The 265,746-nt window shown below is 55.5% G+C and overlaps 24 protein-coding genes across 24 annotated transcripts; 11 read left to right on the top strand and 13 right to left on the bottom strand.

The window, feature by feature from the left end:
* Positions 1–4,189: 4,189 nt before the first annotated feature.
* Positions 4,190–11,167, top strand: NCLIV_044630 (conserved hypothetical protein; the record flags this gene model as incomplete). Its single annotated transcript, XM_003881385.1, has 11 exons — positions 4,190–5,743; positions 6,257–6,468; positions 6,670–6,967; positions 7,206–7,318; positions 7,732–7,924; positions 8,255–8,521; positions 8,791–8,880; positions 9,294–9,386; positions 9,551–9,719; positions 10,132–10,618; positions 10,909–11,167. 11 exons carry the CDS (start codon positions 4,190–4,192, stop codon positions 11,165–11,167), a joined length of 3,735 nt encoding a protein of 1,244 aa, XP_003881434.1.
* A 1,063-nt stretch (positions 11,168–12,230) lies between these two features.
* On the bottom strand, positions 12,231–19,950 carry NCLIV_044620 (conserved hypothetical protein; the record flags this gene model as incomplete). Its single annotated transcript, XM_003881384.1, has 11 exons — positions 12,231–12,393; positions 13,055–14,359; positions 14,804–14,907; positions 15,402–15,513; positions 16,225–16,319; positions 16,737–16,859; positions 17,520–17,598; positions 17,783–18,102; positions 18,316–18,564; positions 19,261–19,423; positions 19,526–19,950. 11 exons carry the CDS (start codon positions 19,948–19,950, stop codon positions 12,231–12,233), a joined length of 3,138 nt encoding a protein of 1,045 aa, XP_003881433.1.
* Positions 19,951–22,804: 2,854 nt separating this feature from the next.
* On the bottom strand, positions 22,805–27,929 carry NCLIV_044610 (conserved hypothetical protein; the record flags this gene model as incomplete). The annotated part of the gene is made up of 3 exons (XM_003881383.1): positions 22,805–22,857; positions 23,062–23,125; positions 23,454–27,929. 3 exons carry the CDS (start codon positions 27,927–27,929, stop codon positions 22,805–22,807), a joined length of 4,593 nt encoding a protein of 1,530 aa, XP_003881432.1.
* A 3,208-nt stretch (positions 27,930–31,137) lies between these two features.
* NCLIV_044600 (conserved hypothetical protein) lies at positions 31,138–33,319 on the bottom strand (the record flags this gene model as incomplete). The annotated part of the gene is made up of 4 exons (XM_003881382.1): positions 31,138–31,193; positions 31,701–31,774; positions 32,176–32,279; positions 33,239–33,319. The coding sequence occupies 4 exons, from the start codon at positions 33,317–33,319 to the stop codon at positions 31,138–31,140; spliced, it is 315 nt and encodes a 104-aa protein (XP_003881431.1).
* A 1,945-nt stretch (positions 33,320–35,264) lies between these two features.
* On the top strand, positions 35,265–37,355 carry NCLIV_044590 (putative U1 small nuclear ribonucleoprotein; the record flags this gene model as incomplete). Its single annotated transcript, XM_003881381.1, has 4 exons — positions 35,265–35,382; positions 35,933–35,998; positions 36,474–36,632; positions 36,994–37,355. 4 exons carry the CDS (start codon positions 35,265–35,267, stop codon positions 37,353–37,355), a joined length of 705 nt encoding a protein of 234 aa, XP_003881430.1.
* A 1,838-nt stretch (positions 37,356–39,193) lies between these two features.
* On the bottom strand, positions 39,194–48,195 carry NCLIV_044580 (conserved hypothetical protein; the record flags this gene model as incomplete). The annotated part of the gene is made up of 14 exons (XM_003881380.1): positions 39,194–39,234; positions 39,700–40,809; positions 41,076–41,155; positions 41,686–41,719; positions 42,074–42,105; positions 42,653–42,720; positions 43,438–43,560; positions 43,786–43,966; positions 44,451–44,616; positions 45,011–45,352; positions 45,832–45,936; positions 46,630–46,794; positions 47,327–47,431; positions 48,099–48,195. The coding sequence occupies 14 exons, from the start codon at positions 48,193–48,195 to the stop codon at positions 39,194–39,196; spliced, it is 2,649 nt and encodes an 882-aa protein (XP_003881429.1).
* Positions 48,196–53,951: 5,756 nt separating this feature from the next.
* Positions 53,952–100,295, top strand: NCLIV_044570 (hypothetical protein; the record flags this gene model as incomplete). Its single annotated transcript, XM_003881379.1, has 66 exons — positions 53,952–54,201; positions 55,202–55,400; positions 55,958–56,080; positions 56,558–56,726; positions 57,016–57,120; positions 57,468–57,627; positions 58,034–58,161; positions 58,551–58,802; positions 59,475–59,552; positions 59,990–60,124; positions 60,794–60,937; positions 61,337–61,444; positions 61,880–61,960; positions 62,361–62,636; positions 63,066–63,293; positions 63,719–63,913; positions 64,239–64,371; positions 65,067–65,440; positions 65,908–66,096; positions 66,659–66,848; positions 67,293–67,584; positions 68,562–68,739; positions 69,143–69,319; positions 70,008–70,157; positions 70,512–70,618; positions 71,229–71,520; positions 72,101–72,262; positions 72,964–73,227; positions 74,290–74,535; positions 74,827–75,072; positions 75,828–75,979; positions 76,435–76,696; positions 76,983–77,189; positions 77,636–77,835; positions 78,259–78,463; positions 78,917–79,287; positions 79,781–79,966; positions 80,417–80,644; positions 81,382–81,747; positions 82,328–82,526; positions 82,904–83,232; positions 83,506–83,722; positions 84,416–84,716; positions 85,449–85,598; positions 86,350–86,522; positions 87,148–87,287; positions 87,626–87,794; positions 88,231–88,590; positions 89,063–89,171; positions 89,687–89,780; positions 90,085–90,342; positions 90,477–90,602; positions 91,062–91,337; positions 91,501–91,769; positions 92,326–92,585; positions 93,021–93,230; positions 93,728–93,863; positions 94,660–94,928; positions 95,741–96,115; positions 97,218–97,637; positions 98,348–98,596; positions 98,790–98,990; positions 99,098–99,199; positions 99,348–99,572; positions 99,765–99,907; positions 100,028–100,295. The coding sequence occupies 66 exons, from the start codon at positions 53,952–53,954 to the stop codon at positions 100,293–100,295; spliced, it is 13,836 nt and encodes a 4,611-aa protein (XP_003881428.1).
* Positions 100,296–102,424: 2,129 nt separating this feature from the next.
* Positions 102,425–105,020, bottom strand: NCLIV_044560 (lysophospholipase, related; the record flags this gene model as incomplete). Its single annotated transcript, XM_003881378.1, has 4 exons — positions 102,425–103,147; positions 103,340–103,597; positions 103,833–104,060; positions 104,451–105,020. 4 exons carry the CDS (start codon positions 105,018–105,020, stop codon positions 102,425–102,427), a joined length of 1,779 nt encoding a protein of 592 aa, XP_003881427.1.
* Positions 105,021–107,267: 2,247 nt separating this feature from the next.
* Positions 107,268–114,032, bottom strand: NCLIV_044550 (conserved hypothetical protein; the record flags this gene model as incomplete). Its single annotated transcript, XM_003881377.1, has 3 exons — positions 107,268–107,481; positions 107,756–108,316; positions 109,168–114,032. 3 exons carry the CDS (start codon positions 114,030–114,032, stop codon positions 107,268–107,270), a joined length of 5,640 nt encoding a protein of 1,879 aa, XP_003881426.1.
* Positions 114,033–116,201: 2,169 nt separating this feature from the next.
* Positions 116,202–131,547, top strand: NCLIV_044540 (putative structural maintenance of chromosome domain-containing protein; the record flags this gene model as incomplete). The annotated part of the gene is made up of 28 exons (XM_003881376.1): positions 116,202–116,289; positions 116,897–116,997; positions 117,421–117,495; positions 118,148–118,227; positions 118,451–118,495; positions 118,795–119,117; positions 119,386–119,721; positions 120,265–120,347; positions 120,565–120,804; positions 121,078–121,200; positions 121,616–121,718; positions 122,024–122,238; positions 122,557–122,910; positions 123,663–123,840; positions 124,166–124,328; positions 124,665–124,746; positions 124,969–125,072; positions 125,790–125,885; positions 126,390–126,591; positions 126,822–126,920; positions 127,337–127,384; positions 128,013–128,137; positions 128,536–128,665; positions 129,119–129,179; positions 129,800–129,986; positions 130,207–130,664; positions 130,802–131,042; positions 131,328–131,547. The coding sequence occupies 28 exons, from the start codon at positions 116,202–116,204 to the stop codon at positions 131,545–131,547; spliced, it is 4,560 nt and encodes a 1,519-aa protein (XP_003881425.1).
* A 4,692-nt stretch (positions 131,548–136,239) lies between these two features.
* On the bottom strand, positions 136,240–144,999 carry NCLIV_044530 (conserved hypothetical protein; the record flags this gene model as incomplete). Its single annotated transcript, XM_003881375.1, has 1 exon — positions 136,240–144,999. The coding sequence occupies one exon, from the start codon at positions 144,997–144,999 to the stop codon at positions 136,240–136,242; it is 8,760 nt and encodes a 2,919-aa protein (XP_003881424.1).
* A 3,128-nt stretch (positions 145,000–148,127) lies between these two features.
* Positions 148,128–158,947, top strand: NCLIV_044520 (putative DNA-directed RNA polymerase III largest subunit; the record flags this gene model as incomplete). Its single annotated transcript, XM_003881374.1, has 11 exons — positions 148,128–148,677; positions 149,289–151,015; positions 151,561–152,220; positions 152,607–153,167; positions 153,672–154,458; positions 155,160–155,434; positions 156,240–156,384; positions 157,079–157,278; positions 157,739–157,860; positions 158,167–158,382; positions 158,881–158,947. The coding sequence occupies 11 exons, from the start codon at positions 148,128–148,130 to the stop codon at positions 158,945–158,947; spliced, it is 5,310 nt and encodes a 1,769-aa protein (XP_003881423.1).
* Positions 158,948–161,320: 2,373 nt separating this feature from the next.
* NCLIV_044510 (hypothetical protein) lies at positions 161,321–162,100 on the top strand (the record flags this gene model as incomplete). The annotated part of the gene is made up of 1 exon (XM_003881373.1): positions 161,321–162,100. One exon carries the CDS (start codon positions 161,321–161,323, stop codon positions 162,098–162,100), a length of 780 nt encoding a protein of 259 aa, XP_003881422.1.
* Positions 162,101–164,304: 2,204 nt separating this feature from the next.
* NCLIV_044500 (conserved hypothetical protein) lies at positions 164,305–164,748 on the top strand (the record flags this gene model as incomplete). The annotated part of the gene is made up of 1 exon (XM_003881372.1): positions 164,305–164,748. One exon carries the CDS (start codon positions 164,305–164,307, stop codon positions 164,746–164,748), a length of 444 nt encoding a protein of 147 aa, XP_003881421.1.
* Positions 164,749–167,441: 2,693 nt separating this feature from the next.
* NCLIV_044490 (conserved hypothetical protein) lies at positions 167,442–168,794 on the bottom strand (the record flags this gene model as incomplete). The annotated part of the gene is made up of 1 exon (XM_003881371.1): positions 167,442–168,794. One exon carries the CDS (start codon positions 168,792–168,794, stop codon positions 167,442–167,444), a length of 1,353 nt encoding a protein of 450 aa, XP_003881420.1.
* Positions 168,795–170,883: 2,089 nt separating this feature from the next.
* NCLIV_044480 (conserved hypothetical protein) lies at positions 170,884–173,208 on the top strand (the record flags this gene model as incomplete). Its single annotated transcript, XM_003881370.1, has 1 exon — positions 170,884–173,208. One exon carries the CDS (start codon positions 170,884–170,886, stop codon positions 173,206–173,208), a length of 2,325 nt encoding a protein of 774 aa, XP_003881419.1.
* A 4,680-nt stretch (positions 173,209–177,888) lies between these two features.
* NCLIV_044470 (hypothetical protein) lies at positions 177,889–190,773 on the bottom strand (the record flags this gene model as incomplete). Its single annotated transcript, XM_003881369.1, has 12 exons — positions 177,889–177,935; positions 178,535–178,636; positions 180,118–180,627; positions 181,433–181,618; positions 183,844–183,924; positions 184,474–184,884; positions 185,701–185,832; positions 186,446–186,496; positions 187,028–187,108; positions 188,519–188,971; positions 189,721–189,960; positions 190,512–190,773. The coding sequence occupies 12 exons, from the start codon at positions 190,771–190,773 to the stop codon at positions 177,889–177,891; spliced, it is 2,556 nt and encodes an 851-aa protein (XP_003881418.1).
* Positions 190,774–195,892: 5,119 nt separating this feature from the next.
* On the bottom strand, positions 195,893–200,223 carry NCLIV_044460 (putative DNA-damage inducible protein; the record flags this gene model as incomplete). The annotated part of the gene is made up of 7 exons (XM_003881368.1): positions 195,893–196,019; positions 196,477–196,759; positions 197,067–197,556; positions 197,845–198,191; positions 198,655–198,905; positions 199,607–199,736; positions 200,199–200,223. The coding sequence occupies 7 exons, from the start codon at positions 200,221–200,223 to the stop codon at positions 195,893–195,895; spliced, it is 1,653 nt and encodes a 550-aa protein (XP_003881417.1).
* Positions 200,224–205,081: 4,858 nt separating this feature from the next.
* On the top strand, positions 205,082–215,019 carry NCLIV_044450 (conserved hypothetical protein; the record flags this gene model as incomplete). The annotated part of the gene is made up of 13 exons (XM_003881367.1): positions 205,082–206,632; positions 206,968–207,281; positions 207,535–207,735; positions 208,251–208,493; positions 208,850–209,657; positions 210,137–210,262; positions 210,776–210,910; positions 211,344–211,577; positions 212,195–212,544; positions 213,131–213,653; positions 214,097–214,144; positions 214,520–214,790; positions 214,940–215,019. 13 exons carry the CDS (start codon positions 205,082–205,084, stop codon positions 215,017–215,019), a joined length of 4,884 nt encoding a protein of 1,627 aa, XP_003881416.1.
* A 1,488-nt stretch (positions 215,020–216,507) lies between these two features.
* Positions 216,508–220,779, bottom strand: NCLIV_044440 (hypothetical protein; the record flags this gene model as incomplete). The annotated part of the gene is made up of 8 exons (XM_003881366.1): positions 216,508–216,625; positions 217,108–217,296; positions 217,719–217,886; positions 218,160–218,326; positions 218,792–219,043; positions 219,459–219,619; positions 219,911–220,065; positions 220,697–220,779. 8 exons carry the CDS (start codon positions 220,777–220,779, stop codon positions 216,508–216,510), a joined length of 1,293 nt encoding a protein of 430 aa, XP_003881415.1.
* A 4,638-nt stretch (positions 220,780–225,417) lies between these two features.
* Positions 225,418–246,057, top strand: NCLIV_044430 (hypothetical protein; the record flags this gene model as incomplete). Its single annotated transcript, XM_003881365.1, has 7 exons — positions 225,418–226,484; positions 227,175–239,835; positions 240,031–243,848; positions 244,333–244,540; positions 244,845–244,970; positions 245,268–245,329; positions 245,997–246,057. The coding sequence occupies 7 exons, from the start codon at positions 225,418–225,420 to the stop codon at positions 246,055–246,057; spliced, it is 18,003 nt and encodes a 6,000-aa protein (XP_003881414.1).
* An 819-nt stretch (positions 246,058–246,876) lies between these two features.
* On the bottom strand, positions 246,877–250,026 carry NCLIV_044420 (hypothetical protein; the record flags this gene model as incomplete). Its single annotated transcript, XM_003881364.1, has 6 exons — positions 246,877–247,122; positions 247,666–247,764; positions 248,164–248,270; positions 248,475–248,593; positions 248,832–248,913; positions 249,915–250,026. 6 exons carry the CDS (start codon positions 250,024–250,026, stop codon positions 246,877–246,879), a joined length of 765 nt encoding a protein of 254 aa, XP_003881413.1.
* A 3,170-nt stretch (positions 250,027–253,196) lies between these two features.
* NCLIV_044410 (uncharacterized protein) lies at positions 253,197–255,827 on the bottom strand (the record flags this gene model as incomplete). The annotated part of the gene is made up of 3 exons (XM_003881363.1): positions 253,197–254,137; positions 254,526–254,641; positions 255,106–255,827. 3 exons carry the CDS (start codon positions 255,825–255,827, stop codon positions 253,197–253,199), a joined length of 1,779 nt encoding a protein of 592 aa, XP_003881412.1.
* A 4,817-nt stretch (positions 255,828–260,644) lies between these two features.
* On the top strand, positions 260,645–264,689 carry NCLIV_044400 (conserved hypothetical protein; the record flags this gene model as incomplete). The annotated part of the gene is made up of 3 exons (XM_003881362.1): positions 260,645–263,311; positions 263,708–263,781; positions 264,509–264,689. 3 exons carry the CDS (start codon positions 260,645–260,647, stop codon positions 264,687–264,689), a joined length of 2,922 nt encoding a protein of 973 aa, XP_003881411.1.
* Between the last annotated feature and the right edge of the window lie 1,057 nt (positions 264,690–265,746).

Genomic DNA, 265,746 nt, shown 5'->3' with positions numbered 1-265,746 from the left:
ACGTCGGATTGATCATCTGCAGCAGAACGCATCTTGTAGCATGAGTCTTTCGGGACCGTGAAGAGACGCTCTCCTTGTTGTGGCTGAGGCCTCACGAAGAGCCGCAAATCGTCTTCCGCTTCGCGGTGTCGCTCCTCCCTACGCTGCGCAAACGATATCCCACACAGACACCCGAGGAAAACTGGGACACGGTATGCTCGTGCTGCGGGAAAACTGAGAAAGCATGACCTTCCTTCCCATGAGATCAGAAGTCGTCTTAGACGTCGGCCAGACGAACCGCCTGTACATGGGGGAGGACCGACCCAAAAAAACACTCTAAACGGTTGACGTTGCAAATGAAGCTCAGAGTGCCCCTCTTTCATGAACAAGGAAGCCGTTTTAGCGTGAAAAGAAGTGATAGCTCAAGAATCGCGGGCGAACAACCCCAAAGGCCAAAGGCGCCGGCAGGCACCGTAGGCCAGGGTGTATTGTCGTCGAAACTTTGCCAAGAAGACTGCGTACCGTCGATGGCGTTGTGCGCCCGATCTCCTGGAGGTGTCTCCACACGTACCAGAAGGCTTGATGGAGAAAGACCCCAGAGCCGGCTCTTGCTGTGTCGTGCGTTTGGGACGGCGTCAGGCTATCGTCTGTGAAACGTGCGAACGTGACACGAACTGATTTCGGGGTGCCGCCTGACAACTCAGCACCTCTCGAGGAGAGAGTTGCCCGCAAATCCCCTCGAAAAAGCAACAAAACAGATTTGGAGGAGGCCTCTGAGGCTGGGCACTCCCAATGGAGCCCCTCTTCGGCCAGGAGGCCCGCATTTGCTGATTCCCTCGCAAACCTGTTTCGCTCCGTTCTGACGCAACTGATCTTCACTCGGCACAGCCCTGCACGGCAGAGCGCTCGGTTGCCTTTGAGAACGCTTACGACAGATACAGGAATCACGTGAATCTACACTAGGCATACCTTGCTGTTCTACCCTGACTCCGGAAGTCCGACAGACCTCGACGGTTTACACTTCGAAGCACACCGACACGACGCCAGACACAGCCATGAATGCATAGGGTCTAAACATCCCCATCTCTTTAATCTAGGGTGATTTTCGATGTGAATCAGTCCCGCTGGTGTGTGCATTTTCTGCCAAGCCCTGCGGCTCCGCTGGGTGTGCGACTGTGAAATGCCAACCGTTATCCGGGCGCGTTTCCCGAAACTCTCGGCACATTTCCTGTTTCCGTGGATCGGTGGAGCTGCGCGATCTCAACAGTCCGCTGTCTAGACACCGGACGGTGTGTGTCTCATTCCGCGCCGCAGAAAGCCTGACGGGTTCCCATCTCAAGAGTGCCGGAGAGAAGGGAAACCCAAACAGACGCCAGATTTACGTCACAGACACTGGATCTTTCGTGGGGGGAGGCGAACAACACTTCTGTAGCGTTCGTCTCATCGGCCTCGCCAGGTGTATTTCAACTTTGCCGTTCTCGTGACAAATTTACTCTAGCCAGTCAAGGCGAGCTGGGTTCCTCTTCATTCTTCGCTTTCAGTGGAGGGTTTTTTTGAGAGCGCCGTTCGCCGGGTATCCAACCCAGTGCTCTGCCTTTTTGGGCACTGAAACAAACCCACCGTTCAGCCCTGTATTACTTAACTCAGTTGTGTTGGGCTTGATATGTTCTACCACATCCTAAACACAACTGTCCGTTTTGCAGGTGACGGTGCACTCCGCGGCTGAAGGTTCGCCGTCGTTCCACCTCACGCGTGTAACCGTGTAACAACGCCGAGAACTGTGCTTGTAACGCAACATGCAGAAGCAACCGACTGAGCCTTGACGCCACGGGAGAACTGCGTTAAACTGGTCAGACGGCGACGTGGAGAGGTTTGGTGGTGGAAGAATGCTTCATCTGACAACTGAAGAATCCGTTCTTCTGCGACTGCTGTAAAAAACGAACTCCCACATACGTGCATCTATTTTTGCTTCAGCACACGCTCTTGGACGGTAGGGAAAACGGGGCGGAACACTCTCTACACAAACGTCGGATTGATCATCTGCAGCAGAACGCATCTTGTAGCATGAGTCTTTCGGGACCGTGAAGAGACGCTCTCCTTGTTGTGGCTGAGGCCTCACGAAGAGCCGCAAATCGTCTTCCGCTTCGCGGTGTCGCTCCTCCCTACGCTGCGCAAACGATATCCCACACAGACACCCGAGGAAAACTGGGACACGGTATGCTCGTGCTGCGGGAAAACTGAGAAAGCATGACCTTCCTTCCCATGAGATCAGAAGTCGTCTTAGACGTCGGCCAGACGAACCGCCTGTACATGGGGGAGGACCGACCCAAAAAAACACTCTAAACGGTTGACGTTGCAAATGAAGCTCAGAGTGCCCCTCTTTCATGAACAAGGAAGCCGTTTTAGCGTGAAAAGAAGTGATAGCTCAAGAATCGCGGGCGAACAACCCCAAAGGCCAAAGGCGCCGGCAGGCACCGTAGGCCAGGGTGTATTGTCGTCGAAACTTTGCCAAGAAGACTGCGTACCGTCGATGGCGTTGTGCGCCCGATCTCCTGGAGGTGTCTCCACACGTACCAGAAGGCTTGATGGAGAAAGACCCCAAAGCCGGCTCTTGCTGTGTCGTGCGTTTGGGACGGCGTCAGGCTATCGTCTGTGAAACGTGCGAACGTGACACGAACTGATTTCGGGGTGCCGCCTGACAACTCAGCACCTCTCGAGGAGAGAGTTGCCCGCAAATCCCCTCGAAAAAGCAACAAAACAGATTTGGAGGAGGCCTCTGAGGCTGGGCACTCCCAATGGAGCCCCTCTTCGGCCAGGAGGCCCGCATTTGCTGATTCCCTCGCAAACCTGTTTCGCTCCGTTCTGACGCAACTGATCTTCACTCGGCACAGCCCTGCACGGCAGAGCGCTCGGTTGCCTTTGAGAACGCTTACGACAGATACAGGAATCACGTGAATCTACACTAGGCATACCTTGCTGTTCTACCCTGACTCCGGAAGTCCGACAGACCTCGACGGTTTACACTTCGAAGCACACCGACACGACGCCAGACACAGCCATGAATGCATAGGGTCTAAACATCCCCATCTCTTTAATCTAGGGTGATTTTCGATGTGAATCAGTCCCGCTGGTGTGTGCATTTTCTGCCAAGCCCTGCGGCTCCGCTGGGTGTGCGACTGTGAAATGCCAACCGTTATCCGGGCGCGTTTCCCGAAACTCTCGGCACATTTCCTGTTTCCGTGGATCGGTGGAGCTGCGCGATCTCAACAGTCCGCTGTCTAGACACCGGACGGTGTGTGCTCTCGTTGTCTCAGCTGTTGGTTCTGGAACGCTCAAAGAAAAGCCTCCAGTGTGCAGAAAGACAAAATCGGCCGCCGAGCGCGAACGCGTTGGGGGGGTTGTGTTTCTCTCCCACGGCTGTGTGCCCCCCTCTGTATGCGCGCCGTTTCGCTTGCAAGACTCCCGTGTGCAGCGCACCGCGTGTAAAGAATGCAGCGAAAGGCGTTCCCGGGAAAACGCGTTTTTCAACGGAACAGGGAAGGCAAAGACGGAGCAAGTCCTCCACCTCTGCAGTTTTCCGGATTTTTTCCGCCTACCCGCGGCAGCTACCCGCGAGCGGCGCGTCGAACCTTCTGTCCACTTGCCGGTCCTCCCCCTTTTGCGCGCCTAGATGTGCGCACGCGTGTCGGCCCTTTTCTTCTTGCCTTGTCGCCTGCGTCGATTTCCCCGACGATTCTAGAACTGGCACGCAAACTGAGTGTCTTTTCCCTCGGCACCTCTGCGAAGCCGTGTCCAAGATAGCGCCGCCGGAGCCGATCCACCTCTGTGTCGGCTTCTTCGTCGGCCGGGAACAGCCCAGCGCGGCGGAGATTCAAGACACACCGCCTGATCGATTTCCATCTGCCCCCTCTCTCCTGGGTTCTTTGCGTCCAGCAAGGCTCGTTTTCCTTCGTCAAGGGAAGTAACGGAGGCTCGTCGCGGTTCTGGCCTCGACAAACTCCCGGGAGGCCATCCTGGGCTCAGACACGCGGGCACACGCCGGTATAGCCGAGTCGCGACGCGTGCTTCTTCAGACGTATCTGCCTTTTTCGCCAGGTGAAAACGAGCGCCACGTGGATTCATCTTCCTCTTGGAGAAAGTGCAGAGACCACACTACGAACCGGGCGCGACGCGTCACTCCACAGAGTCCCGTTCCTCATCACAGGCAGTCATGCCCCCCTCGACCTTTCCCGTGACAGCGGCTGCAGGCGGCGGCCTCTTCACTGCTCCTCAACATCCTGCTTCAGCCGGCTCTGCGCTCCCTCCCGCTGGGGCGCAGTTGACTGAAGGAGACCCTGGAGTTTCTGAGAGTCTTCCCACCGGGCACCTCGCGCACGACTCCGGCCGCGCTTCGGACCACCCTTCCTGTTCTTCTCTGTGCTCTTCTCCGTCCATTTCCTTCATCCGTTCTTCCGCGTCGCCAGGCCGCGCGCTCGCCTATCCCGCGCAGCCGCTGCGATCGTCTCCTCTGCCCGCGGCCTGCTCGGCGGCCGTTCCGTCTCGGTGTGCGCGGCGGGGCAGTGCCGAGGCAGAAAAGGCCTCCGCATGCGCCGCCTCGGACTCGGGCCAGGCGGGAGAGCGCGAAAAGGATCGGCGAGGCAGCGCCGACCTGCAGAGAGGAAAGCCGACAAAGGCGTGCCCAGCGGTGGTTCCAGGCCCCGCCACCGAGCTGCTTCTTCTTCTGAAGAAAAAGGGGCTGTTCGGGCGCGACGGATCGGCAGGCGCGGCAACCACCCCTTCACTCCTCCGCCTCGGGCACCCACCCGTGTCGGGTGCATGTACACCCGGCTCCGACGGGAGCTGCCCGTGTCCGCGCGGCTCGGCTTCCCCGCGCCTCGGGACGTCGCTTCCCCGGAAGGACTCGAGGGGGGCCGAAGAAGAGCCCTCCTCCACGCCCTTCGCGCCGTCGCCGTGTCGAGGCTCAGCTTCCTCCTCGACAGCGATCGACCGAGCCCAGAACTGCTTCGGAAGCGCGTGCGGCGCCTCGCCTTGTCTCCTGCGAGCGCAGTGCCCGCGGGGGCCCGCCTGCTGCAGCTTTGGGGACGCGCCCGTGCCCAGTGCATGCATCTCCAGCGCCACCGCTGCAAGTCGCTGCATGCGCGAGAGCGCGACTCCCCGCTCGTCCGCGCGCCTGTCTCTGCCTTCCTTCCAGTCTTTCGGAAAGCCTCCCGCGATGGAGAGAGCTGCCTTCCCCGCGTACGATTGTCCGTTTCCGCCCGCGATGGCGGGGTCTTGTCCCCATTGCTTCGCCAGGCCCGCGGCCTGCTCGGGAGACGAGCGAGTGAAAGAGGGGAGAGAAGACCTGACTTGCTGTGAAAACGCCCCGGCCTCGGCCTGTTCGCACTCTGCTTTCTTGCCCCTCTCGGGCACCTGGAGGAGAGACGAGAAAGCTGAGGCGCCGGTTCCCTGGGAGACGAAGCAAAGCGCCCGTGAGAAGCTGCCTGCGCCCTTCCCTTCCTTTCCCCACCCCGCCTTTTCCTCTCTTCCGTTTTCTTTCCCGGCTGCTGCGCAGCCCTCCTTCCTCAGTTCTCTCGCTGGCGCTCCGCCGCTCCTCTTGGGAGGCTTCGGCCCCGGCGCAAGACGCGTCGACGGCTTGCGGGAAGAAGTTTTGTTCTTTCGAGAGCTGCCCGTCAAGGTGAAGAGCGGATCTGACAGAGACACCTTCGTGTGTCCTCTCACCCTCAAACTCTCTGTCAGCGGCGGAGCTCAGGGAACTGGCTTTCAGGTGCGAGACACATGAGCCTCGCGACGGCCTCGAAACGAATGGGGAGGAAAGGAAAGGGAAAGAAGGGAGAGAAAAGGAAAGAGAGGGAAGGAAATGAAAGGTTCCCGTCCCGAGAATCTCGGAGAGCCGCACGAGAAAGAGCGGAAACTACGTGGCTGTCTGTGCGTGGAGATGGGAAAAGAGAGACGGGCGTGACATGACAACGAGAAAAAGGGCTCTTAACCCCTGTCGTGCTCCAGGGTGTCTCCGCATGTCTTTCGTTCCTCCTTCCACGCTGTCGTCACCTGCGTCAACTCGCCTGGCATCTTCTCCGTTGCCGTCCTTTGTGTGTTTTTCTTTTTCTTCCTCGCTTCACGACTCTCTCTTTACTCTCTCGTTTTTTTCATTCTTCTCCCGTTTTTTCCATTCGTCTCTCCTCCTCTCCGTTCTGGTCTCTCCCTTTCCATTAGCTCTTTTCAGTCCGTGTACCTCTGTTTCGCCTGTCTCTCCCGCTGTGTTGTGTTTCGCACGTAGCAAGTGCTTCGCGTGGAGCTGACGGACCGCCAGAACCTGTACGTACACTACAGCGCAGAAGTGGGGGAGACGGACTTTGCCCGCATGCGCAGCGATCAGCGACTTCTGATCGATTTCCAGGCGTTTCCCGCCAAGTTCGTCGACTTGCTCGAGGAGTGCGCGTTCTCGCATTGTCCCGGGCTATCCCCAGGAGACTCCGGGTCTCCGCAGAGGTACGCGAGAGAGGGAGGGGGCGTCAGCCTAGGAATTCACCCACATTCCCCCGCGTCTCGCTGTTTCCGTCTTCTGCCACGATGGTCTTTCTTGTTCTCTCAATCTCCTCTCCACACTCTCGCGCACCTCTTCTCTTGCTCCTTTCCCCCTTTCTTTCTCTTTCCCGTTATTCGGTTTCCGTCTCTCTTCTTTTTCTCCAGACTTGCGGCGGTGTTTAATTGCCCGGGCTTCTGTGGATCGCGGGCGCCTTCGTCTCTGCCTGCGGACGCGGGGCGAGAGACAGAAAGTTCGTCGTCTGCGCTCCCCGGTTTCTCGCCCAGCCTCGAGAGCTGCAGCTCGGGAAAGATGGCGGCTGTCGCGACAGCTGGGGACGACGCGTGGCTGAGTCTGGTGGAGATGAATTTGTTCAAAGAACTGACCCACCTCTCTCTGCGCATGCGGAAAAGTTCCGATGAGACACTCAAGCTCCACCTCGCTCAGCAGCTCGCCAGCTTTCAGGTCGGTTTCCCCTGGATCTGTTTTTTCTGTGCGACTTCACCTAGTCTCCTGTCGACTTTTCCACGTGCACAAACTGTTTTAAAAGAAATGTTCTTCGTCCCGGAAGGTGGCCTCTCCGCGCATCTTCTCGGCTTCGTGAGAAGAACGCGGCGGGCGCCCTCACACAAAGGGCGTCTCGTCCGCGAAAGCTCCTCCATTAGTTGCTGCCGGTCTTCCCCCCTCTCCCTGAATTCTCCAGATTTTTAGTGCACAGAAAGTGGAGACAACAGCGATGCTGGAGAAACAATGTGCGCTCCTCCAAGACCAACTCTCCAGTCTCTCTCACCTCTTCGAAGCGTCGCAGGCCGAAATGTACGTGAATGAAACACAAAGCCCGTCGTCAAACATATTCACAAATCCACAGACACATATATCTATATATATCTATATCTATATCTATATATATATATATATCTATATATATGCATATATGAATGCTGGTGTGGTACGCGCATATATATATATATATATATATATATATATATATATGAGCATGTATTGTATGCATGCATTTTCTGGAGTGAAGATACATTTATAGGGTGGATTCCTCACATGCACAGAGACAATCTTCTGTGGAAGGGGGAGACCAGTCGTTGGTTTTCTCCTTTCTCGCGCCGATCTCTCCAGCAAACATTTTATATTTATTGGCGTACAGCGCATATATATGTGTGCATATGCAACTGGGTATGCTTACGGGTGTGCGTTCGTTCGGCACTTTTTGTTAGGGCGCGTCACCTGGAGGAGACGAAGGAGAAGCATCAGGAGACTCTGGAGAAGACGCTGGCGGTGCACCAAGCGGAAGCTGAAGAAGTGCTGAAACGCCTGGGAGAGGAGCAACGTGAAATCGAGGAGAGACACTCCTCTGAGAAAGAAGAACTAAAACACAAAGCTGAAAAGGCCGAACAGGAACTCCTCCTCGTAAGACTAGAAATCTATCCATACACATCTACGCATTTACATATCTCCATATATATATATATATATATATATATATATATATATATATATGTATATATACTCATACAATGTGTATATACATGGGTTTATGCACCTTTACATATTCATATGTTCGTAAACTCGTATATATCCATTCAAACGTATGTGTGTAGATACACCCCCGCGTGTATTTGTGCATGCGCACGTTGAGAGTGCCGCCGGAGTCGATGGGAATGGACGTTTGTGCTCCGTTTCTCGAAGTTTTGTACCTCCCGTTCCTCGTCTCTCGTTCTCCGGGTTCCTGCGGTTTAGACGACCGGGCGCAATCGGACGCTCGAAGCGGAGCTCAAGGAGTTGCAGCGTTTGTACGAAGAGGTGCGCAGCCAGGTGGGGCGCGCGGTTGGGCGCTGCGGCGAAGTTGAAGACCGCGAGAAGCAAGAGCGCGAAGGCAGGTGTCTCCTGGAACAGCGGACGGAGGAGCTTAAGGAAGAACTCACCAGACTGCGGGAGCGAGACACTTCCCACTCGGCGCTGCTCAAGGAACGCGAGACGCTTCTCGCCGAGCTTCAAAGCCAGAAGGTACGAAAAACAGAGAGGGAACCGCAGCGAGGAACAGAAGAGGGGAGAAGAACGAAGAGAAGAGCACAAGTTGAAGAGGAGAACGCGGCACCAGCTGGCGAAAGAGAGGACACAGCAGGGAAGGCGAGAGCACTTGAGAGGATGTGCGAAACCTCTTTGGGCGGTGCGTCTTGCGCCGTGGCCGCTGTGTGGTTCCCCACTTTTTTCTGCACGTTTCCGCCTCTTGCGTCTCGCTTTTTCCTGGGCGCTCTTTCTCGCTGAACCTACAGGCGGCGCTGCAGGAGACCGTAACTCAGCTGAAGGCAAGGGAAGTGCGACTGGAGGAGGAGCTCAACACGGCGATTCAAGAAATCCACCGAGTAGGACTCTGCGCGAAACTGCGCGAGAAAACGGAAACGCAGAGAAAAGGCGCGCTAGAGAAGACGCAAAACGGCGGAAGAAAGAAAACCGCGCGAGGTCTGATGTGCCTGCATGCAGAGGGAAAAGACGAGCACAACAAGCAAAACAACTCGACGGAAGAAGAGACAGAGAGAAAGAGAAAGAGAGAGACTGGGAGACATGCCTTGCTCTCTCGATAAGATACCCATCTTGCAGGCAGAAGAGGCTCCAGGGTTGAGACGTTCTTCGTCCTCAGAAATGAAGACTCGGGGTGTCTTATTCTCCCTCCTCGCATGAATGTGCACTCTCGCCTTCTCCAGAGGAAATGCGAACGCTCTTTTGACCTTGTGAACACGTGTTTTCACGGTGTCTCGTCCTGCGTTTGTGTCGCCAGGGGAACGACATCATCGCGAAGCTCCAGCAGCACATTCGCGCGTTCAAGATGAAGCAAAAGGCGAGGAGTGCGGACCGGCAGGCACTGGAGAAGGTCGGCATTTAAGCGATTCACTTTTCACGCTGCCTTTCGCCTCTTCAACGTGTAACCTCTCCGATGACTCCTCTTTTCTTTCTCCTCTCTCTTTTCGCACCTCTCTTCCGCGAGTCTCATTTATTCCTCGACGTTTCTCACTCACTTTTCGCGTGCGCATGCAGGACGTGGCAGCTTTGTCGCTGAAGAGCGCGTCGCTCCAGCAGCAACTTGACCAGCAACGCGCAGAGGACCGACAGAAAACTGAGCAGGCGACGGCTCTCTCGCATCGCTGCGCGCAACTTTCTCAAGAAATAGATCAACTCCAGGAGGAACTGGCTGCGGCGAAAGACGGTGCGTACCTCGACGTTCAAAACCCGCAGCCTCTCGCCATCTAACACGTGACGCGCTCAGAGACGCAGAAAACACGACCGGGCTACCTCTCACTGCTTGCGGGCCTTTCTCTCTCTTGTGGAAAGCAGCAAATGCAGTTCAGTCAAACACGTGACTTGCCGCTGCCTCTCTCTTCCTACCTGTCCCCGCTGCCTCTCTCCTGACCCGCGTGGAGTTTCCGTGTGTCTTCTCGTGCCTTTGCATCTTTTCTCCCGTTACGTGCGCGTCTCTCTCGTCTCGCGGACCGGTCTCTGCTGTCGTTCCTCTCCGCGTCCCCGCTCTCTATCTGTCTCTGTCCCTTCGTTACCCCCTCCCGTATCTCTCTGTTTCCTTCACTGCCTTCTCGCTCTCTGTTTCCTTTCCCTTGCTTCAGTGAATCTCCGTTTGAACAAGGAGTTGACGACTCGCCAGCTGGAGACGTACATGGGGCGGTACACGGCGGCGCGGCCCTCAGTCCCCTCGGTTTCCGCCGCTCTCTCTGGTTTCGCTGCTTCTTCTCCGCCTCTCTCTGCAGGCGAGAACGCGAGGCCGAGCTCCTCCGGCACTGCCTCGACTGCGTTCTCGCCAGCGCCCTCGCTCGCCTCGCCCGGAAAGCACGATCCGCGACCGGGGCGCGCAGGCTCGAGGAGCTTTGCGGGGCAAGAGGGGAAAGAAAATCGCGAGGCCTTCCCGCTTCCCGTTTCCTCTGCAGCGGCGAACTCCACGCTGGCCGCTCTCGCAGGGTTGGGCCGCAGAGGCGCCGAGCAGCCGTATGCAGCCGATTTCTCGCAAGATCCCCAGAGACTCGCGCGAGAAGACAGGCAGCTGGAACCAGTCAGGACAGAAAGTTGCGAACCTAGACGACCCGTAGGATGGACAGGGTAAGGAAACGCCGCGCAGACCGTCCCAACAAAGAGATGGCCTTTTGCCTGGCCTGCGTGGGTTCGGAGACTCTGTCATTCTGCGCGTTTCTCCCCTAATCAGTCGAACGCGTGGGTGTGTGCCGTGCCTGAACAGCCGTCGACAACTCTTTGAGGACAGCTGTGTCCTCTCTCTGGGGGCTCTTGCCTCCTCCCACTTGGAGCGACTTTCGGTTCAGGGCCTTCGTCCCCCCCCCCACAGATAGCTGTCTCCGTCCCTGGGTGTCTCCGTTTTTCGTGGCTCTGCGCAGGGCTCCCCACGCCGGGCGGGAGTTTGCGGCTTCGGGGCTGCGTGCACCCTGCGTCTCCAGCGCCGGAGAGAAGCGAGAAGAAAGGGAAGAGCGGCGCGAGACGCATGCACACGTCCCAGACCTCGCGCGGCCCACCGCCTTCGCAGCTGTCGACCAAGACAGTTTGTCTCCGTTCGCGCCTCCGCCCCCGCAGCCCGAAGGGTCTACGTTCGCCGATCGACTTCGAGCAGCCAGCACTGCTACCTCGCAGCACCGCTGACGATTTTTCTTCCCCAGATTTTCCCAAGAGACACTCGAAACCGCAAAACGCGCACGGCCTTGCGAAACAAAGTCGAGTCAGACAAAGCCAGAGAAGAAGAAAGGAAGACACAGCAGAAAAGGAAGAACGCAGATGGAGAAGAAAAGACTGAGGCTCGGTGCTGAGCTGGACGGAAGTGGGGAGACGCACTTTGTTTCAAACGCATGTCCGATAGGGGTGCCCTGGAGAACGCTTTCAGACACGTGTATCTTTCCTTCGCGCTGTTGACTCCGTTGCCTCGCAAACGCTCGCTGCGTTGGGGCTTCTCTTGTCAATCTTTGCCGAAGAGACAAGTGTCTCCGTCGTCGGCGACAGCACGGAAAGCAGGAAAAGAGGGTGTGAGACCTTTCTGCCGCGCGCATCGGGTTTCGCCTTCTCTGGCGACGCGCCGAGACACCTCAGTTTCTCGTCTTTTCTCGAAAGACAACGAACCGTCGCTTTTCTGCAGAGCGCGACTTTTTCTCCTGGTGTTCGTAGAATACTCTGGCTACCGAGTAACAGAGTCACAGCTTTCTGCACTCTACACACGCAGCTATGTACACTTCTACATTTGCATACTTATATATATATATATATATATATATATGGATCTGCATATGTGCTTGATCTCTCTTTCTACTTTTATATATATATATATATATATATATATATGAGGGCGGCCTGGAGTCCGCGCATTGTTGGGGTTTTTGGCCCGTGTGGAGCTGCATGTGCGCGCGTTTGCAATTTTGAAAGAGGGCTCACAAGGAGGGGACAGGATATTGGTTTTTAGATGCAGTGGCCTTTGTACTCCAAATAGTTACGTGCTTCACTCTCGCTTTTAGATTCCTTCAGAAGCGTTTCCCGGCCACGCGCCGGTGTCGCAAAAAGTTCATGGACCGAAGAGGACTGAAGGCTCGTCGCTGCAGGGCGACGAAGGGACCGCGCTTCTCCGACTTTGGCGTCCGAGAGACTGCCCTCGAGCGCAGAGACGGGAGACAGCAACACAGTTTCCTTCGTGCGAGAGGCGACGCAAACCTAAACGCTTTTACTCGGAAGGAGAGAGAGTAACCTGGAGTTTAACCGCCGTCGAAAAGGCGGCTTCGCACGCCGGGAGAAGCAGCGCGAGTTGGAGGTCTTCCGGTGACTTCCAGTCGATCGCGTCTCGCGCTTCGGGTGACAAAGCAGTCTCCAAAAGAGAAGAGAACTCCCTGGAGGAAAAAGAGAAAAGGGACACACTTAGGGAAGACATTGGCAAAGAGCGACAGCTCCACCGAAGAATCTGACCGACGCAGCAACGGAAAGACGAACGGATCGAACGCGAAACACAGAAAACTCACAGACGACAAACGCACACGTGAGAAAGGGACAGGGAAACAAATATATATTTCGTGAGAGACACACACATGCAGATACACAGATGCGCAATTTTAATTGTAGGGAGGGGGCGACGAATCAACTGAGCTATAGAAAATAGACACATACATATAGATATCCAGATAAAGAGAGAGACACGAAGGCTATGAATAGCGAGAGAGACAGATATGCATACATGAAGAGGAAACGTTATATATATATATATATATATATACTATCTGAATATAGGTATATATATGAATTTACGCATATATATATATATATATATATATATATATGAGCAGGAGGTGCTTGCCCCCCCTAAGCGTATGTGACGAGAGGGTAGGGAAGCAACCAAAGATACGCTTCGGTCAACCTCGGAGAGAACTCTGTCCGAGCTGATTCTCAGCGATCTTGACACGGCGATGGACTGGCAAGTGCATCGATGAAGAACGAAGCGAACGACAAGCATCCGGTGTCTCTCCACACCCGCACGCAGTCTCTCTGGAAGCTTACTCGTAGGCGGAAAGAACTCCCGACAGAAGAGGCTGAATAAGGAATCCCAAACTTTCCAAGACCTCCTGCTTCCGTCGTCTCCATTTCCTCGACAGCCGCCCATCAACCCTTCCTTCTCCTTCTTCTCGTTCTTTATCTTCTCTTTCTTCTTCTCGTTCTTCATCTTCTTCTCTTTCTTCGGCTCGTCCTTCATCTTCTTCTCTTTCTTCGGCTCCGAGGACGTCGAAGAAGAGCATGGCGAGGAGAAGAACGGCGGGGAGTTGGATTTTCAGGCCGTGTCGAAATTCTGCGAGGGCCCATTTTAAATGCTCTTCTTGCATGCAAGGCATTTGCGCGAGTGTCTTTCCCTCGGGTGTCTCCGCACGGAGCTCTGCAGGGATCTGGGCGAGGATCTGTTCGAGGGGCGAAGCGAAGGCAGCCACCAAGGCAGCAAGCAGACTGTCGAGGCGACTCTTCGACTCGCGCTGCAGCTGTTCACGCATGTCGAAAGCCTCCTCCTGTGCGCTCGGAAGAAACAGCCAAGAAAGCAGCGAAAACCGCGAACTGCCTGTCTCTTTCGCGTTTTCCGTTTTCGCTTGCGGAGCTGCTCCGTCCTTTGCTGTTCCCGCGTCGAGGGCCGACGCCCGCAGGGCGCGGCGGCTGCCGAAAAGGAGCGGCGGAAAGGAGATTTTTCGGCACGCTGGAGAGAGGGCGAGATCCTCGAAAGACTCGAGGAAACTGTGGAGAACGGTGACATGTTTCAGCAGGAAAAACGCGCAAATCAACTCCGCCCACAAGTCCGCGAAGGCTTCTTCGCGCTCTTCGGAAAGACGCAAGGCCACGTTTTCCACGCGACGCGCCCCACGCTCCCCGCACTCGCTCTCGGCATCGGCAGTCTCCCGACAACGCGCCTCGCACGTGCGCCACAGAAACACATGAAAAGGAAGACCCAACTCCAAAGCAGAGGAGGACGGAGAGGAAGAAGAAGGAGAGGAAGAAGAAGGAGAAGGAGGAGAAGAAGGAGAGGAGTGTGTGGCGTTTTGTAGGGCCTCGATTGCCTTCGCGGGGAGACAAGATTGAGGGGAAAGACGGCTGTGAATTGCGCTTTCGAGCGAGAGGCAGGCGCGAGAGAGAGCGACGCAAGACGCCTCGAGGGCCGCGCCACAGAGAGACCCAAAGGCCTCTGCGGAGACAGTTTGTCGGAGGAGCGTAACCAGATGGAGAGCTTGCTGGACAGGCGAAAAAACCGAGAAGGAAGAAGAGGCAGACGCAGAGACAGAGGAAACAGGGGAAAGAGGCGAGCAGAAGGGAGGAAGAAAGCCGATTCTGCAGAGAAAACCACAGAAGGCAGGCAGAGATCCGTTCAAAGGGCTGCAAAGAATGCAAAAAGAGAAAAAACAGAGAGAAGAGAGAGACTGAGAGAGAAACAGAGACAGAGAGTGGGAGAAAGAGAGAGAAAGAGAGGGAAAGAGGGAACGAGAGGGAGAACGAGGGAGAAAGAGATGGAGAGAAAAAGAGGGAGAAATAGGGAGGAAGAGAAAGGGGGAGAAAGACGGGTGGAACGGGCGGCGAGTCGTTCAATGCAACCTTTTCGCGCGACTTTCCCTCTCGAGACAGAGGCAGGCGACAGCGTTTTTGTGTTGGCGGCTGGAGAGAGGAGACGAAGAGGGGAGTTGTCGCAGGGGGGAGAGCTCCCGTTTGCGGAGACAGGAAACGAAGCATGGGCAGCGAGAGCGGAGAGAAAGCACGGACAATTTGCGAAGCACTCACGAGGTAAAGATAAAGGCCACGAGCTCAGGCGCAGCTGCCGGGTAGCGCCGAACGCGATCGTCAATGAACGAGTCAGCTCGGAACAAGAGCCGCTCTTGGATGTCCTGCAAAAGAGAAAGAAACGGAGAACGAAACAGGCTAGAGAGAACAGCGAGGAAGGAAACGAGCCAAAGGAGAGAGAAGGAAGACAGAAAGATCGAAAAAGAAAAACGAGACAGACAGACAAAGAGCAAGGTAGAGAGCAAAAGAAACAAGACATATATATATATATATATATATATAGATAGATAGATAGATAGATAGATAGATAGATAGATAGATAGATAGATAAATAGATAGATAGATAGATATATGTTGGTGGAGGTAGAGTGAAGGAAGTCAGTAAACACAGGAATCGAAGCGCACAGACACGGAGAGAGGCGATTTCCCTTTTTTCTGGAAGACAAAAGGAGAGAGAAAAGGGTTCGCAGCCCTCCAGTGTGTCCCACAAACACACTGGCAGCGCCAGCTCCCCGCGGAGAAGAGGCAGTTGCATTCTCCAGGCAAAAGAGACAGACCGACCAGAAGTTTCCGATTCCGGGAGAGACAAAAAACTCACTCGAACGAGTTTGTAGATGGCTGACAGAAAGGGAGCAAGGTCGCCCGCCTTGCTGGGATCGACGTCATCGATCGGTTGCAAAACGTCCAGAAGGAGCGACTCGACAATTTCGCTGGAAACAACAGATTCGACAGAGACAAGGTTTCCTTACGACGCGATACTCTCACTACAGGGTCAAGCTATGACCTTTATGTTCTTGATGCCAGCTTTTTTTTTGAAAAAGACGAAAGCCCAGAAAGCCAAGGATCCAAAAGACACACGCGAGTGTTCTCCGGGGGAAAGGCGCGATCGAAAAGGAAGGCGAGGAGGGCGAGGTGGTTTTGATGTACGATTCTTCTTTGAAAAGGCGACAGCGGCGAGAGAAGAATTCGCGAAACACTCCAGGTGCAGGCACGAACAGCGCATGCAGAAAAAAGAAAGAAGACACGGCAGAAAGAAGACAAAAGACACGAGAAGGAAGAAAGACCTAGAGAAGAAGGAGAGACTTGCACAGGGAGAATGCGCCAGAGAGCCTCGGGGAAGTGCCGGGTTATCGGCGGACGCAGAAATCCATTTTTTTACGCTAAAAAAACGGAAGATGAGCACTGAGGACCAACAGGGGCACCGCTTCGCAATCGCATGGCACAGCTGCGGCTCAAAGAAACTCCTATCTTTGTCTTTCCGCTCAAACGCCTCGCTCCAGACATGCATGCACTATGCACATGAGAGGTTGTCACACAAACATATCGGTATCTATTTAGGGAGAGCAATCATATGCAAGACATGTATATGTAAGCGCATGCCTATGTGAGTAGAAAGGAAGGAAAACGCGAGAAGAACGAACCTCAGCTGTTCCACAGCGTCACAGGCGAGAGCTGGGGGACGCAAGCAGTCGTAGGCGCAGTTGCCGATTGCCTCGAGGAGCGTCCTGAGAGCCTCCTGCGTCCATGAAAAAAGAGGGAAAAGAGGAGAAAACAAAAGCGACGCAGACGTAAAAGAAACGAAAAGACGAACACGCACAGAGAAGAGCACTAGCGGAGAAACGGCCACGAGAGACAAAGGGGAGAGAACAAGATGTCCACGTGTAACAGAGGAGAAAAGGATGAAGCAGAAAGAGAAAGAAGATAAAAAGACGAGAGACAAGGAACCCTGAGAGAATTCGACAAAGATAACAGCCGTTTCCACCAGCACCTGCGCGAACAGACTGGGGAGAGATGCGCGTTTTCCAAGAAAAGCCTTCTCTGCGCTCCCTTGTTCTCTTTGCTTCACTTTGCACTTGAAAACTGACCATTCAAGTCTTTTATCGTCTCGGCGCGCCCACTCCCTGAGTCCGCATGGGGCGTTTGAATTGCTCACCTTTTGTCGTCTCCGAGGAAAGAAAACGTAGAAAGTGCGAAGTTCCATCTCGCATATCGAGACGCAATACCGCGCAATGTGTCGCGTCGCGTCTGGGAGCGTCGCATGCGTCAGCAGCAGGCGCTGAAGAGAGAAGGCACACGACTCTTTGACAGTAGCACTCAGCGCCTTCACCCACAAAGGTGTCTGTGCTCTGTCGATTCTTTCGATCGCCAAAGAAGAAGCACGCCCAGCCCTCCCTCAGACGGGACAGTGCACGAGAGAAAAAAACCCCTCTTCGCAGCCCCCGAGAACGCGTTTTCAATGAAATCAACCGACATCCTCACATGCACATACACACCTATACATATACATATATATATAACTATACATGCATGCATACATATATGCAACCATATGCATGTACGTCTGCAAAAACAAATACACACATCTACGTACCTATTTAAACATACGCATATGTATACAAGACGCACACACGTGACTATAAGACTGCTCGGGCATTCTTAGGCAAGATCGCTCTGCTCCGCACTCTACGGGGGTTGCCTTTTTCTCTCCACTTTATTTTTCGACTTTCGAGATTGAGTGAGGCTGCAAGCGGTCGCAGCGAAACTCGGCGGAAGGCTCCCAAGAGTCGTGCAGTCTACTGCTTTGGAGAATGGAGCGCAAGACGGGTTTCTTCTTCGATTCTTTTTCTCTCGGTGAGAGAGAGAGAGAAAGTGGAGCGAGCTCGACTGCTTCGCGTGGCGAGGTGCTGCGCAGTTTCCAAGCTGCTCGTCGACTCACGCTCAGCTCCTCCTTCAGCGCTGGGAGCAAAAGGCGAAGACGCGTTCCCACAAAGATCGCCTCCAGTTGGTCCACGGCGCTGAACGAAAACAAAGATTTCCATCGCTTCGCGCTCCGGTGTTCCTTTCTTCACGCACGTCTCTTTTGAACGGTGTTGTCTCTTCTCTCTCGGCTGCAACTTTGATTTCCCTTCTCTTTCAACTTCTTGTCTTGGCGTTTTCTTCTGGGCATCCTTCTCTTCCTTCTTTCCTTCCCCATCTCACCTTGCGTAGGCCTCCTGGTCGCCTTTTCTCTGTCGCTCGACGAGCAGCGCCGTGAGCGCCTTCAGCGGCGCACCTGCCACTCGAAACGGCACGTGGAATAGCGCGGGATCGAGAGCGGATCGCGAGGCTGTCGAGTCTCCACCCTCTCCGTTCTGGTTCTTCTGGTCTTCTCCGGAAGGGCGAGAGGCGTCGCTCCGCCTTTCTTGCAGCCGCCTCTCGACCGACGCCTGGCAAGCTTCGAGGCTCTGGAGCACGGCTGAGCGCACGACAGCGCGCGCGCGGGTCCCCAGGAGCTCGTACTTCCGTAGGTACGCGGAAGCCTGGGAGAACCCAAGAAAAGAGGAAGCAGAGAATGAAGAAAGGAGAGAAGGGAGAATGGGGGAAACGGACGGAGTCGGACTCCTTCGACAGAAAAGTGTAAGGGAGAGACAAAAGAGACCAAGAAAAACAAAGACGAACCCGCCTCCGGGCATCTGGGCTGTCTCTGCACGCTACGATTCCATGACGAGAAAAAGGAGAAAAAAGAGGCTTACCTCCGCGTAGTCCGGGTGCACTGAGAAGAACTGTGCGGCCTCGTCAATGAACTCGAGAGCTTTCGCCAACCCCGGGACGTCCAGAGTTCCTCCCCCTCCAGAGGGGAAATTGGAGAGGTGGGAAGAAGAACCCGAAGACGAAACAGACGTTGAAGGAGTGAGGATCAGACGCGGGCTCTCCAAAAGCTGCCTGAGGCCCTCGTATCGAGTGTAGTAGGCCAGACGACTTTGGATTACTTCGATGATGTGCTGCATGCACGAGGAGAAAAAGTGAAAACACTTACTCGGGAGCTCTTCGCCATCTGTTTCCTCGACGCGGGGAGAACAAGCCACAAGCCGAAGCGAACACCGGTCCGTCTCGTCTTTCGAGGCGAGAAAACGAGAAGCAGCGATGACGGCGCAAACAACGCACACCAAGCAACCAGAATCCCGCCTCTGTTTCCCCTTCCCCTAAAAACGATAAAGAAAAGGGAACGAAGGTGCACGCCTTCCTCATGTGTTTTAACCAAGACAGACGTGTGCCCGTCTCGATCCGACAACGGCGCACAGAGACCCACGGGGGACGAAAAACTGCTGAAACTCTCCACCTAAAATTCATCAACTCGGTCGATCCACAAAAACAAACCTCGTCTTCCCAAGTTCTGGTCTCTATCACTTCTTCTCCAAGACACCTACAGCGTCACCCTTGCCGTTCAGCACATATATCTTTCTATGCATTTTATGAAGGTACGTGTATCTCTCTCTATATCTTTCTCGATAAATCTATCAACCAATATATATATATATATATGTATATGTGAATAGGCGACAACAGGTACGTGTGTATGTGTGTATGTGCGAAGGAAGGGAGTTGCATGCATATACGTGTATTTCGTTGTGTAACACTGCGTCTGCTTTGCGGACAGCAGATTGCAGAGCGCGTTCCTTTTAGAGTTTTTCGCCCACTTTCAGCTGCGTTTGCTCCTGGACGAGGTGGCGACATGCGCGATGCATGCCAGACGTGCACCGCTGGACTTCTTCCTTCGCCGAATGCAGCCGCGCGCCGTCGCGTTCCATCTGGGCAACGCCTTCGAGAACTTCCTCCAGGGGGCGGCGCAGCCTCTCAAGTCTGCATGCAAGAACAGAAAAGAGATGAAGGAGACGCTCCACCCCTTTCCGAAACAGAATTACCTGTACGTGCTCCACCAGCCCTCTTCCGCCCTTCACTTACTCGTCGAGCGGTCTCTGCAACAGGCTTTGTTGCTGTCTCTCTTGCTCACGATAAAAGGCCCGGCAGTAACGGAGGAAGTCGCCTTCTCTGCCTGGTCCTTTGTCTGCTGGGAGATTCGCGTTCCCATGGTGTCTGTCTGTCGCTCTCTGATTCGAGGGCAAGTAGCCCCGCAGGCTCCCGGAGTCACCCCAGATTTGCGAAAAGCGCTCGAGAAGGCGCTCGGGGTCGGAAGGTCCCTCGTCTTCTCTGCGTGCCGCCTGTCGCCTGTCTTTGCGCTTTTCGGCCTCCGTTCCGCAAGAGGGCCTACATTCAGAGTGCGACGCCTGGTGCTGCGCGTGAGGCGGAAGTGGAACGGCAGCGGTCAGTTTCCGGTCCTCAGAGACCGACGAGAGGTCAGCGGGACGACCGGCGGCAGGAAGGTGCATTTTTTAGAGAAGCTGCGTGGTGTCTCAGAAGATACAGGCATTCGAGGTGAGACTGAAGAAACACAATCACGTCTAGACGATGGAGAGAGAAGAAACAAAGGGAGGATCGCGAGGCTGGTGACAGGTTGGGGGAGGTAGACTGCGTGGTCACCGGAGAGAGGTGATGGAAGTCATCCTTCTTTCACCTCGGGAGCAGCGGACGCTCTTCGCATTTGGAAGGCCCAGAAACACGGAAAAGAGAGGGGCACGAAGCGACAAAGAGCCGCTTTCGTGCGAGCGAAACGATACGGGGACGGAGACAAGACGAGAGAGAAGCGGCGGCGCGGAACTGGTGGAATGGACGAGCGAGGGGAAAGTCGGGAGCGGAAGGCGCATTTGAACCGTGTTTATACGAGCAAAAGAGAAAAAACAGAAGAAAGGGGACGAAGAAACGAAAAGAGCGAAAACGAGTGCTCAAGCATCACGGTGACCACGCCGCCGAGGAAAAGATGTGCAGCTGCCTGGTGTACATACACCCTGTAGCGAGACGCTCTTGCGGTGTACAGACACCCGACACGTCGAGGATCCGGAAAGGGCGCTCGTCCATCCGGCCTTTCTCCGCAAGGAGCCGAGCGAGAAAGAAATGCCTTTCTCTCCATTCCAGGTCTCGGCGCGTGCCAATTCCAGCGCTCCCGTTCTCGCTTTCTCGGCGGCGGCGTGCAACCAATGGAGAAGGCGTCTGCACACGACGCTGGGCGAGGCTCACGTTTTGTTTCCTCGTTTTCTGCAAAAGAAAATCGTCGCAAAGGACGAAGGAATGCCTCGAAAAGAAAGCCACAAGACACCGAGAAACGTCCCGCTTTCTCCCGATCCCCGAAGGGATTGCATGCGCATGTTGTCGCCAAGCAGTCTGCTCAACGCACACGCTTGGCGCCGTGGCCAGAAAACGCAGTTTTACTACGATGCTCGTCGCCTGCTGGAGCCGCGCCGCTCTCGCCGCACAAGCGATCACGTGAGACATCGGGAGGACCGAGAGGTTTCTTTCGAGGGCAGAAATCAGGGACGAGATCCTCTCTTTGCAGCGAGGTCTTGTGGCACGCATTGTACAGACACCGTCTGGTTTCTCCGTGACAGCTGAGGAACTGCCGCACTCCCGGGGAGTTGTGTCTGTCGTTTTGAGGCGTTTTCCTCGAGTGCCGAAAAGAAGGAAATGCAGAGGACACTTTGAGAAGGCCACTTCTCTTTTTCTATCCAACTTTTGACGGCGGCTTCGCTGCGAAACGCAGTAGCACATGCAGGGGCCACAATGCAACGAAAGAAACAACCTAGGGCGGTCTGATTAGTCTGAGGGACGAAACTCTCCTGGTGATTCGTGTATCTTTCTGTTGCGCGCGAAGAACGCGATTCGATCAGAGCTTAACCGCGGAATAGCACAGTTCGATCGCTTCGTCGCCGCGACTGTACATACACCCGGGAGTGAGCGGTGGCAGTCGAGAACTTCCCCTCAGGATCCGTCTTCGATGAACATGCGCTTTGGCGGAAACGCTCGTTCTTTCTAGAATTGTTTGTTCGTTTCGAAATCCTCAAAGAGCCGTTTCACATCCAGACAAAGCTTTAACCACAAACGGGACGGGACTAATCAAGGGTCAAGCCAGTCGCTACAGCCAAAATGGCGGCGGCGGGGTTCTCTCCTGCTCGAGAACGAAATCGATCTAGGTAGGTATGCCTCAGTCAAATTATCTAGCGAATTATGAAAAGAGTGTGAAAAATACCTATATGAATATGTATATATATATATATATATATATATATATGTAGAAATAGGGGTATATTAAGTGTATGAGCGATCGAGCGTTGTAAGTAGAGTGAGATGAATCGAGTTACATGGCCTCGCGGATTTTTGTTCCCTTTCTTCCTCTTCTTCCCTCTTCTGGCCGTATCCTGAGCTGGGATCTGCTTGCCACGAGCTGACAGTGCGATGGGGAGACATCCCGCGCCCTGCACCCGCGAGGAGCGGGGCAGTGGCCGGATGCGCCCCATGCACACAGAAGAGAATGGGGAAGAAAAGCCTCCGCGTACACGAGAAAAGACATGGCGGCGATTCTGCGCGTGTCAACGCTCCGCATCCGCTGCTCCGGCACCACAGCTGCCTCGAGCAGGGAGGGGGGGGGGAGGGGGAGGACGACGAGGTGTATGTACACTGTACAGAGGATTTGGGATCTGTGTGTCTCTCGAAACGCATGTTCTCGCCAGAGGAGACACACCTGAACATCACAACAATTCTTTCTCCGTGACAAAAAAGTTAACGCCCTCAAAGTGTACATACAGCCCACGGCCTCGCCCAGTAGAGGCGGAGAGGTCGGAGCCGAAGCTTCCGTCTGTAACATAGGCTCGGCGTCTCCCGCAGCTCACGCACAGATGAAGGACGAGGCGAGAGGGGCAGAAAAGGGAATGCATAATGCGTTTGAGGAGAAATGAAGACAAGACACACAAACAGATGCATAGTTTCAACCGCCTGAACGCTCCACCAGGAACCTCTCCGCAGAATCCGTCTTCTTCGCGGTGACAAACGCCTTCGCGCTCTTTCCTCTCATTAGTTTGCTGGTCAAGCAAAACAGAACAAGTCCTTCTCTCCGCCCTTGTCTTCAAGCTGGTCCGTTCCAAAGACCCGCAGTCCCATACTATCTTTCTTCTTTTCGTGTCATTGCTGTGGTCAACTGTGTCTCGACCCCCGAGAAACACAGCAAGCAACCGTCTCTCCTTTTACTGCTCGCCACTCAGTAGCTAGATGTGGGACCGAGACAGAGACACACAGAGACAGACAGCCTGAAGGAGACCCACACTGCGTGTGCCTCTAGACAGAAGGCGCGCGGCCTCATTCCGCTGAGGTTTTCCTCAAACCATACTCCTCGGGTCGCTCCACATACGCTGCGAAGGCAACACACACGGCGGAACGCACGAGAGATATGGAGACAAAAGGGGTGCGGAAAGAGACTGCGCAGTGGGAGTTACAGCACAGACAACGGAGACTCAAGCGACGCGAGAGACAATCACGCGCCGACGGTAGAGAGAGGAAAGAAAAACGCGAGGGAAGAAAACGAAACCTGGACGCGCAACAGGGTTTTCGCCTACCTGTAGCAGAGGCAAGGGCGTCCTCCTTGGACATGTTTTGGCTCAGATATTCGTCGTAGAAGTACTGCAAAAGACAAGACAAAACCCACAGTTTTTTCCAGCGTCAGAAAACACAAAAACAATCGAGTCCTCCAGGCAGCCACACACGTGGTGTCTCTTCTCATGTCCGCTCGCTTCGTCGCTGGAGACTCGCGAGCTCTGTGTCGGGGATGCAAGCTGCATAAGCGATACAGACTCTCTCCCTTCTCTTTTGGAGCCTGCTTCCCCCGCCGCTCACTGCCCCCTTTTCTGTTTGCCCTCAACCGTCTCCTTTTCCTAAATCGGTCGTCTCTCTGCTCGTCCTCAACACGTGTGGTTCTTTGCTCTCCCCTCCCGCGTTCACCTTCTCTCACCTCGATCAACTCCTTCTTACACCAGCCTTCCATGTACGACTCAGCGTTGAGGAATTCCTGTGTTTGCGTTTTGAAGTAGCCGTCCAGCGCTCGCTGCTGAGAGGCCGACCGCTTGACGGGTTCGCGCGCTTCCTCCTCACCCGTCCTCCGTTGCTCCTCGCCCTGGTTCGTCTTCCGCTCCCCGCGGGCTTCCGCGGCTCTGCGGTCGCGCCGCTCCTCGTGGTCTGGATGTCTCCGACCCTCCGGCTCGCGGGCATCCTGTCTCCGCGCCCCCTTGGACTCCACGGGCCCCTGACGGTCGTCGTACGGGCGCGCGCTCGGGCGCCGGGGCACCCAGCCGAGCGCGACAGCCTCGCGCATGTAGGCCGGCTTCAGGTGCAAGGAGTGCTGGTCGAACTTGAACAAGTCTCTCTGCGACGGATGCAACAGGGGACACCTCGACGCGCCGCCAGGACACCGTCTGCCCAGAAGGTAGTCTCGGCACGCGCGCGGCGGCGAGTCCTCTGGGCCCGGCACCGGGGGGTGGCCGCGCCCGTGTGCGAAACTGTCTCCTGGACCCTCAAAACGGTCGCCTCGGACTCCCTCGCCCACGTGTCTCCTCGCGTCCGGCTCCGCGCGACGCCGCTCCTCGTAGTGTCGCGACAGCTCCACCCGCGGGCCCTGCGGCCCAGGCATGAAGGCCCCGGACCCAACGCTCGGCCGCGCGTCCACCTCGCTGTCGGCATCTCTGCGGCCCGCGCCGATCGACCCTCGCTCCGCTGGGGCTCCAGAGCCCCCCCGCGGTCGCAGAATCGCGATCGGCTGGGAAGGGGGACACGTGGGCGGGGCCAGCACGACGGGGCCCGGAGACGGCGCGTGACGCGCAGCCCGCAGCGGCTGCTCCTGCGAGGCTTCGCGTTGGCGGCGCGTCCGGAGAACCACCGGCTGCACGCCGCTGGTCGAGGCGCCTCTCGCCTCGAACCCTGCTTCCTCGCGCCGACTCCCCGATCTGGAGTCCAACGCGGGGTCGTGCAGTCCCTGGCCCCGAGAGACGCCTGGCTTGCGCCCCCCTTCGACCCGAGGCCCGCGGCCAAAGTCGTCGCTGGGGCCCCGCGGGCCGCGCGACCCGAACGGCGACCGACTCCGGCGGAGCCCCTTCGGGCCCGGAGACAGGGCCCCGCGCCGGCGCCCGCGGGCCTCAGGCGACAGAGACCGACTCGAGTAGGGCGACCTGCGGCGCGACGGAGACCGCGAGCAGGAGAACGACCGCCGGCGCACAGGTCGGCGTCGCTCGCTGCGGCTCCAACTTCTGCTCCAGCTGCCGCTCCACATCTCGCGACACTCCGTCGAGCTCCTGCTCCAGGCCCGCGAGTCGCGGCGGTCGAAGCTCCTTCGGCGGCTCCACTTGCGCCCCGGAGACATGGAGACACTTCGCCGCGTGCGCGTTTGCCTGCTCGGCCCCACAGCGCGGGCCTTCCGCGCGTCTGGGCTCCGATCGCGCCGGCCTCCCGCCGACTCCGCGTACCTTCTGGGGCGCCGCGAGTCCGGAGACCGCCAGCTTCGACTTCGGCTCGCCTGCGACCGCGACACCTCCCGACGCGGGCTCAGCGCGCGCCGCTTTCGCGCGGCCAGCCCAGACGAGGCCCCGGAGAGCGAGTCTCCGCGGCTCGGACTGCGCCAGGCCCTGCGCCGAGGCGACAGACTGCGCACCGGCTCCACAGCCGCAGCCCCACGAGCTCTCGCGTCGCCTCGGCGGGCGCGACTATCAATCGACTCACGGGCCCCACGGCGCCGCTCCCGCGAGAGACTCAAACTCTGTCTCCTGTCTCTCTTCTCGCGACGGGGCGAGTCCGCGCCGTCGCCGCGGCGCCTCACGCGCGACTCCAGAGATGACCCCCGAGACCGCGACCCGCCGGCCGCGCCTCTTGGAGACACCCGCGGTGCACGCGCGGCGGGCTCGGGCCTGCCTTCCCCGTTTCGCTCCTCCCGAGGCCCGGACGGGCTCCTGCCCCGCTTTCTTGTCTTTTGGGCTCCATCCTCTCCCCGACTCTTCGCGTCCACGGATCCTGGGACGGTCCCCGCAAGAATGACAACGCGGGCCGAGGGCGAAGCGCGGTCTCCGTCTCCACGGCGCGAAGCGTCCTCTCGTCGCGCGCCTTGGGCCCTGCTTCCTCTCTCCGGTGCTCGTCCTCGACGCCCGTCCGGCGACGCGGCTCCGTTCGCGGTCTCCTCCCCCGAAAGCCTGTCTCTTCCGCCACGTCCGCGGCTGGTCCCATCGGCGCCGGAAGCCGCTGCTGGGGCTCCACGCGGGGACACCTGGCCCTTGCTTCCGCCGGCCACGCCTGAGTCATCGGGGCGCAGTGCTTCTCGTCCGGTCCCTGCGCGGGGCGACAAGCGGTTGCTTCGCTCCTCGCCTGGCCCGCCGCGACGCGCCGCTTCTCGACCTCCATCCTTCTCGCTGCTGCTCGGATTCGCCCGTCTTCTCGGGCTCCTGTCGCTCTCGTCCTCGTGTCTCCCACTGACGCCGGCCCTCGCGCCCCCCCCGCGCTCGCCCTGCTTCACCTCGGCCTCGCGTCTCGTCTGCCTGTGTCCTTCCGAGGGGCTCCGCGCGTCTCGCGCAGCACGCAGCTGCGTCTCTCTGTCTCGGTTCCCCTCAGCCGCCCGAGTCGCGCCAGGGCTCTCGCCTCTCGCGGGCGCAGGCTCCTCTCGCGTAGGCGCCGGCAACACGAGGACTGAGTGCCCCGAGGTCGTCCCGAAGCGTTTCGGCCCGTCTCCCGTCGCGGCGGGAAACGGAGACCCCTCAGCTCTGCGGAGTTCCCTCGGGGAGTCTCCTCCCCTCTCGCGTCTCGACGGAGACACACCCTCGCCGGATCGCACGGCGCGCCCCGAAGAGTTTGCCCGCGGCTCTTCGCTGTCTCTCTTCCCTCGGCTCGCGGCAATCGCGGCAACGGGAGACCGCCCTGCGCCTCGCCTGCCGCGCGGGCCTTCCAGGCCGCTCGCCCCTGGACCGGCCCTCTCACGGGCCTCGCCGCGCCCGCCTGGCTGCTCCGCGTCTCGACACGCGACGGTCCGCGCTCCCGAGCCTCGCACTCGACCAGCGCCGGGAACGCCCCGTTCGCCTCTCGCGCTCACTTGGCGGCTGGTCGCAGGCCGTGAAGAAGGGAAGGCTAGAGAGGCAGAAGACAGCGCGGCTGCCTTCGCTGCAGTCTGTAGAGTCACGCGCGCGGCTCGCGTCTCAGCTTCTCGAGTGCGTCTCCTGTCTCTCTCCGCCATCAGCTTTCCGCTGGCTCTCTCCCCTGGACTATGCTCCTCTGCTTGCAGTGCATGCGCCTCGGATCGTCCGTCCTCTTCTCCCGACCCAATCGCCTCTCCATCCTCTTCGAGTGGAATTCGTGCTCCAGCTTGCTGGCGCGCCTGGATCGATTCTGTGTCAGACCCGCCGGTGAGGACGACTTTCCGCGGGCCGTCGCTCTGGCCTTGCGCCGACGCCTGCCAGGGCTCGTCGGGCTCTTCGCCGACCTCGTCGCGCCCCACGAGCTTCACGCGCTGGCTGCCTACCGCGGGGGAGAGGCGGGCGCGCGAGCCGGTTGCCCAGACGAGGCCGTTGGAGACAGGTGTCTCCGCGGCCTTCACGGGATTCCGGGACGAGTACGGCGGGCCCTTGCGGCCCGAGCCGTCTTCGTCGTCTTCCGTGATCAGGCCTTCTTCGACGCTCGTTCGCCGAGAGGTCTCGCGAGAGACTGAGCTCGCGGCCCGCGCCGAGACGACCCTCTCTCCCGCCGCGCCTTCTCCCGTCCGCGCTGCACAGACACCCGCGGAGACACTGCCCGCCTCCGCCTTCCCCGCTAGGCGCCCCGGCGCGGAGTCTCCGACGACGACGCGCGCGCCCCCGCTGGCCTCGTTCTTCTCAAGGCCCGAGTCGCCACGCGTCGCCATCGCCTGGCGAAACAGCCGCCCTGCGCCGCTCTTCGCGGAGATTGTGGAGACAATGGAGACACCGGGATTCTCCGCGGGCTTCAAGGAGACACTGCGGCCGAGGGCGCCGGGCGCGCCGGCTCGGAGCAGCGTGGGCCCCGGCTTCTTTGCGCCGACGCGCGCGGCCTCCGAGAGCACGGTGCGGCTGTTTTTTTTCTCGCGCGTGGCGCTCGCTTCTTCGCGAATCATCGCCTCCAGAGACATCCCGAGGAGGCGGGCCTTTCGCGCCTCCACAGTCTCGGAGACAGCAGCTGCAGCTAGGGGCTGGGCAGAGCCTGCGTTTGGATCCTCCGAGCTCGCGGGGTGCGCCGCCGGAGAGGAGGAAACGACGACTCTGCGAGGGCCCGAGTCGACGCGCTCGCGCAGCAGGACGCGTTGTTTCTGGGACGACGAGGCGCCCCGGGCAACCGGCGCGAGGACGGCGCGCGCCCCGCCGCGCTTGGCGCGAGAGGCCAGCAGAGTCACGGTCGCGGCCCGCGCCCCGCGCCCCGCGCTGGGAGCCGAGGGCGTCCGTTTCTTCATCGGAGAGACAATCTGGGCGACGCACCGGCTTGGCGCGCGAGACACACGGGCGGGGAGAGAGCACGCGTCCGAGGCGTGTCCGCGGGAAAAAGCGAGAATGTGGCGCGAGGAAGGCCGCACGGAAGAGAGGCGCCGCCGCGCCAAACGCAGAGGGATAAGAAGGCAGCGCCAAGAGAAGAGGAGAGACTCGGGAAGAAAAGAGGAGAGACCCGGGAAGAAAGAGTCGACACCGAGGTACTCTTTTTTCGCACGCGTCACGCAGAGAGAGGGCCAGCGCGAAAGAAAAGGCGAGAGAAAAAGCGAGAAAGAGGAGAAGCGAGAGACGGACGTGTGGAGAAGGAAGAAGGGATTGCACGGATCGACCAAGGTCCGAGAGGCGAGAAACAGAAGCGCGCCTGAGAGAGCCGGGGAGAAAAGAAGCAAACAAAAAGGGAGAGACGCCACCTGAGAATTGTCGACAGAGAGAACCCAGCACGCGGCGCAGTCGTCTCGCACAGAGATGCTCAGTCTGAGGAAAGAAAAAAAAAGATCTTTGAAAGGCGTTTCCAGAAAAGGAAAACGAGAGTGGAGTCTCCACACGATTCCCAGACACAGAAGGTCTCGGCGCAGCGTGTGAAAACTCCCGCGTCCCGTCAAAAACCGCGAGAAGACGCGCGTGGGCCCCGCAGCTGCGTTCGCACAGAAGGGGGCAGAGGCGGTATTTTTCTCCGGCCACACACTGCAAGCTGCGTTTTTTTGAATTCGCGTCGCAAGGCGCGGCGAAAGACTCGGAGACAAAGATAAGTGCAAGAAACAGAGAGAAGGAGAGAAAAAAAGAGATCAAAGAGAGAGGGTGAACACGGTGTGCTGGCCCTCTCCTCTCGCGGGATTCCCGCGTGAGAAAGAGAGAGAGCCGGTCGCAACTGTCAGCCTGGAACTGATAAAAACGCACAAAGGGAAAAGACACAAAGAGGTGGAGAGACACAAGCAAAAGTAAGTTCTTCGAGAGGTTCTTGCGGAGGTTGTGTGTCGCGACGAAGACTGGTATTTCTCTGCACACGCTTCTTTGTGGGTTCCCAGCCCGCAGCTTGCCAGCGCAGACACTCGGTCGCCAAACCGCGAATGCTCGACTGTCCCATCGGTAAACTGGCCGGCGAGCAGGTTAACCGATGAGTCTCTCTCGGAACGCCGTCGAACCGAGGCTCCACAGAAAAGAAAAAGCGACTGTCTGAGGAGAGACAAGCGTCTGACTTCCAGGGACTTCCTGGGCGTCAATGCGACACCGTCCACTCCCCCTTCCTCTGCGGCCACATGATAACGATCACACAACTTCATTTCCGGCATCTCTGCTTCTCTCTTCTTCCCGTCTCTGTCTCTCTCTTCTTCCCGTCTCTGTCTCTCCCTTCTTCCTGTGTCTGTCTCTCTCTTCTTCCCCTCTCTGTCTCTCTCTTCTTCCCCTCTCTGTCTCTCTCTTCTTCCTTTCTCTGTCTCTCTCTTCTTCCTTTCCCTGTCTCTCTCTTCTTCCTTTCCCTGTCTCTCTCTTCTTCCTTTCCCTGTCTCTCTCTTGCTTCCTTCTCTGTCTCTCTCTTCCTCCCTTCTCTGTCTCTCTCTTCCTCCCTTCTCTGTCTCAGCGTCTCAGGGAAATCTCTGCAACTTGTCTCGACTTTGTAGAATTGCCTGTCCAGGCGACACGCATCTGCATCGAAAGAGTTTCTCACGGGAGCGGCGCAAAGAGGCCTTCCCCTTTCCTCCCGCCGCGCGGGCACGCGCACAACACCCTTCCGAAGCCCAGTTGAAGTCTCTCTTTGCAGTCCACAGAGGCTGACACAGGAACGAGGGTTGTTCATTGACACTAGCTACTGCCAGTACCCCGGTTGTTTCTTATCAGCCGGAATATATGCATGCAGCCGAAGCAGGCAAGCGGTCGGTTTGCGGAAAGGCAAAGTGTCTTTCCTCCGAAAGAGAAGTTTGAAAGCAGAAGGCGCTGTTCACGGGAGTTCTCGCGCTCGGCAGAAGAGCCAGAGGCGAGAATCTGTTTCGGCGCCTTGCGCTGCGTTTACCCGGCAAAAGATGCACCGTAGAACCGATGACACGTGCCTTCGAAGAGAGAACCTGAGCAGTTCTGGCTTCTCTAGACCCTCTGATGCCTGTGTAGACTTCTCGGGGCTCTACGCTGTTCTTCTACCCGCAAACTCGCGACGCCGTGTTGCCCGTGCTGTTCGACGCGCCACATGTGTACCGACCCTCCAAGCTTCTCTCTGTCTGCGCGCGCTTGCCCCTGCAGTCTCCGAGTTCTCGCGCCCTATCTCCTTTTCTTTCCCGTGACTGACCCATCGGGCAGACGCAGCAAACTTTCGTGAGTGTTCAACAGCGCCAAGCGGCTTCCGCAACGGGGTGACTGCCGTCAGACGTGTTGACGGCACTCACAGACGACGCACGAGCGCTCAAAAACGCCATCTCTCCCCTCTCGAGCAGCTGCTGGGTCTGTGCCTCCGAAAGCGAAAGGGAGAAAGATCTCTCTGCCTCGGACTCGCGAGATAAGCAGATTCGCTCGACAGGCGTTTCTCCGTCGCGCTGTCTTTGCGGGGGATCAGAGACAAGCTCTTTAAAACCACGAGAACGGTCTTTCCATTTCGGGGGCGGGGGATCTTGTTCTCTTTTGAGACGAGATTCATGTTTTCGAGCTCGAGGCGAGACCCGCAAAAAGGGACGTTCGAACTGCACGCTGAGTCGTCGCGACTGGCAGCGGGCATGCCTTCAGGCTTCCACTGCCTCCCCGTTCCGTGTTCAAAGGAGCGAGGCGTGTCAGGAGAGACAGAGCACTTTTCGGTACAAATCGAAAAAAGTGAACCAAACACAGAGACATCCAGTTCATCCTCCTGAGACACATATTTCCCGAGAAGACCAGGCTCACACGCTGGTCCCTCCTGTTCGTCCCTTTCCGCGCACGTCGATATACACCCCCGAGCGCCTTCTCTCTCTGCTTGTGTCTCTCTCGCGCCTCTCGGTCGCTCTTGTGTCTCGGCCTGGCATTTCCGGGTTCTGTTTCTCCGCGACAAAAAACAGCTGAATCGACTTTGATCCGGAGACGGCGACGTCTCCACTCTACGCAGTTCTTCGAACCGGCCTGCTGGCGCGGGTCTCTCTGTGCGCCGCTTCTCGTTGCTCTTCCGAGCGCGAACAGCCTCCAGCCGCACAGAGCACTGGACCAGAGCGAGAGCGAGCGCACCTACTGCCACATGTGTCGCGTGGAGAATTCGGGAAGCAGGTCAAAGTGGCATGTGCCTGAGGAGAAACAGCCAAGGCACACAAGCCTGTGTGGAGCCGCGACAGAGAAAGCCGGCGCCCGCGGAAGAAACGCTTCCGCTGGAGAACCCGCGTCAAAAACGCAGACCAGAAAAAGAAGAGACGCGAGCAAACGCGAGACCAGAGAAAGAAAGGCCAACGCGAAAAAAAGGAGGGCACAACCCACACAGGCGCGGAGAGAAAAACGCGGAAAGGAACAGAAAAGAGACAGAACGCGGAGCGCAAGGAACGCGCAATGTGACACAGAGAACGGAGACGGGGGAAGAAAGGGAAGGGAACTGGGAGAAAGACACGGAGAAAGGAAAGAAAGGAAAAGGAACAGAGATCTGGAAAGAGAGAGAACGGAGGGACGGACAGAGGGAAGGACAGAGGGAAGGACAGAGAGGCGGAAACAGGAGACGGCAAAACGCAAGGTTGACCCCCGCAGCGTTGGAGGAAAGAACGGTCTGAAATGCGAAACTCAATTTTTCGAGACGGAAGAAGTACCTTTTTGTCGGTAGTCCTCCCACAACTCTATTTGCTCGATGGGGCACGCCACCTGGGCCCGATAGAATTGGTACCTGAAAACAGACGGAAAACGAACGGAACACACTCCCACCGCTCCACACGAAATTGCACACAAAGCCGTATACACACATACAAAAGCATTCATATATACACACACATATCCTACACACACATCTATCTATCATCTATCTATCTATATCTGTCGATTCATATGAACACATGTGTACACCTACATTGTTCCGGCGACGCAGTGGTTTTACAGAGAGACGCGAAATTATGTCCTTCACACGTTGAACTTAATTTGCATGCGTTGAAGACTGGTTTCCCTTTGCAGAGACACCCCGTCGCCTGGCGAGTCGCGCCCCTCGATCGACCCACGCAGCCTCCGCTCTCATCCCGGTCTCAAGGTCAACTGCGCCTGTTCTTTCTTCCCTTTCCTCTTTCCCTTTCTTACTTGCAGCGGGTATTTTCATCGCCGAGCTCCTTTGCGCATCGAGCAAACATCGCATACCGGAGGCTGCAGGTGTTCATTTGATTGAACTGCATGTTGCGCGGGTCCTGAAAACCAAACGCACTCACCGTGCGAAAAGTCTTGTCATCGCAAGTGCCCCGCTGTCTCCCCGCAGTGCCTCGCATTCTCCACGCAAACATCCGTGTGTGGAAACATACATATATATATATATATATATATATATATATCGTAGGGCGTGTGCCGCAGGTGCGGCTTTGTGTCTGTATTTAGAGAGACGTCGGAATATATAACTGCAGATATCGATATACTCACAGGGGTAGCTGCAATTTGGATGCACGTTATTACGTACCGTTGTCTGTAGGCGTCTAGAACACATGAACACATTACAAAACCTATTCATCGGGGCGCCGACGCACCGGATAGAGGTAGGTTCACGCCATTCGAGAAAGCGGCAAGGACTCGGAGAGACGAAAAAGCCGAGACGTTAAACAGGAAAAGCGTACAGACAGTCAACCGCCCCGTGTCTTTTGTTTCGCATTTGGTCAGTGCATCGCAGCTCTCACACCCCGGCCAATCGTGGCTGGGTTTCTCCTTTCTCTGTCCACCAGACCCTTCCTCGCCGAGAGCGAGCTGACCCCCCAAAACAAAGCTACAAAACATCGAAAGATGCGAATATATATATATATATATATATATCATATATATATATATATGTTACATATATGTATATGTATGTATTTATGTATATATATATATATATATATATATATGCATTGTACATACTGGAAACCTGGTGCCTTCTGGACACATCTTTCCTTAATGACACATGCGTCGTACGAGATGGAGCGTTCACGGAAGAAAGAACCTAACACAGAAAGTAGCAGCTGGAGCTTTCCAGGATGTGCCTCGGGTGGAACAGCGTTTTCTCTCAACGCAGCGTTTTCGCGCGAGTCGAAACGCGGTCTCCCTGCGGACGGGCTGTGCGGCGTTTCTCTGCAGGGTTTTCGCGTCGCGTTCACTTGCCTTCTCTTCGAGAGCAACTTACATCATTATGGGGATTCTGCGAGGTGAGTTCCTCGACACTCCGCTGGAATTTGAGCGCCGGGTTTGCGTTTTGGTCCGTCATGGTTTCGGGCGAACAAGCAAGAAGCTGACGGTCGCACAGCGAGAAAAAGGGAGCGAAGGAATCTCAAGAGAAAAGCACCTCGCGAAATACCTGCAAGATGCAGGCGAAAAGAAATCTGTGGCAACAAAGGACGGCTGTTTCGCTTGGCAGAGGGGAGAGACAACGAGGTGTACATCCACCGCACGAGAAGGGGGTCACACAGTTGCCAGGCGCTTCATAGCGTGGAAAAGCGTGGAAAAGGGTTTTTCTCGCGGCGAAAAGCCAGGTTTTTCGTTGCCGGCTTCGGGACAGAGTGGTATTCTCCCTTTTCGGTTAGTCGGCCTGCTTGCCGAGACCAAGAGAAGTTCGGCGGCGTTCTCCCTATTTAGGACGGCTGTGGTCGCGCGCGGAAAACAGCACTGTTTGCCACATGCAGACTGACGAAATTCAGGGAAATCTGCCCAGCGGTCCCGCGCATTTTCATGCGCCGCTCCGACTCTCAAAGACAAGCATTGCGCTGAAAAGCACCGAGGCTCGTAACCAGAGAGGAAAGGTTCGTGGTCTCGCGTTTCCCGATTTCTGTCTTGCTGCGTTTCACGCTGCCGACGTAGCGCTCCGGTGTATACGCGCCTCTCTGTGACCGCGAGCTGAGGCAGGCGGACCAAGTTGTCGCGGTCTTCCACCGCTTTCCGCTTTCTGTATCCACGTATCGGATTCCTTCCCTGACGCCTTCTTTTTCCCCGTCTTCTCTGCTAACTCCTCGCTGTGTTCCAGGCTCCGCCCCCACGCAGAAGACACTTCGCTTCGTCAACGAAATGCGCAGCTCCCGTCTGTCACCTCTCGATTCCTGCCTTCCCCTGTTTCTCCACATCTCGATCTCCTCTGTTTCTGCCTCTGTCCTCTAGTCGCCACAGCGTCTTGTCCGGCACTGCGTCGACTGACCGTGTTTACGGTGTCTGCATTCCTCGTTCGTCCTCACTCGCGCGATCCCGACGCCACTCTGCTGTCCCGGGCTGTCTCAGCGCAAAAACTCTCTCGGACACCCTTTCTCACTCGGACGCGGCGCCTCTTCCGTCGCTTTTCCTCACACAGGATTTGTCAACTCTCTCGCGGCGTATCTCGTTCGGCCTTTCGCGCCTTGACGGCAAGGTCTCCGGGATTCTCGAGGCTTCAAGCGGTCTTCCCCTCGTCTCTCTCGTCGTGCACGCTGGCTCTCTTGCTCTCCGTCTGGCGCCCACGTCTCGCGTCTCCACTTCTCCCTTTTCCTTTGTCTTTTCCTCAGTCGTTGTTTCCCTTGCCGCCCTCTGCCTCCGCGCGCGTCGCTGCAGTCTTCCCCGCGGTGCATTCTCTCTCTCGTCCTTTCCTCGCCTGACACACGCACGCACTCTTCCTCGCCTTTCTGCTGTCGTCGCGCGCGGCCTCTCCCCTCTCCTGACCGCACCCAGGTTCGCGAGAAAAAACCGCGCACCCGTTTGGTGTTGTTCTGCATATGCTCCGTGTTGAGGGACAGAAAGTGTCGAAAGAATCCAGTCTCTGGCCCGCCAGCTTCTCAGGAGAAAAGGCGTTTTCACGGAACGTGTGCGCGTCCCAGTGTCTCCCCTCTCTCCCACTGCGCTCTATCCAGGGGGCCCTCTTCACAGGAAAAAGAGCCGTGGGCCCCGGTGTACGTCCACCCCGCGAGGGACACAGCTGTGCACCCCGCCTGGGTTCTCCGTGCTTCGTGGACGGTCTTTCTTCGAAGTGTCTCTCTCTTCCCCTCCGGGCCTTTCTTCTCCCTCTTCTTCTCGCAGAGAGGAACGAGAGACACGAAGACGGCCAGAATAAAGAACCTATCCGCGGAGACAGACCGCGGCAGCAGTCGGCGTCTGGTGGTGTTCAGAGAGGAGTCTGCGACACGCGCGGTGAAAGGAAAGCGGAAGAAAGAGGAAGGAGAGAAAGAAGAAAGTGACATTTCGAGGTTGACAAAATGCCGAAGTACTACTGCGAATACTGCGATATCTACCTCACCCATTCCTCCCCTGCTGGACGGCGACAACATGCCACGGGGCGAAAGCATATCAATCAAAAGATTGAATATTTCCAAAGTAAGTCAGACATCGCACACGGGATATATATATATATATATATATATATTTGCACGCATTGAGGTGTACGTACACAGACTTACATGCGCATATCTGTACACGTGGAAGTGTACGTGAGATCGATATAAATAAATGTATTTAAACGCATAAATGTACATGTGTATATACATGTGTGCGCATACGGACATCTCAAGAGACGAGAAATGTGAGGAGAAAAAGGCGACTCGAGAATTCTGTCTCTTTTCAACAGTTGCGCCCTGGAGCTGTCCCCGCTTTCTTCCATGGAAGGCCCGTTGCGAAGACGTCAGAAACACCCACTGCGTCTGTGCATTTCTAGAAAACGTTTTTTCGCCTCTGATGTGTTTTCTCCGTTCCTTAATCTCCCCGTCCACGGTCTCCTGTTCGTTTTCCCTTTCTCTCCGCGTTCGACGGGTTCTGTTCAACCGTTTTCCGTCCCTTCCTTTTCGCAGTCTCTGGGTTTTTCTCTTGTCTTCTCTCGTTACTCCGCTCGTCTTCTGATTCTCCACCGCGGTTTTTTCTCTTTCCACAGATCTGATTCGCGAGCCCGATTTTATGCCGCCTCAGCAGCTGGATACAAGCGTCATTCAGCGAGCTGGTGAGCCGATCTTCTCTTTTCGTCTCTCTCTTCTCTCTTCTTTTCCATGTCTTCCTTCTCCCTTCTCTCTCTTCTCTCTTTTTTCCCTTATTTTTCAGCTTTTCCTTATCTCTCTTCTCTCTTTTCCCTCTTTTTTTCCTTATTTTTCAGCTTTTCCTTATCTCTCTCTCTTCTCTCTTCTTTTCCTTACCTTTCTTCTCTGTTCTCTCTCTTCTCTCTCCTTTCCCTTATCTTTCTTCTCTCTTCTCTCTTTTTTTCCTTCTCCCACTTCTCTCTTTTTTCCCTTCTCTCTCTTCTCTCTTCTTTTTCTTGTCTTTCTTTGCTTTCTTCTCTCCCGGCTCCGTTTTCTCTCTCGCGTTTTGCCTGCTTCGCCGTGTGTGTTTCCTGTGGCCTCTGTGCCGTTCCGCTCCGTCTTCGCTTCTCTGCATCTGGTGCATGCGCCGCTCTTGTCTCTTTTCCGCGCGCTCTGTTGCAGTCCAAGCTGCGGGGTCCGGGCCTCTTACCATGGGCCCTGGGGGCAGCTCGGGATTCCAGCGCGGCTTCGGCGGGCGCGGAGGCTTCTCCGGCCGAGGCGGCTTCTCCGGCCGAGGCGGAATGGATAGAGGCGGAGGCAGAGGAGGATTCCCTCCCATGGGTAGGCGAAACATCAAAGATCCCCTCCCGACAATATATATATATATATATATATACGCGTAGATAGATGTATGTAGATATGCATAGTATATATATATATATATATATATATATATATGTAGACGCACATACATATGTAGCCATGCGTAGATGTATGTGTCGAAAGGTGATTTACATGTATGTTTGGGTCTCAGAGAGAGACAGAGATATCAAAGACGCGTCGCATGTGGGGGACGTGTGTGCGAGACCTCGCAGATGGGGGCGTGACCTGCGTAGGGCGGACATCGCGTGTGTTGCTCAGGAGGCGTTCGTTTGAGAAGGGTGCATGTGTGCGTCTTTCTGCCGTTTTTTCTTTTTTTTAGGAATGCCGATGGGCCCAGGCGGCGGGCCACCCGGGAGTCGGAGCGGTTCCTTGTTTGGTTCGCACCATCCTCAGGACATTCGCAGCGGCGGGTCCTCGGGCCAGGGCTCCAACCACTTCCAGCGCCCGGGCATGGGCCCCCGCGGCGGCAGCGGGCCCATCCTGCCGGGGCCCGGGGGGCCTGGGGGCCTCGGGCCCATGGGCCCTGGCGGACTCGGGCCCATGGGTCCTGGCGGGCTCGGGCCCATGGGCCCGGGCCTTCGAGGCCCAGGCATGCCGCCGTCGAACCACTTTGGCGGGCCCCCTGGAGGCGACGACTTTCCGGGGCGCCGCGGCATGGGTTTCGATCGCGAGCGGCGGTAAAAAATGAAAGTGGAAGAAAGCCAAGGCGGAATGCGCAATTTTTTTCGCTTTTCTTCCGCGTTCTCACACCTCACCGAGAGTGCCGCACTCGCCCTGAGAAGCAAAAGACCGCAGACACTTCTCTAAACTTCCCGAGACAATCGACTTCCGTCCGCTCTCCCTTGGCTGCTCTCTTGCAAGTGTGTGTGTGTGTGTGTGTGTGGGGTTCTGTGTGCTTCCGTGGCTTGTCTTCTGTCTCCCTCGAGACTTCATACACAACGCTTCAAAGCCAGGCTCGGCCTGCAGCGAGAGCGGGGAAAACCTCGCGTTTTAGCGTTGGCCTACAAACCCAAAAAAATGCAAAAAGCGCTTGGAAGTGGCCCGAAAAAGCGAACGAAAACAGGTTCTACGAGCAGTCTTGCCAAGTCGGACGTCCGATCCCGGAGAGATCCGTGTCGCTTTCTCTCGCTGTTCCGTTCCCTCTTTCGGGCGTTTCCCCTCTTCGCGCTGCCTGGATCCTTTCGCGGCACAGGGTGACACACAGCCAGGAGGGGCTCTGTTCTGGCCTCTCACGTCGGTCGCTCCCCGGCACGCGCCGCAGCTGGCCGAGACGCGAGCGTTTGTTCCACTCTTCCTTTCGCCAAGCGAGAAATTAAAATTCTTCAGAAAGGCGTAACCTCACCCAAAAGAGAGAGGGTTCTCTTGGCAGAGAGAGATGGATGCGAAGAGGCAGAGACCGAGGGCCAGCGGGCTAGGAGCTCCAGTCCTTTGCATGCACAGGCGCGACCGGGAGCGGAACAAAACCACAGACTATCGACACGGACTCTCCAAAAAGACACATACAGGTGCATGCATATAAGATTTATGCACAGGTCTCTCCACATAAACTACATACACGAATACTTAAATATGTAGTCCCACATATGCATCTATACATGTATATATATATATATATATATATATATATGTGTGAACTTCGTTGAGAACGGAGGTCTCGGTTCGAGGGTTTCTTTTTTTCCTGAGAAAGAAACTAGCTTTCTATCTCCTCCATCATTTTCCCGCAAAACAAAAAAGGACACAGCGTACCAGATGCGAGAATTGTGTGTCTCTCCGACACCGCAACGAAAAACGATTTTCAAGTTTCTGGGGGACACGTGCCCCCAATGCGGCACGCGTGTCGACACTCAGTTTCTGTTTTCCTAAAATCAATTCGTTTCGAAGAGAAACCAAGGAGACATTCTACGGATGTTCGCAGCGCCCCTCTACTGTCAGTTGAATCACCCAATGTAACAGAGAACCGAGAAAACATAGCCAACGATGTGTCGTAGAAGACGACTCTTCCTCAACTCTCTGCACTCGGCGAAAAAAAATGAGAAAACGTAAAAGCAATCTGATAATTCCCAAAACCAACAAGCCTCTACACTCTCACGATTGGTTTTGTACAAGATCGGGGAAAAACATTTGTCTTCCTCCTCAGCTGCTTCCCTTGCTTTTCCGTTGCATTCTTCGTTCCTTCATTTATTGTGTGTCGTTCCGACGCTTGAGAGGGAGAGGTGAGGAATTCCCGAGTTCCTCTCTTGAGACAGAAATATCAAGCGCCCTCACACTTTGCTTTCGAAAGTCAGGACTGCGAATGTTTTCTTTTTGCTGCTTGCGTCGGAGGCTAGCTCTCCGCTTCTTCTGCCTCCTTGCAGCTAGTGGTGAAACAGATCAGATAGAAAGGAAAGAACAGGAAAAAGGCAAAGGAAACGCCACAGACGAGAAAAACGAACGGACGCGAGTCAAAACGCAACACACACGGGAGAGACAGAGTAAAGAGCGCGACGAGAGAGAAGCAGTGCGGCTAAGCGTCTCCGTTTTTACTTTGCGGCAATCTTGGGTTTCACGAGCCCGGGCTTTGCTGGGAAGAAAGCACAAGAAACAGAAGGTGCACAGAATGGTAAGAGCAAAGCGTCGCCTTTCTTGAGAAGAGTCACGGCCGCAAGATGTCCTTCAGCTCCGCTTCACCTTTGACACTGGCTTCCTCCCCCCGGTGAGCCGAAGCACGCGTTTCGGCCTTGGTCCGCTTCTTCCCCTCCCCGTGTTCGTCTGTTCTTCTTCTCGCTCTTCTCTGCGAATTCACTCCATAATTTTCTCTCAACACCTAACTCAAGGCACCCTTTGTTACTGTGGAAACGCTGTGTGTTCGCCTGTCTCTGATTTGACGTCACGAGACGCCTTCCCTATCCCTTCCCTGCTTCACCCTCAAGTCTCCCGTCCCTCCTCTAACGCACCCTCACCTCTCTTGTCCACATGCATCTTTTCCTGCCCTCTTTCTCTTCTTAAAACATATGCATGCCTGTCCGACCTCGTCAACGCTGCTCACCTGCCTTCGCATCAACTTTCGCAGCCCCCGGCGCGCCTGGCTTCGGCCCCGGCGGCTTCACCGCCGTCGGCTTTGCCGCGCCAGGTTTAACTGGCGTCAATCCAGGCTTAACTGGCGTCAATCCAGGCTTAACTGGAGTCAATCCAGGCTTAACTGGAGTAATTCCCGACTTTGCCGGGGTAAGTACCGGCTTAACTGGAGTCAATCCAGGCTTAACTGGAGTAATTCCCGACTTTGCCGGGGTAAGTACCGGCTTAACTGGAGTCAATCCAGGCTTAACTGGAGTAATTCCAGACTTTGCCGGGGTAAGTACCGGCTTAACTGGAGTCAATCCAGGCTTAACTGGAGTAATTCCCGACTTTGCCGGGGTAAGTACCGGCTTAACTGGAGTCAATCCAGGCTTAACTGGAGTAATTCCCGACTTTGCCGGGGTAAGTGCCGGCTTAACTGGGGTCAATCCAGGCTTAACTGGAGTAATTCCCGATTTTGCCGGGGTAAGCACCGGCTTCGTTGCAGCTCCTCCCGGTTTCGGAGGAGTCACAACTCCCGGCTTGGCCGGCTGCGGCGGCGCGGGTGCGCTCGGCTTAACAGCGGGGGGACTTGTGTCACCCTTTCCTGCTGGAGGAAGGCCCGGTTTCGCCCCTAATTCCGGCTTCTTGATCGCGCCTCCTGGCTTCGGCAAATCTGGTTTCTTCACCGCTGCCCCTGGCCCTGTGGGGCTTCCGAGCGTCTTGGCGCCCGCCGCCTCGGGGGACTTTGTCCCCACTGCGTCTTTCTTCGCCGCCTCTGCGCCTCCAGGTTTCGGCGCCAGAGCGGGTTTCTTGATTTCCATCGGCTTCTTCGCCCCGTCACTGCCCGGCTTCGCCTCCGTCGCTTCTTCCTTCTTCACTTCTACCTTCCCAGGAACCGACAGATCCAACTTTTTGATCGGAGGCGACGGCGGACCCGGGGCCGATTTCGCTTCTGCTGGCTTCGCCCCGCCGGGGCTTCCCAGACTCGCTCCGCCAGGTTTCGGCAAATCCGGCTTCTTCACCGCCAACTTGGCCAGCTCTGGTTTCTTAATCGCTCCTGCCGGCGTCGCCTGCTTCGCCTCCTCCTTCGCCTTCTCCTCTGGGAAAGCACACAACGGAGAGTGGAAGAGGGCGAAGGAATGAAGAGCGCGGGAAAGGACACGGCGATAACGACAGGAGCGAGGCTTGTGAAGAGAGAGGCGAGACATCCACGCGCGTCCTCACGCGAGAAAAGGAGACAAAATACCCTGCTGGGAGGCACTCCTGTTGTCGAGGGACTCCCACGGAACAGAGAGAAAAGAGGAGAGAGAAAAATGAGTGCAAAACCTGTCTGCGTATGCGCAAAAAACCCGTCCCTCGACCTACCGCCGCCGCTCTTGTTCGCTGGGGCCGCGCCTCCGGCATCCTTCGCGGCGCCTCCAGCTTCACATGGCAACGGTGCATTCCTGCGAAAAAAGAGAAAGTAAAAAATAAAAAAAATCGAAGGAACAAGGAAACCAGGAGCGGTTTTCTGAAGAGTATCTCCACCTCCACGGAGGCTTCGAGAACCAGTAAAGACTGTCATGACGCTTTGCCATTCAAAAGTGTCTTCCGCATGCACATCGACTACACGTCTGTGGAGTCTAGAGGTAGGGGTGTCTAGACAGATCTACACAGAGCAGACACGTGAATCACTCTCCGACACTGATCCTGAATGCACGCATGCGTGATGTACACCATCACCATCAGAACAGCAAGTACAAGAGATGTGTACATAATGATGCACATAAATGCCCTCAACCCTACATATATATATATATATATATGTATATATGCATATATATGTATATATATGTATATATATGAATATATGTATATATATGTATATATATGCATGTATGAATATAAAGTGCGGGTGAGCAAAGTCGACAGTGGAGCTGAGAGAAAAGGCAGAACGGGTCATACGAAGGGGAGCGCGATCAAGAAGAGAGCTTACAAGGGCAATGGCGTCACCGTGCAAATGAGTTTTCCTGAGAAAGAAAACAAACACTTTGTCAACAACCTAGGCCGCGGGGCAACACGCGGACACTCCAGCATGGCTCAGAGCACGACTGCGAAGACGCATGCAGACCCATGTGCATTTGAAGTTTAGGCTTTAGGCCTGGAGACGCTTCCGCCAGAGATGGGCGTCTCTTTTCACGGATCACTCGCAGGTGAAAACGCCCTCACCCAGGCAAGAGAAACTGTGCCATGGACGGCGGGATGGAGCATGCATTGGCTTTTGTCTTCACAAGACAAACCAGAAAAAGGTTGACCTGCGAATCTTGCAACAGATGTTTTCTGGAAACAAACGTCTCCACGTGTCTCCGCCCCCGCCTGCTTACCAAATGCCTTTCCACTGCTATCTTTAACTTCCCTGAGAGAAACAAAAAATGCGGGTAACGCGAAAAACGTTGCCTTTTCTGATCTCGGAAATGCGATTTTGCTTCTCCCTTTTTCGTTCGGGTCTCGCATTCAGGTGCGTACAGGGCATTTTCTCTCGCGTTCACACTGGGCACGCGCACAGCGAAAGCGCAGGCCGACGTGTGGGGCCAGGAGAACGTGAAAGTGGGACGGAAGAAGGCAGTGGAAAGGGAACCAGTGAAAAACAGACGCAAAGCGCCAAAGGGTAGACGCTCCTCGAGAACGCTGCCTGCTTCTCGAGAGGGAGTTGCGTCTCGCCGAGGGATCCGTTGTTTTTTGTCTGGACCAGGAAGAAGCCCAAACAAAACGCCCCGAAAAGGGAGACAAACCCCGTCGCTCTCAGGGTGAGAGCGACAGAACTCTCGCGAGGGACGAAGCGGCGAAACGAAAAAAGAAGCGAGAAAGGAGCGCATCTTCGTGGATGTAGAGAAAGAAACGATCGAAGATGAAAGGGGAAGGGGCAAGAGACACAACAGGCGAACCGAAAAAAAGAAGCTCACCAGACGGCATCCTCTGTTGCCAAGTCCTTGTCGCTGAACGGTTTGTCTGCGCGCCCGAGAGCCGCAAACTGAAAGGCAACGGAATCAAAGAAAGCCAAGAACAGGAACGTAGACCTTTACGAAAATTCGCACAGCACATGCATACGAAGGGAACCCAATTTCTTAGCCGGCCTCACAAAAAAAGATCCGACCCACATTACAGTTCTTTATCTTCATGCTTTCACGCAAGCTCAAAATCTTTCGCTGACCAAAAACGCCGAACGACAAAGCATCAACATGCCTACACCTACAGATCCACCTTCATTCTCCTTATATATATATGTAGATGCATGGTGAGTGACTTGCCGCAAGAGTACAGCTATGCGTTTCACTCTGAAGCGTTAGATGCAACTATCTGGTTTGTCGTGGAGACATCAACACGTAACTTCCTCTACATGCATGCATGCATGCATGCATGCATGCAATTCTCCTTCACCAGCAGTTTTGTCGGAGAGTGGAAGCTGTGGATGCTGGTAAGTGCCTCTACACGTCTTCGGCATACGCCTTATCTCTGGACCCCCCCCCCCACGGGTATTTCCTAAGACTTCAAAAACGGTTGTGGACGCACAGGGACAGTGTGTATAAATATTTATCGTCTACATCTACACTTCCGTAAGAGATGCACATCCACATAGATAGATCGATAAGAGGCAGGTCGATCGAGAGCTGGAAACGTGCGTGATAGACTGGGGTGTCTCGTGGGACGCCACAGCACACAGAAAGAAGGCATCGTTTCGGGTTCTTACTGCTTTGTTGTCATATACGTCAATCACAAACTTGGGATTTCCGCCTGGCTTCTTCGGTGGAATGGTGGGGAATTCGACGAGAAGGTTGAACGTCGCTTCTTCGTTTCCAGGAGATCCGCCGCACTGACAGACCAAAACACACGTCGTGCAGCGACACTCACGGCGAGACGGGGAAGAGGGAATGCCGCCAGAGCGGAGGAGACAAACAAAGGCGAGAAAACACTCCGAAAAACCGAATTCCCTCTCAGTTGCGAAACGGGAGACTCGTGAAGGGAAAGAGCGGGCGCTCAACTTCGGTCACTGAAGCTGTTTTCACACGCCTGCGCGTTTCCAGGTTTACACACGCACCGTTGCGAACCTACGCAGATGCCATATCCCCACAAACACACACGCAAGATTCGCAAACGCAAAAACATGCATGCGAAAAGAACGGGGACAAATGGAGAGGAAACCACATGCACTTGCCTTGTCGATGAGCATGAAACGACCTTCCTTCTTCTTCGACTCCGTCGCGGATTCGTCGTCCGTTCTGAGCAACAGCCGACAACTCGAAAAGACTCCTTCAATGCACCGGGAACGTTGGCGTCAATTCCATCCATCTTCAACCCAAGCCCTGCCCAGACAATAGGAGCCCTCCTGGTGTATGCCCACGCAAATATATATATATATATATATATATATATATATATATGTATCGATATACACCTAACATACATCTCCACATGCAGATGTAGATATATATATATATATATATATATGCATGAAAATGCAGACATCTACCACCAGATACATAAATACATAGACACACATATATGGATCTATGTAGAGAAGCATGTCGATGTGAGATATCTCTGAAGAAAGGTGTGTGAATGCGTGGAAACGTATCGGCAGTTCGTGCATCGCTGGGAGAGATCTTTCCCTTCGCTCAAGCACGCGAGAAGTGTTTTGGGCTAAGTGAGAGACCCTCCACACAGAGAAGGCGTGTCCTTTGCGATGTGTTCAGCAGCGTTTACCGAACGGCGATGCGGAGACTCTCAACTTTGGAGGAAGGCGGACGCTTGAAGCCTTCCAATCTCCGCACAAACAGAGTGAAGCCTTTGAGGGTAGCCTTCGGGTCCACAGGCTCTCGCTTCGGGGGTCCTGAAGCCGGAGACGCCCCGGTGGACGCCGGCTTCTTCACTGAAAACAGTCAAGACCAAAAGGAAAGGAAACACTCCACAGCGCCGACACCCTCCCCGGCACGAACACCCACGCACACACGTGTATACGTATGCCTGTAAGCATATACACTAGTATGCCAATAGTTATGCTCTCATTTGCACACGTCTATACATCTAATTGCCTACGGCCCTATATAATATATATATATATATATATATATAATATGAATAGAAGTGTCCCTGTGGATCTAGGTGTATGTGCATATATAAGCATAGATGTAGACGCGTGCGTCGCAGGAGTTTGTGCGTTCTTCTTCGGATCTCTCTCTATGCGGATGGAGGGGTAAAGAGAGCAGTCGATCGGGAGATCTTCACTTGGAGCTTCAGGCTGAAAGGTGTGCCTCTGTGCGCACCGGCGGGTTTGGCAGGCTCAGTCTTGGCTTTCGCCGAAGTTTCTCCTCTTTTGGTCGTGGAGCCGATGATGCGTTTCGCCGGAGTAGCTTCTTTCTTTTCTTCGGCTGCTGCTTTTTCAGCTGCCTCGGCGTCGACGATCTTCTGTGTCTCGGCGAGGTTCTTCTGCAGCGTCGTCTGACCAGCCGCTGGATTCAAAAAGAGCGTGTACGGACTCGGTTTAATCCACGGGCCTCCCGCGCCCTCAGAGAGCGGCACGTAGCTCGGCTCAGGAGGCGGCGGCGGCACGCCGGGGGTTTTCTTGCTCTCGCCTAGACGGTAGTAGTACAGAACGCCGTAGAGCTCTGGAGACAGGAGAGACACGGAGAAAACAAGAGACTCGTGAGCATAGCCAAGATCTGTTGAGCCTTTCCAGAAAGCGAAAGCAGAAACAAAAGAGCAAACGAGGAAGATGCGCACAGGTGTGCGGTGTTTCTAGGCAGGCTACAAGGGACAAAAGACATCAAAGACACGCAACAACAAGACAACATAGGCACACGCAACAACAGGGCGTCTCCTGGATCACTTAAACACACACAAATATGTCTAGATACACAGCTTTATACATACATATATATATATACATACATACATATATACGAACACCTTTATGAGTGTATATGTAGGAATGTCTTTTCACAGGCACGTGAGGTCGTTTGCACTGATTGCTGGCGTAGGCAGCCGCGAACTGAGAGACTTAAACGGAAGATCGAAATGCTGAGCATTGAAGTGCACAATGTCTGGCGCGAAGAGATTTCTCTCTCGACAAGGGAAGCTGACGAACCGTGGAGACGAGGGTCCAGAGCCCGGCACGGGTAGAGATAGTCGAGAGCGCACTGAAGGAGTTGCTCGCGTGTCGAGTCTTTAACGGCTGCGAAGCCGCATACACCTGGAGAAAGAAAAGCAAAAGGAGCGGCGACAACGCGGAAGCCCTCACGTCAAAATACACCGTGCTCACGTGCCTAATCAGCATGAAATGAAGGCACTCTGAGAAGGTGCCAGGCGCTTTTCGATTGCTCAGATCACCCACGCACGAGAACAATGCGTGTGAAGGATAGGCAGGGGAGGAGTCACTTGCCATGAGAGGAGCACATTTACAGCCGCACATTCCGTGGTGAAAAGGAAATATCCCAAAATCCTGAGCAAGGCCACAAGCCTTTCGCTCTCTGTATTCGCGTTTCTCCTCTCTACTTGGAACCTCAGAGTTTCCGCTTCCGACTGTCCCCAACAAACCCTCCTGCATTTGAATCTCGCCTGCAAGGCTGAATCAGACTTGGTCGATGACGGAGGCTCGCCCACGCACGGCGCCGCCGCGGAAGCACTCAGGAGAGAGCCAAATCATACGTGCGAATCAACGCACACAGAATAATCAAACATAAAAAAACGATGTCTATAGACACACAACTACATAAATATATATATATATATATATATATATTTGCATAGATATATATGTGTGTAGATCCGTGTGTTTGAGCACGTATAGATCTGTAGAGAGGAGGCGAAAGGCAATCTTGTCGCGAGAACGGGAGAGCAGAAAGAGACAGAAGACATGTTTTTAACTTAACGCGTGCGCCCTGACCTGCGAGAGCCTGGACGAGAGTATCGACTTGGGCATACATGAGGTCGATCCGCTGGAGAGTATCTCGAATCATTTCGGGGTCTCCGCGGAGCTCGTCAAATTTGTTTTGAAGCGATTCGATGTAGTCTGCGCTCTTCAGAAGTTTCTCTTTATGCTCGGCGAGCTCTGAGAGGACAAGACACTCGACGGAGGCGGCGCGCACGTGTCTCGCCACTGGGGCGTCCCATCCACAAGCCCCCATGTGTCTACAGTGGCGCACCGCCCCACTGTGTCTCTCTGGAATTCCTTTTCCGCGGCAGTTAGAAGTCCAAAATCTGGTCTGTGCATGCAGAGGGTCGTGCCGAGTCTGTGTGGATGCTTATCCGTCTGTGTCCAACGCCCGCTGAGTGGAAAAGGGGTTGGAAAGACCGGTGCAAAGGCGGCCGCGATGGTTTTCTGTTGCAAGCGGCGTTCTCCGTTCAGACGAAGCACAGCTGGTTTTCAGCCTCAACGTGCTTTCGCTGAAGGTTCCTCTGAGACGTGGAAGCGTTGTGTGGTGCTCTCGACCGTTTTTGCGTCTCTCTGCACGGCTGATGGCAGTCCGTAGAGCACGTAAACTGCCTCCCATGCGCATGATGGGAGAAGAAGGACGTGGAGGGTTTCCTGGCTGTTTCTTCGGTCTTTTTGAGACGCCTCCGCCCCTTCCCGTCGCTCTTACCTTTCTGGAGCCAGAAACTGTAACGCTCGGTCTTTTCTCGGGCCTTCTTCTCGCGGGTGTACAGAACAAAGTAGTGGCGAGCCTTCTCCTCGAGCTCATCCAGCACTGACAAGGCACAGAGAGGCACCAGAGCAGGGAAGTTACAGCGTTAGAGGAGGCGGGTGTCGAGACGGGAAATACGCTGAGAGTGTGGACGAAGTCTGCGTTTTTCCAGCGGGGCGGTGTTCAGGCGGCATTTCCGCCCCCGAGTCCCGTTCGCGCGGCGGCGAGTGTCGGGTGAGGGAAAGTGAGACACAGCACACTCTGCATGGAAGGTGTACGAAGAACTGGACAATCTTTCGCGAAACCAGTGCGCGAAACCAGCAAGAAAGGGTCAGAGAGGCAGCTGGGGCAGGTGCCGAAACAGAAAAGCCAGGAGGTTCGAAGAAGAGCTGCGGGCGGACTAGGCAGCCGGAGAAAAAAGACTGGAAGGGGTAGAAAAAAAAGGGGGCAGAAGAGTGAAGCGCCAAGGAAACGGAGACGACGCACAGCGTCGCGCGACCTAGTGGCCGAAGACGAAGGCAAAAAAACAAGCGCGTAAGGACTGGACACGGGAGAGTAGCGAGAAAAGAGACAGAAGGCGACACAGAGACAAGGGAGACGGAGAAGCCTGGAAGAGTCGAGAGAGATTCTGCGTCTGAGACAGTGAAGGGTCGACGTGGGACCACCAGGAAAACGAGCCGGACAGGCAGGCAGCGTCTGGGAACTGTGAGGAGACTGTGCTTTATCTCACTTTGTTCAACCACCTGCGGCGGAGGCCGGAGAGTCGGGTTCACCCCGTAGGGCCCCGCTGCTGGCACCGCCATAGAGGGAGAGCTCGGCATCGCCATGTTGGCAGGAAGCAGGCCTGCGATACCCCTCGCCGAGGTCTCAGTCTCTCTCTCTCCTCCTGCCGCCCAGAGGCAGAAATAAGAGTCGAATGAACTGACAAAGACGCAGTCGAGGGCAGCGTGCAGACGAAGCAGGCGATGGAAACGAGAAAAAAGAAAAGCTCCGCGAGACAGGAACAGAGGACGTCTCTCGCGACGCGGAGAATCTTCCCCCCCTCCGCCCCACCACAAAGAGACCGTCTACGAGCCGCAGTCCTCAAGCGGACGTCGCGATGCGACAGTTGAACATGTTTTCGCGCCCACGCCTCAAGATATAAACAGATATGTGTGTGCGAGTGTACCGGCGTGAATACGCGTCCGTGTCGTTTGGTTCGGGTGTATGTATGTATGTATGTATGTACGTATGTATGTATGTATGTATGTATGTATGTATGTATGTATGTATGTATGTATGTACGTATGTACAGAGAAACGGAGGTCGTGGATTCCCGCCGGCTGCCGCGACGCTTCGCCCGGCTGCTCCAGTGGGGAAAGACGGAACTTTCTCAGGAGTCTCGAAAGCCAGGTGGCCGAATCGAGGAACTGGAGAAAGGCTGACAAGATTGTCAGTGGTGGAGAGCGTGTCGCGCAGCTACCCGAGACCCGCAGACGGAACGGCGCCGGAGGGGCCGGTGGAGGCGAAGTTTGTCGCCACAAAGGACGGAGAAGAGACAAGACAGGAGGCGAGAGACGTGGGTAGGCGCAGGGCACGGCAGAGGCGGTTTAGAAACGCGCCGGCGCCACACACGAGAGAGAGATCGGCAGTCGACCAGCGAGCGACGGCCCTCTGGCGACGTTCTGGGGTTGCGTTCCGGTTGCCGGGCCGACGGAACGCGAGGCCGGGAATGACGCGCAGGAAAAGGGAGCGAGCAACACAGGGGACAAAAAATTAGGGAAAACGGGCCGGCGAACAAAGTGCGCCACGCACCCGAGCCTCGAAATGACTCAAACGGCTGCCTCTCCGCGTGGCCAGCATGCGCGGCGACGAAAACCGACACAGGTCAACCTTGTCTCACTTTCCCCGTCCGGAAAAGGTAAGCACCCGGAAGGAGAAACACGTTCCGCAATGTCTCTTTCCTGGAGAGGCTTCTTTCAGGCCGACAAAAATGGTACAAAACAAAAGGCAAAGTCGCCGCAATGCGGACGGCGACGCCCCTTTCCTCGGTCGCTCTCTCGGCGTTCCAGCGTTTCTTCCGCAGCTTTGTTAGCCAACCAGCTGTGCTGGGCGGAGGACGATGAAAACGCGTTCCACGCGAAAAAAAGACACGGGACTTAACAGGAACAGGAGGGTTCTCCACAAGAAACAGCTAAGTGGCCTGTCCCAGCCCTCCGTGCCGACGAACGTTTATTTTTCTTTCGCCGGGGGAAAATTGCAAGACCGAGCGAGGCGCATCGAAATTGCGCGCAGCGACGGCGACTCGTAGCGAGGCGCGATTGAGCTAGCAGGCAACTCGCTGTCAGGCTATAGCAGCAAACGAAGGAGCCTTCGGGAAAACGGAAGGCCTTGTTTAGACCAACTTGTACAGAAGGCCGCGTGAATCCCCAAAAGGTTACGGAGGTCAGGCATCCGCGCCTTCGTGCCAACGGTTGCTGAGCGTTCGTACGTCTTGTCTTGGCCCTGTGGGCAAACGGCTCTCTTCCTCTTGCGTTCCATGCGCATGCTCTCTCCGCCATACCGGCGATTTGTCTCGAGAAACGTTCCGCTCGCGTAAAAGTGCTGGTGGCATGCACGGTTCACGAAAAGCAACACCGTCCACGGGTCTTGTTCCTCGAGGGGTAATTGTCCCCGAAGCCGGCGCAACCTAGGTTGCGGGGATGTCCACCGGATTGTCGTCTCTCCCGACGCACACTGACTTGCAGCCGTCTTTCGGGCAAACAGCGCACCGCCTTGCCGAAGCAGGTTTAGGTCCTCTTTTCCTGTGTAGACGTGAACTACGTAAGACTCGTTTTTCCAGAATCAGCCGTACTTGGGTTTGTGAGCGGTCGACTGCAAGGCATATCAACCGAATCGATTACGACACGGACGAGCGAAGTTTAAGAGTAACTGATGACAAGTCTCAGAAACCACATCCGTCTATTCCCTAAGGTATGAGCACGACCCCGTTTGCCTTCGACGAAAAGGGGGACCAGTGAAAGGCCTACACTCGATCATCGTGGAGCTTCGTGCGTGTTCGAATCCCATGTTTTACTGTCCAGTAGACTGCTTAGTCGACCGCAATTGGGCCAACTACAAGCGAGAGTGAGGCAGACTCCAGCGCAAACGGTGTACCGTAAAAAAAGGTTCTACCACGGAGCAACGAGCAAAAACGGACCGGGGCAGTGCACGGGGAGAGACTGGTACCACTGAACATCCACGGGGAGATCCACAGTTCGTTTCGACACGCGAGAGAACTCGTAGTGCGCGTACTCTCTGGGCAACGAACCTAGGAGTCAAATTCCGTTAGTAACTGACCAGGCTCTGTTTTCTGGCTTCACTTTCCCACAAGCAGTTCTCTGGCTACAAGCTACACCCGCGCAATCTCTGTATCTTGGATATTGTGTCAGGACGTGTTGTTGCACGCCATACCGGTTTTTAAGCGCTGCAAAACATCCAGCTTCTGAGGTTGTAATAGATCACCGGAAACAAACGGTGAAAAGAAACTAGATGACCCATTTGCAGAAACGGGGCGGAAGCATCATTATGAAACACGGAGTTCAAGACAATGACCGCCTTGAATACAGCCGTCACCAGCACCAGCGATGAGAGGAGAGCTAGGCTTCCTAAGACAGCCGTGTGGAGCCGAGACAACTGTATCTCTTTAAGGTTCTGACACATATGAGGAACCGGACCTGCATCGAATTCCCCGGAATCTGACTCTACACTCTGTTCTAACTTGGGCTGCTATGACAGCGATTGCTAGTTGCAGACGGCGAGCTCCTGTTCCCTTTTGGCGAAAGTGAGAAATGCTTCCAGGCACGCCTGCCAACCTGTCAGTTCCACTTCTGTGCACGGAAAGAATTGAAGGAAGGCCTGCCGTCAGAGGGGATTGTTCGCCGGAAACAAAACGGACACGAAACAATGTACAGACCCCGACCACAGACGCAAACAGCTGACAATCCCCACGAGAGACAGATTCATTCCTCGGCGCACTTCTCTCGAAAGCAGAATGAACAGGGAAAACGATCCAAAAGAAATCCGATCCTTCAGCCGGAAACTAAGGGCGTCGAAGACCACGGAGTTTGCTGCGAAGACACACACAAACGGAGAATCGTCAAACGCAATGAGGAAGGCGTCGCTTCTCACCAACCCCTACGAGGCAACCTGCGGGGATCTCCCAGCTTCGTAACCTGCCGTCCCACACCGTTTTCCATCATCCTGTCGTCCTACAAGAATGAGCAAAAAACTGGAATTTCTACCGATTATGCATGCAACTGTACATGTGTTGAGTTGTTGACAAGCACACAAACGCGTTGGCTGTGTAGCCTGGAGCCACATTTTCGGTTTTCTGTCTTCAGACGAGGGAAAGTAAGTCGAGGCCGGGATCGAACCCGCGACTGAAACAGAGCCTTCATCCTCGAGTGTCTCTCTGCTGGAGAGAGATATGGACAAAGACCACGAGTTCCGTCACTAGTGTCGCCTCGAACGTAGGGAAAGGCGCAACCCGCCGTCTCGGGAGGCCTTCCCTACACGGGTTTGCATTCGCCGCCGTTGTCAGTCCCCATTTCTTCTCCAAAAGGGACTTTAGGAGGGAAAAGGGAATCTCACAACTAGCGCGCACACGCGCGGAAACCCGTCAGAAACGCACATGTGAATGGAGAGAGCACACGTCTTCTCTCGGTCGGTGTGCCGTGAAGACTTTGCGTTCCTTCGTAGGAAAACCTTCCTCCCCTCGAGAACTTCCACAGAAAGGATTTCGGTGGAAGGAGGGGCCGTCACGGAGCTTTTCAGCAGTCAAAACGTGACTTCGCCAGAAGATTTCCAGAAGAAAACGCAGGAGATCGCCGCAACTTCTCGACTGCACAGGTTTCTCTGTGCACAGAGAAGGCACGATGCCCCGCCTTCAGGCTGTCTCCGTTTAGGGTTTTTTTACATCGAGAGTCCGGTTGCTTTCTTCCGTTTTCTCGGCGGGGCGTCCGGTTGAGAGCACAGACATGAACGCGTCCACGAAGGACCGAAACAAACAGCACGAAAGTGTGTACTGTTTCGGGTGTACACGCGCCTGCCACGCCTCCAACCGGGACACCGACCCCTGCCTCGAAACGCAGAAGAAAGGATTTCTTTACCGACGGATGAACACGCAAACTGAAGCACGAGATGGAAACAAAAGTGACAGATACGAGAGAACAAGAAACGTGGCGGGTGTTTCGTGTGCAAAAACACTCGCCTGCAGGTGTCTTATTTTCGAAGACAACGGGTGGGGTTGTGAACCTCAGCGCCTTGCTATTTTTCTCGCGTTTGCCGTGGTACAGCAAGACAAGAAGAGAGGAACTCTGGTCCCTTTTCTCTCGTCAGACTTTCTGTGTTCCAAGTCATGGCATTTCAAAGAGGTGCCGAAGATCGGCGTTTCCTCTCTGTTTTTTCCGAGAAACGAGAGCACGTTTTGCAATCGCCTCCGGTGTGTGTGCCCCAGGTTCCGTACGCAAAGTTGTCACTCGCAGCTGTCCAGCGGTCACCTGAATTTTCTGCATCTTTTTCAACAACAACAGAGCAAAATACCAGGCGACACATACGATGCTGAAATACCCCATTCACGAATCTCCTTCCACCATAGCGTTTCCTCCCTACCACCGCAAAGCCTGCGGGGCGTTTGTCTTCGAGTAGAGCAGGCCAACGCGTGAACCATTCTCCCGGGAAACACGGTCTCTCTGGATTCTTTTCAGAGGCATCTTCTGAACCGGTCGAATCTTCTTGCCTTGTTCGGGCCGTTTTGCGCCGCGGGGAAGGTCCTGGCTTCGCACTTGCTGAAGTCGCGTTCAAATGAACGATTCCTGTTCTCTCAACTGAGTAGCGTTCAAATGAAAGATTCCCGGTCTCGCAACTGACTACTCAGTCCCAGGTGCTTGCGACCGCCGAGCGCGGCTCGATGCCGTCGCCGAGTCGCGTCTTCCTCCTGCTTTCCTCCCAGGATCTAGTTCGCCTCTGAAACCGCAAAAGCTGGAGGCAGGGACGGAAAAAGTCCCAGATCCTTCGAGTTGCCTCTCTCTGTGGCGCAGTTTGCGAGTTTCGCGCTGCAAGGACAGTCGAGGCTCGGCAGCGGAGAGTCCTGCTGCCGGCGAATGGCCGTTCTCCCCTGTGCGGCAAAACACCCTTTCTCGACTAAGCGACACAAGTGTAGACCGCATGCGAAACAGGACGTGCGAGGTTCTGAAAAGAGTCCACGCGTCGCGCGTCCTGTGCGTGGGAGGGGGAAACACCAGACAGGCGGCTTGGGGCCCTGGCCGTTGGACACGATTCGGAGCCTTTGCACCTTTGTAAGACGAGAAACAGCCAGAAAGGCGTCCAGTCCTTTCTCTCCACTTTCCTCGCGACCGTAAAGACAGGTTGTCTCCCCCCCGCGTTTTCCGCCGGCGTCACCAGGCTCTCAACCTCTTACGCATTTGCACATGTACACACGTGCACGCACGTATATATATATATATATATATATATATATATAGGTAACCCTTCCTGGAGTCGTAGGTGACCTCTCCCATGCACAGTGAACACCCCCGGACAAACTTTGCTTTTTCTCTCGGAAATGGCGGCTTTGCATCCCCGCCATCGATGGATGGTCTCGCAAGTGGTTGCGGCCTTCGAGTTAGAGAACGAAGAAGCAGCCGTCGAGTTTGCGTTTCGCGGGCAGTTCTACCCTAAAATCGAAAAGTTTCTCTCGGGCGCCAGTCGGCGACAGTACCTTCTTTTCGGATACCAAAAAGGCAAAGACGCGCAAAGCCTGCCTGGAGCCTCGAACGGGGACCAGCGTCTCGACGCCAAGCTGGTTTGCACTGGTGAGTCTCTCTCTGCCTACTGCCGAGTTGACTGGGTCAGCGGGTGAAAAGGAAAAACACACGTCTGGTTCCGCGCGTTGCGATCCACCAGAGGACCGCTTTTGTGAAGCGTTTAACGCCCGAATCAGCGAGGGCAGGGAAGAATGGAGACGAAGACCGGGCTAAAAGAAAGGAGTAGAGAGAGAAAGGAAAAACGGACTGGAGAGCGAAAGACATGTTCACAGAGGAGAGAGCGCAGCACACGCACCCGGTGAAGAGTCTCAATTTGCGGAGCGAAGGCGATCAGGCAAAACACAGTCAGCTGCCACACAGGCGAAAACAGACACACATCTGTAGAGACACACGACACACAGTCGTAAGAGAGAGAGCATCAATGCGGAAGGCATGGAATTCGGGAAACGTTCTCTCTCGTTTTCCTGTATACAACGTTGCGCACCGAAAGCAGGACTAGCAGAAAATGCACACTCCCTCTCTTTTTCTCGCTTTTTCGGGTTCCAGGCGCTGTTCCCGTCCTTCGACTAGCCTTTCCCCTTTCCATTTTCGAGGCTCGTTTTTCACTTTTTTTCTCCGAGACGGAGACACCTGGCGGCATGTGCCTCCTACAGCGTCTCCGCCTTAGCTCCACGTAGCAGAATGCAGCTGAACGTCTCAGCCTGAAAGCATTTGTTTCATGGAAAGGCCTTTCCCTTCCTCTTCCTTTTCTGCTCCGGTTTTTTTCCTCTCGAACGATACACCCCACGGCAGTTCCCCGAACTTCCCCACCCTGCACACTCTCCTCAGGGAGTCGGAGGGACACATTTTCATGGCTCGTCCTTTCTCCCGCTCTGTTGCTCCCTGTCTCTTCCCTGTTTTCGCTTCCTTGTTCCTTTATGTCTCTGATTTGCCCCTGTCCATCTCTTCTTCCTCGCTTCCAGGCTCTCTTGCCCTCTGTCTCTCTGCGTTTCTTTCTTTTCTCGCGTTTAGTCACTCTTTGCCTTTCTCCTCTGTTTTCTCTCTGCAGATGGTTCCGAGTCTGGTACGCACTCGCGTTCCATTTACTTCCTCAAAACGACTCCGAGAGGAAAAGCGGCGAATTTGAACGTGTCTTCTGACGGCGAGGTGATCTTTGGGGAAATTGCATTGACCCCGCTCGCCAGCTTGGACGTGACTCTCACCGATCTCTTCCTCCCGATTGTCGAGCGATTCAGCGAGCATGAATGGTCCGGAAACAGCAGAAACGACGAAAACGTCTCACAAAAATGACTACGCTTTTTTGAACGCCTTTGCGCTTACCTGCAGCCATACATAAACATATATGTATATATGAGTTCGTTTCTAGAAGCGTCGGTGTGTTTGAAGGGGAGCAACCATTCATAATTCCCTTTACTCGTATTCACAAGGGTATCGATACATACATACTTATATGTAGCTAACTGTACAGATATGCACATCTATGCATATATATATATATAGTCCCGGTTGCGTGCAGCTTTTGTGGCTGTAGTGTGAGGCCTTTCTGTCTACGCAGGAAGAGCTGCCAAGTGAGGTGTCCTCGTCTCAGCTAAACGCATGCATCTCTTTATCGATATCTATATTTGTCAGTATGTAGAATGCATCTAGGTGCTTGTCTCGAACTCTCACGACCCTATTACGGCTCTTTGCCTATCGCGATCTATTTTTAAGTGCCGCTGCTGGCAAGAAGCGCAATTGTCGGATATGTGCAATCGCGTGTTTTCGTTTGAACGTGGATTCTCGATTCTGGATTTTTTCCGTTCAGGAAGAACTGCCCACCGGAGCAGCGGAGGGACTTCGTCGGGACTTTCCGGAGTTTCTGTAAAGATCTCTCAGACGCGATTCACTCCCTCTCCTGTGGAATTGAACTCCGCAAACCGGACCCTTCGTAAGTTCCCAGCGGTCGACTCTCACTTGTGAACAGCCACAAATCCAGAATGCAGATATATATATGTATATATATGTATATATATGTTTTATGTATATGTATATATATGCGTATCTACATGAGTGTTCATGTGCGATTGTATATATATATATATATTATAAGCCTCTATGGATATATCCATGTTTCTCTGCATCCATAAATCTGGTATGTCCAGGGTGTGTGTCGCGTTTCCGTCTTTTGTCCTTTGGGGAGTTGAAAAGCGACCGATGGCTATTTCGAGATGCATTCGAGATGCATTGTGCTGCATCGCTCGTCCTTACTGGATCTTTCTTGTGCTGTGTGCCGGTCTGCGGAAAGCGAGAGGCTCGCACGGCCCCCGCCCCTGGTTGGCCGAGACGCTCGGATTGTCTGTCGGTTCCTCCCAACTCCTTTCTCTAAAAGCCCCGGAGACAAAATCCGTGTCTCTCTCTGTTGCAGAAAGGTGTCCGAAGAAGAGCGCTCAGACCCCGCGGTAGCCGCGAAGAATCCCGAAGCCGTTTTCCACTTTGAAACGCTCCTCGAGGACTGGTGTCGCCAAATCGAGAATTACTTGGAAACGTCTCTCGACAACAGCCACGAACCGCCCGACGCTGGCCCCCGCAGCGAGGTGAGGAGCGGCCAAGGAAGGCTGAACAGACAGCGAAAGGACAAGGAGCGCAGGCAGCGAACGGGAGGGAAGCTGGAACAAACGTAAAGAGGGAGACACACCAGACTGCGTGGCAGAGAAGCTGCGCCGTTTCTCTCCTCACGAGCCTTCGCCGAACCTCTTCATAGTTTCCTCCAGAATCCCATATACCTCCCCACGCCCCTTAACCCCCGGTGGAGGCGCGCGTTTTCTTTCTTCCGATGCCAAGACCTGGGCCTTTTTCCGTCTGCGTGGCCGCAATTGCGTGCAGATCGAATATTGGCGGAACCGCATGCAGCGACTGAACTCGATCATCGAGCAGCTGAAGAGCGACAACTGCCGCCTGGTGTTTCAAACGCTATACGCGGTCAGCAAAGTGAGCGCAAAAGCCGGGGGAAACCTGAGGCGAGGCTGACCGCAGGGGCAAGGAAAAGTCGCTTTTCCAACCGATTCTAAAACGGCAGAGAGACAAGCGACAACACACATACACCTGTCCTACACCTCCACCTCTTTATATGTATATCTTTATTTACATATATATATATATATATATATATATATATGTATATGCATACAACAAATGTACATCGATTAGGTGTCTCTCTGTATAAAGATGGCCGTGCCAATGGGGAACCAGGGAAGGAGGTGGACCGAAAGAAAGGGCCGGATTTCCTCTGCGCCTCTGAGGTTCGCTTCCTTCTGGGCACTTCGCTTTCTTTTCAGACAAGCACGGAGGCTACCCCGAAGTCGAGACAAACTGTGTTCCACGCGCTCCGGCGATGCAAGCAAATCGACACAGCCATCACTGAGGCGTTCAATGAGGCAAAGGACAACGTCAAGTATTTGAGCACCCTTCAAAACTTCATGGATCCTCTCTACACAGGTGTGGAGAAAAACTCGAAATAAAAACGAGGATATACGTATATATAAAAGTATATCTATATATGTGTAGATATATATGTATATATATGTGTAAGTACGCATGTATCCGAATAGCTACACGAACACTATCAGTTGTCCGCATTCGTACCTCTATATCCATATATCTACATCTGTGAAAGTCGATCTAGGTGCGTTTTTTTATCTAGTGTAACTCAGTCTCTGGATTTAAGTCTATCTGTATGTGTATGTGAACGTGTGGATGTATGTGCATTGGCATCTACATCTGTCGTTGCCCACCTCTCTAAATCACCACGTTTCCGCTGTTTTCTAAGCATGCATGCACCGCCAGACCAGCATTTGCCCTTGCATACCCTTTTTTTCGGGGATTCTGTCTGGGTTGCCGGCAGGCACTCCCCAGAACATCATCGACAATCTCGGAGCTCTGATGAACGCCCTCACGATGATTCACTCGATCTCTCGCCACTACAACACTACCGAGCGAATGACAAATTTCTTCATCAAAATCACGAACCAGGTACACACGGAGGAAGTCGGTTTCCTCAGCTGCGTCTGCCTTGTCGGGGCGTGCCGGCGCGCGCTGTGCGTTTTGTTCTCTCCATCGAATGACTCTTCCCTCTAGATACGGAAAGGAGGAGATGCAGATCTTCAGGCGTGTCTCTGTCTGGGCACGGCATCCTCACACGTTTCCACGCATGATCCAAAAACGCAGGACTCCCGGACAGCCTGGATGGGCGCGAAAACGACTCGGAGGGCTTGCGTCTTGCTTTTCCATTTATAATGCCTCCTCCGCATCCCGATCTTGACTCGCATCCACGCCTCTCTTCCGCGCTGTAGCTCTCTCGCTCTCTCGCTGTCACGCTCTCGTTTGTGGGACTTGCGTCGGCATTCCCTTTTCCTGCCCAGATGATTGCAAACTGCAAGAAGGGGATTCTGGCTGACGAGCATCACCAGCAGCTCTGGAAGAGGGAACCTGAGGAAATCATTCAGAAGCTGGAGGCGTGTTCGCGGCTAAACGAAGCGTACCACGAACACTACCGAATAACAAAGGACAAGCTGCTGACCATGCCCAAGGGGAAACAATTCGACTTCTCAGAACACCTGATTTTCGGCCGCATGGACCTCTTCTGCCGGCGCGTGTTGAAGCTCATCACGCTGGTAAACGGAGTTTTTTGTCTGCAACTGGCGCCGTCACATTCAGCACACCGCTAGGCTCGAGCACGGGTTTCCTCGCGAACGAGTGTGGAGACACCGCAGTCTCGTCCACAAACTCCTGGGCTCGAAGGAAAAGACGTTTAAAAGACGTTTCCTCGGCCCTGTGCCTCGTCGAGCTCCCCGTCACACAAACGCGACAACTTCACTTCCGGCATCTCGGCTTCTCCGTCTCCCTTCCCTCTTCTCTCTCTCTTCTCTCTTCTCTGTCTCGTCTCGGGCTCTGTTCACCTTCTGAGCTTCCTCTGCCTCTGGGTTGACACGGGTTCTGAGGGGGGGGGGGGGACAAAACAGTCTCTGGAAAAGGAGAGAACGGCGGGGTTTGTCCCTGGCGCGACGCTCGCTGATGTCACGAGGGAGGCAAAGCCAAGCTCAAAAGAAGCACAGGGCTTTCGAAGCGAAAACAACGCTTCTCGATTCCCTAACGGATGGACGGCTAGCGCTCGTAGATGGGGTTCGGCCTTCCAGGTGGTCTCCGGGGGGGGGGGGGGACCTGCCTGCCTCTTTTTTTCCCGTTAACGTCTCGCCTCTCCATTTCCCTTTTGCGTCTCCTCCTGCGTCTCTCTGTCTCCTACCACCGTTCTTCCCGCGCACTTCGCTTCACTTTTGTCTTTCCAGTTCTCCATCATCCGGCAGTTCCAAAGCATCTCGCGACACTGTTTCGAGGGCATGGAGGCCTTTGTCGAACGCTTCAAGGTACGAGGGGAAACAACCCCAGGAGGAGACGCCTTCACCGTCTGAGCTCCGCTCCTGGTCCTCGCAGTTCGACACAAACTCTCTCGCGTCTGTCTGTGTTGCCTACGTCGGGGAGGCAAGAAGGCCCCGGCGATTGAGGCTGCTTTTGAGATCGCCCAGTGCATCTGAGCTTTTGTTTTCGGGCTCTCCAAATCTCTCCTTTCTTGTATCTCTCTCTGTCTCCATGTCTCTCTTCCTCCCTGTCTCTCTCTTTTCCTCCCCGTCTTTCTCTCTTCCTCCCTCCCCGTCTCTCTCTCTTCCTCCCTCCCCGTCTCTCTTTCTTCCTCTGTTCTCGTCTCTCTGTTTCTCTCCCTGTGTCTCGTTCTCTCAAGTCTTTCCCTGCTCTGTCCCTCCGTTTTACTTCTCCTTTTTGCGTTTTGCCGGTTTTTGCGCGCCAGCAAATCCTTGCAGAGTTCCGCGCCAAGAGACATGACATGCTCGACTTCACCAACAACCGATTCGACCGCGACTTTGTCGAGTTCACCGTGCGCGTCGCCGATCTGGAGGCAGCCCTCCAGCCGTTCATCAACCAAGTAAAATCCGCCGCATCTCGTTCCGCCCCTTTGCGAGAGAAACGCCGTCGATGCCAACTCACTCCGCATCTTCACTCTCTCCGCAGCCTCAAAGGCCCACGACTGCGCTCCACAAACGATGCTGGACAGTCCCAGAGGCGTGACAGAGCAGTCAGACACACGCGCTTGCCGGTTTCACAGAAAGGCAGGAAGAGAAAGAGACGTCACCTCGAGAAAAAAAGACGCAGAGCACCTCTTGCGAATCGAGGGAGAGAGCGTACACTGGCAAGCTAGACTCGACCCGTTGCAGAGTTTCTTCCATGTGCACGGCAGCCTCTGTTTCTCTCTCTTTCGGTTTCTCTCTCTTTCTGGTTCTCTCCTTTTCGTTTCCTGTCTCCGTTGTTTCCTGTCTCTGGTGTTTTCTGTCTCTTTCGTTTTCCGTCTCTGTTGTTTTCTCGTACTCTCTGCTTCTCTACTTGAGGGAAGAGACGTCGAGCAAGGCGGCGTCCGTCGAGAATCGGCTGCGTCTCGAGGTTTTTGTCTCCACCGGTTGCATCCGCCCCACGTGTGCGACCGCCGCGCAAAACCATACTTCTCTCCTTTTCGGTTCTTTCCGCCTTGTGGCTCTCGCGTTTATTCTTCCTCGCTCTTCCTTCCCCCCCCCCCCCCCCTGTCTTGGGTTTCACACAGTCGTTTGAGTCCACCACGTCGATAGACGCCTCGCTGCAGTTGCTCAAGAAGTTCCAGTCGATCGTCCACAGCGAAAATCTCAAGAGCGAACTGAAAAACAAAATCACCATAATCTTCCACAGATTCGGGTGGGATCTCCAACAGGTACGCCTTCTCTCGCGTTCTTTGACGCCGCCTCCTTACTCACACAGATCGCCTCTTCGAGGCATCCTGCTCGCAAACAAAGAAGTGGTTATCTCCACCTCGCTTTTGTCTCCTCTGGTGTCGCGCGAATCGCCGTCTTTTCCTCTTCTCCGGTCTCTTCTTCCTTCCTGTTCCCGACCTTCATTTCCCTGTCGCGTGCCTCTTGTTCTTCCTGTTTTTTCGCCTCTAGTTTCTCCTCGGTTTCTCCGCTTCGGCCTTCGCGCTTCTTAACGTGCCCCCACGATCGCTCTTTCAGGAGTTTCCCAGCATTTCCCCGCGTTTGTCCCCGTCATTTTCCTGCGCGTTTCTCGCGTGCCATGGCTTTTCTTCGCGACTTGTCTGCTCTCGGACCTATGCTAGGTTCAAGAACAGTACGAACGCCTTCGCGCGAATCCGCCGAGGGACCGCGCCGTGCCGCCTGTCGCAGGAAGCATCATCTGGACCCGTCACCTCCTGAAGAGAATCGAGGTGAGTCTGTTCTTTTCTCGCCGTCTCTCAAAAGGCTAGCGCTGCTGAAACCAGAGACTCCTACACACACACAAAACCAAGTACAAACCTACAAAAGGAGACGCAAAACAAGCATGTCTGTAAATGCAAAGAAATCAACACAAACCCTTGATATGCATGTACCTGTGTACACCCGCTGTACATACATCTCTACGTGCACACATGCCTATCCAAATGTAGCTTAATACATGCATATAAAGATCTACTGTATATATGCATATTTCCACATGCATACATATATGTATAAACATACCTATAAATATGTATACTTATATATATATATATATATTGATGTGGATATGTGTCGCCCGAGATGGCGGGTGTCTTGCGATATCGCTCTGCGTGGTTGAGTTGGGCGACGGTTTTTGTGGAGAGTTTTCGACTTTTTCTCTCTAGGGTCCGATGAAGAAATTTGAAGAGCATCCCTTTTTGCTGAGCACGCGCGAGGCGAAGAAGACGGTTCGACTCTACAACAAGGTGAGGACCCGGCGCCTCGAGCGAGGACAGTCTTGGCTCCTTTCCTTCGTCCTTTCACGTTCCGGCTTCTTCTCTCGGCCTTTTCGCCGGGTTTCTTCGTCGTGAAAAACGGTCACTAAGCGCCGGTATGCGGCCCAACCCGAGCCGGAATCTTCTCTTCTGTTTCGCATCCCATTCACCTGTCCGGCTTTCCTCTCGCTCTCGCGTCTTCATCGTGCGGCACCTTCGTCCTCTCGCTTCTTTTCTTTCTTCTCTCTCTTTCTTTCCTTTCTTATCTCTCGTTCTTTTCTTCCTTCTCCCTCTCTCTCTTTTCGTCCTTCTTTCTCTCTGGTTGTTCTTTCTTTCTCTGCGTTCTGCGTCCTTTCGACGTTTTTCGCTGTCTCTTTCTTTTCGGTTTCAGGTAGCGGCGACGCTCGTGGAGTTTGAATTGCGCTGGCATCAGGCCTGGAAAGACTCGGTACCGGCGAGCCGAGCCGGCCTGCAAGCCCCACTCTTGGCGCGTCATCCGTCCAGTGGAAAACTCTTCGTCAACTTTGACCTCGACCTCGTCCAGCTGCTGCGCGAAGCCAAGGCGCTCGATCGCCTCCGACTCGACCTCCCTGAAGATGCAAAAATCGTCCTGCTAAGAGAAAAAAAACTAAAACGATACTACGAAGACCTAACCTACGTCCTGGTTGTACGCGACCGACACGCCCCACTGTATACATACATATATACATACATATACATATATACATATATATATATATATATATGTATGTATGTATATACATGTTTGTATCTGTTTTGGAAGCGAGGAGTCTGTAGAGAGGGAGCATGATCCACGTGTACAGAACAACGCGCCGAGTTGTATCTCCACGCAGCCAGACGTCTTCCTTTCTCGTTCCGTCCGGTTCTTCACCTACTGCGTGTGCTGCAGTATCTCGGTTCCTCAAACGCCATAGAGACCTTTTCCTTCAGACGAGACAACACAAAACAACTCACCCCATCCAGCCCTTCTCCTTCTTCTCCCTCGGTTTTCCCATCTTCTCCTTCTCCTTCGTTTGTTCTTCTTCTCAGTCTCTGCTTGCCTTCGCTTGATTTGTCTCGTCGGGTTTCTTTCCAGGAGTACCGCCGCATCACCTCGATGGTCCGTCCAATCACCGCAGCTCTTCTTCAGCCTCACCTGGACAGCATGGAGCAGATTCTGAGGCCGGGCACGACGAGTCTCACGTGGACTTCGATGAACGTTGACAGCTATTTGCAAAGCATCTACGCAGGGCTTTCCAAGCTCGAGCAACTGGTCATCATTGTCAACGACATTGTCGAAAACCGAATCGACAGCAGCCTCCTGGTACCGCACCTGCCCTTTGAGACGAAAAAAACGAGCGATACACACACGCATATCCACAGCGGCCTGCCGAGTCCCTGGAATGCCTCTGTACACAAATGCGTAGATCGCTCCACACATACACGCAAATTGACAGACGTGGAGGTGCGTGTCTCCTTTTTCTGTGTAGAGCTGCGGCTTCTCTTTTTCTGTCTCTTTCTAGATGCGTGTGTGTCAATCTCCACCGAGGCGTCTAGGCACGAGAGGAGCTACCTCGGGTTTTTCTTCTTGTCTTTCTCTACACGTAGATATGCAAATAGGCAGCCGTGTCTTCGCGTCGACGCGTGCACATGGATAAGTGTCGGGTCTCCTTTAGCGAGGCAGAGAAAAGGTGTGCGTGTGCGTGGGACTGTGTTCCTTTGCCCTCGCTCTTCACCTTTCCGCTGCAGTCTCTCTCGCGCGTTCTGTTGGTGGACGTGCCCAAGCCGGGAGAAGTCGTCTCGCTTCAAAGCTTCGTAGAGCTGCAAGAAAGCCACGTGAAGCAAATCGCCGCGCAGCTGAACGGGCGGTCTGTTGAGATCGAATGCGCCGTCCACGACCTCATTCGTACCAGTCTGAGCTCCCCACTGGAGCGAAACATCCAGGTGCGAAAAGAGAGAGACAAGCGCTCGACCGCGCGCGCTTCTGGAAAAAAGACGAGAAGCAGCGCGGAGACGCCCCGAAGGGAGGGGCCGAGAGCCTCGCAGAGAGGTGTATCCGTGAGAAACAAGACAAAAGATCGAGAAAGAGACCGACGCACCTGGAAGGAGAGACGACAGGAGACCGAGAGACTCACCGAAAGGCCGGTCTGCGTGAAAACAAGTGGAGCAGCCGCACACACGCGTCGTGTTTCGTGCAGAATGGCAGACTTCAGTTAAAAAGGAACCCCGTTTTGCATGTTTTTCGTCGTGGTGACGCCCGATTCTTCAGCCTGTGCAGAAAGAGGACATCGTCAAAATCAAGGCTCAGTACAAGTGGAATCTGTACACGTCGTTGCTGAACTCAACAAAGAACTCTCTCTTGTGCCTAAAAGAGAGGCTTCAGGCTCGTCGCAACCGAGCAGGTACGTTCCCTCGCTGAAACACTTTGTTCGAAACTGGGCCGTATGAGACGGACGCGCTCCGGCACCCACGACAGACAAACCACGAAATATAAACACGTTGTAACCTCGAATAGACATGTGTGTGTGCTCACGGCCACACATCTGCCTTCCCTCCTGCACTGATCCCATGTGTGTGTACCTACCTGTGTCGATCTGCATCTGTCTGTAGCTGCATTTGCCCTTCTGCATGAACCTCTCTTTGCAGATCTATATCAAGATGAATGTCTATTGGTCGCCCTGTATCTATAGGTGTGGACCTGTACAGATCTGTGTGTAGAGGAGTGAATCAGAATGCATGCATCTGCGCGAGTGCGTATACAGTCAAGGGCGTTTCCTCGAGCCCAACCGTCTCGCTGCAGGTTCGCGACCGCTCTCCACAGACGGCAGCGCATGCATCCGGAAATATGCAGAAAACGGATCCATCGCAAGAGCGGAGATCCCGTGCAGGCTTGCACAGTCGCACACGCTCTCCCCACGTACCTCGCCCTTTCTCGTGCACGTATGTATATATGTGTGCAAGACTCTCTTACCTCCGGGACGACATCCCTCCGTCTGTCTCTCTCGCAAACTGGGAGTTTTTTGTCTCGCTTCTGCATGCATCACACTTTTTCGTGGCAAGTGTTTCTTTTTCGCGCCTTCTCCGCTCTTTCTCGCAGAGGCCACCGCCCCGTTCTTCGAGGTGGAGCTCCAGTTGGATGGGCAAGGAGTTCGTTTGCATCCTTCTCTGGAGGAAATTCAGAGCGCCATCAACCAGTCGGCTCTTGCGATTTTAACCTGCTCGAAGAAAGTGAAGCCGTGGGCCGTGTCCCTTCCCCCAGCGTTTCTCCAAGCGGAGCAGACTGCTAAACTGGGCGACAGAGAGACTGCGGGGTTGCTGGAGGCTGCGTCGGCGGACAGCGCGGAGCGAGAAGGCGAAAGCTTCCACAGTCGAATTGCGGAGGACCGAGAAATCTTGAAGATCCTCCTCCTCCTGACCGGTTCCATACAAGGCACGCGAGACGAAGTGGCGAAATTCCTCAGCAAATTCGATGTAAGAGGAGGTATCCAAAAGCCCCCTGACACAGGGAACGAGGCAGAAGAGCAGAGTGTGCTCGCCTTTATGCATGCACCCTCATTTCGATCTCAAACCTTTCCACAACTTTCGCCAACCTGTGCACACGCACAAACACACAGAGACACAAACCCACCTTGCTGCACTCATGCGCACACGCGCACAAACACATTTAGGTATTTGTGCATGCTCTTTGTTGCCGTTTTGTATCTTTCCTCTTAAAAAGAGGGCTCGTCTTCTGGTTTGCGCTTCAACTGGAGAACCGACAGGCGGCGCGTGCCCAACCCTCAGAGCGTTTCAGACACTCTTTCGCGTTTTTCACTTCAAGAGGTGCACAGACGCCTCAGAGAGATGCGTCGCTTCGCCGGCTTAGAGGCGTGGAAGTGACGCTTTTGCTCTGTCCATACCACCTGTTGTGCCTCCTTTTGCGTCTCCGGCCGACGCAGACGTTTGCGTGGCTGTGGACACAGTCAACGAGCGACACATTCGCGGCCTTTGCAGCCCAAAAGCCGTCGCTGGATGAATTCGAGCGAAATCTCCGGTCCTTTGTCGACGTCGAGACGAAGTTGCAAACGATGGAAGCAAACACTGCGATCGGTGTGCTGTTGTTGAACTCCAGCGGTCTCATCAGCCAGGTAGGGATGGCACTGTTGACGAGAAACGACTCGCCGCATCCACAAAGACGCTGTCGGAAGGAGAAGGCCCGAGACACATTCCTCACGCCGAAAAACAGTCTCCCGTGGACATTTCCAAAAGACACACGTCTGCAAACCTAAACCCCCCAAAAATTGACATACACACAAACACACACAAAAATGTACCCCTATATATATACGGGTAACTAGAGATACACATATACATACCTATGAAACTTGAATAAATACATACGGATATAATTGAGCTTTTCAAGAAAGACATGTGCTCGTAGGAAACTGTAAGTCACGCCATATTATCTGGCTTCCCTCCTGTTTTACTTCCTGATTCAAAAAGACCACAAAAATTGTGAGTCTTGGTTCTGCGTTTTCGTGGACACCCCCTGCCTGTACACACAAACATCTGTCTACATACTTGTATTTGTACAGAAAACAGAAAAGTGTTCGGACACGTTTTCGGGCGTCCGGGCCAATGTGGCCGCTGGCGCCAGGGGAAAGGGTGTCTTTTCACCTTGGTTTCTCCGCACGTTTCGTCTCTGCGCAGCTCGCCGAGTTAGTCCGAGGATGCAATCTTCAGTACTTGAACGAACTGCATCAACAGGCGAAGCAGAAACTCGAAAGTTTAACCGAGCAAATTCGACAGATGTCGAAGCGACTGAAGCGCCAAGTCGTCGACATTGATGCTTTGCGACATGTGATGGAAACGCTCACTTACATTCGAGAAAAGGAATCAGGTAAATATTGCCAAAACCCATCATGGCAAAACTGAATATCTATCTATGCCTCTCTCCTCATGTATATATAAATATATATATATATATATATATATTTATATATACATGAGGAGAGAGGCATAACCTACATACACTTTTATATACATATCGTGCGTCCTATGCCTATATTCTTCTTTTCTATCTGTCGCTCGGTCTCCGTAGGCGTCTCGTGGATACGAGGAGGCATCGATGCATGCGCCGTTGACTCTAGAGGACGCGCGTCACCATGCATGCGCGCCTCGCCTCTAGAGGGGGGTACGTGGACAAGGCTGGTTAGGTACGGAGTGGCTGACCATGTCGTGCCTCTGGTTTTGGTTGGTGCGAGAACGAAGGCGGGAGTCGCTTTGGCGCGATCTTCGCTCTCTTCTTTTCTCGCGTTTCCTCTTCTCTTTCTCTTGCGCGCAGATATTGAGTCTGAGTTCGGCCCCATCATCAGCATGTACAACCTTCTCGACAGATACCTCCCGAGCAGCGTAACGTTGATCGACAAAGACGAACAGGACCAGAGGCTTATGCTGCGATCCTCCTGGCTGCATCTTCTGGAGGAAGCGCAGGCGCGGCAAGACAACTTGATTGGCATGCAGAACGAGTACAAGCGCGAGTTGATCGTCAACATCAACAGCTTCAAAACAGACGTCAAACAATTCCGCGAAGACTTTGAAAAAAACGGGCCGGCAGCCTTCGGCATCACGCCGCGGTAAGAACAGCAAGCGAAAGGCGGGATCAGAAGAGAGAGAGAGATAAAGGAAAGGAGAGAAAGAAAGAGAAAAAAAAGGAAAGAAAGAGAAAAGAAGGGAAAGAAAGGGAAAAGGAGAGAAAGAAAGAGAAAGAGAGAGAACGACGAGCAACAAGTTCTGTGTGTCGCCGTGACGTGATGATATCTGGAAGAAATAAAGTGAAAAGTGTGATGGACGAGCCACGGACAGGTGGGACAGAACGCCGATCTGTTCATCTTGGTGGAGAGTCGAGATCGGGGCGAAAAAAGGCGCTGAAGAGAGAAATCCGTGAAAAAAAGGGAAGAGGACGAGAGAAAACAACCCCAAAGAGAGAAAAACAGGGCTTTGGGACCACGAAAATCTGGAGTTGCGGCAGACGTTTCAGACGTCTTTGCATGCAAACTCGACGAGACAAAAGATCGAACTACCTACATCCATATCTAGGGGCAGTTGTTTCCTGTTTCGTCTTATCGCTTTGCCGTCTTCTGTTGCAACATTTCTGTCTACAGTCCTCCCTCTCAGTCTGTTTCCCTGTCGACGACGCATTCATTCCTCAAGACATCTCGCTCCCCACAGACAATTTCACTTATCTTCATATACGCATATACATACAGATGCATTTATATACATAAGCACCGACACACGCGTATGAATATATATATGTACATATATGTATATATACGCCTTGTACCTCTCAACATGCATATGTCTCTCTCGTGTGCGTTTCTGCCTTGCGTTTCTCCACCCTTTTTGCGTGAGTAGATCTTATAATCTGGTACAACGCTTTTGGAAAACACTTCATCCACACAGTGGCGCTTGGGAAAGTACTTGTCTCAGAAAACGGTTCTTAATGCCGGCGGCGCGCCGAGGATATGCTAACTGTTGGTGCCCATCTATTGGAAGGAAGTCTCGAAGGCACGTGCCCAGCAACTGGAACTTTCTGTGGGTTTTCTCACAGAGAGGCTGTTGAGCGCGTGAGGCGTTTCAAGGAAGAATGCGAGATGAGAGCCAGAAAGCAGGAGATTTACTACGCAGGAGAGGATCTCTTTGGTTTCCGTCATCAGTCGTACCCTGAACTCGACCAGACAAAAAGGGAGATTTCGCACCTCACGCTGCTCTACGACCTCTACGTCCAGGTGAGTTCCCCGAACGAACCACGTCTCCTTCGTCTATAAGAACGAAAGACACTCCCGTCCATAAGGCGAACGCTCGCGAACCTGCAGGCAGAAAAAGAGACCGCCAGAGGGGTCCGGGGAGGTCGGGTCTACAGAGAGAGGTAAATCTCCACATGAAAGAAGTACAGCAACGATACACACATCCGGCTTCATTTCCACATTTAAATTTCCAAACGCGTGTTAGGTCACATATATATATATATATATACATATATGGTGATCTAGTTATATACATATGAACAGGAATCCAAATGCATTTGCAGAGAAGTATATACATGTCAACATCTGTTTACAAATATGGTGTGACGACTGGAAGGAGGGGGAGTCTGTTGATGTGTAGAAGTTTGCGTTCCTCCTCTTTCAGGTTATTGACACGATGAAGGAGTGGAAAGACATTCTCTGGATCGACGCGCCTGGCCACATTCCGCTGATGAGTGAACGCATTCAATTCTTCTCCACCTGCTGCAAGAAACTCCCCAGACAGCTCAAAGATTCCGATGCCTACCTCGAACTCAAAAAAGAAATCGACGACTTCATCGAGGTCAAAAAACACTCGCGGTCATATGCATATGCCTATATTTATTAACATCTTCACATATATATATATATATATATATACATACATTTATGCATCCATACATGTACACATGCAGCCAGACACTTATGCATATCGAGATATATATATGTATATGTGTTGAAGTATATGTACATTTGTATGCATATATCCGTATCCTTATGCATATCCATGCATATGTCTCTACGCATATATATATATATATATATATATATAATATATTTTTACATCAGCCGGTACTCACGACACCGAGTTTTGAAATGGCAAGCTACCCTGTGACAGAGGAAATGGGAGAGAAGCCAGAGGGGTTTTCGAGCCGAGTTCTGTGCTTTTTGCTTCTTTATCTTGATCGTGCCCGTTTCGCGGGGTTTCTCCCACTTCTGAATGCTCCGAGAAAAAATGTCCGTTTTCCTCGTTTCACGTCTTTCCGCGGTTTCGAGGGCCGGGCTCCGATCGTGTCTCTCCTCTAGAAGAGAAATCCGCAGAGAGTGCTAATACGGCTCCAAGAGATAATGCAAAGTGGAAGTGCGCGACATTATAGCATGTGTGGTGTAGTGAATATCCTTGCCTGCATTGCCCATAACTGCTCCTGCTGTATCTCCTAGAAAAGAGAAAACAAAACAAATTTTGCTGTCGCCGTTTCGCCCCTTCTCAGATTCTACCGCTGCTCGAAGAACTCAGCAAGAAATCGATTATGCCACGTCACTGGAAGCAAGTGGAAGAAATCACTGGCAAATCCTTCAACGTTGAAAACGAAATGCTCAGACTGCAAACGCTCACCGATGCCGGTCTCCTCCAGTTCAAGGTGCGCCGAGGAAGGAAAACCCAAACGTCTTCCCAGTTCCCCGTCGCTCCACCTGATGTGTCTCCGAAGAGCTCGGACCTGCCCCGCTTCTGTGTGTATCGCTATGCATTTCACCTTGTGTGGGCCTGTAGATCTCCCGCTCGGAGTCTTGCCTGTTTATGTCGATCTGCCAGCTCCCCGCGGCTGTATCTGTAGACACCTGTGCCTGTTTGCGTCTATCCAAGTCGGCCTCTCTGTTAGATGCATCTCGCGCTCGCGTGTCTTCTCCGTGTCCTCTTCACGTGCGATTTTTGTTTCTTTTTTCGATCGCTTTTTGCCTCCCACCGCCTTCCCCTTCTCTCCCGTGGCTGCCAGGACGACATCGTGGACATCTGCGAGTCCGCCGACAAGCAGCTGATCATTGAAGAAAAGCTTTCCGACATTGAACACGCGTGGAAACAAACCAGCTTCGACTTCGGCACGTGGAAAACGAGGCAAGGCGAGAACAGATGTTGGCAGAGTCGCAGACCGACAGATTCATACCGCTGTCGAGCGAGGCTGAGCAGGAGACACTTCTGCCCAGCGAGATCAAAAAGCCCATTCAACACCCCCTTTATTTCCGCTTTACACACAGACAAAAGGCCACACACAAACCTGTTCACAAGCTCGGGAGATCTGGAGAGATGCCTCCACGCCGAAGCGGTTTCTGGGGGGAAGAACACACCTGAGAGAAAGCCTAGGAAAACAGCTTCCCATGGCGAACAGCACAAGAAAAGGGTAAAAGTGGAGATTCCCTCATGATTCCTCTCACCTGTGCCACTGAAAAGACCTCAAACACACATATACATGTATACCTGCCGGAAATATGAACCTAGGCATTCGTCGTTGAATGCCGCTCCGCATATATAGATGTACAAATATGTATATATATATGTAAATGTACAGGAATGTGGATCTGTGTACGTCGATCTACATCTGTGTTTGCTCACGTGTATATTTGTATATGCGTATACATGTAAATCTATTTGTATATATATATATATATATGTAGAGATCTGCACATGTGGGTGCGTTGGTTGTGACTTGTTTTAGAGATTATCCGTGCGTGCTGCAAGGCGGGCGAGTTGTCGAGATCCAGGAAGCTCTTGAGGAGTCTCAGATGTCTCTCAACACGATGAACGCGATGCGCCACGTGACACCGTTCAAGGACCGGGTCGTGAATATGCTGACGACTTTGTCGGACGTCTCCGGTGGGAAATCCAAGCACTTGTGCTCTCCAGCGGACACCTGCTACGCGGAGGCGCAGATGCCTGCTACCAAACTCGCCAGTGGAGAGGCGAGCGGCGAGTGGCACGGCAGAAATTTACTCACATCGTGCCTTCACGTGACGCTGTTGCGCAACGTCTCGTGAACCAAAGATCCATCGTGACGCTCGAATGTCGAGAGAGAAAAACCATATATATATATATATATGTAGAAAGAGACATACCACAGCCCCTAGATTTCAGTGCAAAACTGTGGACGTGCTTACGTGTGTCTATAGAGTGATATACTGATAAAATGGATAGAGATAGATAGATATCGAAACCAGAATCTCTATATACTATATACCTATCATCACTATATACCAAGATACATATCCATATACATAAATGTATATACACATATGTAAATGGCAAAAAGAAAGCGAATGTGGAGTCGAGAAGCACGCAGACTTCTCCAAGTGTCGCTGGTCACTCCTTGTCACTTCCCCGTTCCTGTTCACTTTTCGGTTTTGCGTCTTCCTCTTCTCGTCGTTCCGACGCTCCTCGAAAGCGAACACCTCGCCCTCTGCATGCAATGGCTCTTCCCTGTTCTTGGCCGAAGCCTTTTTTCCGATGCATGCGGCCACACCCGGTTCCCGGCTCTTCTTCGTTTTCCTGACTCATTGCGAACGCGTTTTGCGCCCTCGGCTTCTTGCACAGATCCTCTTTGCGGCTGTCTTCTTTTTCGTCTCAGACACGATCGACAGCTGGACAAAAGTTCAAGTTCTCTGGACGTCTCTGGAGCCGGTCTTCACGGGCGGCGACATTGCCAAGCAGATGCCTGCGGAGGCAAAACGCTTCCACGGAATCGACAAAGACTGGGTAAGAAAGCCGCAACAGCCTTGCGCGAACGAGCGACGGCTTCCGCTCCCTGTAATACGCGTCACAGTAATTCATTTCCATATCTATATCTATCTATCTATATCTATCTATCTATCTATATCTATCTATCTATCTATCTATCTATCTATCTATCTATCTATATCTATCTATCTATATCTACCTATCTATATATCTATCCCTATATCTATTTATTACGCCTCGAACCTAACTGTGCAAAAGCTTAATCTTCGTGGGACGTTGAAATCCAACGGGTTTTTCGTTTACTCTCAAGCACTCCAGTGGTGGACGCTCCCCTGTCTCTTCCTGAGTCTGTTTTAAAACTGACCCTCGCTCGGCGCTGTCCTTAAGGACGGCACAGAAACGAAAGTCGCAAAGCGCGGGGAAGTAAAGTGCCGAGGGAACACAATGGACGCTGAGGACTCCTCACCTCAGTTGCTCGTCTCTCTGTGTCGCTCTGTCTTTTGTTCCCCTTCTCGCGTTTCCCCTTCTTCGCAAAGGACCAAGCTCCAGAGGCGCTGCTGCGTTTCTTCCTTGGATGCGTCGCGTTCGCCTCTCTCCTGCGTCTCTGCTCTTCCCTTTTTCTTTGTCCAAGCGATCTTTTTCCTTCTCTCGCACGTTCGTCCCTCTTCGTTCACGCGTTGCAGTTCGTGTGCGTTTTGCCCCGTCGTGATCCTCGGCAGACGACTATCATGGCCAAGGCGGCGGAGACAGTCACGGTCGTCGAGTGCTGTCAAAACGAACTCCTCAAGCAACTGCTTCCTGTGCTCCACGGCGGCTTAGAGAGTTGCCAGAAGTCTCTTGAGTCGTACCTCGAGGGAAAACGAAACAAGTTTCCGAGGTTTTACTTTGTCTCCAACCCCGTTCTCCTCAAAATCCTCTCGCAAGGCTCCGACGCGGATTCCGTTCAAGAAGACTTTGAAAAATTGTTCGACGCCATCTCACGCGTAAGCCGCAGCCCTGCGTCTCCAATTTTTGTGTCTCCCACCTTGTCGTGTTCTCTGTCCTCGACGCTTCTCTCTGTGTCCTGGTTTTCGACTTGCCTCTCCATTTCTGCGGACTGCCCTGTCTCTTCTGTCTCTGCCGAGGCATTCATTCCTCTGCGTCTACACATGCCCGACTCAGCGCTACCTAACTTGGAACCCGCCTCTTCGCCTCGCGTTTGGCTGTCTGTCTCTCGATGTCTCCCCATCTATACCTCTATCTGAATCTACTTCTCTTCAGCCTCGCTTTCTCTTTCCAAGCTCCCTCTGCATTCGTCCGTGTAGAAAAGTGTAAAACGCCTGGAAAACGCCGCTCCCATCTGTGCACGAAGGAGTTGTCCAGAGAGGAAGCCGATGCTTGGGCGACGCCCCAAGTCTGCATGCACGGTCGGGTCTCTTTTTTGGTGTCGCTTCACACGAAGGACTGAGAGCCGCAACTTGCGCACTCAGTCCTGTCTCCCGAGGCCTGTCGTTTGTGTCAAGCATTGTCCTTGCCATTTGGCTGTCGACATGCGCATGCATGCAATTGCGCCTGCTGGGAGAGGATGCCTGCACCAATCTTCTCTCCAGTCTAGCGCCTCCACGTGGACGAGGAGGTTGGATGGGAGGGGACCGGAAGACAGCGTTTCTCGCCACTGCGTTCGGAAAACAGTTTGGCCTGCTTTCTTGAGGCAATTCCGGCACCAGCAACGCGGATCCGTTTTTGTCGAAGACAGCGGACAGCGCAGCTCGCCCCTTTGTGGCGCCCATGAGAAAAAGAGAGACTTCCGGCAGGCTCGAGTTCTCGACGGGAGATGTGGCACAGGCGTGTTTCTGTCGAAGACTGGGCGTGGAAGGTTCTCTGGATTCTTGGTGGTGACCAGGCCAGCGCGAGAGAAAGGCCGGACGGTGTCAGGAATGTGATGGGGCAGTGGAAAAGGAGAAACCCGAGAAAAAGAGAAAACCAAGGGAACCGAGACAACACTTTGTTCGCTACCACCCCAAGCCATTTCTTGGTTTCTGGCCCTGCCTGTCCCTCGTCACCAGGTGGTGTTCGACAAGGACGACAGGAAGAAAATCGTCAAGATCAAAACTGTCGCTGGAGCTGCCGAAGAGGTTGTGACCCTCTCGACGCCTCTGAAAGTGGAGGGAAACATCGAGGACTGGCTGCGCGGCCTGGAGAACCAAATGCAGAGATCGATCCGAAGAGACTGCAAATATGCCGCCCACGAAACGGGTCTCGTCTACCATCAAATGTCGCTGCGAGATTTCTGTGACCGATACATCGCACAGGTGATCTACAGACAACAAACTCGAGCAAAGAGCTTCTTCAATCCTCGAAGTCCACGCCTCCATACGTAACAATCTATCCATCTATTTCTCTCTCTCTCTCTCTCTATATATATATATATATATATTTATATTCATGCGAACACGTCTATATATATATATATATGAACATATATAGATAAAAATAGAAGTATGACGACGCAAGAGGTGACATTGTTGTCGCAGTGCGTCTTCCCGGTCTCCGCTCTGTGCTGTGTTTCGGTTTTTTGTTTCCTCGCTCTCTTCCTTTTGCAGTGCGGTGCGCGAAGCGTGACGTTTCCTGTCCAGGTGGCCTTGCTGGGCTTGCAAATGATTTGGACGACAGACTGCCAAGACGCCCTCGAGAAGCTGGCGAGGGAGAGAGACAAGACGATCATGAACGCCACAAACAAAAAGTTTGTCGCTATGATGACTGACTTGGTCTCTGCCTGTCTCTCCGATCTGGGGACGCAGCTGAACCGCACAAAATACGAAACGCTCGTCACCGTCCACGTTCACCAGGTACAGCCCGAAAGAAAGCGCCTCCCTTCCAACGCACTGCCTCACATGCACATAGTTTCATAAATACACGCGCAGTACACGTATTCGTATATACATATATATATTCGTATATATATATATATATATATATATATATATATTTGTGTGTTTGTATATATGCATTTATGAAAGCGTATGTGGGCTGGTATGTCCGGATGGCACTACACCTATGTCCAAAAAGCAGGTGCACTTTTCTTTGGATCGGCACGTTTGCGTACGCGCCGATTTCTGCGCTGCGAGTTCGACAGTGAATGGCGCTATTTCCACGAGAAACCTACGTCACGTCCGTCCTTTGCGAACGCTAGGGACTCAAGATGCGAGACTTTGATGACAGCATATTCACATGCACCCACCCACACATGCACAGATACATCCACATACGGCTGTACATAAACACAAGTATACACGCAAATACTATATATACATATGGAAATATATATGGAAATATATCCACAGGCAGATGTGCATATGCACACGCAAACACACAAACATACATATATGTATTTATATATATATATATATATATATATATATCTGAATCTCTCCATCGGCCCGATTGCTGTGCGTGGAGATGTTTCTGTATGTGAGGCCTTGCGGCTCTGTGTGGCTATTGTGAGCAGGGAAAAAAGTGCCTTCGCTGTTTGCGGGTGTCTGTTGCCTGTCGTGAATCTCCGTTCTTTGGCGGCATTGTGTCTCTGGTGTCTCTTGGTTCCCAGAGAGACGTGTTTGCAGATCTCTGGAAGAAAGTGAAAGAGCACCGGCTGAAGGATTCCAGCGACTTTGAGTGGCTGAAACAAACGCGGCTGTACTGGAAAACGGACACAGACAACGCACTCATCGCCATCGCCGACGTGGAGTTCACGTACTCGTATGAATACCTCGGCGTCAAAGAGAGACTGGCTATCACTCCCCTGACCGACAGGCAAGAGACGAAAAAAAGCACGAAACGCGCAGAGAGACGTCTCGGCCCTTGAGAGAGACCGATGCATGCAGGCGCACGGATTGTCGCTGCGTTCCTCTGTTTTGGCCATGTGAGTTCCCCCGTTAAAACTTTGGTTGTTCTCTCTGTATGTTCCACGGGTGACGCAAGTCTCTTTGCTTGCACGAGACCTGTCGACGTTTTCCCATAACGTTTCAGCGGCTGTTTCGAGACGCTCTCGCTCTTGCGCCCTCCATAGAGCTTGTTTTTTTATGAACGGCCTTCCTCCAGCCCCTGCTGCGACACAGTTGGACGGAGTTTGTTGATCTCTTCTTCGATCCGTCGGAGACGCCGTTGCGTCCCGCCGTTCTCACAGCCGCGGCGTCCGTCTCCTGTCTTCGCAGATGCTACTTAACTTGCTCACAAGCGCTCGGGATGTTCTACGGCGGCGCGCCAGCAGGGCCCGCAGGGACGGGGAAAACGGAGACAGTGAAGGACATGGGCCGCACGCTGGGTGTCTTTGTCGTCGTCACGAACTGCTCGGACCAGCACCGGTACAACGACATGGCCAAGATCTTCAAAGGCCTTTGCCAGAGCGGGCTCTGGGGCTGTTTCGACGAATTCAACCGAATTGATCTCGAAGTCCTCTCTGTCGTCGCCATGCAGGTGAAAAGGAACGGAAAAAAAGCGAGAACGCAGAAAACCCAGGGAGGGAGGACGTCCAGGGAAGAACGGAAAAAGAAGAGGGTTGACCTGGAAACCCCGAGAAACAAAAGAGCATCGGGGAGGCACGCGCGCGTGTGTGAAGGGTCGGTTTTTAAAAGCGGTTTGAAAGAGAGTCCTTTCCTACGTTTGTCTCAGCTGCGGGTTTTCGCCTTCTTCACGGGGCGCTTTCTGCGCGACGCTTCGGGTCTCTCGCGTTGCCTCTTTTTTCTCGCGTTCCGCTTTCCAGGTTGAGTCGATCACGACTGCGAAGAAACAGGGGCTGCGCACGTTCATGTTTCCTGGCGAGGGTGCGCCGATTCGCCTCGTCCCGGCAACTGCGTACTTTATCACGATGAATCCAGGCTACGCAGGAAGGCAAGAGTTGCCTGAAAACCTGAAAGTTCTCTTCAGAAGCGTCTCGATGATGGTTCCCGATCGGCAGATCATCATCAAGGTAAGAGACGAAGCGTGGCAAAAGGCGAAACCAGAGAACTCGCGAAAACGCGAACCGGACCAAAACGGAGGGGAAAACAACGAGAAAACCGGGACGAGAGGACGCAAGCTGCAGAGAAACTTTTGTGGAGGGGGAAGTTAGGTTTCGACGGGCAGAGCGGCTTCCCAGTGAAATCCCAGAAAGCACCGGAGAGAGCGCATCACATTGCCCACGAGACGAGGCAGTGGAGACGAACACCCACTCTCGTCTTCTCCCTGGTGAGCGCAGCCCCAGTCGTTCTGTGTGTGGTGCCTGGCTAGCGAGGCCACGGTTTCGCTAGCCCACTTTGGTAGACTCTCGTTCTTTCCCGGACGCTCGTTCTTTCAGAGACTCTCTTTCTTTTCTCTAGACTCGAGTCCCTCGAGAAGGCTGTGTCATGGCGGGCGTTGTGTGCGCTGCGACTCTAGGTGAAGCTGGCGTCTGTCGGCTACCTGGACATTGACAACTTGTCGAAGAAATTCAAAGTTTTGTACGGGCTCTGCGAGGAACAGCTCTCCAAGCAAAGACACTACGACTTTGGCCTGCGAAACATTCTCTCTGTGCTGCGCACCGCCGGTGCCACCAAGAGGACCGAGCCGGACGCCGATGAAGAAATGCTGCTGATGCGGTAAAAACGAGGACACGCAGAAGGCAAAGCGAGCGAGGGCGACAAGAACCGAAAACCGACCAGAGCCCGAGGACTGCAGAAGAAGACGGAGGGAGACGCGAAAGCGAAACAAAGACTTGAGACATATACCGAAAAGGGAGAAGACGCGTTTCCCAGTAAACGCGTTCGTCCTCAGACACATTTGTTTTTTCCGACGCTTCTTCTTCCATGCCACTTCTCTCCTTCTCGCGCATGCACTCTGCGCGCGTGCATCCGCACGCTTGCATCTGGTCTTTTTTGCATCTCTTTTGCTCGCATTTTAGGTGAGAGGCGGGCTGTCGTCCTTGCGACTTTGGGAAAGCCTGCATGCGCCTCGCTCTCTCTTTTTCTGCGTCGTCCTTGTCACTCGTCCTCTCTTTGTTTCGCCGAGCGTCTTCGCTTCAGAACGCTGCGCGACATGAACCTCTCGAAGCTGGTGGCCGATGACGTTCCCCTCTTCCTCTCGCTTCTGCGAGACATTTTTCCCAAGCAAGGTGACCCGCCGAAGAAGCTTTACAGCGAAGTGGAGAGCGCCGTGGTTGCCACGATTGCGAAGAACGGGCTACTCCTCTCCGACGAATTCCTCATCAAAGTCATGCAACTGTACGAGGTGAGACGACCCTTTCACGCTAGACCTCAGCCGCCGTTTACATGTTACTGCACTGGGAAGGGGTTATATACTATACCTCTTTGTTCTGCGGCCCGACAAGTCCTTTTTCTTCTCGCGTGTCCTTCTGCGGAGAAGGAATGAAGGCGAGAGACCGAAACCGCGACGGCTCGGCCACGTGGAAACGCGCGCTTGCGCCACAGACCGAAGCTGAAGGATTTCAAAACCTTTCTGGGGCGCTTTCAGCTGGTACACGCACGCGCTCGAGGAGAGAGACGCCCCCAAACGGTCCCCGCTGCACACGCAACATACAAGAGAAGAGAGGGAGAGAAAGCGAAAAGCGCGACCGAGAGGGAGAAAAAGAGACAGAAGAAATAGGCTGTCAGTCTCACCGGTAGCCTGCATTCGTACTGTGCGCACCTCTGGATTGCTCACCGTTTTTGTCTCTGCCCACAGACATCAACAGTTCGTCACGGTTTCATGCTCGTGGGTCCGACGTGCTCGGGGAAGAGCGAAATTGCCTCGACGCTGGCGACGGCGCTGACGTCGATTGGCGTGGCGACACGGAGCGTGGTGATGAATCCCAAGGCGATCACGGCCCAGCAGATGTACGGCGTTAAAGACCCGCTGACGGAGGAGTGGACTCCGGGCATCTTTGCCTGGCTCTGGGCAAAATACAACAACCGCGCACTGAAATTCAACACCTGGATCACCTGCGACGGCCCCGTCGACGCAATCTGGATCGAAAACCTCAACACCGTTCTCGACGACAACAAAATTCTCACCCTCGCCAACAACGACCGCATTCCTATGACTGAAAACACCAGGTAAAAAGCAAATCTTTGTCGAGACAACTTCTCGCAACCCTCAAAGACAATCGATTATCCGTTATATATATATATATATATACGTACATACATATTTGTCTATATATATATATATTTATATATATACATGTATGTATTTGTGTATGTTGAAATGTATGTATGGATGAAGCATGTGTACCGGTAAAAAATTTGCTTGTGTGGGGTAGTCAACAAATACCGATGCCCCGATACAAGAAGTGTGGAAACTCTGGGTGAGCGCAAGGACGTGCGGTCTTCGTCCCCCGCCTAGGAGTCACTTGGTGTGTACTGGGCTGGCACATGTGCACAGAACGACACACGGAACGCTGTTCGGGTCTCGACAGTTAGCACCAGACTTCTGGTGTCTCTTTCTGTCGCCTCTCTTTGTTTGTCGCGTTTGTGTATATCGGGTGTCGCTGTAACTCGATTGTCGCTATTGGTTGTTGCCTTTTGCACTTTCTCTTGCGGCTCTCAGGATCGTTTTTGAAGTCGAGAATTTGAACAACGCCTCCCCAGCCACAGTCAGTCGCGCGGGCATCGTCTACGTGTCAGCAACCGACGTGGGGTGGAGACCGCTCGTCCTCAGCTGGCTGAACAACCGCGCACAAAGCGGCCCCGCAGGGAACGAAGAGAAGGCAATTTTAACTCCTCTGTTCGAAAAGTAGGCCTGGAAAAGAAGGCACGAGAGAAGAAAAACGGAACGCGGAAAGACACAGGCGTTTCGCACGTTCTAGGGGACCTGGGAGCGTGCGCGATTCTGCCTTTCCGCCTCGAGTATCTACTGGGCTCTGTGCTTCGAATCCCCCCTGCGCTTTTATCTCTCCCTTTTCTCACTCTCTCTTGTGTCTCGCTTCTCTCTCCCTCTCGCCGCGGTCTTCGCTGTCCACGTCTTCCTTGGTTTCCCCTTCGCCCCATTTTGTTTCTTTCTCTCTCTTCTCTTCTGTGTTTCTGTCTCTGTCGCCGTCTCTTTCTGTCGCTTTCGTCTCTGTCTCCTTTTCCTTCAGTCTCTGTTCTCGTTTTTTGTTCTTTTTCGAGCGCTCTCTGGCCGTTGCTCCCTGTTTGGTGCAGCCGATGTGCGGTGTCCCCGTGCGTGCTGCGCCTGCGCGTCCAGGTACTTGTTTGCGCCGAACACTTTGGATTTCGCTCTGCGCGAGTTGCGCCACGTGATGGCCGTTTCGGCTCAGATCTTGACGGTTCAGGTTCTCAACTTGCTGGCGGCGCTGCTCCGACAGTTTGAGGGCCGCAACGAAGCGCTGTCGAGCAGCCAGTACGAGCGGGTGTTGACCTACGCGCTCGCCTGGGGCGTCGGCGGGCTGCTCGAGCCTGAGGACCGCCTCAAGTTTGACGCGTTTCTCAAAGCTACCTGCGGCGCGCCGCACGCCTGCGAGGAGGGACTCACGCTGTTTGACTACTGGGTCGACTTGGAGACGAAAAACTTCAAAAAATGGAGCGCACGCGAGTGGCGACCGCCCCCCGGGTCCCTCACCTTCTCCTCCATTCTCGTCCCAACCACCGACTCCGAAAGGCAAGGCAACGCGAACGGAGAGGAGACAGAAAAAGCGAGCACAAAGGAGACGAGAGAGAGGGAAGAGAAAAAAGGGAGAGAAGGAAGGGAAAGAAGGGGGAGAAGGAAGGGAAAGAAGGGAGAGAAGAAGAGGAAGAGGGGGAAGTCGAGAAAAAGGGAGTGAAGAAGAGGAAGAGATGGCCATCGAGAGGAAGAGCGAGATTGACAGGAGAGAGAGAGAGGATCAGATATATCTGGCCTCGAGAGAGAGACAAAGCGCCACGGAAAAGGCAAGGGGCCAGAAAATGACGAAACGGTCCTGGGGTGCGACTGCATCGTGTGCGTCTCTCTCCGTCAAGAGTTTTCCCGTCCCGCTTCTTGTTCCCGGCCCCGCCTGCGCTGCCGCGAAGGAATATGGTGCATCATTTTCTCGTTTGCCTTTCCAACCCTCTGAGAACCCTCCAGAAGGGGGTTCGGTCTCGAGACAGTCGTGTCGGCGTCTTTTTCCGAAAAACCTGTTTCTTCCACGCTTCGTTTGCGCCAGTGTCTCCCCTCGTGCGGTGTCTCTGCAGGGCGGAGTATTTGATTTCGAATCTCTTGAGTTTGCCGCCCTCGCACAACCCGCCGTCCTTCCAGGCGGTGTTGCTCGTCGGCGGGCCAGGGACAGCCAAGACCTCGACGGCGCTGCTGTTCTTCTCAAAGTACCAGTTGAGCGAGATTTTGTGGAAACGCGTGAACCTTTCCTCGGCGACGACTCCTGAGCGATTTCAACAAACCGTGGAGGCCGAGCTCGAACGGAAAACTGGGAAAACCTACTGCCCTCCAGGCGGCAAGCTAATGACGCTGTTTCTCGACGACATGTCCATGCCGTTCGTCAACTCCTGGGGAGACCAAGTGACGCTTGAACTCGCGAGACAACTCATCGAGCAGGGCGGAATGTATTTCCTCGACAAAGACAAAAGGCAAGCGACTCGTGAACAGAGAGGGGAGAAAACGGGGAAAAGGAAGCGGGGATTGAAACTGGGGGCGAAACAAAGAGGGGAGGCAAAGAGGGGAGGCAAAGAGGGGAAGGCAGAGAGGGGAAGGCAGAGAGGGGGATGAGGACAGAGAAAGAAGAAGGTTTCTCTGAAGAGGTTTTGCGACTCTCGTGATGTAGCCTCTCAAGGGTGGGTCCGGGCAAGACGGATGCAGGTGAGAGAGAGGCGATTGACTAGCGAAGAAGTTCTTTCAAAGATGACACAAAGCCGCCCTTAAAGAGGATAGAGAGAGGTACAACACCTGACACAACGAATGCTACACAGAAAATGAAGGCTGAGAGAGAGAGACGTAGCTGCGCAGATGGAGGAAGGACAGAGCTTCTCGTGGACAATGTTGAAAGTGAGTCGAGAGAGATCAGTGACAAAGATGTCGAAAGCTCTCCGCACGCATGAGAGGCGCTTTCTCGCTTGTGTCCTTGCCCATGATCTCACGCCGTTTGTGTCTTCTCCCTCTCGGCCTTTCCCTGCTCGCGTTTGCCAGGGGGGACTTCAAAGCCGTCGTTGGTCTCCAGTATTTGGGCGCAATGAACCACCCAGGAGGCGGCCGTAACGACATTCCGAATCGACTCAAGTCGAAGTTTTTCTCCTTCAACATGATTCTCCCTTCGCTGGCTTCCGTCGACAACATCTACGGCGCCATGCTGCGATCGCGCTTCACTCCGAAGGCTGCGCCCGCCAAAGTCTGAAGAAAAACGAAAAAAAAGGGAAAGGCTTCCACACAGCTAACGCCACACTTTCAGGGGGACTTTCATGCTTCTGACGCATGACGTAATGTATATATATATATATATATATATATATATATATAGATATATGTATTTACTTATTTACCTGGGGGTGTTCATGCACCAGAGCGCCTGGTAGACGTATGCAAGAACAGCTGTACAGGCGAATATGCTTACACACATATATACCCGTGTACGTGCATATATATAGGTACGTATGCACCTAGACGGCAATTTTCGAATATATATATATATATATATATGTATACGTGTATGCGTCTGCGCGGTTTTGCATGCGCTTGGATGCATGTGTGGCAATGGACCTTTTGCAGGTTGTTGAGTTGTCGTCGCGTTTGACAAAGGCGACGATCGACCTCTGGTTGGATGTGAAGAAGAATCTGCTTCCGACGCCCAGTCGCTTTCACTACATTTTCAACATGCGCGACTTGTCTCGCGTTTTCCAAGGCGTTTTGTCTTGTCCTTTGGAAGTTCTGACGAGCGAACAGCGCCTCGTGGGTCTGTGGAAAAACGAGTGCTTGCGTGTCTTCGCGGACAAACTCTCCAGAGAAGTAGATAAACAATTCGTGAACCAAGCCGCGCATCAAATCTGCGCAACCTACTTTGGAGACGACCTTGCAAAGGCCGTGTACGACACTCCCTGGTGAGATAAGGAAGCAAGCAGCTGCAATTGCGACGCATCTGTCGGGCCCAGGCCTTCAGACGCGCAGTCACGTTTTCCCATTTATACTTGTATACAAATAGGTATGTGTATGTGTATATACAAATATTTTGATATATTTTTGCTCGAATATAAATGTTTATATATGTGTACTTCTGTAACGCTCGCTGTGTCCCTGTTTTGGACTCCATTCCTGTTTCTTGTGAAGTCTATCGTAGTTTTGTGTGCGTATGTTTGTGGTTACCCTGTGTTAAGGTTTGCGGATTTTCTGCGTGACGGAGTCGAAGACGAAAGCGGCGAGATGCTTCCAGCCCCCAAGATCTACGAGCCTGTGCCGAGCTTGGACGTCGTCCGAACAAAGATCAATTTCTACCTGGAGAAATACAATGAAGACAATCCGTCGAAACAGATGAATCTCGTCATGTTTGATGCTGCGGTCACCCACCTCATGGCCATTTCCAGAATCATCCAAGTACGCAGGAAGAAATCCGATCTCAGATGGTTTTCCCACTGTACACGCGCTCCCCTTGTTCTTGCTTGTCCTTCCCCTCACGCCGAAACATACACAAAAATCGATATAGGCCACTCTAGCAAAGTGCGCGTTTGCCAACGTCCGCTCCTACTCATTTACGTATATACATTTATAGGGATGTTTGCAGGAGATACACGTCCCTCTTGTCTGGACGGAGGAGTCGAAAAAAGAGTTTGCACCTCTGACAAAACCGCTTGCCGTTGATAAAGTCTCCTGTCTCTCCCAGTGTATATACAACACGCCTCAGGGTCTCTCCCTGCGCGTTTTTTTCTGGATCGATGAGAGACGGTTGGAACGCGTGAAAGAGCGAGAAATCGGCGTCAACCCTTAAGTTTTTTCAAGTCTTCTCCTTGCCCATCCAGAGCTTCCGGCCTTTCCTCTCTCTCCCTTCTCATGTAGCGGCTCTCCGCGCGAAGATACACAGATCTATCCATATACATGTCTACATATATATATATATATATATATGTAGACATATACATGTGTATATTCGTATGCTACGTATATACATATAGATACATATATATATATATATATATATATATATTTATGTCTATGTATGGAAACTCATGAGTTTTTCCACATTTCCTTGGCGAAAAGAGGAAGCGAGAGAGTGGTTTTGTTTTTTCTTAGATGCCGAGAGGTTCAGCAATGCTGGTTGGCGTCGGCGGTTCTGGAAAGCAGTCTCTCGCGCGCCTTGCCGCCTACATCGCGGGGCATTTTACTTTCCAAATCACAGTCACAAAGACCTACAACGACAACGCCCTTTTCGACGACCTGCGGTGTCTGTACACGTCAGCGGGCCAGAAGAACCAGGCTACGACTTTCCTGCTCACTGACTTAGAGATCAAGAGTGAAGGTTTTCTCGAGTACTTCAACTCCCTTCTCTCCACCGGAGAAGTCGCTGGACTCTTTGCCAAAGACGAGAGAGACAGTAGGCAGGAAGGAACACCCTGATGGCACCAAAGTAACACGCTTCCAAGCGAAGCACCTCGCATCACGTTCATACGAAGACACAAAAACACGATATATATATATATATATATATGTATATGTATATATGTATATATGTATATGTATATGTATATATATATATGTATGTATATATATATATATATATATATATATATATGTATATGTGTATGTGTATATATATATATATATGTATATATATATGTATATGTATATGTATATATATATATATATGTATATATGTTTTTGTGTGTGTTTGGAGGTGCGGGTAGGTAAAAGCGTGGGCTTCATTGTGTATATGCGTAGATATATTTTTACGTATATATCCTTCGTGTAACGGAACGGCGGGCATTCAGGTGATGACCAGCTCGTTTGTTTGTTTGCGGGGAACGCGGTTCGCGTTCGGCTTTGTGAAAGAGCAAGTGGAAGGCTTGGCCCTTCAACTACACTGCAAAAACAAAGCTTTCGAAGATTCCTTCTCTGCAGCTGCGGAGCCCGCGTGCGTGCGTAATGCAGGTGTCCGTCTGATTGTCGCTACTAGCCATTCACCATGGAATCTGAAGGGAAGCTTTTCGCTGGGGAAAGGAACACTGCGGTTTCCGAATGTCTCAGGAGAGGCGGCAGGCACTGCCTTCGGTTCTCTTTCCGCTCTCGCACGGCTTCTCTCCAAATGTAATTCTCCACTTCTTTTTAGACATGATTGCCGAACGCCGAGCTGACTTTCTCAAGGAGAGACCGAACCAGGAAGAGAACCTCGTGAACATGTACAACTTTTTCATGGACCGCGTGCGCGACAACCTCCACGTCGTTCTCTGCTTTTCGCCGCTCTCTCCAAAATTCGCAGGTTAGCAGAAATCAAATATTTCTCGAACGTCCCCGATATAAGCCCCCAGAGAAACACCACACACACACACACACGAATTTCTCGGAAGAAGTATGTGCAGCTGGATAGGTATGTCTACGTATACCTACTCACGTGCACATATCAATATACAATACACCCATATATCTAGAACATATATATATATATATATATGTATATATATATATATATATATGTATATATATATATATGTATGTATATATATGGATATACAAATGTAGGTGTACGTAGAGAAGCCTAGATCCGCACGTTTAGCAGCTGACAGGTGCATCTGCATGCGAGTCTTTCTGTCTTCACTAGATGCTGCATGTCGGCAGACATCTGCACATATAATTGTACATACATATGACTATGAATAAGTGTTTAGACATGCACATGTAGATGTGCTCATCTCTCGTTATCTGCCCAAGCTTATATATATATATATATATATGTATATGTATATATATGTATATATATATGTATATATATATATATGTATATATATGTATATATATATATACATATATGTATATTTTGGTGCAGGATTGTGCGAGTGACACCGTTACGCCTGTTTGGCGACTCGTGTGCCGTGTGTGTCTCCAAAAAAGACGTTTCCCGCAGTTGTCGTCTCCCTGGCTAAAGAGTGACGCGCATGCATACGCCGCTATGCGTGCCAGGGTAACCTTCACATGAGCACCTGTCTCGTTCGGCGATGTGCGTTTTTTGTCAGAGAGAGCTCAGAAGTTCCCCGCGCTGTTTAGCACGACGATTGATTGGTTTTTGCCCTGGCCCGAGGACGCGCTCGTCGCCGTGTCTTCGCGGTTCCTTCACGACTTTGAAATCGACGCGAGTCCAGAGAAAAAGGAAATTCTGTATTCAGTCATGGGGAGAATTCACACGGAGGTAGGCGTCGCAACATGTCCTTCCCACCTGGTTGTCACTGTGACGTTCTTCTCAAGCTACGAGACATCGCGTGTAAAATGTTACCCCCTCGCGCACAAAGTGACCCTCCGGTGTTGTGTCTCGCAACAGAAGCGATGTCTTTCTCTTTTCTCTGGAGTTTGCCCCAGCGCATGGAAGTTACACGCCTGTTTCCTCGAGAAAGAGTGCCGCACAAGGCTCCTACCTCGACGCCAACAAACATACACAGGCTCTTTCCCGTCGGCTCACATATCGCACATCCCACTGCGTTCTCATGCCGCGCACAAACCTTTTCTCCACGTCGCTGATGCGTGAGGGGACCAGGCGGTAAGGAATTCGGATTTGCTTTTTCCTGTTTATCGCGGTCGCGTTTTTCCATCGCTTTCCCCTCCTCGCCCTGCTCGGGCTCCGTCGGTCTCGCGCTCCCACCATTTCCACGCCGAATTATTTGTCCCTCCTCTCTTGCGCAGTCCATGCCTTCGGGTATTCCGAGCGCGACTCGCAGATAACAATTCTAGACCGACAGGACGAGCCTGTCCCGTTTTCATCGCGGGACGAACTTGACACACAGACGCACTCGCTCTGTTGTGCGTCTTCTCCGTTCCAGGTTGGGCGCATGTGCGAGGAATACTTTCTCCGGATGAGGCGGCACGTGTATGTGACTCCAAAATCGTACCTCTCTTTCTTGGGCTTTTACAAACAAGTCTACGCCGAGAAGTTCAAAGAGGTGAACAACCTCGAGCACAGGTGCGTCGGAACCACGCGCACGAAGACGTCCTCACAGACGGCCGATGCTCGCCCTGCCGCCTTCTCCTGTCCCTCTCTCCTGTCACCTTCTCCTGTCCCTTTTGGACCTTGTCTCCAAGCGCCAGTCGCCGTTCTTCCGCCTGTTTTGTCGCCCTCTTTCGCCTCGTCCGCTTTTGTTCGCTATCGCTCCTTAATGGCGTTAAAAGTAATACCATCCAAAACCCCGGTTTTCTCTCCTTCACCTTCTACACCTTCCTCTTCGCGGGCTCCGTATGCTGTCTGTTCTTAATTTGTGTCGCTTCCCGCGTCTCGACGACCTGCGGTTCTCATCCGTCCAGCGTCAACGTGGGCCTGCTGAAGTTGAATCAGGCTGCGCAAGACATCAAGCAGATGAAGGTGAAGTTGAAGGACGAAGAGAAGAAGCTCCACGAGTCGGAGGAACAAACCAACCAGCTGCTGATCAAAGTCCGGAACGAGTCGGCGAAGGCCCAGAAGAAAAGCGAACAAGTACGGCGAATGGCGAGAAGAAGAACGGGGAGCTTTCCGGGAGGGGAGGAACCGCGCGAAACGGAGGAACGGGCTCTTGGAGATGGACCGGCTGCTGAACGACTGGGGGCGGGGGTCGATTGCACCCTCCACAGCTCTCTATGTCTTCTCCGCATTCCTCGCCTCTACCTGTCATGTCGACGTGTGCCTTTCCGCTGTCTCTCCCCCTCTGTCTCGGTCCCGTTACTTCCCCTTCTCGAGGCCGCTCTGCTTCTCGCCTTTCCGCGACGGCGGGATTCAGTCGCAACTCCCCCCGCACCGGAGGCGCCATGTATCCCCGCGCACCTTCTCTCTCCCTCCTCGTGTGTGAAGTCTCTCCCTCGCGTTCCCTTCCTCTCTCTTGCTCCCGCGTTGAGTCGGCTGTTGGGTCGGCAGTGTCTTTCCGCGCGACCCACAGGTCGGAGCTTTCCGCGACGAGTGTTTGGCGAACAAAGAGCGCATTGAGGTAGAGCAGGAGGAAGCGAATCGCGACTTGCAGCAAGCGCTGCCTTACTTGCTGGAGGCCGAGAACGCCGTGAAGTCCATCACGGCCAAGGACATTGTGGAGCTTAAGACGATGAAGACGCCGTCAGACATTATTCGCCTCGTGTTCGATGGAGTCATGATTCTGCTCCAGAACAAGCTCGTCGATGTTCGCATGGAGCCGAAGGTCATCAACAAGAAAACCGTCGACTTCATCCACGACTCGTTCGACGAAACCGCCAAGGCCATGATGGCCGACGTCCGGTTCCTCAGCAACCTGTTCGACTTCTCCAAGGTACGCCGCTACGCGGCGATCCCCTACAGTTCCCGGACCGAAAGAACCGGAACAGGACAGAACCACACACACACACACAGCAAACAGACAGAACCTCGGCGCTGTCGAGGTCTTCAGCCTCGTTTTGTGTGGCGTCCGTGCCCAAAGGTTCGCTGTTTTCCAGGGTCCGCTCCAAAAACAAAAGTAGCGAAGCGGATGAGACGGCGGGAGGAAATGCGAGCAAAGAAAGAGAAAGCAAAAAAAGCAGACGCTTCGGGGATTCCACGCAGCAAACACCGCGAGAAGAAAGACCGAGGGTTCCCCGCCTTCGTCGCGCTGTTCTCTCGGAGTGGAAGAAAGCCTCGTGCCTTTCCTCTCCTTTCTTCGCGGTGACCAAGGGACTGCCTGCCTCTCTCTACGCTGCTTATCGTGCCGGGAAGACGCGCGCGACAGAATCTTCCGATGCCAAGTGATGCGTCTGTGTGACTGGCAGAACGAAAAAGACAACATCAACGACGAAACTTGCGAACTCCTGATGCCGTACTTGGAGCTGGAAAACTTCAACCCCGCTGTGGCGAAGAAAGCGTCGAATGCAGCCGAAGGTGCAAAAACGAAACGGGTCCATGCGTTCCCACTAGGGCCTCACAAAAAACACTCGCCGCATGCGTGCCTCTCAACCGCCGCTCTCGCGGTTCGCCAACCCGCAGGAGCCAGGAACTTTTCGACGCAGACATCGCCGCAACGCGCAATCAAAAACGTGCAGGGATCGACGGCGTGGCAGCAGCCAAGCCTAAATCCAGAGACACACCAATGGACGCAGAGAGAAACAGAACAGCCTTCGCCCATCATATATATATATATATATATATATATATGCATGTGATTATACACATTTAAGTGTGGTGCGACTCCTCACTATATATATATATATATATATATGGACGTATGTGTGTATATATATATATATATAGACGCCTATGTGCTCACGGTTACAGATGTGTAGACGGCGCTCTGGGCACCGGCATGTGCTTTAAAGGGGCGAGTTTGTGTTGTTTCGCACGTGGCTTTTCCCCGCTGGCGGTAACTCCGACATTGTATTTTCTCCGTCTCTCGCCAGGCCTGTGCAAGTGGGTGGGCGCCATGGTCATGTACCACGAGGCGGCCAAGATCGTCAAGCCGAAGATGGACTATCTCAAAATCCAGACTGCGAGGTGAGCTCGGCGGTGGAGAGAGGAGAGACCTTCTTCTGGGCGGTGACGAGAGAAGAGACCTTCTTCTGGGCGGTGACGAGAGGAGAGAACTTCTTCTGGGCGGTGACGAGAGGAGAGAACTTCTTCTGGGCGGTGACGAGAGGAGAGAACTTCTTCTGGGCGGTGACGAGAGGAGAGAACTTCTTCTGGGCGGTGACGAGAGGAGAGAACTTCTTCTGGGCGGTGACGAGAGGAGAGAACTTCTTCTGTCGCGCGCGTGATTCGGACACTCTTCCACGCGGGCTTTCCTGTGTTGTGCGCGCAGAGTCGAGGTAGCGCTTCGTCAGCTCGCTGAGGCCGAGGCCGAGCTGGCCCAGGCCCAGGCGATCTTGCGAGAGATCAACAACCAATTTGAGGCTGCGATGACTTCCAAGACAGAACTGGAACAGCGCGCGCTCGCGACGAAACGCAAGATGGACCAGGCCAACAAACTCATCAACGGCCTTGCAGGCGAAAAAACGCGATGGCGAGTCAATCCACGCTTCTCCCCACATCTCTACACGGCCGCCCACCTCAAAAACGCGTGCGGCGGTCTATCCAAATGCATCGTATCGACATCCATCTATTTGTATATAGATATTTGCGGAGGTCAAGTATGAAGTGAAGTATTGGTGCCTGTCGCGTTTCTTTCGTTGCTGTTTGTTTTGGCTTCTTTAGGACAGAAGACTCGAACACCTTTGCGGAGAGAAGGAAGAAGCTGGTCGGAGACATCACCGTAGTTGCCGGATTCGTCTCCTACTGCGGACCATTTAATGCGGAGTACCGCATGCGCCTGCGGAAGGAGTCAGTCGCTACTGAAAAAATCTCCTCACGACCGGTTCCTGGCTCTTCGTCCCTCGCTCTCTCTTTCTCTCTTCTTCCCATCGCTTTGGCGGTTGTTGCCATCTTAGCCGTGGAGAGAGAGCGCAGAGTGCCGACGTCCGGTGAAACGCACGCGGCCGTCGACGGCTTCACAGTGGACCGACGCGAACTACTCTGCACACATCCACACATACACGCGTTTACCTATTTGCATACGCAATAAAGCGCGCACACATACACAGCCACACACATACAAATGCGCCTCGTCGTATACAAAGAGAGAGCTGAGCGGCTCTGCCCGTCGTGCTGGTAGGTAAAAGTGAGTTTGTTGCTTGCGTAGGTGCCTGGGGATCGTTGCGTCTGTTTCTGTCTGGACTGGCTCACGGGTGCCTGCGGGATTTTCACCTTCTGAGGTTTTTCCGCTTTCTGAGGCCTCTGCAGGTGTTTCGGCGCGATGTGTAAACGGCAGGGGATTCCTGCGTCGGAGGAAGTGAACATCGTGGAGGTTCTCGTCGATCAAGGGACGATCGGGGAGTGGAACCTCCAGGGTTTGCCGGCGGACGAGCTGTCCATTCAGAATGGCATCCTCGTCACGCGCTCGTCGCGCTACGCACTGATGGTTGACCCACAGGGACAGGCCGTGAACTGGATCAAGAAGAAGGAAGAAGGCCGAATGGACGGGGCGAAACAGTGCATCACGACGATGACGAATCCGCGGTAGGAAACCGAAGCGCAAACCATCGAAAGAGAAGAAACCATTCAGGGGGAAAGGGCAAAAGCGAAGCTGCGACGCGTTTCGTGACGCGTATCGCGGCAGCGGGAAGAGCAGGCGGAGCCGCATGCAAGCGAGAGTGCTTCGCCACGCGTGTCTTTGTGCCAGGCTGAAGGACCAGCTGGAGTTCTGCTTGCAAGACGGCAGGCCCCTTCTGATCGAGGGCGTTGGCGACGAAGTGAATCCGTTAGTGGATCCGATTCTCGAGAAGCAGGTCCTCAAGAAGGGGAAGAAGCTGTACGTGAATCTGTCGGACCAACTCGTGGAATTCAACGCGGACTTCACGCTCTACCTGACCACGAAACTCGCGAATCCACACTTCTCTCCGGAGCTCTCCGCAAAGTGCACAGTCATCGACTTCACAGTGACGCAAGAAGGTAGGCCACGGGGAAGGGGGGGGGGGGCTCCAGGGCTAGAAACATTCCAGAAAAAGGACGCAAAGGCGACAGAAGACGAGACCACCTTTCGAGACGCGACGGAGCCTGCGGATTCCACTTTTGAGGCTCTTCAGCAGCCGCCAGAGAAAAGTTTCTGCCGGATCTCTGGGGGTCTTCACAGGCGTCTCTCGGCACGCGCTCGCTGAGTGAAACGAGGAACTTTGCAGCGTCGTACGTACCAAGCCCCGGGGGGAAAGTGCGCCGCGCGAGTTTAGGTCATCCCCATTTCTCTGGTTGTTTTCTCCTCTGGTTCCCGCTTTGCTCGACACCGCGTGCTTGGGTGTCTAGGCACCTGACCCCAGTGAAGAATTTGTTTCTGAAAGAAGCGGAGCACCGCAACCAAGAGACGTGCTTCGCGCGTGTCGGTTCCTAGACCGACTTTGTCGCATGTGGAGATGCGCCCTCGCGCGCGTGGCTCGGTCCGACGGGGTCTCGCGTGTCTGCTCGAAAGGCGACAGCCTCCTGGAAGCGTTTTTCCTTTTTTGTGGTCTTCCAGGGCTCGAGCAGCAACTCCTGGGGCGCGTGCTCTCGATGGAGCAGCGCTCGCTGGAGGAGAGCCTGAATCTGTTGATGGAAGAAGTGACTTCCAACACGAAGGCTTTGCAAGAGCTCGACAGCCAGCTCCTCGAGAGGCTGTCCAACTCGCAAAGCAATCTCCTGGACGACACGGAACTGATTGAGGTGTTGGGCAACACGAAGGCGAAGGCGAAAGAAGTCGAGAAAAAGCTGAAGGACGCACAGGAGAAAAAACTCGAGGTAAGGCGCCAGGCAAAAAGTCGACGAAAGGGTTAAACGCAAAGACTCGGGCGGGCAGACTCCATCTGAATCTGGAGCGAATGCGTCGCGGGTTCGGCGCTCGGTCTTTGGAGAGCGGCGCCTCCCGCGGGGCCCAGTGAAAAACGCGGGAGAGCCTCAGAGGTCGGACGCGAGAGAGAGCGAGAATGAAAGCAGAAAATGCGCGCCATGAAAGTGCACTGATGACTGGAGGCAAGTGTGAGTCACTCTCTTCCGGAGGCGGCCGCGTTTTTTCCCGCTGGGATTTGAGGGTCGGAGACCGGAGAGAAGACGAAAGCACACTGCAGCCGTTGGAAGCGAGAGAACGGGGATCGGAGAGGTGCTCCTCCGTCGGAGATCGTTTCGCAGAAAAGAGACACGCGTGGAGTCTCCTCTCTCCGCTCTGTCTTGTTGCAGATCAACGAGAAGAGAGAGCAGTACCGGCCTGTGGCGACGCGCGGCTCCGTTCTCTACTTTTGCATGGTGGAAATGTCTCTCGTTTGCTGGATGTACAACTCGTCCCTCGCGCAGTTCCTCGAGCAGTTCGATCTCGCGATTCACCGCTCGGAGAAGGCGCAGCCGACGCACAAAAGAGTCGAGAAAATCGTCGACGCTCTCACCTACCAAGTGCGTCGACCGGCTGCAGGAAGAGTTCTGGCGGCTCTTTCGCGTTCGAAATGGGAGTCTTGTACCGCTGACTTGAACAGCCGAAAGAGACAGAAAACGCCCCTCGAACTTTCAGGTGTTCCCTGTCGTTCTTTTCAAGCGTCTTCTCCGGTCTCGCCTCGGCCTTGCGTGGTCTTTCAACACACAACCGCGGGTCGCGCTGCGTGTTCCGTTGACTCATTGGCTTCGCGCGCGAGCAGCCGCGGCCACGAGGGCGTGCGTGCGCACCGCGCGCACCTCCTCAGCGCGGAAGGCGCTGGATCTGAGTGCCCTAGGACTCCCCTGCTATTTCAGATGCCCGTGGGATGTTTGCCATCCTCTGCTCTCCCCGTATCTCCATCTGCGTATGGGAAACTCGCTGTCTGTCTCCTGCTTTTGTGTTCTGTGGGCGTGTTGTGTATGTGTGTGTCTACGTCTCAACTGGTGTCTCTCTGGCCGTTTTCTGCTGCGTTGCGCAGGTGTATCGCTACGTCAATCGCGGTCTCTTTGAGAGACACAAAACGACGTTTCTGATGATGGTCACCGTCAAAGTTCTGCTCACCGCCGGGGAGTTAACCTCTTCAGATGTGTCGCTCTTTCTCACCGCTGGCGCTGGTGCGTTCTGCTGCGAGGCGCGGAAACTCGTCTGAAGGAGAGAACCTCCAGAAGACGGAACACGGAGGCACGCCTCGACGCAAAGCGAGCAAAAGACGTCCGGCACTGAACACTGTCCTGTCCATCGCACAAATCTGTACATGCAAAAACGTGCAGGGAAACAGACATCTCCACTTGTCCCCGTGAATGCACTTGACCCCGTGTGTGAGGCGGGTGAGTGCGGTTCCGGAAGCCACCGAATAGACGGAAAGCAGATGAGATATCACAGCGAGACACGACAAAGAGACCCTCGCGTTTGCTTGATGGAGTCGTGGATAGAAAAGGGTATCGACTCCTTCCTTCATTTGCCTTCCTCCATGCACCCCCTGACTGTACATACTCCCCTGTAGATACACACATGTATATATATATATATATGTGTGGCTATTTGGACATGTGTGTCTACCCCCACAAGCGTATGGATGTGTATATGTGCAGCTATGCGTTTGGGATTTATGTGCATGCGTTTGCACTGTGTGTATACGGATCGACTGGTAGAGGGCTGCTTGGGGAAAGGAGCAAGAGCCTTGCTAGACGCATATGTGCATTAAAGCGCGAAACGTGCGCGCCGCCGCGGTTTCGCGCGGACTCCTCGCAGCCACAGAGTGTACCGACACCCGCGTGCAGTTCTCCACGGAGGTGTGTGCTCTCCTCTGTGCCGTCAGTCTAAACAGTGCATCTGCGGTTTGCGCTCTGCGTGTGCGTCTCGTTCTTCCTTCCTTTCCGCGCTTGTGAACTGCGCCTCGCGTTTTGCCAGGACTCGATGAGCAAGCTGAGCGGCCTTGCCCCTACAAATGGCTAGGGCAAGACTCGAAAACGTGGCTGAACATCCTGCAGCTGTCTCGGCACTCCTTCGGACGGGAGCAAATCCAGTTTTTCTGCGAACTTCCCGACATCATCGGCAAAAACGAGGCGCAGTGGAGGAAATTCCTCGAAGACAACGAGCCGGAGAAGCAGAGCGTCCCGGACTTTGAAGAGAGAATTCGCATGCAGAAGCCACTCGGGCCTTTCATTCGGCTCTGCCTCGTACGCAAACGAACGCTAGGCGCTGCCATCCACCGAAAAGGTGGCTTTTCGAGGCGCGACAGGAGCGCCGCGGAAAACCTACGAACGTTTAACCCTGAATTCTTTGGCTACCCCGGTTCTCAGCCCCCCCACCGACGCCTGTTCGCGGCAAGCGCACACACCTGTAAACCCATATGTATACATATACAGATGTATATATATATATATAGATATTTATATAGGTATATATATAGGTACATGTATGGGTGTATAAATAGGTATATATATATATATATATAAATATATAGGTGTATATATAGGTATATATATATATATATATATATATATAGGTATGTGAATGCATTCGCACACACAGCCGCATACGGGTTTTTGAATGTATATAAAGTACGTGGCGTATCGGAGTGCCGAACCACTGCACAGGCGGGACCCCTGTGCCACACGCGATGGCGTTTCGTGTTTTTGTGGAAGGACAGTCGAGAGCGCGCGGCGGTGCCTTCGACGGGGTGAGCGTCCAGGTTTGCAGACGCATCTGCAGGTTTGTGGGAGGTTCAGAAGACGGAGCAGACAGGAGGGGAATCCGTTTCCTTCCCAGCTCGTTCGCGGCCCGTAGAGAAGGGAACTGTGTTTCAAAGAAGAGGGATGTTTAGCCGGGAAGTCAGCGTCTCTCGTTGGTTTCTGCGGTTCGTTTTTTTCGGCTGTCCTCGGCGCAGTGGAGTCGCTCAGGAGCTCTTGCGAGACTCCGCGTTGTTGGCAGGTGCGTGCTGAGTTTGCAGCGACGCTTTTCGCGCTCTCTTCGTTGTCTGTCTGCGCAGCTGCGGGCCCTGCGAGAAGACCGGACTGTGGTGGCCTCTGCTCGCTGCATCGAAGCGTCGCTGGACCCTCGGTACACAGAGCCGGTGACAGACTCGGTGGAGTCGATTTGGCAGGAGTCGCAGAATCGCGTCCCCGTGCTCTTCCTTCTTTCTCCCGGCACAGATCCGACGGCAGTTATCGACGAGCTGGCAAAGAAGAAGAAAAAGTTCCCGACCGACAAAGTGTCTATGGGAGAAGGGCAAGAGATTGTCGCGCGAGAAAAGATCAAAAACGGCTTCCTCTCGGGGGGCTGGGTGGTCCTCCAAAACTGCCACTTGGGTCTCAATTTCATGTCCGAAATTGAAGAACTCCTCAAGGTTCAGGACGTTGCGAAGGTAAATGCACACCCTGCGCGGTGCCGAGGCGCGGAAACGAAGAGGAGCAACAGACTTCCCGTTCCGCTACGCGCTGGTCTGAGGGTGTTGAGATAGAAACCCAGACGCACTGGCCGCAGCCATGCGGGTTTTTGTTCTCACACGGGAAGCTGAAAACGTCCGCACGCGCCTCCACACGTCTAGGCACCGGCGAGTCCTGGGCACATTCCGCCTGTCAAGCGGCGGGGCCAGGCAGCGTGCACACGGCTAGCGTCGAAGGCAACGCACACAGCTGGGGCTTCGTTTTCGCTTGGCGTCGGGTGGAGACCAGTCGAGAAAGGTTGTTCGCTGTACGGGTCAGCTTCGCATGCACGACGCTGCCTCTCGCGCCCGCGCGGCTTCACACACGCCGCTCCATCGGCCCATACTCAGAGATCAGAGAGAGAGAAGAAGAGCCTGATGGATCAGCAAGATATGCGTATAGCGGTTCACCCTTCACGGCGTTGTCCGTGCCTCACTCGAAAAGGAGACGGGTTTCTCCTTGGTTGAGGATGTAGCACTTGAAGGCGTGCTCCGTTTGCTCGCGCTGCGTCAAGGACCGTTCAGCGGCACACACAGCTGCTTGTGGACTCGAATGGAACACGTCTTAGTTAACGGTTCTTGCCATACAGACGTTGCCGATCATTGTGGCGAGAAGGCAGCACCTTTCGGATGCTAGACCACACTCGAGCGTTTGATCCATGAGGAAAGCGGTACGGATGAACACGTTACAAAGCAGTGCATCTGCTGCGCAAGAGCATTTGGGGACAGGCGCAGATCTGCGCCGGCGCTGAGCCGGTGGACTGGCTCGGCGACCGACGGAAACTCGACAAAGGCGGGAAAACGATGCGAGGCAGCCGTTTACTCTCCGCATATAGGTGGGAGGAGATAAACGGTAGTTGTTACCTGATAGACATTCGTGCCTGGCTCTTACGGCACTCCTCCACTGGTCTGTTTGAGATAGCAGACAAGCGATGCAGCAATGCATCCGTGAAGCCGAAAAATCGAGCAGTGAGAGTGCACATGAAGTGCACCCGAGGAAAAGGACGTGTGCCTTTAATTCTGTCTCGCTAAAAACTTTCAGGACTTCCGATTGTGGATAACCTGCGAGTCACACAATCGATTTCCTATCGGCTTACTTCAAATGAGCATCAAAGTGACAAACGAGCCGCCTATCGGTCTGAAGGCCGGGCTGCATCGAACCTTCACGACCATGGTCACGCAAGAGACTCTCGACAAGGTGGACCACGAAAAGTGGCGAAACATTGTCTTTGCAACGGCGTTCCTACACAGCATTGTGCAAGAGCGACGAAAATTCGGTCCTCTAGGGTGGTGTGTGCCCTACGAATTTAACTACTCCGATTTAGAAGCCTCGCTGTTTGTCATTGAGAAACATCTGGCCTCGACAATTCTCGTCGGACAACCTCTCTCGTGGTCTACGATCTGCTACATGGTGGCTGAGGTTCAGTACGGCGGGCGAATTACAGATGATTTGGATAGAGAGGTAAATTTCCGTAGCCTCCGGGGGGAGCAGAGGTGATCCAGTCGGATCACGCAACGACTGACGAGCCCCCTGCCGGCTGCAAAAGATCCCGAAATCGCCTTGGATGCGCCACGGAGGAGGCACACCACAGGAAGAACGTGTGCGCCCACGACTTTACGGTGTATTTCTTCGCGGCGTTTCTACTCTCGGCTCTTCGCTTGCGCAACTACCGGGCGCACATGTGCAGCCTCCTCCCCTGTCAGGAAACTAGGCCGTAGCTTTTTTCGAGTCAAGTTGGAACACAACAGATAGATGCAGAGACAATGATGGAAAGGAAGCTAGAGAGACACTGACGGTCGTACAGCAACACTGTCCTGCCTCCAGCGACGGGAGGAGGGCAGGGGGCAATAATTGAATCTGTAGACACACATCCCAGATATATGCGGAATGGCAGATTATGTGGGGGACACGCGCAGTGGGCAACTGCTTCCACGTTACCGCACGCGCCTTGTTGAGCCTTGAAGCACACTGGGGAAGGCCAAGGCAGTGACTCGCCCGTACCCGTCGTCCAGGCGACTGACAGGGGGTTGGTTGTGTATCCCTATTCCATGGAGCAAGGCCAGCGAGAGACGTGAAGCCGAAACAAAGAAACAGCAAAGACTTTTGAGAGTGCCTTCTGCCGCCAAGCTGGAGCACCCTTCTCTTGGATTCTTTGTGCGAGGTGCATGCAGCTCTTCAATACTTACACCAGCAAGTGGTTTACCGATGATTTGTTCAAGCACAACTTCAGCTTCACTGGAAATGCAGCCAGCCAGCACGACTTCCAGTACCGGATCCCTGACTGCCTCGAAATCGGCGCGTACAGAGAGTACATCAATACGTTGCCTGCCGTTGATCAACCAAGCGTGTTCGGTCTCCACGTGAACGCAGATCTGACTTTCCGCCTTCAGGAATCTTCCTACATGCTCAAGACCATCCAGGTAAACACACTCTGCCCTACTAGCGTGGCTCCTCGGCCCAACCGCTCGCGGCATCTGCGGTCAGTTCAAGGAAATGAAACTTCCACCAAAGCGTTTTGTGGATTGACGTCGCTGACTTGAACAGTTGGTGGACTGCAGAGCGCACGCTTTTAGCACCGCATTTGGTGGGTCTGCTGTCCCTGGTACTGCGCAGGAAACGCAACCTAAAGATTCTAGGGGCGGCGGAGGCAAGTCTCGCGAAGAATCCGTTAAAGAGAAATGCCAAGAAATTCTCAGCAAAATGCCCCCAGACTTTGTCGAAGAACAGTACAGGGAGCAAATATCGAAACTGAGCAGTCCGCCAGGTCTGCAGAGCAAGGGTCTCCAAGTGCCGCTGAACATCTTCCTCTTCCAGGTGGGTCAGCTAGTCCGTTGGGGGTACCCAGTTCGAGCGAGTTCGCACTCGGAAGTGACACTATACTGGGGGCGTCTTTTTGCATTCTGCGTGGGCGTGTTTCACAGGAAGTCCAGCGCATGCAACGTATCATTGCCCTTTCGCGCAAAAACCTCATGGCGGTAATCGACGCCATCGACGGCCTCATCATCATGACGCCTGACTTGCAGGTACAGTGCGGTTCAAGCCCCCTTCGGACGACTTAAAACATCGGTTTCGCGCCAGTTTAGGGACACCCTCCTCTCAGATTTGCAGCGCAGGCATCCATGTCCATCTGTTTTTCTGGTTTCTCGTTCTTACTTGCACGTTCCTCTCCAGGACGATGTCAACTTGATCTTCGACATGCGCGTCCCCAAGAAGTGGCTGAGAGACCCCAGTGGAGCCGAAATCTCCTGGATCTCTCCGACGCTAGGCAAGTGGTTCAGCGGCATGCAGTTGCGAGTGGAACAGCTCGTTTCCTGGCTTCAGAATGGGCGGCCGAAATCGTTCTGGCTGAGTGGATTCTTCAACCCCGAAGGCTTTCTCACCGGGGTGATGCAAGAGGTGAGGAACGCAAAGACAACACAGGCGAAGCAGACCTCCTGGGCCGTGGCAGCAACTGTGTGACCACACAAGACTGTCCAGTTCGATGGGCGTCGGTCAGCACTGTAGCTGGTGCTGCCCTCAGTAACCTACACGGCTTCTCCGGAGCCTATATAAACTGTTCTGGAGGTGAACTAACTTTCTGCACTGCAGGTGACTAGACAGCACAAAAAAGACCAGTGGGGCCTGGACGACGTCGTACTGCATACGGAAGTGAAGGGCTACGACTATGACAAAGTCAAGGAGACTCCCGATGAGGGTGTCAACATTCACGGCCTGTACATCGAAGGGTCGAGGTGAGTTTGTCTTCCGACGCAGGCACTGAACCTGTAGGACGAAGCCAGAATCTGCGTGACGAGTGTAACTTTGTGTGCCGATCCCACACAGTAAAGTATCTCTGTCGAGCATGTTCTTAGGTGGAACTGGCACGAAGGCAAACTGGATGAATCTCTCCCGAAGGTCATGGTCGACAGAATGCCAATCTTGTATGTGACTGCAGTCACGTCGAAAGATAAAAAGAACCGAAGCGCGGAATTCGGCCAGTTTGAGCCGTATGATTGTCCCGTTTATAAATACCCGAAACGGACGGACAATTATTTGGTCTTTCGAGTAAACTTGCGAACAGAGGTGCAGCCGTCCCACTGGAAACTGCGAGGGACTGCTTTGCTGTGCTCGACCGAATAAGAGGCTGGGAGGATGCTTTACGTGAAGAGCGCCTGAGCTCGGTGTTGTCGAAAGTTTTTGTTCCTTGCAAAATGTCAGACGAGTTGAATGACACAGCACTCGCTGTTGAAGGACACAGCACTCGCTGTTGAATGACACAGCACTTGCTGAAAAAACCAGCAAGTGTTCGGCCTTGTGTTTGTCACGCATTGAAACCTGCTTGTCGTACCAATGAATTGGCCTGTGTATCATCCACACATTTACCAGAAACTGCAGCTCCACCAAACGTTCTTGGAAAAGAGCGAAGCACCGCTGCCAAGCACTGCTAACTGAGGCATGACAAGCCCCCCGTTTGCACTGCGCGAGTGGCGCTACGAGGTTACAAACATTTCCGACGTTCGTAACAGAGCCTGAGGCCGCGCAGTGAAAAATCATCTGCCGCCTTGCGGCTCGTTTTTCAACTCTACATACCTTCTGCGTGTCCATTGCTGTTCCATACGCGGCTGTCATATTGAGCGCCACGGCGGTGACATTGTTAAGTAAATTAGTAGTGGCAATGAAAGCTCTGCCGGGCAAAGATGCGTCTGCCAACTCGAACAACGTGTCAATCCATTCTTTTAGAGGAATCTGAAGTGATTGTCCGTCACGAAGCTCCAACAGTTTTAGTTTTGGGTGACCAGACTCATCGAGGAAGAGCCGGGGAGCAGATGGCGGAAAGAGCAGCGCGAGGGCATCAAACCGTGGCAGTTGATGACTCACTCCACGAGTGGGCTTCCCTACTAGTGAACGAGGAAGTATAGGGAACGTGAGGTTTGTTTTGTGACCAGCGTCTCGTCGAACTCCGTTCGGCCAATAGGCACCGCTGGATTCCTGTGCAGCAACTGAAAGAACTGTTTGCGACTCGCCCTGCCCGGGCCATTGCCAGTCAGAGATGAGAAGGACTGCGATGGAACTCGTCACAAGAAAAGCTGAAGCTGCCTGGCTCAGATGCTTCGCCATGGCCAAAGTGGCGTTGTTCTGGCGGGTGGACTACCGGTACAGGGAAAAAGGTTCACCGTGCAAGGCAGGGGCTTCCAAATGCCTTGCTGAATCAGCTAGGAGAGAGACATTGCCGAACAGGCACGGGATACGTGGGGATACTCGCTTGACTGGATACCACCTCGAGAATTATACCAAACCAGTTGCGGCTACGCCGGCAGACACACCATTGTTGTTGTCACAACGTTTGTGCCCAACCTTGCGGTCCCCAGCGCAAACAAGTGTCGGTACACTCACGTTTTCGCGGCGCCGCGGGCGCATGGGTTGAAACGAGTGCTTCCTCCTTTTGAGGTTCGTCTGTGCCTTTCACGGATCACGATATGTCAGGTATTAGAAGTGAGGTGCTACGTAGCGCTGGCCACTCGCGAAGAAACGCAGCGGCCGTGGTTTCTCTATTAGTGTGGTCAAAATTGCCCATGCTGCCACGCAGTACCACCCCACGGGAATGCTTAAGACAGCGAAAAGTGTTGGATTTCAATATCCTGTGTGCGAGCTGAACTTTCGGTGCGCATTCCTGGGCTCGTCGTAGGTAGGATGATCGGACTAACCGGGAAAAGTAACTTCTGGGGAAATCTGTTCGCGATCTTCACAACAGTTAATGAGGCCACGCTTGGAGACGTTGGTAGCCACACAAATCAGTTGCGACGTGAGGAATACAGGTCAGGCGGAATCGTGAGAAACGTGCGCTACGTGGGGGAATGTCGCTCATACACAGGGAGGGCAGCGAACTGCCTCCAAACTGGTTCCAACGATTGCCGCTCTGAGACAAAAAAAGCCACGCGAACGATACAGCAACGCGGATCCAGTCACTGCCACGTCGAATTATGGATGATGCGTCTGGGCCGCTCTACACGCCACCCACTGCTAGGACGGTGCCCAAATTCTTCGCGGGTTCCGTTTAACAGGCTGATTACACTCGCAGTCTGTCGCCACAAGAGCACGCCGACGGGCCCCTCAACGACTTCGGTTCTTCAGTTATCTTTCATTGACCCTTTCAGTGTTTTGGACCGACCGTTACGCCCACCGAGGATACCTGGATCGAGCAGTCCGATGGGGTTTGTTGGTGTTCGGCCGACCTGTTACGTTTGCTTCTCTTTTGTTCTACTTTTTAGCTACAGATTTACGTCTGAGTGTGACTCCATTGGCCCACGGGGCACTGGAGCTTCTCCGTCGGCAGCATCTTGCTGCACGTTGTCCCCCGAAGCAGCCGCGCCAGCGCCTTCAGCATCCCCGGCTCGGCTCTCAGGGTCGGGAGTTTTGGACTGCTCAGCACCGCTGGCTGACGCTTCGGGCTGTGGTGTGGCTGCCTGGGACACTGGTGCGGGTGTAGCCTGCTGGGGCTCTGGAGTTGCAGGCTCCCGGTGATTTGGCGCTGTGTCTTGCTGTTCCTGAGGCTCCGCCTCACTTTGGGCAGGCACGTCGGGTGGAGAGCTTTCGACAGCTTGAGGTGGCGACTCAAGTTGACCGGCCGGCGCCTCCTGGGGTTCCGCCGGAGCGGACTCACCTTCCGTCACAGGTGCATCTTTCGACGCAGCCTCGCCCTCTTGGGAGCCGGAAGGTGCCTCTTCCTTGCCTGTGGGCTTCTCAGGCGTCTCCTCCTGCACTTCTTTCTTTTGCTCCTTCTCCTCTTTAGCCTCCTTCATTGCCTTCGCATCGGGCCCCGCACCCATTCGCGGTCGAAGCCAATCACGGATCACACGATCCATGAGCAAGTCGCCTTCTGGCAACTCCTTGGAGAGGCAGTGCCACATGTTGTCGAGAAGCCACATATTCGCGTCCGGATGGTTTACGACATTCCCCGACTTGGCCACGTTGTCGTACTCAGCTTGGTATTTCTGAAGTAGACACAAAACCGGGCCACAAAACGCAGGATGTCAATTTTGACGCACGCACTGGAGGAAACAGTGCGAAAACCACGGCGCGGCTCCAACTCCCCCCGCGATCCCACGTAGACGGCGTAGGCGCCCTTGAAGCTCCAGGAGCGGCGTTGTGCAAAGCGGTTCGACAACCGACTTCAGTTCGCTCACCTCAAGGGTCTCCTGGCTACCGTCCATCTTTGCTCCCAGCGTGGCTGCAACGATCACGGAGCCTTCGGGGTCTACGAAGGTGTCGTTCTTGGAGTGCACGATCAGCAAGGACGGCGTCTCAGGGACGTAGAAGGGATATGGAAGAGGAGAGTCCTTCGTTTTCACAGCCGGTTCCGGGAACGCAAGGAAAGGCGCCTGCGTCTGCACTGTTTCCACAACGCGAAGCAGCTCATGCGACAGCCGTGCTCTGGACTTGCCCTGTAAAACGCAGCCACACCCGCAATTCGCTTTCGGTGCCTGCCAGGGACTGGAGGGATTGCGCGCAGATCTTCCACCTGGTAGATTGAAGGCCCCTCGGTTGGAAGGCTCGGGAAAGAGGCGACCGTTTCACTGCGCAGAACCGATCGAGGCTCGCCGACTGGCCCGGAACGAAGGGACGGTGTCCGGATGCGGGGCCGAACCCACCGTTTTCGCCTAGCTGGCCGTTACTTACCGTGTAGCAGAGAGGGTCAATTTCGATGAGGTCGTGGAAGAAAGGATACATTTGATTCTTCGCGGGCTTTCCCACTTCGAGAGATGGTACGATCGCGGAGAGCGCACGGGCGAGCGGAAGCAAACGCTTGTTCTTCTTCTTCAGTCTGTCCATTCGGAAGAGCGGAGCCATGCAGATCGCTCCTCTCAGGGGCAAAGGCCTCTTTTCTGGCGCACCTTCGCCCGATGCCTACAAACATTTTCGCGCAACAGTTAGGGGCCAGCCCGGGAGTCTCGAAGGCAAGATAATGTGTGAAACGAAGTGCCCGGCGCCGTACCTCTTCCTCAGTGCAGCCGGCCTCACGTCGCAACTGGAACCGGGAAGTATTCGAGGGGCGTCGCTGCGACTCCGAACCGACCCGAACTCGCGCGAGGCCTGCCTGCTCATGTGAGGGGGGCGTGTCGGCGGCCGCTCACATACGCAGTCAGACATGCAGTCCTCACGTTGTCCCGGCACGCCAGGCAACCGTCGCCAGTGAGAGACCTAAGTGTGGTGGGTTTGTCAGCTTCGCAAATGCATGATGGCAGCGCGAGTTGCTCGAGAGTCTCAGCGTTACTGCATCGCTCGTCCGGTGCCTACCGCCACTTTGTTGCTCTTTTTGCACGAGGGGCCGCCTCCTGCAAGCTGGACGACGCGCGCCGTGATGCATCCTCCGAGGGAGATACCGCAAATGAAGATGGGGAGATTCGGATCCTGGCTGGGGAGTACTTGCTCGTACAGGAACTGCAGTGTATCCCGTGGGAGATCCTCCATGTCGAGAATATGGCTCTTCTTCCCCTTGTGGCCTTCCGATAGGCCAAACGATTGCTGGTCTAAACAGTGCACACTGCACTGTGCGTTGTTGAGTTTGTGTACCCAGGAGCCTTCGTACACGGGTGGGCTCTTCAGGTTTTCAGGGTCGTGGCGCAGGTAGTCGAACCGCGCGTGCATGCCATAGCCATGACACAAAACCACTTTCGCGCGAGCATCGGGAACAACCCAGTGGTGGCCGTAAAGCACAAGTCCCTCGGGATTCCTCATTTCTGTCTGAGTCACCGGACCCGCGTTCTGGAACCATTCCTTCGCCGCAGCAGCGGCTTTTTCGCGCTTCTTCGCCAACTTTGACGGCGAAGGAGTGGCGGGTGTCGCCGGTGCGGTTTGAGGAGCCATGGCTGCTGCTCGGAACAAACTGCGACAAACGTAGGAGCCTATTGAAAAACTCGGACAGACCGACTTTCAGCGCCCCAAAAAACCAGGCTCCAGGGAGGTCCACAGAAGAAGACAGGTTTCTGCTTTCTCGGAACGCGAGATTTCACAGCTCACCCCCGGTGCACAGTGCAGGCGGTCAGCGAAGCGCAAGGTACGAACTGTTGTGCGATCGAAGTCTTCTCGACAAAAACGCGAAAAAAAGAACCACGACCTTTTTCTTCGCGAAGCAACAACCACAGTCGCGAGTGACAACCTGCACCACAGACACTCGGAAAGGGGCTTCTGGAGGGAAAGATGTGCTAGATGTGCAATTTCAGCCCCAGCGCATGTTTTCGGCTAACCCTGCGCGGAAGCGGCGAGGGGCAGTGTTCTGCGAGAGGCCAGAGACAGTCAGCGATGCTTGCCACGCGAGACCGCCCAAAGCGTCTTGCTGATTTCTGGATGTCCTCCAACAAGCACGCCAAGTCAATTGCACAGTTCCCCCCCAGAACTCAGCGCGATTTTCCTCCAGAGGCTTCGGTTGTGTCGGCATGAGTCCGGGTTCCCCCCAGCAGCCGCAGCGCGCCCGAGTCGGGTTTCGTGCGAGAGCGCAGGGCACCCGTCGCTTCGTGGCTCGGCGGAAACGCGAGACACCGCCGAGAAACAGCCGAAACGCCCCGAACCGAGAACGGACCACTGGAACACGTGTAAATATGTCCATATAGAGAGTCTTGGAGGTTGTACAGCGGTCACCGAAATTGCCGCACTCCACTACCGGTAGCCCCCCCTTCCCGAAGGAACCTAGGCGAGCTCGCATTCGGTTCGACGGTTCAAATTCCGGAGATCGGGGCGGGTCGGCGCGAGACTGCAGAACAGCTGCACGGAAACCGGAGCACCCGTCCCCTCAGGCACGGACGGGCAATTGCATAGTTGCGCGAGAAAACACGACTCGGACCAAGAACTGTGTAAACACCGAGATGTCGGAACAACCCAAGGCCTGTGCCTTCTCGTGTGGCCTGGTTTCACAAGCAGAAATTACCCTAGACGGGGTGGGGCAGTGCGGGAACTCCGCATGTCGTTGTGCCACGCGGGCCCTACACACGGCCTCGGCACCGAGAACAGCTTGTCGGCTGGCAGCCGGTTGTTGAGCAAGGAAAAAGGTTCTTTCGTTCGTACACAGGGCACCACGAGCTCTCAGCTGCACGTTTCTCATTTTCATTGTCACCGGACGTCCGTTGACGCTGGCCGAGGGAGCACAGGTTGTGCGTGTGCGGCAACTGGGGACGGCTTCCGTTTCTCTTGCAGCCGCAAGTAGTGATTTTGTGCGTTTTCTTCTTCACGAAAACGTCTGATATTCACTCGGAATTTGGAAGGACAACAGCGGTTAAGTTTGAGAATTCATCCACTCCCACTCCACAGAGCACGGCCCGCTCGTTCCAGGCAATGCACACACTCACATCCACTGATGGCAAGACAACTGTGCACAAGAGGACACCAAAATGAAGCATGTACCCTTCAGTGTCACCAGGTTTAAGGAAAGCTGACGAGCCATCGACAGGTGCATCGCTCAACAGGTTAACCACTGCCGTTATGTATAAAATCCCAGGCAAACCACGCCGTATCACAGATCTTTCGCGCTTGCTCTTTCCGTCTGTACACGCCCTGATGGGTCTATTCATTCTTTTTTAAATCCAGCAGCAGGCGCTTTTCACGGCGTTCCTGAAAACCAGATGAATGCGGCCGGTTGCTTTGTCGGACCTCATCGTGTCCCGTTGTCCTCTCTAACGCTGGAGCACCGTGTGGAGTGGCCCAGCCGATAATGGCTGATTTTATTGAAGAGTAGACACTGAAGAAAGCGCGAAACAGTCGACGGCCCGGAATGAAGCCACCAAAAACAACTGGGCCTAAACCGTAAACAAGACGACAGAACCGTCGTTCGGATCGGCCGGTGGGGACTGACATTTCATGCCGGAAACCCCGACAACACCGTCCGCCACTTGTCAGCAAAAGAGTAGACACAGAATTGGATTTTTGATGCAAAGCCGGAGAGGTGGAGGGGACCGCAAAGTCACCCGGAAACAAAAGAAATGAGGGTGTGGGCAAGTGCCGAATGAAATGTCGTAAGAGAAAGCGCGTGTTGCCAGCGGAGAGAAGGCAGAAACTGCAGGCAATTCCGAGTGACAGCAGCGAAACGCAACCCCGCACTCAAAGATATGACACAGGGAATTCCTAAGCCGTGTCTCGCAGCAACCAGGTGTCGGAAAGTGGATCTTCTACGACGTGGTCGTGCTTCACAAGGTTCAGCCATTTATCCTTCAGCTGCATGTTTGTTCTGCCCCCGAGAAGGTGTCCATAGTGCCGGGAGATGTTCTTCCAGTTGCCAACCCCATATTCATTCACACCGCGAACGAATGCCTCCGTTTCCTCCACTGTCCACCGCAACCTGAGAAGAAACCATAACCATACAGCACAAAACAGACAGCCGCGTTGTCTTACACACGAACGGTCCCCTCCTGATGCTTGCGCCTACTTCGTTTCGTGCGAAGTCGACTGCTCGCTCTCTACCACTCTCTCTCGTCGAGCCACGTCTCTTCCTGGTGCTCACCTCTATCTCTGGATCGCCCGCGACGTCGTTTTTGGATTCGCTGTCTCTTGTTGCGTCTCACCCCCTGTCTCTCTGCCACGGCCCGTCCCTCTGCGCACCACGTTTTTCCTACCTTCTTTCCTTCTTGACCGCTAATGCACTCGCTTCGAAGGCATGCGTCTCATCTTTGATGTTTCTCCCAGTGTCACCAGAGCTAGCTCTCCATCCTCGTCCACGCGATGCCCGCGAGTTTCCTGCTTGCCCAGCTTCGTCCGCGTTTTCGTCTTTGCACACTCGTCGGCGCTCGCGTCCACTCTCATGCGCGCCGTCGCCTTCCTCGCGTGCCTCAGCTAGACACAAAGCTGCCTCGACAGTTTGGAGGCTCGCCATCTCAGTTGGAACGGAAAGCCGTCCTGGGAGCATTTGCCACTCTCTTGGTCGCGACGCTCGGACCTTTTCGCGGCAATTCCCCTCTGGAGAACCGTCGTCATGGGCGTGTTGTGAAAATCGCGATGCGGAGACAGAATCCCCGGCAGCAGTCCTCGGAGTCGCGCACTCTGGGAAAGGCTTCGCCCAGACAAGAGAAGCGATTTTTTCTGGCGAGTGCATGCGGCGGCTCTTGCGGTCGCGCCGGCCTCTCACCCACGCAGAGATGGAACAAGGCCTCCCTGTCCGCACTGTCTGGGTCGGAACGCTGCGAAAAATACGGAGTGACGCAAAAGCACACGCGACGCGAGGCTATCGCTTGCAGCCTCTATGCACCATCATATCACATCGTTTGGAGAGAAAGATCGACGCGAACGCAAATACAGACAGACGTGTAGGCGCAGATGCAGAACGTGGAGAGATGTGCACATGCGTAGGGAGCGGGGAGATAGGTTCGGCGAACATTGAACGCTACACGCACCTAGATGAATCAAAGGCTGTCTTCGTGGAGACGCATAGGCGTGTGCAGAGAGGCACACACACACACACTCGGTTAAGGAGTTGCATCACTCGATAGAGAGATGATTTGAAAAGCGTTTTACGTGAAAACCACACACACACACATAAGCAGGGCCATTTTGAGAAAGACCGATGCGCAGACCGAGCAGGCCCCAGAGAATCAAACGGAGAACTGGATCGGCACATGCCACAGAAGGGCGCAGAAAAGCCACCACAGCGAAAGATCCACAGATCGACAGTTGAGGCAGAGATGGATAGAAACCTGGCTAAAGCCGCCTTCCAGCAGTGGACGAAGAAGTTAGAGAAGGCCGAGAGGTAGCGCGAGCTAAAGACACGGGCAACAAGGTCGGAAAGCACGTGAGTTAGAACGCGGTCACAAGTGAAGTGACGTCGCATTCTGCAACGAGAAAAGCACTGAGACTTTTGCTTAGAAAGACATGCACCAAGGGACATCGACGGGTCCCTTCACCGGGGCCGCGTCCCAGTGGCCATCTCGCAACTCGCGGCGAGCTTTTCGCTCGATTCCACAGAAGGACTCCAAAACTGTCTTGGCGAGTGGACAAGCCTGCCCGTGTTCTCTCTGTGTGTTTCTTCGCTTACTCTTCGATTTCGTCTCGTTCCCCTTCGCTGCCCGTTTCTCGTTTCACTGTATACACGTCTCTTGCCTCCCGTCGCTCTCGAGGCACCTGGTGCCGCCCCCGTCGGCGTGCCTTTTCTTCGCTTCCTCCGCATCCAGCTTTGCTGCGCCGCGCGTCCCGGGCGGTAGTCACAGACGAGGAAAAGGCCTGACGCGCTGCGAGGGTCCCCGCGCGCTTCGCGCCTCCCCCTTCCTGCTGTCTGCCGGTCCTTCGTTCCCTGGACGCCCCTTCGTGTCGCCCTCTCCTCGCCTCGTTCGGTCGGCCGCTCCTGTGGGCAGTCTGCGCGCCCTCGGCGCCTCTCTCGAGTGCCTCCACGTGTCTCCCTTTCCTCCGGCCTCGTCGCTGGCCGACTGCGCTGAGTCGGCGCGGTTTTTGTGGCGACGGCCTCCCCGGTCGCTCTTCGTGTCTGTCTAGTTGCGAGAAAGTCAAGTTGAAGCCTTCTCCGTCGCGTTCGCACTCGGCGGCCCAGTCGTCGCCCTCGGTGGCGCCGTCTGCGTCTCGTGCCTCCTCCCACTCCCTCTCGAGGTGCGCGAGAGTGGCGTCGAGCTCTCCTCGCTCTCTCGCCAGCTGCGCGTGCAGTTCGTGGTAGCTGCGGAGGCCTACCCAGTGCGCATACCACGCTGTGAAGTGGCTTTCCGGCAAACAGTGCTCACACACAAAAGTGATGTAGATGCACAGTTCCCGGGCGGTTTGCTGGACGAGACCTCGAACACAGTCGACGTATCTCGCCAACCAATGCGGATCAAAGAAACCGCCGTGCCTTCCTCCGGCGCCTCCGTCGAGGAAACCGGGAAAGCCCGACCCTCTCGGAGATGAGTCTCCTCTCGGAACCTCGAGGTCGTCCTCCACTTCTCTCGGCCTCCCACCCAACTCGGCGTTATCCAACATCAAGCTGCGCCTTTGGTCTTTTGCCTTCCAGGGTCTACCTTCTGCAAGGTCTGTGGCTTCTTTGTCTCCTTCGTCGCTCCCTTCCTGTCGCCCGGCAGCCCACTGGTTGGCTTGGCCCCACCCCCAGGAAGAGGCGACCGGTGTTGAGTTCTCGTTTCGAGAGGAAGGCAAGGGACACTCGAGACACGAAGTCGCCCATGGCGCCCCCTGTTCTCGGACTTCCGCCCCGCCCTGCGGTAGCACCTTCTCGGCTTTCCTCGCTCCTCCGACTCCCCTTTTCCGTTGCGGCGGAGTCTCCACCTCGCCACTGGCGACGCGCCCGTGGAGCCAAGCTGCCTGCCCTCCGGCCGCGTCTTCACCTGCGTTTCCATCCTCGTTTTCTTTCTCGTCGGCGGCCTCGCCTACCGCCTCGCCCGCTTGTCCGGTGCCGCACGTTTCCTGCAGCTGAGGTTGACCCTCAGACCGTCGGCTCAACCGCAGCGCAGCCCTGAGCCGGCTTTCCTCGAGATCGCGACAAAAACAAAGGTTGGCGCAAAGACACTCGAGCGCACCCGCGCGACCTTCGTTTTCGTCCTGGAGACTCCGGTCGATCTGCCTCAAGATCCGCTCGCCTTCGCCGACGTCTGGGCACCCTCCTGGACCCGAGACATCGCCGACTGGGAGATGCAGGAGCGCCTCCAACAACAGCACGTCTCGTGCGACACGGCAGAACGCCTCGTCGAGCTTCAGGTCGAGACTACCCTGTGCAGTCTCACAGCCGCCGGCGTTGCCCACGCCCTCGCCTTCGCGTTCCACCCTCAGCAGCGCATCGCCCCACGGTCCTTCTGTCGAGGGGGGACTGGCGCCGTCTCGGTGTGGGGCCGAAAAGCCTAGACCCGGTGCCTTCCGTAGACACGCGTCCGTGGGCGCAAGGGACACTCGGAGACTGTCTGCTTCGCCTCGGGACCTGGCGCGTTCTCCCTCTGCACGTTCGCCGTCTCCAGGTTCGGCGTTTGCTGGCGCCGCCCCACTCTCTGGCTCCTGGTCGTCTTCACCTTCCGTTGTCATTCCCCACTTGCCTGCCGGCTCTGCGTCGTCGCCCCAGGGTGGCGTCTCTCGTGGACTCGGCCCTTCCTCCGGCTTCTCTCTCCATTCCTCCCTCTCTTCTTCGCGACAGAGGGCGTGAACTGCGCAGACGCTTTCGTGGACCCGCGCGAGAACTGCAGCGCAGGCGCGCATTTCTTCCACGAGAGCCCTGCGGGCGACGTCCAGGTCAGCCGACGAGACTGCAACTCTCGTCTGTCTCCTGGCCTCCTCGCTGGTGCCACTCGCGCCCCGTCGCTCCGCGCTGCCGAGAACATCGCGTGCACGCAACGGCGCACATCCCTCTCCCTGGCTTCGCACGGGCCGTGTCTCCTCCTCGCCGAACGCGGCCGATCTGCGAACCGGAGCGTCGCCCGGCCGTGGCCCGTCTCGGAGGTCGCCCCCCGCACCTGCCGTGGCCGTTAGAGTCCCCTGCCACGCCCGGAGAGCAGAGAAGAAAGAAGACAGAGCCGCGGGAGCTTCGTCCTGCGGCGTGGGCCAGAGGCGCTGAACGAGGGAGAAAAGAGCTGCGCGAAGCAGCGGAGGAGAAGGAAGAAAGAAAGGCGTCGCTGGCGCCGCTGGGTCGCTCTCCGCTGCTGACAGAGCTTGCTTGCGCTGTCGGGGCGGCTCTTTCGCCGCCTGCGCGTTCTCCCAGCGCGTCTCCGCCGAGTTGACCTCTTTGCTCTCCTCGCGGTCGGCCGCTGGCCTGCCTCCTGTCTCTGCCTCGGGGATCCCTGACGCAGAGACTCGCCCCGGCGAAGAGACAGCGGTGCCCTTGTCTCTGGGCCGAGCCTCACAAGGCCCGCGATCCGCACAGGTCTCGTACACGGTGAACGCCTCCGAATGCGCAGACGCCGCCTTCAGCAGCTTCAGGGCCCCCGCGACGAGACACGAAGAAGAGACTGGCCTGGCTGGGCTTCCCGAGTCGCGGCAGTCCGTGGCCTCCCGTAGCGACGAGGCCCACGCAGTCGCGTCAAGTTCACAGAAGAGGACGTTCCAGAGAGGACGTCCTAGATTCTCTCGGTCGCCCTCGTCGTCGCTGACGCCCAACTCATACAGGCCGCGGCGCCGACCACCATAGCGCTTCCACAGATCGCGTTTGATGCTCGTCTCTGCCTTCTCAAAGAACGGCACAGGAGAACCGCGATGCCGGGAGAAAAGGGCGAAAGTAGACCTCTCATTCTGCGTTCCCTCGGAGACAGCCGATGAGAGAGACTCCCCGCAGTTCGGAGAGGACATCCTCTGAGAAGACCGTGACCTGGCACGAGGCTCGTCCGCCTCCATCGCTTCCGGTGTCTCCTTGCCGTCTCCTCTATGGCGCGTTCCTGCATCACAGGTGCCTTCCGGTTCGCCCCGACTCTCCTCCATCTCCCCTCCCGCACAGCACGTCCTCGGCGGACTCTCTCCTTCCGCCCCGATCCCCGCTTCCTCGTCTCTCTCTGGTTCTCTTTCGCGCCTCTGCGCTCGTTCTTGCTCGCAAAACTCGAGGGCCAAGAGCCGCAGCTGACCTGCGAGACTCTGATGGTAGCTCCGCGCGGCTTCAAAGTCCGCCGACGTGGGCGCAGGCGCCGAGAGGCGACAAGGCGCTGCGATGTGAGCTGGGAAAAACAAGTCGCGCCCGCCCGCCCTCAGCGCACTGTCCACGGCTCGGAAGGCACCGTGCGCAAGCAGATGCGTCTCACTGTGTCGCTGAAGACACCGCGTCTCCGCCGTTTCCCGGTCGTCACTAAACTCAGTGTGTTCCGTCGCGGGAAGACAGAGCGGCGAAGCTGGAGAAGAGCCAGGCACGGAGGCTGGCGAAAGGGAAGCGAAGGCACCCAGTGATTTGGTCACAACACTTGGTTCGCCCGTACCGTCGTCTCCTCTCTGACTCTTGGCCTCGCCCTGCTCTCCTTCACACTCGCAACTCTTCTGCGCATCCGTCTTGCACAGGTTTCGCCCGGCCGTGGCCTCTCGGTCCGTCTTGCCTTCGGCCGCTCGAGGCTCTTCGGGCGCCTCATCTTCTTCGTCCCTCGCCACCTGGCTGCTGTCGCCGTCTCCGGCGCGAGGACCGTCAGCCTCGGCCCTGCCGCCCGTCGCCTCTTCCGTCTCTTGCTGGTGCGTGCATGGAGACGTCACCCCCCCCAGCCGCACCGAGCTCCGGTTGGCCTCCGCCGCGGACGGGAGGCCGAGGAAACTTGCCCAGAAGGCAGAAGAGGCGAAGAGGTGATCCGCGAGCGCTTCGGCCATGAGGCACGCGAGAGAAGGCGGAACTGAAGGCTTGGCGTTGTGGAGAGTGTCGGGCAAGTCGAAGGCGAGGCGCGTCCTCGCCCAGACGCTTCCGAATGGCGAGAGAAGTTTCCTGCGCTTCGCTCCGTAGCGCTCACCGCAACCCTCTGAAACGGGAGAGGGACCAGGAGACAGGAGACGAGGCGCCGAGGGACTGGAAGAGACAGCGGCTGGACGCGCCCCGCGAAACGAGGGAGAGAAGACTAGGGAAGGTTTTCGCGATGGCGAACCGTCGCCACGATCGCCAGGCTCTTCATCGTTGGACGCGTCTTGGTTTTTGCTGGGCACTGGCGGAGGCGTGGACGGAAGACGACGTGTCTTGCGTTTCCTCGCCCCTCCGACACCGGCCTCCTCCGCGGCACGCGTTTCCCCACAACTCGACAAACACCCCGACGGAGATGTCTCGCTCGTCTTCGCTTCTCGTGCCGGGTTTCCCTCGCGGGTCTCGCAGATTGAAACTGCATGCGTCGGCCGGATCTGGGGACCGTGGCCTCGCCCGCGCCCCGCACTCGGCGAAGAAGAGTCGCGTCTGTTTGGAAAGAAACGCGGCGGGCTGCGGGGCTGCGTCGCCCCTTCCAGCAGCGGGTTGTGACCCAGTGCGTTCTCCATTTCCTGCTCTCCTCGAGAGACGGGGTTTCTCTGTTGCCCTTGTTTCCTGGCGGGGGGTGCTGACAGAGAGACTCGCAGTGTGTGTTGTTGTGAACCCGAGGAAGCCGAAAACGCGGCCTCTCCACTTGGCACAGGAACCGCCGCTTTCTTTGACGAAAGCGCCACGCGAGAGTTTCGGCCGCTTCAACCGCCTCCCCGAAAGGAGACGGATGCAGCGAAGCAGTCGGATCCCGCGTTACACAGAGACAACCACGAGTCGACAGTCTGCGTAGATCGTGACGAAGCGCAATGGAGAGTGGCAGCGTGCTCTCGCGTTTCACCCCGTGCCAATAGCTCTACACCCCCTTCGTACGTCAGGGGGCAGGTAAAGAGCGAGGAAGCGACAAAGAGACAAAGCGAGGCGGATAGCAAGAGCGAGAGAAGAGCCGAACAGACAGGAGAGCGGAGACACAGCCTGTTTTGGACGTCGCGGAAACGGCGACCACACGCTGCGACGAAGAGGAAGAAGGTCGACAAACCCTGGCAACTCCGGAGGCGCCAGCGGCGAGGCGCACTCAGAGACGGCCTTTCCCGGCGTGTTTTCATTCCCGTTTTTCTCTGCTGTGCGAGGAAGAGGCTGACTGGACTCGAGACAGATCGAAGGCGAGGAAAGCCGCTGTCAGCTTTTTCTCACTTCAGTGGGGGTCTGAGCGTCGCCCGTGCGGCGTTGTCGAGACAGCAGAGACGGCGGAGACAGGAAGCCTCTCCGCTGCCTGCACACTCGAGAGTCGCCACACTGGTTGCAGTGCTGCTCTCTCGCGAGTGCGCTGCGTTGTGTGTCCGTTTTCCCTCGACTGTTTGGTCTTTTGAGCCCGAAAGCGCCAAAAACTCCGCTCTGAAGGAAACGCCCTCCGTGCACATGCGCGACACTGCACAGCTAGCGCATGCATGCGCAGGCAGCGCGTGGACGAGACACGACCTGGAGGGAAACGCAAGTCTCGGGGGTGCTGAACGCGAAAACGCGGAACCCGCCACTCTAACCCAAGTTCTTCTGCCTGTCGCTGCATGCCTTGACGGGGGAGGAAAAAGGGAAAGTGAACAAAAGGGCGGGGAAAGGCGAGAGCTGAGAAGGGTGATTGGAAGGTTCAAAAAGCCGACCGGTCACCACCGCACACGCGCGTGTCTGCAGTTCTTGGCGTCTTTCGCGCTTCTTTGCAGCGCAAACAGCCCGTTCCCTCTTAAACCGCCACGCGACGCTTTCAGCTTCGCTGGTTTTCCCGTTTTCTTCCGATTCTACGACACAACCTCGTGGACGCCGCACACGCCCGAGCCAGGTTTCTGCTGCGGCTTTTTCTCGCCAGAAATCCAAGTTAGGCGGTTGTCGAACTTTTTCGACAAAGATATGTAGACCGCGCGGGTACAGCTGTGTTTTGGATCGCTTTCCCGATCCAGGTCGCGAGGTCTCCAATCTTTTCCTCGGACGAAGCTCCTCTTCGCCCCTGACATTCGTGCGCACACATTCGCCCTGGGCACGCACGGGTCTTCAGCCGCAGAAGAAACGGGAAAGTGTCCTCGGTCCTCAGATGCCGATATGTCCTTTTCACCGCATCTTCCCACCGACACCGCCCCCTGGTGAACCAGATGAATCTCCACATATGCACGTAAACGACTTGTGCGTAGATGTGCCGTGTATCCGATTGTATGAGAAAGTCCATAGGTTGGTGTGGTTTTCGCCGATAGGTCTTGCTTCCATTCGCTTTTCCATGTCCACAGCTGTGGACTCCGGGCGTCTGCGGCGTGCACCACAAGTCGTCGATTCGACAACCAGGCCTCTTAGTTGAAGCCAGAAGGTTTTCTTTGCGCGCAGAGTTGCCTTTTCTCGCCTCGCACGAGCTCTCGCGAGCAACCCTCAGCTGCCTCTCGGCAGTTCTCCCGTCTTCTTCGCTTCGTTCTCGCGCATCCTTTTCTCTTCGTTCCCTCGCGTCTTCTTCGCTCCGTTCTCTCTCTTCCTTTTCTCTTCGTTCTCCTGTAGTCTTCACTTGTTTTGCCTCGCTTGTACGCGCAGCGGGGCAAGCGTCCCGAGAGAAACTAGGGGAGGAACGTCGGAGAAGACATTTGTGCCCCTCTGTGCAGAGAGAGGACGAAAATGCAGGGCGCGCCTTTGCGGGGATAGTTCGAGAGAGAGTCAGTATGTACATCAAGGAGGTGACAATTCGCGGTTTCCGCACATACCGCCATTCGACGACTATCCGGTTTTCTCCCGGCTATAACTGCATTGGTAGGTCTCAGAACTCGGATGAAGGACAGACGTGGACCAGAGACGCTGTCTCGTCTCGGGGATATTGTACCGTCCTTCCAGGTTGCTCTTTCCAGCGTAGCCTTTTCACGGTCGCTTCGTTCGACGGTCCGCGCTTTGTTCCCTCCACTTTTTCTTCGCGCGTCTCGCCTGCTTTACCCTTTTGTCTTTCGAAAACCAACGAACGCCTTCCGTTGTAAAGAGAGATACTGGGCTAGTAAAACCGAGGTTTTAATCTACAACCCTTTGCCGCTGTAGAGGCGACCGGGCAAGACAAAGGGTCAGAAAAACATTTATGCGTGGAACATATATCCATATATAAGGATATACATCTACATATACTTTTATAGTTCACATATTTTCTCGTATACGCGTATAGATGTATATGCGTATTTGCATATATATGTATATATATATATATACGTATCCATACATCTACATATATATTCATATACTCATGTATTTACATATATATTCATATGCATGAATATATACTCATATATTTACATATATATTCATTTAGTTCCATATATACGGGTATATGCCTATTTATATGTCACTCTTTTGGCGTTTGTGGTTTTCTCTCCAGTCGGGACCAATGGCAGTGGAAAGTCGAACGTTTTGCTCGCGATTGCCTTCGCGCTAGGCGAGGGCGGCCATTCCTCGGCGGAGAGGCGCATGCTCTTGCACGTGAGTCTCAAAAGAAGGGAGACTCATCGGCGCCTTCCGAAGACTCCAAGGGGCGCGCTCACGTGCCCTTGTAAATCGATACCGCAACACAACACACATCAGACACATCTGTGCACACTTTCAGATGCGTTTACATATATATATGTATATATAGGCACAGAGTCACGCAAAGAGGCGTGTACCTCTCTGTATCGCTGTGTCTCTCTGTTAACCTTTGTTTATATGTTTCCGTCTTTCTCGGCACGTGCATGCCAGTAGATTTACAGAAGCAAGCAGTCGCTGTTGCCTGGCCTTGCCCTTGGACGAATTCCGACAGGAGTGCACGCGATTAGCACACCGGCATGCAGAGGTGTCGACGCATGCAGCCGTCCGCATGCTCGGTTTGATGCCTTTAACCGGCTTCACCTCTTTTCTCTGTCTCAGGAAGGAGTAAACGAACGCGTTCCGGATGGTTCTGTGGAAGTCCTGCTCTCCAACGCGGATCGACGGCTCTGTATGGTAGGCCGACATTCCCTTCGCGGCTTTTCCGTTTGTGGTCTCTCCGTCCTGCGCCAAACCTGTGTCACACAATGTGCGCTCGCAGGCTGGCGGCGTTCTTCTCCAACTGGTGCGATCGGAGATAGATATACTTGTATATATTTATATATACATGTGTATATGCATATGTATATATATATATGTATATATATATATATATCTGTATATACATATATATATATATATATCCCACCCTTTCTCTACACTCAAGTTTTTGTTGGGAGCGGGCATGTCTGTGCCCCTCGTGTGTGCTGCCGACCGTGGGCAGTCTGTGCACTGACCCTGCATGCAAAAACGAGCGTTCCTCGATTCACCGATCTGTGGCTTTCGACGGCACAGTCAGCCGAGCTCGCCCAGCGGGTGTCGCCCACTCTCCCTCCGCCATGCGTCGCCGCATCGAGCACTCTGCCTCGTCTGTGGGCTGTCCTCTTGAATCGGCGGAAGGCCCAATGGACAGCTAAAGACAGCCAAAGACAGCTAGAGACGTGTGGGATTTCGGTAATCTACCGGTATTCATGTTTGCTCGTAGGCTGCAGTCCATTTCACTGTTGGTTCAGCGTAGGCTTCGGTGTCCCGTGTGGCTGGCTCTGTTTTTTCAAAACTCCCGTTTCAGTACGATGCCGACGAGGTACAGATTCGCCGGGTCTTCAGCGCCACAACGGACGACAGCTTCGTCCAGGGCAAACGCGTCAGGTACTGTTTCCACTGCGTCCCTCCCTTGTGCTCCTTCCCCTCGCGTTCCTCCTCTGCAGGAAAACTCTCCATCCTCTTTCCGTCCACTGTACTGCGCGTCTTCAGTGTGGTCTGTCTTGTTGCCTCGCGTTTTTGAGCCCTCTGTTTCGTTTCCAGAAAGGTCGTGCGCCACGTCCGCTGACAAACCGAATCGCGTGTCTCTGCTCTCTTGTCTTTTGCGCAGCAAGTCTGGTCTCCAGCAGCTGCTGGAGTGCGCCGGCTTTGCGCGGTAAGTGAGGCGGAGCGAGGAGGAAAACGCGGGGAGCAGACGGCCTGCCTACCCCGCAAAAGAAGGGAGCGGCAGCAGGCGACACGCCCAGGAAAAGAGAAAAAAGAGCGCCTGGCGCCCGTAAACCTCGAGAGAGCAGGGGAGTGGCATCGAGTGGCGCCTGGCTGCTCCAACCAGACTGCCGTTCTCTTCCTCTGGAATCTCTCTGTCCTTGAGACCGAGTGGTGTCCTTCTCGTGTGCTTCCATCTCTTTTTTCTCGGGTTCCTTCTCTCTCCTCCGGACGGTTTGTCCTTTGCAGAGGTCGCGCTGGCCCCGCCGCATCGATCGCCTCGACGTCAACTGCCTATTTCATTCAACAAGGGCGGATCGTCCAAATCGCGCTTCAGTCCGCAGCGGAGCGACTCGCGCTGATTCAGCACGTCGCCGGGGGGGCGTCGTTCGACACAAAAACGCGGGAAATCGAGACGCTCATTCGCGTGGGCGCGACGGAGGCTGGACGCATCGAGACGCAGGTGAAGGAAATCGGCGAGAAACTCGCGGAGATGGCGAGTGAAAGGCGAGAGCTCAAGGAGTGCGTCCACCTCGAGGAGCAGAAAGAGAAAATCGACTATGTTCTCGCTGGTAGGACCAAACACGACGCCAGGAAGGCAGACAGCAGAGCGACGGAAACAGACGGCAGAGGGACCAGCGACATCCTTGCATTCCTCGAGCCGTTCTCGTGACACAGGGCTCTCCCTCGCTGTGAGAATCTGTCTGCCGTGTGATCGCTTTCTCTCTCGTGCTCTCCGTGTTCTCTGTCGGTCTCTTTGTCTCTCGGTCACGCCGCCCACGTGTGTCCCGCGACTCAGTGTGGCGGGTACTCGGCCCCATATTTTCATTCCTTCTTCAGAAGTGGCGTGGCGCGAAGCCTCGAGCTGTCTGGAGACGCATGCGCGGTCGTGCGCGGAGCAGATGACGCGGATTGAAGCTCTCGAGGAGCGCTTGGAAGGCGCTGAGAGTCTCCGGGAAGAGCTGGAGAAGCAACACGAACTGCTGAAGACGCAACTCGCCCGGCAAGCAGCTGTGCGCGACGAGGCGGCGAATGCGCAAACGGAACTGCGTGCGGAAGAAGAGAAGCTGAGGCTTGAAGTGGACTTGTGGGAGAAGAAGGAAGGCGCAGCGGCGAAAGGCGACGGGGAGCGCGAGGAGCAGCTCCAGCAACTGACGGCGCAGCTGCAAGTCGCGGGTAAGTCCGGGAGACAGCAGCGCAGACGGAACAAGGACCAGAAGAGCCCGCATGGACGGGAAGGAAACACGGTCAACAGAAGACACGAGCACCTCGCGCGAGGATGCGAGGCGTTACGTATACGGAGAGACGCGTGCGCGGAGAGAAGAGCCAGCAGCATGGGGCAGCGGAGGTTCATGTGCCTGCGTGACGTGGCTGTTGATCCGCGAATGAAGAGACGGGAAGACGATGAGAAGCCAAGGACAAAAAAAGGGAGGCGGGGCGGTCGTCTCTCGAGGTAGCCGAGAGGCGAAACGCTGCGGAGCAAGCAGAGAGAGTGGAAGAACGGGAACGGAAGTTTCGCGCCTGGGTAGAAGACGCCTCTGGCGGTACACACGGAAGTGCTCCAGGGCCGTGAAAAGGCGGGCGTGAAGCGAGACGAAGACAAAGAGGAAAAACAGTCGCGTCCGCAAGAGGCATGTATGTGTAGCGGAGCCTAAAGCAAGCGGACAGGGACAGTGGTGCGTGAACGGATGTCTTGTTTCCTTGCTCCGACATCTTCAGAAACCAAGCTCACAGACGAACTTCGCCCGTCTCTCGAGGCGACCCAGAAAAAGTATCAAGAGACCCAAGAGCGACTCCAAAAGGTGGGCCAGTCTCCTCTCTAGCATGCGCTTTCCAAGCCTCTCTTTGCTCATCCTTTTCGTTTTGCGCACCGTCCCTCCTCGTGCTCTTCATTCGTGTTCCAGGCCACGAGTCTTTCCGCTTGTTTCTCTCATTCTTCCTTCTTGCCTCCCGTTCTTCTTTTCTCACTTTTTTGTGTTCGCTTTCCTCTTGGCCGTCTCGTCGTTGTGTGGTCTGCAGGCGCAGCAGCGGCTGACCACCTTGCAGTGCAGGCGTGGCATCCTCGCCGCGCGCCTCGGAGGCGAGGCGACTTCATGCGACGCACGGCGGGATTCGTCTCGGAAACGCAAACCGACGGGGCCTGCCGGAGGAGCAAAGGAGACGCCGTTCTGTTCCGACGCCGACGTGCAACGCGAGATCCAGCAGGCCGAACACCTCGGCAAAGAGGAGACAGAAATGATCAAAACGTTCAAAGCGAAGGTGAGGCTCAGCCAGAGACAAGCGACCGCCCGAGCGCGAGAGCGGGGCGTGAAGAGGTACGGACTGGCGCCTTTTTTTCGTCTCGGAATCACGCAGAAGGAGCGATAGGGGCAGGAGGCGATCGCGCGTTTAGCAGGCTGTGTGTCGGCTGTCCCTCGTCGCCTTGTTTGTCTGCATGCGGCGCGGCAATGCGGCCTCGCCGGCTCTGCCGCTTTGTCGACTCATGACTCCCCTGTTCTGCGGTGGTGTCCCGTTCTCCTGTGTCCCTTTCAGATCGAAGCGTTAACGCACGAGAGAACAGAACTTGAAGCAGAACGCGACGCTTCCCAGCAGGCGCAGGCGAGAGCCGGCCAGGAGCTGAGGGAGACAGAAGCCGCGCAGCGAGAGCTCAGCAAGGTGGGAGCAAAGGCACGCGAAGCTGACAATTGAGGAGAGGCGAAAACAGAAGACGATCCGATAGATCTACCAGGCGACTCAAATAGGCACACACACGTCTGAATACACACACACACACACACACTTACACAGGTGGATACTGAAGAACCACGAAATCCGAACACGACGCACACCCTGGACTGACACCTATACACTATGGAGTCAGATAACCAGATAAGCATGCATCTTTGCAAGTGTATCTGTCTAGATCTATCTATGTGTCTATCTATCAATCAACCTATCCGTCAATCAATGTGTTTCTGTATATATATGTATGTATATATATGCATATGTTTGACGACAGAACTAATCGGGTCAGGGAGAGTGCGTGCCAAAGGGAGGAAACGTGGAGCGACTGTTGTGTGTGTCTTTCTAGGCCTTTGAGGAAGCGCTGGAGGAGCTTCGCACGCAGCAGGCTCAGCTGGGCGAGTTGCTTCAGGAGCACACAGTGGCGAAAGACGCTCTGGAGAGTTCGGAAGGTGCGCGGTCGGTCGCCGTTGGCGAGGTACAAGTCCTATTCGCTTTGCCCCTCCGAGTCACACACCCGATCTGTTGGGCCTGCCTGTCGTCTGCTTTCTTCTTTCGCCTTCGCATGCATCTCTGCGCCTTCGCCATGTCTTGGCCTCTCTGTTTCCTCTTCGATTTCTGTTCTTCTGTCTTTCCTCCGCGCGTCCTGTGTGGCTTTCGTGTGTCTCTTGGCTGTCGCCCCCACCGATTCCTCGGCCTTTTCCCCCTTTTGTCGCTTGTCTCTCACGTCGCGCTCTCGGCTTTCGTGTGCATGCAGATCGCTTTTGGCACCAGTTCCGGACGGATGTCCGCGAAGGTTTGCAGGCCGCGCTTGCCTTTGCGCGCAGCAGGGGATGGGCTGGTCGCCCGCCGGAGGATTCTCCCCAGGAGGCGTCGCACGCCCCCGGCTCTGGGCCTTCGGCTGGGGAGAACAGTGGCGAGGAGACTTCAGCGCTCCCAGTGCCCGCAGGCATGCTCCTCGATTTCATCGACGTCAGTCAGCGGGGGCCTTCGTGGGCGTACACAGGCAGCCCAAAACCGAATAAAAAACAAACACGTGAACTACGTTAAGGAATAACAGCTCTCTACACAAATACATAGATGTATACATATGTAGGTATACATGTGTGTGGATGTACATTTGTGTTTCGCAGCTGGGTATATGGATATCCGTCTCTCTGTCACTTTGGTAGATTGATCTGTTTGTCTTTCGATGTTTTTTCTCGTTTTTTGCGTTCGCGTCTCTGGGTGTGTGTGTCGCGGATGCATCGCCTTTCTTTTCGCGTTTCGCTCTCCTCGCTGTCTCTGTAGGTCGCCTCGGAGTACCGGCGGGCCGTCGAGGCCGTTGCCGCGCACGCACTGACGGCGTTTGTGGTTCCGGACACGCGCGCCGCCGAGGAGCTTTTGACGTTCTTGAAAAATCGCAAGACGCGGTCGTGCGCGTCCTCCTTGTTCGGCCGAAGAAGCCGGGATAACGAAGGGGACGAGCGGCGACGCGAAGAGAAAGGCCTGTCGGACGGAAAACCGAGTGTCAGCATCACCGTTGTGCCCCTGAAGGAAGTGGCCCAGGTGCAAAGACAGAAAGAAGAACAGGCGCGCAGCAAAGCGCGACGGAAGTGGATTCGCACACTCGCAGAAGAAGGCAAATGCATGCCCGTCGTCGAGGTAAGGAGAGCGGCAAAAACGTCAAACCACGCCCCAACCTAAGGAGTGGGGGAGACAGCCACGGCTGATGCGGATACCTGCGTAGGGTTGTTAGGACCTCACACAAGGTGTTTAGTGGAAGAGAAGTAGAAACGGATGGGGATGAGGCAAGTCGCCGCGGTCCAGGCGCGGAAACGAAAAGGCCCGAGGAGCGCCGGCTGACGACGACCGGTGGGCTCGGCGGCGCACACAACAGGAAAAGAGGGTTTCGGGAACTGCTCCGAGAAACGGAAAACGGAAGGGACGACGCGGAGCGCGACGAAAGAACAGAGCCACGTACAGACGGCAAGGGCCGAGAGAAAGGCTCACACACCAAAACGTGCTGAAACGGTTGGCGAACTCGCGTTTCTTTGCACGGGCGATGCCGTCTCAAGGTGTTTCCGTTCCGCTGTCCCTCGGCACTCCAGACTACTCGTTTGTTCTCTTCATTGCAACTCTTCGTCCGCTTCTCTGTTTTCGGTCTTCCCGCTTGGTCCTCGTCTATCTTCTGAGTCTTCTTCGTCCTCTCCCCGCCTTCCTCTTCTTCCTCGGCTCTCGGTCCTCGTGTCTCGATTCGTCTTAGTCTCTATCTCTTCCTCCCTTTCTCGCCGCTTCTATACTCTTTTCTCCCTGCACTCCTTTCTCCTTTATTCCTTCCCGCCTCTATCTCTCTCCGCCATCTCCTCCCTCTTTTCGAATTCCTTCCCCTTCTGCTGTTTCTGTTCTTTCGCCAGTGCGTGGACATTCAGTTCCCTTCTTCGTCCTCTGCGTCATGCTCCGACGATGAACCACGCGGGGATGGCCCCACCGAGTTGGTGTCGGCTTATCTTCGGAGTGTCTTGGGACGCGCGGTTTTGGTGCCTTCTCTCGCGGCGACGGACGACGGGCTAGTCCCCAGCCTTCACGACAAAGGTGCGAAAACGCGGCGGTGACTCAATTAACCACAGAATGGGGAAAGTGGAAGAACTGCAAAAGCACGCTGACATATGAAGCAGTCGTGTGTGTCTCCCTTTAAAACACGGTCGTGTCCCCCTCGAAGGCAGCAGTCTCCACTTTTGTCTCTACCCCCTCGCCCTCGGAGTGTGTCTCCTCCCTGCCACATCGCGTTCGCCCTCGGTCTTGTCTCTCCGCTTCCGCCTCCCGTTCTCCTGGTTTTTCCCTTGTTCTCCCTCTCGCCCCCTGTGTTTCCGTCTTCCACTTTTGTGTGTCGTGTTTGTCTCCTCTCTTTGATTTCCAGGCCTCGACTGCGTCACTGTGGATGGCGACGTCGCGTTTGCCTCTGGAGTCGTCCGAGGCGGCGGCGTCCTGGCGCCTTTCCTTGCGTCGGCTCCAGAAGACAATCACGGTCGGGACCTGTGGAGCTCTCAGCCTCCTTGTGGGAAACTCCAGGCCTATCGCAAGTAAGACAAACGGAGACACGGCAAAAAACGACAGGATCCGTCCTCGCGTCTGACGAGGGACGGGGCACACGGGACGAAGGAGGACGAGACGCAGAACTCGCGAAGGGTTTTCGACGCTCGCCGGCTTGTGTTCGTGGCTCTGTGGCATTCATCGTCGGGAACGATATCTGCTGACCTCTGCACGCTGTGTCCGTGGTGCCCAAACGCGAGAACCTTCCTGTCCCTCCTTTGCTCCGTCCGTCTGTCCCCTCGCGCCTCCGTCTCGCCCGCCTTTTCTCTGTCTCCGTTTCCCGCTCTCTCGCAAGCTGTCCGGGCGTCTCTCGTGTGCGCATGCAGTTTGCGGCAGAGAAAGGACCAGCTCGAACGGCTTGCGCGGCAAATCGAGGAGAAGCGAAAGCGCGTCGCAGAAGTCGAAGGGGTGAGTTTTGCTTTCTCTCTGTCGCTTTCTGTGGGCAGTCGGCCTCTCTCGCATCGACCCTGGCGTCTCCGTCGAGCTGCGTGGTTTCGTGCACCTCAGCCTTCTCGGCAGGCCGAGAGAGAAACACGGAGGCGCTCATGCCAGTTTGCGTGTGACCGTGGGCCTCTTTTGGTGCCGTCTTGACGCGCTCGTGGATGTCCTCTCGCTTTCGCGCGGCTGCAGCGACATGATGCCTTCATCGAGAGGGAGCAGATCCTCTGTGAAGCGCGGGCGCGTTGCCACGCGACGCTGGAGGAGGCCGTGGCTAGCAGGCAACAAGCGGAGAGGTGAGCGAGAAGCTTTGCGAGCGGAAACGGAGGGGAACGAAACGGAGAAGGCGAAGCGCGCAGAAAAGAGGCGACATGCTGTAGGCGGAGCGAAGGGGCGAAGAGCCAGACGCGAAGAAGGCAGTCTGGATCTACAGACAGGGGAACCTGGGGGTCTGCAGGGAAGCGCGCGTAGTGTCTTGGAGTGTGGTGGTGCTGGGATGGCTTGACGCTCGGTTCTTGGTCTCTACAGTGCTTGTTTCGATGTCTTGTGTAGCAAGCTTGCCTCGGTCCGGACACGAAAGAAAACAAAGGCTTCGAACCGGCAAAGCCGCAGAGAGACCGCAAATGGATGGTGTTTCACGGGGGGAGGGGGGGGGGGGAGTGCCTGAATCGCGAAGTCGCCGCTGCTTCCCCGCCATTGCTCGGGTTTCTTGCAGCACTAAAATCAGTTTGGTCTACTCTCCTATTCGTGTCTCGCTTCCCTTCTTCCCGCCTCTCCTGCTCGTGTCGTCTTGCGTTGTTTTCTGGGCCTCTTCGCGCTGCCTCCTTTCCTTCGCCCGCGTCGTTTCCTTCCCCGCTGCTCTCCTTGCTTTATTTTTTGTTCCTCGCCTGGCTGTTTTCGTTTCTCTGAATTCGCCTCCCGACGTTGTTGGGCAGTGTGTCCCTCACTCTGGCGGCCTCTCGCTTGCGGCTGTCGTTCATGTCGTTCCGCATGTGCCGCGCGCCTTTTCTCAGTCGGCTCCGAGCGACACAAGGCCTCCTCGCAGCGGTCGAAGAAGGAGCTCGCCAGGCCTCCCAGCGCGTGCACGGAATCAAGACTCTGATTCAAAAGTGAGAAGCGAAAGGATCAGCCAAAGAAAGAAAGGGTTTGTAAAACAGAGAGAAGCGACTCCGTTTCCTGGACAACAGCAACGGGAAATTTCACTCAGAAACGAGGGAGACACAAGACCGGAAAAGGGAAATTTCACTCAGAAACGAGGGAGACACAAGACCGGAAAAGGTCGACCGGAAGGGCCTTACAAGCAAGGCCGCTGGAGCAACGGCCTCTTCGTACAGCGAATTGAGAGGAAGGTAGATTGAAGTAGGGAACGAAAAACAGAGCGCGAGGACACGCACTGTGCATGTACTCTATTTCGGCCACTAGAAAGACACAGCCGTTGCGTCAAGAGTACTTTTCTTCTCGCTCTATTTTCGGCAACTCGCCAACAAGCTGCGCGTCGCGTAGTGCGGCGGCGTGGGTGGCGGAGTCGAGAAGCCGCACGAAAGCTTGGATCTTTGCCTTTTCCGTTTCTTCCTCCGAGAATGCGTCGTCCCCTCGACCTCTGCTTTTCTCAGCCTTCGTCGCGAAAGCGTCTCGCCAGACACTACGTCGGGTCTCTCGGCGGCCGAGGAGCAAGAGGCAGCGCGTTTACCCGCAGAGATTCGCGCCCTCGAGAAGGAGATGGCTCTGCTGAAGGACGAGGCCGAACACAAGGAGAGAGCCGTTCGCGAGGCTTCCTCGGAAATCGACTTCCACCTGAGAAAACAAATTGAAAGGGTGAGGCAAGGCATGCGTACAGACGAACATCAGGAGACTACCAAACTGAAGCGTGTTATCGCCCGTCTTGTCGAGTGGATGAAGTGCGTGGCATCGGCTCTGCGGGGGCGGCTGCGTCGGCCTCGCACTGTCGCTCCGTGTGCCGTGTATCGTGTCGTTCTGCTGGCTTTCCCACCTCCCATTCCGAAGGGTTCATTGTTGTCTCTGAATTCGCGCGGGGCGCTTTTCAGCTCGAGCGAGAATCGGCGCGCGGCCGCACGTCGGAGGCTCAGGAAAGACGGAAAGAGGTGGAGGAGCAACTGGCGGCAGTCAGTCGGCGCATGCTTCAGGTGCGACAAGTTCTGCAAAATCGCGCCTTTCCCAGGCAGCCCACACATCGTTCAGACGCCGCGCGACCCCCTGCCCTTCTCGAGGAAGAGACCCAGACCCCGAGATGTAGTTCATCCACACATCTCTTGTGTACCTTCTGCTACACATACCAATATATATATATATATATATATATATATATATATATATATATATGTACTGGTATACAGCGATGTGCAGATGTATGGATTCGTGTCCTCATGTATGCACTGTCACCTGTTTCCCGTTGGTGCGTACCCATTCGTGTGTGTGTGTCCCATGTGCGTGTGTGTGGCCCATTTGTGTTTCCTCTTTTGTGTCTCGTGTTTTCGGGCTTTTGACGTCTTCTGGCGTCTGCTTCATGCCCCACGGATTCTTGCGCTTTGTTGCGCTTCAGGAGGAAGAAGTTGGCCGCAAGTGTGGGCGCCGCCTGCGTATTCTTGAGGTAGGAAAGCAAACAAATGCGTTTCTCGCAACCCCTCACGCGCGTCTCGAACTTTGCTTTGCGCCGACGGCTGCAGTCATCCCCCGGGAACTCACTTTTCAATCTTTTTTCTCCCTTCGCTGCGTCGCCGTCTGCCGTTCCCTTCGCCTCGAACTCTCTCTTCCCTGCTTGTCCTTCCCTGCGTATCTCCCGTTTCATCTTTCTCTCTTCCTCTCTTCCTCTCTTTCTCTTTCGCTGTCTGTCTCTGTCCTCTCTCTCTTTCTCTCTCGCTTTTTCTCTATCTCCCTTTTCCTCTTCCTCTCTTTCTCTCTTTCTCTCCCGCTGCGTCGGGGGGGCGTCTCCGTCTGTCTCCGTGTCTGTTTTCCTTGCTCGTTTTTCTTCCTCCGCCTGGGCGAGCGAAGCCTCAGAAAACCCAAGAAATCTTCTCGATGAAAAGCGCCCTTTGAGGCCACTTCAGGGCTGGACGGCTCGTTGACGCCGGAAGGCGTTCAAGCAGAGAGCGACGAAGCGCCGAGCGGAAATATAAGGGATGTTTCAAATTTTTGTTCAAGTACAGTACGTGTTCATACGAAATTCAAGTCCCCTCGTCGGTGAGCCGCAGTGAGCGCCTGGCCTCTGTTTTTTGCAGGAAGAGCTCGAAGAGAAGGAAGGCGAGCTGACGCTGGCAGAGAAGCAACGCCAGGGCATAGTCGCGCAGATCGACGACGCCCTCAAGAGTCTCCAAATGAGCAAGCGCGCGGCGGAAAGTGCCCAGTGAGACATCGCACACTCCGCTGTCAGTGCACGCAAGAATTCATAGAGATAAGATGCATTACCGACAAGTGCAAAACACCATCGATCTCGCCACACATTTTGGAATCTGTCACTGTCGCCGTGTGTGTGTGCATCGTCACGTATCAACGATTCCAACGCACATGCACACATGCACATACGTCTACACGCATGTGGCTGCCTAGGTGCATATGTATGTATATATATATATATATATACATATATATTTATTTATTATATATTTATTTATTTATATATGTAGATAGATACAGATATATTGTGAAGAGAGAGCGGTCTCGTAGGGCTGAGAGGCAGTCCGTCGAGTGCATTTCAGTGCATGTCGCTCCATCGCTGTCTCGTTGCTTCGTGTTTTTGTTTAGACGAGCAAAAGACGACGCTGAAGCACTCTTGGCCACAACCGGCGCGGCGGCGGCCGCGGCGCCTGACGTCGCGGACTTACGACTGGTCTCTTCTCGCGAATTGACGTCCAAGCTCAGTGCCGTCAAAAAAGTAAGTGAACGCCACGGTTAGGGACAGAGGGGAACCGAGAGACAGAGACGAAAGGGAGCAACGCCCGGAGAAAGAGAAAGAGCTAGTAGCGCTGGCTGCAAAGCAGATCGAGAGGCATGCCCGAGCGGTTCACACGGGGCGTCTCTTTTCTCTCTGCCCATCTTTCTTTTTCTGGAGGGCGTGGCTCTCCTTAAAAAGGCACTTTGTATCAACCTAGGAATCCGCTTTTATAGCGTGGAACGGGGAGTCGTTCCCTTGTCTGCTCTCTGTCCTTTCACGTAGCGAAAACGTTAGGCCTGTGCGGTCGGTTTCTGCGCCCGTGGCCTTCTCGGCTTTCCGGCGCCGAGTCTGTTTTTGGAAGACGATTTGCGTCGAAGCTGTCGTGCTGAACTCAGCGAATCCCAGATACCCGTTCAGAGAATTCGCGCGTTCCTTCTCTCGCTTTCTTTTCAGAAACTCGAGGCGTATTCACACGTGAATCGGCGGGCCGTCGACCAGTTCGCGAACCTCCAAGGTACGGCGAAGGCGAGCTTCCACTCCGCCTCACGAGAAACCACTCTTGAAGTACTCCTGGCTCTGAGGTTTTCGTTCCCTGTACAATGGCCCAGATCTTTTTCAGCCCCACAACCGCATGCACATGAGCACGGGCATGGGCGTGGATTAAGAAACTCGGGTGTAGACACAGTTTTGGCTTCCTCGAAGAAGAGCGAGGTATAAGGTCCGTAGTGGACAGTAGGCAAGTCAGTAGTTACTGGGCACGTGGCACTGCGCGGGCGGTCCCTGATAGAGCTTCCGGCGGATCCAATAGGCGTGTGTAATGCGTGCGTTGCTTTCGCCGTCGCTTTCGTGTTCCGCTTTCTGATGTCGCGTATTTGCTTCGTCGGTTTTCTAAAGAGACTTCTCCAATGTCTCGTAATTGTGTGACCATGCGCTTTCCTCCATTCACACACTTTCCGTTTTTGCCGGTCGCTTCATGGCCACGGCGTCTCAGCGTCGGCGGCTCTTCTTTCTCGGGTCCGCCTGCTGTGTTTTCCGGGTGTTCTCGCGATTCGCCACGCCCGCGTCTCGCAGACTTCGTTTGGTCCGGTCCTAAGTGCGCCTGTGTGTTCTGTTCTTCTTCCCCGTGGTAAACAGATGACTTCACGGCTCTCCAGCAGCGAGAGAGTCGACAGCGCGACACTCAAGACGCCATCCGCGAGCAGTTGCATATCTTGGTCCGGCGGAAGAAGAAGGCAGTTCTTGCTTCCTTCCACCGCGTGAATGAAGAGTTTCAGAAGATCTTCTCGACGCTGGTCCCGGGCGGTCGGGCGGAAATGGTGAGGTCCGAGCGAAGAAAAGGGTACAGCGGATCGGCAGGGGACCGCAGAAGAACGGGGAAAGGAAACGGAGCCTGCGAAGATCGGGCGAGACGCTCGGTGGACGGAAAGAGGCAGGGAAGTGGAATGGGAAATTGAGGCGCGCTAAAGGCGCGTCTTCCGGCTTCCTCTCCGTTTCCGTCTCGCCCTGTGTTCTTCCATTTTCCCGTTTTTCGTCTCTTTCAGCCTCTGCGTTCTGCCTCCCGGTGTCGGTATTTTGCCTCAGATTCTCCAGCATGCGCTGTTGCCCGACAGCAACAGCGGATGCTTCGAAGACGATGCCACCAGTAGGAAGGCCAGGGACGAGAAGAACGGACAGGCTGTGGGGGCGCCGAGCCGCGCGCGCCGGAGCGCAGATTCGCAAGGCGGCGAAGGCAACCGACAAGCGAGAGGCGGCAGAGAGAGCGGAGACGAGGTGGAGAGCTCGAAGGCGCGGAAAGGCGAGGACGAAAGGCAAGACGACGAGGCAGGCTCTTCGCTCATTGGCGTGGACATTCGAGCGGCTTTCTCCGACGCGGGAGTCCTGGCTGCCTCGTCGACGCGCAGCGACCTTGACGCGAAAGGGAAGCGCCGTCTCGCGCATGAGAACGGAGACGGAAGAAGGGAGAAAGACGGCAGAACTCACGGCGTGAACCAACTCTCAGGTTAGACTAAGAAAACGCCCAGGCGCACCGAGACTGCGCATCTTCATTCACGTCTGCTGCATTCAACTGAGCGAGGAAGACGTTTCCAGGACCATACGCCTCACGGCCCTCACTCCACTTTTTGCGTGTGCTGCCAGGCGGTCAGAAGTCGCTTGTCTCCCTCGCGCTCCTCCTGGCTCTCCAGCGCGTCTCGTGCTGCCTGTCGACCTCCACGTCTTCCGACGCGTCTGATGAAGACATCAAGGAGACGCCGGGGGGTGTCCTTCTCCTCGACGAAGTCGACGCCGCCCTGGACGAGAGTCACCGACGCGCGGCTGCCCAGGCGCTGGCCCAGACCGCTCGTCGGAGGATTTCCCAGGTTATTCTCACCACCTTCAGGTGAGGACAGGCACCTTTCTTTTCCGTCGGGTCGTTTCGTGTGGCCGAAACCGTTTCAGTTTTTGCTCCCGTGTCTGCGGCCTCTCAAAATAGCGGAAGGCCCTGTGCCGGGAGAGAGAGATGGCGTATGTCGGCCCAAGGGCTGATGGCCGCGAGGCGACAATTGAGCCGCGTGTGTCTCCACACTGCCTGCCTCTCTTTATCACGTCTCGAGTCCCTGATTCGTCGTCGTGCTTGGCCTCTTTTTCCCTGAACTTCTTTTCTCGGATCTCTGTGTGTGTGCAGGCCTGAACTGCTTTCTCCTGCGGACTCCCTCTTCCACATCAGTCAAGAGAACCGCGTTTCGTACGTCGAAGAAATTGACTTGAGGGCTGCGATGGAAATCCTGCAAGAGCACCAGGGAGAGGAGATGGCCTTGCACGACGACGCGAGGAGCCGGATGGACAGAGAAAACGCAAGACTGCGCGGCCCGCCTCTAGCGTTTCCGGCGCTCCCAGCGCACTAAAAGCCCGGGCATCACGCGGACGATTCGCGCGAGGCGGAGGAGAGGGAAGGGAACCGCGAGCCTTGGCAGGACGCGGAGAAAACGGTAGAGCAAACGTCAGGCGATCGGCACAGACCACGAGAGTTGGTAGCGCCTAGCGTGGAGTGCCATGCGTCGCTTTTTCAACTGGCGACGCTGCTCGTGCCGCTGGTCTCCTGCCGCGACCTGCAGATTTCTGCCTTTTTTGCGGATTCTGCTGTTGGGACGCTGAGGGCGCTGACGCTCAAAAGGAATGCAGCATGTACAGGGGTTTGCGTCAGTTGAGCCGGGACGCGTCTTGGCAAAATGGGGGGCGAACGTCTCGGCGAGATTCTTTAGTGCCGTTTGGGGGGTTCCCGATGCCCTCTCTGCGGCAAGAGTCAGGTCTTTAGGTTACCGGATTTGTGTTTCTAAGAACGCTGTGTGTGGCTGCCGCGTCGCGTCGCGTGTCGCGTCGTGAGCACGAGGCAGTGAAGAGGCTATAAAAGGTGTCCAGCACGCGCTGTGCTCCTTAGCATCACACCCGTCTGTATATCTCGTACCTGAACAGTACGGTCTAGCATTTTCTGTGGCGGTAAAAGGAATACCATTGAAAACCGGTGGTTTGTCAGTATTTCTGTCGTCCCGTATTACACTAGGTTTATTACCGGAGACTCGAGCTTTAAAAATACCCGAATGTTGATTCGTCAACAATTAATGACTCCAAAAGTAGTCAGTGGATGGGTTAGTATTTGGTATACGGTGTGAATTTCTTGCGTTGTTAAGGTAGTGTTTTATTCCACAAGCGACTTACACATCTCACATGGTATATTAGCTGCTATTTTAACTGTCTTACTACCGGATTGGTTCTATGCTTAGATAACCAGCAGTGCTAATGTCTCCAGCTTCCATGCAAACATGAAGACGGGTAGGATGTGGAAACCCAAGACCTTTACCTGTCTTGAGCAGTCCAGTGGGCAGGTGGTGTGTAGCAGTCATAAAGAACTTACTGGTCTGTATCTCATAACTCGAGTCATACTCAGTATCCTAGGTACGATAATGTCTCTATTCGCTTTGATTTAGACAGTTCTGCATCGTTTTTATCATTGTACAGAGACGATATCTCCTGATAATGTGATAATAACCATACAGGGTTTAGCTATGATCTTTTATGTTCTTGATGCCTGCTTTGTGTACGAAGGATACGGCAACACCTTTGTACCTACCTATATTGGGGTTCGGAAGTTGTTTTCCCAAGAACGCGATCTCCTATTTTCTAGTAACGTTAGTGAACTCTTTTGGGCTGATCCAAAGGACGCAGGGATGCTAAGTATGATCAGCGTCATCGTATACCGTGAGTGATAATCTCTGAGACAGGATTATTTATAAGCTTTTTCTGTTGACAAGCATTATCAGATTTATATACGCGACAAGGACATCACGCGTTTTAGCTCGGTTGGTACAGAATATCAAACCTCCGGCGAACAGAAAGGCGCGTTCGCTGCAAAGAATCGGTGTGCACCCACCGTCCAACGTTCCAAAGGGCTGGGCCGCTCCACGCGACAGTGTGTAGCCAGAAACGTGGAACTTCCTGGCCAGTCCTCACGTGAACGGTGTGACTCTGTCGCATTCTGCCAAAATGTGGAGGCACTCAAGCCGATCGCGCGATGATCCACCGGCTGTCTCACGCGACAAGCGCTGAACTGCAGCGTTTCCGGATCCTGTGCTTCCCAGTTCACCTGCTTCCGATTTTGCAACTCGCCAGCCGTGTGCGCGAACCTAAACCAAGCCCCCCAAACGGCGCCCCAGCAGGTGTGCGCCCTTGTGTATTTCCCAGAGGAAGGACTCCATCTGCTGAGAAGATGTACACGCAGCTGGCGGCGGTTGTCGATTCTGAGTTCTAGGAGACGATACACGTTTCACGCCAGGTGCAAGCAGTTTTAGGACATTGTGGTCTGTTTTGGGAGTCGTGTGGGGCGTTCTCTCTGCGAGAGCGCCGGAAATGGGGCTACAAATGCCTCGCGACATCGACGGTCTCATTGCAGAATGACTCGAAGCCTTTAAAGTTCAGTCGCGCGTTCAATTGTTCGCGAACCCAACATAGCAGTGCACTCGTCGCCACTCATGGACCCTCGTAGAAGACGCACTTTCGTTTGTTTTTCTACGCCAAGCAAAACGCTTCGAGTTTCTGTCATTTGTCACCTGTTCACGGTCCCCACTAGGCAAGGGGCTGCTACCCTGCAGTTAGCGGTGGCAGTCAGAGCGGGGGAGGGAACTGGTTCTCATCCCTTCACAGGCATTCCTTTCCGCGGTTTTCTGCAGCATCTAGGACGTGGACCAAATTGCGTTTCTCCCTGCATCGCACACGACGCCCCACTGAGGAATCGCGTCAGCAAATGCCTCAGCTGGTTTTGTTGTGAAATTAGCGTGCCCGTGAAGACATACGGTCGGAGTCGGTTGACAGACCACTCGGGACGAAGGCACGGGTGAGGGTCAAACCACGGATCCGTTTTAGATATGAAAGCCGATGGGGAGGTGCGGCCCCTTCAGGGATTCCAGACGCCTTCTGAAAGTCCGTGGAGAAAGACGGCCCAACGGCCTGCCTGCTGGGTGAGCCTGTCCCCCGCGAACGCAGGGGAAACTCCGAGTGACTTAAGGAGTCCAGAAGAAACGCTGGAGACCACATACTCGGTGGCTCGACGGAGCACCATCTCACCCTTCACTCAGGGACGGAGGTTCTCACACCCTCATCTATCTACCTTCGAACCTTTGTTCGGTGCCGGCGCGTAGGAGCTGTGTCTCGGTCGTGTTGAAACAACTTCGTAGCGCGGGGCGATCCAGCGCCCGCGGTAACAGGAAGCTAAGCTCTTAGACCTGCTGATTCTATTTCGATACCAATGCATGACAGATGAAGTCGAGGACTGCCCGATACATAGGAAGGCAGCGATTTGGAGAATCGTGGAAAAATCCAGGCGACTGGCAGGGCGTATATGCGGGCTGCTCCAATGCTCTGAGCTACGCCTCGATCGACTTTTTTCATGCACTTGTTTAAAACAGTGGCGTCTGGTGTGATGCAACTTTCAAACTCAGGTAACCCCTTTTACCAGTCAGCGGTTGACATGCTTCGCGGTAGAACGTGGTTATGAGTCCAGTGCGGCAGTTGTCCACCAAGACGCGGCAGTACGAATGCTCTGTAGAACGCCACAGGTTTTCTCTTCCCCGCTCCCGTTTCTAAGTTATCCTTCGCTGTGCAATATCCACCATTGTGCCTCACTGCGCGCTGATTCATCCGACCAGCCGGTTAGCTAGTGCTGCGAAACTGGCGATAAGCATCGCCTTGGCAAAGCCAACGGCTATGCGATTTGGATGCGCAGTCCATCGGGCACAGACGTTCACATTTTCTCGGGCTCTCTGTTTTCACGGACGCACACAACGTTTCGCGTGTCTCTTTTGCCTGCACACCAAAGCAGTGCCAGTCGATGTTGTGTTCGTACTTTGCGAATCACGACAGGGGAGCACAACAGGGCGATAGTCTAAGGCACGTGGTTTCTCAGCTTCGCTGTCGTTCTTCATTTCCACCCGGTGTAAGTGTAAGCCGCTCGGTAGTGATGCACGCCGCTCCGCAGAGCCACGCATCGATGGCTAGAAAGCTGTGAGGCGCCTTCAAATCGCTCTCTGGAGAGGTTGCTATTTTTTTTCGTTCGTCTTGTACCTTTACTGATCGTCTAATCAAAACACTGAGCGTTCTACGAGCCAAGACACTAAACGGAAAAGCCACCGCGTTAAGAAGGAATGCCCTTGATTTTTGTCAGAAAGAAAGCGTCCTTCGTTCAAAAAGACACTGTGTTGTATCCCGCTGCATCAATTCCCGAGAAAGAAGAGGAAGCAATCACAGCTCTCACGGTTGCCCCCTTGTCGCTGTACAAAAAACGAGAGAAACCCGTCCCTTACATCTCCGGACTTCTCGTTGTCCGCATACGGACGAGAGGGGCGACGCTGAACACGCTTTATCTGTTCAGCTCTTCATAACACAAATAAAAACGCCCCATTTTCGTTTGTGCAACGTATGTCTTACACCGACCAGCAGAGGCCGCGTCTCCGCTCCCTTTATCAGCCCTTTCAGAGGCAGACACGTTGTTTGGCTCGTCACCACGCTTCAGAGGCACGGGGGAGATGGAAAAGGCCCTTCGCGCCATTCTTTGGTCTCTGCTTCTCGCAGGAATGAAGGGGAAAACCGCCATCTGTTTCCGCCCCTGTGGGGCTTGCCAGGGAGAAAGCAGGGGGCGGGAAACTAGGCGTGGAAACTGCCTGAATGCGGAGAGAGGAGAAAAAACTTCAACTAGCGGGCAAGTCAGGGGCGGAGACAACGAATGCCAAATTCGGCTGCCCGAACCGTGGTATACATTCACAGAAGCGGTTCAGAGTGGCAGTCCGACTTACGTATATGTAGCGATACACAGTTAGATATAATCGCGATCGGATAGACGCGTCGATGAGCAGAGATAGAGGCAGACAAACGAATGGAATTCGATAGCTGAGAGTCAGACGCGTCTGACAGATCGCGCGAATACACCGCGGAGAGCTGTCGTCAAGGTCGAGCAGGTCCACCACACTGATAGACACCCGAGTTGTTTTGTCGCTGATACGGGCTCCCGCTCCTGGCATTGTCTGCTTATCATCCGACAGCAACCGTCGTCAGACTTGCCTGAGACTCGCGGAGTCCCTCTTCGTTCCGTTACCCTTTTCTCTCTCTTCGTCGCTGTCTCTTCTTTCACCAGCCCTTCGATTTTTGGCTGTCTTCGCTTCCTCCCCGTCTTCCACCGACGGCTCTGGTTCCAGGCAAGGCGCCAGACTGCGACGGTCGCCGACCGCGTCTCGCCCTGATTCGTTTCTTTGTTCGCTTGCTGGGCACGCTCCCGGGTCGCGGAGGCATCGACGATTTTCGTCCCTCTCTTCGCGCTCGCCACATGCTGCGTCTTCCTGCCGCCCTACCTTGCCTTCTCGTTCCAGCTCCTCGTCTTCTGCGACCGTCTCACCTCCCATGTCCTCTCCTTCGCACGATTCCTCGTCTGCCTCCTCTGCCTGTTCGTCTTCCTGTCCTTCGTCCTCCTCTTCATCTTCTGAGGCGGTGATATCTTCCGGCGCAAAGTCGGAATCGGCGCATCCACAGAAACACCCCGCCACAAGGTACAGATACTCAGCGAGAGACAGAGACCCTGCGCGATGCTCTCCGGGTGGGAGCGAAGCGGAAGAGGGGAAGCCTGGGCTCGAGTCGTCAAACGCCTCCGCGATTCCTCCACAGGGAATCCGCACGAGCAACGCCGGGGACGAGGACGACGCGCAAGCGGCTGAACCACTTGAAGGGCTACCGAACGCGTTCGCCTGCGCTTCCCACTGCCGCAGAGCTTCGTCCTCAGAGTCCTCGTCTTCGTCAGACGGCGAGGACGAGGGATGAAAGCTGCTATCCGAGTCGCTCGTTTCGGTTACCTTGCGGTCCTCGTCCCCATTGAACCGCAAAGACGAATCTCCCTCGCAAGTCTCCCTCGATTCCTCCCTCAACAGCGCCGCTCCTCCCGCTTCTGCGCCTCTTGCCACTGTTCTTGGGTGTCGCCCGTGAAGCTCTACTTTTGTTTCGCTGTCCGCATGGTGCCGACGTCCTGCTGTTTCGGTCGCCGCAGTGCTTTCTGCCTGCCACTGGCCATGTGTTCCTCGCTCGCTGATCTCGCCCTTCACTGTTTGGCCTCTCCGCAGTTTGTCGTTCCGCAGCCGATCTTCGCCGCTGCTTCGCCGTCGTCCCTCGCCCCCTAGGGGTTTGAGTTTCTCTTCCCCTCCTGCAGGCTTTTCTCCCGTCGCGTCGCCTGTCTCCAGGGTGTCGCCCGACTCCGCGACGTCCTCGCGCTTTCTTCTGTCCTTCCCGCGGCATAGGCGACTCCCCGCAACGCCACCGGCAGATTGCAGCCCCGGCGCCGAAGCTGCTGACACGCAGTGCAGGCTGGACGGGGGCTCTGCTTGATTTGCTGGGGAAATCGTCGCTCTGCCACAGCTCAAAAGCCTCGGCGACCAACGACGGGTGGCGAGCCCAACAGCCTGGCCGCCCTCCGCTTTCCCTTCACTCTCTCCTTCCGCGCCCTCCCAGGCACGCTCCTCTTGAAGGCCTTCTCGTGCTGCCGCTTCACAGCCCTCTCTGGGCACGTGACTCCGGGGGCCTTCTGTTGCCCCGGCCACAGACTCCAGCGCGCTGAGAGACTTGTCCAGCTCGAGTGAGAGGCTGCCGCGGAAACACGTCGGGACAAACCGCTCCTCGTTGCGTCCTCGAATCTTGGGCGTCCGCCGCGCATCCTGTCCCCTCTCCTGTCTCTCCTCAGCTCGTCTCCCTGGTTTCTCGCCTTCGCGTTCGTCTCTCCTACTGTCAGCGCTCGCTGCCTCGCTGTCTCCTCTCGGCCCCGCGTCGCTCGGCGCGTGTGCGCGGCTGGGCCAGCTTCTCCGGTCCAGAGCCAAACTCGGTAGAGAGTCCAGCGCACGTGCCGCCGCGCGCAGATCTCTGCATCGAAGAATGCAGCACCGGCGGTGGTCCATGTGGACGGCTGCGAGGCGCCCAACCACGCAGGTGAAGTCGACGAGAAGCTCTCGGAGCTTGTGGTACAGGCGCGCGCGCTTGCCAGCCCAGCTGGAAGACAACATCGCACAGGCGGCTGATGCGCATGCAGAGGCCGATGCACCGACTCCCGGCGAACAAGACGTGGACGACGGCCACGGCGATGAATATGCCGGGCATGAACTGCCGCTCCGAGGATTCGCCTTGGCGCCAGAGCGACGAGGGGTTCGCGTCGCGGAGTCAACAGGGTGGGCACCTTCGCTCGGCATCCCGGCAGGTTGCGAACTTCTTAGAAACGCCGAGACTGTGCTACAGCGAAACAAAGAGCAAGCGTCTTCGACCGCAACCAGCAAGGCCCTTTTTCCCGCAGATCCGCTGGCTGACTCGCTCATTCCTCTCGCGGCAGCAGGTGCACACGCAGCGGACAGCGTAGCTGGACACACGGAGAGTCCCCGCGGTCCCGAGGACCAGCCTGCGGTTGACACAGCCTCCGACATCGGCTTCTGGGGAGGCCTGCGAAGCCGCGAAGCCAAGGCGGAATCCGGAACAGCCGAAGGCGATCGCTGCCGCCTCGAGTTCCGCGTTTCGCGCGGCGAAGACCCGGCGGGGTGCGCGTGACTCGCCGAACGCCGTGGCTGACGGCGTCCCGAAGACGAGGCGGGAGACGAACACGACGAGGACAGCGACGACGGCCACTGGCTGCATCGGCGCTTTGACGATCCCGTCAGGGAGTCAGAACTCGACCTGCCGGCTCCCGCAGGGCCGCTGCGGTCCAGCTCGGAAGTCCGGGAAGACCTCAAAGAGGCTGTACCGAACGGCGAAGGCAGACCAGGAACCGCGGACGCAGCCGAGCCCCTCGGGCGATCGCCCAAAGCTTGCGGAGGCTTCGACGCTGCTTTCTTCACCAGAGGCAGGGGCGGAAACGCCGTCGCGGAGCCTGAATTCCCGGGAGTCATCTGCAGACTTCCGCCGGGTCCCGCTGCACTAGCGCCGTTTGCCGCAGTTCCTCGAAGGTGGTAGCCCAGCGCTCGCTTCTGTTCCACCGCTTTCCGCTCCGCACCTTCTAAGACCAGCCGACAGAGTGCCTCCGTCCCCACCGCGACCTCAGACGCCACCTTCGCGACGCCACAGAGTCGCCACGAAGTTGACGGTGAGCCGGCATGGGACGAGGCCTGCAGGCAGCTCGCCAGTCGCGAACCCTCCGCCGCGTGTCCGTCTCGCTTCGCCGCAGCTTTCACAGTCCGGTTCTCTGTTCGAGGCCGCGGTCGCGACCGCCGGTTCCCCCCGGAGTCTCCTACATGTTGGCTTCTTTTCTCCTCGTATGGGTCGCGCTCGCGCTTGAGGCCCGGGGTGCTTCCTTCTCTCGCCCATTTGGTCTCCGCGGCCTGCAGCGCCATCCCCCCATTCTCCGTCTCAGGGCGAACTGTAGGCTCGAGAGCCGCGAGATGCGCGAGGAGGCGAAACAGGCCAAACAGAAAGGCGTCTGGGAGCAGCAGTTCCGCGTGTTGCAGCAAGGCCTCTCTCGCGGGATTCCCCGACCGCCGGTCGCCCAGCCATCGGCGGTAAAAGAGCAGGAGGTGCTCGAGACGCTCTTCCGGATCTGAGGCGGGCGAGGCAGCCGGCGCAGCCCCTGCCGCGCAGAGAGGCGGAGCGTGCGAAGGGAGCGAAGAAAACGAATGAAAGGGAGACGCCAACGTCGCGCCAGACAACTGAGTGGCGGCGTAGGGCTGTTCCCGCAGAAGTCGCCGACACGACATCCGAGGTTCTGACCGGGGGCCATTTGCTCCCTCGGCCTCGCGAGTTCGCTCAGGACAGCCACGGCGACCGACGCGACCTTCCGGTCTCGCATTCGTTGTCTCCGGTGCATGCGTCGAGCCGCCCCCCCCTTCGCATGCCCGCTTGTTTCTCAGGCCCGCTCTCGTTACCCTTCTTTCGGCTTGCAGTTCCATGCGGATCGAGCCGCGCTCCACGACGGTTCCTCCCGCGTTCGCCTTGTGCTCTTCATCTCGCCCTCTCCTGCTTTCTTCTCCCCTTTCGTCTCCCCCTTTCTTGTGAGGCGAAGCCGCGCCACAGCCGCCAACATCGCCTGTCGCCCCCAGTGCGCCTGACTGCGAAGCGGGCTGGGCGATCGCCTCGCCTCTTTCGCGGCCACGAACCCAGTCCGTGTCGCCTTCGTCGACCCCGTCTACGCCCGCGGGGACCTGAGACTTGGCCTCCTCAACAGACGCGAACGCAGGCAAGGCGCCGGCTGTGCTGCAGCGTGCACGCGACGCGGCAGACACCGTGGCGACTTCCGCGGGTGTCGCCGAGCTCGAGTCGCTGCACGGGTGGCCTGGGCGTTCTTCACCTGGCGACGTGTTTGGCGAAGCCAGGGCCTCTACAGAGAGCGACGCGTGGGTCTCTGTTTCACGCACATGTGGGTTTTTCAGAAAACGAACTTTGCCGTCTTCAGTCGCGGGGTTCCTGACAGTCGCGTCGCGGCTTTGCTGGCGTCTCCCCTCGAGTCCACCTCCCTCTCTCTCTTGCGTGGAAAAGGTTCCACATTTTCCGTTTCCCCTGCTCAGACGTGTGCTCCGACCCTGTCCTTCTCGGTCTCTGGCTTCGCGTTTCACTCCAACGGATCGTCCGCTGTCCTGCATTTCTTCTGCTTCAACGTTGATCTCCCCGTCGCGCCCCTCGGGCCGCTCTTCTCCACGTTTCTCGTCGTTGGGTCTGTCTCTCTGTGTCTGCGCTTCTTCAACTTTTTCGCGCTTACACCCGTGTTCAGCGCCAGGCCTGTCGCTTCCCGAGACCACCCACAACGCGCCGTCGCCCACTCTCCCTGTGTCCGTCCCCATTTCTGCTTCGCGCGGGCGTTTAAGCTCGCCCTGGCGTGCCGGCCTCTTCGCGCCGCCTGGGGCCTTGCTCTCCCCGCTGCGCCCGTCTCCCTCGGAGGCTGAATGGGCGAGCAGCTCAGCCGGCACGCGCAACGTCGCTCTACCCTGTCGCGTCCGGCGCCTGTAGTCGGTAGGCTCTTGGGCGCACGGCCTCGAAGGCGCAGCTGTCGGCTCAGCCTCCCTGGGTGCTTGTCGGGCTCTCTCAGTCGAGCTCAGCTCGGAGTGCGTCGCCTCTCTCAGGCCTGTCTCAGAGTGCGCGGAAGCCCCGCCCCGCACCTTTCCTTCACGCGCCCTTGACAGATGTGACGACGACAGTGAACCGGCGGCCGCAACAAGGGGCGCCTCTGGGTCCTCTTCGGCGCCCGCTTCTGCCTTCCCCCCACGACAACCGAGAGCCGACGGAGACGAAGCCGAAGATGACGAGGGAGAAGAAGAGGAGGGAGAAGAAGCCGATGAAGAAGAAGACGAGGAAGAAGATGAGGAGGGAGAAGAAGACGAGGAGGCATAGGAAGCCGCAGCCGAAGATGGGGAAGAAGATGAAGCAGAGACTGACAAAGCAGCTGAACAGCGCGTCGACAGAGGCGACGCCGCCAAAGACGAAAAGGACTCGGCCGATTTGCAGCAGGCACAGGGAGGCGAGTGACATCTAGAAGCCCGAGGGGAAGTCGAAAAGGACGGACACGCACACCACGACGGCTTGATGTCTGCAAGCCTGTGTGAGACTCTCGATACGTTTTCCGACCCACCGCACCACGCTGTCTTTGTCTCTGTGTGGAGCTTCCCGGGTGTCTCCTGTCCGGCGCCCTCTGAGAATGCCGGCCGCGCCGCTGCTGCATCCCCGGTGCCTTGGGTAGAGGCGAAGTCGGAGTGAGGGCCAGCGCGAGACTCCAGCATCCGTAATATGCGCGTGTGCGTTCCTCCCGTGCCTCTTGTCGGCTCGAGGGCGCCGCCCTCGCTGTCCTTGTCTCCAGCACCAGCCTCGCAAGCCGCTTCATGTTCCACGGCGGTCTCGCGACCCTGCCGGTTGCTTGCCGTTCCCCCTTCACACGTCTCAGTCTCGCTCTTGCCTGAAGGCGTCTCCAAGACGGCCTCCGCGCCATCCGGCGACAAGCGAGGCGACAACGCCGGCACCTCAGACTCTTCTTTCTTCATATTCCGCTCCCAGTCCCCGACGCTCGCTCCGTTGCTTGCTGGACTCGAACTGCCCAGCACCCCCGCACGGGACCTCTCGCTCTCTTCCACATCTTCCCCGACTGTCCTGCGCTTCCGCAGTACCCGACGCTTCGCGCTCGGCGACTCGTCTGCTCGGCTCCGTTTTCTCGGCTCTTGCGCCCCCACCTCGTCAACGGGCCTTTCCCCGGCCCTCGCCGTCGGCGCGGGCTCAGCATCCGGACGCGTCGGATGTCGGCGATCGTCTTCACCGGGCTGTCTTGGCGGTTCCTGTCCTCCGCAGTGTTCCGGCCTTCGACGGCTGCGGCCCCCCACGCCCTTTGGGGCGCCTTCATTTACGTCGCCGTTTCCGCTCGCGTTTTGACGCTCTTTTCTGCCGTGCCTCGGGTTGACGGCAGAGCGGAGTGCAGTATCGGCCGGGAGCCTGCACGAAGACCGGTCCAGGGGAGTCTTAGTCGTCCCCTCCTCCGCGTGTCCTCGGGGGGGATTCGAGCTCAGCACATTCGGGCTCTCCCGGCCCCTGTCGGCCGCCGCGCTCCGCCTGCCATGCTTCTCTTCGCCGGTGCCTCCGGCTGCGTCCAAGTGGCTACCCGGCTGCACTGCGAGGTACATCCACACCGGCAGCATGTTTACGGCGAGCCCTAGGAGACGCGCCTGAGCTCCGCGAGTTACGCCTCGACAGTAGATCACTTCAGGGGCGTTCAAGAAGGCCCGGACGCCGAACTGCAGGTTGCTCAGCATCTGCTTCCAGCGCGCCAGGCGCAGGTCGTCGCTTGAAATGACAGCCAACAGGCTCCGCGCACACAGCTGGGTGGCCAGCAACGGAAATGGGAGCGTCGAAGCGCGGGCGGAAGGAGTGGCGTGAGGCGGCGAAGGGCGAGGCGCCGACGCAGCGCAGGCGACCGCTGAAGCCCCAGAGGGACACGGCGACGCAGAGAAGGCGCGCGACGCGCAGACGGCAGCCGGGGAAGAAGAGCCCGGCACGGCCAACGACGACGGGGCTGCCGACGGAGATTCTGCGTCAGGAGCCGGGCGACACAGCGCGGGCGGCTGCCTCGGAAGACCGCAGCAGCAGGGGCTGCTGAGTGCAGTGTCGCCTCCGTTTGGTTTCGCCTCCGAAGCAGGCGCAGCTGCGGCAGTCGCACGCGCACAACGGAGACAGTGGGGCAACGACGGGCCGCGAACGAAAGGGTCGAAGTACACCCGAATCCACGCGGGAATCGCCGGCAGGGGAGGCGCGGAGGGCGGCGACCGTGCAGGAGACGAGGGCGGCGGGATAGGCTGCGCCGCGGGCGCCGGCGAGCCTGACGAAGCCAGGCAGGGCGAGGAGGCCCGCGACGCACCAGGAGAGGAGGCAGTGACGGAGGCAGCAACCGACAGAGGACCAGACGAAGACTCACACAAGGAGTGCGGGATGAAGGAGTACGCGGCCGGAGAGTTGGAAGAGCGAGACGGCGGATACGCATGCGGAAGAGGCGCGGGATCCGAGGGACACGGCGACGCAAAAGGCAAGGCAGAGCAGTCGACCGCGTTCGGTTCCACGCTCGAGTCCGTGTCCATGCGGATCGGCGCTTGAGCAGGCAGCCGTTCCTCCTCGTTGGAACATCCTGTTTGCTTCGGCGCTCGTCCCCCCGGTGGCCTCACCCCTCCCTGGGGCCCGCCGGACAGCTCTGCGGGGCGACGATCTTCCGTATCTCGGTCTGGCGGCTGCTTTGCGTCTGCATCGGGGCGAGCGCCTGCATCGGGGTGAGGACCGGAAACGTCCGACGACGCACTGACGGAGACGGGACTGGAGCAGGGAGCCGAGTCACAAACGGATAAAGAAGCCGGGAAAGAGTCAGGACAAGCGGACGGAGGCAGCGCGCACTCCCGAGGGGAGGGTGCGGCCGACGGAGATGCGCCAGAAAGCGAGGTGTTACACGACGAAGGCGAGGAGGAAGTTGAAAACACCACTCCGCGTTCTCGTACGCGACTGCCATGATTTCTCCCTTCCAGGCCGCGCTCCACCCTTTCCCCTCTCCGCTGGGTGGGCCAAGAGCTTGCCGGCCGCTCGCCGCGTGTGTGCCGTTCGGCAGATGCACGTGTCGCTGCTTCCACGCCTTCGTGGTGGCCTCTTTCGTCTTGGTCGTCTGTGTGTGGCCTCGAATTCTCGCAACCCCCCTTGCGCGGTCCGCTCTCTTCCGCCGTCCCGTCGTTTCCCTCCCGCCGGTTTCTCGCCTGTCTCAGACCGCACGCCGACTCAGCTGCATCTGCGCCTGCCGCCGGCGACTCGTCTGAAGCCGGACAGTCCACAGTCTCCCCTGGGGAGGGACGGCCCACTGCTGCAGCGTGTGCCCGATCTCCGGCCCGCTCCACGTTCTCGCCAGCTGGCTTCTCTTCCAGTGTACGCCCCCCCTCCAAAGCGCCGCCTTCACGCCCGCTCCTCTCCCGAGAGTTCGGCGAAACGATCCGGACAGGTGGACTCTGTGTCCAAAAGGCGGCTGGGTCTGCAGAAGGACTGCCGCCAGTTTGACTCCCCAGTGTGGAAGGAGATGACGAGACAGGAGCCGACGAAGAGAGAGGGTCGGTAGGACGGAAAGGCACGGTTTGGGAGGGCTCCTGAGCCGCTGTCGGCGGACGCCTGCGTCGAGGCGGACATCTGTCTCGGAGTGTGGACCCTGAAGTTGGTCTTTGTTCCTTTTCGAAAGAACGCGTCCACCTTGCTCTCGGATGGTTGCTGCGTCTCGCGTTTTCTCCTCGTCCCACGCGCGCCTTCTCTCGGTGTGTCTCTTGGGGGGACTGGTCCCCACAGCCGGCGTCTCTCTGAGCCTCCATGATGTTCGCGGGATTCCTCGAAACGGCGTTCCTCGAATCTGAGAGCTTTTCCGTGTTACTGCGCAGCAGAAGTCTCGGCCATCATCCTGTGGGAACAAAACGGAGGGCCCACGGAGACAGGCGATGGAGAGGCCTCCCGAAGATCAAGCGGTGGCGACGCGCAAACGAGTCCCGAAGAGACGCCCTCGATGTTCACCCTGAGGCAACCCGTGGCTCTTCTTGCTCTCCTTTTCATTTCATAAGGCGCTCTTCGTTTCGTCGGCGCACCCCATATTCGTTCGTTCCGCTTTCGCTCGGATTTCTTCTGCCAGCGGCCGTCGCTCTCCGTCGTGGTCTTCGCCGCGACCTAGCCGACGCCTCTCCCTCCCCTCGCCCTTCGTGGCAGCCTCCTTCTTGTCTCCTCTCGCCCGTTTCTCCACGCTGCTTCCCTCCTCTCCAACGCCGCCTTTACGTTTCGCCTTCCTCAAGTCTTCTTTTGTGCCCGTCACTGTCGTGTCCCGGCATTCTTCGCAGGTGTCCGTGTTCTCCGGAGCTCGGCCGTCTCTGACTGCTCGCCTCGGGCTACTGCTCTCTCGCTGGCCGCGTCCTTCGCAGCGTCTCCTCAAGTGGAAGAACGGGGACACGCGAAAACTGGAGGAGCGCGCGAAGCGTCGCGATCCAACAGGCGGTGAGGCGGCGAAGCGGCGGTGCGGTAAGGTCAGACGGGCGCGTCTCGGGGAGCACCGGCGGGCACGAGAGAACGGACAAACGAGGAGACGAAAGGGAGGAGACGCGACAGAAAAAGGCGCAAGCGACTCAAGAGCCGCGAAAAAGACGGAGGAGCTCCAGGAGAGACAAGAAGAGAGGAGACAGCGGAGACACCGAGGAAAAAGCGCGGGGCGCTGTGGAACACGAGGCAGCCGGCGTCTCTCCGCGAAAAAGCATTGATTTTAGCCTACGGAAGTTGCTGCGGCGAGAGAAGGGGAAACCGGGCCAGACAGAACGCGGGAAAAAAGAAAAAAGTTGCGGGACGGCAGTCCAGAAGAAACAGACGACGCTGGAGAAGCCGCGAACGCAAATTGGACGGGGAGCACTCCGGCGGGTAAGAGCGTCAACTTGGGAAGCGCGGTGAGCAAAGATCTCTCTTCGCCAAAAGTTCCGTCCGAATTCTCTCTGCATCACGAGACGGTATTTTCGGGGGGGAAGGAAATCAAAGGAAGGGATCAGCGAGGCAGACCCAACGAACAGAGATTGCCCCAGCACACCTTCACCCCAAACGGAGAGACAGTGAGCGCAGCCTCACGAGCGCACAGCGGCTGTCTGTGTTGCCCGCCGCACTTTCTGTGGGGCGCGTTTCCTGTCTTCTGGGAAGTGTGTTGAACCTTTTCCCGCGGGATTTCCTCGTCCCCAAAGGAGCGACGTTGTTGATTTCTACTCAAACCTTTCGGACTCCTCCTCGAACCGCAGGAGCCGCATGCCCCCCGCGCCTGTCGCGAGGCCGCCACGAAGAGACGGCCCTTCCAGCGGTCTCACTTTCGCACCCCGCCTTTCCTGATCCCGTGCGTCTCCTCTCGGCGCCCTCAAGCGTTCGGCCACGGGGAGAAACATAACACTTCTCTCATTTTCTCGCGCCTTCGCTCATGCCCTCGCTCTCTGTCTCCTGTCTGGGCTGCGCTCTTCCTGTCTTGCTCGCCGTCAGCGCGCCCTGGGGGTTGTCTAGGTGCGCTCGTCCTCTCTCTGGTTCGATGTGTCACTGCGCCTCCTGTCAGTCCTTCTTCCCCACGGTGGCGAGAACGCTCCAGGGAGGCGGTCCAAGTCTCTTCGGGCTCCTCCCTTTTCTACAGCTGCATCCCATTTCGGGGGAAACGCCTTCGCGTCGCTACTACAGACTGGCGCGGCCTCCCGCTTTGCACCCTCCGGAATGTCCCTTCGTTTCGGCGTCCCATATTAGCGTACTTGACAGACTAACCGTATTCAACTTCATCTGTACACACAACCATATATACATCTATATATGTCATCTATGCTTATATATATATATATACGTATTCCGTGCGTCGCCAAAGCGTTATAAATTTCGGTAGATAGCTGTGCACGGATCATATTGAGGCACACACCGGTAGATTGCTGCATGTAGATAGCTGGACCTATCTCTCTGCAGCCGCACGCACCTCTCTCTCTGTTTCGTCGTCGCTTGTTTTCAAAAGCGCGCGTGTGTCGGCTGCGCGACCGCGAGGGAAAAGGCTGGGCTAGCTGAGGAAAGTGTGCTCGATGGGCACTTTCCCGCCGGAGTTCCGGTGTCTCCGCAGCACGGAAAAGAGCTGTCTGGGGCCCAGACTTTCCGCAAAACAGCGGAAGCTTTCAGAAGAACGCGAGCCTGTCCTAATCTGTGTTTTGCTGTGCAAAGGCCTCAACTCGATGCATTTTTTAGGATGCGCGCCTAGACAGACGACCCGGCAGCAGGGTGGCTCGTGCGGCGGCGCCCGTTGCTCTCAACGTGCGCAGCGGGCGGGGGGGGAGGACTGCGCGCTTCCCTTTCTGTCTTCTCGAGTAGAGAATTTTCTTCTCCATTTTCCCGCTCGTTTCTGCTCGACCTCACAAAAGAAGAGCCAAAGCGCTCGGACGGGCACCAGAGACAGCGGTCACGGCCCCTGCGTAGGTCTCTCGGGCGAGGCCTTTTTGTGGGGCTTGGCTCTCGCTGGCCGCAGCCGGCCCATGCATGCGGGAGACACTTTTCGCGCGGAGAGACACAGCGAACGGGAAGGCCTCGGAGCTCCAGTCGCAGAAAAAAAAGGGGCAAAAACTCGAGCTATCTGCCTGGCTTTCACGCCAAGGTGACATTCTTCTTCCCTTCCCCTTTTTAAGTTTCTCCGGCTCCTCTTCTCTCTTCCGGGGGCCGAGCGCCGCCCCGCGCGCATGCGTGTTGCGAAAACAAGAGGCGAGAGACGCGGCCAGTTTGATTCGGGGCCGTGCGCTGTTTGAGAAAGTCCTTTTTCCTTTCGCTGCTCGGTTTTTTCGTTGCTCTTCCTATCTGGCGGCGCTTGGCCCGCAAGCGCGATTGCTTGCCTGGGACGAAAGACTGACGGTCTTCAGTTCGGGGGGGGACCCGGGCGACGACAACTCAACAGGGAAGCCAAGCGTCATCAAACATGGCGGCAGACGACGGAGATCCGGGCGAAAAGGATAGGAGAAACGACGCGGGTGGAAAGGCGGAAAAGGCAGGGAACTCACGAAGGCCACAGGACGCTCCCCTGCCAGCAGAGCCCGACGAGCATTTTCCAGATGTAACCATGACCGACTACTCTTCCTCTTCCTCCTCTTCCTCCTCTTCCTCCTCGTCTTCGTCCTCTTCCTCGTCTTCCTCCTCCTCTTCGTCTTCGTCCTCTTCCTTGTCTTCTTCCTCTTCGTCTTCCTACTCTTCGTCTTCCTCCTCTTCGTCTTCTACCCCTTCCTCTTCTCCGTCCGGCTCGTTGACGGCAGCACATCTCCTGCACAATGCGCCCCTACGGCAGAGTTTTTTGCGGAAGGAAATGGTGGACGGGAAGAGCGGCGCTCTCATGTCTGTGGATGCAGTCCAGTTCGACGTCCTCTCTGGAGAGGAAATCAGCAGATACAGTGAAGTCGAGATTCAGAACCGAGAAATCTACGTGAACATGACAAGCACTCCGCATCCGTACGGGGTGCTCGATCTCCGCCTGGGTAAGCTGAGGCACGCGAAGGAAATCACAGACGGTCAGCTATCTGTCAACCGCGAGGCGATTTGCATGGGAGGGGTGTAAGCGGGCGGGAGGCACCGGCGTAGCTGAGAGGGAGCGTCTTACCAGCGGCGTGGCTCCCCGAGGCCCGCTGGTCAGGAAAAAGGAACCGTAGATTTCTCTATCTTGGCGGCTACCACGAAGGCTCAGCGAGACATAGGCCTAGACACCGCCGACGGAGAGAGCGAGGAAAGGGCCGAGATTCGTTTTTCTTGGCACCGCGGCCCCGAGTGTCCTCTCTCGGCCGCGCCAGCCTTCGTGTCTTTTGTGGCGCTTGCCTGTTTTCCCCAAGGCGACACTCCAGAGAAACGCGCCGCTCGCTGTGGGTTCGCGGCTTCGACGCCGACGCGTCGGTCACGATGTGCGCAGCTTTTTTTTCCCGTGCGTGGTCCCGTCTGTCTCTCCTGGTGCCGGGCTGGATGTCTCACACAAGGGCTGGGCGTGCGCTTTTCAGACGCTTGAGAGTCAGGACTGCCGTTCGCTCGGTCAGGGTCCGCGCAGGTTCGGGGGCGTCGGATGGGATGTCGCGTGTCCTGTCTTTCTGTTGCTCTCCAGGCCCGAACAAGAGCGACAGCCGCTGCCAAACGTGCGGCCACACGCTCCTCCAGTGCACTGGGCACTGGGGGTACATGGATTTGCAAGCACCAGTTTACCATGTGGGCTACTTCAAGTACGTCCTCCAGATCTTGTACTGCATCTGCAAGACGTGCGCGGCGTTGCTGCAGCCGCCGGAGCAGAAAGAGAAGTTGCTGTCGCGGATTCGCCGCCACCAGTCGGATCCGATCGTCAAGCGCCTTCTGTTCAAGCGCACCGTGGAGGCCTGCAAGAAGGTGTCCAAGTGCTTTGAGTGCGGGGCGCCGCAGGGTGTTTTGAAGCGCGTGGTGAAGCCAAGTCTGGACCAGTTCATGAAGATTCGGCACGTGGTGAAGTTCAAGGAGGGCCGCGCCCTGACCGTCGAGGACGACCTCGATCCGCTGTACGTGAAGAATCTCCTGGAGCGGATTCGGCCCAGCGAGTGCGAGATCCTCGACATTGTGTCGCCGGAGAAACTGCTCCTGTCGAGGCTTCTCGTGCCGCCGAGCTGCATCCGGCCGTCCGTGACGATCGGCGAGCAAGGCACGACGGAGGACGACTTGACCTGCGTGCTGTCGGACATTGCAGAGCTGAACAATGTCCTCCTCAGCCACGTCCAGGCGGGTTTCCACACGAACCAGTTCCTGGGCATCTGGGAGTTCCTGCAGCTCCAGTGCACGCGGCTGATCAACGCGGACGCGCCTGCAGTCTCCCAGCTGCTCGCGTCGAAGAACATCAGCAAACCGGGACGGGGGATCTGCCAGCGGCTGAAGGGCAAAGAGGGCCGTTTCCGCGGCAACCTGTCGGGGAAGCGCGTGGACTTCTCGGGGCGCACGGTGATCTCGCCGGACCCGAACGCGAACGTGTACGAGGTGGTAGTGCCCGAGTGGGTTGCGAAGCGGCTTACCTTTCCCGAGCGCGTGAACCGCGTCAACATCGAAGTGCTCCGCGCCGCCGTGCTCAAGGGATGCAGCGACTGGCCCGGCGCGTGCTACGTGAACAAGGCGGACGGGAGCAAGTGCAGTTTGCGCTACGCGAATCGCCGGCACGTCGCCGAGAATCTGCAGATCGGCGACGTTGTCGAGCGCCACCTGTGCAACGGCGACGTGGTCCTCTTCAATCGGCAGCCGTCGCTGCACAGAATGAGCATCATGGCGCACCGCGCGCGCGTGATGCCTTGGCGCACCTTCCGGTTCAACGAGTGCGTCTGCTCGCCGTACAACGCCGACTTTGACGGCGACGAAATGAATCTGCATCTGCCGCAGACGCACGAAGCCCGCGCGGAGGCGCTGTACCTCATGGGAGTCGTCAACAACCTCGTGACGCCGAAGAACGGCGAACCCCTGATTGCAGCCACGCAGGACTTCCTCTCCTCCTCGTACATGCTGACGCACAAGGACGTCTTCCTCACGCGCGACCAATTCTGCCTCATCTGCTCGTACTTCACCGACGGCCTGAGCCAAGTGGATCTGCCGCCGCCGACCGTCCTCAAGCCAGTCGAACTGTGGACTGGCAAGCAAGTGATCGGCGTTCTTCTCCGCCCGAACGGGAACAGCTTCGTGATGGTGAACTTCCAACTGAAGGAGCGGGAATTCGCTGCGGCGCGCATCCCCCCCGGCGAGTCGCCGTTCATGTGCCCCAGCGACGCCTACGTCATCTTCCGCCACTCCGAGCTCCTCGCCGGGTGTATCGGAAAGAAAGTCCTCGGAGTAAGTCCGTGGGGCGCGCGCCGGCGACCTTCCAACGCCGAGCACGTTCGAGTGCAGACACACACACACGCACACAGCCTGGGCCTAGATGCGGACAAGACAAAGAAACGGATGGCGCGGCACGTCTGGGACCGTATGCGTTGTGCACTGCGGTGTATACGCTCCAGGTTCGGAGTGCAAATCGATTTCGTGGAATACCTAAAATTCGCTGTCAGGGGCAGATTGGTGACAGAAATACGAACTCACACCCCTCCGGGACTGGACGGTATCGTCCTCTGAACTACGCTCAAGACGCTAGAAAATACCACATTCGAGACGGCGGGAGACCGTTTGGACCCGTCCATTTGTCACCCGAAATTGCGGCAGAGCCCTGGGAAGCTGGGGCCACCGCGCCGGAAAAGCCGAGAGCGACAGAGGCGCGCCGAGGGGGACCGCGCAGCCCGCTCCGGCGCCAGGGTCGCCTCGTTGGTGTGTGCCTGGCGACTTGCGTTCCTCGTCTGTGTGGATCTTCACGTGGCTGTGCGGCGTGTGCGGCTGCTTCTCAGGACGCAAAGTTCGGGCTGTTTTTCCACCTGATTCGCGACAACTCGCCCGCGCAAGCAGCTGCGTGCATGACCCGCATCGCCAAGCTCTCCGCGCGGTGGTTCGCGAACCGTGGCATGACCATTGGGATCGACGACGTGACACCAAGCCCGACGCTTCTCGCGGCGAAGAAAGACATTTTGAACCACGGCTACAACCTCGTGGCTCAGGAGATCCAGATGTACAAGAAAGGCGCTCTCCAGCCTCACCCTGGATGCACGCTGGAGCAGACGCTCGAAGTCCGTGTCAAGTCCATTTTGGATGACCTGCGAAACGAAGCTGGCAAGGCCTGCAACCGCGTTCTCCATCCGCTCAACAAACCCCTCATTATGTTCAATTCGGGGGCGAAGGGCGCGCTGATCAACATCGCGCAAATGATTGCCTGTGTGGGTCAGCAGAACGTCAGCGGCCAGCGAATTCAGAACGGCTTTGTGTCGCGAACGCTCCCGCACTTCCCTCTAAACTGCAGAGATGCAAAGTCGCGCGGCTTCGTCGCCAACTCGTTCTACTCGGGACTCCAACCCGACGAATTCTTCTTCCACACGATGTCCGGACGCGAGGGTCTAGTCGACACTGCCGTGAAGACTGCGGAAACAGGGTACATGCAGAGGCGGTTGATGAAGGTACGCGCTGCGGGGGACAGAGGCCCGACCTAGGGACGCCCAAAGCTTAGAAAGAGCCACAGAAAAACGAAGACACTCGTGCACCAGCGGCGGCGCCTCAGGCCGCTGGGGCCTGCATGCCTTCTGGCCACACTGTCCGTCGTTTTGTGGGGGAGTGCTGTTCACACCGTAGTTTCATTTCCTCCTCGTGAGTCAGCGTCTCCGGCAGTGGTTTGGCGTCCGTCGTGTCCGTGTCCCTTTTCTCTTCACACTGGTTCCGACGAGCGGCCGTGCAAGGCAACGCTGGTGCGCGTTTTCCCTTGCTTGCCAATCTGGAGGCTGGTCGACCGCGAGAGGCTCTGCCGACCATCTTCGTCCTTCCCCTGATTTCCTGTCGAGTCCTGCAGGCTCTGGAAGACCTCTCGATTCGCTACGACAATTCGGTTCGGACCAGCGACGGCCAGATTGTCCAGTTCGTGTATGGAGATGACGGACTGAACCCAGCGATGATGGAGGATAAAAACCAGTCCATGTGCCTCGACAAAGTCTTTCAACACATTTCTTCGCTTCTTCACATCAAACCGCTCCATCTCCTCCCACCTGCGTCTTCGGTGGGCTCCTCGTTTCCGCTTGCGCCGCCTTCGTGGCCAAGCAGCGCCCGCGACAGGATTCTTCCTCCAGAGAGCGACGAGGCGTTAGCCACGCTTCTCCAGCGCTACGAGAAGATGGACCTGCGACTCGTGGAAGCCTCGCAGCGACAGGCCAGCGGCAAGGTCGAGCCTCCGAGAGCCATCTACGAGTTTTTTTCGCGCCTCGGAGCCTCTGAGGGAGGCCGCGGGAAAGAGAAGCGCGCGCGCGAGGACTGGGCCAAACTTATGAAGTTGCCGAGGTCGTACCGACAGAAACTGGCGATCCTCCTGCAGACGGGGGCGGGTGGGAATGCTGCGACCAGTCGGTTCTGTCAGCAGGTGAGACAGCCCGCGAGACACGGAGCGGGGTCTGAGCAAGTCGCGAGAAAGGTACCAACGGAGAGCGGACTCGGGAGAGGAAACGCCCCAGACAGAGGACAGAAGCGGAGAGACACCCGATTTCGGGAAGCGCTCAAAATCCAAAAGGCACACGGGAAAGCATCGTGGCGTCCTCTTGGTTCCCTGCTCACCCAGTTTCGACTCAGCGCCGTGGATCTCTCCCCTCGCTGTTGCCGGACGACACTCCGCCTGACCTCCCTGTTGCTCACACGTTGTTGCGTCTTCAACGCCTCCATCGCTTTCCGGTGTCGCTGTTTTCGCCGGAGCGCCGCTCTCTGATTCTGCGTTTCAGGCTTCGTACCGGACTTCTGTCGTTCCGGTCTGGAGACCCCGTGTCTGTCCCTTCCTCTCCCTCACACTTTGGTGAAGCGTGCGTTGCCGGGGGTGGACTCCTTCCTGCGCTCCTCACTGTTGCCTGGCCGCGTCCGATTCTGCGTTTCTCAGGTTCGCGGGAATTTGCTGGCGCACGTCGCGGTGTACGAGTGGTTGCCGATCCGGGAGCAGCACGCGCCGCTTCTCCCCTTTGAAATTCTAAAGTGGAGTTCGTACCTCCTCACCCATACGGCCGAGCTGGTGCCGCTCCCGCTGTGTGAGCACCAAAAGGTGGCCCTCGAGGAGGCGCCGACGCACCAGAGCGGCACGGAGCGCGTGCGGCTTTTCCAGGATGAGCTCTGGGCCTGGCTAGAGCGGAAAGCGGGAGACGTTGCAGAGTATCGCGAAGGGGACCGAGAGAAACCGGGGCTGACAGAAGACAGCTACGAGAGCCTGCTGGCTGGTTGGAGACACCTAGGCTTCGGCATCGAACGCCGGCAGTGGATTGTGCCCGAAGGCGAGGGCGGTCAGCACGCGCTCCCCGTGAAAACCGAGGGCGAGGCAGGAGGTCGATTCGTCGCCGGCAGCGAAGGGCCAGAGCGCGGCGTCTCTCAAGGCGGACAGCTTCTGCCGGGTGCTCGAACCTGCCGAGAGCCAGCTCGCGGGAACGCGCATGCGACATCTCACCCTGGACCGAGGAACGCGAGTGGGGACACCGCCCTTTGTCTCCCCGACAGGAAATGGAAATTCAGCAAACACCAGTGGGTGACGGTGAGACACATCCTCGAATTCCTGCGATGCAGCTGGCGGAAATACGTCAAGGCGATCAGTGAGGCTGGCGAGGCTGTCGGAGCGATGGGGGCCCAGTCGATTGGCGAACCAGGCACGCAGATGACGCTCAAGACTTTCCACTTTGCAGGTAAGAAGGCGCGGGTCGACTGCAAAGCCGAACCGCCACCCGAGCGAAGGTTTGGCAGAGCTAGCGGACGCGATGGCGGAAGGGAACACCAGACACGAAACTCTCGACGAGACCCCAGACCCATACAGCCGGAACGTCGGAGGGGACACACTCTTCCGCACCAGAAGCAACGCCGGTACAGAGACGACACACGCACACCTCTCGACCCGAGGGAACAAAACGCAGAGTTGACGGAGAGAGACTCCGCGAACGTGAACCGTGCGTCCACGTCTCCAGATACGCATGCACAGGCCTGTACGGGCCCCCACCGTCGGCCCTCGTCTGTCCGCCGCTGACGCGTTTTCGGGATCTGGGGACAGCCTCGCTGATGTGTGGGTGTGTTCCTATGTCCCTGTAATAAAATATGTAGGCAATCGTATCTCGATTTATAGATATATACGTGTAGGTGTGCAGGTGCGTGCTTGTGGGGGATCGCCTATCTCACTGCAGGTTGCAAGCCACGCGGAGACACGCAACGCAATGGAAGCAGAGAACCCCCGTCTCCACGCGAGCACCGGGCCCCAACGTGGCTCCGCACAAGGCAAAGCTGCGTGTACGTGCGTGTATAGGGGGTGCGCATCCAAGGTGGCCTACATGTCTGCATGCAGCCTGTTTCGCGGTGCACCGGCTGCTGCTTTACTCTCGTGTGCGTCGTGTCTCAGGCGTGGCGTCCATGAACGTGACGCTCGGGGTCCCCCGGATCAAGGAAATCATTAACGCAGCACAGAAGATTCAGACTCCTATTATCGTAGTGCCGCTCGTTAACGACGAAGACTACAATTATGCGGTGATGGTGAAGAATCGGATCGAGAAGACGCTGCTGTCGGAGTGCTGCTCGTACATCAAAGAGGTGTATGCGCCCGACGGTGCGTGGCTAGTCGTCAAGCTCGACCAGCACACAATTCGGAAACTCTTCCTCGACATCAACGCAAACACAGTAAGAGCAGAGCCTGAGCTGCGAGCGCGAAGCTGCCGACAGGAAAAACAGGCACCCTCCTCGCGTCTCGAGAGGTCTAGGAAACGTCCCTGCATAAAATCGGAATCCTAGCCACACTCGGTATGCGATTAGTCGAATACATATATATATATATATATATGCGTGCAGATGCATAGGTAATGTGTAGGTACAGATGGCATCCCGCGCGGAGAGTGTGAATAATGCGGAGAGCTTGCTTCACGCTCAGCTGAGAATCAGTCACGATACCAGTGAGAGGACGACGCCACCTCTACACTGGTGGGTATCCTGGTGACGCGTTCGTGGGTGTGCGTTGGCCGTCGAACCGTCACGCGACCACGCGGCTCTGTTCCCGCACGGCGCACACTTCGTCGGTCGTGCGGACCTCGTTACGAGCTCGAACGCAGAGGGGTAGCCACGCGTTTGTCCGGTCGTACGAGACACGTCAAGCACTGGGCAGTGGCTGTCGAGTTCGTGCGACGCTCTCTCCGGATGTTCAGCTTTCGGGTTCTGGCGGGCGACCGAGCCCCGTGGGGGGCGGCTCCAGCATTCCAGCGTCGCTGCGAATGGACCCGCGACATCCGTGAGATATGCAGTCTGGCCTTTTGTTGCCCAACTATGAGAGTGGCGTGGAGCGTCCTCCCGCCTCCACAGAGCACCAACCCCGCCACTGCTCGCGGGTTCCGCCGGTGTGTCAGAGCCACGAGGCTGGTCGGTTGAGCGCGGCCGCGTTCTGTGTGTGGAAGCTGCGCGGGGAGTTGCCGGGTCCTGTCGTTTGCGTGCGCAGGTCAAAGAAGCGATTCTCAGGCAGACGGCCGTCAACAAAGTTCGCATTACGAAGAGCTCCGTGGAAATTATCAACGAGTGGAAAGTGCGCGTAATGCCTCCTGGAGGAAACCAGATCTTCTTTCAGCTGCAAGCGCTCAAAATTGGTAGGACCACACCACCCGAGGTTCATTTATGCCTCCGGTCACTTGCCTACGCCCCACGTCCTGTGTCGTCCGAAAGGCAAGCGAGGATCGTTGCAGCCCGTTCAGTGGCGAGCCGTGGCCGAGAGGGAGGCGAAGAGCAAGCGAACGCATGCAGACTCTGCAGGGGCTCCCGTCGCTGTTTCACGCCATGTCGGTGCCTGTCGCTCGCCCTCCGTGGGTTGCGAGGCCTGTGAGAGGGGTTGAGTTCTTCTCTTCAGGAGCCGCAAGGCCGCTTACAGCAAGCTTCGCTCGTCACCACCGGTTTCTGCGTTACTGCGCTCTGAAGATATAAACACAGTCGTGTACTCACTGGGAGTGCTCCTGCGATGCAGTTCGACGGCTCGTGTGTGTGCTTATGCGCATTTATATAATACGCTCACGAGTGTAGATATATGAGTGAGTCTGTATCTCGCTTGCCTGGTTCAAACGGCTTCCCCCGGTGTGCAGCGAAGGTTTATATTCCTGTTCTGCGCCGCTGGAGGGTTGTCCTGTGCAGACGAAACGCCAGTTGAACGCCGACACTACTCGCTTCGTTGAGTGAAAAACAGAAACAGCCTTTGCCCTCCGGACAAAAGGAAGGCAGATTCAGCGCGGCTCTTGCGACCACGCACCTGCGTTGTGGCTGATCACGTGTGCGTATTTGTGCTTCTCTCAGGCCTTCTGAACATTGTTCTATGTGGCCACAAAGATGTCAAGAGAGGCGTGATCAAGTGCGAGCACGTCGAGCAACCCGACAAAACTAAAAAGACAGTGTACGGTCTCGCTGTCGAAGGCTATGGACTTCGAGATGTCATGGGCACTCAGGGTGTGAAGGCCCTCCAAGCTACCTCGAACCATGTGATGGAAGTTGCTCAGGTAATAACAGACAAACAAGTGGGAAATGCTTACGGGAGTCGTGCCTCGCACACCGTTACTGCAAAACACTTTCATCACAATGTGCTGCCTCAGAACGTGCGATACTGAGCTTTCCGTTCGCACGTGCTACGTCGTCATGATAGGGCATGTCGAATCTGAAGGAGAGATGCGGTGCGAGGGATCCATTGTAGGCTGGAATAAGCAGACCCAGTCACCCTTGCTTGGAAACCAAAGTCGAGGAAACTAGCCTCCCGTTTCGGATAAACGTGGTTCACCACTTTCCTTTACAGTACATTGCTCGCACAGCGAGCGCCCTAGTCTCTCTTTTAGGTCGTTGAGAAGTTCGGGATCCCACCCCCGAAGTTCGTGTCCTGATCTGGAGTGCCCCAGTGCTCGCTCCAGCTGTTTCATCAAAATGAATTGTTGCAACGGACGGGGTGTCCCTCTGTTTGTTTAACAGATTCTTGGCATCGAAGCAGCGCGAGCCGTGATTATCAGCGAAATCCGGAAGTGTATGGACGCGTACTCGATGGATATCGACTGTCGCCACATGACACTCCTCGGTGACGTCATGACATTCAGGTGAGTTGCTAGAAAAGACGAAAGCGAAGCAGTATCACCAGTTTCCAGTTCATTTTGTCTTTCCGGCGCACCCTCTGTGAGGCCGACCCCAGGAGAGCAGACTTCCGCGTCGCTGCGTTCAGCTTAAGGCTCCGTGCGACAGAGATGCTACCGGTCTCGACTCCTTACAAGATTTCTCTCTCAGGGCGCGTCGAGTAGCCCGATAGGTGGGGTTCTCCGAGGGACCGCGGCGGCAGATTTGCAGTGAAGAAGGTAGACTATATGCGGTGTTCAAGTTTCCCCTCTCTGCGCTGTCGGGCGTTGCAGGGGAGAAGTTCTTGGGATCAACCGCTTCGGCATCCAAAAAATGCGCGCGTCCACTTTAATGCTGGCGTCTTTCGAAGAGACAAACGAGCACCTGTTCGAGGCTGCCGTCCACCATCGGGCGGACCCAGTCAAAGGCGTCAGCGAGTGTATCATCATGGGGAAGCAGGTTTCTCTCGGAACCGGAAGCTTCGACCTGCTGCTTTCTCAGTCGGGCGCGTAAGTGTCAGGTGTTTCCTGAAAAGAGCCTCGAAACAGTTTGTCTCGCTCAGGGTGCAATCGGTATGAAACACATCCCGTTACATTCGGTATTCTTCAGGAATGTGTGACACGTGGCTAAAGACGAAGGATTGAGGTAGGCACAAGGCCGCCCGTAGCGTGGCGTTGCAGAGTCGTCAGAGGCGTTCCATTAATGGTACGGTATCTGCGTCCTTCAGAAGGCGTGAACTTGTGTAAGCATGTCTTCTTTGGGTTTGACGCGTTTCGCACCTGGAACGGAGAAGCGCAGAGAATATAGCACTGCTACGCAACACTCCCAAGCCTATCGGTGCCTCTTGCAACATTGTGCGTTTCGAGCTATATCAGCGTCGACGGCATCGTGGCATAGGCGTTCTCATGGCAAAGCCGTTGTGATAGGGCAGGGCGGATGCCACGTCTTACCTCTTTCCTCTGGGATTCACATTCCGTTCTGACGGTCTTCTCTGCGTCTGCCTTCAGACCCCTCACCAGTGACTACAGCGGCGTGCTGTCAACATTTGGACTGCAGGAGAAACATGCCGTGTAGGATAGCGATCGCTGCGAAGTGTTTAGCGGGTCCGGGATTCATGCGAAAGCCCCAACTTTTTTTGTGGATCGCTTTGCCCTCCACTGTTCCGTTATGCGTTCGTTTGTCAACGACGGACATTTACTCCATTCCGTCGAACGGTGGACAATACCGTTTATTACGATGTCCTATTTTCTCTAAGGGCTCTTTCCAAAGAATCTTCCCCAGTGCAGAGCTTCAGTTAGTCGGCAGCGAACGTGAAAGACGCAGCGTGGTGAAAAGTGGAACCGGCTTGTATGGTGTGGGATACGCACACTGCAACGAACGGAGATTTTTTATACCTCGCTGTTGCTCAGCGCCCGTCGCGGAATATCTTCCAGATTACCGGCGGACCCGACGCTGACATCTTCTGCAGGTTTCCGTGATAAATTCCATGGCGGCTCGTCCCTACACAGACAGTGTGCACCTTGGTATTTCTCAACGGGGGAGAGCGCTCTCGAGGCTGTCGCGTGTCGCCTGGAGCACCACAAATCTGGCAGGCGTGTTCGACCCGCTGCACTCTACAGGTCGTCAACTGGTTTTATACTTTGTGTGCTTTACAAAGCCAAACATGATGTGCCGGGTGAAGCACATCCACAATAGACACTCACCGCTTCCGTGCTGAATTCACCGTGCAGGCGCGGATTATAACTACAGCGCAAAAGCACCATGAGCATTCGTTACTGTTCACGCATAATCGTCCCTAGGTTGGCGTTATATTACCTATGGATTTTGAGGCGAACGAGCACGGTCAAGAAGCGTCGGACACGTGTGCCTAATGGGACTATCTGACGTGAGGGAGGCGCGCTATTTGCCGCTCGCTTTATGTAGAGTGTTCTGTGTTTTGACAGGAAAGTGCCAAGTAGCACAGAAGCGTACAGTTTCTTCTCTTCGTCCCACAATGAAGAATGCATGCACGCAGCGTATTAACGCGTCCTTGGTGGTGTGAGCATTCAGGCTTCTCAAATGCATCAGGGAGGCTCTTGACTTCTTTGCTTTGCCACATCTCTCATGGCTAGGCACAGTGTTGTAATACATTCATGTCAGAGATAATGTATTGCTTGGTATTTGAACCCAGAAGAACGCGTGGCGGTGTGTAGCCGTACAGCTCCCGGGAGGTCCCCGAACAGTTGATGGTTGAATTTCTTTATTCAGGCACGACACACAGCCATCTTCCTCTCCGGCTCAAGTGCATGCTAGCACATTTATCCTACTCCCCTTCACAGCAGCACCTGGACTGTCACAACCTCTTTTCAAGCCGTCTAAAAATGTTGTCCGTCGTTTGACATGTGACCGCAGTGACCAAGCTTTCGTCCCTATGGCAGACTGGAGGCGTTGGTACAAGTCCGGGGAACTACAGTTCACTGGATGTCGGCACAGAAACAAGCGAGTAGTCTAGTGCCAGCCCTCTCTCCTCCCCAGGTTACCGAGGACTAAGAACCCTCCGTCACCTTTGTTTATGTCCCAGCGGCGCTGGTCGGCACAGGGACAAAGGGCTAGAGGGGCCCCAAAACCGCATTGAAAAATATGGATGTTGGTGTGCTCTTGGGCACACAAAAGAGCAAAACGCCTTCTTGGAGTGCGTTTCACCCCTCTTTCGTAGTGTGTACCAGCTCTGACGCCGGGAAAAACCGGCAGCAAAAATTATCCCGTTGTTTTCCGCCGGAGAGTCTGCTGCCGCAGCAGGGTGTGCATGCAAATGCACGGACTGGCAGATCGAGCAAGACATCTATGGGACATTAATCTGAAAGATTCCCGCTTTGCAAACTAGTGGGGGGTAACGTTGCTCACTACGTTTGTGCTGAAGCAATTCTTTCTGGCCTGCCAAGCTGTGTCTTCCTGCCGCTGCTGCACTGATCTTGTCTTTGCCCAGACGGCGTAATCTCTGCTTCGCGAGCTCGGTCGCACACGCAGACTTCGCGTCGCTACACGTTTTCCATTCCTCGCGCTCGCTGCAGGCGTGCGTCGTTTTTTACTCCACATTGGTTGTGTTCTTCCTGGACAACGGGATTCTGAGCACATCATGTTCAGCACACCTCCCTCAAAGTCGAAGACACAACGGAGACAATCACATGCAGTCCCCAACTGCGTCCGGTTTTGTTCTCTGTGGGAGTTCGAAGACTGATTGCCCTCGTCAGCAACGCTTCTACGGTTTAGCACTCCAGTGACACAGTCTGCGCGGAAGGAGGCCTGCGGAAAGGGGCTTTCGAGTTCCGTTGACCGTTTCTGCCGACCGTGCCGCTACAGCGGGTGGAGCCGAAGCTGGGCGACTGGTTTGCTCCACCTCCGGAGATTAGATATGCCTTCAAGAAACTGACAAGAAATCCGAACTCCTCCTTTCCGTCAGTCCGCTTCATGGCTGCTAACACTCCCGCGAACCAGCAACAGTACGCCTCCGGTTTCCCGCCACCACCGTTTTTCTTTCAGGAGTATGGCGCCCCTCCTGGGTCTGTGCCGCATCCTACTACAGACGGGGTCTCGACTGGAGACGCCCCTCTGAACGGAGCGACACGGTCCGACTCTTTGATTCGTGTCGTGTCCGATCAAGAAGATGCGGCGGATGAGGCTAGCCGGCGAAGACGGGAAGGCCTGTTGAACGCTTGGAGGTGGGGAGGCCGGCCTCCTCCAGAACCGGTGAAAGACATTTGGACTGCGTTTGGGACCACATACAGCGGAACGTATCACGAACCCGCCCTCGATTCAGATACTATTTTGTACGTCGACAATGAAGCGGCGTTGGGTAGCGTCGAGAATGGAGACCGGGGGGATTCCCCGGTAGGGCAGCAGCCAGTGGATTTAAAAGATGAATTCAAGCGGCTCTATTGCATCTATGTAAAGGAATCGTTGGGGCTTTTAGACCTGCTTGCACGCGGAGGAGGAGACGGGGGACAGGCGAATAAATGGAGAAAAATTGTGAAACTTCACAAAAATTTGCTGCACATTCTGACAAGGCTGCGCACGTTCCAGGCAGAGGATGAAGTCCTGGAAAGGCTACGGCGGCAGCTGGAGAAACGCGTAGAGGCAACCGAGAGCCTGAAGCGAAGCCTCGTCGCTTCGATGTCACTCCTGGAACAGCAACTTGGGAAAGGCACCTTGGAGACCAAGGACGCTGAACAGATCGTTGGGAAATCTTAAAAGGCGTGGAGAATCCACCCGTGGTTGATCAGGATGTGGAAGGCCACAAAGTTTGGCCTGCCTGCATACCTTTCCACCGTCGTGCTGGAGTCCCCCATGTAGTCTCTCCAGTGTTTTTCCGTGACCATTCAATATATCGGGACATTAACTCTGCGGATGCACGGCGGTGCTTAGCGCTGCTCATCTTCTTTCCCATATATGTGGCATGGTCATTGGTGAGTGAACACAATGAATTTCGCTTCACGAGCCAGTTCCAGCAGATAGGCGCATTTGAGACAACAAATTGCCATCAAAAACTTACGGCAGTTGGGGCATTTTTGACTTCAGCCCATGCTGCTCACAGTCCGTAGGTTCAGGCATCCACCACTCGCGACGCGCTGAGCGAATGAATGTGTACTATCAACGTAGCCGGAGGCAGGTCTGTGGGATTCGACACACCATCCATACGGTTTCGGCCAGAGCACTCTGGGCGCAGATGCTGTATCAGCGTGCGAGGACAATTGCGGTGAGGGGGGGTGATGGTGGTGTTGAGGATTTGAATAAGTGGCTTGACGAAGAAGTTCCTTTGCAACTCTTGTAGGGAAACTGGGATCCAGAGATGTTGAAACTGGTGTCTGGTTACTTCAAAACGGGCGAACATCCAGTCCGAGAGGTGATGCAGCGGGTGTTTGGCCTCGTTCCCCACAACTATTGGAGGCTCTCCACACAACCAGTGTAACTTCAGGCCCACAGATGTGCTAAATGGGGTTGCTCCCTAATCTCCGGGAGGTAGGTTGGATTGTAAGACTGTTGCCGCCAAAGCATGCTCCTCCTCACGAGTTGTCTCGCCTGTGAGGCATCTGAACACAAAGCTTTCGTCAGCGCAGAATTCCCCCGTCCGTGCACCTTTTCTTGCAATCGACGGTGCGGTGAACGAGTGCTCGCCACCACGTCACGCGGCCTCTTTTTTGGGACAAGTTGATTTTCGTTGTAGTCATTGTGCTAGTGTCTGATTAATGCTGTGGTGCAAATGACGTGGACCCTAAGACTGCGAAGTTAACGCGCCGGGAGACCCCCCAGGTGTGTTGCTGTAAACACTGAAGAGCCCCTGATCCCCGCTGCACTAACGTTCCTTGAGTCCCGCAATAAAAATGTTGTATAGAGGGTTGGGAGTGGTACTCTATCGCAGCGTGGCTCGCTCCTACGAAGCTTCTGCTGCACTACTAACGAGTAAGATTTCAGGACTTGCACACACGATGACGTCTTGCTGCTGCGCTAGAAACGAAGGGTTGGGATCACTGACTACTTTCGAAACACCTCAACAGCCACACTAGGCGCAGGACAAGATTGTCGTCAAGGCGTGTGATTATACAACCCTAGTGGTAGTGCGATGACGGAACGCGAAGAGGGTGAACAACACCTGAGCCCGGTCAGTCTTTACTACGCTAGAAGAAAAAAGGTCGGCCAGGAGCCGCCAAAAGAACCCAAGCCAGGGTTTGTGGGCATTTTTGCGTTACAGCACCGTAGGAAGGGAGGGGCACTATCGAGCCTAGCTTCAAAGTACCCTTTCTGTAAGTTCACGTCGAAGCAGATCCCAATTTCATCCTGTCCTTCCTTTTCCACGGTCCGCTCCTCCCGGTTTTGCGGGTCGGCACTAACGGGGCACTTTTGAGTCGGAGATTTCTTAGGATTGTCGGCCGACACCGAGTCTCCGCAACAAAAATCCTCGTCGAATTAGGAGAAACAAAACATGCAATATCACAGATTTCTCGTAGGTACACAGCACCTCCTGCATGGGCCCGCGCATGCGACTGCTATCCAACGACCCGGCCGGAGTGATGGCTCTTGAGCCGCGCGCTACCGCAGCGACAGCGCTCGTCAACGTTCGGGCAACTCCCAACAACCGGCCGTCTCATTACCTAACATTGTGTGCCAGTTGCTGACGACGTCCTTTTTTCGGTCTCTTGCATCATTTCTTACCGCTGCAGAACTGGAAGGGTGTGCCCGCTATTTATCATCAGTTCCTTGTTGTGAAAAACCCAACTGGTCCCTGCTTTGGACTACCCACCAGAGCCGGGTTATGAGACCCTAGAACTCAAGCACGCGTAAGCGGGTGTTCAGGTGGCTGGTTCCCAAGCAGGTATTTTGAGTCTTTTGTGCGCTTCTGGTAAGAAGAAGTGGCTTTGGGAAGTGCCGATTTTGAAACGTGCTGTACGGATGCGAAAATGAAGCCTTCTGTGTGCTCTCTGGCAATTTTGGCAGTCTCCGTGTTCACGGTGACGTGTGTCTCGCCCGTGCTTGGTGCAACGAATGTCAGTGGGAGAATCGAGTTGCTTCCGCCCCCCGAGTCACTGCCTCCCAATTCCTTTTTGACTATTCAAGTGGCTGACACCAGCCGAGCTGACGCTGCAGCTACCGTGGTTGTGTCTGTACAGCAGCCCATCACTGACGTGTATAATTCTGATCACGAGTTGACCTACTCACTTTTTTTACCGGAGGGTCAGCGAGGACCGCTGACCGTCTCGGCGTGGTTGAACGTCGGGTGGCAGTCCACGCCAGTAGATAGGATTCACAGGGGTGACTATTTGACAACATCGCATTTTGGGTTTGATGCTTCCCCCAGTAGAAGCAGTTACAGAGTCAATCTTTCCCTGAAGCGGTACGACTAAATGGATGCGTCAAAACTGATGTATCTGTACTTTGGCCACGATGCCCGGGACATTCAAGACGTTAAGAACGTTTCATGTTTGTTGTGCGCTCCCCGCTGTGTCAAAGCCTAATGGATCCATGGAACTCCGACGTGGTCTTTGCGCGCCGATAGGCCTATAGTGTGCAACAAGACTTTTCTGGCTGGCCGGATTCTCTAGCATACCGAGCACAGCCGCGTTATGGATTGTGCCCCCTCAGTGCCAGCCTGCATTCCCCAAGAAACAGCGGAAGCCGTAAATTTCTTAATTTTCTGTCTGAAATGAATAGGTTGTCTGCAGAGAGCAGAACGTGGCAATTGTAATGCTGGCGGAAGCGGCTATCTGTATTACCCATGTGCAATCACACGGACGGATAGAGTCGATGTAGTCGTCCTTTTTTGTCATGAAGGGGTGCTGCTGTGGAATGTGACCGCCATAGCTGTAGATACTCATCGTAGTTCAATCTTCACTGTACTGCGGAGCCTTTCTGTGCAAACGCGCCGTGGTGCTCTAGACGGCAGAATATATCCTTGGGGGGAGGGGAGGTCACTGCTGTAGACTCGCATGCCAAATAGTGACACAGAGGCGCGGTGGCATAATTTTCTAGAAATGCTGGAATGTAGAAAACAGCAATTTTCGCGTCACTAGCAGTTTCAAGCCATAGCGCTTTCCTTTGTCTTAAACTATTCCGGTCCATCCAGATTGTAGAGAGCTCGCTAACGCTGCACTCTTACATCTCTATGAGCAATATGTGGTACGGCCGGCAAACGGCCACGTTCGAGAACAACTACTTCACCACCGGATAAGGCATGTTCAAGTTCACTCGATTCCTGCGTGAACTTCAAAGTGCTCTCACACGAGCAGTCAGCACTTTCCAAGCTTGCACCTTTCAGTAACCGTGGCGTTAGTATGGCATTTGCCACCTCGACTATCGTTCTCATGTCAGTGTCCACATTCACTCAGTACGCTGGGGACCCCGAGTCCGCTGTTCTTCTGCTATGTTAGCTTCGGGCAAGCCTTTGGCGTGACTGTCTATTTTACTAGGCAGCTCCTTACAGTAACTTCTTCCTTGTGCTACACTAGTGACTAAACATCGCGTATATTTGTGGGAACTGCGCGAAGGGTAACCGTGCGGGGATGGAGGACGTACGACCTGTCTTTCAAGTAAGGCCTTTGTTGCCAGCGTGACCAGCATTTTGAGGGGTGGTTATGGACTGTTATGTGCCTCCGGACAAATGCGACCAGACAACGTGTTACAGACACCTGCACTTGCAGTTGTCATACGCGACATTGCCCGATATCAGTGCACGCCTGCGTAGTGTGTTACCCAGGGAGCAAGACGGTGGAGCCGATAGTCTCCTGACAGAAGAGTGTCATCATTGGCGTGACTCCGTTTAAATAACTATAACTCCGTTACACAGTCCTCGAGTGATGCGAATTGAAATACACAAAAAGCTGCTTCAAACAAGCAAATAGAACTATTGGATCTGCGCAGGCCTTCCTTCGCTTTGTTCATGAAGGATCAACTGCGCGAGCGTGTAATCGATTGGCAGTGTAATCTTTATGTTCCTTGAGTCACTCTTCCGCACTTTCACTTTAATTACCTCCTCGCTTCTTGTATCTCGTGCTTCGCTTCTTGTATCTCCTGCCGCGACAGTTGAGAGGACGTCACGCTTGGAAGAGTCATTACCCGGAAGAGCAACGAATGCTCTTTCGTCGCTCCACAGAAATTCGAGCAGCCCTGTATCGTCTGTGACAGTAGGCATTTCCGTAGGCGATTCCTGCGGGTCACAGATCTCGCACAGCGCGCTAATGCTCGATCCTCCCGCGACTTGTTCCTCGGTGGTTACCTTATGTTGCGTGCAATGGCCAGCCGCATGCGACTGACACAACGATGCCTTTCGCAACTCCTGCTGCTTTCTGAGGCTTTTCGTCGCCAGTTGCGTCCAAAAAGCGTCATATCCGCTGAGTAAAAGGTCCAGTCGAATGACCTGTGTACACACAGATCTGATAGGTACACGTAGGTTCATCAACTGGGACATGCGATACGAGCCTGACTATGAACCTCACGTGTAAAAGATCATCAAACGATGGAGAGTACGATATGTGGCGCCTGAGAACGAGACCACGGTGGTCAACCAGAAAGCGCTGTCTGCAAGCTTGCTCCTCCTGTACCTTAACCACCATTTGGCTGTGCTCAACAGTGCGTCCCTTCTTGGTGAATTTGTGAACACAAAATCATTTTCTCGCAGTGTTACTCGAGATTAGATTCGTCTATTCTAAAATCTGTCATGCGTATACAAATGATCGGCGATTCAGAACTGTGTGACTCAAATCGAATAACCAGAGACATTGTAGTAGCGAGGATACTGAATATGTCTCCTGATGTTAGATTTTTTGTCCGCTTCCGTAGGGACTAGCTACCTTCTGAGGCTTTCGTACGGCAACTTGACATTTCATCATGAGACTGAAATGGTGACTGGCCACATTACGATGACAACAGTCTGCGTGAAACATCGGGACCCACTAATCGTCGTATCTATCATGATTCTGGTCGGCCTCTAGAGGAATATCTATTTTCGCGCAAACCCCGTCTCCCCAAACCGAGAAACAGATTGGGCCAGCCACAAAGCCCTGAGATTTCCTGTAGTAACCAGCATGCTGCTGTGAACACTTTACTGATGGCAGACATAAGAATGGTGATGTCTTGTGCGTTGGTGTCTTGCCCAGGAAAAGTACACAGCAGTCGGCACTTCATAATAAGCCTCACGTGCGCAGAAAATGTGTGTCCTTACCTGTGGGGTTTGGGCTTCCCACAGCAGATGACGCGGAAGCGTTCGCTGGACAAAGAAGTCTTCGTGTCCAGTGGCTTTGTCTCGATCCGCTGCTGTGGGGTCTTTCCCCCGGGTAACGCTTTTCTCTCCTGAGCACGGCGAAGCAGGGCACAGGCGCCCATGCCGGTCTGCGGTTGCCACTTTGATAGATGAGACAGCCGGGACAGCGAGAAGAGCAGCTCCAAACTTCTCAGCATCTGAGGTTACATTTTCAAGGTCCTCCTCTCTCACGCACGGCCTCGCAGCATCGTGAATCATAACGAGGTCTTTGTCGCAGTTTATTGCCGCGAGGCGATGAAGCAAATGCCTTGCCTCGTCGGCCTGGGCAGTCGCTACTTCGCTCACATTTCCCTTGGATCCGGTTTGCAGTCCTCCTGCGTTCATGCGTGCACTGTTACAAGCGACCTGGGTTGTATCTGGAGCTAGCTGGCTGCCTCCCGGCACGACGTAGTGGAACTTCGACATGAACGCGGATGCCACGTAGCGCGGCAAACTACTAAGGGCGCGACAAAGCGACCGGAATCTCGATCTCGACTGGCCATGTGTGGATTCTTTCTCGTTGCCAACATGCCCTTCCCGTAGACTCGGGTTGGTATCGCTCCTCAGCACCGGCGCTGAAATCTCTCGAAGTTTTCTCCCTTTCTCCGTGGCGAGCAGGGAATAGCACAGACACTTGACGCCATGCCACACCGACTCCCACCGCTCTGCACCAACGGGAGCGAACAGAACTTCAACAGGCGTCCTTCGGTGATCATCGCGCCCTTCCCTCCCATGGAGCGGATTACTTCTTGTGGAGACGTGCCCGAGAGAAATATCATGCTCGTTCAAACCGTCGAGGCATTGATCGCCACCCTCGCTGCCTGCGCCTGTTGCAGCCATCCTGCCGCGTGCCTCGCAGTTCTCTGTCTCTTCTTCGTTAGTAGACCTCTTCATCACCGCTGCACGTCTCTCCCGATCAACGACTGCCACAAGAAAGCTCTGCCCTCGCTTCTTTGCCTTCGGGAACTCCCTCTCGTCTGTCTCCTGTTGAAACTGCCTGCGTGTGGATGCCTCGGGACAGCCTGCTCCGGATCGTGCCAGGTGTCTCCGGAGCTTTTCCAACGAAATCTGAGCAGCTGTTTGTCCACGAAACAGCGGCACAAACTGCTTTGGAGTTTCGCCTCCGAACCGCGACCCCACACCGCCGCAAGCCATGATCGCGTGGAGAGCGACAGATTCATCCGACAGATTTTGGAGTCTATCTGGGGGACGTCCGTGTTCTGCCTGTCTGTATGATGCGTGGGCAGTCGTTTCCAGTCTAGGTGGGTCCGGGTCGGAGCGAGATAAGGTCGAAAGTGATCGCGAGGCGGTAGACGACACGTTTGAACAGCGTGGAGAACCGGGAAGCAAATATCTCGTAGTTCTCCCGTGTGTGAGAGCTACGAACGCTGAGCCGCTTTCTATTCGCCTCTCGCTCAGCGTAGAAAAGGAGTCCTTTCTTGGACTCCGAGAACCTGCATCGGGAAACTTGCCGCTGTGCAGATAAGCGCAGAAGACGAGGGTGGATCTGCATGATTCCCGCGAAAAAGGAAGGATCGGCGCATACGTGCATGGGCATGTTCGGGACGAAAGTGAACCCAGTGCAAGACGAGACACACTGCAGCACGCGCGTTTCGTGAGGGGCCGGACGCTCTTGGTCATGAGGATTGCAGACGGCTGGTTAAATTCACTCGGTGCTAGTACGCCAGAAGAAGAAAAGACGCTCAGTCCTGCAGTCTCTCTAGAGACGAAAACCAACCCGAGGACCAGCAGGGAAAGCAGGGGCGACGCTCTTCGAAAGCGAGCCGCCCGCTGGAGCCTCCGGCAAGAAGACCGGGAGACCAACGCGAGGAAGAAGGTGCTTAAGAAGCTGAGCAGGAGGCGCCAAAACACAGGCAGCCGCTTTGGATTGTTGGAAAAGGAAAAGCGAGGCTTGAAAGCGTTCAGACTGGAGTGACTCATGATGGAAAAAGGTTACACATTGCCATTTCCTGTGGGACGACCATGCGGCTAGCCAGCTTAAAAGCGCATGCAACACACAAGAACAGGCATATGTCGAGCGAAACTCGAACGGGATTCCATTTCCCCTGCCTTGCATTCCTTCCGAGGAAAAATACAGAAACGAGGCTCTCTGCTCCACCGAATCGTACGAGACAGACCCTCCCCTGTCTGGAGCACACCACTCTCGCTGGCGCCGTGCCGAGCTTCGAGAGCACAGCTGAGAAAGGTATGCTTACTCTTAAAACCGCACCAACTCATCGAAACAGCAAAAAGTCAGTAATGTGCAAGAGCAGGCAATCCAAGGACAAAGTGTTGACCGGCCGCAACCGTGTTTTGCGTGGTGGAAACTGAAGCTGCGGACACAGATACAATGAGTGTAGCGGACAGCTACTGCCGATGATCGACCAACTCCGACGAGACACGTCGAAGCCGAAATGCAGACTGTACGTACACTAAACACGAGGGAAATCTTAGAAACCGACGGAGGACTTCCTCAACTGCTCAGAGACAGAATGGCAGCGACATGCCACGCTGCTAGCAGGGCCCACGCGCCGCCGCCGAAGTCTCGGTGTGTATCCCGCCGGCTCGGAGAAGAAAGCGGGTTCTCGCCACCTGCACAGGGATACCCTCTTTTCTGGAAGGATAAATTTCAGTGTGTGATGTATCTAAGGTATACGAAATGGGGACAGACACACTCTCATATTACCACTGTGGAATTCCTCACGGCAAAGCTGCTACAAGAAGCTGTCTCCCCTCGGCGCTGGCCCACGCATGCAGCGCGCTTGGCGTGGCCAAGTTTGGAAGCCTGTTCGAAACGAAAAGACGCACAGGCATGATAACGGGTCCTCTTTTCTGATTCGCCTCTTGCATCGCTGTGTGGAGTGGTGGAAGCGATGGGAGAGAAAGAAGAAGGACGTGTCAAACAACTTTCTTCGCTTCGCCAGGACCTCACCTGGCGAGTATTTACTAGCACTCGAGACACGGGTTGGGGTCTGGGGGAACGAGAGGAGGCCCGAGGACAGCTGTTCTTTGCAGAACCGAGAAAAGCAAACCTTTAAAAAAATCCATCTGCGCTCGGCTGCCTTTGGAATTATTGAGGAAGGAAGATAGGAAGCATAGTGTGTGGATGGAGAAGTCGGCGGCTGTTGTCGGCTAGTTTCAAGAAGCCGAGCCTGTTAAACAACTTACCAGTCCCGTTGCGTGAACGCTCGACACATTTCATCCTTTCTTCAAAGTAGAAATCGTAGGCGTCTTCCGCACCAAAATGTCTAGACACAGTTTTATGTGTACCTGCTCGTCTGGTTCGTCTTCCGCTTCTTCTTACACTTCGTCCTCGCCTTCTCATTCCCGATCCACATGGGCTGTGCCGCTGTCTGCGGTCTACGCGAAGCTCAGGCGAGAAGGAGAACGTCTTCACCGCCAAGGAGGAGGGTCAAAGAAGAAGAGCGCAGGCCTTGGCCTCTGGCTAGCGCCAAAGACTCTTCCTGCCTCCACTAATTGTCCAGCGGGGGTTGTTGTCCTACTCTATTTTAAGGGCAAACAATGGAGCAACACGGGTGTGCATGTCTCTCATTCTCCTTGTCCTCAACTGCGCCAGTCAGTGAGGGAAAATTACGAGTTACGTATGCCTCCTCTTGCGAACTCGATGCCTGGTGAAGCTGCTGGAAGTTGTGACAACACCAGCACTGCCCTGGCACTTGCTTCGTCCCCGCAGTCATCACCCGTTCCCCCCCTGTCTGCGTCGGAACCGGCGACGGTCCCCGCTCCTCCCGCTTGCTCTTGCTCTGCTCATTCTGCATTGCCACTGTTAGTCCTCACTGTGGAAGAGGCATTCTTCTTCCTCGCAGGAAAGCATCCGCATGCAGCGGGGTCTCCGTTAGTCATTTTTGACGCTCAGACGGCCCAGCAACTGAACGCCGTAGATCTTCTTCTCGTTCTTGTCCAGCGTCTTCCTCCACCCATATCTCAGCAGAGTAACTCAGTGCAACATTTTCGACAAGGAGCCAAAACAGCAGGAAATGACGAAATCGGCGGCTGTGATCGACAAATTCATCTGGGAGGCAAAGTTGTCGCGAAACGCGGCAGACATTCACCGCCCCAGACACCAGGATACATCCCGTCTGGTGAACAGGCCACAGTGGTCCCGACGCCCCACCGAAGGACACCAAAATGGAGAGGCGCGCAGGACGAATGCACAGATCAGACTGGAGACAATGTGGAAAGAATACCAGCTGGTGAAGAGAGATTGATCGGAGAGCAGCGCAACATTAAACTTGAAGACGGAAGCACTTTTACTTCTTGTGAAGAGGCAGAGATGCCTTCTCCTGGGGTTGCGGCTCAGCTGCGTTTGACGTATCAAGAGCTGCAGGTATACCTACAGCTTAAGTCTCTAGGATTGCCGATCAGAAACAGTCACAGTTCCGAACTTGCGGCTGCAGTTCGCCTGTGCCCGATTGAAGTTTCTTCGCGATTCCTCTCTCCGTTATTTCCGGACCCACGCTATTCGGTAGGGATTTCTCACTCCCCGGCGCCGATTTCACACGGCTCGTTCTCCGGCAACGAAGGAGGTAAACCTAGTCAACGAGAAGAGGGACGCATGAAGAGGGCTTCAGACTTGGCGTTTCGTACTGTGTATGAAGAGCCTTGCCAGCGTTCCCCGTGGGTTCTACTTCTTGAGAGGAGGCAGAGTCTAACGAAAGAATTCGATAAATCTCCAGGGGCTGCACGTGCTCCTCATCCCCCCTCCAGGCACCTAGGGTTTTGCCTTGCCATGGAGGAAGAGGATTCGAGTTTCTCTGAAGCCGGCAGCCCTGCCGGCGGCACCGGTGACGATAGCTGCAGTGACGAGCTGACAGACAGTGATTGCGGCAGTCCAGGAGAGATGGTTGTAGTGTCGGAGGTGGGAGAATCGCCAACACCTCTGACGGGGCAAAACAAAAGACGCGATAGACAAGGAAGTGAAGGAAGAACTGGGATACGTCAAGAAGCTGGCGACACGACCGACGGTACAGGTAGGCTTCCTGTCTTCCCGGTCAGCCCCGAAGCAACTGCTGTACCTGTTCTGCTGTCTCATTTTGGTAGCATGTCTCCAAGTGAAGCTACACAGAGTAGAGCTCTCTCCGTTAAACGAAGTCGGATGTGCACAAGGGAAGAGAACGACGACGGCGGTACTAATGATTACGTGGCTTCTTTCATGACCCCAACCTGCGGAGACGACGCACGGGAAACGGATCCCACCAAACGGAACGTTGAGTCTTCAGAAAGAGAGACCTCACTAAGGTCAACGGGCATGCAAAATAGCTATGATCCCAAACGTGTGCAGCTAAAAGAATGGAGCAGCGTAGAAAACCGTGAAGCCGGCAGTCCAGATTGTGTCAGTCAAAAGGGAACCGAAGAAGGCAAAGACCTACCCGACGGCGACCCTCACAGGGATAATGAGCTATGCAAGAAAGCATCAAAGACAAAGACGTGTGTGTCGGGGCGGGAGTCATATCAAAAGGAGCTGATATCGACGGCGATATTGGTCGCCCCCACGTCCGTCGATGGTGGTGTCACTTTCCTTATGGCACAGCAAATGGCGGTCCTCTAAGAAAGTCAAACTCATCTCCAGTAGTATCCTTGTCAAACGTTGTTTGTACGGCCCATCATTGTGGAAATTCCAGAAACGTGTTTGCGGGCTTGCGTTTGCTCGGGATTTTCTTTGTTGTCCCTTTGAGCGGAGGACATCACTAGCTTTGGTGTAGTAAAGGTACCGAATTCGCAGTGTGATGCAGCCATCAGGATTTCCGCGATTAGCGAACGGCCGCTTTTAGGCAAAAAACGTTCACCAACTCGTGTGACCCAGTAGCATCACATTCGTGCTCATAGTCATGCAGAAGCCAAAGTGACCATCGAGGGAGGTTTTAAACCGCTCATCGTTTTTGAAGGGGCGCCATGCCAAAAGGCCGTTACTCTGGGTACAAGTGATTGTTGCATGGGTAGAGAATCGCAGAGTTGGGACCAAATCGGTAAGTTCACCGATGGTGGCATTCACGCAGCACCATGCTGCGATTATGGCATCTGAAGCTACTGAACAAGCCACCTAGTGCAACGAAGACGGAAGATGCCTTGCCATATTTGAGCAATCAGAAGATCACTACCCTGCTCGCATGTCTCGAAGAAGTCGGCCGTCGAAGTTGTGGGACGGCTTCGGCGCTTTTTGTAGCACCTTAGACATAATCCTGGCTATCACTACACAAATGCAGTACAACGTGACGCCCACAGTCCACATGTACTTCCTGCGTAGCAGTATTGTCTGACGGGTACCCAGCTAGTGACGGGGTTTAGAGTAGCAATAGAATGTTAGTGAGGAAGATACGATGATGTTGAAAGAAAGCTCTGTTGTGAACGAGCGCTTCCTATCGGGCATTACGAGAAGAGTCAACCTTTTCATAGTTTCACTCTTCGGTCTGCAGTCCATATCTAATTTGCGTTTTCTTTGAGACTTTTGCTGGAGACATGGAGGTCTTTTCAGCCTCGGCAAAACACTGGTTCATTCACCATTTGTTCAAAATTGTGTTCCGTTGCCTCATGGAGCGCGTTGAACATCTGGTAAAAGCAGTTGAGTCGTTGTTCGTTGTGGACGCGATTCCCCTTCAGTGACAAGTCGAAAAATCGTTTCCTGATTCCTTTGCCTTCCGTCTTTGCTTCGTGCGTTTTTTTTCGAACTCACCCAGATTGCAAACGGGATGGGTCCGGCCGCAACTCGTCCGGAAAACCAAAGACATGCCCACCAGCCCTTCGCCGTCTGTGCCTACTGTCGACATTCATGTGCCTCGCCCTTTATGACTGTCTTTCGCTGCTTCCAAGTCCCTACTTCTCCCCCAGGTTCTCCTTTTCTTTCCTCATATATTTGTTTTTCTGTGCGTTGTAGTTGGGGATCCATCAATGGAGTGGTATGCGATATCTCATCTCGTCGGTGTCGACGTGCTGGCTGATGCCATTTGATGTACTTTTTTAAAATGCCTATGGCGTTGATGGGGACGACGTCATGAATCAGGTTTTGTAGCATATATCTCCTTTGCTTCTTTGAGGTCTTCTCCTCCGTCGACTGCTCGTTCCTCGTCGCGTGATGAGTAGTGGAGGACGGGAGGGACATGCAGGGAGACAGAAACGAAGGCCAACAGAAACAATCATAAATCAACACGATGTATGACGGGAGGGACATGCAGGGAGACAGAAACGAAGGCCAACAGAAACAATCATAAATCAACACGATGTATGACGGGAGGGACATGCAGGGAGACAGAAACGAAGGCCAACAGAAACAATCATAAATCAACACGATGTATATGAGACACTGATGCGGTTCGTGGAATGCACCACTGACGGATTCTCCGGGATATCCAGTTTTTTCGCATGTAGTAAACTGTCGCGCCTGTCGATAGTTGCACCCGCAATTCGCCACAAAGTAGCACATTCACTGAGTTTCATTTTCATAGGCTTCTGGTCCATCCTCGCAGTTCCTCATGCATCTCTTCTCTTCCTATGTCCCTTGTGTCTTGCCGCGGAGTAGGGTCTAAACGCTTCAGCATATCCTTCGATTTTTGTCTCCTCTTCTGCGTCTGCGTACCCCGCCATCCGGTATGTTCGCGAACACTCATACATGTTCGCAAACGCAGCACATGCACCCATGCAGTCGCGCCGTTTATATATGCAGAACATTCAGTCACATGCCCACATATCTGGTTCAGTGTGATGTGGGCATGGGGAAATACAGCATGACTACATGGACCACACAAGAAACTCTGGCGTTTCTGGCCGGCGTTCCGGCGTAGGCCAGAGGATAAGGAACTAAAGGAAAGTTGCAGGCACGGTTTAAGAAGAAACCAGGGCAGGCAACGGGAACATGGAGACAGCGTGACGAAGATACAGCAGATAAAGACAAAATGAGGCAATGAAAGGAGTTTCGGAGACACACAGCCAGGGGTGAAAGGAGTTTCGGAGACACACAGCCAGGGGCGCCGCGCCCGATTGAGGACAAAATTGGAAAAAAGAAGGAACCACGGAAAAAACCGGACACAGAGCGAGACTCCAAAAGATGAGGGAAACGAGAGTCCCACCATACTGTTCTGTATGGGTAACTGACTTGTGGTATGAGATCGAAGTGTTTTCAGTCGGTCCTGGCATCGCCCACGGCCCGACTCTGTCGCTGACCTTTGGTATACAAATGGTTCCTCTCAGGTCAGCAAAACACGACCAAACAGACAATCGAAACGCTTTCGGTCACGATTGTCCATCGGCATATCAACATATATATATATATATACAGTATAATGTGAACATGTGTTCGGCCCTGTGCCGTAGGTCTGCACGTGTACTATTGTGCACATATATGCGCGCATGTATGCACACATGTTCACAGCTAGAAGATCGAGAGGAGGCAAAAGCTTTACGATGGCAACAGGCTGATGAAGGCATGAAGAGATGCACTTCAAAGTCAAGAAGGCCGCCAACCAGAGAGTTTCGGGATTGTTTCATGCGTCTAGCACACAGGGTCCAGAGGCCAGATGCATTTTGAGATTAGCAAGCAAGCTAGGGGAAGGAGCTTTTTCGCGTCAGGATCCGAGTATAGCCTTCATGTCTCTAGGCAAGACAAAATTCGTACAAAGACGCGGACAGCAAGTAGAGGTAACATTGTAGCCGTTGTTTCCGGAACGGGAACATACGCGGTGTGCGGGCTTGGACCTCATGTCGCTGTGTGCTCGCCTCCCCAACCTCTTATGGTAGCACACATTCCCAGTGAGCAAACACTCACCAAGTGTTCCGAGAGTGAGTGTTGGGTCGTTACTCCATTTTCCAAGATCTACGGAACGTGCACAGATCCCGATCGGTTGCACCTGGTCTATAAACTGTGTCCAAAATGCTCGGGAAGTGAGATAATGTTCCCATACACAGTTTTGCTTAGTGGTCCTCTCCGTGGCCATTCGATCGATTGTGTCTATTGAACGAGGCTCACTCTAACACGCAAGTAGGTACGTGGGTTCTGAGTTCTCCAGGGGCCGGCATCCCACATGGATGGCGAAGGCAACTCCGCAGGGAACATGCATTCTGATTTACAGCTTTCCCCCGTAGTTGGCAGCTGCAAGAATGCTGCGTGCCCCCAAACATTACGTGTGTCGGGAACCTAAGCGCGGTGCGGCTCCAACGTTTGCCCCTCTCCGGCGTCCCCTGGAGTACCGAGTCTGAGACCTGGCTGTAACACATAGGGTTTCTCGGTCGCAGGGCTCACGTAACATGCCATTTCTGGATGATAATTCGCTGTATGACAGTATGAATCCTTTCCTCGACATTCACCTGGTGTTTCATTCCACATCGCACCGCGAAAAATGTCAGCTCTTGCTGTGTCTGCAACGGCAGAGGAGGAAATCATATTTCTCAGCTTTGCGGAATTTCATTACCATTCACTTTCCGAGGATACCAACCTAGTAACTGTTAACGCACTCATGTTAGCTGGCCTGCTTATGCTGTTCTTCACGTCACTAAATTAGATTCCAGTAGAGCGGACATTCGCCTGCCAAACGTCCCGTGTCTCCGTTGGAACTCTTCCGAATAGTAATCAGTCTCATTGGATAAAGCAAAGGCTGCCTAGTACGAACGTCAGAGGTCATCTGATCTGTGAATTCTTGTCAGTGTCATCGGTTGAGTTTATGATGCCTCGCAATTTCAGCAGCTCCTGGTTATTCTGTATGTGTTATCGCTGCAGCCCAATATGCCCAGCCCCATTCATATCCGTTACACTGAAGAAGATATATATACGTATATATATATATATATACGTATGTATATGATGCTACCAGGGGGCAACCAAAAAAATGCTTTGTAACGGCAGCTTCACTCGAGATTCGAGCGTCCCAAGACTACCTTTGAGACGCCTCATGACGACGCAATCAACAAGAATTGGTTCGAGGGAAATGAGGAATAACCAACCTCAGTACGCCAACCAATCACTCCGTGCCACCAAGCAGAACGAAATGGAGAACCCACACATCTAAGAATTATCGTGGCCATGACTGTCGAGGTGGGTCTACTGTCCCCATTGACAGACCACCTCCATCACCGACTCGCTGGCCTGAACCAAGCAAGCATGATCAGGTCCTTGTGTTGCGACGCGAAGAAAGAGGCGGAACTTGCAAGTTCGTAGAAGACTCAGCTGGACGTAATGCGAGGTCAGCTACATGCGATGACAGTATATGAACCATGGGGTGCCCTTCGGCTCCTGACATCGGTCTCATTCTGCCGCCCCGTGAGAATCTTCGTCGCCCTCTGCCATGCCATCTGGAGGAAACGTGAGGAAGAAAATGGCGACAACAGGCAAGCACAATAATCAAAACTACGGCTTCAGGAATGCATTAGCCACGTGACCAAAGCATCGAATCAGAAGAAAGTCGAAGGAGGACAAAAACCGCGTAGAACGACACAACAAAAATAACGTCCTCCACATTTGCAAGAAAACAAGAATCGTGCGATGGGAAATGAAAGCCGACGGCTGATACGCACTGACCGCGAAAGGGGAGGCAGTGGCTGATAAGGAGTGGACGGAAGCGAAGCATCCAGAGACGATGGATGCGACCAGCTGCGACTGCTCCACAGCTTGCACAGAGTAAGACGAACATGACGGCAAACAATGTGAGCAGCACCGAGGCGTTGTCCAGAGAAGCCATCGAATGCGACAAACACCGCAACTGGTGACCATCTCCACAAGAAATGGAACATCTCCACAACTGAGGAAGAAGGGCAATGCAACAAGTAATGCACCTGTCTCGACGGTTGTACACACGACGCACACACATACGAACGCTCACACATCATATGTCAGACTCCTACGCTCATGCAATGAAATCGACAACGATCATCGTTTCGACTCCCTATCTCACCTTCATCTTCCTGGGCGTCGAGCAGTGAAACCAGGTTGTCTAAGATGAGATTGGCCTCCGGCAGAGGAGCGTAGGGAAGCCCTGTTTGGGGCTCTGCCCATACTGAAGAGCGACACATGGTGAAAACGCAGGACAACCCAAACCGTAAACGACGAGAACGAAACAGCTGCCGCAAAACACAATAGTTATGGACACACGTTGCATAAAAACCTTACGCAGTGTTGTTGGGGCTGGAAAGGAGAACGAGCGGAGAACTCTAAGAGTACGCACCAGCGCGGATGTGAAGATTCATGCAGAACGCAAAGGTAAATGAGAGAAAACTACTTGAGAACCACAAACGCAGACAACAGTGAAGACACTGCGAAACGGGGGTTTTGCCGTCTCATTCATACGTAACTCCTTCGGTTGATAGCCGCTCGCTGCGCCCTTTGGGGCAACGGCGGGACTTGGAAAATCAAGCGAAAAAGACAGAGAAAAGCACTCCAGCTGGCTAGACTTCACATCCGCAAAAGCGGATGCAACATATCAAAACACGCATATCCTCCACACAGATACAAGTGTGGTCTTGTTGAGTGTTCGGCCTAAACATAGGCGGGGATGCGATGGAAAGACAGGTGATCTAGCAGGCCGCCTACTTAATTTATACATGGATATGTTCGGTGACAGCTAGGCGCGTGGGATGACACCTGTGCCGAGCGAATGGCAGATAGCCACGTAGACACGCGAGTGAGTCGATACGGGTAAATCAGGCGTTGGCTACACAGACCAGTGGACGGATTTTCGTAGAGTTATGATCATAGATGCTGCCTTTGACATTGACACATACAGTCCCACATACGCTTAAAGAAAGGCAGATTCACGTTGCCGTAGACACAGACAGTACCCAACACAACCGTCACATTGGCAGCACGGTCCGCAAAACGATCTGACAACTGTACCGAGGTGCTTAGGAGGCGCGTACGAGCCCGACCGATAGACACATAGGCGACCCAAAGTGAGCTGGCGCTCAAATGTCGGCAGGCATGGAGATCGCGGAGAGCACTTCGCCACGTACTCAATAATAGATGAAAGGATAAATGCGCAGGACCATGAGGGGTACAAAGAGTCAGCAGGAATGAAATAAGAAAGCATATGGGGTCGTGTGACCAGTGAACCGAGGCGAGTGGTAATGCTCGAGGATGGTCCGGCAGAGACATATTCATGTCGAATGGTACGGTATTGTACGGGAAAAGCAACGAAAAACTGCATCCACGTTGTAGATGCAAACACCTTACACCTGTGCCGTGGTAAAGGCGAACAGTACCACATCTCCAATTTTCCATGGACTCCGGAGCTTCGCCGGGACGCATCCAATCCAGTTCCACTACTCAATATCATCCCCCCTCATGCGGACTGTCACAGGGAAACACGGCGGTCCGCACGTGAATGGCAACACTTGGAAATGCACGGTACATGGCATCAAACGCATCACGAGATAAGTTACACAGGCAACCCTACTCTGGCATCGCGTTTGTGCATCCCACGACCCGCCTGAGTGAGGCACACTGTGCGCGTAATCTTCTGATCTGCCACGGCCCACTCACCGTCTAGCGGAGCACCACCGTCGTCGCCTTCCAGATCCAACAACGCCTGAAGAAGCCAATCCTCAGGAAACCCTAAATCGTTTTCAGCATCGGCTGTCGCCTCTTCCGCACCCATTGGTATGTCGTGTTCTCCGTGGCTTGGACTTGCGGGTGTCCCTTTCCCCCCCTCTTGCTTGTGCGTTGCCGTTCGTGCTTTTTTGGGTGGCGGAGGCCCTAGCTCTGTCTCGGGATATAACACCAGAGAACCACTCGACAGGCCTGAGACGGCCGCGTGGCCAGCCACAGGCGCGTCTGCGTTCGCTGTGTCGTCGCTGTATCCTTGGGGGCCTTCTCCCCCTTTCTTCCCCGCACCTTGTTCGCCCCAGGCGCTGACGTCGAGCAGAAGTGACAGGCGTTTGTGCTCAGATCCGGTGCTTCCAGGCACGCTTGCGATTTCGGCTGCATGTCCTGGGTCACCATCACTAGCGAAGGCACTCTCCAGACCACTGGCCCCACCAGTCGAAAAGCCACCTGAGCGAACACGCAAAACCGAAGGCAAAAGCTAGTTCCATCACCAATAAGCCTAAAATCTCCGATGGAGAAAAACACATCCCAATCGCAGCATGCACCAGATAACAGACGAACTCTCTCCTCGATCCTTCGTCGCGCGCCCGTTGCGCATCCCAAGCCGTGCCCAATGCGGATCAGCCACTGCGATATCCGCTTCCACCTATCCCTTCGTTTCAGAGTTATAGTACTATCACTCCTCATTATGCGCGATGTTGGCATATGGGTATCGTGACACCAAGTACGGGTTATCTACGGCACTGTCAAAACGTGTTCTTTTTTGATTCTCGTGGGTCAGCATCTCAGCTTTTTGTGACTGGTCCTTCGCTGGTGTTGCTTTTGCTTCATCTTGTGGGTCTCGCAGTCACTAAACCCGCGAACTCGTGGTAAGCAATCATTATCTGCATTCGTGTGGGTGAAGGTCTATGCTGTTCCGAAAGTGCGTGGGCGTTTGACAGAGTGTACACATAAAAGACGCCACGTGTTGCGACGGTGAAAGACGCTATGGGGAGACGTGCAAACACTCTAACATAGATCAAGGCACCCAAGATGTGGAGAGGGGCAATCGGATTCCAAGTAAGGTACAAAGGCACCTACAAGTGGAAAGGAGTGGGTCAACGAAACAGACTCGGGGACGAGCTGCTCGGCTGGTGGCAGCTTGGTTTCGGGACGGTGACGAGAATCTTTCTCGCACAACAACGGTGCGGAAGACAGCACAACAAACGAGCACAATACAAGCGAAGTGATGCGCCGTGTCCGCCTCTCTTACCGTCGTCCGTGCCGGCGTATTCCGGCTGTTCGAACTCGTCTTCGTCCTCTTCTTGCACAGGGTGACTTCGTTTGTGCCTTCCTTCAAGCGGTTGTCCTTTTGGGGTGGCAAGTTGTTTCGCGCTTCGCTGTGCGACGGTCGTGTGATCTGTTGTGTCTGGAGCGCCCTTCGCGTCTTTCTGTCCGTCTATGATAAGAGCGGCGCAAGATATCGGAACGCTGAGAATGACCAGGTAGCTAGGTGCCCGTGCAGGAAAACAAGACACCATGGGCAAGAGAAAAGGTGTATGGGGGAGACGCGTCAAACCGCGTACGTGGACGAAGTACAAACACGGGACCGCTAGACGTTTGAGACACCGAGGACCAAGGTTGACTCAGGGTGAACATGAGTGCACACGGCAGCAATACGTCCGAAGGACATGACGACAGTAAACGGACTTTTTACGACAGCGCCACGCGATGGCGGAGAACTTCCCATTCCGGCTATGTCCTGCAGTTCGTATCCCCCATCGTTGGCGAGTTCCAGCCTCGTAGTGCACCAACCAGACCTCACTTCCAATATGTTTTCCCTTCTCCAGTCTCTCGAATTCCTTTCCAGCACTTGACTCCAATTTCAGGAGATCGTCGGGACACACAAGTACTTCTACGCCGTCTCACTCACATGTGCCTCACCACATCTCGCAGCTGCCCCCGTACAGCATTTCTTTTCCACGGGAACCCGTTGTGTTCGCGGCTTGTTGCGCATGCAGAGGGTTCTGAGCTGTTCACACGCATGCCCTCCCTGCCACTTGGTCCCCCGTTGCAAACCGCATCTCCACTACGCTTTCAAGAGATCATCACATCTTTTTGCTCGATGGTACATTCACTCCAATGTCGTATGTCGAACGGTAGGTGAATGCGCATCGGACGTGCGGAGGCCTTTGGCTCAGCCTGACTGTCGATCCCCGGCACATAGACACTCGGGGAAGGACACAATTCGAACACATCTCTGCTGGTTCTGTGCCACTGCCGATGGTAGCACCGACACGGGAGAGAATAGGTTCGACGACACACACACACATGACTCGATGAATGCGAAGCAGAGGAGCTGACATCGTGAACCCAGCGTGGCATTCATCTAGTCCAAAAGCCCAACCAGAAAAAGGAACAGCAGGCGGCTCAGTAGCCAAATGCAGAGAGGCTCCACACCGGGCGGGGACGGCAGCTAGGGGAAACAACCGTCCTTGACAGGGGCAGGACACGTCAGACACCCAGAGGTGACACAAATGATGATCGCGTGTGGTCCGAGTTGGCCCGAGAGAGCAACAAGTAAACTACGCAGAAAGAATAACTGCAGCGATGGCACCGAAAATTAACTGACGCGACGCGGGAGAGAAATGGAAACGATAGCGGCTGCGGGACAAGAGACTCAGACAACGACGGCGGACTGCTCACGAAGGCGCAGGTAACACCAGAAAACACAGCCGTCTAAAATATGACCCAGAAAAGCGCAAGGCACTCACTTACCGTGCAGGCATTTATGCAAGTATTCCGTTAGAGACCCAGGAACCGGAGTGCTGGTAGGAGCTGCGGAAATCATAGATACGACGACGGACGAATACTTGTCATCATTTGGGGGTAGATTGGCCGTCCGGCGAAGCCAACCAGGAGTTGAGAACACGCAGGGTTCGAAATGAAGCAAATGGTCGTCAGCACAACAGACAGTGCCATGCTGGTGTTGGGACTACGCTTGCCTATCGCTGCCGGGTTACAGGAGCCACTGTTTCATCCGGTGTCTCACCCGTGCACGTGCCTCGTCATGTTCATCGCCAGTGTAACGTCTTTCCCTTCCCATTCATGGTCGCAGAGTTCCGAGACGTTCTGTGTCTCGCGGCCACATTATTCACCTTTTCCGGATGTCGCTCTGGCGTTTCACATCCGCCCAGGCGCACTTCCCTGTCCTGTCCAACATCGTTCTCACACGTGCTCCTCCCGTGCGCATACTTGTCCCTTGTCGGTACCGTTCCCTCCGCAGTAGGAATTAGTTGTTTGTCTTTCAGCTTGCACGGTCGTTTCCTGCCTGACGCTTCACTTTTGTGACTACCCTTTTGAAATCTAGGTGAGCCTTGTCTCCTCCCCTGCTGGAGCAGCATCGTCGCGTGCTCTCCTCCCTAACCAAATCGGTTTACCCCTGTTCTCATTCGTCCTGTTTGTGTTCCTTTTTACATACATGCGCAGACCACTACTGCCGCCCGCACACAAATGTATTCCCCTTTTATTCATACGCGTGTAATCTGACGCCTTTCGTCTGTTTCAGTTCTTTCTCCATCGACGTCGCTTTGCCGTCAGGCCTCCGCACGATCGCCTCTTTGGGATGGTTTCGCACACTTAGGCATCTTTACACGCCCGCAGATACACACCAAAGACACCTACGCTGTATCAGGCCTGGGTCCGCTGCAATGGCGACAACGAGCGTCTTCAAGGGATCGAACCTTCTCAACGGCCGAGACGCAGCTGATGCGCAGAAAATAGAGAAGACACAGCAAGCGGAACACCCGCACTGATCCATCCGAACCAGAGAGCGAAAACACACGGGGGGATATTCGCTCCCCCTAGTGTCTCGGACTGGGTTGCAATATCCGTTTTCATAACTGCAAATTGTGGCAAGCTGAAACGATTCCGTCACATGGCTCCTCTGGGATACCCGCGGCTATGTTCTATCCTGTTGCTGAACTACGCAGCTCAGTACTGCCTTGTCCACTAAACATGGCTTCACATTTATCGCTACATGTATCACTTGCAGTGACTCCAACCCTGGCATGCTTGCCCGCTACCGACGGCGTAGCCAGGAGAATTACGTTGGATTAACCGGCGTTCTCCATCCTCGTTCCCGCCCCCACTACACATTTGCGCCTGATGCCGCTGCTGTGACGGGTCGATGCAAAGACTCGTATGGCTGTGCGTTTCTCTGCTGTGGACTCTGCGTGGGTCCCACATGTGGCACATATTGGTGTCGTGCTCTGGTTGTTTTCTTGCCTTAGTGGTGCATGCGTCTTTGCTCACCTTCAACGACGCTTTTGAGTCTTTGTTCGGGATCTGCGTCGCTGCCGGCTGCAGCTGCCGCTTGCTGCCTAACTGGCCGCGAGATACTCGAAAAACTGGTCGAGAGAATCTGTTCTATAATCTCCGCGTTGCGTGGATTTTCTTTGAGCTGATCCCACGTCGTGCTAAGTGCTCGCTTCAGTTGTCGCGTTGCTCTTTGCAGAGGCTTGGCTCCAGCAATATGCGGGTATGTCTGACACACAGCTGCCACGTCCGCCAAAACTTGTGTTGCACTGGTCATGGCACGGAGCAAGGAATCCAGCGCTTGCGGCCGACTAGCATGTCGCGCATAATATCGCCACTGCTTGACAACAATCGCCTTCCCTTCTACAATCGCTGAAAGCGCCGTTGTCCATGCATCTGCAGGCACCTCTACGGCAGGAAGGGCACAGGGAATAACGCAAAAGCAGAACAACACCGAAAGTGAGAAGACAAACAACAGTAACATCTGATGCCCCAGACCTAAGTAACCAATTTTAAGAAAAAGTAAATGTTCATGTTTTCATGGATTGAAAAGTGTGAGGTAATCCAGAACGTCCACGTTTCAGTTCAGTCCTATTGGTATCCATTCCGCCTGATACGCCCGCCCCCTCTGGACTCGTATGCTATCCACACTTTCACAACCTGTCGCGGCACCGGAGACCTGGGGATCACGCCTGGTTCCGATGTGACCCACAAAACTCCATATATGGAAACGGATAAACGCTGCGTAAACATTTTACACACGTTCTATAGGGTTGACTCACGCCCAAACGCATAGTTGCATATAAATGTATGCATACATATACATATATAAATGTAAACATATGCGAATGCGTCCGTGACCATGCACCGTCCGTTGTGTGTTACGTAAATGTACTGAAGGAAATACCTATTGATATACCGATGCAATACTGTAGCAAGCCAGTGCATATGTATTAAGGTAGGTGGTTATCCGGGCACATGGGCACACGTCTCCGCAGGGATAGTACTATCCGTATCTCTGTATAACCGACCGCACATGCTATTCTCATGAGCATGGGCATATACACCCAGAGAAAGCCAGAAAACGGGACGTACGACGGGGACAAGGAAAACAAACACGCATGCACCCTAACGCATTTATTTGAAAGCATGGATGCGCTTGTGCGCTCTACGCCAGGAGAGGCGTCGCGGTCGGTGAAGGAGCAAGGACAGGAAGGGGCTGACCTTCAGGAGGAATGACGTCTGTCAACAACGGTGATAGAGAGTTGAAGCCGTCGAGGGCTAGGGAAGGCGCGGCAGTTGCCCCCCCTCCAGGGGGGAGTTGAGCCTGAGGGTGCTTCAATCCATATGCCGCAGCTGAGAACCGGATAAAGACGAGTACCACGCACAGTCGCAAATACAGTCCCCATTATCCTGTGTCGTCTCGTATACCACGGAGGCATGGGAAATTCTGCTGCATGACTGCGACGAAGTAGCCTGGTGTTTGGGGAAAATTTTGTGAAAGGGATTAGTCTCTTGTATTTTCGTGCGCATCTTTTTAAGTCCCCTGATAGGCTACCGCATACTCACGGGTACGCGTCCATCCGGTATCACCTCCAGGCGTGGCCTGTCAGCGACAACGAACATGCCAGGCGGTGTCTCAAATCACCAGAAGCATCGTCGGTCGCCAGTGTCGGCGCGGTCCTCACGCAGAACTCCACGTCCACGCAAAGTCAGAGTGGCTCAGAAAGGGATCTTCCTCACAGATGCGAACGGTTCTGTTCTAGTGGAATGGCGTTGGTATTGCTGTATCTCGCATGTGACATTTCGACGCGTAGTGTCAGTTGTACCTGCGTATACCCTTGTTCATCCATAGTCAGGATGACTCGCCTGCATTCCCTCAGCGCGGTATTCCTGAACGACGTGAGAAACCGCGCTACCCCAACGAGTAGCACTCACATTGTTTGCCTCCGGAAGCAACTCTCCTCACCTGCGGCTTCCGCGGCAAGAGCTTGTCTCAAAAAAGAAGACTCCGGTATGCCTGAAACACGGTGAAAAGAAACGGCAGTCGGATCGGGAGAAGGACTGCACGCGACAGTGATTCTAACCCTCAAAAGAAATGTCATGGCATTATCACTGAGTCGGGCATCGTGCTGTATTCGAAACAAGCGAAACGCGAAATTAAGTGAGAGAGACAGTGCAAAAGTAGACTTGCTGCCTCTCAAGCAATGACTGAAGAAACGGATGTGCAGGGCTCAACGACCAAGAGCCAGAGACGATACCAGCACAGCCGACAGAGGACGGCTATGACCCTTTAGGCACCGAGGCAAGTTGGACTGACACAGTAAGACGACCGTCGCGACCCGCATGATACAAAGCTGTGCGATGACGAAAATGGTAGATAAAAAGGCATAAGAGAGGCGCGAACGCGCCTGACAAGGTAAAGGGCCGACAACCGTCTAGAGGTGCTCTATTCTTCTCTCGCGTTTCTGCGTGTCTTGCCTTATCATGTCCCTTATCCCTGTGCCTTATCATGTCCCTTATCCCTGTCGCGTCTGGATCTATCGCTCACGGCGGTTGATGTCTGGTCGGCGCTCTAACATGGTGCCAATATCTGTAAGAGGTCGCCGGCCCGACACACGCAATGAGACGGCTGACAAGCACAAGCACAAACCCTTTATAAAACAAATTGTACGTGCATATGCGAAATACCCGAAACGGCATGGTGACACCAATGAATACCTGATGTTACATGCGCGTGTGCATCGACACAGAAGAAAATGTGCACAAAGACGCCGAGCATATCGTCCACGTGCTCGACATCATACGTCTTCCATCCCTTGTTCTGACCTTCTCGCCTAGGCTGCTTCCCACACCTAGCCGAGAATCACGCAAAGGGTTCTTACGCACAGTCTCCCCGCAGGCGCCTCCATGGGCGCACTCGTACACTCATTCAGACGCTCCCACGTATACAGCAGGAGTCCGGATCACATAATGAGTGTCGCGACAAAGTCGAGGCGTGCATCTGCGCACAACCGTGCACACCTAGTCAGTGGTAGTGCGGAAGATGCTCTACCTCTAAGGAGACGGATACATATACGGAGATATTCATCGTTGGAGAAAGCTCCTGGTGAGTGGCATGGGGACATGTAGACGTCGAAGACATGACGGCATATACAAACACACAGATCCGCCCATATTTGTATATCTAGGAAACAAAAGTGCATATGCGCCAAGAAGCAGGGTTGCAAATGACGTGGATACAATACGTGCATATAGCAGCTCACGAATATGGACACACACATGGCCAGAGATTCCAGTGGATAAAGACTACTGTTATGCAAGCCTGGTAATAGATAGGAAGGGAAATACATGCGCAAGAGTACCTCGCACATACATAGAAAACGTTGGGCCATGATAGACACGTAAGCAGACAGGCGTGCAAACGCAGGATGGCCACATGCCAAAGTAACAAGAAGAAAAGCACAGCCACGCAGAGTCAACCAGACAGAGAGCAGTGAGGCAACGCACAGGCGAGTGTACAGAAGGCAGTGAACACCTGGGATCGAGGACGTGTTCAACTGTACGCTGAGCCACACATAGGCGCAAACATAAGAAAGGCATATCAGCAGCGCGAGACCACAGCTGTACATGAAGGACATCTGTTGGATGCAGAGGCGGACATGAGACTGGCCAGATTAGGCGCTTCGCGAGGCAAATCGAGATCCACCACCAACATAGGAATATCGAAGATTCCCCTGAGAGCCCCGGTCGCAGATGCCGTACATGGCAGCACGGAGCTAAGTTTCTCCAGGCACTTGTTGACACAAAGACACACAGAGAGTCAAACAACTCTGTATGCCATGGATTCACCTTTTCACACAAAATCTAGTGAGCATGTACTCGTGTCTGGAACGACGAAAGATACTACAACAGCCTCATTCCCTATGACTCGCGGCTGAGGATATCCACAAACAGAATGATCTTCTCCTTTCTGCTTCATTTATCCTGTTCCCATAAGCGCCTCATCCCATTATCCGTGCGCCTGTACATGTTGCCTCACCAATGCTTTGCTCCGTCAAACGATCGGTGAATGGGTTTCCAGGTTGGAGTTCAGGAACTGGAGCTCTTCTGAGTCCTACCCGAGGGGTTACAGTGAATCCGAGTGATGCCGCAACTGCTGTGCGAAGAAGCTCTAATTTAAGATCTTGTATATAGGGAACGATATCCTCCCCAAATAGGAGGGTAAGCTCCCCACGCACTTCGCGCTCCAAACGCAACTGAGCCTCCAAGGCGTTTTCTTCGATCTTCTTGTCGGGGCAAGGTGGTAGTAAAGCTCGAATAACGCGGAATTGGTTACACGCAAGTACAGCAACCGCGAGCTTGCGCAACAGCGTATTCACTGACGTCAGCGCTCGTTCGCGTTGCGTTGCTCTCCTTAACCAAGCAGTTGCGTCTGTCCTCAACTGGTTGAAGAAAATCTCGTAGAACTTATAAAAGACACCTAAATTCTCGACTGAGAACACGACCGAAGCGAGAGCAGACATGGACCAAGGGATACGTCCACACACCCATGGCATTCACAATGGCAACTGATTGGAGCACGCAAATACATGAGACTGCGCCACTTACAGTCCAGTCAGAAAGCAGGGAAAAAGGCGACTTGGACATAATCGAAAAAAGACTCGCAGAGCAAGACAGAGGCTAACGACCGCAGACCAAGAAGATGCGGGCAATTCCAGGAACGTATGTCTGCGATGAGAGAGAAGTGGCGTCACTGAACGGGCTGCTGACAAGCTAAGGGCCGAAAGCGCCGACGATACTGCGTGACCATGTCAATTAGCCAAACAGTATCACTGCGTCTCCAGTGGCTACCTTTCGGCTTTTCAAGTTGCCTGTTGTGTGTATATACGAACCCATGCGGACATGGACTTTCAAAGCCGCATGAACCCTTTCGAATACACGCGTCTACTCCCGTCCACTCGACTGGACGGACGGGTTTAGTTAGTTAGTCGCTGTTGTGGCTCTTCGGAACGCCTTGTGCCTTTTCCGCATTCCTTTCCAGCCCTTGGTCCTTCCATGAGGCGACCCACCAATCAGTGCCTCAACGTGAGTGTCTAGATCCTGCATCATGCCCTACCCCCGCCCCCTCCTTGTGCCGGGCAACACGCATTCAACCACTCGGGCTCTTCCCTCCAGGTCTCGTCTCTAATGAAATTGAACGCATTTCTATTTCGTAGCTTGCAATCGAGTGTGTAATCTTACGTGTAGGGACGAGACCAGGGTCCATAAGGAGCGCTTGCAGTTCAACTTCACTGAGTTCGGCAAACGGGTGGTAACTGGCCCCCTCAACATCGATATCGCTTCCGCCGCTCTCCCGTCGGTGGTCTCCCTTGTCTTGTGGCGGATTTTCTTCGCTCTCGGGGTCGGTGCTTGCTTCCTCAACCGCGAGTGCCTTGCGTTTTGCACCGGTGACACGTTTAACTTCCCTGACAGCCACGTCGTCTGCCGAAGCACAGCAAAGTGTGCAACATGGAAACTGTAACACAATCCAGCGAATGCAGAACGCACACGTTAATACCCTGTGCCGGAAACGAAACAGGAAGCGGTTGCACGGTCCACACATTGGAGACACCCACAGAATCAAGTAAAAGAACAGTGAGTCCGGAAGGCAGAAAGGACGCGTCTCGCAGAGACAGCGGACGAACGGAGGCTGCAGCGCGAAGAGCCAACACTACAGCAAGAACGCTCATAACGAAGGCGTGGTGACGCAAAGGGCGTCGAGATCAACACCAAAACGAAGCGAATGAGGGGAAGCGCAGGCGGTGTAGTGGCAGATCTGAGGAACCCCTTGTCTGCCGAGCAGCAATCCAACGAGCCGCACGACATAGATGCCAAGCCAGAACGCGACACAAACAATGCGTAGCGAGAACAGTAGCCGGTAACACGTGTGCCTTTGTTGTTGATTGTGCCCGTAGCATTAGAAATAAATTCGTTACGCACCCGGTAGCAACAAAACCAAAGGAAAGAGCAGATCCATTCCCTGGTTCTCTCACCCTCGTGTGTTTCCATCGTGTTTTCGTGCCCGGCCTCGTCTTCTGCTACTTCCTGCACGGGTTTGCCTCTTGGGTGCATAGGCCTCGAAGTGCCCCCTTTTCCTGTCCCTCCTGCTGTCCCACTGGGTTGCCCGTTGGCGCTCCCCTCCTCCGCTTCTCCAGCGGCGCTGTGATCTACGCCCTGTTCTCCATCGGCCTGACAAATATCAGAAGTGCCATGGGGCGTGTCCCCCCAGGGAGTCTCCGCGAGTCTCCGTTGCATCCGCCCCGGCGAAAGGGATGCAGGAAAAGGCAGAAGACGCGACGGAGACGAAGGAGTCGGAAAAGACGTGAGGAAGGGAGGCAGCTTAACGGAAGCCCAAGTTGGGATTAAGGAAGGCATGCTCACTTCAGTAACGCATAAATCATGAAACCGTTTTAGAAATACAAGAGAGGCCACAAAAGCTGTAAGGCTGATTGCGACGAGAATGTGAGAACGACGAACAGGTAAGTTTCTGCGGCGTTTCCCGCGTGATTGTCCTTTTCTGCGTGTGGCCAACGTTCTGCCTCTGGGATTCGTCTGAGACGACCGTGTGTGTGCAACAGGAGATGACGAAGGATAGAAGGAAGAAGTATAAGAACGCGTGGGAACCAATCGCGGCTGGAGTATGTGGTCAGCACCACCTTCCAGCGCAGTTGTAGGCACCACAGCGGGGCCCTGTGGTTCCGACGGGAAGCGCATAGCAAAAATATCGCGAGATACTGATGAAGTTGAAGAGGGGTGGGAGGGCCCGTAAAGGGACGACCTTGAGGGGGGTTCCATTTTGTTGTACCAAGCATTCACCAGCGAGCGGAAGAAACATTGGGTTCGGCCGGCAGTACAGCGTCCTTGGAACAGCCTCAGAGTGTGCGGCAGAAAACAACGATTTGGTGCTGGACCCGAATCGAATTAGAAGAACACCAGGGGACAAATAGAAAGCGTCAAGTGGGAAACGACAGAGTACGTGTACAAAGAACAGCAAAGAAAACCCCTGGCTGAAACTCGAAAGAAGAGATAAGGGAGGACACGTAAAGACGACCGCAACTAAACAAGTAAGAAGTGAAGCTGAGGCAGGGTGCCATGAGGGAGCGCTGAAGAGACGGAAGCAAAACAAGGACGGGTGTTGACGAGATGCAGCGAACTAGGCAGGTAAGAGTCGGGGAAGGTACCCCGAGAATCAGTCTGCTTCTGTCCTTCAGCCGGGACACCAAGCAGGACTTGTTTCAGAGAGCGACTGCGGGTGTATGCACTGAAGCAGTCCCGAAAAAAACCCTTGTCACCTGTGCTAAAAGGGAACGCATATGCCGGCCGATGCTGGCTGCCGTTCGGCCGGTCCCGTGTTACTTTGTTATCCCCAACAGTCGTCTTTAAACCGTCTCGACCATTTTCCTGCCCACGTATTCTTGTCCTTGAACATGTCTTGTGGTTTCAAGGTCTCTTTGAGCCTCGCTGGGCTTTCTTCACTGTTCTCAGGCAATCTCGAGTTACGACGAGAGCGCAGGAGCGGGTCGGCAAAGTGGCCGCAGCAGAGTGCCGTCGACCCCGCCGTATATGCTTTTTCCTATCTCCTGGGAAACAGAAGGAAAAAACTGTAATCGAATAGATTCACTCTCATCCCCTGTTGCTTTTACTCGCAGTGCGTCGCGAGCTTCGCATGGAAGGAACACAACAAGATTCTCCCGGTGAGGCACAATGGCAGGGCCGCATGGTCCTTCTCAGGGAGCGTGAAGTAAATGAAGGAGCCGGATGGTGACCGACGACAGCGGGTACACCAAAAAAATATCGCGTCAGAACGCGCCCAATGTTTTCAATGTTTCGAAAGGATTCCGCCGCTATGTTCCAACCTCACTCGAAACCGTCTGCTGCGTACGGAGCAAACATGGGGGGACTCAAGGCTGCAAACTCTGGGCCCGGTGCATCCGTTACCTGGGTCCGCACGCACACGGCTTTTCCGTGCCCATTTAGGTTAAGGATACTGTGGCTGGGGGGGAGGGGGGGTCACTAGCACGCCGTTGCACGAGCAACGGGTTCCTTACCCCGGCGGGCGAGAGTGTTGACCAACGCAGCAGCAGTCAAATTGTTGCCGGCGAGAAATGTGCGAAATAATGGGAAAAAGTGCCAGTTGACTGAAAGAAGCTAGCGCCAATGTTCATCCTTCCACGTCAGGGATGACCCCGTCGTCTTCGGGACTCTATGGAACGCCTCGCAGCGCCTATTCAAAGTTCATTTCCATCGGTCTGCCCTCCGCCAGCGAGCGTGCCGCGACTCTCAGTCGCACTGTAACAGTCCTACAACAAGCAGTGGCATCTTCATATATTTGTCGCCTTTCAACATCTAGATGGGGCTAGTAATCCCTCTCTTTTTGTAGTGAGCATGTCAACAGGGGAATGCGGTGCTGCAAAGCGTCACACCCAAGTTTGCAGCTCTATACTAGATCTTTCGAAAAAGGTGCGTGGGCTAGTACGCAGGATATCTGTCTTGCCTGGCAATCACAACAGACGTTCCATCAACACCCTGCTGTCGGGGTGCGTGCTGCACAATGATGAGGTTCCACAGAATCCATCTCTGTTGGAGCTTACACGTCGTTGTAAGCCTGTGCTCCCCGTCTCACCGAATGCCCAGACGATCACGTCTGACCCACTCGCGGCTGGTCTCTTTGCTGGCATGTGGCTCGCTACGACGCCTCGATCGTAATCCGGAGGGCTGACACACCACTTAGCAAGCAGCCTTATCAATATTCCAGTCTAAAAGGCCTAGGTGACGGGTCGGTGCGTTCTGTCGGCCGACAGTAGCACGGGACCGGAGTTGAAGACGAAGCATCAACTGCTGCTTCACCCTTCTCTGGTGTCCTGGGCGAGGTAGCTGTAGCCACCACCAACTGAAGAGATATTTGCCCTTCACAGAATCTAGAGGCACGCAGTGAAATTTCTCGCGACTCCGCAGCACCGAATGTTCAGCGAGGGGGCACACGAAATCAATGCAATCGACAAGTGCGTAGATGGCAACAGGCTGATGAAGGCATGAAGAGACGCACTTTAAAGTCAAGAAGGCCGCCAACCAGAGAGTTTCGGGGTTGACTCATGAGTCTAGCACGCAGGGTCCAGAGGCCAGATGCATTTTGAGATTAGCAAGCAAGCTAGGGGAAGGAGCTTTTTCGCGTCGGGATCCGAGTACAGCCTTCATGTCTCTAGGCAAGACAAAATTCGTACAAAGACGCGGACAGCAAGTAGAGGTAACATTGTAGCCGTTGCTTCCGGAACGGGAAAGTACGTGGTGTGCGTGCTAATTCGTTTCGCCATTGACGTTTCTCTTTGTCCAGTGTTACCGTGTGCTGCGGCATCTCGTGTTTCACCTTACTCTCGTCCGAGCGGCAACCGCACGAAACGCAACGCGTTCTCGCAACGAAAAAAGATAGCAGCGGATGATCCACAACGGTGGTTCCCACTCGACGAGTGTGCCCAGCTGCTCATTCGAGCGATGCCGTCGTATGTAGCCGTGGCGGGGCGAACTGTGAGGTGACCCTCCACCAGCATGTCCTCGAGGCAGAAACGTGAGAGCAGAAAGAAGTTATTCTATGAGTGCATGCCGGTTTAAATAGGACCACTGTTCCCAGAGGAAACGACTTTGCAGCTCGAAGTGCTGGCCTCTGAAGTTGCGTCTTGCCGAGGGACCCGGCCACGGTCCACTCCCCCCCTGTTGGGATGCTGCCGACCAAAATGACCGCCGGTGCGACGCAGTCCAGGGTGAACGTTGGAGAAAAAGACGGGTGAATCGTTTCTGGAGGGGTGGAAAGGGTTCCTTTGCTCACTACTTCACATCGATGAGCGGATTTAACCCCCAATGCTTTTCGTAGCACCCCCCTGCCAGCTCTGGCCTGGGGACTGTGCCCTGCTAGCTTGCGACAACGGGTTCGGTGAATTTTTCCGTGAACCGCTCTGTAGGGACGAAGAACCGAATTGCTTTGCGAAGGACGGTAGAGCACAAGAGACAAAACATCACCGCTCCGTAGTCCTTGCTGTTGAAACTGAACACGAAAAAGTTGGCAGCCTGCCAGAAGGCGCGAACCGTTCAGTCGCGCTTTGATCAAAAAATGTGTGTCTGGAAGGGAGAGAAACGAGCCTTGAACAGCCAGGTGGTCCCAACAAAAACGCAGTATTCCATGACCCGCAACAAGCAAGATGCCGGAAACGGGATTTCCTCAAGGCACCGCCAGCCGGGTTCGGTGTGTGAATCGTGAGTCGCGCACAAAGCGCCACGCGCAAAAACAGTCGTCACTTGTGTTATGAGAGACTCGCGAAAGTGAAAGGTCTCCAGAGTTTCCACTAGTGTCTCTCACGTGCACAATCCTCCCACCTGTCTGTTCGTGAGTCATTAGCAACTGTGATTCCAGCGTGATATCGAGAGAATGCAAGTTCCACGTGGAGGGGGGGTGCGAAATGTACATGCCGCCACCGCTACTGCTAGTATACATCTCCGAGATTTCTTTATTCGGAGCAAAGTTTCCCGCTGGCCGTTATCTGCGTTCGTCACAGCCCAGCGGTACAGAGAGCATTCCAGCTGACCCTGTGTCAACTGTTCGCAGGTGCGTCATCTCTTTGAAGACCACAACTGGCGTATCGATGATTAGAATGGACACACACACTCGAAAAGCGACACCCGTGTTTCTTTAAAAGAGCAACTCAAGCCCAACAACCTTCCCTGCCTGAACAAGTTTCGCCAGATATGCAACATGTGTCCGGGAAAACAGGATCACAAAACAAAGCAACGGCCACACGCGAACGCATATGCGTCCGCTTAATGCAGATGTGTACACATACATCAAGAACGCTGCCCTCTGTTTGGAATGCGGAGGTACACGCGAAGAATCGCGAGCAAAACTCAACCTCGTTTTCCGGAAGGTTTTGAAAAAAAACAACTCGCCTACACCTACACAGATACCTGACTACATACAGCACACGCATATAAACATGCATGCATATACGCACACATTGCTTGTATCAGATGGGCCTTCCTCAGAGATCTCGATGCTGAAGCGGGTGTTTCTACTTCCTTTTGAAAATGCATTGTTGCCTGGGAAGGAGTAAATGCCTGGAAATGAGACGTCTTCGCGAAACGCCGGATCCGAACCCAATATCAACAATGACGTGCAAATATACATATCTATCCGTAGATTCAGTAAGCATACAGATGTCGACGTGTATGTTTACTGGCCGGACACACACGCGGGGATACGGGTCATTTGTGCCGAAACACAGTAAAGTGTAGACACATGTATACAACTCCCCCACTCTTGTGTACATCCGGTTTGACATACGGGGATATGTAAGTAGGTCCAAGCGGATCGAGGAGTGCAGTTTTGCGTTTAAGAAAGATTTCCTTGGATTCGTTGTTGCTGGTTGAACAGGAAAGCGGCGGCATCCTCGACGTTTCCGCCGGCCATGGACAGAGCGTCCACAGCGTCTGTGCGGAGGAAACCGAGGTCCACGAGTCTGACAAAAACGCAAAAAGCAAGATGCGTTCTGGGAGAAAATGGACGAGGCGGACGGGCAGCGGGAAGCAGCCGAAAGAAAGTCAAGACAGGAAAACAAGCAAAGTGCGCAAGCTGCACGAAGCTGAGAAGGACGAACTTGGCAAGAGAGAAGGAACAGCGGCTGAAAAAGAACCGACTTGCTGGAGGACTGCATAAGCAGAGTAAGAGTACCGACAGAGCATCCCCACTAAACAGGCGAGACGAGGGCAAAGAGAAAACCCTAGGCAAAAAGACCGGCCGCAAGAGAGAAAAGCACAGAAAAAAGGGAAACAGGGGCGACGCTTCAAAAAACCAGAAAACACAGACATCTCTCGAAGAGAAAACGACGGGAAGGATTCCTCCGGTGGTCCTGTCACACCTTTTGATCTTCCCCATTTCGCCTCAGATCCACTTCCTTTCTTTTTCTGCCCACTCACTGCTGCACCTTGGCTTCGACTTGCGGATCCATGCTGGTTGTACTCTGCTGTCTCAGAGGCCCAGAAGACGGCAAAGAGGAAGAAAACGAGGAAGCGGAAGAAGACGAGGAAGCGGAAGAAGACGAGGAAGCGGAAGAAGACGAGGAAGCGGAAGGATCAACGTCCATTTTCTTGTCTTCGCCTGCGGAGGTTGCGGTTGGAGAGCCGAGGCTGTTGGGTGTATCGGCCCGGCCGAACATGCCCTTGGTGATGTCTTTTTCACTCAAGAACGGGATTTCGTCGTCTGAAAGAAGACAGGCTTCTGTGTAGAACCAGCGTGCAAACTCGCGTCACTTTAAACCGCCGTCACTGCGTCTCTCCGTCTTCTTCCTCGGTTTTCGTGCTCCCTTCTCCACGTCGCCTGCCGTGCGTATCTGTCCCAGCCTTGCCGGCTTCTCTGCCTCCCTCGCCGCCCCGCGCACAGCCCCGCCGTCGTTTGTCTGGCTCGAGGCACCTGTCGAGGTTCAGTAACCGTCTCTAGAGTCAAGGCAAAAGCGTGGAGACCCCTAGCCCTCCATTTCTGAAAACCTTTCTTCTCTCACGCAACTCACCGTCGATGCGCAGAACGTTTTTCTTCAGGTCGATGCAACACTGGTACCGCCGCAGAAGATCGAGCCCAAAGAGGAATTCGACTTTGTTGTCCTGGAGGACCGTGAAGCTGGAAGGGAAGAATCGCTGGCCGATCTTGAGCGTGGCCAAGTGGATTTTCCCGACAATTTCCGTCTTCCCCACGCCTTGAGCCACCCCGCGGTATCGCGTGTCCATCAGACGCAGGAGGCTGCATTTCTCCGCGCACGTGTAAGACATGAAGGTGCTCTGAGCGCCGCTGTCCACGAAGGCTTTGATGGGCACTCCGTTCACTTCAATGTCGATGAAGAGCATGTACACGGAGCCGAACGCCTCTGGCAGATGCTCCTGCGCGAGAAGGTAGTTGTCTTCGACCTGCTTCTCGCGGATCTCCTTCATCATGAACTCCTGAGCCGCCGCCGAAAGGGGGTCTGCCAGCGCAGCGTTCAGTTGTTGCAGTCGGGACTCTTCCGCCTGGAGACGCAGGCGACCGAGAAGACAAAAAGCCGGGAGGGAAGCAGGTGCAAAACAGAGCCCAGCGAGACACAGGAAAGCGAAAGTGGAGACGCTGGAGAGATAGAGCAGCCACAAGGAAGGGCGCACCAGATCGACGGGCAAAACAGAAAAACAGGAATGGTCGCTCGGCGTTTCTCACACGTGAGGCGCCAAACGAGGCCCGTCTTCATCTCTCTCTTCCTCTCTTGGTTTGGTTCTCTCGCGATCTGCTTCCTGTCTCTGTTCTTGGCTTTCGTCGGGCCTCACCTTTCTCCGTTCGTCCAGCTGTTTCCTCAAGTGCTCCACGAGTTTGTCGAAACTGTCGTTCTTGCCGTGGCCTTCTTTGGCTTCCTGCACTGCCTCTCGCAGCACGTCGCCGAGGGGGGGGTTTTCGAGGGCCAAGACGCCGAGAGTCGCCTCTTGAGTCGTGCAGACGTTGATGAGTGTCTGAGCCTGTTGCTTGAGGTACTCTTCGTCGGAGAGAGAAGCCGTTCGCTCGCTGCCTGCGGCGGGCGCCCCCGAAGAGGCCTCGTCCGCTGGAGCACGCGACGGCCGCGGAGTGGTGTCGCGCTGCTGGGCGTGCGTCTTTGCGCGCCCGTCCTTCACAACAATGTCTGCGCAGCCGCAGCAAATCAGAGGGGCCACGGAAAGGTAGCACACAACCGCGAGGAGGTGAAAGGACCCGACAGAGGTGAGAAGTGAAGACAGAGAAAACAGACAGGCGAAAGAACGGGAGAGAGGAAGGACGGAGACAGTGAGGGTCAGGCGGAAGACCAGGCGAAGAAGAGAAAAGGAAGGCGCACTACGAGAGGAGGGCCCCACAAAGGAGAGAAGAGGGTGAAGAAACGCGGGGGTGGAAGAGAGACCGGAAACGTCCAGGAAAAAGGGAGAAATCGGAAAAGACAGCGCGAAAGAAAGATTTTCCGAGGTGCAAAACCAACGGCACAGGCAGAGAAAGAAACGCCCCTGCGTCTCCTCATCCATCATAAACTTTGTCGCATTCCCTTCTTTCCTCTGAAACTTCACGGTGTATCCTGGCTGGTTTCTGCTCGCCCTGGAGCTCTTCTCTGAATCAACGCGTACTCGAAAAGTCAAAGAGCGACTGCAGACTTTGCTGCTCCCGCCGTGCGCCAGTCGACCCAGCTTGTCGCCTCCCTCCGGTTGCCCCGGAGACAGGAGGCGCGATCGCGCCCGTGGAGCCCAAGCCGGGCCCTGCAGCGTCGCGCCCAGACGCAGCGGGAGCAGCGACAGACCGTGCATGGCGACGAACAACAAGGATCATACTCCCATCTGGAATGCCCGCGGCGCCAATGGTCGTAGCATTGCTGCTGAAAATAGAAGAAAAAAAAACACAGCTGGGAGAGATGGGACAAGCCACTCGGACAGGGAAAGCGTTTTCACTCATATACCAGTGTCCAAGCATGCACCCATATGAATATCTATATATATATATATATATATATATATATGGGTATTCATATAGAGAGTCTTCGGCTTAAACGAATAGGAAAGCGGCTTCATTTTTTCGGTAAACATGCTTGCGAGGCCTCCTACCACCAGGCACGTATATATATATATATATTCATATATGGAGATCCGCTGATACATATATATGATTGTTTTTCTTCGTCTCTAAGTGCACCAGTCGCTATTGTTATTGCATACATGCCTACACGGAGACACTTGGGCACTGCAGAGGGCACCCGCATGCAAGTGTATCGACACAGACGCTTTTCTCTGGAGCGTCGTGTTTTTCGCAGTGGCGAAAAAACACACGCGTTCGCATTTGGAGGACTGCCTGAGCCCAGAAATCCATGAAGAAACGCCTGTATATCGACATATCTATATACATGACTCGATGCATAAGCTTAAATACCTGACTATATACATACCCATGTGTATGTGTGTGGCTGTATACATACGTGTGTATACAGGAGTATATATGTTTAAATGCACGCTTATGTGACTTCTTATTGCATGTACAGTGACAGATGCTTTTGTGTTAGAAAGTCTAAAAAGCGCAGCTCACCTGATGGGCTTCATGTCCACGAGGAGCTGTTGCTCGCCAGGAGGAATTTGCGTCTCTGCCTCAATCAGCGCCTTGAGAGCGTCGAGAGTTGTCCCCTCGCTCACTTCCAGCGAGAAGACGGTGCCAGTGTCTGAAAAAAAAAACTGCTCGTGGTCGACCCAATGTACGTACACGGAGCATTCATATGCCAACGTACACATACAACGTACACGTAACCATGTATATATGTATATATATACATATATCCTCAGGTGGATCACGAGAATGGCGAATAGGCGGGAAAAGACCTGCAGCTGCCTACCCTGATGGGCACGCGTAGACGGCCCCCCAGCATGTTCCTAGACAACGTGAGACGAAGCTGTAAAGTTGCGTTTTTGCATCTCTATCTGTAGGGATGTGTCTTTCCGTGTATTCAAGCGCAAGTACGGGGCTGAATGGGCTTTGCATCGGGGGAGTGTGCAGGGTCCGACGCACACGAAAGTTGAGACCGAAAACGCTGGACGAGAACAAGTCGCGCGAAAGAGCAGACGAAAGACGCAAGACAAAGACAGAGTGTCCCACCATACGAGAGAAAACACGAGTCGCTGCGTACCGTCGGAAGCAATGGAGATCTGCATCTTGGAGAAGAGAATGCTGGAGTGGCAAGGCCGGCTGGGGCAACAAAACGCCAAGGGAACGGAGAACGTTCACTGCGAGGAAGAGAGGGAAACGGGAAGGATGGAAAAGGTTGTGAAGCGCGAAGAAAGAGGAAACTTGTCACTGCCCGCATCAAAGTACGGAGAGAACAGGAGCGACGGACCAGGAGGGAATGGGGGAAAGTCTGGGGAGCTGAACCGAGGGAACACAAAACGAGGCGAGACGAAAGAAGAGCTGACGAGATAGTAGGACGATGATAAATGTCAACACACATAGCGAAAGAGAAAGAGAGGGAGTGTTTGCGGACCGAAAAAGAGCAGCGGGGCGCTTCCAAGAAAACCCACGAGCACCGCGCTTGTCACGGGGGGTCGAGAGCGGTGGAGGGCAGCTTGTGACTTCCAGGATTTGCGCCGTTCTCAGCGAAAAAAAGAAATCGGTGTTATTTGGGAGAGTGTGTCGCAAAGAGAAGAACGGCGTAAATGTCCAGTGGGCAGATGTCTTTGTGTCTAGATGTAAGAATCTCTATCTAGCGATACAGACACAATCACGCATCTATACGTGTTTGTGTGTATAGGTGGAGATGAGAAGAGAAGGAAGCATGGAAAACACGAGACGAAGAGCTCGACTTCTCGCCGTTCCTTTCCTCTGCCTTGCTGGCCCTTGTTTGATTCTAAGAAAGACAACCGACAAGGCGGAGGGCTGGCGAGCGCTGGAGGAGAAATTCCGAGCTCCCGTGAAAGGAAAAGGCGAGATGTCTAAAAAGAGGACATGGAGGGGAAGAGAGACGAGTCTTCAAGAAACGCAGAGATTCGGGGAAAAAGAGAAAAACGGTCCTTTCGTACTGCCCGACAAGGTTGTGATGGTTTCTTGCGCCTTTTCCCTGGAGTGGCATTTCCTGCGACGTTGCGCGTTTTTGTCGCGTCCGAAATCTTGCAAATTCTGCCCTCTTTTCTCGCCCTCGTCTTGTCTTCGAAGAGCGCGGCTGACCAAACGCACACCTTTTCTTCCTTTCTTTGCTCCGGTCTCTCGTTTTCTTGTCTTTTCTTCCTCTTCAGCGTCTTTTCTTCCCTGTGCTTCTTTGCCACGCCTTCGAACTCGCACGTCCTCTGGCTGTTCCTGGCAACTCGCCAGCTTTAGACCCGCTTCTGCCTTTCTTCCTCTCTATTTCTTCCTCTTTCAGCGGAGGTTTCGAACTGCGGAGACATACGTCTGATTGGGGGCTCTCGAATGCGTGACTTCCTCTTCACTGGTCCTTGCTGCCTTTCCCACGCCCATCCCAAATGCATTCGCAGTTTCTCAATTATCTCCGCTCAAGAATGTAGCCCTGGCTTTCCCGCCTCCGCTCCCTCCAAAGGGCGTATATTTACAGACACATGCATATATGCGTCAAGATATTTATCGACACATGCATGTATGCGTCAACATATTTATCGACACATGCATATATGCATCAACATATTTATCGACACATGCATGTATGCATCAACATATTTATCGACACATGCATGTATGCGTCAACATTTTTATCGACACATGCATATATGCGTCAACATATTTATCGACACATGCATATATGCGTCAGCATATTTATCGACACATGCATATATGCGTCAATCTATTTCTGGCTTCCCAGCTTACTTTGCTGCACATCGATTGTCTGCGTGGGTGTCGAGATGCATTTGTAAAGCGCATCTGGATTCTGCTCGGAGTTCCACCTGCGAAAAAGTAGGGCAGCATCGGCAGGCTCCACGCCCGCGCCCCATGCAATCTGTTGCCCCGAAAGGGATCTGCGTCTCTCTCCGGATCGGGCGTCGGGGCTTTTACAGGGGAAAGGTGCAAGGACGGTTCGGAGCATCTGCCACAATGCGTAGCGGCGGAGTTTCGCCCCTTGAAACTGTTCAAGTCTGGACAGAAAGAGCATGTCTCTCAGTGCAGAGAGAGTGAGATGCAGCTGATGTCTTACAGCCTCGAGGGCGTCGCCTCGAGGGGAGTCTCAACGGAGATACCGGCAACTGTCGAGTGCTTCCTCTTTTTCTCCGGAATTCTCTGTGCTGTCTCAGACGTCACACAGAGGGGGCCCGTTACACTGAATCTGGAACGGAGTTGAGATTTAACCCACAAGACGTCTATCTGAGTGGCATGTCACCTATGCACATCCGGTAGACGTCCATGCACATGCATATATATATATATATGTATATATATATATATATATTTATATACATACATGGATATAGGCGGCTCGAAGATGAAGATCGCCCCCGCTGGATCATGGAGCCAATGAAGTAATACACCTTTTGTTTTGCAATATGAATATAGGGAATTGTTTGCGGGTACACCAATACATCTGAGTATCCATCTGCGTATATATATATATATATATATATATATAGCGCGCGAGGAAAGATACTACTCCCCGGGACCTTACAGGGGGCTCCGTTTCAGAGCATCGAGAGTCTCGGTCGTAACGTTTTTTGATGCGGCAGCCCTCGCGTCTGCACGGCTCTGTCCTGAGAGCGGGGTCGGAGACCGTTTCCTTTGCGCAGTGAAGAACCTACCCCAAAAAACAGAAGCGAGACGGAAACCGGGACAGAGCGGCAGATGTATCGACGGCGGCCGGGGCAGGAAAGCCCCGGAAACATCTGAGACTCCTCTCACTTTGAAGCGGCGAGCATAGTTGCGCAGCCCTGCGCTGCTTTTTCCGAGATTCTGAAGGAAACGTGAGCCGCCCAGACACCAGAACGGCGAGGCGATTGTGTGTGGAGGGGCCCCCAGCAGCGCGGTTTTCCAGCAAAATGGAGAAGCGACAGTGACTAAACAGAGTGGTGCAACGTAGGGAGGAAGAAAGTGAAGCAGAGAATCTCTTCGGAGACAAGAGAGGACAAATACATACACCGACAGCCAGCAGAACTTCTGCGCTGACCACGATCATTGTTAAGTTCGGCAGACAGTCTGAGGATAGTTGCTAGGTTTCTACTTGTGTGAGTGCTCGCACGCCTCTCTTTTCCAGAAGTGGAGAGAGGGGGTGTTAGCATGCCTATGAGAAACAGAGACTGCGGTTCCGGCCAGCTACTCCTGAGCTGACTTCTGTGAACCTCGAGGGCGAGGCTTTGAAGAATTCAGATCAAGAGACCCGAAGATCAAGAAGCAGCATCTTGCTGCGTCTGCACTGTCCAAACACTCGGGGATTTCCGCGGGAACGCTGTGCAATATACGTGCTGCCACACGCTGCCTTCTCATCGACCCTCATGAGGCCTTCCGGAGCAACGTTTGAAAACGGTTTCTCGATCGTGCGTGTCTCTGGTAAGTGCATGATCTTCCCATATCTATAACATATACCTACGTAGATGGTGTACTCTTCTTCGCAGGCAGGTCTTTACATGCGTATCCTAGAGCATGGAACTTGGCACTGGAAGTCTCTGATCTGTGCTTTTTGCGCATGTGACTCGTTTACTCGACTGCCCGGCGACGCCACATGTCGAGGTCGACTGAAAGCGAAGAAGGCGCGGAGAAGAGAGGAGCGACGAACAGAGAAGGCGACTAAATCAGATGGAGACGTGCACACAGAAAGAGACAAAAAAGAGAGACACGAGAGGCACACACAGCGCGAACCAGAGTGGAGAGCGGGGAACACAAACACCGAGACACCTGAAGGGGGCACAGAGTACGGAAGGGGAGAAACGTTCAACAAGAAAAAGACGAAGGCGTGCTAGATGAGACAGAGGAGGACTGAGAAAAACTCACACACAGACAGGCAAGGATTAATGAGACAGAGAGGGGCGGCGAGAGTAACGCCCCGGCAGAAGTCGAGGCATGCAGCTGTGTACGGACTGTTGGGCTGGCTCGCCAGCACGAGGTAATTTGGAAAAGCTAATGACGAGGAATCTTCCTGCGACAAGAACCATGCCAGTTTTAGTGGGACAGAAAACCAGCGAAATAAAAAAAAGGAGCAGAGGAAAGGGCGTAAGACAGGCTGCCACGGCTGTTTGCCACGGCATCGCGCTGCATGCGCATAAAAGGGCCAACTGCATGCGAAGCATTTCTTCTGCTTCGTCGTCTGCGAGGCCCCCTTTCACTTTTCCCCCTGTTTCATTCTCGTTTCCGTTGCATTTCCTCTTGCTTTCCTCGTCACACTGCCTCGCAGGTGGTGTGGAGTGGAACACGACCAGCAGAGAAACGCCTTTGTGCCCAGAGTCGTCTCCTCTCGCTTTGGAGCCCCGGGGGCCTCTCAGCGTTTTCTTCTTCATCTTCTTTCTCCTTTTTCCTTCTCCTTGTTCTTTCTTGTTGTTCTTTTTTCTTGTGGTTCCCTTTTCATCTTGTTCTTTCCATTTGTTCGCTGTCTCTTTCTTTTCCCAGCATTCTGTGTGTTGCCCGTCTTTCTCTCTGCGCGTAAGTCTTTCTCTGTTCGTTCTGCCTCCACAACTGATCGCCTCACAAGTCTCATCACATCTTTACACCACTTTTGTGGATACACAGAGACTTACCCATGCATGTCTAGTAACATGTTTGTGTATAAATCTGTTATTTGCATTTATGCGTCCCGTGCAAGCATGAGCACTTTGGCATCTCTGTTTGCTCGGTAACTTGGAAGACCTCTTCTGGTCCGACTGCGGCTGCAGGAAAGAAAACGGCGCCGCGCATTCGCCTCGCTTCTCCTTGCAGTCCTCGGCAAGCTGAGGGCGTGAGAAGGCTAGGAAACGATCGAGAGAACGGCTAGTAAGTTCGAAAGGAAGGCCGGAAGTTCCAAGCGAAGACTCGTCTGGAGCGAAAACGCCTGACACCCTCTGGGCACTATGTGTCTGTGGCGACGCTAAACGGGGGCAGTTGAAGTCCGTCAGGATGCAGAATTCGTTCGCACCTGTTCCTGGAGGGCGGGCGCCCGCCCTGTCTCCTTCGGGCGCGTTGGGCTCCACTGTCTCCTCTTTTGTCATCTCGAGTCACACTCCCGCCGGAGGTCGCCCGTTGCCTCAAGCGTTCCCCTCTGTGGCGTCTTGGGCTCCACCGGAAGCCGGTGGGGGCCGCGCCTCGCCATTCTTTCCTCCTGGGCCTTCACCGAATCCGGAGCTGTCTCTAGGGCGTGGAGCCCAAGCAGCAGAGAGAAAAGGACGAGAAAGCGAAGAAAAACTGACGAAGGGCGCAGGCACCTGGGAAGGAAGGCAATCAGTAGAAGGAAGCCAAGAAGCAAGGGACTCAGGACGAAGTGGAGAAGAAAATCTGGAAAGTGCGTGGCGATTCTTCCCGACAGGCGACCCTTCACTCGTGTCGGCCTCTGAGGAAGAACACCATTTGTGGCGCACCCTGGGATATCGGAGGGACGGGACAGAAGAGAGGCGATGGCGAACAGAAAGAGACAGAGCGAACCCTGGTCGCCATACAGACGCCTTTCTCATCCCACGAGAAAGATGCTATGGCTGCTGCGTGTCTTCGGTCTTCCTGTCTCCAGAGCGCCATCCAAACCTGGAAGCGACACAGCACGGAGAGAGAGAGGAAGACGGCGTGGGGACAGATGTAGGAGCCAGTGACAGTGGAGGAGAACAGAAACAAGACGCCTGCCAAGCGGGCGTGCAAGTCAAAGAGCCGACGGTTGAGTCCCAGCTGTCGGTGGCTGCTCAGGGGTGCGCTTTTGAGGGGCATTCCATCTCAGGGAAGAGAGACATTCGCCGCGTGCGAGGGAAGAAGAGGGCGAGGGTGAAGCCGCGCCTCCTGAAGACTGTCTCCGCAGCCCCTGTGCGGCTTGAGTTTGCCCCCGCCAAAACAATTGAGAAATTTACGTCTTTGCTGGAAGTTCCAAATAAGGGCGGGGAAGTCGGAGGGAATCCGTCACACACCGCGCACGGTCGGCCGGCGGTGTCCCTTGGGCCTGGGGGCGACCAGCCCCTCGCTTTGGAGCCCAACGCGCCCGAACACCAGCCGGGAGGTGTCTCCTTTTTAGGCGGGGCGACAGGGGTTCCACCAGAGGCGTCTGCAGCTTTGGTCCCGAGGGGACGCGAGGCCCAGGAGGCGTTCCTCCGCGAAGAGACGGCACGGTCTCTGGTGATGTGCAGCGAGGCGATGAGCGCGAATTTTCGGTCGTTTCATGCGTATCTTCGCCACTTTTGTAAAGAAACTGACACGGACCCTGATGGCGGAGAGACGGGGACCGAGCTGCTGAGAAGACACGGTCTTTTGCTCGATGGCGAGACACCCCTGAAAGGCGGCGTTTTCCTTGACAGCGGCGCACGCGATCGTGTCCAGTTTAAAGAGAAAAAAGGGCGAGAGGCGGGCCGAGGGCGAACTCGCAAACCCGAAACCAAAACGAGCGCGAGTGAAAAAGAGATGCGCGACAGAGAGCACGTGCTGGCCTCGTACGCCTTGCGACATAGGGACGCGCTGGCAGCCACGCTGAACTACGTAAGACGGTGGAGGGGAAAGAAAGTTGGAGACGCATCACAGAAAACGCGTGCAAGAGAATAGCAAGAGAGAATATACCGCCTCTCAAAAGCGGCGGGAGAAGGGCACAAGAAGAAGTGAGTGAGAGGAAAAGCGGAGAGGGGGAAGAAGAATGCTCAGAACGGGAGGGCAGCTTGGCTGATAGGAAAGGCACCACGCCCAACAGGCGAGAAGCCCAACGAGGGAAAAAGCGCATAAGCGCCACGCGAAATCCATGACTCGAATGCGCGCACGGCCTCACAAAAACGTCCGTTATTATCGTGGCCGCTAACGCGTCTCTTCCCACGTGTGCTCAGGTCTTCGAGTTGCACTGCGCAGCTCAAGCTGCACGGTCTCCAGGCGGCTCACTGGCAGGCATCGACCCCACACTCGCCGCTGGCTCCTCCCTCAACGGTGGAGGACGACGTTTCTCCCAAGATGCGGGGGCCCGCCCGGACCCGAGGGCCTTCGCGCGAGGTCAAGGCGTAGGAGAACAATCCAACCTGTCTCCGAAGGCCCAGGACGAAACCTCCGACATCACGGCCTCGCTGGAGAGCCTGCGCATGGCCCTGAAGGTGTGGGACCTCGCTCTCATCTTGTTTGTTCTCCCGTCTCGGCGAAGACGCATCAAGTGAGAGGGCGAAAGCGAATGATTCGACGCATACCCCAGCGGGGGGGGGGGGGGGGGGCAGAGACGAGAGTCGCTGCGAAGTGGATGGGAAGGACAGAGAGTGTAAGGAGGAGCGGGCGAACCGCAGAAGCAGTTAGGCATACAAACCGGAGACGGACGGCACACCGGAGTTTGAAGAATCGAAGCGACAGACGTTTGTATGCTTTCGACTCTCGTGGCTACATGCTTGCTGCCTCTCGGTTCTTCCGTGCAGCCTCATGGAGTGGCAACGGCTGTGGGTGTGTCGCACGCCCTCGTCCTTCTCGTCTTCCGTGGCTTCGTCCCTGTCACATCCCAGAAGAGAGGAGGAGCTGTGGAGCCAGTTCGAGAAGCTTGCGTTGGAGGAGCAGGATGGAGCGTGGACCCGCGCAGACGCCGTCAACGTGGCCTGGCGGATAAACAAACTTCTCTGCAGGTCCGTTTTCTTATTCTCGGCGGTGCTACTTGGCGAACGACTTGCTTCCTATGGTGCAGATTCGCCACAAACTTGCACGTTGGGGCCTTCCCGTCTGCTTGTTTCCCTCGATTTCTCGCGACCCGGTGCTGGCGTTGGCGGCGTGTCTACTGGACCTGCTAAGAGTCCTCTGGCGCCCCGGCATTCCTTCTCTGTCGTCTCCCTTTTGCTTTTATCGGTCTCCTGGGGTCACCTTCGACTCCCTCGAGTGCTCCGAGAAAGTGCATCCGAGCGCGAGATGATCATCACTGTAGCGGCTCGGTGGGATCTCGCGCCTTTGGCGGGGACGTCCTTGCCGGAGGAACGCTGTCCTCGAGACGCCGCCTTTTTTTTTGTTCTCAAAGGCCTGTGCCAGCATTTCCGGCGACTTCGTGTCTGGAAGAAGGCTCTCTGAGATGGGTGCCCAAAAAACTATGCCCTGGCCTTGCAGAGGAAATGGACTGTCTCGTCTACGCCTCCCTTGTGCACCTTCGCAGGTTCCTTTGCCGGGCGGACTTCGCCTCGTGGCTCGCTGCCTGCGACCGCCTGGGACTCCAAAGTGTCTCCTGTCTCTGTGGTGTCGTCGCCGCCGTCGAAGACCTGCAGCGTGCCGTCGCAGCTGCCGAGAGCAGAGATTCAGTCGACGTGGCGTCTCTTTCTCGCGAGACACCCAGCGTCTCGCCAGCGGCGGACGAAAACTTCGAAGCAGCCGTGGCGGCAGTTCGCGCAGTAGGAGCGAGGTAGGGTGAATCCAAGCTCACCTGGTCAACTCTGCATGCAGCGAGGCGACAGCCTACAAGAAATCGACAAATAAATATGTATATGTACGTACGCTGTTTTATCTGACGATGGCGAGGTAGCATATCCTCTCTGTTTTTCGCCTTCCGCTAGCCAAGCCCGGATGTGTACCTCTGTCTCTGTTCCGCTGCCTCGACACACACCCCTGAACCGCCCGCCCCCGACCCTTTTCTCCCACCGTTGCATGCGACACAACCAGCAGCTCCGTGGCCTTTTCTTTCGCTTTCCCAGCCCGCCGCTGAGCACTTCGTGTCGCTGCGATGTGTGTGTTGGCGTGCGTCTCGCTCTTTTTCCCCAGGGTTGTCTTCCTCTTTGCGCACACGGCCAGTTCTTCCGGCTCGAGCGCGTCGGAGACTCCAGCGCAGTCGGGTTCACCGCCTCTCGCCTTCGCGCTCGGCCCTGAAGAGCGCCGTGCGTGGGGGCTGCTCTCGCTGTCCTTCGCGTTGATGGTGGGTAACGTCGCAGCAGCCGTCGCCAGTGTGTTTGACGTCTCCGAGGCCTTTGTCTGCTCCTCGCAGGCAGAGGTCTTTCCGTTTTCGCTGGCTGCTTTGGCCTCGTCACACACTCCCTGCGCGTCCTCTACCTCCGCGACAGAAGAATCGCGCAGCCTCTCTTCCGCCCCGTCTTTAAGCCGATCTCCTTTGCCTGCGCCACCGTCCGCGCAGCGGGACGGCTGGTCGTGTGCGCTTCTCCAAGAGAGCTTCGTCGCGACTCTCTTTTGGTCCCTCTTCCCGTCGGTCTCCCTCCATTCGCAGTTCCTCTTCTTCCTCAGGGTGAACGCGCCCACGCTCCTAGCCCTCCAGGCTGAGGCCGACGCCACTCAGGGCGACGAGGAGCTGACGCAGGCGGAGCTCGGGACGCGCGAGCACGAGAGACCTGAGTCAGGCGTTGCCGCGCCTCGGGGCCAGAACTCAGGCGAACTTGCGAAGGGCAGTCGACGTGGCGGGGCGACCCGAGTTTGCAGGCGAGCGGAGCCCGCAGACAACGAACGAGACGCGAATGTCGATCTGGCGGCGTTCGATCTGGACGCAGCCGATCGCCTTGTTCTCGCTTTCTGGCTCTCGAGAGGAAACCCCGAAGGCGCGACACACAGCGGTGCCCTCCAGGTGAGAAAGGACAGAGGAGAGCGTTGAACAGATTCGTTGCGTGGAGCCTTTCGTGCTGGATTGGTGTCTCTCTGGTTTTGGCCGGAAACTGGGAAGCGTTTTCCTTCTTTGGACCCGCCTTGCTTCTCAAGGCTCGGTGTGCGGTTTTTCAGTCCGACAGTACATCCATTTGGTTCTGGAAGTCAACCGGCCAGCCGCCACGTTTTGCTCGGCCCGAGCTCGATTGCATTTGGAGGCGTCTCTCTGTCTCCTCATGTCCGCGTTCTCGTCCGCCTTTTCTGTGTGGCGACGTACTGCTGGGCTCTCCATGGCACCCCGATCGCCCTTCTCGGTTTGAGGGATTCAACCTGATTGTGTGTCGACGTACTGCCCTGTGTTCGTCCCCGTTCCTCGCTCTCGTGTCAGTGTCTGGCTTGGCGTCGATCCGAATCCTGGCCTGTTTCGTCCACCGCTCTGCCGTTTTTTTGTGGCGCATGCAGCTCCTTCATCTGCTTATCGAGGACGTGGGGCTCTCAGCGTCCTTTCCGCCCTTCTTCTTCCCCCACATCGTCGACCTGCTCTTCCTCGCCGACGCCTTCGCCCCTCTCCCTCCAGGAGTGGCGGTAGTAAGTGGCTGCGAGAGAGAGAGAGGGCCGTGAGAGAACAAGGGCGAACAAGAGAGGACAAGGGGGAACAAGGGAGAACAAGGGAGACTAAGAGAGAACAAGGGAGACTAAGAGAGTCTGCCGACAGAGGAGGAGAAGACACGAAATCACGGTAACGCCGACTTGTCAACGACAGATGGAAACCACGCGAAGGGACAGCTGAAGCGTGGAGTGAAGGCCGAGATAGGAAGAAGGCGGGAGAGACCATGACACGAGCGAGAGATGAGCACGGAGGAAAAGCAGAGGGAGAAGATCACGACGGAAAGGGAGAAGCAGTGGGCAAGACACGGCCCAGCTGGGAAGACAAGCTGTGGCGCACAAGGCGAGGGAAAGAAGCCGCGCGAGACTGCGAGAACGGGAAGCGCACAGAAAGAGGAGAAATGCCTGAAGCTTTCTTGTGCTCTCGCCCGTTTGGCTGCGAAGACGGACCTGCACTTTGTCGTCGCTTCGGTCCTTTCTTTTGCTTGTGAACAGGAAGCGAGATGCGACGTTGTGATGGAGTACGGAGCATCGCTGCTCGCCAACAACCAGCTGCATGCGTCGATCCCTTACCTCCAAGAAGCCGCGCGGGTCCCGGCGCTGGTGCCTGCAGTCCTGGATTTGCTGCGAGTAAGCAAAGCCTGATTCCCGAGAAGTTTTGCCTGACTCAGCGGCGACTCTGTACGGAATACACGGATCGGATTTTTCTTGGCTTCGCACCTGTTCGGTAGCTGGATGAACGCTTTTTACGCCTGGTCTGTATGGGTAGTACTCGACTCGTCTATAGTTTAACCACTACTGCTGGGACGTGTGGCGCGTCGCCTTCTAACGCTCTTCCTGGGCCTTGTGCGTGCCCCACTCGCTGTGCGCCCGGGCGCCTGTGGTCGGCTCTGCAGCTCTCCAATCCTTGGAGTTTATCGGCACCTCTTAATCCCATTTCTCCCTGGTGCTTCAAGGTGCACTTAGACGCAATCGTTCTTTGTCAGGTGACTATAGTGTGCGAGATAGGTGACGAACGTCTGGAGGTTGATCTCCGTTTTGTCTGTCTCTTTGTGCGCCTCAGAATTTCCTCGTCTCTTCCGTGCATGCATTCTCGGACTTCCGAGATCGCGCGGCGCCTCTCCAGGATCTGGACCTTTCTCCGCCGCCCTCGTGTCAACGTGCGAATGCTGGTCGGGAGGAGCTCGAGGCCGACCTAAACGATGAAGTGAACACGAATGAAGTCCCTGGTTGTAACCGCCAAAGCCCCAGCTTTTCGCTTGACCCTTGTGCAATTCTGCTCCACGACTTTGCCCAAGTACGCTGCCTTTCACTTACAGCCACGCCTGCCCAGATTCCGAGGCGCCTTCAATCCGCCGACAAAATGTACACCGTTATATCACTTATCTCACCTATATCTCTTTTGCGATCAACCTATATACATGTATTAGTCTATCCTGTTTCTTCACCTTCCTATCGGACCCATATATATATATATATATATATATATATAAGTATGTATATATATATATATATATATAAATATGTATAAATTTGAGTCTGTCTGTGTAGGTATTAGCGTAGTGGGCTTTGTACGGATACATCGTTGTACAGGTGTATGTATATTTCGCATTCATACGCAGATGAGTATTTGCCTGTTAAAGTCTGCATCGCTTTTCCGTAACGGAGTCACAGCTGATTTTCTTTCCTGACGTTTGTTCACGCGCGACGAGGCCGCAGGTCCAAATTCCACTTTCTCTGTCCGGTGGAGTGTCCCCAATTCCGTGTTTTTTTCCCTTCGCTGCCTGCATGCACGGCCTGCCAGGTCTCGCCTCCTGCGCTCTTTGCGCCCTCCGTCCCCCACACAAGTGTCTCCGCTGTCTCTGAAGCCGCGTACGCCGTGCGAGAACCTGTGCATGCTTGTGTCGTTCTCAGGCTTGTGGTTGCGCCTGTTTCGAGGAAGCACGGCGCGCTTTGTCTGGGTCGCCTTCGACTTCGCTGTCTCCTCAATCTCACGCGTTGCCTGTTTCGGGGGGACCTACGTCGTCTGAGGCCAACGCGAGCGACGAGGAGCGCGACCGCACTCTTCTCCTTCTGCAAGACAGTTTCTGTTTTCTCCTCTTCCGTGCTCGGAGAAAAGACACGTGCGCGTCCCCGCCTGTCTGCTCCTTCGCTTCGTCGCCCTGCCTTAACGGAGAGGAAGAACTCGACGACGAACACCAGAGGGAAGGAGAACTCTGCGCCCTGCGAAGGCAGATCGAGGCGCTCGACTGCCTTGTTCGAGGGTACGTTTCCTGTACCTGTGTTCTCATGCTGTCCCCTTTGGTTTCGCGCTCCTTTTTCAACTCTCCTCTTGTTCTTTATTCCCGAATTTCAGCTGCCGGGAAAGGTGCACGTGGACCTTACCTAAAAACGTGTGTTAAACGGCCGCGCATGTGCGTCGCCCGGCGCGGCCTGGGGAATCCCAAGTGCGTCTGAGTTTTAAAATCTTCGCAAGGGAAAAGAGTTTTGCTGCTCCGGCGCGTCCTCCGCGCGTGGGCAAGTGGCGCCTCTCTTCGCCAGCTTTGGCAATCGGTAAAACGCAGTGTGTTGACGGCTTGCCCTGGCTTTTTGTGTGGCTGTTGGGTTCGATCCGTTTGTCTGAAGGGACACTCGCTTGGCGCTTGAGATGCGTTGCTCGTATTCGGCACAGCCATCTTTACGAGACCAGGCGGCGCCCTCCGGCCCTTCGCTGCGCCTGTCTGAGTTCCTCTCCGCCTCAGCTTCTCTCGCGTGCTCGTCCCGCCGCTCGTCCCCGCATGCGGTCGAGCGCGCGCAGTCGTCGTCCGACTTGTTCAAACCCCTCGCTGCCGTCCTGTGTGTTCTCCCCAGGTTTTGCCGTCTGGGCTACCGCCACTGCGCCTGCCTGCTCGCCGCCCTAAGCGGATCTTTTGCCTCTTCATCTGGCGAGACTCCTGAGCACGCCGCGGTTTCTCCTACAAAGTCCCTTCCTGCGGTTCCGCGGCTTCTGGAGGCATCGCTGCGAGCGCTGTCTCCGGTCGCTTCTGAGCTTGACGCCTGCTGCGCGTCTTCTTTCTCGTCTCGTCGGCGGTGTTCTTTCGCGTCGCTGGGCCGGCGTGCGTTCACGGAGGGACGCGGAGAGGCGGGGAACTTTGGAGACGCACAGGGAGAAAGGAGACAGAAGCGCCGCCGCGCCCGAGACCCAACAGAGCAGCGCGGATCCTGGCGAGGGGGACAGGACCCCACAGAGTCCTCGGCGGAGGAGACAGAAGGGACATCAGACCTCAGTCTCTTAAAGGCATGCGACCAGGGCCACGGGGCTCGAGGAGGGTCGTCACTCCCCTGTTTCCTCGTTTTCCTCGCTCTTTATGCAAAGAGGAGGCATGTGCTGGAGGTGCGTCTCGAGTGCCTCGTCGCCGTCTGCTTTCTTCAGCAACCAAAAGAAACCGAAAAGGGGGAACTGATATACATGAGCTCAGAGAACGTGCGTGAAACACACCAAGAGACAAAGAGAGTGACGCGGCTGTGTACACCGACCCGGAACGGGAGCGAGGGAATGGCTCTACGGCGACGCACGTCGAAAGACGTGGGCGGTCGTGTGGACACTTGGACCCGTAGAGGAAAGCCAGGCATTTGCACATGCACACGTGGGCAGATTTAGGTAGAGCCGCACAGAGCAAGATGCGGCGAGTTCCACATGTACAGAGACACAGTCGAGATTTCAACTAGGTTTTGCGGCACACAGGTCGAAAGCCTCTGATGCAAACATGGGTTTCTGTACGCCAAGAAACCAAAACGAGCGTTGCCGAGCTGTGTCGACGCGCTTTGTGCTTGCAGCTTTTTCTTCGGAAACACGATGCCCACGACTTAGCTTGGCTTCACAAGGTGAGCGCGAGGACGGAGGATCTTGTTCGGCCAAGTATTGAGTCAAAGAAGATGTTAGTATGATCCGTACCGCCGTACTGATAGCGAGACTCTCTGAAGAGGACAATTCTAAGCTTTTCTGGGCAGTAACGATTCGCTGTTTTGCGCAAGACACAACGCCTAGCGCTCGTTTCCGAAGGAAGACAGAGGCGGCGAAACAGCTGCTTTGCCTCTGTCCCCTTTTCTCTGTGGACTGTCTCGACTTGCCGTCTGCCTCTTTGCCCCCTCGGGTCTCTCGATCCTCTCCTCTTTTTCCCGTTCTTTTTCTGCTGGATGCTTCACAAATTGATATCTCTTTTCTTCTCGTGCGACATCGCTTGTGTCCCCTGCGTTCAGGCTTCCTCTCTCACTTGTCTCGGCGACTTCTTGGTTCCCGGCTTCGTGTCGCTGGTCGCCTTTGTGGGGTCCCCACAAGTGTCTCCTTCGGTCCCCGCCTTCTTTGTGGGGTGTCTCCTCTTCGACGCCCTGCGTCTCCTGAGGCTCTGCACCAGTTCCCACACTCTGATCGCCGCTTTCAATCGCAGAAATCTAAGTCTTCTCGCCACCTCTTGGCGGCGGTGCTTAGATGCGATCCTCCTGCAGACGGCATTTGACGCGCCTCCCGCAGGTAGGCCACCGAGGTGGGCCGTTCTGCTCACTTCACTTCGGCTGCTCGTCTCTCACGTGGGCATGTGATGCTCGTCTCTCGCGTTTGCATGTGGCCTCCTACTTTGTCTCGGGTCCCTCGCTGGTGTGTCTGGCGCCTTTTCTTCTCAGGGATGGACTGGAGGAGTCCAGAGCTGCAGAGAAGCATGGTGAGCGCGCTCGTGCTCGCCGAGTCGCGTTGTGTGGCCTAATGGGGCCTGTCTCTGCACTGCTCGGAGACAGGATAGACGGCTCGCCCACCTTGCAGCATCGGAAGAGGGCGAGAACGAACAAGGTGCCGGAGAGAGAAGAATGAGCACCTCGAGGCGACGCGCGGCGCGCAGGGGAAAGACAAACTCAGTCGGGGTTTGAGACTCCCGCTTGTGCGTCGGCGGGGCTGGCCTCCGTCTCGAACAGAGCCAGGCTCTTGACCGGGCACACACTGTCTCCGTTGGCATGCAAATGTGTACGTGTGTTGCGGGCGGAAGTGGAACCTCCGGCGGTGAGGTTTGCCTGAGCGAGGCTTCTCTCAATGGGAGCAGATCGCTCTTTGGGTGTGTGGAGCTCGGGGTGAATGGCTACGAGGCTCTCAAACAGGTTGCGAGAGACACCGTCTTTCTGGCAACGGGGGTGCCTGCCGTGCATGGATCGACCTCTATTCCTCTCGTTGTTCTGTTGCGTGGGTTTGTGTCTCCGCCGCTCCGACTGTGGATCTGCGCATATGTTCAAGCAAACACCGCTGTCTTTTTGCGTTTCCTTTGTCGCTCAACTTGGGCACACAATCCGTTTCGTTATCTGGGTGTGAACACGCGTCAACCAAAGCCGCTTGTAAGACGGCGAATGTCGAGCTGGAAAGGCCTCGAAACGCCTTCGCTGGTCCATAGACACAACTTCTTTATGGGTGGCAGCGGAGTGTTCAGACGCTCCCGCGAGGACGAGAAGTGGAAGACATGCACGAAAGGCAGAGAGGCTGTTTTTCGAGAGAGAAAAGGACACCAAGTGTCGCCTCTCGACTGCTACTCGGTCAACCCGCTCGTTTGCGATTCGTTCCTTCAGAAATCTCACCCCGACCTATTCGACGTGCTTGCATAAAAGATGCATGCAAGCAAAAACGCAAGGACACACCGACGCCGAGGCGTCAATTTCCCTCTTCACATGCAGCATACACCCATATACATACATGTGTACGCGTATATATGAATACATTTGCATGTGTATATGCGCACGTATATAACACACCTGGATATGACATACAGTTCTCTTTTTTTTGCCTCGACCGAGCCCCAGTCCGAAATATATATAGTCGGCTGGGCTGCTCGAGGGAGAGAGCGACGCGTGGTGACATTCGCATCGTGAATGAAGGCAGAGGACGCCGAACAGCCGAAAGACAAGAATCGGATCCTCGACGAGTGGAGAAAAACACCAAAGGCGGACGAGGTGTCTCCTTCACCCCAGTTCCCGCACCCCACACAACGCCAACGCAGAGGGCAAAACGAGAACCCGAAAGAGCACACGGTCGCTGGCCGTCTCGTTTCGGCCGCGTGCGCACTGTTCAAGATCGCCCTTGCCTCTCAAATCGTCCCTGTACCCCAAGACAAGAAATAAGAGGCGAGAAGAAACTATCACGGAATTCAACAGACGCTACATGACGACGAGGGAAAGGAAGAGAAAGCGAGACAGCGAAGGTTTCAACGAGTCCCTTAGATGAATTCGTCCTCGAGGTCCACAGTCTCGTCGTAGTCCTGGAAATCGACCTTGTACCGCAGAATGCCTCCCAAGCCGCCGAAACCGCGTTCGAACTGGGCACCTTCCTGAGAGCTGAAGACCGAGGCAGCAAAGAAACGTAAAGGCCACAGTCGCCAGGCGGACGAAAAGACGGACCAGGGAATCCGGCGGAGAAGACAGAGACCCAGCGAACACGACCTGGAACCCAAAGGCGTACGGTCGAAGAAGCAATCTCTGTCGGCACATTCGAACACCGAAAGAAGAAGAGAAAGACAGAGAGACGAAAAGAGAGAAAGACAAGGAGAGACAGACATAGACGGACAGACAGAGGGACAGCGAGGGACAGAAAGAGAGAGCGAGAGAGAAAACGAGAAATAGCGAGGGGACAGACCAAGCATTTTGCCGGGCTGTAGCAACCTGCGGGCCGCCTTTGGGCGCGAAGCACTCAGCTGTCCGGTTCCTAAGCGAGAGAGGCACAGTGGATGAACCTTTTATCGATGCTCGGCACGGAACGTCGAAGCAGCCCCGCAGTCGCGAAGAAAACCCCGGACCAAAAAGAGCGATTTGCGACGTACCGGTTGGTGACAAAGTCTAGAGTCGTTCCAAAGCTCTTGTAGTTGTTCACCAGCCACTCAGAGAAAGAGATCTTGTCCGACACCTCGAGTTCCACTCCGTCCTCTTTGAAGAGCTTGTCATCTCGCGCCTGGTCAGGCGTAATGTGAACGATTTTCTCTGCGTTCGTCACCGGATTCTTCAGCGTCACTCTGAAGGAAACAAACCAAAACGCCTGTACCTACGCCCGTCTGTCCACGCGGCTCCCACATGCACCCATCTACTCATATATATATATATATATATATATATATATATATGTAGTGTGCGAAGGAACGCGTATTTGTGTATGTGCATATTTAGTCTAGCAGGTACTGGGTGATGTGGAGGCATCATGCGACTGCGCGTTCGCAGCGCCTGACACCCACTCTGTTTGCTTCTCCCCGGTGTCGCTCTCCGTCTCCAGCCTGTCCGGCAGACTGCCGTGAGCCCCCCTGGTGGCGTTGCGTCTCCCGCCCCTGTCGAACTCTCCATGCCATTCTTTTTTCCTCGCGAAGACAGCTTCAGGTTTCGCCTGGTGTTCTCAACTTGCTCCTTCCGTGGCTGAGTTCTCGCCGGCTCACGGCGTGCGTACCTCTCCAGGGGGAGGCCTTCGTAGACGATGAGGAGCTCCACAGCGCCCATCTCAAGAGCCTGCAGGGTTTCTTGAACGCCAAACACGTACTTCCCCGTGTCCTGAGCAACTTCGTCGAAGAAGCGGCCAATCAACTTCTTCTCCTGGATGAACTTCACGTTTGTCAACCTGACAACGGAGGGAACACATGGCGGATTTTCGTGCGTGAGAAACGTGCGGCGGGGAGGAACCGGGAAGAGGAACGCCGCAGAAGGCGAGAAGAAACGCGTGGCTTCGCGGCTCTGCAAGTCTCCGCGGCCGCTGGCGGGCACTCCCGAGCGCGGCGAGAAAAGCCGGCAACAGGGAGACGGACAGGCGGGCAACAAAACAGGAAACGCCGGGAGAAGCACCGCAGAAAAAAGGAAAGGAGGGGAAACGGTCCTTTTTCGCGTCTTCACTTACGCCTCGGCGGAGAGTTCAATGGCCTGGTTGAAGCCATTGTCGCCACCATACGAGACATCGACGATCTTAATCACTTTCGCCTGGAGACGCTGGTCAAACATTCCACTGGTCGCCAAGTCGTTCTTGAAGTCTGCGCTACCGGCCAAGATCAGCCCGGAGACATTCACCTGAAACGAGCCGAGAGACACGCAGGCATTCCCGTCCTTTCCTTCTCAGGCGACGCCCAGAAATCGGGTTGACCTTTCGCTCGAGAACCGGCGCTGGAAAGCGAGAGACAAACGCCGAGACCCGTTCGCGTAATCCCAGCTTCCTGCTGGCTTTCCTTCTCCCTTGCGCTGCCTAGATCTCGTTCAACATTCTGCTCCTCAGAATCCCGAGATGCCGATTCGCCTCAAACACGCAACGCAGCTCCCGGCTTCCACACGCACAGACATTCCTGCGCCACTCTCGGCCACTCCGTGTTTTTCTGCCTTTCATCGCATTCGCGTTTCTTCCCTGTCTTCTTTCTTCTCTTCTTCCACAATTCTCCGTTCTCGTCTTCCCCGCCCCCCCTTTCCCTCGATCTGCTTCCTGTTTCCGTCCCTCTCTTTTCCTTCTTATCTTTCCCCTCGTTTGTCTGCCGCAGCACGTACCTTGTCCTGCGTGATGAACATTTGCACGGCAGTTTCTGCAACCTTTCGCACGTAGTTGTGTCTTTTTTCCAGGCGCAGACGCGCGAAACGCATCGCGGACTGCCCACCGCGGCCGTGCTTCTTTGGCAGGTCGACGGTGAAGCGATGGAGGACTTCCTTCGTGCTGCCTTGGAGCGTGGCGAAGAGCGCGCCGTTACCGTCCAAGACGATGAATCCGAACTTCGCGTCGGACTCGAGAAGCTCCGCCAGTGCCTAAGAAACAACGAAGCCGCAAACGCGCACGTGAAGACGGGGGTGCGAGAGCGAGAGGCGCTTGAACGCCTCGGCGACTCTTCGCCAGTGATCCGTGAGAGCGCGAGAGACGGCGGGACACACACACTCAATGCAGCCGAAGGACCGAGCGAGGGAGAGAACAAGAACGCAAGAGAGAAAGAACGAGGGAGAGAACAAGAGAACGCACGCGCAAGAGAACATGGGGAAGAACGCGAGAGGTGAGAACCAGAGAGAAACCAAAGATGAGGTGCGAGAGGACAAGGAGGCGAAAAGGAATAGAGGCGTTTGCGGTGCTTCCGTTTCTCGCTGCGTTCGTCGTGACTGTCAGAGACGGCACGCAGTGAGACGTACACAGAGCGAAAAGAAAAGTTATCAAAGACAGATCGCGTTTTACCTCGACGTGGAATTTGTTGTCGCAGAGGTAGAGTGAAGTGTTGACTGCTTTGAAGGGTTCGAAGTCGATCGACACCTTCTTTTCTTTTCCGTCTTCCGTGATGATGGTTCCGCAGTACACAACCAATCCGTTGGGCGGAGTTTTGTTATACAGCTTCAGCCCTGAGGACAGCAGAGGAAAAACAGACCAGCTGCGCTTGTAGGCCTCTCGGTTCTCTCCTGTCTGGTCCCTCTCTGATCAAGCGCGAGACGACTGAGGGCGACCAGTCGGAAAAAGGTGGTTTTGCGAGATTAAGAGGCGGGAGATCCTTCAGGTGTGCGGTAGTCAACGGCATCCGCAAAAATTGCTCGGCTGCGGACGGAGGGGGCGGCGAGAAGGGAGCGAGAAGGCGAGCAGCCTTAAGGGCAAACGGAAGGAAGCAAGGATCCGAGACGGAAGAGAAAAAGCCTTACTTTGCTGGGTGGAAGTAATGGCCGAGAGGACCGACAGACGGTTCACACGCGACTTGATGTTAGAGGCTGTTCCGAATTCATCCGCAAGCATTTTGTTGATTCTCGTAATTTCGTCCTTCGGCTTGATGATCAAACTGATCATCGACGTGCCGTTCCTGGAAACAGACACAGACGCGAAAAGGCGCGCTTCCCGGTTGCCGTCTGTACCTAGTTTAGAGAAACGGCAGCGCAGAAAGAAGCAAGAGAAGGGGGAGGAAGAAGGAAACAGACAAACGGGGGAGCGACAACGGAGAAGAAAGGAAAGACTGTCAGCGCCCTGCACGCTTGTCCGCGGGAGTGGTCCCCCCCAGAAGGCGCAAGACACGCAGAAACACGGAAACAGGGAAGAAACCCAGGAGGCGCATGCAGAGACAACGGGAGGAGACGAAGCAGACGAAGCGAGGGGGGGGGATGGGCAGGGACGACCTGACGGGGGAAGGGGAAGCAAGAAACAACCCAGAAAATCGAGAGAAGGAACCAAAACATTGAGATAGAAGGAAAGCACAAGGAGACCCGCCAAGGCCGATCGAGACGCACACAGAGGCTTCCATGTGCGCTTGAATACTTTCACACTTCTCTCTCTGATGATCTCGCGCTGGGGACAGCCCCACGAGAGAAAGACTTGGCAAAAGCGAAGACGGTAAGAGACGGAGGAGAGGTGAGAAAGAGGCAACGCAGGAGAATGAGAGAAGGAGGGGAAGAGACAGACAGGAGATGCAAACCCTCGCAGCTCCTCGGTCAACTCACCCTCGCGCGCTCTCAAGATTTTTGATCAGGCGTTTGATCTTCCATTGTTCAATGCTGGTATCGACGTCCCCGTCACTCGCCATTTTGAAGAGAAGGAAAGTGGGACAGAAGAGTGGGAACAGAGAAAACGCGTATCTCGAAGAGACACCGCCAGGAGAAAGGAGACAACACGTCGAGGGTGGGAACCGAGCCGAGCTGTCCTAGCGGAAACACGGAATCAAGGGCACTGTGGGCTCGCGTCTAACTTCCGACATGCGTTCGCATAAGCCAAGAAAGTCCCCAAAGAAGAACAGAGAACTGACTGGAACTGACAAGGAAAGAAGCGGCGAACAGTGTCGCGTGAGTCGACGACGGCCGTGACAAGAAAAAACCGGAGTGGAGGCGATGAAAAGAAGCGTAAAAGACACCAGTCTGGTCCTCCAACTGACACTGGATCACGAGAGCGCTGATCAGCAAAGACAAAGGAGACCAACAAGGTGGGAGAGGCGACAAACACTCAGGGCAACGCAGAAAGCAGCTCGAGTCCGACCGACCTCGGAGGGCAAAAGCACGAGTAAACGGAGGAAAAACAACGCTGAAACGGAGCAGAATCCGATTGAGAAGTAGAGACAGACGGGGCGGCGACGAAATATCGACGTTGCCTGTTTCTTTTCCTTCGTTGCTCTTCGGACACGCTCTTCTCAATCTCCCTTCTTGCAGACTCTAGACAGCTGGTGGAAACAAGAAGCCTCTGCGTCTTCCGTCCGGGGTGTCCTCAGGTTCCGTCTCTCTTTCCTTTCGATCGAAGCAACAAAAAGGATTGACGGGACTCTGCAAAGGACTATCGAGGCTGTTGACCTCGCCGATGTTTTTGACTGGTCCAGAAGTCAAAAGAAAACGCGAACGCCGCATAGGCGGGCGGAGACAGATGGCGCAGGGGAAAGAGGCGTTGAAAGGCGCGCAAGGCGAGAGAAGGGGCACTGTCGCCGAGGCGGAATGCTTTCGAAAAGAACTTGGAGAAAAACACAGCCTCCGAAAAACACGCGTACGGCCCTTTCCCTCGCGTCCTTTTTGCATGCGGCATTCTCTGTCTCTCACATCACCGGAGAAGAATCGCCAAGTGGGGAAGCGTAGCCGACAGGAGGGGAGCAAACAGCCAGCACTCTGGCGACTTTTCTCGTCGACGAGCGAGGCCGGCTACCCGTTGCTATCTTTTCGCTTACCTTCTTTCCATTCTCGAGAGCAGCAGACTTCCTTCCTCTTCGAGGTGAAAGCAGGTGGTCCAAAAATTCACGGGCAAAGTTTTGGAGAAAGACGAACTCTCGGGGGCACCTCTCCCGTGCGCATCGAAGCTCTAGCCTCGCTCTTCCGCTCTTCCCCACATAGCCTCGCAAACCAGCCGTCCACTCGATGTTCCATCGTGGTCTATCCGTTTCTTAACGAAAGGTGATGTGCTTGGCAAGGAATCTGTATGTTCTATTTTTGTCTTGCGGATGCCCCTTGCGTGGAATTGCCGCAGTATGAAAACGGTTGCTCTTCGATGAAGCTGCGCCGTCTCCGACACAGATAGGCAGCACACTGCCTCACACAACCCCGACGGTCCGCTGAGTGTCTGTTTCTTCGCCTTTGCGTGTATGATATAACATGAGAAGATGCAGAGAACGCACTGTATTTCCAATATGCATTGGGAGGTGCGTACTGCGTAGCCAACGTGTAGAATCCATCGATAGCCAGAGGGGGCTGCACGTGCACGCTCCGCGGGGCATATAGGTGACTCTCCAACATATCTTCCCTTCGGTGAATGGTAACTCAAAGAATACAGGTTTCTTCGCCACAGGATAAGGGTATGTGTTTCATTGTAAAGGAACAAATCGTGCATTAAAACAACGGTAACGGCTCTAGTCGGGCCCGCTCCCTCTGGGGAACCGGCGCCATGGCTGCCCGAAGACACCCAATCGACGAGAGAAGCTCAATATACTATAGCAGTTTCCGTCCGCTAGCTATCTTGCGTGGTGCATTCTTCAAGCTTAGTTGAAGGATTCGAACGCCTTTACTCTTTTTTCGGCGCACTGCGCTGTGACACTCCATGAAGCTGCCTTCAACAGCTCAGCGCCACGTATCGATCTGCACGGGTGTGTCCGCCTGCACCCACAAAAAGAGCGAACCATAGCACTTCCTTACGGTAGAACGGTGGACTACCCTTTCTGTCCAACGAGGCTACCTTGTCCGTAAATCCAAAGCGAATGAAATTGTCGCCAGTACCTGCTTTATTTTTCGGTAGCTCGCGCTGGAGAAAATCCAGACGAATTCAGAATACGAACTGCACGCTCGGGATGTAAAGGGTTCCTCCGTGTTCAGTAAATTGCCCGACACATATGACGCCACAGACAAGAGGTTTGCCCTTCAGATAGCCAGCAAGGAGAGATAGCGCCGTTTGTCCTGAAAAAGAATCCCTCGAGAAGAAAACAGATTGTGAAGGTGCTTCCGCCGAAGGCTGCCAGTTCGCTACAAGCGGGCTTCTTCGGAAGTCAAGTTCATGCAGTCCTCTAGCCGCTCACGTGTTTTCGCGCACACAGAGTGAAGATAACTCCATCTATGTGCGTACAACGAACAGTCGCCTGCCGCCTTAGACGTACTGGGGTCCATTTGCACGGTTCTTGAAAAAAGGCAGGATCAGAAATTGTTGCTTAGAGAGTACAAGGCGAGCACAGCACACACACTAAATCGGAGGCCAGGCTGCCTTTGGCGTAACGTGGAAAATCAACACAGGTGGCAGAAACAAGGTGGACACCGCCCGCCACGCACAACTAGGCCGTCCGGAGCGATTTCTGGAACGGAAGCGGTATGAAAGCCTGAGAAAAGAAGTCTTTTGCAGCAAACTTAACGGAGGGGCCCCGCTGGAAGAACGTGCGCTTCTGTTGCAAGATCTAGGCGTGTAGAAAACGATTGTTTCCGTACTCGGAGCACTCAGAGCATATAGCAGTGCATTCGCTTGGGAAAACTTGTTCGAACTCGAAATTCCCCAGGAGGACTACTTGGACGTTCTCGATGCAGGTTTTGTATGGAGGATAGGGTACAGTGTGTGTGCAAGTCCATATCCGGGGTTCGGAAAATTCGGAAAACGTTTTCCCAAGAAATATGGCGACATATTTCCCAGTAGATTTAATGAAGTTTTTTGACCTGGTCGTAAGCATCCAGGGAACCAAAACGAAGTGTATATACACCCCAATCCCGTCAACGATGTGCAGCCGCGCCCGGGGTCGTGGGGGGGCGCACCTGGAATACGACACAAACATAGGCATATATGCGAAAGACGACAATGCAGCGAGATCAGACGAGATGTCGGTCACTTTATGGAAGCTATGTGAGACCCTACGAGGCTATGCAGTGGGAAGCAGCCGTCTCAGACCTCACATACTCGACACCATTCGTTCCAGTCTTCACGTACCAGATACCGTCTGGACCGACTCGAGTTTCGATAAGAAGGACTGAACCTCCAGTAAAAGGCTACACCTCGGGAGAAGTGACCATCAGCCGCCATTTTCGCGAAGAGCGTGGTTCAGTGATCTTGTTCATCAGACGAGCGCATGCCAGTGTCAGACATTCCAGCGGACAGACAAGTCATTTGTGTATCGGCGAGTGAACTCGCTAGATGCATGCGAGTCTTTCGGGTTTGAGATCATAAATCATTAGTGAGTGAACAAGCCGCTCATTTCTCCGTCTTACTCTATCGCGGGGATTTCCTGGAAAACCGGAGATAGCGGTGTACCGTTCCTGTGACAGGCGTCGACTCTTTAGAGGCTCTAAACTAGGGCAAATTCCTACTGCGAGTGGCAACGTTACGACCGGCATCGTGATACGCAGCACATCGTGCACCAGCTTTTTCCCATGTCGTGTGTGTTCTTCTCGTTTTCCACGCTTTTCTTCCACCGCCTTGTCGCCTCCACAGACTAACAATTGTTCGCGACGTTGGAACTTGTTTCACGGTCAGTGCGAACCCTTCTTACCGAGACCTTCGACACTCTACGTTCAGGATAGACAGAGAAGTCGCTGTTGGAAAACGAGACAGAAACGGCATACATAATGTTATATACATTCCTTTCTTTGAGCAGAAGTCATGCATGGGTGTGTATTCCTTCTTTGTTGCAGAGGTCGTCTCGCGGATGCAGCGCATGCGTAGCGATTTTTCGTTGAGTCCTACCGGCAGGCGGCCGCGTGTCGCCGTTAATATGTAGTTGGAACAGCGGTCGGGTTGGTAATACAAAATCTAGAGGAGGCGCCTGCTCCTTTCTCTGTACTTTTGACACAACTTTGAGACTTTGGAGCGGACGAAGAAAAGTGTGGGGCTCGGCGAGTCCCGCCTTTTCTTTTGCCTCGTAAGCTGTCGCCATTTCGGCTCAGCGCTGACGCCTCACAACACGGGACTTACAGGGTCTCAAGCCGCCAAGCCCACTCCCTTCGTCATCACCTATTCTTCTTATGCTTCACACTCTTCCTTCTCTTTATCTCCTTCGCCTCCTTCGTCCGTACTTGTCTCCCCCCGACTCCTGCCACGACTGTTTTATTTGGCCAGCTGATTTACAGCGGAGGCACGGGCTGTTCATTTTCTTGACCCTTTTCCCCTTGTCCAGTCTCCATGGAATCTTGGCTTACCTTTTCTTCATTCCCCTTGTCACAGGCGATCTACAGGGGACTTTCCCGAGTTCGCTTCTTCTGCCTTCTCGTTCTTACTTCTCCTGGCCATGTCAAACCCGCCGCAGGGGCATCCCTTTGGAGGACGCCGTCCTCCAGCCCCACACGGTTACCCGCCACAGTCGCCTCCGCCGGGACATTTCAGTCGAAATGTCCCACAGGCTCCTGGTTATCAGCATTTGTCTGCTTTCCCTCGGCAGAGGCACCACCACGAGCGTCACTACCACCCCAGGCCGCCATACCGGCAGCCTCCGCGAGAGTCTCAGCCTCCGCCGTCCGGCCAAGACCACTTCCCTGTACATCACTTGAATGCGCCACATGAACCTCCTTCTGTGCCTCGTCCTCCTTCCGCGGTGCCTCCCTCTCACTGTCCGCCTTCTGGCGCGTCCTGTCCCCCTTTTTCTTCCCGTGCGCCGTTCCCGCACACTCGTGGCCACAACCCGTCTCAGTCCTCCTCTGGGTCTTTCGCGGCGTCTTCCCCAGACGCGCCACCGAGACAGCCCCGGTCAGGCCCACAGCCTCATACCTCTTTCGCTCAGCCTCCGCCCGCTGCTTCCTCTCGAGGACGGCGAGGAGACCGCGGGATTCCTCAGGCTAGCAGCATCTTGTCCACTGTCTCCGCCTTTCTGGAGTCGGAGAGACGCCGCGGCGGGCACGCAGCTCAGACTGCCGCGAAGCCTGTAGGAGGAGGGCCTCCTGGGTCTCCAGGGCCCGCGTCCGGGGCGGCCGGGGCGCCTGCGAGAAGGGACAATGTCCCCTCGCGGGCGGAGACCGATGTCGTGGTTATCGACAGCAGCGACGATGAAGCAGGAAAGCCACAAGAGCCGCCGAGTGGCGGAAGGAGCCATGGAGGACGAGGTCGAGGTGAGCAGACAGCGCGAGGCACGGGCCCTGGCGAGCGACGAAGAGAGGAAGAGAAGGCAGCGGCTGTGCGCCGGAGTCAGTGGCTTCTCCAGTCTGACGAATTAAGATGGGAAAGTGTCCCCGAGTTCAGGAGTCTCGCCCGAAAACGCCTGCACCGAGGCGTGCTCGGCAAGGCGCAGAAAATCGCCGAAATGGAAGACGGCATTCGCCAAACGGAAGAGGACGAAATGACATTCATCGTCCACTCGGAGAGGTAACGTTGTCTATCGCCTGTATGCGTCTCTGCCTTCGCACCGGAAGGTGGATCTTCCGCCCACAGTCAGCCAAGTGCAAAACGCCTCTGCAGCATGGTCGTCGGGCTCTGCCTCTTTGCAACACCCACCTCCCAACCTCCACGGTGCCCGATCGCTGTCGATGATCCCTTATGTGTATATCTGTGTAGAAAAACGTTTCGGTTCAGCTACGTATCGATATATGTGTGTCACTGTCCTCCGGGTAGCTGCAGCCTCGCGTTCTGCATCTGCGTAGCTGTCGGGTGCCGGTTCCCAGCCTCGCGCTGCACGCCTACGAAGCAGGGTGTCTCTGTGAGAATCCCTTTCGTCAGCCGTTTATGATCTCTCACTCGAACCGGTCTCACGTGCCGGCTTTGTCCCGTCTCTGCCCCTTTGGCAGCTGTCAAACTATCACTGTTTCGTCCCGACGCAAGGCACAGCGCGTGTCTCTCTGGGCCTCATGTCTGTACACTTTGACTCCTGTTTCTCAGTCCCCTTTTGCGCCCCATTTTGCGCTCTCCCCGTTGGTTTCGCCCCCCCCCCCCCTGAGCAGTCGCCCTGAATCTCTCGTTCTCTGCCTCTCCGAGTCCCGCGTCTTCTTCTGCTCTCTTGCTTCGCATTCACTCGCTTCATGCGTTCTCGCTTGCATGCGTTACGTTTTGCGTCTTCAGCTCCAACTGTCGCTTCGTCGACCTGGCGGTCTGCGAGTGCAGTTGCCCGAACCACGAGCCGCCGTGTTCGCATCTGACGGCGGTAGCGCTGGGGGGCTCTTCGCAAGATCGTCTCCAGTTTGCGTTGATGACGCTGATGAAGCTCCGCTTCTTGAATCCGTTTGCAGATCGAACCACCTCCTTCATCGCCCTCTCCACTCGAGAAGTTTCCCTCTCTTTCGGAGCCATTCAAAAGTTTGTCCGCTCGCACTTTGCGCGGCGTCACACGCCCGAAGAGGTGGCCGAGGCGGCGGTCCGAGCCGCCGTCGGCCTGCTGCTCAGATTCTACCAGCGCGCCCAAGGGACACTTCCCCCGCTGCCGTCCACAGTCCAGCGTGCGAAGGAGACGGAAAAGGAGAAGGGGACTGCCCGCGACAGCGACGACGAACCGGAAGAGACACCGGAGAAGGAAGAAGCAAATGCGACAGAGGACACGGTGCAAATTTGCGCATCCGACTCGAGTGCAGACGACAGCAGCGAGAGTGACGAGGCTGAGACGAGCGGCGAGCCGTCAGTGAGTCGAGAAGACGACTCGGAGCCGCGGACCTCCGGGACGAAGACAGGAAAGACAGAGAAGCGATCGAGAGAGCAGGAAAACGACGTACCTAGGGCCGACATTGCCTCTCACCTTGCACGCGCGGTCGCAAAAGCTGCTGAAGAACTCCTCTCTGCGTCCACGCTTTCGGCCTCGCCTTCTCCCTCTTCTCCTGCTTCGTCGGCTCCCCTGTCACCTCGCTCGCAGTCTCGTCAGGAAGAAACTTTGCAAGCGACATGTGGAGAGGGTGGTGTCGCGAGCGAGCCTGCAGGGGTGGCGGGCCCCGGGGCGAGGCTGGAGCTCTGGTGTCGCTTTGAGCAGAGCGTCCAGGCGCGTCTGCGGAAGTCGCTGAAGCGGCGCGCGAAGCTCCTCTCTTCTACAGCGGCCGACTCCGTGCCTTTGTCTCTCGCTGAGTCGGCCACGCCCCCGCTTCTGTGCCTCGGAGAGTTCCTCCGCAGGCTGGCTCGGGCAGAGCGCGAAGTTGGGAGCGAGGAGGGCGCGACTCCAGGGGAAGCGCCGCCGACAGAAAAGGAAAACGGAGCGAAGGACCGGAAGCGAGACCTCGGGGCGACAGACACTGTGCCTGGCCCGGCCTCTACCTCTACCTCTTTTCCCTTGTCTTCCTCTTCCACGTTCTCACCGTCCTGCGCTTCGGCTCTCTCGATGCCGAGAAGAAAAACACTTACATCTGCGGAAGCGATCCGTCTGCTGTCACTCTTCTTCTCGAGCGCCCAAGCCACAGCGGCTCCTGGGAGTCACAGGGGCGACACCGAGACTGGACTGGGCGGCGTGAAATCGGAGGAGAACCGTTTGTCGAGCGGCGCGTTTGTTGCTGGGGAGCCAGGCGCCGAGGCCTCACCTGGGAGACAGGCGGCGGGGGACCGTTCCTCTCCGGAGGGCGGGGTGGAGAGTGGGAAGAAGAGAGAGGATTTATTCTCTTCCGCAGCCTCTTCCTCCTGGGCAGATCGCGGCTGCGGTGAGGCAACGGAAGCCTCCGACGCTCCAGCCTCCCCTCTCGCTCCTGCATCTCCTCCCTTTGGGGGCTCTGGAGCTGCAGGGAATGAGGAACTGCTCTTTTCGATTTTGAGCGAAGTGCAGAAAATGAGGGACGAGAGAAGGCGGGGCATTTCGTGGAATGGTGAGGAAGACTGGGACAACTGGGAGACGGCGAGAGAGACAGAGGAGCAGCGAGCGGCCATCGGGGGGCCCGTGCCTCGATGGCAGAGAAGACGCCGCAGAAAGAGGCAAACTGGAGGCGACCTGCAAGAAATCGTCGAATGTCTAGCTGCACTGGAAGCACGCGTCGTCTCGAAGCGGGGGCCTCCGGGCCAAGTTGACGGAGACGCAGAGCGGGCCGACACGCGAGGCGAAGATTTGCTTTCCTCGCGGAAGCCGGAGCGAGGCAGAGAGGCCCAGGCGAGTTTCTTAAAATGTCTTCTTTCTCTGCCTGAGGCTCTCTGGGCGCTCGGCACTGCCTTGCGAGTCAGAGGGAGCCAAGCAGGCGACGCGGAGACACCTCTGGGACGCCGAGAGAGACAAAGGGACAGAGCCCTCGACAGCGGCACCGATCTAGAATCGAAAGGCGAAGGAAGGAGGCACAGAGTCCGCGAGGAGCGGGGTCGATCGCGGAACGCAAGCGACGTTGAGAATGACGGGGTAGAAGGCGAAGACGGCGGTCTCCGCAGCGTGCACGCGTCGTGGCAAGAGGCAGAAGGAAGGCACACAGCCCAGGCAAGGGACGAAGCCGCAATCCTTACCTTCTTTCTGGCCGAATCTTTCCCGTCGCTGTTTATGGGAGCTCCCGACCACACAGACCCTCGACGGGAAACACAGGCTTTGCCTCTAGCCTCCCCGGGGCCGGGTTCTCTTTGGCAGACGACAGATGTGCCGCTGTCCAAGCAGGATCGTCTCCGAGTCTATCACCGTCTTCTCCTGCTTCATGTCTCTGGATCGTCACTTTCTCCGTTTTCTTCTCTGTCTTCCGGCACTTCCGGGCGCCTTCCGTTGCCTTCGCTGCGACAAGGCAGGAGACTCGCTGCGCTAGGTCGCAGACTCCTCGGGCTCAGTTCGGCTCCTCTCGGCGAGGACAGCGCAAGTGACGACTCTTCGGAGGACGCATCTGGAGACGAATCTGGAGACCGAGGCAATCCCACGTTGTCTGTGGAAGGCCAAGCTCGACTCCGGGACCTCTACGGCGCTTCCATCCTTCCTGCAGTGTCTCTCCTGTCTCCGTCTTCTCTCCTTTCGTCTTTTCCTTCCGCTGCGTCTCGCGCTGTCGCCTCCCCTGGGTACGAGCGCCTCAGTTGCCCTGCGTCGAGCGTGCCCGTGGCGGCTGCCTCTCCGCCCTCGTCCTTCGCGGCGGGCTTCTCTCCCGGCCAGGTCGCCTGGTTGATAGCGACGGCGCCCCCCCTTGTCGATATGAACTTTTTCTTGAACTGGGAGTCGACTTTTGCGCCTCTTCACGGCCCGCTCCTCTCGTTTCTGAGACGACATCTTCATCTGCCTCTCGTCCCCGCTTCGGCCTCACCTGCTGCGCATTCGTCTCCGGGCACCCTGGCTGCGTCGTCCTTCTTCCTTCTCCTGGATCCCCAGACGCTCGTCCGACTTCCCCGTCACACCCTCGCTTCCTCGCGTTCGTCTTCCTCGCGTGCCGAGGAAGAGGCCGCCGCGCCCCAGGCAGAAGGCCCTGCTGCGGTCGCCGCATTTCTCCAGAGCCTCGGGCGACGCTGCGGCCAGGAGACAGCTGTCTCCTTTTTGTCGCTGCTGTGCACAGAACGCGCAGCAGGGCGATCGGCGGGCGCCGCTGCGCTCCGCGGGGTCGGCGACGAATCTGGCCTTCGCACGGAAATTCAGCGTCGCTTCTGGGGAGAGATCGCTTATGCGCAGGGAGCGAAACAAACTGACGCGAAGCCTCATAGCGACCGAGATGTCCAGAGTGTCGTCGCGTTTGCATCTCACTTTCTCCTTTCACTGCCGTTCTTCGCCTGGAGAGAAGGAATCGAGACATTGGTGTCTCCGCTTGCTGCCCGTGTGGGACGGAGACGTCTCTTGCTTGAAATGGAACGCTTGGCGTACGCGTCCTGGTTCTCAGGTTGCTCAGCCTCGGCAGCCCCTTCGACTTCTCTTCCGTCTTCTCTTTCCGCTTCGCCTCCTGTTTCCCTGCATCTTTCTGTTCCGTCTGCCTCCTGTCTTCCACGGCCTGGTTCGCGTTCGTCCTCGTCTTCTTCTGCTGGGCCAGTATGCGTCTTTTCGGGGCAAATGGAGACGAGCGCTCAACACCTCTCGCAGGCGCAATGCGCAGCTCTGGAAGCGGCGGTCTCTCTTTGCAGGGATGTGTTGGAGGCAGAAGAACAGGCCGAGACGTGGGAGAAGCGAGGGCGATGCGGTGAGCTCGAGCTCGGCGAAGCTGCTGGAAAATCGCTGCTCGAGAGACACGTCTCGAACCAGCTCGGGGCGAACCGAGAACCAGGCGCAGAGGGGGAAGGCGGCGAAGCGGGTTCTTTCCCAGAAACACAAGTTCCAAACACGCTGGGTGCGTCTACGGGGGAAAACAGCCACTCCTCGTCGGTACACGCTGATGCCTCTGAAGAGCCCGCGTCAGGTCTCTCTTCGCCGGTTCGGGGTGCGCGCCTCGAGTCCCCTCTGGCGCCTCAGGAAGGCCCGTTGTATCCTTCGTTCTCTCCAGTTTCGGGCGTGGACGACGAGGCACCCGTGCACCGGAGGCGTCGCTCGAGCTCGGACGAGGAAGAGCTTCTTCTTTCGCAGCCTCTGCTCCATCTCCGGAAGCCGCATCAAGCCCCGAAACCTGGCGAGATGGGCGAACGCGGAAGGGAAGCAGGAGGAGAGATTCGGGGAGTCCCCGACGAGCCCGTTTCGCTGTGTGAGAAGTTCGTGCCGTTTCAGAAGGCCTCGTCTTGCAAATCGGAGATGGATGCAGGCGCGGACGGCGAGGCAAGGCAACGCGTTTTGGAGCAAGGCACCCAGGGACTCGAGGCGAAGGAAGAGCCTGGCATCGAGGGAAAAGAGAGCCTTCCCTGTTCGGAGTCGCCCTACGCCCGCCAGCGAGCTATCATCGAAGCGATACGAATCGAGGAGTTTGGTGTAGGTTTGAAGCTGCGTGGTGGTGCCGAGAGCTCGTCCACGGGCGCGAAGGACCAGGATGCGCCTTCCCAAGAAGCCCTTCGCACACCTGAAGAGCGAGAAGAAAAGAAGAAGGAGCGGGAGACGAATGCGCTGATCGAAGACGTCCTTCTTAGGCAGAGACAGCGCCTGACGCGCGCGTTGGATCGGCTCTCTCGAGGGCTGTACACTGCAGATTCCCACCTACAGATGGAACTCCTTCAGAACGCAGACGACAACAACTACAGCGCGTTGGAGGCGCTCCGAAGCCAAGTGCGGATGAGAGAAAACGCATCGCTGAGTGCTGACGGCCTCTCGCTTGCCCTCGCGGAGCCTTCGCTTCATTTCGAGGTGACTCCGGAGGGCCTCGCTGCGTTCAACAACGAGAACGGGTTCACGGAGAAAGACGTCCGAGCGCTGTGCGACGTCGCCAGAAGCACGAAGGTTAAGCGCGAGGTCCGGGCGACGCAGGCGAACGGCGCCGGCAGCATCCCAGAAGAGGGGAAAGACAGGGAGAAGGCGGGGGAAGTGAAGAAGATTGGCAAATTTGGATTAGGTTTCAAGTCCGTGTTCGCCATCTCCGATCGTCCCCATCTCTTCTCGAAGGGGTTCGCCTTCAAATTCGAAGCGTCGGACCCCACAGGCCTCGGCTTTGTTCTCCCGCACTGGCTCGAGCCCCCCGAGGCGCACTTCTACCTTCCTGCCTCGGTCCTCGCCTCTGCAAACTGGGTGAGCAGTGGTGCCAACCTCTCTGGGCTCTTTCCGGGAAGCCCTCGACGCGTCGCGCTTCCCGGCTCGTGCGTCTCGCCCGGCCTCGCGCGCTTCCCCGCGACGAAAATCCCGACCGCGAAAAACGGCGTCGCCCCCCAGCGCCGGGAAGTGGGTTGCTCGTCTGTAGGAAGCCGTTCTCTCCGCGACGAAGCCGGCACCCGAGTCACCTCGTCGTTCTTCCAGGTCGCCCCTTCGGCGGGCCCTGCTGTCGGTTCGTCTTCGCCTTCGGCTGCTTCCGGAGCGCCCCTGGCTAGCTCGGCCTCCTCGGCCTCCGCCACATGGCGAACGGTCGTGTGGCTCCCCCTCAAGGCCTCGCTGCTGTCGGGAGTCGGCGCCGAGTGCTGGCGCGCACCCCAGGAAGGCCTCGCAGCCCGCCTCGCCGCCTTGTGCCCCGAAGAGCTTCTCTTTCTCCGGCAGCTGACGCGGGTGAGTTCGTGTCTCCGCCTGAGCCGTCCACCCGTCTTCTCTGTTGTCGAGAAGCGCGTCGTGGCCCTCAACCCCGAAGGAGACAGAGCAGGCGACTGCGGCGCGGGTTGCGCCGAGGCGGAGGCAGGGGGAGCATGGCGGCGGTTGTCCTTTTCGGGCGCAAGGCAGGGCAAGTCATACACAGTGCAGCGAGTGAGACTGGCCAGCAGGCATGCGGCTTTGCGCGAGGAGGAGGCGAGCGCGGCGGAGCCGCCAGCAGCGGAGGACGACAGAGACAATCCGCGGGGCTCAGGAGCGTCGAGACACCCGAACGGCGAAACCCGCAAAGAGGAAGACTGGATCCTCGTACGGTGCGAATTCTCCGTTCTCGTCCCTGCACAAAGGGAGGAAGAAGACGCTCGCCCTGCGTTGTCAGGGGGAGATCGAGAGGCCGAAGAAATGGAACGACGACGAACTGAAATCGTCGTGGCGCTTCCTCTCCTCTCCTCTGGGCATGCAGCTGCTCCTGTCTACGGTCTCGAAACTCGCCCTTCATTCGATCTCGTTCCCGATCCCGAAGCCCCTTCTTCTGCCTCTCCGGCTTCCTCTTCTTCCCGTCTTTCTGGCATCTCGTCCGCTCTTCTTCCGGCTGTTCCTGAGTCTCGCCCCGTGTTTTGTTACCTGCCGATTCGTTCCTTCGGCCTCCCGTTCGTCTTGCATGCGCCGTTCGAATTGACTGCCTCCCGCGAGAGTCTGGTCGTTTCGTCCTTCTTCAACCTCCAGTTGCGGGCGGCTTTGCCCGAGACGTTTCTCGCGGCTCTTCACTTCTGCAAGCGGTCAGATCTCTTCCCGCTGCAGACCTCGTTTCTCCGCTTCCTTCCCTTCTTCGCCGCCAAAGACAACGATTTCTTCGCGCCTGCAGCGCGCGAGATCCTCCGCCTCCTCAGACAAGAGCCTTGCGTCATGGTAATCGACCCCGCGGCACGGCTGTTTTCCTCTACCTCGCTTTCGTCTTCGTCTTTGTCGGCTTCTCGGCTCCAGAAGAGGCAAGTTGCAGAGACAGGTTCTGGAGGAGCAAGCGACACTGCGGAAGCAGGCACTTCCCGTCCCAGAAGCGAGAGCAGGCCGCTGCCGTTCATCTGGGCGGCGCCGACGATCGCGCTTCTGCCTTCGGCTTCTCTGCCAGCAAATCGGGCGACGCGAGCGAGAAGCTGGCCCCACCACGCGGCGTCTGAGGTCGCGGGTTTTGCTGCTCACCACGGGCTGGGCCGAGCTGCGAAGGCGGGCGGCCTCTCGGAGTCTTCGCTCCTGGCTGATCGCGCTTCTGGGGGCGAGCCGGCGTCTTCGAAGGCGCGTGCTGTCGAGGGCCAAGGCGGAGACAGGGACGGGGCGCAGCCCGCGGCGGCCCCACCCCGCGGACGCAGCGAAGTAGAGACGGGAGGGGAACCAGAAAAAGAGGAGGCAGGCGACTCGGGCGACTGCGCGACAGCCTCAGACGATCTGCAAGCGCGCTTGGTGTCTCCGGCGCTTCTGAAACAACACCTGAATCTCTTTTACGTTCATCCGACGATGCTCCAGGAAACTGGCGAGGAGGCGCTGCGTCGACTGGGCGTCCGCGCCTTCTCGCTCTGGGACGCCGTCGAGTTTCTTCGGTCGGCTGTCGCTTGCCACACGCCGACGGCACGTGGGCGTGGGGGCAGCACGAGCGCGAAAGCGGAATCTCCGTGTGTCGCTAGAGGAGACAGAGAGAACGCGTCTGCTGGGTCAACGGATTGTGCCTCTCGCGTCGCTGCTATCGGTCGAGCGGGCGAAGGCAGAGCTGAGGCGCGCACCTCTGCAGGCGCCGAGCAGGACTGGGGCGAGGCCGACGAGGTTTTGTCGGCGCCGTGGGTCGGCCTGTTTCTCTGTTTCCTTGATGAACTTGTGGAGAAGGGCGACTACACGCGAGATGAGATTCACTTTGCGTTCGAGGCTTTGAAAACGATTCCTTTTCTGCCTACGTCGTCTGGGTTGCGAGTCGCGGCGGGCATCCGGAGCGAGTCTGGACGCAGAGGCCGCGCCGGTGAGGGACGAGCAGCGACCCACGAGGAGGGCGAGAACGAAAAAAGGCCCTATCGCACAGGAGGCGCCGCGAGCGGAGACGCTTTCTTGCCTCTTTATGTGCTGGTGGGAGACAACGGCGTCCGTGAACAAGAAGAGACGCTCTTCTCGCACTCAGGGTTGTCGCCCCGCGCTGCGTTCCACGAGCTGTCCCCTTTCGGCTCGCCCGAGGGCGAAGGCGGCTTCAAGCCGCCAGGGGCCGAAGCCGAAACAGAGACAGCCGTGGCGTGCTCGCATTCAAGCTCGCCCTCTGCAGCCTGCGAGGGCGACAAGCGACAGACGGCGCGGGAAGAAGAGCGGCGACGGGCGTTGCTCCGAGGAACGAAACACGAGCCAGAGGAGACGCAAGGCGCGCAGAGGGAATCGGGAGATAACTCGCGGGAGGAAGCGCACATGCGCCACAGAACGCGACGCGCAGTCGAACATTTGGTTCGCATCCTCTCGCCCGAAGTGTTCCAGGCGTTTCGCGCGTCCGGTCGAGAAAACGACGGAGGCAGAGAACACGCGGACGGCTTCCCGAAGGAGAAAGAGGACGAACGCGCACTGCAGCGCATTCGCGCGCTCCGCAGTCTCAGTCGGCTCGGCGTTCAAGAGGCCGGGGCGTTCCAGCTGATTTCGTCTCGAGTCATTCCTCTTCTCTCCGACCCAGCGGCCGCCGAGCACCTCGCCGACTCCACCCTCGTCTCTCTCCTTGCCTTCCTCGCTCTCCACCTCGACGACTTGCGCGTCGTCTTGCGCTCGGCGGGGCAAAGGCAGCGTCCTCGCAGCGGAGAGAGAAAGAGCGAGAGAGAGGTTGCGAGAGAGCAATGGAGAGACAGGGGAAGGTGGGCGAGGCCGCGACGAGGGCCAGCCTCCGAGAGCCCCGGAAACGAAGCGCCAAGCACATTGGACAGGCGACAAAGGCGAGACGCGCAGAGGGCGGCGCCCTCCACAGATGAAGAGTTGGACGAAGCGGGCAAGGAAATTTGGAAGTCGTTCCAAGTGTTAACGGCAGCCGGCGAGCGGGTTGCCCTCGGCGATTGGCGCCTGCGACTGCCGGTGTCCCTTCGGGCCAGGCCTCTCGAGGGGACAGGGGAGCGCGAGGTGGCGAGTGGGGAGCCTGAGGGTCTGTTCAGCGGGAAGAGGAAGAAAGGCGAGCTGCGTAGTCTCCTCGAGGTTCCGCAACCAGTTGAACTCTCGTCGCGCTACTTCGATTACGCCCCAGTCGAAACCTGGGCTGCATTCTTCTCTTTTCTGGGACTCACAAACTTCCTGCCGGTCCAGAAGGTGGTGTACGAACTCGCGTGGCAGTCGGCTCGGCCGCCTTTGGGGGCTTCCGGAAACCTGAGCGACACGGACAAGGGCAGAAAGCAGCATGGGGAGGCGCTGGACAGCAGGGCGGGGCGCGGAAAGGAGGCAGACTGTCTCCTTTCTCTCCGTCTGCTTCAGATCGAGGACCAAGTGTTCGCCGCTTCGGACTACACGTGCGCCATCGCAGTGGGGGGCGTTGCCTCGACATCTTCGTTCGCTTCTCTCTCCGCGAGCGCGGCGTCGGCGGGCGCGGTGTCGGATGCGAGCAGCGAGAAGCTCAGAGACGAAAAAACGCGAGAGTCGCGGACGGCCGAAGCTGCCCTGGGTGTCGCAACTTTGCCGCTGAACATCCTCCAGCTTCTCGTGGCGAGTCGGACGCCCGCAGAGTGGCAGAGCCTCGTGGCGCACCAGGCCGCATGCAAGCAGTCAAGCGTCAATGTGGAGGCAGCGCCGGGAACGGCGAAGAATCGCTGCGGTCACGAGGTTCCCCGCGACCTCTCCACAGGACAGGGCGACGAGCGTGAAAGCCCCGGCATGGCGGATCGGAGCGAAAGAGCGGCAGCGTATCCGGCTTGGGACGAGACATGCGAAGCATCAGAACACGCGGGAGAGGATCCCCCAGAGGGAGTGTCGCTGCTGGTCGAGGACTTCATTTCTCTCGATTTCGAGCTGCTTTCAAACTCACTCGTGCTTCCACGCATGTCGCAAAACGCTTCTCTCCCGGTCTCGCCTTCCTCTGCTTCCGCGGGTTCTTTCCTTCCTGCGTCGGGAGGCTGCGCGTCGCGCTCGTCTCCTGAGCGAGGCACAGAACCCGAACGAGACCCAAGAGATCGGACAGAAGCCGACGACGAACGGCGACGCGCCCTCCTGCTCTCCGACATTTTGTGCCACAGCTGGGAGACGCGCATTCAACCGTTTTTGGCGGCGGCCTGCCGAGACACTCCGACGACGCGGACGCATGTCACGAGCCGCGGTCCCTCTCCTTTCTCTCTGTGGTCTTCTTCTTCCTCTTCTTCTGCGTTCCCCTCGGCCTTCCTTCTGCAACTTCGCACCCGTCGGTGGCTGCCTGCGTGCGAAGTAACGACGGCGGCAGCTGCCGAAGAACTGGAGAAGACGCGCGGCGCAGCGTTGACAGTCTGCAGAGCTGCCGAGGGGCGGCGAAGCCTCGACGGCTGCATGCACGCGCGAGGAGATGACACGCCTCGTCTGGACCCCGGCGAGAGGCTTCCCGAAGTTACCGTCGTTATGGACGTTGAGGGGGACGCCATGTCACAGAGCGACTCGAGCCTCGACAGTTCGTCGAGCGCTGACGAGGACGAGACACTGGGGCCTCGCGAAGGGCCTTTGCACGGACTGGCCCGTGGGAGGAAACGGCGACGTGGGAGCGGAAGGTCCCCACAACGGCAGCAGTCCGCCTTATCAGTGGATCTGGAGCGGGCGCCTCAAGGCCTTTGCCCTTCGGCCTGGAAGAGACAGTGTCTCTGTCCTTCTGGAGACGCAGCGGCCTGCGCGACTCGAGCCCCAGCCGATAGCGCGTCCCCGCCAAGGGGCAAACGGCGACGCTCGGGGCCGCGCCAGTCTCGGCGGAGCCGCGTTTCCCCCTCACCAGTCTCTTCTCTGTCACACCTGTCGTCCTCGGAGGAGGTTGACAACGAGTGGAGAGAACAGAGAAAGCGAAAGCGGTCGGCCAACGGCTCGCGACGCACGGGGCGCACGAGTGGAAACGAGAGGGAAGAGAGACAGGCGACTGGCGACGAGCTTCTCAGGTGGACCTACAGCGGCCTCGCCGCACCCGCCTCGCTTCACGCGCCGTCGGACCGCGTGTTCGCGGTGTATGGACACCTCGTGCGATTCCTCGACCCCCAGTGTTCGCAGTTGTGGTCAGGCGTGTGCGCGAACGGCGAGGAGGCAGAACAAAAGAGGGACGGGGCAGACAGGCCACGCACCGCAGGGCGAGAACAATGGGAGGCAGAGGACGACGGGCGAAAGCGAGAGAAAGGCCGCGGAATTGAACCAGCAGAGAATCGGGAGCTAAGCGAGCAGGATCGCGTCCATCCGCATTCGCTTCTCTCCTTCCAAGGCCGCTCCCACAGCAGCCAGCTGGCCGGTTCTTCCTCCTGTTCGTCCTCGTCCCTCTTCGCGTCTTGTCTGGGTTTGGACCCCAGGACTTGTTTCTCGCCGTCTTCCTCCGATCCGCTCTCTCTCTTGGGCGTAGGGACGCGCCCCACAGTCGTTGGAGCCTTGGCGCTCTTCCACGACCTCGGCGTGTGCCTCTCTTGTCCAGGCACAGCGAAGGAGACACGTGTGGGGTCCGCTGGGGACTCGGGCACGCGCGCTGCTTTGTCTTCTCTTCTCGTTTCTTCTTTCTGTACTGGAAGGGGAATTCCAGGAAGCCAAGCTGCAGGAGACATCGCTGAGGTCCTCACGGGAAGATCTGATGCTTTCCCCGTTTGGCGCGGATCGGCCGTTCGACTCAAAGACCGAGGCGAAACCGAGCGAAAGGAAGAGAGAGAGTGCAACGACAAAGCAAGGCGGAGCCGCGTTTCCGTCTGCGACTTCTCGCTTCCTCCTCTTCCCTCGCTCGCTCTCTGGCATGTGCGAGGCCTTCAGTGCGTCGCCTCACTTCCCTGTCTGGAAGACGGAAAAGGCCTCTCGTGTTTCTCCTCGGTGGTGCCATCTCACAGCCCCCTTTCTTTGTCGCGCTCTTCATCTCCTTCCGGCTTGTCGCCACGGTCCCCTGCGTCCACTGCTCTTCCTCGCCCCTCCGTCTTCTCTTCTCCGTCTTCGCCGTCAGTCGCTTTCTCAGGACGAGACACCGGTAGAAGCGTGGCGTTCACCCCGCACTCGCAGCGCGTCTCCGAGTTATGCGCGCCGTGTGCCGCGCTTCTGGACGGCGTCGCGCGCCTCCTTTTGTTCCTGGCGGAGGCTGCAGGCAGAGAAACGGAGCTAGGGGTTTGCGCCGTACCTCCGCTCCAAATGCTGGAGGGGTCGTGTCCTGAGCCCCGTTTGTTGGCAGGCGCCGCGTGGTCGTCTTCGTCTACCTCGGAGACTCTGTCGGATGGGCCAGGCGACGACGCAGCTCCACCCGCGCTTTGGCGGCTTCTTCGTTCTTGCTTCCAGCGAGACAGAGACGGGAAGTCTTTCCTTCTTCTGCCCGTTCCGTCTGCCCTCGTTTCTTCGACGAGAGGAACCGAACTGGATCAAACGACGGCCCCACATGCGACTCTCGCAACGTGCATGCGCGGCGCTTCTCAGTCGCCTGTGTCCTCATCTTCCTCGCTCGCTTCCGCTTCTCCGTCGTCTCCAGTCTCTGGCGGCGCGTGTGGCGAGTCGGCCGCGGGCTGTCTTAGATGGCTGGGTGTGGGCGAGGTGTATTGGAGCGCGCCGCCGGGCGTCTCTGAGGTTTGTTTCTCTTCGTCTTCGTTCTTTTCGTTTTTGTCGAGAACTCTGCTTTCCGTTAGTTCAGTGCGCCGGGCAGCCACCCAGGTGGAGAGCGAAGCGCAGGACGCGAGCGATCGGAAGGAGACACTTGCAGGGAGCTCTGCATCGTCTCGGCCTTCGTCGCTGTCTCTGTTTCCCGTTGCCACCCTTCCTCAGCTCTTTGCAGCGGAGGGCGAGAGCGAAGACGCAGTTCGAAGCATCAGGCGTCTCCTCGTTGATATTGCAGAGATGCGCCCAAACCCTTCCCTGCCGGACTGCTTCGATGCTTTGCTGAAGCTGACAACCTCAGAAGACGAAGCGCAGAGGCGCGACGTGCCACGGGTCGAGGGACACATCCACGGAAGGCGGCGGAGGGGAGGAAGAAAGCGGGAGGCGGGCGCACCGAGAAAATCGGAGCTGGCAGCAGAGACAAGACTTGTGAATCTGGCGAGAGAAGACCTAGGAAACGGCGAGGCCCCTCCACGCTCGTTGACGTCGGCCTCTGGTCTCTCCTTTGCTTCTTCGCCTGTCTCCAACCCGTCACCTTCGTCTGCGTGGCTGCCGCAGGGCCCCAGGAGTGTTTTGTCGGAGGAAAGTCGGACGACGCAGGCGGTTCTTCTTCTCCTTTTCTTCGCCTGCGAACTCCTCGAGCAAGAGCGGCGAAGCGACGTAGTCTCGGCTCTCTCTGCCAGGACGAAAAGCCTTGCGACCAGTCTCCTCGCGGCTGACGCCCGCGGCCGACTGCTGCATCCGCACTTGAACGCCAGAGGGGAGCGGGGCTGGGCGACGCGCCACAGGAACAAGTCGGGGCTCGACCAGGGACGCATTTTTAGCGACGGGGAGAGCGAGGAGGAGAAGCAGGAGAGGGACGAACATATCAGTGGGCGGCAAGGTTCACCGGTGGAGGCGACGCGCAGCGGCCAGGACTGCAAGGAAAGAGCGGGGTCGGCCGCCGAGGCGCGAGTGGGCGTCGCAGAGGAGGCCAGACGAAGGCGCGAGGAAGAGACAGACGCGACAATGAGGAGACTCAGGGCCCTTTTCTGGGAGCTGCCAATCATCCCCACGTGCGTCCCTGCCTCCCGCCCCGCGCGAGCCTGCGCAGAGACAGGTGTCTCTGCCCCCTTCCCCGCGAAGCAGACCAGTGAGGAAACACAGGGCCCGTCGTGTCAGAACGGCGGAGGCGACGGAGACAGCCCTGCGCATCGAGATGGGTGGTTCAATGAAGAAGACATCCCCAAACACGAGGAAGAGTCTCGACAGACAAGACTGGAAGAAGGACGCATCATTTGGGTACCTCCCCGCGACGGATTGTCTCTTGTCGCCTACGAACGCGACGCGGAGATCTGGACAGCGTTTGCTTCCTTGTTTACCGTCTCGGCTTCTTCCCCTTCACCGTGTGCGTCTTCGGACTCTTCTGCTTGCGGGTGGGACGGCGACGAGAGCAGCAAGAAGGCAAACGAGACCCACCCGCGACCGTCGCCGGATCTCCTTCGCTCGCGCCTGACTTGGCTTCCTGAATCGATTTTGACTCTCGACCAAGTCGTTGAGAGAGAAGAGCTGAAGAAGGTGGCGCACATTCTGTCTCCCTCGCCTTGGGCCGCGTCCTCTGCTTCGGCCGTTCCTGGAGTCTCTTCTGTACCGTCCCCATCTGTTCGGGACGTCGAAGCCTATTTGCGCGCTGAAGCGCGACTGGGCGTTCTCCGCCTTCAACGAAGTCTCTCGCGTCTTTTCCCCGACGCCATCGCTCTCGCCTCCGGCCAAACTCCGAATTCAATGTCTCATCCACCTGCAGGCGCCTGGCCCCCGTCAGCGGGTTTCTCGTGGAGGCTGACCCGCGAGAAACCGCTTCCGTTCCGTTCTCTTTGGGTGGCCTTTCTTCGCGAGGCATTTGCGGCGCGGTTCTTCCACACCGAGTGTGTGCGTCAAGTGTCTGCATCCCTTCCATTTCTCCCTGGAATCACTTCTTTCAGTTCTTTCTGTGGAGAATTGAATTCAAGTTCTGCTCGCGCGTCGGCACCTTCGCCTGGGTCGCGGGGCTCTGCGCGGCGTGGCCCCTCGGGACGGACCTCGGCCTCCCTGCCTGCTCCGGGGTCAGCGGTGGGCGCCGGATACTCTTCTTCGCGCCTTCTCTCTCTGTCTCCTTCGCGGTCGTTCTCGCCGCCCCTGCCTCTGGAAGCGCTGGAGCTCTTCCTCGCCCCCTCACTCAAACGCCTCCTTTGCTGCGCGTTGCTGCCTTTCGTCCGTCGCTACCTTTTCGTTCGCCTGCCTCACCTTTATCGCTTCCTCGTTGCGGAGCCGGACAGCTCTCTGCACGCAGGCAGCGTAGTCAAAGGAGCAGAGATGCCGGCAGAGCGATCCGAAACGCAGGGGGAAGCAAACACGACAGACGGCGCATGCGGAAGGCCTCGAATCTTCGTGAGACTCAGACAGCTGAAGCTCTACGCGACCGGAGATCTGGGGCTGCGTCTCCTTCACCGCGCGACTGGCGTCGCCAGCCCTGTTCAGCGGCAAGACGCCTTCCTGCTGGGCTTTCGAGGCAGCGCCGAAGACGAAGTGGAAGACGGCGCCCGAGAGAAGGATCGAGGCGCCGGCAGGGAAACGGAAGACGACCGTCTGAGTCTGGAGGACGAGGAACTCTCTGCGTGTCCTCGTCAAGAAGACGCGCCGTCTTCGCTGCCGCTCCTTTTGGCAATCGCGGAGGCAGACCACTTCCGCTGGTTCACCCAACCGGCCGCCCCGGACTGCCCGCCGTTTCAACTGCGCTTTGTCCCCCTTCCGCCGGAGGTCTTCCGAGAATTCTCTCGAGTGTTTTCCCTGCGCGGCGAACCGTTGGAAGCTCTCGCAACGTTTCTGCATCTCTGCTACACTGTACAGCTCCAGTGTCTCCTCGTCAAGCAGCTCGAAGGTCAGTCGCCAGAGAGGTCGAAACGCGCCTCAAGGTCTCCCGGCAGCTCTGCCGAAAATCGCAGCCTGCAGGCTTCCCTCGCAGACGAAATCTGTCGCTTCCTGACGGCGCAAGGCCTTCCGTCTCTGTCGGATTTTCGGTCCACTTCGGTGTCGCTGGCGTCGAGAAAGAGCGACGAAGCCGCCAGCAAAAGTGCAGATGGCCTGCGGGACGTTCCAGGAGCGGGGAGCAGCGCCGGCGATACAGCGATCGACTACACTCTCTTCTATAGACTCCACGGAGAAGACAAAGACGGGGACGAAGGCGGCGCCGTTCCCCGGTCGATGGACCCCGCGAGGCTGGCCACGACGGATGGAGGGCGAGAAAGTCTTTTGTGGGCCGACGAGTGGATCCGAGAAGCTCTAAGGGAGGACGACAGACAAGAGTACGACGCGTGGCGGAAACTGGGAGAGGGCGTCGCCAGCGACGAGGAGAAAGAGCGCGAAGGTGTAGAAGGGGATGGCGACGGTAAACTGTGCGACGAAAAGCTGAAGACCAAGCAGAATTCCCGTTCCGGCGAGGCACGAAACGAGGACGGAGAGGAAGGCGAACGCCACCAGGAAGAGGACGCAGATGGCAGTGTCTCTGATGAGGCACAGAGACCGGACACGGAACGCATGCGAGGCCCAGAGACTGCGGTGCGGAACGCAGGCGAGGAACACGGGGGAGAGTCGCTCATGGATGAGTTCTTCGTCAGTGACCTGGATCGCCAGACTGTCCCCCACATCTTTGGAGGGCTCCTCACTTTCGGCAAAGAAGGCATGGAGACCGAGAGCACGGACCCGCGTCTTCGCGCGAAAGAAGGGAGTGAACAGGACAGCGAAGTGCGCAGACGAGAGCGAGACGGAGAGCTGGGTGGCGTTGTTGAGGGAGAGAGTGCCGCCGGCGAGTTGGGTCGCGACCCCAAAGACACAGGAAAGACTTTCAACAGTCTACAAAGAGACCACGAGGGAGAAGAACGCGAATCGGAAAGAAGAGAGAACGCTGTTCGAGTTCGCGAGACCCTGCGCCTCGGCGCGTTCACTGCAGAGGATCTGGAGCTTCCTCCAGGGTAAGTTTGTCTGTTTTAGAAAGCGAGAAGGCGTCGAAGGCCCTCTCGACAGCTGTACAGACAAACGCGCCCACGCGTCTAGGTCTCACACGGAGACTGCTTGCGTTGTTTCGTGTGCGCCCTCTTTTTCTCGGCGTCGCGTGTCTCTTCTCTTTTTGCCTTCGTTGCTGTCCTCGTCCTGCCCCGCCGCCTGCCTCTTCGCTCTCTGACGGTTTCTCTCCCTTTCTGCCACGGTGCGAAACGGCCGCTCTGTCAGTCTGTCGCTCCCGCCGTTCTTTTCGCTCTCTGGTCATCGCGACTGCGTACAGCGAGGAACGGAGACGATCGCGTGGTCAGGTTGTGTACACATACATGTGAAGCTTCACAATCGCGCAGGCGGCCTACAGCCCACTGCCTGCATGTTTGGAGACGTCCGTAGCCGTTTCGGCTCGGCTAATCTGACTGGTGTCTTCTTTGTCGTGTCCTCCGCGTTGCCTGTTACCAGCTTCGAGGACGTCGCGCCTCGGCGCCAGCTCCCCACCTCCGAGGGGGTTTCCTCCGCCAAGACAGACAGGACGGGACGCAGGGGCGAGGGCATCGTTTTTTCGTTTCTTTCTCTCCAGTTCAAGGACGAGATTCAAGAGGGAAGATGCCGCATTCTGTGGGTGAACGAGGACGAAGAGAGCGGGACGCCGTATGACATTCTTGTCACGGTAAGAAGCAGAAGAAAAGGAGCACACGACCACGCAAGCGCAGGAGAAAACAAGAAGGCAGATACAGAAGGGAAGGGGGAGAAAACCAGACACGGAGAACTTGCAGAGGCGATTTCCCTCCTTTCTCCCTTTAAGCGTCACCAATGAATACGGGGGCAGGAAGGGAGCACGTCTTCGCGAGTTATTTTGCACTTGCTGCTGGTGTTCGTGTGTGGATCGGGACTCGAGAGAGACTGGTCGACAGGCTCTGCGGTCTTTCCGGATCTGTGCTTCCCCCGTTTCTCTTGCCTCTGCTTGGCGACAGAAATATGGTCAGGTTGGCAGCTCAGCGCTTCCAGAGTCGATCTACATCGAAGTGAAGGCAACGTCCTCGCAATCCAAATCCTTCTTCGAAGTCTCTCACAAGGAGTGGCAGTTTGCGCAGCAACACGTAAGCCTCGACACGACTCGCGTATACTCATGTGCATACCTACATATATAGTTGTACATATCTGTATCTAAATATGTATATATATATATATATATATATTTATAGAGTCGTGTGTATATATATAAGTGTTTGTTTGGAGAGAGTCGGGCTGTGAGAGGTGCCTGTGTCGAGTTTAAACTGTGTCCGCTGTCGCTGTCTGCGTGCGTTTTGTATTGCCGAAGTGGGAACCAGAGTCAAACAGTCAAGCGGTTTTGGGCCTTCGTTGTGCGTTTTCCCTTTTCGTGTATCCGTGTGTAGGGCGACCACTTCCACATATACCGAGTGCTGGACGCAGAGGGCGAGCAACCGAGGATTCTGAGGTAAGTTGTCGGTATCTCCGGAGCCGCGTGCCGCGAAACCGCGACTACGGAATCTCTTCATTTATCTCTGCTGTTGCAAACGTGCTGCGAGGGAGGCCTTTCGGGTTACGTGGTGTATTCATCCGATGCTTTCCATTCGTCTCCCAGCATTTGCACGTCACAAAGGGGTACGTGACCAAAGAGAGAGCGAGACTCAGACTGTCTCGCTTCACGGAGAACGTCTGGTCGCTGAGGTTCCCTTCCCGGATAAACTTCGTAGATGCCTTGTCCTTTGGAATTCCACGATCTACAGTTTGGCCATCTCGTGCATGGCTCCAGCTAGTTGAAGCTTACATTCTGTGGATAAATTACGCTGTCGTTGGCGCTTGCGAATTTGTACGAAACCGGTTGACACCGACCCTTGACAACAGAGCCGACAATAGGGAAAGGCAATGCATGGCTTCGCCGGTGGACAGAGGTAGAGGCTACCTCTCCACTGGGGTGTGGACTCATTCGTTAATCCACAGGACTCTAGATAGGGTTGCCTATATATATATATATACAGAGAGAGGTGTCTGCAGGTGCGTCTCGGCCATTTTGCGTGTGTATATGTGTACAAATGTGGATCTGCTTTGGGCCGCTTTGTTGCCATGTTTTTGGTTTTGATGTTTATTTCGGTGTTTTACAGAATTGTGAATCCCTATCGTCAGTGGCGCGAGAATCGAATTGGCATATGCATCGCCCTGTGAGCGGCAGGAGAACGCCGGAAATGAGAAGGGGACAGACTGCGGAGGGGAGACACATGCGAGTCTGTCTCGCAGTCTCGCGTCACCACGCATCTCTCCGTGTCTCTCTGTGAATCACATGTTTCATGGTCTTCCTCTCTTCCAATGAGCCGCCCTGGCAAGGAACCTCGGAGACGTCCGAGATACTCCTACCGGAGGAAACGCGTGCGTGACCCACACTTGGGCTCCAAACGGGGGCGGCCGAATCCGGTGCGTGAGCGCCTACCCGCATATTAGGCGACAGCCACAAGCGCCCAGGGCCTTGGAGGCTCCAGGGCCGAGCAAAAACAGCTCCATGTGGACCGTAGCACGACGCGAGGACACGCGTTCAAGGCGACGAAACGACAGAGTGTCAGGTTTTGAAAGCGACAAAACAACGCCAAGCGAAGAGACAAGAGAAAAGAAAGCGCTGTCCAACGAGACGCCGAGAGGAAAAACTTTTTGCTGGAGCCACGAAAAGGCGACACGAGCGAAAAGAGGCATCAGGAGAGGCGCTCGCTCTTCCACGACAGCAGAACCAAGACTCTCACCCCCCCCCCCCTCCCGCGGAGAGTAACGTAGACCCGGAGTAGGAGTTACCGCCAGAGGAATGTCGGTCTCGCTCCGCTTTTCCCCCTTTTTCCTTCCCTCTGTGTGTCTACAGGTGATGTGCAGTAATTCGTTTCCCAGGAAAGATTCATGTCTTTCTGTACGTGCATATATATATATATATATACATGTATGCACCTCAACCTATGTCTATGCATATATGCATTTACGCAGAAAGTCTAAAGATGAGGGGAGCTAGAAACTCGCTTGAGAGTTCCGCGGACTCTTGTCGCTGTGGCCGTCTGTACACGTCGTCTGACTTTCTGGTCCAAGCAAGTGTCCTTTTTCGCGCATGCAGTTTGAGTGGTAAGGCGGCAAGCTTGCGCCCTTTGGATTCCTGTCGCTGCCTCTTCGACAGCCCGCAGGAGAGGTCCAGTCCGTCGCCTCGCACGCGCGGTGCTGCTCCTGCTGGGCTTGGCCGAGGAAGATCTTCACGAGATTCTGAGAGCACATGAAGGACGGAAACCCCACCACTTCGTATTCAGTGTTCTGGTACATTGTATTTTACAAAACGTTTCTGGGTTCATCCCGTTCATCTGTCGGCGCTAGGTGCTCTGTGATAGGTCGCGGATTCTGTTTGCTTTTGTCAGTTTGACACGGGACGCCGTTCCTTCTTCAGCAGAGACTGGCGTTCCTAGCTCGGACAATGATACGACAGACAGCATCTTCTACAGGTCCAGGTGTAGTTGTTCGTATATATATATATATATATATATATATATAGATACGAATGTTCCGCTGCTTTACGGCCTGTGGCTTGACACCCTACGGCCGTTCGTGGCAGTGCATGCGTATATACGTGTACTCACGTGTCGACGAACTGGCCACTTAATCACGGGCGTCGATTTGCACACCGTTAGGTGTCGAGACCGTTAGGAATAGGCAGTGTAGGTGAGGCGAAGAGATGTGCGGTGAACTAAGGAACAGACTGCTGATGAAAAGACAAACGCACGAGAGGCACGCTTCCACCACGGCTCAACTCACTGCCACAGGGGCGACGTCTTTGTCGGTGATCAGCTGGAATTCATCTCCAAAGAGCAGAGCGTGCTTGAAGCAGCAATTGACGTACGCCACTGTGTCTGTCTGCGAAGAGATGGAAAGGAAAAATATCATCTCACGAGCTCCTTTTGTCGGCTCGTGTACCAAGTACAGCAGACGACCACCACGCGGTAGACACATGCACGGCCTATCAGAAGAGTGCCCCACGGGACATTGAAGAGGGAGAACGCACATTCACAGATCGATCAAAGAGACGGAAAGGTCGCCGGCGCATCGCTGAGGTGGTTGAGGAAATCCTCGTGAACCAAAGACAGAAACGAGCCTGCGAGGTATGAGAGAAGAAGCAAGAAGGTCACACGCCATAGCTGTGTTCCTACAGTGCATTAATACAGATAGATGGAGACGAACGACAGAGTCGGGGCGACGAAAAGGAGAAACAGAGACGTTGAGGCTCATTCCCTTGTTGGGGCGAGCTAAACTCACCTCCACCAGATACTCAAAATGCTGTCTGTAGATGTGGCAGTAGACCTGCATGAGCTGAGATAAGATGAAGCTCACGTGCTGCGGAAAGTCATCGGGGAAAGGCGAGCCTGCAGCGTCAGACAAGGAAGTAGTCTAGCGCGTTAGCTTCACACACTTCAGGTCGAGATATGCGGAACGCAAAAGTCGCCACGCACGCTGCCGGGTGCCGTTGCCAATGCCAGTGTAGAGTTGTCTTTTCCGAAGAAAGAGGAACGACAGATTGGTGGCCTCGTTTGCGAGACCAAAGAGAAGCCGGACGCACACGCCCTCACCTGGCTCAATAACAAAAATTGTCGGATCCTGCAGAAGGCTCCTCAATTGTACACAAATCAGCCTCACGTGCTCCTTCGCAGAGTGGCTGGCCTCACCATCAACTCCAGGAAGCGCCTGCCTGGAAAGGAAAACACAAGACTGCGGCGTTTTGTAGCGCATGCATATGTAAATGAATATATCCGCCCATGCCCTGTCTCACTGCATGCATATATCTCTGCCGTGTCACGCAGCCATGTAGACAGATGTGTTTGCACACACTGCAGCCTTGTGGTTGGGACGTGCGGAAACGCCTTCGCCTTCGGCGGCGGCCATACCGTAGATACTCGATTTCCTCCCCCTCGTGCGACAGCTCTTACTCTCCAGCTGTGAAGCCTCGACATTGGCATTGGTCTTTAACGAAACTCCATACCAACTGGACTTCGTTGAAAACGTCAAAGGCTGAGGAGACGAAGACTCACAACGGAAACGAAAACAGAGTTCTACCTAGACGCTGCGCGTACTATTGTCTGAGTTTTCCTGAGCACCTCAAAGTATATATATATATATATATATATACATATAATGCATGCATCTCTTCAGGGTTTTGGGTTTAGTATATATATATATATGCTCTCATACGTGGTGACGTGACCACATACATGAAACCGTATCTATAAAAGGGCATGCGCGGCTGTACTCCTACTTGCAGCGGCATGTGTACATGAACTGTCTGCAGTTATGTGCGTGTACGCAGGTGGCTGATTAGGCTGCACTGGTGCGTGGACATAACTGTCTTCCTTGTAAGCATTCGGAGATGCGTGAACGTGGTTGTCTTCTTCGGTGGGAGTCCAGCGCACTTTTTACAGCTAGCCACTCGTTCAGATCCACACAAGTTGCAGGCATTTTCACAGCCAGGGGCAGAACTTGATTCCCCAGAGAGGCCCTGGCAGCTGTCAAGGTCCTGAAGATTTTTTAAGAACACACAAACGCGGCAGCAGCAAGCGGCGTCGCCTGGCACGAAGGTACATGGATGAGTGTAGCGCGTCACCGGGAGAGCACGGCATCGCGAACGGGTGCGAAGACGAGACAGGTGTACAAGATGAGGCATGTTGATATCTGCGGTTGAGTAAATGCACACATGCCAACATCGACACATCAAGAGAAATGCAAATGAAAAACTAGAGAAGTGAGGCACAGTAGTCTACCATATAAGATGTAAGTCGCTTGTGGAATAGCACTGCTGCTACTTCTCTAACTAGATGTTGAACGCTAGCAAATGCACAAGATGCTTCTGAAGTATATCTAAATGCTAGAGTGATAGCTGTAATTATTTGGAGTCCAGGTCGCGAAAGGGACGGATAACAACTGCGCTTTGAGCGTGTGCCATAACGACAAGCAAGGCATAACCCTCGAACTTTTTCTGGCAAGTGCCGTGGCGGCATTGCCGACAGCTGGCTTACATGGCCCATCGGGGCGGATGCGTGAGGAAGGCTGCGCTACGTATACTTGTTGACGTTTCTGGCTCATCTCGTTCACTTTCGCCGCATACATGGGAGGTTTTTTTCGGTCCATTCGCGCCCCCTCCTGAAACAAAGAAACAAACGGTGAAAATACGGGGAGGAAATACGGGGAACACCGACGGCTGGCGGGAAGTCAGCCGGCGAGCCGTTGACGTGGGCCCGTTGCTTCAAACAATAGTTAGCATGGCTTTCGACGTAACGACGAATGGAGTTTGAACTGCAAACTACGAAGGTCTAGTACACATCCATAAATACAGTATCTCTACGAATTTGTGTTCCACTGCAGTAACGCAAACACTGAGAGGCACTTGCATGTCAACGCAAACGGGCCGATCATCGCAGAAAGTGAAAAAAACGTTTCAGTCTTCGATGCATGAAGCTACGAGAATTGCATCGCTGTGGCTCGCAGACTGTCCCCAGTTTCGTAAAGCGGAGTGGGGTATTTTTTGTTTCTCAGTAAGCAAAGAATATGCGCAAGTTTGGCATGAGGAAGCGAATGCCCTTGACCGGAACGAGGAACGGGATTTGATTTGGTTCTTCGACTCCCGGGGGCGGAGATTCATCATCCGTTCTTAATTGCATCTAGGGCCGTCATCGTATCACTTAAAACGTAGGAAACCCTTGCTGTTTTCTTCGTTTAGTGTCACTGCAGCGGCCCACGCCGAAAGCTGGTGGTACCAAAGAAAGCCAGAGAAGGGACAAGTGAAAGGAAAAACTGCGAAAATGGCCTTGATGACAATGTTGTGCAATAAGCAAGAAGTACAACCAGGTTTTACCTTCGACAGGCGCCTTTCTCGCGCAAGGCCGGGGAAGTCGCCACGACGTCCAGTAGTTCATAGTGAAAAGCAAACGCAGCGAGGATCAGGAAAAACTAAAACATTGAACAACATAGGTCGACAGAAACAGAAAACAGAAGGGAGGAACGACCAAGAAAAGCGGTCCTCTGCAAGCCCTTTTTCGACTTTTGAATTCTTTCTACACGTGAACGGGGTCTGGAACACATTGGCGATGGCAGTGCGCGCAACGCCCCCGCGACGATCGGGGTTTACGTGGGTTTTTTTTGAGGCTGCAAAGGACAGCCACGGGAAAGAAAGAAGGGGTATGAACAGTCGAGTGCAACCACAGTTGGAAGCCTCAAGTCAACCTGCTAAAATAAGGCACATCATGAGGAGGTGCTTCCGTACATCCATACAGCACTCAATTTCGTCTCCGTACCCAAGGAGAACTACCAGATTTACTGTGTGTAACCGCCACCCGTTGTCATTGGAGCAGATGCTTTTGAGCAAAACACATTGACCGCCTTATCAGTGCAAATGCATGCTTTCTTGCAGTAGCGGGAAAGCAACTCGCAGACTCAGAGCAATGCAGGGGTTCTGTCCATGGAAACTTGACCGTGTTTCCAAGCGCTGATAAAGGAGATCAGATGCAGAGCAAAAGCAGCGATCTGGCCCCGGAGGGCCTCGGCATGAAGCAAATTTGACCTCAAAGTGTACGCTTTCGGCTTACAAATATATCGCCATGGTTTCCACCTATACTCAAAGACTTAAGTAAAATGCCCACACATTGTCAGTTGTGTAAGTATATGCTAATTTTGTGCCTGTATGCCTAGTGGTGCATATATAGTTTGCAAGTCTCTACCCCCGGATGTCTGGCCGTAAAGCCCTCTCGCGAGACACGCATTGATAAAGCTGTCGTCTGACATGGATTGCTCGATGATCAACAAAAGAAGCGAGTGTCCCACGCATGCTGTTTCGGGCAGGTATGTTCATACGTTTAGATTTCGCGGGAGTGTTTCAGCTGTCAGTGGGCAGTCTCGGTACCTACAAGTGTGTATATTCCGGTAGCGGTTTTGTCCAGTTCCGTAAATATGCTTCTGTTGCAAGCTGCACCGCTCGTGCCAAATCTTTACCCGTGCACGGTGTAGGAAAGTCTTCTTTCTGCAGCATCAAAGGCATGTGCCCAAGCGACACCTAGGCGACTCCGCAGATCACACCAGCTCCTGCAAGCTACAATGCTGTCTAGAAACTCTATTTTCTATTAGCAACTTTTGTCGACCAAGTAACGCCCCTTGACGCATTAGTTCATTTCGCCGGCATCTGATGCCTTGTTCTGTACCGGTGCCACACTTCCGCTTCCCATAGAGAAAAGAAGTGCTCGTTTACTTGAAAACAAGCAAGAAGTTCCTGTTTTCGCTATCTTAACAAAAAGGTTTTCTAGCGTCGTCCGCATGCCCAAAGCAGTTACGATACAGAATCCACGACAAAAACGTGCCCTTGTCACACGAACTGATTCCTCGATAAACGATGCAATAATAGTCGAGTGCTTGTCTCCCTGGCCTCTCGCCACATTGCTAAGCGAGTGATTTTTTCCCCTCTTGCCTTGCCGCAAAGCGACTACAGCGAAAAGCAAAACCTGAGACAGACGGCAACGTCCCAGGCATTCCCCGTGCGTCCTAGGGAGCTCCGCCCTTTCGATTCTTCCACAAAACGTAACAATCCCACTTCCATCCTCCCTCGTTACCTGCGCACCATTTTTTCCCACCACGCAGGCTCAAGAACCAGGGCACACATTCCGCCCCTCCCCGTTCCTTTCCAGACGTCCCCAGCAACTAACCACCGCTGCACGGAAGCAAGAATTGCATGCCCTACATGCGTATAAAGGCGCACATATCTTCACACGTGTACATAAAACGCCGGCAATTAAATACGGGTATACGGAGTAGAGTGTGGCGGACGCCTACACGAATAAGATTCTCTTTTGAGCCCAATAAGCACCAAACCCGCAAAGGACGGGGTTCAAACACAGGACGAACATCCGGTACAAGTCTCAGAGGTTCAGACACACCGGCGGAAAGAAAAAGGTAGCCGAGAGTCGGCCATATGAACCGTGGGAAATTCTTCACTTTGTCCCCAATGCGTTCGCGACCAAATGCTGGACTCTCTCTAGTTCCTCTCAGTCCCTCCTCTCTGCATCGCAGCGGCGTGTGCGCTCTCGCCTTCCACCGGTTCCAGTCAGCATCACAGACGCTTGAGCTGCATTCGTTGATCGTGTTCTTCAACCGGTCGCAAATCGTTTTGTCTGTTCCTTTGAAACGCCTGGCTCGTCCACCCCGGGTTTTTGCTGTGCCCCCACTCCCCGCCCAACACGCGCGCGCCTCGCCGCGCTCTATCGAGACTTCTACCTCTCGCGCTCCCTGTCACGCCCCCATGTGTGTGTGTCGCGTCAGTCTTCTCGTCTGTCCTCCTCACGCTCCCTGACGTTCGCCTGCACGAACATCGGCCCGGCCGCGTCGGGGACGTCGATCGAGAAGTCCCCCTTGAAGGGCACACCCTGGTCTTTTAACTCTAGGCGCGCAAAATCGATGCCGTCAAAGTAGGGATCGCTCATGATCGCTTTCATCGTCGGTCGGTCCCTGGGATCCTTCGCGGTCATCTTCTTGACGAGGGACCAGAACTCGTTGAGCCGCGGGATGCGCACGGCCTGCCCCAGGTACTTCGCGATCCGCTTGAACGTTTGGCCGAGAGCAAACACGTCGGACTTCTCCGTGTGGTCCGTGGGCCGAGACAGCTCCGGCGCAAAGTAGCCCCGCGTGCCGACGACGGGCGTGCGTTGCTGGAGCACGCCGACGCCTTCAAAGTCCGCGAGCAGGACGTGGCCGTCGAAGCCCACGAAGAAGTTGTGCGCCTTGATGTCCCGGTGCAAGAAGCCGCTCTCGTGGAGAATGTATTCCGCGTAAACCATCTCGGCGGCAGCGAGGCGAACATCCACGTCGAAAGGCCGTGCCTTCACATAGTCAGCCACATCCGCGCGCGCGCGAGGGAGAAGCAGGTACACCGCGCGGTTGCTGGTTCCCCGGAACGCCCCGATGAGCGGCAGAAAAAAAGGATTCCGCGGAACCATGTTCGTGTGCGCGTTTATTTCGTACATCAGGCGCCGTGCCTCAGCGCCCATCGAAGACTTGACCTTTATCACAATGCCTGTCCGCCGCGTCTCCTCGTCCAACCCCAAGAAATCCGCGAGCGCCGAAGACACGTGCGCCACGCGCTTGACCAGCCGCACCCCGGGTTTCAGCCACTGCATGATGCTATCGAACTCCTCGAAACGCGACTCATCCAGTACAGGCAAATTGCTCAAATACCGGTTCCACGAAAGGGGCATCTTCCCTGAAAGACAAGAAGCGGAAGGCAACCCGAAACACACGCTGGATGCGTCAAGTGAGACGGGGGACGGGCAAAACCTCGTAGTTTTGTCTTCGCTCCCTTTCTCCTCGTGTTTGCTTGCCATCTCTCATGGACGTTTTCCACTGCAACACCCGCATCGCTCAACAGGAAGAAATATGGGCTGCAGTCATCTTTGCTGTCGCACGAGCCATCGCGCCTTCTCTTGTTTACCCCGCGTTCGCCCCTTCTGCCCACGTCCCTCACAGATTCACGCGCCCGAAATTGCGCTCGCAAACAGCTTGGACGCGCTCTTGCGGCTGCCGCGCCTCGCTTCGTCTCTCCCTCTCCTGCTCGCCTCTGCAGGCCTTCCCCCCCGCACAGTGTGCCTTACTCTTCAGGTGAAGCTTGTGAATTCGCAAAGCTACCCTCGGTCCGCCGTATGTGTATGCGCTGTATCCGAACGCAGACACGAGAAATCCAGCTGCCAGGGCGATAATGTTCGTCCACCTGCACACCAATCAGACACAAAGGGACGCGCATTTCCCACACAACGCAAGCACAACGCGCGACGAGCAAAGCGCCACGAAACCAAAGAGGACGACTGCAGAGACACAAGACGACAGCAGGGAAGACACCTTTTCGGGGAAGAAAAGGCAAACGTGAATATATGGACGCGGAGTACAAGAAGAGTAAGGCAGTAAGTACACCGCAGAACCGAACTGCGCACGAAACGGAAATGCGCACGCTTCTGTGTGGAAGAGAAACCCACTGACGCACCAGACCTCCGTAAACGCACTGACCATACTCCTTCGTAAATGCGGAGAGATCTGCGCGCTTGCCAGGAGCCTCTTCACGACACCCCTCGCCCTCTCTTTGCGGTTTTGCAAAAACACCTCCAAGCACCATAACTGCATGCGCCCGTGGCCCATGCATTTGCTGGTGAGCGCTCCGGTGTGTAACACGACACTCACCCTGGTGCCCGCAGCAGCCGAGCTCCGCGGCCACTGTTGCCGCCCAGATCCATTTGGGGACCTCCCTCCAGCGCCGCACCTGCTCCGAGTTCTGCGAGCCTCCTGTCGCTAACTCCTTCGTGTTCATTTGAGAAGCCCTCTCCGAAGCGAGACAGCTCCGCGTTGCGGTCGGGAACTTGGGCGTGGTGTGGGGCATCCCCACCACGGTTGCGGACCGGCCGCTCTGCACGCGGTCGCTCGGCCTCATCTGGAGCCCCACCCACGGTTTCCTCAACTTTATCATCGACCTCGGTGTCTGTGTCAGAATCAGGGGTGGCGACAGGCTCGGCCGCAAATGCACGTTCGCTCTGTTGTCTCTGCTGTCCATCCAAGAGACGACCAAGCCGTGCATGCGCCGACCCGATATCCTGTGTATCAGGACTCCTCAAAAGCTGTTGAGCGTTCTGCAGCGGACTTTGGCCGTCGCCCACTTCTTCCTTTTCCCCTAGGCGTCTGGGTACATTGCTCCCGCCTGGGTGGCCGACACCGAACTCCACTTGGGGGGACTCTTCCAACGGAGACATGCGTGGTCCGTTGGAAGCATCGACTCTGGGGACTCGAAGCAGCGACGAGCGCAAAGCTTCCACAGGCGGAGGGTATGCCGTCTCGATGTGCAAGTCGCTCGCCACAGTCGCGCCTGCTTCGACCGCGCACAATGCTGCGAACAGCGCGCCGACCCTCATCGCCCGACACCAACCGAGAGCTCCACCTCTGCGCTTCATTCTCCCTTGTTTCCTCGGACACATCGCAGACGACGTGGCGAAAAACGCTCGACAGCGACAGCTACGCGCCTTGCGCTACGCAGAACACACCGACGGGGCCAAACGGTCGGGAAACGAGAAACAGGCCACCAGCGGCCCTGTTCTTCGCCCGCTGGAAGTCATACCATACAAACGCGTGCGTATGAACAAAACGTTACTAGAGTCATCGAGGTCCTCCGCTTGAATGTAGGTACACTTGAAACGATCCACGCGCGATGGCGCGTTGTGTTGGACAGAGAACAAGGAGACGGTTTTCGAAGGAGTCCGCAGAGGCGCTGAGGGCCGGAACCGCAGACTGACGAGCCTTCTGACGCGAGAATTTTCGCGCTGAAGGTTGCATGGATGTCAGGTATATCTATTTTCTTCTTATTTATCTGAGTGGAATACCGTGAAGAGAGACACAGGCAAAATCTGGACGAAACGGAAGCGACACACGCGGGGACGGCACCCGTCCTCAGAAGCCGCGCAAAGAGCACATAAACCCGGAGAAACGAGGAGCAAACGTCTTGCCAGAGCTCGGAGGTTGGTGTGCGGCAAGAACGAACGAAGCCACGGACTCAAATTCCCCCCTCGTCCACAGGCTGCCGTGGGTCTCCCCTGGAAGCTGCACGACTCAAACAAAGGTGCGGCTTAAAATCCGAGACTGAAAATCTGTTTGATTGCTTTCGGAAGCCCGAGGGCAGTCTGTACGAAGCGATGGGAGCCGAGATCAGCAGCTGTGAAACGGCTTCGACCTCTCCGACGTGCGGACATGCAAGACGACGCCATCAGACTGCGATTCCCCTCAGGAAAAGGCGCATCTGTCCAGTTTCCTTCCGACAAAAAAGCGCTCCCGAAACAGAGATTCTTCGCTCCTCCCGACTCTCTGCGTTAGGACACGAAATTCTCTGATGGAGGTGGAAGAGAAAAACTGTCGGCCTGACACTGGATGGGAAAGCCGCCAGGGTGCGCAGAGAAGAAGTCCTCGTGCGGGGGAAAGTTTACCTCCCCAGAAAACGGAAGCAGTGATCGAATCACGTCTCAATAGTCCCTTTCTCTTAGAAAAAAGTGACGGAAAGAAAGTCCCCTTGCAACTGCTGAGGAACCCGTCCCGTCAATGAGGGGGGGCATCGAGGGAGACGGGCACAAAAAGCAGGGCGTCGCCCTGCAGATGCTATCACAAAAGAAGAAGGCGTGGCGTTACTTGCCGAGAAAAAAGCATATCCCCTGTTTTTGCTGAGACAGAGAGAACGGAGAAATGCGGTGGTTTCTCGGCGAACATAACGTTTACCAAGTTTGAAAGGGGCGTGTGCCACGGAATGCGACTCGCAACGCCAAGCAAACCAAAGTCCGGGTTCAACGACGAAAAGCCAGGAGGCGAGTAGTCCAATTGAGAGACATGCTAACAAAGAAGATCGAAAATCAGAATTGAAAGGCTGATTTCCCGGAATACGCCCCGCCGTGGTCAGCGACGCGTCAGGCGCGAACCCGCGCAATCGGATGGCTCTGTGCGGCTCCGCACAGACACACGAATTCCCCTTGAATCGATCTCTTCCTCCTACTACGGGAATGGGAACTCGCAGGAAGTGAATGGCTGCGAAGAGCGCGTGAAAGCATCTAGGCCGTGCTGTACTGAAGTGCCAGGCTTCAGACCGCGTTTCTAACGTCACTTTCCTTCAAACACGCCACTGGGGGCGAGGTGGGGAGAGCGCCGCCGCGAGGCGAAGGAAACAAACTGGCAGCAGGGCGAGCGGCTGCGCGCGAAAGACCGCAGCACATCGCAAGGTGCGACACGACCGAGGCCAGACTCCCTGTGGCACGGCCTGTCACAGATTCAGCATTTCAGCTTCACCCTGTTTCCTGCTGTGCCGTGTGAGCTTCCGATCCCTCAAGTCTGAGTATTGCCCATACGCTGGAAAATGGCCGGAAGAGAAGCGCTCCGGACGCGCCCGCACGTCTCGACTCCTCGACTCTCCTCACGAGAGCGGGTCATCTGTGCTCCTCCGTCTCGACTCGCCTCACGAGAGCGCGACATCTGTGCTCCTCCGTCTCTGCCTCCTATCCAAATTACGCCAGAAGTACACACAAACAGAGCCTAGCTGGTTTCTTCACATTTCCTAGCTCACATATCGATCCTAGAGTACACTCCACGACGTTCACCGCTCTCCGCAGTTGTCGCGTCGCCGGTGTAGGTACACCGGACGGGCATTGCGACGAAACTTAGAGTCTCTCACTCTGCGCCAAATCTTGAGCGATCTTTTTTGTCTTTCGGTAGCGTTGTTAATATCATTCTCCCGCCCTTTCTAGATCACACGGAATGAGGGCAGTGGATCTTTTATAGGCGAAGCTCGGCCGGGGCGTCGCCGAGGACGATTCCGCTGTGAGCGGCGCGGGGCTGAAGTCGCTGCCGTACTCAGCAGAAAAACCCGAATCCTAGAGACAGGCACACACCTGAGCGAACACGATGGAAGCGTGGGGCAAATATTCCCTTCCTTTGTAGCTCTAGGGAGGCCTCATGCGTGACAGGAACGAAAGTTCAGAAGCGTTGCTGGTCTCTGCTGAGCTCACAAGAAGTTGCGTTCGCGCGAGACTCACTTGGCGGTGGCTTCTGACCTGGCAGTGGGGGGGTTTCAAAAAGACTGAAGGTGAACATGAAGCCGCTTTCTAGAGGGTTGCGAATCAGGAGCATGAGCGGTTCTCGTAATTCCTCCTGGAGTTACGGAAATGCCCCGAAAACAGCCCCGCTTATTGTTTTTGTTTGTCTACGCGAAGGTCACACGTCCCAGCCATCAAGACGGGGGGTCAGCCGGCGGAGCACACCCCCTCCGCGTTGCCTCAACCCCCGAGGAGCATTGCCTCTGGTTTTGCGACTACAGGGAGGAAGTGACCTGGGGCGCCGTTAGGAGACGAAAGGACAATTTTCGATGGCAGCAAACGATTCGTATGATGGCGATGCGGCGAAGATCCGAAACATGAAGAGAGCGGTTTTACGGCCTCCGTCAGGAGGTCGCGAAACTGCTGAGCGAGTGCGGCGGGGCATGCGAATGAGAACCGCGGTTTTATGTGGAACAGCGCGGGACAAGTCGCGGAAAATTTTCTGTTTCGGCGCTTTTTCCTTGTGCTTCTTCCGCCCTGCTTGGGTTCGAACTTTGCCTTCCGCTCTTTTCGTGGTCCTGCAATTCGGGTGCTCTGGCCTTTTGACCATCGTCCAGGCTGTCTCTCCCGTCTGACAAGACTGGGGTAGAGCCCGCCGACGGATTCGGCGGTGGTTGTCTCCCGAAGTCGAGGCAGCGCGAACGCTGAATCGGTCGGAACCAATGGACGTCTTCCCTCCACCGCTTGCTTGTCTTTTTCCCGTCCCGGAAAAGACTCTGGAAAGCTGCAATTTCCGTCTTTTCGGCACTTCCTGTCGCGATCTCTGAGGGTGTGCCCGGATTTTTCTCCGGGAACCGTCCACGCGCTCGACTGCCAGCCGCGCTGTCTCCGTCTCTGCCGAGCGAACCCCGCGTTTCCAACGAGCGACAGAGAGAAGAAACGACGAAACACACACGAAAGGAGGAGCGAAGGATGTGGGAGCGGATAGGGTGCCGACGCGCCGTTCTTCAGAAATATCCCATGCGGTGACGAACCCAGGCTTTGGACCGTCCTCGGCCGGCATCATGGCCAGCGAGGGGAGAATCGTGAGGGGACTCTGAGAAGGAGCAGAAGGTGCGTGAAGCTGGTCTTTCTCTCCCGGTTCCTTCCTGCATCAGCGCCTGGGCACCCCCGAGAAAATCTCGTCCGCGTGAAGAGGGCGCGCCGACGGAGACCCCGCTACCGCGCTGCGACAGACGCCGACTGAGACAGCGACAGACGCCGACTGAGACAGCGACAGACGCCGACTGAGACAGCGACAGAGGCCTCAGGCCGGCTCTTTGTGGTCTAAATCTGTGCAAGCATCTCGACTCCCTGCAGAAGGGAAGGAGGAAATGCGGTGACAGTCGGTGGGTAGTCAAGGGAAGCCGCACAGACACCGGGGAAACGGCAAGGGCCTTCGGAACAGCCCTGCGCCTTTCCCCTCGCGGGCCTCGACGGGCGTAGGTTGTGCATCAAAACAGGAAGAAGAGCCGCAAGGGGACACGGCTCGCAAAAGCCATCGAAAGGGCGTCAGTTCTCTTCCTGTTCAGCATGCGTGAGTGTGTGCCTGGCGGCCACTAACACTGCAGAGGCCAGAGGTGTAGATACGAACACGGTCCTTTTTAGCGGTTTCCCATTCCAGTTTGGTGTCGGGCGCCGTAGAGTTTTGCTCCTTTTCGGCGATCTCCCCTCAGTCTCACGTCAGGCCTTCCCCTCCTATGTTGAACCGTCTGCGCAACCCTTTCTCTCGCTCCCCGTCGTCCTCGTTCTGGGACTCCCTCCTGACCCGAAGCCACGGGATCGCCGCGCGAGACGGAGACGACAAATGAAGCATCTCTGTCGAATGTGCGTGACTTCTTTGGCTTCGCTGTCGTGACTCTTTTCTGTCTATTTGGCAACCGTCCCCCGACTACCCACTCTTCTGAGATCCCGTCCTGCCACCGTTCGCGTCACCCTTCGTTTTCTCTTCCAGGACTTGTTCCTTTCGCCGCCGTCTCTTCCCACCGTTTCCTGTTTCTGCATGCCTCTCGCCCCCTGCTCACTTCTCGCTTTTGTCTCCCGGCCGCCGGCTGTGTTTGCCGGTGTTCTGCGGAGGTACGCGTCGCCCTGGGCTGTTTCCGCTGTTTCTCGTCCGTCTTCCCAAGATGTTTCGGCCGTCTCTCCTTCTGCCCAGCGACGAATATCGCGGGCACTCCATGTGGAAGGTTTCCTGGATCTGCAGTGGGGTGCTCTTCGAGTCGGGGAGCCTGCTGTTGATGGCGATTCTCGCGTGGTGTTACGCGGCGACGGACGTGTCGCGGGACGTCTGGGCAACCCTGCCTGCGCCCCTCGCGGTGTTCGACCTCGTTGTGGTACTTCTGGGCGTCCGGCGCCTCCAGATCGGCCGCGAGTGGCTTTTGACGTCTGAATTGCATGTCCGGAGTCTGCTGTTGTTCTCATTCCTCTTTCGTCTCCTCTCGTCGCTCACCCTGTCCCTGGTCCTTCTGGATCTCCTGCCGCTCTGCGTCCTTCCCGTGCCGCCCTGCTTTGGCTACCTAGGGGGGCTCCTCATCAACGCCTACGCCGGTGACACGTACACCTGGGTGCGCCTCCACGTCTTGGACCTGGTCGTGTTTCTGACGAGCGTGAACGTCGTTGCGTCTTCTTTCTCTGCGACGCCCTGGTCCGCCTCGTGTCTCCTCTATCCCGTCTTTGCTCTCGGCGTCGCCTTCTTGGCGCTCACGCTTCTTCTGTGGTACGTGCTGATCACCGACACTGCCCTCCGGCACGACACACTCCTTCGTCTCGCAGTCAACCTCCTGCTCCATCTTTCCTTCGCCTTCTTCCTCTTTGTCATTTTCCTTGCTCAGTTCCTGGATCAGCGAAAACCCCCGGATGCCGTCGGCCTCTTCCTCGCTCCGGGCGAGGCCGGAGGCGTCCCCGACGCACCCCACCCGTCACGCAGGGGGGCGGGTCTCTTGTCTCTCTTGGTCTTCCTCTTTTCGCCTCACAAAAGGCACAATGTAAGCGTCCCGTTTCTCAGCCGCGACCAGCCCCCGCTCCCCTCCGTGCCCGTCGCGCCTTCCTCGCCACAGGGGCCGTCTCTTCTCGCTCCAGAGGAAGCTGTTGCCGAAGGGCCCGACTCCATCACAGCCACGTACTGGGCCATTCCGCTGCTCTTTGCTCTCCTGCTGGTCCAGATCTTCGCGGGATCCTGTTTCGTCTTTCTCGTGGCTTCCCACACAGCGGTTTCCTCGCCTCCGGACTCGCCCTTCCTGTCTCTTTCAGCCGCCGCGAACGCTGCACCCCACAGCCACCGCCGAGATGGAGCCGGAGACCTTCGCGGAACCGAGGAGACACCTGCCCTCACCTGCAATATGCGCGTTACCCTCGAAAAGGTTGGACACCATTTCTACCGCATTCTGCACAGCCCCGAACCGAACGGCCTGGCCGAGCCAGTGGCGTTTCTTCGGGATGCTCTCCCCCCAGCCCGACCGCAGGGAGGAGACGGGGCCTTCAAGGGGGACGACAAGGCGGCGACCCGCGCCCGACAGACAGAAGACGCACCGGCGGGGACGGAGACCCCCTTTGAGCGCAAAGACCGAGACGCCGAAACCGGTCCGGACGGGGACAGCGGCAGCATGGAACCTGCGGCGGTTGTAGCAGTAGACGTGCGCGAGGAAGGCGGCAAGGGGAAAAGTGTTCTTGCGCGCGTAGAAGCTTGGAGACTTGCGGCGGAGAGAGAGAGAGAGAGACGCAGTGGGCGGCGAGACGCAACGCATGGGCGAGACAGATCTACGGATGGGGCGTTTTCTTCAGGGGCCGAAGAAGGAGCTGGAAGAGAACGCGAGGACACGAAGATGTCAGAGAACAGAAGGACGGCGCCTGACCCGCCGGATGCCTTAGAGAAAGCGACAGACCTTCCTGTCTCTCCGGGAGAACACTCGCCAGCAATGCACGGAGGCAGGAAGCACAGGGAAGCTCAAGACAGAGAGGGCCGAGAAGACCGAACTCGTCAGACTGAAGACTTCGCGCAGGACAAACTGCAGTTGGAGCTCGCAGCTGCGCCTGCTGTCCTCTCCGCTGAAGACGACCCCAGTTGTTCGGTGTCTCCACGGGAGTCTGTGGGTCTGTCTCCTTCGTCGCTCCCAAGGGACACGTGTCCCTTCTCCACAAGCTCACGTCTGTCTCTGGAGTCTCGCAGGCAGGCCACAGGGCATAGCGCAAACTTGGGGGCCGTTCTCGAAGAAGAAACTGGTAGGAAGAGAGAGAAGGGGACGGGAGGGGGTGCGCGGAGGAGAGAAAGCAACGCAGCTGCGAATGCCGATGAACCAAGCGAGGCCCCGGATGACGCAGCACTCCATCTCTCGAGACCCGGAAAAGGGAATCAGGTTTGGAGACCGGAGGCGTTTCAGCAAGAAGGGAGGCGGCGTGAGCAGCCATTCGTTGCGGTTAGTGGTGTAAACACACGCGAAGAGAAAAGCCAACAAACAACCAGACCCGGTGAAGGCTTGGACCACGGAGAAGCAGCCGCATGCTGTGCCAGTGTGCAAGGTGTCTCCTTACCTCGGGGAAGTGAAGGATCCGATGCCGGCGCGGTTGTGGCGTGGGGCCAGGTGTCTCCGTCGGCCGACGGGAGGCAGCAAGGCGTTGGGTCGGAAGGGGAAGTGGGAAGGGAAGGACAGGGTGGAGACCGCCATTCCCGGTGTGTGCTCCGCAGCCCGAGAGAGGCAGTTGAAGAAGCGGTGGAGTCTCCGTCTGCGGCACCCAGCAGGGCGTCCTCGGGGGGACAAAGCGAAGACGGCGACTCGTGCATCATCTGCTTCCAGAGTGTAAGCAGAAGGCTACATCCGTCGTGCAAGACAGGGGCTCCGTCTCGAGAGATTCTGCCTGCGTCATCGTAGCCGTGTTCGGGTGCTTTTCTCCGTGGGTGTGCATGCGGCTCGAATTAGGCAGCCACCGATGAGACTGCAAAGCGAACGTGGTGAGAGACCCTCATTCGGAAGAAAGTCCGTGTGTATCTCCTCAGCAAGCGGTGAGAGGCCACATGCGTCTGTCGCTCGGGTCCGGCGCAGCCCCAGAATCGGACTTTCTTGGGGTTTCGTGTCGATCCTTTTCCTCAGACGCAGCGTCTCGTATACAGGAAGTTCTTGTGTCGACTGGACGCTCTGTGGCGCATTTTTGTTTCCCCTCACTGTTCCGGTCTCCCCTGATTTTCGCACGTGCAGCGTCCAAACGCAGTTCTCCTGTTTTGCGGTCACGGGGGCCTTTGCTTTCCCTGCGCCCAGACCTGCTTCCGAAGGTAAGACGGAGAGAAGATGTCCTGATGCGCGCCGTCGCTAAGGTGTCGGCCCATCGGCACGTCGCGAAGGGGATAAATAAAGAAAAAGGTGGTGCCTGCGACGACTGTGAAGGCGAGAAGAGACAAACAGTTACGTGATACGCAGCAGAAGCAAACACACGAAATTGGAGGAGTTGGAAAAAGAACCCCGTGGCGCGTTCTCCTTCTCGGAAACGCAAGGCCTTTCTTTCCGCACGCTTCTGGAGAGGCCGTTCTGATTCGAAGCCGCTTCCAGGCCTGGCATCCATCAACGCCGGTTCTCTGAGGCATACAGAGAATGTGCGCGTTACTTTATCAGAGGAAAGGGACGGGAACTCTGCCGCGGTGTAGCGGGGTCGCTGCGCCTCTGGGGCTCACAGGGAATGGAGCCCCAGCCTCAATTCGCAAGATCTACCGCGCTGTGTGTCCACAGGGATAACTATCCATCCTTCCACATACGTAAATACATATATACTCTATTCGTACCTGCATATACGTCTACTCATATCTACATATACATCTATTCATATATATATATGCGTTCTTATACCTAACTTCGAACTTGTTCTTTATAGCTAGATCGAGGGGTGTTGTTTTTGAGAGGTGGGAATAGGGAAGAGTTGAGTAGACTCCCTCTAGAATGGCCTGTAGCAGAGCACTTCGCGACGGCTGACGCATGCGCCTTTCCTGTGCTTCGGACTGCCTGTAGGAACGGAAGGTGTCCATCGTGTCGTCAGGCGGTGAAGGGTGTGGTGGAGCTTCAGGACGATTCAGGCCCAGCGGCAGAAGGAGGGGATTCGCAGGAGCAAGACGAAGGCCAAGTGCGAGAGCCGAGGGGAAGTCGACGCTCCTTAGTCACTGCTACAGTGAAAGATGTAAAGAAGTCGTAGGGTTTCCCTTCAGCGCTGTGTGTGAGCATAAGTCTGCCCAGAAACGACAGACCATCGACGAGGGAATCCGATGGCAGGTGACAACGGTTTCTGCGGAGTTTGTGCTGCCGCATGTTTGTGAGATTTGTGAGTATCTTTGAAAGTGACCCATTGGTGTCTTTGTTTCACGAGAGGTGCGAGAACTATCCGGTCCAGGAGCTTTCCTCGTCTTTGCGTCGTCTCCCGAGCGTTCGTAGTTTTGCAGGACAAAAAGCGGGCGTAGAGAGGGGAAGCGGAAAGCACGAGCGCCGAGGAAGTCGCAGGAGAAAAGGAAAGGAACGCAGAGGGGAGCGGTTGACAAAGACACGCCCAGTACGATGGGGACAGAGTCCGTGGAGGCCCGAGTCTGGGTCTTCTCTCAGACGAGTTCGTTGAACATCTTTTTAAAAGTATTGGAGTCGCTTACTATCACACCGTAGAGATGCAGGAACGCCGACGAGTGTCTCTTGCGCTGACAGTCTGCTGCCTGTTCAGAGGTTGACAAGCAAAAACGTTTACGGCAGACGGGGGTTTTCGTTCGCGTGGTCAAGCTGCAGCGCAGCTGCCCCGTTTCTTTGTGTTTTCTCGGATGTTTTGATGCACCCGCGACCATACACGTCCCCGGTTTTTTGGAGGAACAAATGCGCTGGGCACTGAAGAGATCCGCTGCGCCGCTCATGCCTTTCCACGACTCTGTTTATCTGATCGAAAACAGGAATCGGGGAGCTCAAAGTCGGCAGGCAACGGAAGCCCCAGGAAAGCACGCAAAACGTCTGCGGCCACGGTGAAGCCTAATAGTTTTACGTGAAAACAGACCAGCGAAAACAAATCTGTTGCGAGAAGTAAACGAGTTTCCTTAGATCGTGTAGATCTTTGCCATCCGTCTGCGATCTCGTCCCCGACGTAAACTGGCGCTTTCGAAATCTATCTCTAATCCGGAGACGGTTCTCGTTGTCTACATATACCGGCATTTATATATATATATATATATATATATATACATGTTAGGTACGTAGATATAAATGGCGAGAGGAGACCT

Source organism: Neospora caninum, chromosome IX, assembly GCF_000208865.1.
Source record: "Neospora caninum Liverpool complete genome, chromosome IX".
NCBI classification, from domain to species: Eukaryota; Apicomplexa; class Conoidasida; order Eucoccidiorida; family Sarcocystidae; genus Neospora; species Neospora caninum.
Note: the sequence above shows the minus strand (reverse complement) of the source record. Positions and strands in the feature narration are given on the sequence as shown.